This window comes from Oreochromis niloticus, linkage group LG11 (genome assembly GCF_001858045.2).
Source record: "Oreochromis niloticus isolate F11D_XX linkage group LG11, O_niloticus_UMD_NMBU, whole genome shotgun sequence".
Lineage (NCBI taxonomy): Eukaryota > Metazoa > Chordata > Actinopteri > Cichliformes > Cichlidae > Oreochromis > Oreochromis niloticus.
Window position 1 is genome coordinate 20,172,785 of NC_031976.2, and position 247,018 is coordinate 20,419,802.

At 41.1% G+C, this 247,018-nt stretch overlaps 16 protein-coding genes and 4 long non-coding RNA genes across 34 annotated transcripts in view; 6 read left to right on the forward strand and 14 right to left on the reverse strand.

Moving 5' to 3' along the window:
- Nucleotides 1-7,879: 7,879 nt before the first annotated feature.
- msh5 (mutS homolog 5) lies at nucleotides 7,880-20,634 on the reverse strand. 4 transcript variants are annotated; one of them, XM_003450944.5, is made up of 26 exons: nucleotides 20,507-20,619; nucleotides 19,752-19,859; nucleotides 19,519-19,642; nucleotides 19,286-19,366; nucleotides 18,138-18,191; nucleotides 17,917-18,038; nucleotides 17,704-17,813; nucleotides 17,385-17,420; nucleotides 16,355-16,437; nucleotides 16,232-16,277; nucleotides 15,625-15,763; nucleotides 15,455-15,517; nucleotides 15,240-15,368; nucleotides 15,079-15,151; nucleotides 14,885-14,994; nucleotides 13,597-13,677; nucleotides 13,403-13,490; nucleotides 13,217-13,284; nucleotides 12,552-12,670; nucleotides 12,315-12,441; nucleotides 11,143-11,292; nucleotides 10,829-10,903; nucleotides 8,825-8,971; nucleotides 8,486-8,623; nucleotides 8,340-8,413; nucleotides 7,880-8,262 (listed from the first exon to the last, which is right to left on the reverse strand). In XM_003450944.5, the coding sequence occupies exons 2-26, from the start codon at nucleotides 19,845-19,847 to the stop codon at nucleotides 8,142-8,144; spliced, it is 2,454 nt and encodes an 817-aa protein (XP_003450992.1). In that variant the 5' UTR covers nucleotides 19,848-19,859; nucleotides 20,507-20,619; the 3' UTR covers nucleotides 7,880-8,141. The 4 variants fall into 4 exon arrangements, with proteins under 4 accessions (XP_003450992.1, XP_005472776.1, XP_025767466.1 ...); XM_005472719.4 differs by having other exon boundaries at nucleotides 14,867-14,994; XM_025911681.1 differs by lacking the exon at nucleotides 20,507-20,619 and having other exon boundaries at nucleotides 14,867-14,994; nucleotides 19,752-20,396.
- Nucleotides 20,635-21,985: 1,351 nt separating this feature from the next.
- On the reverse strand, nucleotides 21,986-25,575 carry LOC100697437 (SPRY domain-containing SOCS box protein 1). The gene is made up of 3 exons (XM_003450945.5): nucleotides 25,121-25,575; nucleotides 22,518-23,308; nucleotides 21,986-22,421 (listed from the first exon to the last, which is right to left on the reverse strand). The coding sequence occupies exons 2-3, from the start codon at nucleotides 23,266-23,268 to the stop codon at nucleotides 22,291-22,293; spliced, it is 882 nt and encodes a 293-aa protein (XP_003450993.1). The 5' UTR covers nucleotides 23,269-23,308; nucleotides 25,121-25,575; the 3' UTR covers nucleotides 21,986-22,290.
- A 2,613-nt stretch (nucleotides 25,576-28,188) lies between these two features.
- LOC106098650 (DLA class II histocompatibility antigen, DR-1 beta chain) lies at nucleotides 28,189-30,864 on the reverse strand. Its single transcript, XM_025911499.1, has 5 exons — nucleotides 30,768-30,864; nucleotides 30,336-30,596; nucleotides 29,635-29,916; nucleotides 29,408-29,518; nucleotides 28,189-29,154 (listed from the first exon to the last, which is right to left on the reverse strand). The coding sequence occupies exons 1-5, from the start codon at nucleotides 30,823-30,825 to the stop codon at nucleotides 29,141-29,143; spliced, it is 726 nt and encodes a 241-aa protein (XP_025767284.1). The 5' UTR covers nucleotides 30,826-30,864; the 3' UTR covers nucleotides 28,189-29,140.
- A 6,409-nt stretch (nucleotides 30,865-37,273) lies between these two features.
- LOC109194343 (DLA class II histocompatibility antigen, DR-1 beta chain) lies at nucleotides 37,274-40,467 on the reverse strand. 2 transcript variants are annotated; one of them, XM_019365082.2, is made up of 5 exons: nucleotides 40,348-40,467; nucleotides 39,895-40,155; nucleotides 38,455-38,736; nucleotides 38,221-38,331; nucleotides 37,274-37,973 (listed from the first exon to the last, which is right to left on the reverse strand). In XM_019365082.2, exons 1-5 carry the CDS (start codon nucleotides 40,403-40,405, stop codon nucleotides 37,948-37,950), a joined length of 738 nt encoding a protein of 245 aa, XP_019220627.1. In that variant the 5' UTR covers nucleotides 40,406-40,467; the 3' UTR covers nucleotides 37,274-37,947. The 2 variants fall into 2 exon arrangements, with proteins under 2 accessions (XP_019220627.1, XP_019220628.1); XM_019365083.2 differs by having other exon boundaries at nucleotides 39,895-40,084; nucleotides 40,348-40,447.
- Nucleotides 40,468-42,811: 2,344 nt separating this feature from the next.
- Nucleotides 42,812-45,391, reverse strand: LOC109204294 (H-2 class II histocompatibility antigen, A-U alpha chain). Its single transcript, XM_019365159.2, has 4 exons — nucleotides 44,888-45,391; nucleotides 44,097-44,360; nucleotides 43,727-44,008; nucleotides 42,812-43,635 (listed from the first exon to the last, which is right to left on the reverse strand). Exons 1-4 carry the CDS (start codon nucleotides 44,967-44,969, stop codon nucleotides 43,493-43,495), a joined length of 771 nt encoding a protein of 256 aa, XP_019220704.1. The 5' UTR covers nucleotides 44,970-45,391; the 3' UTR covers nucleotides 42,812-43,492.
- A 3,649-nt stretch (nucleotides 45,392-49,040) lies between these two features.
- LOC102076045 (uncharacterized) lies at nucleotides 49,041-63,111 on the reverse strand. Its single transcript, XM_025911624.1, is given in 13 exon segments — nucleotides 49,041-49,623; nucleotides 49,722-49,747; nucleotides 49,844-49,954; nucleotides 52,391-52,672; nucleotides 54,536-54,598; nucleotides 54,601-54,798; nucleotides 54,993-55,095; nucleotides 60,902-60,916; nucleotides 61,015-61,040; nucleotides 61,119-61,229; nucleotides 62,140-62,421; nucleotides 62,528-62,794; nucleotides 62,955-63,111. Coding segments are annotated over 13 exon segments (1,608 nt in total). The 5' UTR covers nucleotides 63,052-63,111; the 3' UTR covers nucleotides 49,041-49,596.
- LOC109204230 (H-2 class II histocompatibility antigen, A-U alpha chain) lies at nucleotides 55,579-58,717 on the reverse strand. The gene is made up of 6 exons (XM_025911498.1): nucleotides 58,566-58,717; nucleotides 58,367-58,434; nucleotides 57,745-57,840; nucleotides 56,914-57,177; nucleotides 56,544-56,825; nucleotides 55,579-56,452 (listed from the first exon to the last, which is right to left on the reverse strand). The coding sequence occupies exons 2-6, from the start codon at nucleotides 58,401-58,403 to the stop codon at nucleotides 56,310-56,312; spliced, it is 822 nt and encodes a 273-aa protein (XP_025767283.1). The 5' UTR covers nucleotides 58,404-58,434; nucleotides 58,566-58,717; the 3' UTR covers nucleotides 55,579-56,309.
- Nucleotides 63,112-63,452: 341 nt separating the features above from the next.
- LOC109204231 (rano class II histocompatibility antigen, A beta chain) lies at nucleotides 63,453-66,936 on the reverse strand. The gene is made up of 6 exons (XM_019364862.2): nucleotides 66,784-66,936; nucleotides 66,357-66,623; nucleotides 65,961-66,242; nucleotides 64,949-65,059; nucleotides 64,827-64,852; nucleotides 63,453-64,728 (listed from the first exon to the last, which is right to left on the reverse strand). Exons 1-6 carry the CDS (start codon nucleotides 66,878-66,880, stop codon nucleotides 64,702-64,704), a joined length of 810 nt encoding a protein of 269 aa, XP_019220407.1. The 5' UTR covers nucleotides 66,881-66,936; the 3' UTR covers nucleotides 63,453-64,701.
- A 355-nt stretch (nucleotides 66,937-67,291) lies between these two features.
- Nucleotides 67,292-68,996, reverse strand: LOC100692549 (H-2 class II histocompatibility antigen, A-R alpha chain). Of its 2 annotated transcripts, none has more exons than XM_005472718.4 (4): nucleotides 68,688-68,996; nucleotides 68,205-68,468; nucleotides 67,837-68,118; nucleotides 67,292-67,741 (listed from the first exon to the last, which is right to left on the reverse strand). In XM_005472718.4, the coding sequence occupies exons 2-4, from the start codon at nucleotides 68,455-68,457 to the stop codon at nucleotides 67,614-67,616; spliced, it is 663 nt and encodes a 220-aa protein (XP_005472775.1). In that variant the 5' UTR covers nucleotides 68,458-68,468; nucleotides 68,688-68,996; the 3' UTR covers nucleotides 67,292-67,613. The 2 variants fall into 2 exon arrangements, with proteins under 2 accessions (XP_005472775.1, XP_003451057.1); XM_003451009.4 differs by having other exon boundaries at nucleotides 68,692-68,995.
- An 831-nt stretch (nucleotides 68,997-69,827) lies between these two features.
- Nucleotides 69,828-70,619, forward strand: LOC112848184 (uncharacterized). Its single transcript, XR_003222148.1, has 2 exons — nucleotides 69,828-69,860; nucleotides 69,965-70,619. It is a non-coding gene; the product is annotated as an uncharacterized LOC112848184 (long non-coding RNA).
- Nucleotides 70,620-71,666: 1,047 nt separating this feature from the next.
- On the forward strand, nucleotides 71,667-97,791 carry fam171a1 (family with sequence similarity 171 member A1). 2 transcript variants are annotated; one of them, XM_013274838.3, is made up of 9 exons: nucleotides 71,667-72,163; nucleotides 81,351-81,578; nucleotides 82,198-82,290; nucleotides 85,389-85,547; nucleotides 86,433-86,609; nucleotides 90,632-90,748; nucleotides 90,835-91,000; nucleotides 91,599-91,716; nucleotides 93,702-97,791. In XM_013274838.3, exons 1-9 carry the CDS (start codon nucleotides 72,055-72,057, stop codon nucleotides 95,277-95,279), a joined length of 2,745 nt encoding a protein of 914 aa, XP_013130292.1. In that variant the 5' UTR covers nucleotides 71,667-72,054; the 3' UTR covers nucleotides 95,280-97,791. The 2 variants fall into 2 exon arrangements, with proteins under 2 accessions (XP_013130292.1, XP_005472774.1); XM_005472717.4 differs by having other exon boundaries at nucleotides 71,672-72,163; nucleotides 90,886-91,000.
- Nucleotides 97,792-99,497: 1,706 nt separating this feature from the next.
- On the forward strand, nucleotides 99,498-107,761 carry nmt2 (N-myristoyltransferase 2). 2 transcript variants are annotated; one of them, XM_005472716.4, is made up of 12 exons: nucleotides 99,498-99,738; nucleotides 100,061-100,175; nucleotides 100,855-100,996; nucleotides 101,463-101,581; nucleotides 101,668-101,759; nucleotides 101,846-101,962; nucleotides 102,079-102,249; nucleotides 102,728-102,836; nucleotides 102,932-103,102; nucleotides 103,186-103,353; nucleotides 104,722-104,859; nucleotides 105,289-107,761. In XM_005472716.4, the coding sequence occupies exons 1-12, from the start codon at nucleotides 99,626-99,628 to the stop codon at nucleotides 105,307-105,309; spliced, it is 1,476 nt and encodes a 491-aa protein (XP_005472773.1). In that variant the 5' UTR covers nucleotides 99,498-99,625; the 3' UTR covers nucleotides 105,310-107,761. The 2 variants fall into 2 exon arrangements, with proteins under 2 accessions (XP_005472773.1, XP_003451059.1); XM_003451011.5 differs by having other exon boundaries at nucleotides 99,499-99,738; nucleotides 100,058-100,175.
- Nucleotides 107,762-108,288: 527 nt separating this feature from the next.
- Nucleotides 108,289-110,884, reverse strand: rpp38 (ribonuclease P/MRP 38 subunit). 2 transcript variants are annotated; one of them, XM_005472714.4, is made up of 3 exons: nucleotides 110,737-110,874; nucleotides 110,092-110,179; nucleotides 108,289-110,014 (listed from the first exon to the last, which is right to left on the reverse strand). In XM_005472714.4, the coding sequence occupies exon 3, from the start codon at nucleotides 109,999-110,001 to the stop codon at nucleotides 109,195-109,197; it is 807 nt and encodes a 268-aa protein (XP_005472771.1). In that variant the 5' UTR covers nucleotides 110,002-110,014; nucleotides 110,092-110,179; nucleotides 110,737-110,874; the 3' UTR covers nucleotides 108,289-109,194. The 2 variants fall into 2 exon arrangements, with proteins under 2 accessions (XP_005472771.1, XP_005472772.1); XM_005472715.4 differs by lacking the exon at nucleotides 110,092-110,179 and having other exon boundaries at nucleotides 110,737-110,884.
- Nucleotides 110,885-111,560: 676 nt separating this feature from the next.
- Nucleotides 111,561-128,935, forward strand: LOC100701298 (acyl-CoA-binding protein homolog). Of its 4 annotated transcripts, XM_019364499.2 has the most exons (18): nucleotides 111,561-111,756; nucleotides 112,526-112,643; nucleotides 112,739-112,801; nucleotides 121,226-121,350; nucleotides 121,462-121,643; nucleotides 121,742-121,866; nucleotides 121,979-122,087; nucleotides 123,983-124,076; nucleotides 124,191-124,316; nucleotides 124,426-124,527; nucleotides 124,658-124,741; nucleotides 124,830-124,937; nucleotides 126,323-126,453; nucleotides 126,539-126,662; nucleotides 126,752-126,830; nucleotides 127,206-127,299; nucleotides 127,516-127,635; nucleotides 127,926-128,935. In XM_019364499.2, the coding sequence occupies exons 1-18, from the start codon at nucleotides 111,745-111,747 to the stop codon at nucleotides 128,044-128,046; spliced, it is 1,917 nt and encodes a 638-aa protein (XP_019220044.1). In that variant the 5' UTR covers nucleotides 111,561-111,744; the 3' UTR covers nucleotides 128,047-128,935. The 4 variants fall into 4 exon arrangements, with proteins under 4 accessions (XP_019220044.1, XP_019220043.1, XP_019220042.1 ...); XM_019364497.2 differs by lacking the exons at nucleotides 111,561-111,756; nucleotides 112,526-112,643; nucleotides 112,739-112,801 and adding exons at nucleotides 116,411-116,732; nucleotides 117,289-117,413; XM_019364496.2 differs by lacking the exons at nucleotides 111,561-111,756; nucleotides 112,526-112,643; nucleotides 112,739-112,801 and adding exons at nucleotides 116,412-116,688; nucleotides 117,289-117,413.
- A 126-nt stretch (nucleotides 128,936-129,061) lies between these two features.
- On the reverse strand, nucleotides 129,062-187,669 carry abcb4 (ATP-binding cassette, sub-family B (MDR/TAP), member 4). Of its 3 annotated transcripts, none has more exons than XM_019364493.2 (28): nucleotides 187,426-187,669; nucleotides 184,982-185,049; nucleotides 184,629-184,716; nucleotides 184,095-184,230; nucleotides 183,961-183,997; nucleotides 183,669-183,860; nucleotides 183,274-183,445; nucleotides 183,060-183,184; nucleotides 182,737-182,908; nucleotides 182,515-182,628; nucleotides 181,329-181,439; nucleotides 181,113-181,238; nucleotides 180,587-180,790; nucleotides 180,334-180,504; nucleotides 179,896-180,057; nucleotides 179,624-179,800; nucleotides 178,994-179,140; nucleotides 178,804-178,908; nucleotides 178,477-178,554; nucleotides 178,242-178,325; nucleotides 177,961-178,164; nucleotides 177,759-177,859; nucleotides 177,534-177,674; nucleotides 133,752-133,908; nucleotides 133,469-133,666; nucleotides 132,695-132,901; nucleotides 130,335-130,481; nucleotides 129,062-130,033 (listed from the first exon to the last, which is right to left on the reverse strand). In XM_019364493.2, exons 2-28 carry the CDS (start codon nucleotides 185,038-185,040, stop codon nucleotides 129,827-129,829), a joined length of 3,822 nt encoding a protein of 1,273 aa, XP_019220038.1. In that variant the 5' UTR covers nucleotides 185,041-185,049; nucleotides 187,426-187,669; the 3' UTR covers nucleotides 129,062-129,826. The 3 variants fall into 3 exon arrangements, with proteins under 3 accessions (XP_019220038.1, XP_019220039.1, XP_019220040.1); XM_019364494.2 differs by lacking the exons at nucleotides 177,534-177,674; nucleotides 177,759-177,859; nucleotides 177,961-178,164; ... (18 more) ...; nucleotides 184,982-185,049; nucleotides 187,426-187,669 and adding exons at nucleotides 135,782-135,922; nucleotides 136,007-136,107; nucleotides 136,209-136,412; ... (18 more) ...; nucleotides 144,386-144,453; nucleotides 145,409-145,673 and having other exon boundaries at nucleotides 129,634-130,033; XM_019364495.2 differs by lacking the exons at nucleotides 177,534-177,674; nucleotides 177,759-177,859; nucleotides 177,961-178,164; ... (18 more) ...; nucleotides 184,982-185,049; nucleotides 187,426-187,669 and adding exons at nucleotides 135,782-135,922; nucleotides 136,007-136,107; nucleotides 136,209-136,412; ... (18 more) ...; nucleotides 144,386-144,508; nucleotides 145,409-145,673 and having other exon boundaries at nucleotides 129,827-130,033.
- LOC102082960 (uncharacterized) lies at nucleotides 147,615-206,525 on the forward strand. Its single transcript, XR_003222211.1, has 7 exons — nucleotides 147,615-148,112; nucleotides 153,920-154,095; nucleotides 156,414-156,543; nucleotides 156,969-157,129; nucleotides 157,544-157,622; nucleotides 204,893-204,986; nucleotides 205,201-206,525. It is a non-coding gene; the product is annotated as an uncharacterized LOC102082960 (long non-coding RNA).
- LOC112841651 (multidrug resistance protein 1) lies at nucleotides 163,171-237,637 on the reverse strand. 2 transcript variants are annotated; one of them, XM_019364492.2, is made up of 28 exons: nucleotides 237,361-237,636; nucleotides 226,632-226,699; nucleotides 226,347-226,434; nucleotides 225,828-225,963; nucleotides 225,694-225,730; nucleotides 225,402-225,593; nucleotides 225,007-225,178; nucleotides 224,793-224,917; nucleotides 224,471-224,642; nucleotides 224,252-224,365; nucleotides 223,066-223,176; nucleotides 222,850-222,975; nucleotides 222,319-222,522; nucleotides 222,066-222,236; nucleotides 221,628-221,789; nucleotides 221,356-221,532; nucleotides 220,705-220,851; nucleotides 220,515-220,619; nucleotides 220,175-220,252; nucleotides 219,939-220,022; nucleotides 219,658-219,861; nucleotides 219,453-219,553; nucleotides 218,662-218,802; nucleotides 212,865-213,021; nucleotides 175,301-175,498; nucleotides 174,520-174,726; nucleotides 163,812-163,958; nucleotides 163,171-163,513 (listed from the first exon to the last, which is right to left on the reverse strand). In XM_019364492.2, exons 2-28 carry the CDS (start codon nucleotides 226,688-226,690, stop codon nucleotides 163,307-163,309), a joined length of 3,822 nt encoding a protein of 1,273 aa, XP_019220037.1. In that variant the 5' UTR covers nucleotides 226,691-226,699; nucleotides 237,361-237,636; the 3' UTR covers nucleotides 163,171-163,306. The 2 variants fall into 2 exon arrangements, with proteins under 2 accessions (XP_019220037.1, XP_019220035.1); XM_019364490.2 differs by lacking the exons at nucleotides 163,171-163,513; nucleotides 163,812-163,958; nucleotides 174,520-174,726; nucleotides 175,301-175,498 and adding exons at nucleotides 208,589-209,211; nucleotides 209,514-209,660; nucleotides 211,825-212,031; nucleotides 212,582-212,779 and having other exon boundaries at nucleotides 237,361-237,637.
- LOC112848213 (uncharacterized) lies at nucleotides 196,799-198,200 on the reverse strand. Its single transcript, XR_003222214.1, has 2 exons — nucleotides 197,896-198,200; nucleotides 196,799-197,253 (listed from the first exon to the last, which is right to left on the reverse strand). It is a non-coding gene; the product is annotated as an uncharacterized LOC112848213 (long non-coding RNA).
- Nucleotides 229,586-230,428, forward strand: LOC112848212 (uncharacterized). The gene is made up of 2 exons (XR_003222212.1): nucleotides 229,586-229,693; nucleotides 230,249-230,428. It is a non-coding gene; the product is annotated as an uncharacterized LOC112848212 (long non-coding RNA).
- Nucleotides 237,638-245,860: 8,223 nt separating the features above from the next.
- The window catches only part of LOC109204166 (uncharacterized), a 1,916-nt gene continuing 758 nt past the window's right edge, over nucleotides 245,861-247,018 (reverse strand). The window contains exon 2 of the mRNA XM_019364500.2: nucleotides 245,861-247,018. This exon is cut by the window's right edge and continues 477 nt beyond it. Coding sequence (XP_019220045.1) covers nucleotides 246,756-247,018 — 263 coding nt within the window. The 3' untranslated portion in view covers nucleotides 245,861-246,755.

Sequence of the window (247,018 nt, forward strand, 5' to 3'; positions counted from 1 at the left end):
TGAATCAACTTCAGATGTTAAGCTTGCTAAATTTGTCATGAAACAACAAAGGGACAGGCCTTGCCTGGACATTAAACTGCTTAAAAGTCAATTGTACAATTACATACGATGCTCTGAAAACAGGAGACTGTGTATAAATCCTGTAAATGCTAAACAGGTTATGCTACATTAAAAAAACAAAAACAAACAAACAAAAAACCCCTGCTTGAATTAAAGCAGAACGTCAGCGCTTCAGTCACATGTTTGATGTAAAATATAGAGTAGTGGTGTGCAGAAGGAAAACTACAAAAAACGTGTCCTTGTCCTAAAAATGATGGGCCCAGCTGTATATAGACAGACACATTTTTCCAGGGGCTACTTAACAAGAAAATCCCACCTAGAACAAAAATATCTATTTAAAAAAAATGTCTCTCTCTTTCCATCTATATATATGTGCTCGTTTTATTATGGGAGGGTACGTTTCTGCAATTTTTGTATTTTATGCACTTACATATTCCGCTTTGAAAAACTTCTTGATGGGTGGTGATGATCGCAGAGAATAAATAACCGGGTTTACCGTGGGACTGGCCTGGACCAGCCAGAGATTCCCACGACCCCTCCTCTTCACACACACACACACACGCACACACACATATCGGAACACAGGCTGCACAGACGCACAAGCAGCGCAGAGACGGAGAGGCAGAGCAGCTTTGCACCACTTTTATCAAGACTCTTATTTTACTATAAAAGCCTCGTTTCAGGCTCCGTTTCCGCGCGGCACGCGCAGTCAATCCATGGATGAAAAAGGTCTTCATGTGAGGAGGAATTGGGTTAAAGTGCGGAATCCTCCGGATCAAAGTGGAGGAGTGGGAGGAATAAGTCAGCGCTATTTATTTTGATAATGCCGAGGAGCCAGTTTCTGCTTCGGATTTACGTCCAAAACAAGGCAAGTACCCACTCCGACTGCACACACACTGCGTTAAAACAGCAGGAAGTGGATTGGTGTAGTGAGCAACAGTGCTGTCGAGCAAAATGACTCAAAATATTCTGTTTAACACGGATGCGTAAAAGCAAACTTGATCATCTGCGTTCGGATCCCCCGGTTAGGTCCACTTGCCTCGGGCAGAGTCGGGGGGAGGAATAAATTATGAGTTCAGTTGGAGCAGTTAGCGCAGGGATGTAACTCCAGTTTGTTTTTTAGCCGCAGTGAGATCGTGAAGTGAAATCATAAGGTCTTGAACGGGGTCAGTCATTGATGGTGGTGGTTCATGAGCTCCTCAGAGACACCAGCGGAGCTGCGGAAGGCTTGGCATCTCATTAACTGAGCCACATGTCTTATTAAAGCAGCTATTTCCTGTTGTGTGCGGTGCAGGCTAAATTGTCTTCTCCCCAACAGCTCCAGCGCTCTCCCGCTGATGCTGCATCCAGCGCTTTCATGTTTCATTCCTTTATTTTCTGATGCCTCTCTCCTCTCCTCTCAGTCTGAATCCAGACGATGACAGCTGACACTCCAGTCTGCAGCCCTGCCTCTTCCCACTCTTCCCACTCCTCACCTGCCTGCCCCCCGGAGTGCCACAGACACCTGAGGAAAAGCAAAGCCCTCCAAACCAAACTGCCCCTGGCTTCTGCCCCAGGTTGGTGGCTCCTGCTGGGCGTAATGGTGGTGCTGGTGGGATGAGTGTAGCAGTGGCGGGCTACGTCTCTGCAGAACCGAAGCCCGTGGGGCGGCGCGGCACCACCCCCGTGGACAGGATGAAACTGGCTGGCCCCGTGGTCATGGGAGTTGGCCTCTTCATCTTCATCTGCGCCGCCACGCTGCTGTACGAGAACCGGGACCGTGAAGTCCGCAGGCGAGAGAAACCCGACGACCTGGAGGATCTGAAGGGAGGAAGCTTTTGTGAGGATTCCCAGGAGCAACCCAGCTTCGGGTGCCAAGAGCAGTGGGAGTGTAAAGAAGGAGAACAGGGGACCTGGGCCGCTCCAGCCCACATACTCCCCCTCTCAGACCCTCCTCTTCCTCATTTGAACAGACACAGCATTAGCAGCAGAGCCTCAGAGCCACCTCCTCCGGATGCACAAGGTAAAGATAAAGAGGATGAAGACAGAAATGAGGAGGAGAAGGAGGGAAGGTCAACCCTGCTGGCCCGAGTTCTGCACCACCAGGAGCCAACTCCTCACCCTCCCTCCCCCTGCCTGTCCATCTCTCACTCCCCCGTCTTCTCAGACTCCTGCAACTCTAGTGAAATCAACTTCAACGTACGGACAGACCCTTCTGTGCCACCTCAACTCTGAACCCCATGCTGCCCCCCCTCTTCCACTGTCTCATGAAATATGCATGATGAGACAGACTTAAAGGTTTCACGTGCAGATACACAAGACTATGCACTCCTCAATAAACAGATGAAATGTTTTTGGGGTATGTTATAGTGCCTCCGAATGGCGCTGTTGCTCTGAGTCACTGTCTGTGAAGGGTGTTTTTGTCCTACATCGCTCTCTGACTCACCCACATTTGAAAGATTGGAGCTGTGCTGTTTGATGTCAACTCACCATCTTGTTGTCTTTGAACTCAACCGTGCCCAAAAATCCCTAAAGCCACCACTGGATTGACCATATTAGGACGTGAGGAGGTTTGCTGAAAAGTTATTTGGGTGCCATACTGGGAGATGGACTCCGTCTCCTCTCCCCTCTCCCTCCTTCTGCTTCTCTGCAGAGGTCTACATTTGCTTGCTGGAGAGGTTCAGTAAAAGAGGATGAGCCAGATTAGGTCTCAAATAAGTCTTTATCTTATCTCATACATAAGTGTAATCTGCTCTTTATCTGAGGAAATTGTGTCTTGGTACAAACAAGAGAAGCACATAAGGCCACACTCCTCTCACTCGACACCTACAGCCACTCTATAAATACCAGCTGGTGCTCTGCACACATGCAGGATCTTTCTTTTTTTTTTTTTAACTGTAATTCAACATTTCTTTTTAAATTCCTACAGTCAGCTGCTCAGTTTTTTCCTTTTTCTCAGCCGCGGCGAGGCGAGATCTTAAAGACTTTCAATCACAGGCTCTATGGAAAGAAAAAGAGCAACAACTTGACACAAAAAAGACACAAAAAAAAATCTGGTGAGGCTGTTATGAGTTATTCCTGACGTGGCTTAAGTGAGAAAAACAAGTCCTGCGAGTGGAGTAATTGAAGCCTCCCTCTCCCACCCATCACGACCTTTCATCTCCTCTCTTGTCATCATCCGATTCCCACGCTTTATTCAAATACTCCATCCTCCGTCTCCATCCTTGGCTCCCGCAAAAGCCGAGAAGTGGCGAAAAAAATAGGGCAAAACAATGCAGAGGGAAATGTTAGCAGCTACAATTAAGCCAAAGTGAGAATGTTTGAACAGGGAAAGAGGAGGAGGAGGAAGAGGAGGGGGTTTCATTTTAATTATCGCCAGCATTTTCTCCTCCAGTCTTTAATTACACTGGGGATCAGTGTGAAGGGTTTTATAGGTGCTGTAGGACTGCTGAGTATTTCCTTGTTTCGGCCCATGATGGGATCCAGGCGACGACCGAAGTCTGAGCAGTGTACAGTAATTTGCAGCCACACATTTCACTCACTTAAAACCAGCACCCATCTGTGTGTCACACACACAGACAGACTCACTGGAGGGCTTTTGTGTAGGTACAGTATGCTGGATGTATATTTCAGCTGCAGAGATGAGCCGGTGGTGGTGGTGGTCGGGGGTGGGGGAGGGACGTGTCTGAATCTTGCAACATGCTGCAAGCAGCCTCCTTCGCACTCATGCCTCTCAGAAAAGCAGCTCTGTGTTCGCTCTCTTCTCACATGTCGGCTGCGCGAGTGCTTTGCGGCGCGTGAGATGATCCGATGTGTTTACATTTGGAGGGAAAGACGATGCACTGTAGAGCTGTAACTTCCAACTTTTATTACCATTTTATCTGCACATTGTCATGTTGCACTCGACTGCCAGTTTGTTGTTGTTTTTTTTGGTTTTTGGTTTTCAATTTTAAGTAAACCAAGCACACAACAGTGTTGCAATAAATCCTTCCCCCTGCAAATGTTTTTATTCAGAGCTTTTTATTCGACCGCATTGTGATTTTGGGAGCCTGCAGTTTGTGGTGCAATGGAGTTTGTATTGTGTTACACTACACATCAGGTGCTACTTCTGCTTGTCCATCTGAATCAGAGAGAGGAGGCTAAATAACAGCAGCGTGTGTGCATAATCCAATAAAGCACCACAAATTACATCTTCCATACGAGTCATAAAGTTGTCAGATGCCTTCAGGACATTACATTTACTATCACATGATCCAAAGTAAGGCAACAAACTTTTATAATTCAGCATCTGGAGCCTTTCTTTTTAAAAAAGAAAGTTTGATGCTAAGAATTGTTGCAGTGAGTCATGTAACTGAGTTAATTACACAAGTAAGTCTGTTCAGATAAATGTTGCATATACAGAGGGATTGATTCACAGGACAGGGGGAATCCCTTCAGCAGATTTATGTGTATACAAACACTGCAGCACCACACAATTTAATAAATCTTCTCATGTGTATTTCTGTGTGTCGCTGTGTGTGTGTGTGTGGGGCACGTGTTACATAAGTCAGCTGCACAGATCTTAATGCTGCATTGAGAATATAGCTGAATCGAATGCACTCCTCTGAGAGGCCAGCGTGTGTGTGTGTGTGTGTGTGTGTGTGTGTGCATTGATACATATCTGAGCAGACGGACGGGTGGCTATAAGCTGCTTAACCCTGCGCTGACTCAGGTTCATGCAATTTCTCTGCTCCTTAACACGCGAGAGAAGCTCTGATCACCGTTTCTCTGTTGGTGAAATGATTTCCGTTACTGAGGAACTTCAAAAGTAACAAAACATCAAAACAGAAAGGCGGGCTCAGCTCAGCTCAGCTCAGAAATCTTTGTTATAAATCAGGAACACGTTTTTTACCCATGTGGAGGAATCTTAACCTTTGAAGTAATTTGCTCATTAGAAACAAAGGCACGTGTCACCTTCTTGGTTATATTTGTGACACTGATGCTGTATTTTCTCTTGAAAAACTGCCAAAAAACAAAATGCCATTTTGTGACATTTTAGGAGATGTAAACTCCTTCTCCACTGCAGGTTTCAGTGCACATCTCTGCAGTTATTCCCAGAAACGTCACTTGTTTGATCGTCAGCACCCTTCTAGCAGCTGTGATTGGTGTCGCGCAGGTGACAGGTGCTTTCCTTACTAATCCAATTCCCTCCACCCTCCGGCCACCTCAGCAGTCCTCATGGTGGAGTCGGTGGAGGAAGCATCCCACTCAAAATGAAAGGCGTCATATTGTGTGTTTTTGCCATCATGATTCTCACACCTGCTCAAGGTAAGCTGACAGAGTACCCGAGTCTATAGCAGGTGTTATTTTTAGTGCTCTAATGCTTTTTAAGGACATTTTCTTTATATTTCACTTAAGAGTCCAACAGCTGACCCTAAAAAGTATTTGTGTTTTTGACTGATAGCTTGTCAGATTCTCACTGGCTTTAATGACTGCATTAATTTATATCATATCAATAATGTTGAGATCACCTAATAAGCTGTCCTGTGATACATTTGGTCTGTAACTAAAAAGTATTTTCATTGCTGATTAATCTGCACATTATTTTATTACTAAATAAACTAGCCTGATAAAGCATCACACAAACTGCCCCAGATTCCCATAGTGTAAGACGACTGCTTCAAACTGGTGGAAAACTGAACTGTATTCAGTCTGCTGCAGTGTAAGGCAAGATAGAAATACAAATGTTTGTGACTTCATAAAATAGTCACAACTCTACAATAAATCCTCCCATCATGAAGACTTTAGTGATCAACCTTTGTTAAAACGGTTTTAGAGAGGTCGAGACCTAAAGAGACCCACTGCACAATGTAGCAGCATGAGAGTTTGGTTAAAATCCTCCAAAATTACCTTCAAGTGAAACCATGACCTCAAAAAAAAGTCTATTATAATGTGCACTAAGGAAAAACTTATTATAGGGCTGTGTTGCACTGTATTAGACAGGCGTTACCCCTTAAACTGTTGAATAAGAGTGGACTTTGGACCTTAGGTTATAAAAAGTAAGCCTGGCCCTTCCTCATAATGACCCCCCACCTCGGTACTCTTTTGTTTTGCTCATTCACCCGAGCTGGCACCGGGTTAACAAGATGACAGGGGATAAGGATTGTCTCACCAAAATGCATCCGATTACTCTGAGGAAGAGATTAGTCCCTTTTGCCGACAGCAGCCAATCGCAGCACTAAAGTCAGCCATTTGGCAACCAAAGCTCTCTGTATCATGATATGCTGTTGTCTCCTCAAAGGTGATCTTTAGAATAAAACAGGACCCTGATGATAAGCTTATTAACAATCTTCAGTTTTGTTTTAAGACACTAAGAAAATCTTGTAAAACTAGTGGCATGATTCTGAGGGCTCCAAGAGTACATCACAGTAGGAATAACTGAGGTATTGTCCCCTGCCTGCATTATGTTCCCCTGCTGAAGTTTTCCATTAATCCCAGTATCTGTGCGGTTAATACAAACATGATGCTGGCCTATGACTTGGAGCACTCCCTGAATAACGCACTCAAGAAACAAATTCCAGACTGCTGCAGAATAAACAAAGCATTTCTGAGATGCTCAAGTGCTCAGCAGTTTGCTGGCCATGAGTTTGGCTTGATATCCTGTAACAGTCCTGCAGTATTTCACACATCCAGCAACCCTGAATATTAATGTGCCAAAAAGGCTATTACATAAAAACTGAGAAACCCAAAGTATTTTATTGACTTTAGCCTGTTTATAACTTCATTTTTTCTGTTCTTAGTTGTATTTGAGTCTTTCTCTTGACTGTTACCTGATTATGTTCAGTGTCCTGGTTACCAGCAATGGTGCTTATCTGCTTATACAAATTTAAATAAAGCATAATAAATCTGCATTTCCTGTATCAGCCACATTCATAGACCTTTGGTTGGTTGGCATGTAATTAAGGTCTTTGCATTTTCCTCTTATTTTTGGCTGTTTTAAAATGTGTTTCAACTCAAAAAAATTGATCCCAAATTTGAAAAAAAGTACATATTTTTATCATTAAGCCCTGATGATTTTTCAATGGTGGGAGGCCAAAATATTTGGCATGCAGAAAAAACCCTCGTCATCTTCGTCAACTGTGTCCATAATGGACACATTTCCCTGTTTAGTTGTTCAGATGAATCTCCTTTAGCAGCATGTTCAGTAAAACTCATTGTGCATTCAGTGTTATTCTTTGGGCTCAGGTGAGGAAAAGGAGCAGGTAGAGCAGCTAATGGACTCGGTGGCATTCGAAGCAGAGGAGGAGCATCTGGAGTGCTTCCGCTGTGATTTAGGCTTCTGGGATGCCTGCTACACGACCGAAACCAAATGCAATCTTGGGGGAGCGCTGCTACACAGGCCGGGGGAGGGGCAGGTGTGTGTTTACCAAATAATATATGACAAATATGAGAAAAGATGTGAAGGTTATTGGTTATAAAATACACACTGATCATGACTCTATGCTACTCCCCAGCTGATGCTTTGGATATAAAGATGCTGGGGTGTACCCAGGCAGAGGAGTGCGAGGTGGAGACGACCTTTGAGATCTTTCCAAACAACACCATCTTTGCGATGACCAAACACTGTTGCGACACGCCCTTCTGCAACTCAGCGAGCAAACTTTCCATCTGCGCACTGATGTATATCACAGTGGCTCTAACTACCTGGTTTACTGAAGAATCAGCATCATCATAATAAAGTAGAACTTGTTTATTATTTATTACAGACTGTGTGAAGTGATGCTGAAAGGACTTCAACCATATGGTGAAGAAAAACCGCCAGATTTACAGAACTTTTTTATGAATGACTAAGAAGACGTTGGATGGTTATAGCATAAAAGATCATTTATTATATATTACAGAAACCCTTTTTGGCGTTACAGTTCATATTTTTTAAGTGTGAATATGGTACTTAAACATAAAAAACTGTGCTGCTTTTTTGTTTTGTTTTGGGGTTTTTTTGCAGTGTTTCTTGCAATAAAGGTTGTGTCACTATGTATTTTGCCCCGGCGTTCTTCCAACACCAACCCAAAACATTTACGAATGAATGAACGGAAGCGTGTTTGCAGCAAAGCCTGAAGCATTCAGCTGCGGTTCAATAGATCTCCAGCAGAGGGCAGGAGCTCTTCCTTCAAGAACCTCTGCACATCCAAATCTTTGTCCTCCAGGTTCAAGCTAAGGAACTTCTCCACAACAAACTGGCACCTGTTGCCCACAAACAGAAACATTTCACACACTGCTTTTAACTGTGTGTAACTTTGTGTTGCTTAAGTTTAGCAAACCTCTTTGTCTCTTCTTCCAAGGATGCTTTTTCAGTGCGTTTAATGGGCCTTCCTGCCCTGTACAGCTCAGACACCTTAACAAACACAAAAATCAGTCAGTCTGTCAGCCTATTTCTGTATGTGTGCGTGTGTGTGTGTGTGTTTACCTCCACTGCTCTCTGTACAAGGGAAGTTGGCAGGCCCGCCAGTGTAGCAATGTTGGCAGCATAGCTGGACTGGCAGATCCCTTCCTTTAGTTGGTACAAAAACACCAACTCATCTCCGTCCACTGCTGTCTCTAGGGTCTAACACACACAAACACACATACCAGACGCACACATACACCCAAATTATTAGTCATACTTGTGAAATGGGGTAAAACAAATCTTATTACCTAATTGGTCATTTGGATGTTTCCGTTGTAAACATTTTTCTGTAGCAATTTAGTTTACCATTTTTAAACTTTACAGAAGTTTTTTTTAATCACTCTCAAAGTTTCTCAGTACCAGAAGAGACAGCAGGGCCGAGGATGGTAACAAACTCAGCTGCACCACACTGTGGAAGTTAGTAGCCACCAGAACGTGAGGAACATCCCCCAGGGCCTTCCCCAGCCAGTAAGAGATCGATGCAGCCAGCAAGGACAGTCCGTCCACCTGCACAGCGACAACTAGGATTTAATAATATTTTTAGTGATAGTGGGATGCTGTCAGGAAAAAAACGGGACCTCAGTTTTAAATTTGTGGATGTAAATAGTCCACCCACCAGATGCCCTCCTTGCTCTTTGTTCAAGGTGTTAGTAAAAAATGTCAGTTTACCTAATGCTAATCTCTTTTACTGCTTTTAATCATCCAACCATATTAAATATCGTACAGGTACACCTGTTCATCTACTTGTTAATGCAAATATGTAATCAGCCAATCACATGTAGACATGGTCAAGAAGACCTGCTGAAATTCAAACTGAGTATCAGAATGAGGAAGACAGGTGATTAGTCTGAAATGGTCTGAAAATGAAAAATTAACATATAGCTGTCCTGTATGTTAACATTAAACTGAGGCTACAATTCACACAGGCTCACCGAAGTTGGACAACTGAAAATTTGAAAATTCTCTGGTGTGATGAGTCTCGGTTTCTCCTGCAGCATTTGGAAAGTAAGGTCAGAAGCATAAATAACATAAAAGCATGAATCCATTCTGCCTTGTATCAGTGGTTCAGGCTGCTGCTGGAGGTGTAATTGTATGGGGGATTATTTACTGGCACGCTTTGAGCTCCTTGATACCAACTGACATTAAAATGCCACAGTCTACTTGAATATACTAACAATGTTCAACAGAGCCAGAGATTAATAATAACAACTAATAATTAAATGCAGATAGAGAGTGAAAAACCATGACTCGAATGTATTTCTCTATGATTCCAGTGCACCCATAGGAAATTCATATCATGGATGTACAACTGAAAGATGTGCAGGAATGTATTTATTGGTGCACACAGGAATGTTTATATCCATGTTTGGATACCTGAAACAATTACAAAGCAGTAAAGTAACCGCAGTAGCAGATAAGATCAGCAGATGTAGATCTGTTCACTGGAAATTCTGTCTTTTTCCAACCATGTGCAGCAAAAAGACAAAAGTACACTGGGAAAGTCAGGCATCACCCAGTCTTTGCATGCATGTTATCAGGAGGGAGACTTCAGTTTCTTTTTTCTGATTTTTTGAAAAGTTTTTGGCCAAACCAGAGAAAGAACCATGGTTACAAAACTGACAAATCCAGCAGTTTCATAGTGACATTAGCTATATTCAAGATAATAGTCAATATTTCCTCTTTTTAAATTCACATTTCTGTGTGTGTAGCTGTCCAGTGCCCCTCTGTGGTGTTTATTAGTTAGTGTGCAGCAAAGTTAGAGCAGTGAAAGTGAACGGAGACAGAAAAGCTTAACGATCCACTGAAGCTCATTACAAAGCTCTGAGGCAACTGAGGGGAGCTGCAGATTTAGTCCATTATAGTGACTAATACTTCAAATTATCAAATTGTTTTCACATTGTAATAATAAAATTTTTTATTATACACACATGTTAACTGGATTAAGATGGAAGTTATCCTACACTGATATTTTGCTCGTTCTTTCTGTTGGTTTCTGCCTCTCACACCTGTTTACTCTCTAGAACATAACTGGAGTTTCTCATCCCTCCTCAGTACAACATGGTACACAGAGATGGATTAAAATGCTTTGTGTGTATAAGTATGTGTGTATGTATGCACATACAAAGTTTCAAAACTGCCCGTAGAAGGTGCAAAATAACACTTCTAAGTCTGTAGGTCCACACAGCTGCTGCTATTTTCTTGCTAATAGGTGACACATGTTTGGCTGAACCCAGAGTCTGTTTGTGCTGCAGCTCTAAACTTGTGACTGGTTTCAGGTGTGTAACATTAATGACATAGTGTTTCCCCTTTTACGCTTGTGCATATGTGTTCAATTCACGAAGTGCTGGGACAGTCTGTTCTTACTGTGTTAGTTCCTTTTCCGAATTCATCGATGAGGACTAGCGAGTTGCCAGTACTGCTGTTAAGAGCCTGTGCCATCTAGAGAAAAGAGATGCAAACTGTTAGACTACACTTTGCGTTTTATTGGTTGTGTGTGTGTGTGTGTCTCATTGCTGTAGGCAGTGGTTGCTTAAAAAAATTGACAGGTGGAGAGTGGGAGTGGAGCATGAGAAGAGCAGTGATGAAAGTTCATATATTTCATTTGTACACCTACACACACACAGTGGGAGCTGCTTGTGATCATGAAATTTCTGTGTTTTTGTGTGTGCATGAGATACCTGGTTGAGGTCTATCATGAAGGTGCTAAGGCCCACAGACACGGACTCTCTGCTCTGCATGCACGTAAAGATCCCGTCCACTAGACCAATCTCTGCCTCCTTTGCAGGCACGTCTGAGCCAATCAGAGCCATGAACACAATCAGACCCACCTGCCAAAATCAAAACAGAAAGCAGGTTAAGTTAAGTGTTAAGTTTCAAAAACTGAGGTGTCTCTTTGTTATTATGGAAATCTAAATATTTTTCTGATGAGGTTGTAAATTTCGGAGCGATGCCTGATTAAATAACTAATAAAGTAAAAATAGTGTGGAACGGAAATAGATAAATGTTGTGGATCTTTTCTAAAGTGCAAATGCAGCTGCTGAGACAAAAAGGCAAATTATGTGCAATAATGCTGATTATTTTTTTGTCTTTTGAATGTCATCTTTTTTGGCTATTTGGCTCATAGAAGCTCGTCACTTGGGATCACACAAGAAGAACAAAATAAAATTCAGGTTAGTTCAATTCATTTTTATTTATATAGTTCCAAATCACAACAACATTTGCCTCAAGGGGCTTTTTATTGTAAGGTAAAAGAGAAAAAACCCCAGCAGTCAGATGATCCCTGTGAGCAAGCACTTGGTGACAGTGGAAAGGAAAAACTCCCTTTTAACAGGAAGAAATATCTGGCAGCACCAGGGTCAGGGAGGGGAAGCTATCATTTGCAACTAGTTGTGGGTAAGGGGAGGGAGACATGCGCAAACAGCCCTAAAACCACCAAAAAATAGGCGCCTGAGATATTTGACCTCTCATCCAAAAAGCTCCTTCAGCTGTTGGCAAGTCCCAAGTTTTCAAGACCTTGTGGTGTTGTCACCTTTGAGTTCATCCTGAGAGTCTCTGACTCACCTTCTGACCACAACAACTCACATAATGACAGAGTGGTTCCACGATCAGGATGACTTCCAAAGTCAGGCGGTTAAGACTACCATGACTTGGATGAGAATGTACACAGAACATCAGCCGGTAAAGAGATAGCTGACTTAGGCAAGAACACAGTGGTGTACAGACACGTTAAAAGTGTTGGTGATGCAGCAGCTGACACAAAAAATGAGTAAGTTGATTATTCTGTATGTTTTTGAAATGATTAGTATTAGTATTAGATTTCTTTGTACTTGTCATAAACAGACAGCCCTACCTGTTTGAGGTAGATGCTCTTTCCGGATGAGTTGGGTCCGGTGATTATTTTGACTCTGCCCTCAGACTCAGAGCTGTGGAAGGAGTTGGCCACAAACACAGGAGAGCACAGCTCCAACAGTGGGTGCCTGGACAAAAACAAGCCCCCCCAAAACAAACAAACAAAAAAACAGTAAATACAAAAAAGTACACCCTTGTACCGCAGTAACAATTTTTCCTCTTGTGTGTCAGCGCTTGCCTGCCCTGTGTGATCGTTATCTTCCTGTTGCTGGCTAGCTTGGGCGAGGTGTAATTGTACTCCTGGGAGGCGCTGCTCATCGCCATCAGACAGTCTAGCTCAGCAGCGAGATCAAGAACCTATAGAATGTAAAGATTAAACGCCTTTAATATCCTGAACAGAAGAGCTGTTAGAATCCAACAGACCTTCCTTCCTACCTACAGTCTTCTCTGTCGATATAGTCAACAAAGATGTAGTCAACAAAGAAGCAGACTGTGTTACTCCTCTTTATTGAACTCAGTATTTCTTTTAAATTATTTCTTTTAAATCTTTTAAGTTGCAATATTATTAAAAGTTTTTAGGGTTACATTTTGACCACAAATACATTTTTTCTCTATGTTCATTGTTCCCTCAAAAATAATATTGTTTAGAATAGCTGCAGTCACATAGTGCAGCACTCATACATCAATAGACAAGTATCACAGCAGTTAAAAAATAACTTGTAATGGGATCAGAGTCTGTTTCATAATCAAAGTAAACAACTCAATCCAACCAGAGGAAGCACACAGTTAATCACAACAAAACCCACCTACACACATCAAAAGCATCACTTTGATGCCAGCAATCTTTTAAACAGAGTGGGAGTCATGTGTTAAACCCTGGAATCTGCAGTGATGAACACGAACCTTAAAGAGGGAATCGCTCCTTTCAAGGACTGCGCTCTGCAAATGTGCCATGACTGCCATCTCCATGTCTGACAAACAGGAGGTTTGTGATCAAGGTAGTATCTTGAGAATTGCACAGTTTTTCCCTCATAAAAATGTCAGAAACACGCCTGTGATGTGACTGTTTTGTGGGTGAAAGTAAAAGACCTCTAATGTCGCAGTGCAAGTCTCCGAGGAACTCGTTGAGCTCCCTGGTTCTCTGGCTGCGGTAGTGGAGCCGGTTGTCTGAAAGAAACTAGCCCACACACAGACATATAGAAAAAAACATATATTGTATATATGGAATAAACACCACAGAAGTGTGTAAACAATGTAATCGTTAGATACAATCATGAACATACCAAAAAATCAAGTCCCTCCATCTCAAAATCCTTTTTCTCTACCATATTAGGCAGTCGAGGCACAGACAGCAAGAATCCAATCTGTACAGAGAGTTTCACACATAAAAGGTACTAAGATATATACGGATGGTCCAGAGTAACAATCTCTTCAATATCTGATCATCAATAAATCAAAGAAATACTGCAGTATACAGTGCTGTGAAAGAGCATCTGCCCCTTTCTTGATTTCTTAGGGGTTTTTTCCCCATATTTTTCACAGTTACATGTTTCAGATCATCAGACAAATTTTAATATTAGACAAAGTTAATGTCAATAAATACAAAATTAGACCTGCTGACTAAAGAAATCACTAAAATAGAATGTGTTTGACAAAGTGAAGTAGGCTAAAAGATCTCATAAAGCAACACACCACACCAAAATCTAAAGAAACAGCTGAGAAACAAAGTCATTGATGTCTATCTGTCTGGAAAGGGTTACAAAGCGATTTCTAAGGCTTTAGGACTCCTGTGAACCAGTGAGAGGCATTAACCACAAATTAAGAGTGCTAAACCTTTCTAGGAGTGGCCGCCCTACCAAAATTACTTCAAGAGCGCATCAACGACTCTTCCAGGATGTCACAAAAGAACCCAGAACAACATCTACTCACTTGCCTCAGTTACATTCATGATTCAACACAAAGGCTCATCTCACATTTGTCAGAAAACATCTTGATAATCCCAGAGACTTTTGGAAAAATATTCTGTGGACTGACGAGAAAAAAAGCGAACTTTTTAGAAGTTTTTAGTCCCGTTACATCTAGGGTGAAACTAAAACAGTATTTCAGTAAAAGAAAACATCAGACCAAGAGTCGAACATGTTGGTAGTAGTGTAATGGTGCTTTGCAAAAACCCTCCAATGTGACTGAATTAACATAATTTAGCAAAGAAGAGTTGGCCAAAATTACCCCACAGTGATGTGAAAGACTCACTGTCAGTTAATGCAACCATTTGAATTCAGTTCTTGCTGTCAAGGGCGCCACAACCAGTTATTAGATTTAGGGGGCAATTACTTTTTCACAGAGCCTGGTAGGTTTGTTCCTTTAATAAATGAAAGCATCATTTTAAAATTGTGTTATGCATTTACTGTTTATCTTTGTCTAACACTAAAATTTGTTTAATCATCTGAAATAAGAAGTCAGGAAGGGGGAAATACTTTTTTGAAATACTGCAGACAGATGAGTTTGTAAAAAAAAAATAAAAAAAATAAAAAATTGAGAAAGCATTGTGTGTGCCAGAATTAAATCTTGGACCACAGGGATGTAGATGACACAGCAGGATGGGATTCGAGCATCCAGGTGTTCAAGTTCTCTTCTGGCAACATCCGTCAGGAAGTCAGACAGCCCCATCATCCTCCTCTTCTCTGGAAGAGGGAGAGTGTAATTATGGGTTTAGGTCAACAGTCATACAAAGTTCACATGGGCTTACACCTAAAACAGGTATTTACTCTCATCAATGGCAGGATCCACATTCGGTTTGACTGTGAAGCGGTTGTCTGCCAAGCTGGCTTCAAAATCCACCTACATCACACATCAGAAGTCTATTAACACTTAACAAAGGCGCCAAATGTGATTAAGACAATAGGTGTGATTTTATGGAGGAACTCACAACTCTGCTGATGAGGGAGGTGATATAGTTGAGATCATCAGAGAACCCTTCACTGATATCACGAAACAGCTGAATGGACTGAGGCAGGTGACGCGCTGTGTCCCTGATACACACTGCACTGTACACCGTCTGACAAACACACACTTTGTTGAACATTTAACAGAACCTGTCACATGGAAAAGGTGTGCTTAGTAAAACTGTCCTGTAGCTCCAACCTTGTAGAGGCTCTGCCAGTCAGTAACTTTGGTGAGAGAGAGAGTCATCCGCCTTAGAAGAGTCTACAGCACACAGACACAAACTGGATTTAGGTAGTTGTCATATCAGTGGTTAGGTGATGAATCTGTAGGTAAGGGTGTAATTAAGTGAGAAATGATAGACAGGTTACAGGTATGTTTCTGATGTTGCGTAGCGATGACTGCAGGGTTCTCAGGGAGTCTGAGTTCTGAGGAGACGTGAAGAAACGTATCACTTCCTGCCTCCTTTTTAACACTTTCAGGTCCTGTGTAGGCTGCAGAAACCACTGACTGACAGAAGACACGATGCCACAGTAGTAGTACAAACAAGCAACCCTCAAGAAACCACAGTTTGTTGATGAAATGCAAAATTACCTGAAAATAGGGGTGTTTTACCATCAACATTCAATACTACAAAAATACAGCATTATTATACTAGTAAAAAAACAAACGGTGCATCTTGTCTATAAATAAAATCTGCTTTATACAAACTCAAATTTCATATCTTGCAGAACTTCAGCACTACGGTTTGTTTGTAAAAATACATGAAAGAAACTCGACTGTTTATTGTTTGTTGCTATGATAGTGTTTGTAACTGTGTAGGATTTTTTTCACAAATTTATTTGCTAATTAAATCATCTTTTTATTTGCTGCTAGGACATTTAATTTTGCTTATTATGCTGCAAGCCAAAACTACCTTTATATTATTCAAAGACGATCAATAACTTACTGTGTATGTGTGTAATTGTACTTTCTTACCGTAACAGTTTGGAGCCAAACTTGCACTTGCAGCGGTTCAGGATCCCTGTGACACACACACAATACTCGGTGTAAACACAACTGGATAAGAAAGAGTGATAATGCACTAACTACTATACATACCATAGAGACTGAGTCCCTCCTTTTCTCCTGAATGCAGCTTGTAGACTGATGGGTGGAGTTCTGATTTGAAGATCTGCAGAACACTGGAACAAACATAAAACCTGTCATTGTCCCGTTTTCTTGTAATGTTGTTGGTGAACTTTTATTTTACTGTTATTTCTTCTTGTATTTCCAAGAAGGAGTGTCCCCACTGTTGCCTCCCTTTGTCTTGTCTGTGTGTTTGCACATTTTTCTACCTTGTTTTCCACTTCCTTACTTATTTTGTTATTATGCTTCATTTTGATCGACTACTCTTCCTGTGTACCAATGTGCAATCAGCCTTTTGTGTATATTAGATTCACCAGCTACTTCATTAGTTATACTTTTCCCTTCAGATCTACCCTAATTCTTTGTGGCATAGATTTAAAAAAGTGCTGAAAACATTTCTTAGCGGTTTTGGTCCATATTGAGATGACAGCCTCACATAATTTCTGGAAATTTGTAAGCTACACATAATGTGATTATTCATTTTCATTACATCTCCAAGGTGCTCTACTGGATTGAGATATAGAGACTTTGGAGGCTATGTGAGTACAGTGTGAACTCATTGGGTGAACTCATTGAGGTTATAGTTCTATTGTGCGTGGTTTTTAATTCTTTATGCTTCAGTTTTTGACATTTGTTTCTGTGTCCTGTGTTTGTTTGTTTCCTCTCTTAATACCATGATAAAGCCCTTAGTGAGTTTCCATGTTTTGCTGAATTTGGATAAAATATATTCAAAACAACAAAAGTACCAACAAAAGATAAACAGTCACAACACAAAGCTGAAATTTCAAAAACTGTAAAACAATGTCAGAACAGATAAAGAACAGAACAGAAAAAGCAAAAGAAACTCCTAAAAGTTTCCTAAACAAGTAAACCTGATTTCAATTGAATTGAGCAGTTGCTTGGTAGGCTCAGTTGTTCTACAAGAAACAATTCATGAAAATTGTAGGAGATCAGTATTAGCTTTTAGGGGCCTATGTAGGACAAAGACAGTTTATACACTTACCTGTATGTGTCTGAGTCAATGTACACCATTCCTTTACTACAATGAGAAGAAAAAGAGAAGCAACATTTTTTATTCATGAATACTTCTGAATGGCGTTAGGCTGTTCTGGTTTGCTAGACAGGCAGGAAGGAGATGCACTTGTGCTATTAAAACACAGTTGGACAAATTCATGCTTCTGCAGCACGTCTGACCGACTAAAAACAGGCCAATGAAATTTCGCACTTCGCTGAAAAAATGGTTTCAGGGTTCTCATTATAATGTGTAATCACAGTTCTCTGTGTGTGCGTGTGTGTGAGTGCTACATTTATGCAAGTCTCACAGTGTGTAGGCGTGAAACTGCAGGATGGGTACTCCAACACTGCTGTCTTCCAACTCCACTCCCACTCTCCTCCTGTCCAGACATTTCAGCAGGGCACCCACTGCCCTCAGCTATCCCACAGATGTACACACACACACACACACGAAAATGATCATCTCCTGCAGAACCATGACTGATGGATAGGATAATGTTGTATGTAGACAGCTGGCTCACCATCAGGGACGAGTCAAAGGAGATACAGGAGGAGAGGTAGGACAGTTTGTCTCTCTCGGAAATGCAGGCGGGGAGGAAAGGCAGATGGGCAGAGAGCAACCTTTGCTTACTGACCTCCAGACCTTCAACATTGATACAAAATGAAGCTGGAAAACTGTGCAATTTCATGCTAGATTTCTTCTAAATGATTGCGGAAGAGAGTATTACAAGAATGTGTTTACCAAAGTCAACATATGGATACGTGACCACCTCTGGTCTGTAGTGTGGGTTTGAACCTGAGAAGCAACAGAGAAAAAATGTTGTCACTTTAGTGAACACAGTAAGGGCTACATAAAACATTACACTAATCAGTAGTTCAAAAATGTTGTGACTGGGAATTTTATGTCAACCAGACTTTATTATTAGAACTGTAAAGGTAATGAATTAAACTTACATTTTCTATTCTAAAAGCCATATTGCAGATTTATTTGATAAACTCACCACTAGGGTGAGCAGTGGGGCTACTAATTTGACTCAGGTCATTTAATCAAAAGGTTCACTTTAGACAGCTTTTGCTGTTAGATCTGAATCAATCCAATCACTTGGTTTTGTTTATATTTTTGCAAGCAGAAAATAGATGAATACTTTTTGTTTATCGGGAATAAGAAGTAATGAAAATCTGGGTTGCTGAAAACATTTTTGGGTTTTGTTCTGTTCACCATGATGACCTCTTTTTGAGAAGCAATTTCATCAGTGCGACTACATTAGCAGACTTCAAAGAGTCTGACTAACAGAGAGCAGGATAACATTTGTTGGGGATGGGGATCCATTCTTCTGTGGCGTAAACCACAGAAGAATGTAAAATAGCTGTTGTACTAGGTTGTGACTGTAAAAATATGTTATTAAAAATACCTTCCTCTTACAGAATATTCAAAAGATGACATGGAGGCTGTTTACCACAGATATGAATACAAGTGTGCTTTGAAAGTTTGGCTTGCCATTTGGGGTACTTTGGTTATGGCTGGCACTTATATAGCACTTTTTTACTTTATTTGAGCACTCAAAGTATTTTCTTAGTGCAAGCCTCACAACACTCACATTGTAATGGGTTCGGTGTCTTGCCCAAGGATACTTCGACATGCATACTTAAGGAGCCAGGGATCAAACCACGACCTTCCAATTAGTAGAGCCACAGCCACCCCGGGAACAGGATGTTTAAAAACTGCACCACTGACTTACCACACAGGCTGGTTTCAGTGTCAGACATACTTCAACCTCATTCCTCTGACCCAGACTACATGTACTACACCACGTCTAAAGGAAACTGTCTAAAAGGTCTTTCTGTTTTCCCTCTTTCATGGTAAGATAAGTATCATCTCCCAAAGCTCACCTAGCTGTTGCAAAAAGCGAGTCATGGAGCGCTCCTGCTTTGCACTGGTGATAATTACATGGGGACTAACCTCCTGAATGACTGCAAAACAAAGAAAAAAAGAGATTTTATGGCAACACAAGTGTTGTTTTAACACATACTGTAAGTCTCCCTGAGGGTTTTACAATTTACTATTGTGTGGAGATAAGTGTATCCATTCTACAATACCTGCCTCATACAGGTGCATTGCTTACCTCTGACCAGTAGGTGGAGCTCTTGGTTGTCAGGCGTGTCCGGCATGTAGTGTAAAGATGAGTCCTGACTGTCATAGAAGCAGAGACCCACCTGCCCATGCTGGACCAAAACACTCAGTAAAACCTGGAAAACAGACATGCAAACATGTAAGTTTGACTGCCCTCAAACTCTCATATAACTCCCATATAACATTAAATGAGTGCTGCTGGTGAATGTGAAAATCAGCGCTTACTGCAGGAGAGTCCTCCTCATCTTCTTCATCAAAACTAATGCCAGAAGGTCCAAAAACCACACCTCCTTCTCTGAGGTTATCCAGAACTGCTGCCATGAATAATTAATTCTACAAGGACAACTCAGATTAAAGTAATTTGGAGTCACCCGATAAATCCAATATTCATTATGTTTTATGTTTTTTCTTCTTCTCCTCTGTCTTTTCTGCCTCCTTAGGGAAATATGGAGCCATTTAACTGCTAAATGAGCCACTCTCATTAACAGGCTGTCCAAGGCTGTCTGCCTTGCACTTTAGTGCTGGGCAGGGAGTATAATGTGGGTTTTTAGAGCTTTTTCACTGAAAATAGCTTACTACTACTGATGCTTAAAGAACACCATGGCTTCTTAAAACAGCTAAACTGCAAGTCAGACAAAAATTATTTTTGGAAACTCGCTATGGGGTCCTTTAAAGATAAAAACAAAATATGGAATTGATATTACAGACATTATTATGATAATAATTGAAATTATTGTAGCTCCAGTTAGCTTATTGGGCTAACGATGTAAGCTAGCTCGTTTAAGTTAACTATAACTTACTTATATTCTTATTTAGAAACCGGCTATATAATTAAATTTCTGTTTTAGAGTACTGCCACTTCAATAAATGCCACGTCAATAAATATTTTATATAACTTGCAGAGTCCAGCTTATAACAGAAATGAGGCTGATAAAATAACTTTAACAAGCTTTAACAGTGCTTGTTTTCCACAAACTCACCTTCAAGTGCTCAAAGGCGCCTTCCCGGTTGCCATAACAACCACATTTCTCTCTCTCTCTCGCTATTAGTTCTGTACAATTAATCAGTTCAGAAAGCTCTTTCAACCTATGAAACGTTGTTTGGTTTTTTTCATTTAGCCCTTTGTTAAAAGTACAGTTTAGGGCGGTTCACATTTATTTATTTTGTTTTATCCCTCGAATTATAATCAAAGCTCATCTACTTGTTATGCTAGATGTGTGTCTAGCTATCTGTCTCTCTGTAGCATAGGTGTGTGGTGGTTGATGGTTGGAGTGTACAGCTGATGGTATTACTGCATACACTCCTGGTAGGACTCCAAACACGACATTCTTGTGTATTACGTCGATGGAGAGGAGGTGTCTGTATGATACTAAGGATTTAAAAATGTCCTGCATTCAAGCATCGATCAGCAGAATTAGCAAACTTCTAGTTGTTTGTCTGCCACCTGCAGAGTGAGCATCTGGTTCTTAGCAGGTGAGCAACAACACAACATATTACACTGTTTGATTATTTATTTAACAAAAACGAAGCCAAAATAAAGAAGTGTGTGAAAAAATAATTACAAAGCAGCCAGGTGACTGATTAACTGATCATCAGTAAGTGTGAGAGCGCTTAATTTTTTTGGCAGTTTCTTGGCCTGGATCATTACAGTGTGTGTTAACACAATGTCAAGGAGGAAAAACATCAGCAATCATCTTAAAGAAGTAACTGTGGGGCGGGTTATAAGGTAATTTCCAAACAATCTAAACTCCATTATTCTACAGTGAGGAAGATTATTCACAAATGGAAAACACTGAAAATAGTTGCCAATCGTCACAGGACTTGATGTCCCAGGAAATTAACCCCAAGATCAGATCAAAAAACCTGATTCAGATGCTGTGCTGGGACCTTAGGGGAGCTTGAGCTGTGATGCAATGCTGTAAGTTCCCAAATTCATCCAGAATGATGCGAGAGACTGATGAAGTAATATAGAAAACCGCTACTTCAAGTTATTGCTGCTAAAGGTGGTTTTATAAGCAATGGAATCGTGGGCTGTGCTTAGTTTTTCACACACTGCTTCTACATTGTGGTCTAGTTTTTGTTACGTAATGACGTGATATAAAATATTATGTGCTGTTGTTTTTAAAGTTGTATTTAAAATATATTAGAACCTGGTATGTCCTGATTGATAAAGCCTTAGAATTAAAGAGGATGTACTATTGCTAATGTAACAATATAACCTAAAGTACAACTACAAACAAATGTTTGGAAGCATGGGCATGTACCAGTATGCAGGAATAATATGAGTACACCTGTATATGAGACAAATGTAAATATATATCTATCCTGCCACTGTACTTGGCTTCTTATGCTGGTTGAAAACATTACATCAGTATTTTCATACAAATAATTTTATAATCCTTATTGGATGTAAGCTGTATTGTCAAAACCCTCTATACCTCTGCTAAGCCATCCTTGTGGTTTGTGAAAGGACAGGAAAAGTATAAAAATCACTTGTAACAGCTCATTTATTAGATGCACAAAAGAAGAAACCAGACCTGTACCAAACAGAACTGCCCCTAAATCCCCCAAATTTCTTTTAAAAAATATTACAAAACATCTATAAACATACACATTTGTAGTAAATAAGATAAAAATAATTATACTTGTGCATATAATGTAAGATTTACAGAATTTACATCAGTATTTCATAGAAAAGGGCATGGATCCTAGGTAAACTGCAGTAACTGACAAAAGTATCCATCTTGTCCGTTTGCATGGAAGATTAATGACTGGGAGCCAGACAGCGCTGGAGAAAAGGGGGTAGAGGCAAATTGTCCGTATGTTTTAACCTCTTCTGTCCTAAATTCTGACGAATCGACAGTACGCATAAAGCCATGAGGGTTGGAGGATCTCCTGAGAACAAGCCAGAAACAACATAGTTTAGTATAAGGCTGTGTTTTATCTTTATATTTCTTCGTACAAAGACAAATAAATAAATGAGGCACTCACGTGTAGAACCATTCAGGTAGCGCAGTCGAATGCAGGCTCCTCCTCTCACACTGCTCACTGCTGGGAACAGCTCCACATCTCGAGGGAGGTCCTTAAAAGCTACGCCAAGGAAGCTGCCATTGACAACAAACCCCAGAGTCCCGGCATCGGCATCCAGAACCAGCAGGACACGCTCAGGAATGAGGAGAGGTGTTTGTGCCATCTTTGCGTTTGATGAAGACGAGGACTGTGACTTTGAATCACCTGCCACCTCAGAGTGACTCCTCCTCCTACTCCCATTTTCTGGGTAAAGCTTCAGAGTTTGTCCACCATGCCAGAGCTGATTGGTTTTGAGCTCCCATCCCCAGGACTGTGAGTCTGCCCCCACCAGCACATTGTACCCTGAAGACTGCAGGGGACAGTCCTGCCTCGAAATGCCCACAACGGCATGAGTCCCTCTGTGTTCAGGCCTCCACACCACCTCCCAGACATGAAGCCCACTCTTCACTCCTATCTCCGCCCTCACGCCATCGCTGCTAAGCTCAGCGGGTGAGCGGGTCGCTTCCTGTTTGCAGGGGGACAGCTGGAAGTGAAGAGAGCGGTGGACTGTGCTCCAATGTGAATGACTGTCTCCTGGGGAAACTGGAGGGGAGTTCAGCGTAACCGCAAGGCGAGAGGAGGTTGGGACAGCCAGTGGGAGGAACGCTGATGACGAAAAGGGAGGCCTGTTGGCTGTCCTGCTGTAAAACCAACGTGACAGACTCAGACCCATCAGTGCAAATGGCAGGGTCACTCCTATGTGTTGAGGTGAACTATGGAGAACAACAAAAAAAACAAAGTGCGACTTAATATTAAACCTTAGATATGCAGTCATTAGAGAAAGAAAGTTTGAAAAACTAATTGGATGCTTAATGCTTCCATAGAAATTAAGAGTGTAAGTAGCAGCCAGGTCCTGCTCATCAAATGTACTTAATTAATTGATCATCACCAAGCATGAGCACTTCTATAAAAGCAAAAGTTTTGCAGTTTGCTGGTCGGGAGCATTCACAGTGTGGAGGTTAAAAACCCTCATTCAGACTCAGAAGTCAGGCAGGATTAAACAAATAATGAGCCTTAGTCCATGAAACAAAGTCCAAAAGGCAAGGCAAAGCAAAAAGTCAATCCACATAAACATCACAAGCGAACAAAAATGACATCTAAAACAGGCAGGTAACACACTGGTACGGTTAACAGATATTACCACAAGGACTGAAATCAAACCCAAAGACAAGGACTGACAATGAAAGACAATGAGACAGGAGTAAGATAAAGCAGATGAATAACTCACAATAAAATATGATAAAAAATTGAATCACTAACAGAATCAAAGACTTGACAAGTACAGGATGACACAAGAAAGGCGAACATTTTTCTGTTGTTGAAAATGTCAACTGCGAAAATAAAGCTGGATGGACAGAGGAGTACAAGTCCAAAGCAGTTTGGCATGAAAATATACAAATAGTTCAAATGTGTCCTTAAGTACCGTACGGTCCTTGAGTATAGGTCTAAGTGCAAAGGTGTCGTATATTTAGAACTCATAACATTACTCAGTGAGAAATGCCTCCATCAAGGGTGGGTCTATTTAACTTAAAAACCATGAAATATGTGGTAAACGTAATTATTTCAGACACACAGTGTTCTCAGTTTGCAGCAGGATAAAAGGAGGAGGTGGTTTGATATGAGAACATATAATCCAGAAAATAACAAAGTTCTGACCCCCTGGATAGTGTTGTTTGGTTTTTAGAAATATTTTTGCTAACTAATCCTGAGTTTCAGTTACACAGCTGAGAAGATTGCTTAAGTTTATCCTACAACAGCGATGCATATATGTGTTAGAAAACCTGCCAAATCACATCTGAGCTGTGATAAATAAAAAAGAATTGAATTTATCTTCGAAGCGTAGAGATAACCCTGCACAACGCACACCAATAACATCGCTGTTGTGATAAATTTAGTGTTTCTATCATGAATTTCTCTGTTTTAATCTACTTTCCTGGTAACTTTGTATAGGGAATTGGAACATTGGTGTAGCAGGGGATACTAGGAAGCTGTATTTCAACATTATACGCTTGGATTTCTTGTTGGAAATTATTTGATAATTATTTATGACAGTTACAGTTTTTATATGTAAATATAGTATTTAAACACATTTAAATAGCTTAAAGCATATTTTTAGTAATAATGAAACAAATACAATGTTGAGTAACAGACAAAGGTGGCCAATTAAACGTGATTTTTTTTTTTAAAAAAGGGTTTTTTTTGCATAAAAATTGCTGAAATTCCAAACATAATACAAATGCTCTATAATAAAATTCACCAGAATTGAGGAGATTGGGTTTAGATGCACAAACTTTTGGGGGAAGGATCCTCAAACCTCTTCATGATACCCCCCCCCCCCCTATAAAGCCAAACCTACTCCCGTGTATTTATTTAACACCACCTGTTCAGGTGGAGCAGAACAAAGTGAACTAGAAGAATACAGTATTTATTTATTTATTTTTTTAAAAGAAAAAGAAAAAAAAGACAAAGTCTCCATCGAGCTACCGTAAGCAAACTGTGTAGATAGGGACTTCTATCAGCCTTACCCGCTGGTGTGGCTCCTTCTCTGGTGCTCATGAGCAGACTGCCTTCACGAACCCTCCGCCTGGTTCCCTATCTGAGCTTATAAGAGGCTCCTGCGTCTTATCGCCGCTCGGTAACGTAACCGCTCCGGTGTTTTGGTGATGCTTCTCGGCTCGACCTCCGGAACGGGAACAGCACAGTCCATCACTGCAGTCTGACGCCTGCAGAGATGCAGTGACAAGGACGAGAGAGCCGTGACGCTGTTTGTTGTTTATCTGCAGCCCTCATCACTTTCAGTCTTTATTTCTCCCTCCACTCATTTTTTTTTATCGCGTCCGGTAGTGGATGTAAACATAAATGGCGAAACACAGGAAGAGAATCAGACTCGGGCTTTTGATCAACAAGAAGAGAAAAATAAAATAAAACCCGAAGCGGCTCATCGTTTCACAGAGCGCAGGCGCATTAGGGGACTGTGGGTCCTGAAGCCCTCTGCGCAGTCTTACAGACATGTGACGCACTAGAGCGCACTTTGGACAGAAGTTTCAAGCAAATAAAGATATATACTGATATATACTGCGTTCACAAACAACAGATTATAGATATATACTGCGTTTAGAGACAACACTCCTGACACTAAGATAGGATATTTATTTATCACAGGGCTATGAAACTCCTCTGTTACAGCAGTTAGATTAGCTATACAGTACTTAAATTAGCAGAATATTTTGTAACTCATTAGAATACAATGCAATACTACATGTTTCATATTTAATTAAAGTTGGTGTGTTTTTGTGTGTCTGTGTGTAAGAATGAGTTGTGTGGTTATGTGGATGTGCATTATGTGGATACGTGTGACTCTATTCAGTCCAAACAGAGAGAACAAATAACTAAATAAATAAGGGTGTGGGGTTAAAATAAACCGTTAACATGTGAGAACAGTTGATTCTTCGATGGACAGATGTGTTGCCCTCAGGCTGTTGTGATATTTGATACCACAAGTTACTACATGTGAAAAATGTGAACATGTGCCTGTGATTATCCGTGATCGATAACAGTTTGTTCAGTGATCAGCCAATCACAGAGCGGACTTTCCTGATCCGTTTATTAAGTCTGTTGGGTCTATCAGCTCTGACGCTGCTTCCCCAGCAGACCACAGTAAAGTACACGCACTCACCACAACTGAGGAACAGAAAATCTCATAAAACATTTTGTTGCTCATATCAAAGATCTCAGCTTAATTATGAGATAAAGCCTGCTCATCCCCTGTGTCGGTCTTCCAGTTTAGCCTCTTTGGACTACCACCAATAAATATTTGTTTTACTGATGTTTTTAATACTTGTTTTATGAATTTTTTTGTGAAATTAATTTTTTAGAGATTAATAATATAAAATTTGCTGCAAGACAGTGACCATTATTCCAGTAAATTGAAATAATAATGAATTAAAAATGTATAAAAGACAAAGTATTCACATTGATATTTTGATTTATTGATTAGCATTCAAATATCTCAGTAAATACAGAATAAAGATTACCACAAAGCAAGAAAGCACGAGACAAGGCTAATCAAAAGGTATTGGCTGAAGCATATTACGCCAACCCTTTTAACAAAAGATCTTTTAGGATGCAGCTCCTGTACACAGGGCTCGAAGCAAAGAATAAAACAAAGCAAAGCAAAAAAAACAAAAAACCAACAAACAAACAAAAATCAAAACAAAACAAAACAAAAACAAAACAAAACAAAAAAAACCCACACATGCTCCCATTTGTTGGCCTTTAGGAATATGATTCTAGCTGGGAATCTCTGAAAGCAAGCTGGTCCTCCCTGATGTATTTATAACCCTAAAACCCTGCAGACCACATTAACGCAGTAATTCAATTCTGGCTTATTTATATAGCGCCAAATCACAACAGTCGCTTCAAGGTGCTTTATATTGTAAGGTAAAGGCCGTTCAGTATTCTGGAGAAAACCTCAACAATCAAATGACACCCTACCAGCAAGCAATTTGTGATGGCAGGAAGGAAAAGCTCTCTTTTTGTCAAGATGCGCTTTGTGGCAGGCAGGAGTAGGACCCAAACCCAGGACTCATAACACAGAGGGATAAAGAAAAGATTTTATTTGCTGTAAAATCCAAACACTAAATAGAAGGAAACTAAAACCTAAAACTGGAAACTAGGAATTACAAGGAATCCGAGAAGCACAGAGGAAACACAGCAATGTGGGACAACACAACAACAAGCAGAGGATGACAGAGGACATAAATACACAGAAGACAGTTAGAGGATGGGAAACAGGAGGGATCACAGCTGGAAGTAATCAGACACAATGAGACACAGAGGAAGAAAAACTGAACACACTGAACAACAACACAGCTGTCCCCCCACACAGCTGTCCCCCCACACCCCCAACACAGCTGTCCCAAACTGTCAACATGGCAACACACTGAACACAGGACGGGAGACTGTCAAAATAAAAAAGCAAACACAGAGAGGGTGAAAAGGATGACGAACTGGGGAGATAAAGTAGATAAAGAAGATTAATCAGACTTCTCGCAGATTTCTCTAAATTCAGCTTTTAAACCTGTGGGAATGTCGATATATGAATTGAGAGAGAAAAATGAGCACAGATAACTCAGCAGAGTTCTGTTTATGAAAACCTGCTTTAAAGTATTTTTCAGTATCCAAAACCATTAAACCAATGTCTTTAACACAGCTGATTTTATTGTAGAGACATTATATGTGTCGGCTATGATGACACAAAATCAGGACACTTCAGTAATTTGACTTTAATATTCATGAACATTTGATATTGAGATTTTACTGATTTCTGCTGCTCACCTGACTTCATAAATACTCACAGCCACAGAGTTGGTCGTCTTCTAGTGGTCTGTAGCCCTGCTCTGTTATTTCAATTCATTTTTTATTGTATTCTGTGGAGTTCTTGGCTGAATACATCCTCAAATAAACAACAACACATGGCATATCACACCAAGTCATTATTTAATGAACAAAAACTAAGCCAAAACCAAATACATAGCAAGTACAAAAGCTTATAAAGAAGAACTTCTAGCAGTAATGGTTTTCTGTGTGACAAAGATAGCCTCACATTTGACTCAAAAAGTAGCCAGTTAGCATATTTGTTTGCAAGAGAAGTATATGAGTTATAAGTATGAGCTTAGAGAAAGGCTGTTCTTACAGCGTCTCATTGTAACCTGTATAAACTCAATGTCAGCATTCATAACAGACACACCGCTTCTTTATAGCTTACCTTAAATTTAATCTGGAGCTCATTATTTTTGCTTTTATTCGTTAGATGGCACATGCTAACAGGGTTCGTCCTGTTTGGTGACATGTCCAGCTGGTGTTATCATGACGTGGCATAATTTTTACAACTTGTCAGAATGACTGAATGTAGAAAAATATATAAATATTTAAATTTGTAGTCACTATCATTTCATCTAAGTGAAAATGGTTGCAGACTTTCAATACAGCGACGTCACTGACAAGAACATTTACAGCACAGGGAAATCTACATAAATTAATGAAATATATAAATATAATATGAATGCAAATATAAAAGTTCAACTTGCCTTTTTTAATTTATAGTGATGGTTCATAAAAGTCACAACTGTTAACTTTTCCCTGAAACTTCACCTCACTCGTTTAACACTAGTGTAAGCCACAGCATATGAGATTATGAATAACAATAACAACAAGTCACAAACTTCATCTGTTTTCTTCCTGAATATTTTTTAACTGACCAACTTCAGTGGCCAAAGTAAGGACATCTTTTATTAACTCACAAATTCACAATGTTCAGTCATTAAAATTATTAAAAAAAAAAATATATATCATAAATAATTTTATGCATTTCAATCTGAGTGTAAAAGTCTGATTTAATCTCCATCCTTCCATCGCTTAACTACTTCAGAGTGGTGGTGGGGCTGGAGCCCAGGTGTCACGGGGTGAGAGGTAGGGTACCTGGAGAGGTCACCAGCCTGTTGCAGGGCATTTAATCCACCTTAAACCTCATTTTTTCCATTATTTCAGTCAGATAGGCCTGTAGAATAAATAAAAATCAACAGAGTTGAAATTTGTTCATTTTAGATTGCAGACATTTTCTGTTAATATGTTAAGACGTTAAAGTAAAACTGCAGCTGCTACGGTAACCGCGACAGAGTTATAAGTGGGAATAATGACTGTTAGAGTAAAATGGGGAATAATCAGCACACTGCTTACATTAACTAATGCAATTACCCAGGTTACAGTTTCAGATTTTGTCGTTCGAGGTTATTTTTGGTGATGTGTCTCACCTGTGGTCTTCCTCTTGTAGAAAATTACTCCAATAATTGGAAACACCAAACCCAGCAGCAGCCCTGCTGCACCAACAGCAATCTTATTCTTCCCTGCTTCAGTTATTGGCACTAAAAACACATTTATCATTGTGTTAGATGTGCACACTTATTTAATATGTCTTATACTAGAAGGATAACACCAATATGAGGTCTACTGATAAACCTTCCTCCAATCACTCTCTTACCCCAGTCAATAACCTTGGGCTCTGTGAGACTGGCATGCTCCACCACGCAGCTGATTTTCTCTCCAGGTTTCGATGAAATCTCGATGTAGGAGTGAATCTGGTAGAGCCAGTTTCCGTTGGGTAGTTCATCAGTGGACGTCACATTAGATGTTGCCTCCTTTCCATCCCTCAGCCACGTCAGTTTGATTTGTTTGGGATAAAAGTTGTACGCGCTGCACATGAACAAGCCTGGATGTTTGCTGTCTGCTGACTCAACTAACCTCAGCCTGACACTGGGCTTCACTGGAGGAAAGAACAGACAGAACTATTTAATATAAAATGAAATATCGTCAGTTAATACACTGATACTGGACCAATAACACTAAGTTTCTGTAATTATTTAGATTACAGTCAGACATTTGTAACAGTGGAACAGATGAAGAGTTTCAGGAGCTGCATTTTGCCGTGTATGTTGTCCTGATTCTAAAAAAAAACCATTGCAGGTGTTTCTACAATGATACATGAATGCTTTTCACTAAGGAAATGATCTGAACACTTCTTTCAGCACACTTGATGAACAGATTCCTGCAATCATTTGCTCATAAAGTTCTAAAAACGTTTCCAGAAAAGCCGCTCTAAAGAACCAAGTTGTTTCTAAAGAGAGCCCAGAGTGAGCAGGCTGCTGAACCCTAAAACATCATTAGAGTTTCATCTGTGCTCACCTGGTCTTGAAAGAATGTCCAACACGAGTGGGATGTTAGTTCTGCACTTCTCTTTGTTCTTTTTCTCATGTTCCAGGAAACCTTTGTTTTTGTTGAGATTATCTGCAATTTCTTTAGTTTTCTCTGTGTAGCCGACATATTTCCCCAAAGAGCTGTTGTACTGACCCAGAAGCATCTTATTCAAGTAGACTTGTGCCAGATAAACAACATCATCTTTAGAAGTAAACAGGCAACGAACCACACCGTAACCAAAGTAAGCATCTGTAACACAAAGCCAACAATTAGCCGATGTGGAAATGCTCATGTTTTTTATCTTCTCACACACAACTAAAGCTCCAGTTTAAGGTTTGCTTGTATTTTTATTTCTCTAATGATATTATTGTTGTATTGTTGTAACACAAACAATACAGTTTTTATATTAAAGTTACTTACCCGCTGTTGAAAATATCAAGAGCACATGTGGTAGTATCAAAAAGTTGTGAGTGTGCATGGTGACGAACACGAAATCACGAATGAAAGTAGCAATCAATCTGATCTTCTCGCATAAGGAAGTGAATCTGCAGCTTGAGTAACAATAAACTTTTTAAAGAGTAGGCGTGGTGCTCTGTGTATGTATGTGGTGTGATTTATTTTCACCCTAACTGCTGGATTTGTGCAGACTGTAAAAACTTATGTAAAATTTCACCTGAAGCTGGTTTAAACTGTTTTTTAAACCACATACAGGAAGGCCATAAAAGTTTCATATCCAAGCAGTGGTGCCTTTATCATGGAAAGAAAAAAGAAGGTTTTTGTAAATGATAAAAGAAAAAACTGTGCTTGAGATGAATTAGTATTCAAAATTTACTTCATTTCTCTGCTATGACAATTTATTACAGTGCAAACAAGGAATTTAGTTCCAAAATCAGAACTCTAGCATATCGTGTTATGTATTTCAAGTTGGAGTAAATTCCTAGCAGTAACGCCCTCTTTCAGTTTAAAATAACTTGGTCCTCAGCAGCAACAACAATATGTGACAAATTACACAGTGTCATTATTTATTTAACAAACATTAAGCCAAAATGTAGACGTGTATGGAAAACTAAACAAAAGTACACACAGCGGCTCAATAGTTTGCAGAACCAACTTTAAGAGGAACAACCTGTATGACTATACGTCTCTGACATCGTCGTGGAGGAATTTTGGCCCATTCATCCTTGCAATGTTGCTCCAGTTCAGAGGTTTGCGGCTGTTCGCTTATGCACAGCTTTCCTAATGTCTCGCCACAGTATTTCATAATCTTTCTCACTGCACAATGATGGACTTCAGATTGTTTTGAAATGATCTTATAATCCTTCCCAGGCTGACGAGCAGCAGCCATTGCTTCTCTAAGATCACTGGTGATGTTTTTTCTTCTTCGGATTGTATTCACACACACCTGAATGCTCGAGACCGAAAAACTGTCAAAACCTCAGATTTTATGGAGGTGCTCACACTTGCTCATGATTACTGGATCAAGTATATTTGATTATCAGCACCTGGCTGCTGCTTTGTTGAATTATTTGTTTAATTAACCATGAAGAAAAATTACTGCTGCAGGTCTGATGTTTGTATCTTAATACTGCGCAGCTAATTGTGTTTATTTGTGAGAGTTTTATGCATATAATAGATTGATTATTATTATTGATTAGTTTTTCTTTTAAGTCCTTTGACAATTAAAAAGATACCTGCAATATTGTCATTACTGACAAAAGTAAAAACTTTTTTTTTAAATTTTTGTTTTATTCATAAGACTAAATATTTACCCCAGAGTCTTGTTTGGGGTGTCTCCAGTGCTCCGCGGTGCAGCTGTAAATGTCGCCCTCGCTCAGGCTAAATGTCAGAGTTGAGAACTGGTGGAAGATTTGATCTTTATTGGGAACATACCGACTGAACGACACCCTCTCAGACACTGGATGGCCGTTTTTGGTTTAGCTGAAATTGATGGAAGGTGGGTAGAAATGATTCACAAAGCAGATCAGGCTATTTTCAACCCCCAGCTCAACTTCTTCAGCAAGGCAGAGGATGCTCTCAGGGGGGTCTGTGGTGGGTTTAAAAACAACTAAGATCCATCATATCTTACCAGTTATGTTACACCAAAGATAAATGAAGTAAACATAGCAGTAAAACTCATGTACCTTTTTCCTCTGGTAGATTTTTCTGCTTTACTCTATGGTGTTCTCAGATCTCCAGATATTTGACTTGGGTTAATCATAAGATATGTGGGCACTGTGTATACAACCCCGTGTCTTTCATAATCAACATAAAAAAAGCTCTTTAGCGTTGAATTTACTTAACCTATATCATTGTCAAAACAGGTCACTATTGCAACTGAGAAAAAAACCTAAATAATAAATGTATACATTTATGTCAATAGAAAATTAAACAAACAAGGCAGTTCTGTTTAATTCTCGGGTATTTGGTTGTCTAGAGAAACATCAAAAGACGCCCATTGAAAGGTGAAATTTGAAAGGTGAAGAGTGTCAGACACTAATTCTTCGTTTGTGAGAAGGCGCAGAAACTGTTGGGCCTTAGGACTATGACCACAGGACGCTTCATGTGTGAGCTGCAAGTGGCCATTGTCAGAAAATTCCACACTTGTCCAATTCAAGGTCACACATTTAATCTCTGTGAGGTCAATGAAAATAACAGACTCATCACACCTTACTTTCTAGGTTCCTTCCTGTAACTGAGACATTCTGAATTTGTCAGTAATTACATAAACAGTTCTTGCATCATCAGCCAGAAATATGAGAAATTAGACAAGGTTATGCGGTAATACACCAAATTCCTCAGTTTTTACCACAGTTTTAGTCCAAAACTTTCTAACTTCCTTATAGCATTTGTAACACGTGTGATAAGAATGACTACACACAAGTAGCATAAACCCAAAAAGCAGAAGTTGGTGTGTCAGGACCAAGGTGTCGCAATCACAGCTGCAGGGTTCGCACGTCCCTGTGGATTTACTTTGGTAGCGAAAGAAGTTACATCCAGTCCTTCGCACTAAAATGCACAACATACTTTGAAACATTCCATTCTCATAAACATCTGCAAAGAAGATTTGAATCACTGTTTACCAAACTGCACTGTTTACCTCATAGTTTCTGGCTTCTTCTTTTCTGCCTTTGCTGGCATGTTACTGAGTTTGTTTTAACAACAACACATTAAATGCTTTGACAAGTCTCTTTTTAAAGTTTACTTCATTAAAACCACTTAGTGGAGGAATTTAAGTTGTTCGGGTTTAACCAGATTGGTTTTTAAAGAGTCTGATGATAAGCTAAAGCAAAAAAACTAACTGGGCCTACATAAGTAATATCAATATGAAGATTGGTAATCAAGGTTTCTTAGCAGAATATTATATAGCATCACACTGCCTCTGCAGGCCCAAAAGGCCAAAAGGCATCCTCGCAGGTACCTTACTGGTTGGTCTGTCTGGTAATATTTTGGTTGTAAGGTTGTACATATTTTTGCAACATGACTCTCTTACTGCGGTGTTATTGAACAGCATTCTGTCAGATTTAATTCAGCGAGAGATAAACGATAACTAGAAAAACTAACATCCGTTTAAATATAAGGTTAGTTTTTAGCACTTGGATGATTCCTTTGCAGTCAATAAAGGCCTGAAGTCTAGTCATTTGAGATGCTCATCCAGGCCTTTACTGTAGCTGTTTTCAGTGTTGCTTGCCTGGGGGTCTCTCTGCCTTAAGTCTTGTCTTCAAAAACTAAAATTCTTCTGCAATTATACAGAATTTCCTGGAGGAACCCACCCGAGGGATTAATAGAGTTTTATCTGATCTAATCTAAAAGGCATGCTCTGTTGGGTTGAGATCAGATGACTGAATTGATGAAGCTGTCTTTCCTGCAGTCTGAGAGCAATGGGCTCTGTTAAAATAGTATGGTGCTGTGAGGTCTGTAAAGTTACACAATGTGTAACAAGCGGGAACCACTAGATGTCAGCAGATAGCTGTCAGTTCTGCTTTCTTACCCACCCCATTTCAAGTACATTACCCTAACTACAGTGGCCAATGTAGGACAAACATGTTTCAGTCAGACAAGAGAGATCAAAAACACAAAATTTAGAATGCCCCACACAACAGCTGCAGCTGACCAACGTATTTCCACTACTGTTTAAAAAAAATAAACAAATGCAATCAAGTAATGGTCAGTTAAATAGTTTTCAGTACTTTATGTTTTGATCCCAGAGTCACTTCAAAAACTCTGGCCACCTACCATCTGTAGTGAGTGTATTCAGATATGAAAGTGACTCTGGACCAGATTCGCCCCAGAGCTTTTTCGCTATCTCTGAAAGGCTGTCAGTTCACTGTTTATCTCAGTTGTCAGTGCCAGGTGAGAAGCATCCACCTGGCATTTACAGTACAGCACAGAAACAGCTTTAGTGAAGGTTACAAATGATCTTCTTATGGCGCTCTGACAGTGGACTCATCTCTGTGCTTGTCCTGCTAGACCATAATATTCTATTAGAGCGATTAGAGCATGCTGTAGGTATTACAAGTACTGCGCTGCGTTGTATCATATCTAATACACTCCAGTTTATTAATGTAAATGGAGAGTCCTCTTCACACACTGAGGTTAATTATGGAGTTCCACAGGGTTCCGTGCTAGAACCAATTCTGTTTACATTATACATGCTTCCTTAGGTAGTATCATCAGAAGGCATAGCATACATTTTCACTGCTATGTGGATGACACCCAGCTTTATCTATCCATGAAGCCAGGTAACACACACCAATTAGTTAAACTGCAGGAATGTCTTAAAGACAAAAAGATCTGGATGACCTCAAATTTTCTGCTTCTAATTTCAGATAAAACCAAGGTTATTATACTCTGCCCTGAAAATCTTAGAAATATAGTATCTAACCAAATTCTTACACTTGATGACATTACCTTGGCCTCCAGTAACGCTGCAAGGAACCTTGGAGTCATTTTAGATCAGGAAATGTCCTTCGGTGCACGTATTAAAAAATATGTAGGACTGCTTTGTTCCATTTGCGCAATATCTCTAAAATTAGAAATATCCTGTCTCAGAGTGACGCTGAAAAACTAGTTCATGCATTTATTGCTTCTAGGCTGGACTACTGTAATTCGTTATTATCAGGATGCCATAAAAACTCCCTGAAAACCCTTCAGTTAATCCAAAATGCTGCAGCAAGAGTACTGACAAGTACGAGAAAGAGAGAGCATATTTCCCCTATACTGGCTTCCCTTCATTGGCTCCCTGTTAAATCCAGAATTGAATTCAAGATCCTGTTCCTCACATACAAGGTCTTGAATAATTAGGCCCCATCTTATCTTAATGACCCTATAGTACCATATCACATTTCACTCTCGGACTATGGGCTTGCTTGTGGTTCCTAGAGTATTTAAAAGTAGAGTGTGAGGCAGAGCCTTTAGCTTTCAGGCCCCTCATATTTGGAACCAGCTTCCAATTTGTATTTGGGAGACAGATACTATCTGTCATGGTCCTGGGTCGGTGACCCAGTGTTATTGGTTTGTATTATGACTGTTGTTTTGGGTTTCCTAGGGTTTAGTGGTGTTCCCTCTGTTTGGTGTCTTCCCTGCTTGTGCATCCCCTTAGTGTAGTAGGTCTCTATGTTTAGTCCACGTCTCTGAGTTTGTGTCATTACGTGCATGTGTTTCCTGTTTTACTTTGAAGGTCTCTGTCTTATGTCAGCGCGTTCTGTTTACGTTTCCCCTGCCCCGTCAGCTGTTATGTTTCCCAGGTGTGTTTCCCTCCTGTTTCCCATCCCCTGATTACTGGTGTGTATTTATAGTGTGTGTTCACCTGTCCTCGTTGCTGGTTCATCTGTGTTGTTCACCTCGCTCTTCCTGCGTCTCTCCGTCCGCCTCTCGGTGTATTTCCCCGTACCTCCCTGCATCTTCGTTCAGGTTTGTTTTGTTAGCTCTGCCCAGTTTAGGTTCCAGTTTCATGTTCCCCCGCCATCGCTGTTTGTTTCCACTCCTGTCAATCAATACTCACCTGCACCATAGCTGCCGCATTTTGGGTCCTTTTCTACAAACTCCACACGTCTGCCACACCGGACGTGACACTATCTCTGCTTTTAAGATTAGGCTTAAAACTTTCCTTGTTGCCAAGTATATAGTTAGGGCTGGATGTTAATAGACCTCTCTGCATTGATTGATTGATTAATGTCTTTGTCCTGTCTTCCACCCCTCACCCTGGTCACGGCAGATGGCTGCCCCTCTCTGAGCCTGGTTCTGTTGGAGGTTTCTTCCTGACAAAAGGGAGTTCTTCCTTCCCACTATCCCCAAATGTGCTTGCTCATAGGGGTCATATGATTGTTGGGTTGTTCTCTGTATGTGTTATTGTAGGTTTTACCTTTTAATATAAACCGCCTTGAGACGATTATTTTGTCTATTGTAAATACTTTACCTGAAAAAGGACTTCAGACTTATTTGGCTTCTCCATCAGCTCTTCCTGCCTCTGCTGTTGAGACGCACTACACCATGATGCTACTGCCACCATGTTTCACAAACATGAACATCTCTGTTTGCTTTTGTGCAGCAACACACGCTCTGCAGTGTTTGTCTTTACTGCGATTGGCCCAACTTACTAAACTAACAAATGACCAGCAGATGGCAGCAAACATTAAAATCATATGCATAGATTTAAGTTTTTAATGATTTTACTATTACCTACTGTGATCACTTTTAAAATTCTTAATTCATAACCTTTTTAGTTAACGTTAGTTAGTCATGACTTCACCACACAACTCAGTTTATCATATATTTTATATATTTAAAACTTATAATGAAGAAGGCATCATCAATACAATTATGAAATAAATGTATGAAAATATATCATTATGTAAATATACCACTTAATACAAAATGTAAAAATAGTGGTGAAAAAAATTCAGTATACCAGTTCTATTTTTCTTTTCCTTTTGAGTTTTTGTTTCATTTTTCCTTTGTAATCCAGACCAAATTCAGCCTCCTGCTGGGATCAGGTTAATTTTGATATTTCACATCAAATAATCCTGCCACATTGGTTTTGAACAGCTGGGCCCTAGGGAACTACGAACCCAAAGGTATCCAGTTCACACTTGACAAAGAAAAGCATAAAATCTTTAAGTTAAAACAGCTGGAACAAGAAAATGAAGAACATATTGCACATTGCAGTTTCACATTAAGTCTGTAAATAAATCAGCTTGTTAGAATAACTGAATGACTAGATTAATAAAATATATAACTCTTTTATCCAAGCCCCAGATATATACATTTTTAACAATTTCAGTAATATTAATAAAACATTTCATGATCAAGTAGACCTTCAAAACAGCAGCATCTCTGTCAACATGAACATTTAAAGCCCAGACTCTGAGAAATCTAAATAAATTAATTAAATTATTAGTTACATTGTTAATTTAGTTGTGATGTTTTATAAACAAAATTCTTAAGTCATATGTTTATTTTTTGCGGAATATTTCTGAATTCTCCAGTCTGAGTGGACAAAGTATCTTTTCCCAGTTGGCAAACTCAAAATGAAATTTTTTTCATTTGCTGCCATTGTTTCTTAGATGATTCCACCTTCAGACAGCACCTCCAAACAGGTAGATTAACTTGTTGGCACCAAAATCCGGCCTATACAATAATAAAAAGAAGACAGAGTTAAAATTGATCCATTTAAATAACAATAATTTTGTGTTAATGTATTAAAATTGCAGCTGCTACAAGGTGTGGTAGAGTTAGATGTGGAAATAATGACTGTTAGAGTAAACAGCTTGTTACCTACAGAGCAAGTAAACTAGTTAGTCCTTAAATTCACTAATATAATTGCTCAAGTTACAGATAGAGACATTAAGGAGGTCATGTTTGTCATGTTTCTCACTTGTAGTGTTCCGCTTGTAGAAAACAGCTCCACTGAGTACAAACATCAAACCCAGCAGCAGCCCTGCTACACCTATAGCAATCTTATTCTTCTGTGCCTCAGATGTTGGATCTGAAAACACGTATATCACTATATTACATTTATATACTGTGAATTTAATATGTCTTATTTAATAGCAATATCATAAACCAGGATGAGGTCCAAGAATAAGCTTTCCTCCTTTCACTGTCTTACCCCAGTCATAAAATTTGGGCTCCATGAGGCTGGCGTGCTCCACCATGCAGCTGATGTTCTCTCCGGGTTTGGGTATAATCTCCAGGTAGGAGTGAATCTGGTAGAGCCAGTTTCCATTGGGTAGCTCCTCAGTGGACGTGACATCAGTAGTTGCCTCCTTTCCGTCCCTCAGCCACGTCAGTTTGATGTGTTTGGGATAAAAGTTGTACACGCTGCACATGAACATGCCAGGATGTTTGCTTTCTGGTGACTCAACTAACCTCAGCTTGACTGTGGGCTCAACTTGTGAAAAGAACAGACAGTCAGAACGATTTGGTATAAAATTAAATACCATCAGTTAACACTGATTAGGCAGCAATAACACAGTTTCTGTAACGAGCCTTATATGCTTCTCTGCAGCTTCTATTTTCCTGTCATCCTCTATTCCAATAGAGGATGCGTGCTCCCAGTCGGCCAAAAAGCAAACCAAAAATCAGATTTAAATTTAAAAATTGACAAAGAAAGCACAACAAAGCACAACCCTCAAGTTGCACTAAAGAGTAAAACAGTTAAATATGTAGTATTAATCTTCTAAGCCCTTGTGAGTAAATGATTTATTACTTCACAACCATATTGATTTGCTCTTATTACAGAGACTTGGTTACAGCAGTATGAATATGTTAGTTTAAATTCATCAATCCTCTGAGCCATACTAACTGTCAGAATCCTCAAAGCACAGACCAAAGAGGAGGAGTGGCAGCAATCGTCCACTCAAGCTTTTTAACCATAGATCCAGATTTACAACTTCATAGATTTCATTTCAAAGCAGAACTCTTAGCATTGTAAACTCTAATCGGAAAACTCAGAAAACAGTTTTATTTGTTGTCAACTATCATTCGCATGGCCCTTACTCACAGTTCCTAGGTGAAATCTTAGACTTTCTAATTTAGTCCTCAGCTCTGATAAAATAATTATAGTAGGTCATTTTAATATCCATGTATATGCTGAAAATGACAGACCACCAGTTTGATCTGGATCTTGTTCTGAAATGTGGCATTAAACATTTGACAAATCAGGAGAGCTTTTTATTCATCATGCAATTCATCAGCTTGGACATGTTTAAGGAAGTTGAACACAGGGAGGTAATGATAACACCACACTGATCCATAGTTCGGGTTCAAACTAAGAACCTTCACTCTATGAGGCGACAGTGCAAAACCCTGCAGCACTGTGCCACAAATTAGTAATTTTCAAACACTTACCAGTCACAGGATTCAGTCACTGATTCAGTCAGCAGCAATCTTTTTCTCATGTACTTAAAAAACATTTTAGGGATAGTCCCTGTAGAGCACCAAGCTGTTACCTAGTGCTTTATTGATGTCACAGAAATAAAAAGTGTAACTATCAATGGCTGCTGTAATCTAAAACATCATTAGAGTTTCAGAGTTTTTCTATGCTCACCTGGTCTTGAAAGCACATTAAACACTAGCGGGATGTTGGTTCTGCACTCCTGTTCGTTCTTTTTTTCTTGTTCCAAGAAACGTTTGTTTTTGTTGAGTTCGTCTGCAACTTCCTTCATTTTCTCTGTGTAGCCGACATGTTTCCCCAAAGTGCTGTTGTACTGAACCTGAAGCACCTTATTAAAGTAGATCTGTGCCAGATAAACAACATCATCTTTGGAAGTAAACAGGCAACGGATCAACCCGTAACCAAAGTAAGCATCTGTAACACAAAGTCAACAATTAGCTGATGCCGAAATGCTCATGTGTGTTGTCTTCTCACACACAACACAAGCTCCAGTTCAACAATCTTAAATGTAAGCTTGTGTTTAATTTCTCTAAAAAAAATAAATCAAACGTCTTTTTTATTTTTACTGTAAGACCGATACACAGCTACTATCTTAAAGTTACCTACCTGCTCTTGAAAATAAGAGGAACACACTTGTTAGAAGTAAAGTGCAGCGAATATGCATGGTGAAAAAATAGGAATGAAAATAGGAAGAAGTCTGATCTTGTAGCAGAAGGAAGTGAATCGCCAGATTGAGCAACAGCATTTTTTATGCAGGTTTTTAGTAGGCGTGGTGCTCTGTGGGACATGATTTACTTCTATTGTCGGATTTGTGCAGACAGTAAAGCTTTTTTTAAACACAAACAATTCTGTAACAAGTCATAATTTTTATGTAATATCCACAGACTTTGCCCTGATTCTTTTGAATTATTAAACACAACCCATAACAACCATTGCTCAAGTTTGAAGTTACTAAAAAGATTTATATTTGATTTTATGAAACTTATTGGTTTTGCATTTATCTGAACACCAGCAGGCTAGCAGCTGATATCCACATTTTTGACTGCTGTCAGCATATCAGGAAATATGTTTTTATTTATTTGTAATAATCAGTGTTGGGACTAACGCGTTATTAAGTAACGCGTTACAGTAACTACGTTATTATTGTGGTAACGAGCACGGTAACTAGTTATTATGCCAAAACCAGGAACGCGTTACTCGTTACTGGGATTTAGATAGGCTCGTTACTCGTTACTTCGTGTGGTGGATATCGCGGAGCTTCCACAGATTCAATAACATTAGCAAGTGGTGAAAGCCAGCAGGTGGATGAAGGAAAAGGGAGGCAAGAGGAGAGACCCGAAGCGGCCGCCGGTCCGAGAGTGTCAGGTGAACTGAACTTCAGGTAAGAAGTTATGACCTGCAGTCTATCTGGGTCAGATATAAACCAAGTTTAGGTGGAGTTTATTTTCGGTATGCTGACATTTTCGTACTGCGTGCTAGCTAGCATGACGGAGTTTCTATACAGCTGGGTGGGTGCTATGTTACTGATGTTGAACTTTATTTTGTTCATACGGTTAATTATTAGAGTTGCCAACCGTCCAGTAAAAAACAGAATCGTCTGGTATTCAGATAAAATATTACGCGTTTCGTACTGAGGTGAAAAGGAACACAGTTTGTCCCGGACTTCAGCTACAATGAAAAAGACACAAAGCTGAAGCTGCACAGCTGCCACTTCTTCTCTCATTCTCTCCTCCCCCTCTCCTGTTTCTACTTCAATCACGAAACTGATCAATGATCAGCTGATCGGCTTTTCTCTCTTGTTTGTTTATCGCCCACTTTGCGCCAGAAAGAGGAAACCGCGGGATGTCGCGTTAAACAACAGCAGCACGTTTAAGCTTGATCAGCTGTTGTTAGAATTTATTTAATATTAATTGCTAGTATCAGCTGATGTTTGTTGGAGCCACAGCTGTAAAGCTGCTGGTCATGATATTGGTTTGGTTATCTGGTGAGAGGGACACATGCAGATGAAACCAGGAGATGTCCTTACTGAATCATCAGAGCTGAACAGGTGATGGAGAAACAGGTTTACCTTTTAGGTGACATGAATGAGTTGAAGGGAAGTTATGAACTGTTTCTGAGAGACAAATAACACCAAGATCCTTTTCTATGTAGCTGACAGCTGGTAACTGTGCAGGGGCGGGTCTAGCAAATTTTTGCCAGGGGTCCATGTAGGGCATTAACAGGGAAAGGGGGGCACAAGAAAATAGTTTTCTTTATTATTCTCATTTAAAATGTCTCGCTTTAAAAAAAATAATTATCTGAGTCTTACAACAAACAATTGATAGATTGATACATATATACCATCAGAACAGTGTACATCACTGTCACAACAGTGTTTATTTTCATTCAAAGGCTTTATGATTTTTCCTATAATGGTGGGCCGGTCTCTAGTCAAAATGCCCGGGATGATTTTTTTGTCCCAGTCCAGCTCTGTATGCAGCTCATCTGCAGTCTGGTGTTACCTACATCTTCCTATTCAGAAGGCAGAATTTCCAAGTTCTGAGTACAATCAAAAGGACCACGACTGCAGTTTTTGTGTTGGATGTAAAAAGCAGGCTAGAATCATGGCGGCGGTCAACGACGGTCCAGGCGTGGGATTTCTCTCGTGGAAATGTGCACATTATTTTTTCCTTTCTATTGGTAGGTGGCACAGTGCACTTGTGGCAAGTAAGCAAGCTAGAAGACTGGCAATCTTGCTGGGTATCCAGTTACGGAAGCAACACATTAACAAGAGAATTCTGAGTAAAACCAAAGTTACTTTCCCTAGTAACTAGTTACTTTGAAAGTAACGAGTAACTTGAAGTAACTGAGTTACTTTTTTAGAGAAGTAACTAGTAATGTAACTAAGTTACTAATTTAAAGTAACTTACCCAACACTGGTAATAATACTGATTTTAATGGCCGATGTGTTTATTTAATGGAACATCAGAGCTTTACAGGTTTATTAACCAAAGATAAAGAGCTGAAAGACAATACAGTCATTTTTTTCAACAAAGATTTCTTTATTTCGCTGGTACAGAAAAGAAGATTAAATAACAACCAAAGTTATATAAACAATACAGTTGGTGTTTAGTCACAGACAAAAATGAGCTTCATTGCCCAGGTATGGCAAACTATATTTATTGTGCATATAATGCAAAAAATTTAAATCCAGTCTTCACTACTCGAGAAAACCTTGTTACATTTTACTGCTGCCTCCTAGAGACTCTGTTTTAGCACATTTTATTTAAAATTCATAATAACAAGCCACTTCTCACTGCTTTCGTGTCTCAAGCATAGCCAGTAGCTCCATATCTCTTACTTGGCAAACGTTTCTGCCCTTCCTGACACAACCCCCAAGGGATTTGTGTCTCCTGCCAGGATCAAACCAGAGATCTTCTGCCTGTTAGGGGAAAGTTCAAACCACTACACTGCTACTACTACTGCAGATAATGACTACATGTTAGCTAAAAGTGCTGCAACAGCCCAAGCAAACAGCAGTAAAGTAATTTAAATAAGGAAACAAAAAGTCAAATGGCCTTTTGAATTTCCTGTGTGAATCTGAAACATTTCTCACAATAAAGATTGGATGCAATTAGTGCATACTGTTTCATTACAGTTCATTTTTAACCTTTAGACTGACCTAAATGTTGAATTCTTTATTGAGTGATCCATGACTTTGTGCCCCAGTTTTGTTGTGTTTATTTATGTGATTTTCATGCATATAATCTCTCTAAGATTGAGACATTTTTTTGTTTTCAAGTCCTTTGACAATTAAAAATGTTCCCGTTACGACTCCCAGCAGACCCAGAGTCAGGCCCACTGCACAGAAAACATCCAGTCCAGGACTTTCATGGCTTTTCATTATTTCTGTTTCTGCAGAAGAAGAAAAAACGAGCATTATAATTACTGACAACAGTAAACAAATCGTTTCATTTTAATTTTATTCATTAGGGCAAATATTTACCCCAGATTCTTGTTTGGGGTGTCTCCAGTGCCGAGTGCGCCACGGTGCAGCTGTAAATGTCGCCCTCGCTCGGGGTGAACACCAGAGTTGAGAACTGGTGGAAGGTTTGATCTTTATTGGGAAAATACCGACTGAGCGACACCCCCTCAGACACTGGATGGCCATTTTTGGTCCAGCTGACATTGATGGAAGGTGGATAAAAGTAATTCACAAAGCAGATCAGACTGTTTTCAACTCCCAGCTCGACTTCATCTGCAGGGTAAAGCATGCTCTCAGGGGGGTCTGTGGTAGGATCAAACACAATTAACATCATCAGATGTTTTTAGCAATGTTATAACATGAAGTCAACACAAGAATAAAAATTCTTTACCTTTAACTTCAGGTGGATTTTTCTCCTCTACTGTCCAGTATGACAGAAGTGCTGGACATGCTCTCTTGGCTTTGAGTGCATTGTTATATACATTCAAATCCTGAAATGTTTCACTTGGGTTAAATATAAAATACCGGGGCACCGTGTATACAACTTCGTGTCTCTCGAAATCTGTATACAAAAGCTCCTCAGCATCAAATTCCAACTGTGCCTCAGTTCTCCCATCATCAGAGCAGGCCACGACATAGGTAATTTCATGTGAAACTGAGAAAAAAGACAAAAAACAAACAAACAAGCAAGCAAACAAGAGAATAACAATAAATGTATTAGTATGAATAGAACAGAACAGAATAGCCCTTTATTGTCACTGTACATAAAATATAAAGAGTAAGACAGCAGGAATCAATAACAAACTCAAGGAAAATAAAGGAAACACGTACCACATTTCATAACATCAAATCATGTGTTTCCAGAGTGTTTGGCTTGTAATGCAAGTTATCGCACAAATGAACCCAGGGTGAAGCACAATCCTAACCTCATGCAGTGCAGTTAATGATCTAATATAATACTACACAGAAAAATAGGACTGCATCAGGAAGAGCAGTGATGAAATACATGCCAGTGAAGCTGGGTTGTTATTGTTAACCTCACAGTAGTATTAGTGAACAAGAAAATTCAAGTTACCAGACGACTTGTTTTGCTATTTTAACAAAATATAGCCACAATTGGAGAAAATTCAAACATACATTGAATAGTATAAGTAAAGGAGTAAATTAGAAATTCATCCTTACTTTGAGAGAAGACACAGAAGCTGTTGAGCAGCAGGATTACGAGAGCAGAGCGCCTCATGTGTGAGCTGCAGGTGGCCATCATCGGAAATTCCCGCACTGGTCCAAACCGAACAAAGTGCAAGCTATGATCTCTTTCAGGGTCAGTTAACAATAAAGCCCGGCTACACCTTCTTAGCACATGACCACTGATGGTAATAGAGCAGTCTAACCGGTTGTACAGGTGAGATACCTCAGAGAGATCGTTTGCCAGTAACTACATAACTTTCGTGCAATCATTGTCATACAGAAAAGTTGCCTAAGAAATTCACACGATGTTATGAAATTTATTAAACCATCTTTTCGGCTTTCCCACAATTCTGCTCCACGTTTCAATACTTTCCAACTTCCTTATTCTGCTGTTGAAGCTCATTCTGAGGTTTTTGTTCTGTCTAAGATGGGTCACATGCTTAGTTTCCTCAAAAAATTGGAACCGTAAAAAAAAAACAAAAATATTACACTATAAGCTGTGTTTTTCTTATACTCAATTAATTTGTGTTTCCCATATAATAATAATAAAACCATGCTGGAAATGATGATGGTTTTATCCACGTTACTCCACAGAAATCTGTACGTTTGAATTGATTGAGTATACAGAAGTAGTAAAAACCCTAAAAGCAGAAGTGGTGTATAATGAATGAAGTGAGTGTCCACAGTTGCAGGGTTCACAGGTGCCTCTGGATTTCTCATGTTCTCACCAAAATGACTCTGTACTTTTAGACACGCTGGAGACATTTCCATTTTTCTTAAATATTTCCAAAGGAGATTTGTAGTGAAGTTTCCTTTCACTGCATTGTTAACATCATGGTTTCTGGCTGCTTCTTCTTCTCTTCCTCTGTCAGTTTTTTGTTGAGTTTGGTGGAACAGCTGATCCAGTGATTACTGGCAAACCTCAGGCAGCACAAAGTGTATGTAAATGGGCTGAAGTCTGTTCCCTTTTTTTTCAAGTTTACTTCTTTATAAACATTTCCAAGCAACAGCAGAGTTAAGTTTTTAAGTTTAATTGGCTTACAGTGTTTTATAGTGAGTATTAATAAGTTTAAGCAAAAAATGTTCCTAAGTCAAGTGAACTCTTTAACCTCTTTAGACTTAAACTATTTGGGCTATTTCACAGATATGTGCTAAGCCTAGTTTTAAAATAAACACTTTTTTCTTTATTGGAGCTCTTTATTGAATGCTTTTCTTTATTTTCGGACTTGCTGTTTCAGAAAAAAGACATCAAACAAATCATTCCTGAACTATAGTTTCAGCGAATGTTATAGACTGAAAATTGCATGTACAGTAAACACTCTTCCTCTCTGCATTTAACCTATTCACTCAGTGAAGCAGTGGGCAGCCATTGGGCACCCGGGGAGCAGTGTGTAGGGACGGTACCTTGCTCAGGGGTACCTCGGTAATCTACATTAAGGATTAAAGTAACATCCACATGACTGGTTTTCCAGCTGAATATTACACTGTATCACTGCCCCTGTGGGCCAGTCTTCCTCCTATAATGGTTGAAGTTTTTACAATAAGGAAAGATTGATTATTTTAATATTTTCTAACCAGGCCAAGGTTGTTTTATTTGCAAAAAGCATGTCAGACAAAATGATTAGATCCTTTGTAAGTATTTTTTTTTTTTACATTTTCACTTAGCAGCCCTTTTATTAGGTATAACTTACTAGTATCAGGTTGCCTTCAAAGCTGCTTTAATGTTTGATGGCACAGATGCCTCAGAGATTTCGGTCCATATTGACATGACAGCATCACACAGTTGCTACAGATGTGTTAGCTAAACAACCATGATGTGAATCTCCTGATCCACCACATCCCAAAGGTGCTCTGTTAGACTGACATCTATTCACTTGGAGGCCATTTGAAGACAGTAAACTAAGTTTAGTGTTCCAGAAACCATTTGGAGATGATCTGAGCCTTGTGACATGGTGTGTTATCTTGGTGGAAGCAGCCATCAGAAGGTGGTGGTCATAATGTTAAGAAAATATCACAAGCATTATTACACCAGCAGTGGCTTGAACTGTTGATACAATGTAGGGTGAATCCAGGTTTTTATTTTTTTAACAACAAGTTATGACTCTACCATCTGAATGTTGCAGCAGAAATCAACTCATCAGACCAGGCATCAGTTTTCAAATCTTCTACTGTCCACTTTTGAGTCTGTAAGAACTGTTCCTGTTCTTATCTGACAGGTGTGGCACTCGGTGTGGTCTTCTGCTGCTGCAGTTCTCTTTTACAAACTTTGGTTGTAACGAGTGGTTATTTTAGTTACTGTGGCCTTCCTATGAGCCCAAAGCCATTCTGTTCTGACCTCTGACATCAGCAAGACATTTAAACCCAAAGAACTGCTGCTGATGAGATATTTTCTCTTTTTCAGACGAAACCCAAACCTTTTAGATAGATGGAAAAATCTCAGTACATCAGTAGTTTTGGAAACACTCCAGTCTGGTACCAACAACCATGTCATATTCAAGTTACTTAAATCACCTGTCCCAATTGCGCACTGCTGGCACGGTCTCTGTGCACAGAAAGTCTGCGTTGCGCACAAAAAAAAAAAAATCTAACCTGAATTGAAATTAAAATTCTGTTTTGCACTGTTAGTCAGTAAGTGACTGGCTGCTCCCGTATGGGATTAGAAGCCACCTTATCCCATAGTCCAGCCAATCACGCGATTCACATTCGTATATACGCAGCTAATCAACGTCGTTGACAGGCTATGACAGCGTCCTTATGTGCCAACACCGGTGTTTTAGCTAGCAACGCGGCATGGCTGATGTGGAGTGAAGCCACGTTAATTACAACGTGTACAACCATTGGAGATGTGAGCAGGTCAGACGGAACGACTGACGGAAAAGTGTGGACTTTATACCAGTTTTTAAATTGTGTTGATAGGCCACGTAAAACCAGAGTTATGCTAAAAATACATGTTTGTTTTTCTTCCTGAATACTATCGTTGTTTATATTTACTGCAGGAAGAAACGGTAAAAACTGCGTTTTATAAGGAAAACGTTCGAAAGCACTCTCTGCCTGTGAGCAAAACCAAAAAACCAAAACCCCTTTCCTATTGGTGGAAAAATGTACCATGTCGACCAATCAAAAAATACTATGGCAAAATGGCACTGAGCTGGGGGTAAGTTTTAGGAGTGACGGCGGTGTTTTGAGATGTGAGAGATTTGAGACGTTTAGCGCAAATCTTGTGTAGTTAGTGTGTAGTGTAGTCTATAGTTTTGTTGTGTGTGTCAGAACAATGAAGGAGTACTGAATGTTACAGGTGTTACAGGAGTGATACATCTCCTGTTGTCAGGCCTGCAGGTATCAGGCTGTTGTTCTCCTTTATTTCATAGTGGACAGAAATTATTTTTTGGAGTGGCACAAATAATTTGTGTGGCATCAGATTTGACGTAGAACACCTGATTGTTCTGTAAATAGTTTGAAATGTTTATTTAAAAAACGCCTTGGCTGCATTTTTAGGTAAATAGCTGCAAAATACTTTGTTTGCATAACTCGGTTACTTTTTTGAAGAGGTAACTATATAATTAATTGCCCAACATTGGTCATTATATACTGTATTTTGCAGACAGAGAGTTACAGGACTCTCTCCCAGACCACAGACTCAGACTCATAATACAAGTCAGAGCTTTATATTAAAAAAAGAAAGAAAGAAAGAAAGAAAGAAAGTTGTGTTTTCAAAATTGGAGTTCAAGTTATTTTTCCTTCCAATAGTGTTAACATACTACACAGGTCATGAACAAGATTTTTTTAAATTTTCATTGTAAGTGGGCTAAAGCAGTTAATTAAAAGTAGTCTAACATAAATGTAAATGCTGTAATTTGATTATTTTAATAAACCATGTAACTTGGATGGATTCGATGCTGGCGTGACCACAGTGCACACGTCTGATGTCGCTCACAGTGGTCCAAGGGACCGCTCAGGGAGTTTGTGTGTTCGCTCAGACACATGAAAAATTAGAGGGAACATTGCTCGTGCCTAAGTACATTAAGGTGCTGCCATGTGATTAGCTAATTAAATATTTCTGTTACTGAGCAGTTAAATAGGTGTACATAATAAAATGGCCTGTGAATGAATACCCCCAACCATACCTGGATGAAATGTTTAAGCAAACAAAAGTTTTAGATTTAATATCAGTAGGTAAATGACATTAATGCTGAAAATTGATTTACCATCCACACCAGGGTAGCTGGGATAGGATGACATATGTGTTTGTTATACAGATTAGACAAACATGAATTTGAATAATTACACGTTTTCTCTGCAATCCCCAAATGTTATGCCCTTACTGCCCATTTCCTGTTTCCACCCAGCAGTGCTTTACAGCTGCCATTTTCAATATGTGCTGAAGGTTTACCTGCATTAACTGATTTTTGGCCACTTGAGGGCAGTAGAGTAAGCTAAAAATAAAAACCCATAATGTTACATTCACTTTGTCAATTCTTCTTTCCAAAACAAAGCAGACAGGAAACAGCACACAGCTGTTTGCTGGTGGAAGCTCAGCTAATGTGATGCAGAGTTTGGATCAAGTTTACAGTGTGAGGAGAAAATGTGGATGATGTGAGTCTCTGTGAAAAGCTCAGACGGGAGTTTAAAGACAAGGAAGTCGACGACAACATTTTATGTAATCGGGACCAAAATCTCAGTGAAATCCAAAAGGCTGCTCCGACTCAAAGTGTGACATCAGGGTATAAAACCTGCAGAAAAAATAAAAACAGATTTATTATAGTCTGGAAGATGTTTCCACATCTGTTTCAAAGTGATGGAAAAATAACTGTTAAATATAAACATCTACCTCGGTTGTTGACGCCGCGACCCGCTCTGCAGAAAGGTTCAACATCTTTATCAATAGATCTTATCAGTGGGTGCTGTCATGACAAAAACATTGTTTTATGTTTATTAGAAAGAATCACTCACCACTCGATTTCTTCTTGTAGTAAATGAGCCCAGCAACTGAAAACACCAAACCCAGCAGCAGCCCTGCTGCACCAACAGCAATCTTATCTCTCCCTGAGTCAGGCGATGGTTCTGAAAACACATTTACCATCACCAGCATATTACATCTACATATTTTACACTGATGTTTAATAAATAAATATATGAATTTTTCACTTTTCTGATTAGATAATCCTTTTTCTAATGACTACAGAGTCCTTTGATGTTGTAATGTAATGTATTCACATTTAGATGAAACTTCTTTTATATTATTAATAACTCTAAAGTTCATTAGACTACAGTGTGTTGTACATTCATGCAGTATTTTATTAATCATCCTCACGTGGATGGCCAGTTTAGAAGCGCCAGCTGACCTAGAGTAACATGCCTGTCTTTGGACTTTAGGAGGAAGCTGGAGTAACTAGAGGAAGCCCACACACGCACAGGGAGAAACTGCATACAGAAAAGCCTGGCCAACCAGGAGTTTCAAACCAGGAACCTGCTTGCTGTGAGGTGACAGTGTTAACCACATCACCACTATGACGCTAAATCAGGGGTCCCCAATCCCAGTCCACGAGGGCTGGTGTCCCTGCAGGTTTTAGATGTGTCCTTGATCCAACACAGCTGATTTAAATGGATAAATTACCTTCTCAACATGCCTTGAAGTTCTCCAGAGGCCTGGTAATGAACTAATCATGTGATTCAGGTGTGTTGACCCAGGGTGAGATCTAAAACCTGCAGGGACAACGGCCCTCACGGACTGGGATTGGGGACCCCTGCGCTAAATCCTCTTGGCCATTTTTAATGTGTGGCAACCTCGACCTTTTACTCTGTCCCTGTTGATGTTCTCTCATAAGATGTCAAAGGAATGCATGCTGAAAAATGTTGATAGTATAGATCCAACAATAAAGCGAAGTCACATGTAAATGATAATCAGTTATGACCGTGAAAATACAGAAATACGGGTAGAAAAATGTACTTAAACTATTTGGAGTAAATGTAAGTGGAATTTACTTATTATTACGTTAACTTGCTTTAAGTAAACATGTCCACAATAGCATGAAACACCTTTTATAACATCTCTTGTCTTAAGCTGACATCTTCAAGTTTCAAGTTCACCTTTAAAATTCTTAATTCATAACCTTTTTAAAGTTAACGTGATGACTTCACCACACAACTCAGTTTATCGTATATTTTATATATTTAAAACTCATCGTTAAGAAGGCATCATCAATGCAATTATGAAATAAATGTATGAAAATATATCATTATGTAAATATACCACTTAATACAAAATGTAAAAATAGTGGTGAAAAAAATTCAGTATACCAGTTCTATTTTTCTTTTCCTTTTGAGTTTTTGTTTCATTTTTCCTTTGTAATCCAGACCAAATTCAGCCTCCTGCTGGGATCAGGTTAATTTTGATATTTCACATCAAATAATCCTGCCACATTGGTTTTGAACAGCTGGGCCCTAGGGAACTACGAACCCAAAGGTATCCAGTTCACACTTGACAAAGAAAAGCATAAAATCTTTAAGTTAAAACAGCTGGAACAAGAAAATGAAGAACATATTGCACATTGCAGTTTCACATTAAGTCTGTAAATAAATCAGCTTGTTAGAATAACTGAATGACTAGATTAATAAAATATATAACTCTTTTATCCAAGCCCCAGATATATACATTTTTAACAATTTCAGTAATATTAATAAAACATTTCATGATCAAGTAGACCTTCAAAACAGCAGCATCTCTGTCAACATGAACATTTAAAGCCCAGACTCTGAGAAATCTAAATAAATTAATTAAATTATTAGTTACATTGTTAATTTAGTTGTGATGTTTTATAAACAAAATTCTTAAGTCATATGTTTATTTTTTGCGGAATATTTCTGAATTCTCCAGTCTGAGTGGACAAAGTATCTTTTCCCAGTTGGCAAACTCAAAATGAAATGTTTTCCATTTGCTGCCATTGTTTCTTAGATGATTCCACCTTCAGACAGCACCTCCAAACAGGTAGATTAACTTGTTGGCACCAAAATCCGGCCTATACAATAATAAAAAGAAGACAGAGTTAAAATTGATCCATTTAAATAACAATAATTTTGTGTTAATGTGTTAAAATTGCAGCTGCTACAAGGTGTGGTAGAGTTAGATGTGGAAATAATGACTGTTAGAGTAAACAGCTTGTTACCTACAGAGCAAGTAAACTAGTTAGTCCTTAAATTCACTAATATAATTGCTCAAGTTACAGATAGAGACATTAAGGAGGTCATGTTTGTCATGTTTCTCACTTGTAGTGTTCCGCTTGTAGAAAACAGCTCCGCTGAGTACAAACACCAAACCCAGCAGCAGCCCTGCTACACCTATAGCAATCTTATTCTTCTGTGCCTCAGATGTTGGATCTGAAAACACGTATATCACTATATTACATTTATATACTGTGAATTTTGTACGTCTTATTTATTTACAATATCATAAACCAGAATGAGGTCCAACAATAAGCTTTCCTCCTTTCACTGTCTTACCCCAGTCATAAAATTTGGGCTCCATGAGGCTGGCGTGCTCCACCATGCAGCTGATGTTCTCTCCGGGTTTGGGTATAATCTCCAGGTGGGAGTGAATCTGGTAGAGCCAGTTTCCATTGGGTAGCTCCTCAGTGGACGTGACATCAGTAGTTACCTCCTTTCCGTCCCTCAGCCACGTCAGTTTGATGTGTTTGGGATAAAAGTTGTACGCGCTGCACATGAGCATGCCTGGATGTTCGCTGTCTGGTGACTCAACTAACCTCAGCTTGACTGTGGGCTCAACTTGTGGAAAGAACAGACAGTCAGAACGATTTGGTATAAAATTAAATACCATCAGTTAACACTGATTAGGCAGCAATAACACAGTTTCTGTAATGAGCCTTGTATGCTTCTCTGCAGCTTTTTTTCACCTGTCATGCTCTATTCCAATAGAGGATGCGTGCTCCGAAAAAGCAAACCAAAAATCAGATTTAAATTTAAAAATTGACAAAGAAAGCACAACAAAGAACCCTCAAGTGCACTAAAGGGTAAACAGTTAAATATGTAGTATTAAACATTAGGTCTCTGTCTTCTAAGCCCTTGTGAGTAAGTGATTTAATAATTGACAAACATATTGATTTGCTCCTATTACAGAGACTTGGTTACAGCAGTATGAATATGTTAGTTTAAATTCATCAATCCTCTGAGCCATACTAACTGTCAGAATCCTCAAAGCACAGACCAAAGAGGAGGAGTGGCAGCAATCGTCCACTCAAGCGCTTGAACCATAGATCCAGATTTACAACTTCATAGATTTCATTTCAAAGCAGAACTCTTAGCATTGTAAACTCTAATCGGAAAACTCAGAAAACAGTTTTATTTGTTGTCAACTATCATTCGCATGGCCCTTACTCACAGTTCCTAGGTGAAATCTTAGACTTTCTAATTTAGTCCTCAGCTCTGATAAAATAATTATAGTAGGTCATTTTAATATCCATGTATATGCTGAAAATGACAGCCTCAAAATTTCATTTAACCTGTTAGTAGACTCAATTCTCTCAAAATGTAAAAGACCCCACCCACCACATTAATCTGTATCGTATTGGAAATGTGGCATTAAACATTTAACAGTATTCCCAGAAAACCCTCTTTTTGATTAAGCTTATAATTAGGGCTGGATCATGTGACTCGGAACGCTCCCTTAGTTATGCTACAATAGGTCTAGACTGCCGGCTGTTTCTGTTGATGCACTTAGCATTTCTTCTTCACTCACCTGTTTTCACCCTGTTTGTATTAATGAACCACTCTGCATTTAATCATTGGATTCAGATCTTCAGATTCATCTCTAGCTCTCTTCCACGGTGTGTCTTTTGTCCTGTCTCTCTTCTCTCACCCCTGACTGTTCATGGCAGATGGCTTGGGTGTGTGTCACTCAGTGGTTGTCTGTTTTGTGGTATCTTTTTTCGAACTTTCGCTGACATTCCTCGCCTTTCTGTCTCCTTGTTTCCTGGTCATGAATTTTCTGTTAGTTCTGTTGTTTCTACTAACTGTTTTATTTTGGGAACTGCTTTTTCTTTCGTGTCCTCTGTGCTTTTTACTTTCACTCTAGGCTTTTCTCATTTCTCTAATTTGTCCCTCCATCTTCCTGCTTGTGACCAAGGTTAACAGAGGGACATCTTAATTCCCAAAATGCATCAAGAGGGCTGAGGAGCAGTAACTAAGCACGCAGGGGTGTTTCCTTTATGAAAGTGTTTTCACTTTCAATATTTAAAAGAGATGGCGCAATAATCAGGAGAGATTTTCATTCATTGGTAATTCATCAGTTTGGAGTGTTTAAGGAAGTTGAACACAGGGAGGTAATGATAACTCCACACAGATCCACAGGTTGGATTTTTAATTAGGAACCTTCTTTCTGTGAGGCGACAGTGCAAACACTGCAGCACTGTTAGTAATTTTCAAAAACTTACCAGTCACAGGATTCAGTCACTGATTCAGTCACCAGCAAACTTTTTCTCGTGTACTTAAAAAACATTTTAGGGATAGTCCCTGTAGAGCACCAAGCTGTTACCTAGTGCTTTATTGATGTCACAGAAATAAAAAGTGTGACTATCAATGGCTGCTGTAATCTAAAACATCATTAGAGTTTCAGAGTTTTTCTATGCTCACCTGGTCTTGAAAGCACATTAAACACTAGCGGGATGTTGGTTCTGCACTTCTGTTCGTTCTTTTTTTTCTTGTTCCAAGAAACGTTCATTTTTTGTTGAGTTCATCTGCAACTTCTTTCAGTTTCTCTGTGTAGCCAACATATTTCCCCAAAGTGCTGTTGTACTGACCCATAAGCACCTTATTAAAGTAGATCTGTGCCAGATAAACAACATCATCTTTGGAAGTAAACAGGCAACGGATCAACCCGTAACCAAAGTAAGCATCTGTAACACAAAGTCAACAATTAGCTGATGCCGAAATGCTCATGTGTGTTGTCTTCTCACACACAACACAAGCTCCAGTTCAACAATCTTAAACGTTAGCTTGTGTTTACTAAATAAATGTAAAAAATGAATCAAACGTCTTTTCTGTTCTTACTGTAAGACCGATACACAGCTACTATCTTAAAGTTACCTACCTGCTCTTGAAAATAAGAGGAACACACTTGTTAGCAGTAAAGTGCAGCGAATATGCATGATGAAAAAATAGGAATCACGAATGAAAATAGGAAGAAGTCTGATCTTGTAGCAGAAGGAAGTGAAGCGCCAGATTGAGCAACAGCATTTTTTATGCAGGTTTTTAGTAGGCGTGGTGCTCTGTGGGACATGATTTAATTTTATTGTCGGATTTGTGCAGACAGTAAAGCTTTTTTTTTAAACACAGACAATTCTGTAACAAGTCGTAATTTTTATGTAATATCCACAGACTTTACCCTGATTCTTTTGAATTATTAAACACAACCCATAACAACCATTGCTCAAGTTTGAAGTTACTGAAAAGATTTATATTTGATTTTATAAAACTTATTGGTTTTGCATTTATCTGAACACCAGCAGGCTAGCAGCTGATATCCACATTTTTGACTGCTGTCAGCATATCAGGAAATATGTTTTTATTTATTTGTAATAATACTGATTTTAATGGCCGATGTGTTTATTTAATGGAACATCAGAGCTTTACAGGTTTATTAACCAAAGATAAAGAGCTGAAAGACAATACAGTCATTTTTTTCAACAAAGATTTCTTTATTTCGCTGGTACAGAAAAGAAGATTAAATAACAACCAAAGTTACATAAACAATACAGTTGGTGTTTAGTCACAGACAAAAATGAGCTTCATTGCCCAGGTATGGCAAACTATATTTATTGTGCATATAATGCAAAAAATTTAAATCCAGTCTTCACTACTCGAGAAAACCTTGTTACATTTTACTGCTGCCTCCTAGAGACTCTGTTTTAGCACATTTTATTTAAAATTCATAATAACAAGCCACTTCTCACTGCTTTCGTGTCTCAAGCATAGCCAGTAGCTCCATATCTCTTACTTGGCAAACGTTTCTGCCCTTCCTGACACAACCCCCAAGGGATTTGTGTCTCCTGCCAGGATCAAACCAGAGATCTTCTGCCTGTTAGGGGAAAGTTCAAACCACTACACTGCTACTACTACTGCAGATAATGACTACATGTTAGCTAAAAGTGCTGCAACAGCCCAAGCAAACAGCAGTAAAGTAATTTAAATAAGGAAACAAAAAGTCAAATGGCCTTTTGAATTTCCTGTGTGAATCTGAAACATTTCTCACAATAAAGATTGGATGCAATTAGTGCATACTGTTTCATTACAGTTCATTTTTAACCTTTAGACTGACCTAAATGTTGAATTCTTTATTGAGTGATCCATGACTTTGTGCCCCAGTTTTGTTGTGTTTATTTGTGTGATTTTCATGCATATAATCTCTCTAAGATTGAGACATTTTTTTGTTTTCAAGTCCTTTGACAATTAAAAATGTTCCCGTTGCGACTCCCAGCAGACCCAGAGTCAGGCCCACTGCACAGAAAACATCCAGTCCAGGACTTTCATGGCTTTTCATTATTTCTGTTTCTGCAGAAGAAGAAAAAAAAAGCATTATAATTACTGACAACAGTAAACAAATCTTTTCATTTTATTTTTATTCATTGGGGCAAATATTTACCCCAGATTCTTGTTTGGGGTGTCTCCAGTGCCGAGTGCACCACGGTGCAGCTGTAAATGTCGCCCTCGCTCGGGGTGAACACCAGAGTTGAGAACTGGTGGAAGGTTTGATCTTTATTGGGAAAATACCGACTGAGCGACACCCCCTCAGACACTGGATGGCCGTTTTTGGTCCAGCTGACATTGATGGAAGGTGGATAAAAGTAATTCACAAAGCAGATCAGACTGTTTTCAACTCCCAGCTCGACTTCATCTGCAGGGTAAAGCATGCTCTCAGGGGGGTCTGTGGTAGGATCAAACACAATTAACATCATCAGATGTTTTTAGCAATGTTATAACATGAAGTCAACACAAGAATAAAAATCCTTTACCTTTATCTTCAGGTGGATTTTTCTCCTCTACCGTCCAGTATGACAGAAGTGCTGGACATGTTCTTCTGGCTTTTTTTGCATTGTTATATACATTCAAATCCTGAAATGTTTCACTTGGGTTAAATATGAAATACCTGGGCACCGTGTATACAACTTCGTGTCTCTCGAAATCCACATACATAAGCTCCTCAGCATCAAATTCATACTGTGTCTCAGTTCTCCCATCAACAAAGCAGGCCACGACATAGGTAATTTCATGTGAAACTGAGAAAAAAGACAAAAAAAATGCAAACAAGAGAATAACAATAAATGTATTAGTATGAATAGAGTAGCACAGAATAGCCCTTTATTGTCACTGTACATACAATATAAAGAGTAAGACAGCAGGAATCAATAACAAACTCAAGGAAAATTTTGTTACAAAAAGTGAAAATTGTTCCCTCTGAGACACGTAACATATCAAATCGTGTGTTTCCAGAGTGTTCAGCTTGTAGGTTAACACATGAATGAACCCAGGGTGAAGCACAATCCTAACCTCATTCAGTGCAGGTAATGATCTAATGTACTACTGCACAGAAAAATAGGACTGCATCAGGAGGAGCAGTGGATGTAAAAATCTGTGCAGAGTCAAGTATGCCGATCTGTTTTTGAAATACATGCCAGTGAAGCTGGGTTGTTATTGTTAACCTCACAGTAGTATTAGTGAACAAGAAACTTCAAGTTACCAGACGACTTGTTTTGCTGTTTTAACAAATATAGCCACAAGTTGAGAAAATTCAAACATACATTGAATAGTATAAGTAAAGGAGTCAATTAGAAATTCATCCTTACTTTGAGAGAAGACATAGAAGCTGTTGAGCAGCAGGATTACGAGAGCAGAGCGCCTCATGTGTGAGCTGCAGGTGGCCATCATCGGAAATTCCCGCACTGGTCCAAACCGAACAAAGTGCAAGCTATGATGTCTTTCAGGGTCAGTTAACAATAAAGCCCGGCTACACCTTCTTAGCACATGACCACTGATGATAATAGAGCAGTCTAACTGGTTGTACAGGTGAGATACCTCAGAGAGATCGTTTGCCAGTAGCTACATAACTTTCATGCAATCATTGTCATACAGAAAAGTTCCCTCCGAAATTCACATGATGTTATGAAATTTATTACACCATCTTTTCGGCTTTACCGCAATTCTGCTCCACGTTTCAATACTTTCCGACTTCCTTATCCTGCTGTTGAAGCTCATTCTGAGGTTTTTGTTCTGTCTAAGATGGGTCACATGCTTAGTTTCCTCAAAAAAGAGGAACCGTTAAAAAAAAAAAAAAAAAAAAAAAATGGCACTATAAGCTGAAGACCTTGCTTATAGGCACACACACACACACACACACACACACACACGGGTATAAAATCCTTTCCCTCTTGTAGTTTGGAGAGAAAAATCTGTGTCTCTCATACTCACTTGAATTGTGGTTCGCATTTAATAATAATGAAACCATGCTGGTTTTATCCACGTTACTCCACCGAAATCTGTACGTTTGAATTAGTAGAGTAGTAAAGAAGTAGTAAAAACCCTAAAAGCAGAAGTGGTGTATAATGAATGAAGTGCGTGTCCACAGCTGCAGGGTTCACGGGTCCCTATGGACTTCTTATGTTCTCACCAAAATGACTCTGTACTTTCAGCCACGCTGGAGGCATTTCCATTTTTCTTAAATATTTCCAAAGGAGATTTGTAGTAAAGTTTCCTTTCACTGCACTGTTTACGTCACGGTTTCTGGCTGCTTCTTCTCTGCCTTTGTGGGGTTTTTTGACTTTGGTGGAACAGCTGATCCAATGATTACTGGCAAACCTGACTTCAATTAGCCTAAAGTCTGTTCCTTTTTTAAAAAAGTTTACTTACTTGAAAACATTTCCAAGCAACAGCAGAGTTAAGTTTTTACGCTTAACCAGCTTACAGTGTTTTATAGTGAGTAGTAATAAGTTAGAGAAAAAAAATTTCTCTTTGGAGCTCTTCATTGAATGTTTTTCTTTATTTTTGGAATTGCTGTTTCAGAACAAAGACATCAAACAAATCATTCCTGAGCTATATTTTCGGTGTGGCAGGGTGTGTCATCCTGCACAGAATTCACTGCCAACAGTGAATGTTATTGACTGAAAAGTGCATGTGCAGTAAATGCTCTCCATCAATGTTTAATCTACGTTAAGGATCAAAGTAACATCCACATGACTGGTTTTCTGGCTGAATATTACATTGTATCACTGTCCCTGTGGGCTAGTCTTCCTCCTATAATGTATCAAGTTTTTACAATAAGGAAAGATGAATTATTTGTATATTTTCTAACTGGGGACAGCTTGTTTTATTTGCAAAAAGCGCATTATTTTTCACTCAGCAGCCCTTTTATTAGGTATAACTTACTAGTATCAGGTTGCCTTCAGAGCTGCTTTAATGTTTGATGGCACAGATGCCTCAGAGATGTCAGTCTATATTGACATGACAGCATCACACAGTTGCTACAGATGTGTTAACTAAACAACCATGATGTGAATTTCCTGATCCACCACATTCCAAAGGTTCTCTGTTGGATTGACATCTATATTTACTTGGAGGCCATTTGAGGACAGTGAACTAAATTTAGTGTTCAAGAAACCAGTTTGAGATGATCTCAGCTTTGTGACATGGTGTGTTATCCTGGTGGAAGCAGCCATCAGAAGGTGGTGGTCATAATGTTAAGAAAAATATCACAAGCATTGTTATACCACCAGCAGGCTGAACTGTTGATACAAGGTAGGGTGAATCCAGGTTTTTATTTTTTTTTAACAACAAGTTATGACTCTACCATCTGAATGTTGCAGCAGAAATCAACTCATCAGACCAGGCATCAGTTTTCCAATCTTCTATTGTCCACTTGTGATTCTGTAAGAACTGTTCCTGTTCTTAGCTGTCAGGTGTGGTACTCGGTGTGGTCTTCTGCTGCTGCAGTGCTTTTTCTTTTCTTTTTCTTTTTCTTTTTTTTTTTGCAAACTTTGGTTGTAACGAGTGGTTATTTTAGTTACTGTGGCCTTCCTATGAGCCCAAAGCCATTCTGCTCTGACCTCTGACATCAGCAAGACATTTAAACTCAAAGAACTGCCACTGATGGGATATTTTCTCTTTTTCAGACCATTCTCTGTGGAAGAATCAGTACTTCTGGGAACACTCCAGTCTGGCACCAACATCCATGTCATTTTTAAGTTGGTTAAATCACCTGTCTCCCTTTTGATTTGACCATGTTTACATGCCCAAGTGCATTAAGGTGCTACCATGTGATTAGCTAATTAAATATTTCTGTTACCAAGCAGTTAAATGGATGTACCTAAAGAAATGGCCTGTGGATGTATATCCTCAACCACACATGAATGGAATGTTTAAGCAAATGCAAGTGTTTTATTTATTATCAGTAGTTAAACGACATTAATGCAAAAAGAATTGATTTACCATCCACACCAGGGTAGCTGGGATAGAAAGATAGGATGACATATGTGTTTGTTATACAGATTAGACAAACATGAATTTGAATAATTACACATTTTCTCTGCAATTCCCAAATGTTATGCCCTTACTGCCCATTTCCTGTTTCCACCCAGCAGTGCTTTACAGCTGCCATTTTCAATATGTGCTGAAGGTTTACCTGCATTAACTGATTTTTGGCCACTTGAGGGCGGTAGAGTAAGCTAAAAAAAAAAAAAAAAAAACCCATCATATTACATTTACTTTGTCAATTCTTCTTTCCAAAACAAAGCAGACAGGAAACAGCACACAGCTGTTTGCTGGTGGAAGCTCAGCTAATGTGATGCAGAGTTTGGATCAAGTTTACAGTGTGAGGAGAAAATGTGGATGATGTGAGTCTCTGTGAAAAGCTCAGACGGCAGTTTAAAGACAAGTTGACCACAACGTTTTACATCATTGAAACCAAAATCTCAGTGAAATTCAAAAGGCTGCTCCGACTCAAAGTGTGACATCGGGGTATAAAACCTGCAGAAAAAATAAAAACAGATTTATTATAGTCTGGTAGATGTTTCCACATCTGTTTCAAAGTGATGGAAAAATAACTGTTAAATATAAACATCTACCTCGGTTGTTGACACCGCGACCCGCCCTGCAGAAAGGTTCAACATTTATATCATTAAACCTTATCACAAGTATTGTTTTATGTTTATTAGAAAGAATCACTCACCACTGGATTTCTTCTTGTAGTAAATGAGCCCAGCAACTGAAAACACCAAACCCAGCAGCAGCCCTGCTGCACCAACAGCAATCTTATCTCTCCCTGAGTCAGGCGATGGTTCTGAAAACACATTTATCATCAGCAGCAGATTACATCTACATATTTTACACTGATATATATCAAATATATGAATCACGAGTCAATTTGATAGCACTACTTTTATATTATTAGTAAGTCTAAAGTTCATTAGACTACAGTGTGTTGTACATTCATGCAGTATTTTCTTAATCATCTTCACGTGGATGGCCAGTTTAGAAGCGCCAGCTGACCTAGAGTAACATGCCTGTCTTTGGACTTTAGGAGGAAGCTGGAGTAACTAGAGGAAGCCCACACACGCACAGGGAGAAACTGCATACAGAAAGGCCTGGCCAACCAGGAGTTTCAAACCAGGAACCTGCTTGCTGTGAGGTGACAGTGTTAACCACATCACCGCTATGTCGCTAAATCCTCTCGGCCGTTTTTAATGTGTGGCAAACTCGGCCTTCTACTCTGTGAATTCTCCGTTGATGTTTTCTCATAAAATGTCAAAGGAATGCATGCTGAAAAATGTTGATAGTATAGATCCAACAATAAAGCGAAGTCACATTTGAATGATAATCAGTTACGACAGTGAAAATACAGAAATACCGGTAGAAAAATGTACTTAAACTATTTGGAGTAAATGTAAGTGGAATTTACTTATTATTAAGTAAATTTGCTTTAAGTTAACTTGTCCAAAATAGCATGAAACACTTTTTATAACATCTCTTGTCTTAAGCTGACATCTTCAAGGTTCTTGTTTTACGCAAACAAAAAACAGAAAATTTGCATCTGGTTCAGTGTCATTTAGTATCAGCTAACTATATTTTATGGTTAAACTCTCACTGAGTTTATTTAGATGTGCAAACCTGTAAAATGAAGTAACTAATGAAATACTGTGTAATTTTCTAATCTAAAACTCAGATACAGGTAGCATTAAATACTCTCTTACCCCAGTCATATATCATGGGCTTCATGAGGGTTGCATGCTCAACCATGCATGAGATTTTTTCCTCAGGTGTGGGTGTATACTCCAAGAAGGAGTGGATCTGATAGAGCCAGTTTCCATTTGGCAGCTCCTCTGTGGAAGTCACATCAGTTGTTGTCTGCTTTCCGTCCCTGAGCCACGTCAATTTGATTTGTTTTGGGTAAAAGTTGTACGCGCTGCAGACGAGCATGCTTGGATGTCTGCTGTCTGCTGCATCCACAGACCTCAGCCAAACGTAGGGCTCGACTAGAGGAAACATCCAAGTCATTAAAACAAAACTTTACTTTCTTTTTAGACAGAAAGAAAGAGAGACAGTTTTAAGATAATTGCTGTGATGTTTTGTGAAAATTACCTGAATTCTGGAGCTCATCATAAATCAGTGGGACATTTCTTTTGCAAAGGTTTGATTTCCATACCTCATGTTTCATAAAGTCCTTGTCACCGTTGAGCTTATCTGCAACTTCTATTCCGTTCTTTGTGTAACCGACTACTTTCCCCACACTGCTGTTGTATTGGCCTTCTAACACCTTATTAAAGTAAAACTGCTCCACGTACACGGCATCGTGGCCGTCAGGGGAAGTAAACTGGCAATGAGCCATATAATATCCAAAGAGAGCGCCTGAAAAATGTTTTCCAACAAACAGTAGTTAACATGGTTAGTTAAATGTATATCCTATCATCACACATCAGATCCTACAGCTAAACAGATAGCTGCTAAGTAGCTATTTGAGTCTGTTGTATCACTTTGATCAGCAGTATAAATAAAAAGTGTAACTTACCTTCTGTTGAAAAGACCAGCAACAGCACGAGGAAAGGAAGAAAACTGTCAGTACGAGACATGCTGTCTGGTAAATAAGAGCGAGGTGACTGAATCATCACACCTTGACAACAGTAGTTAAAGTTGGCACTGAGTTGTAAAAATCAGGAAGTTGAGTTCCTGAAATGTATTGTTTTGATTTCAGTGCTCATGTTGTCACTGGGTCTCATATTACCCCCTCAGTTATTTTGCATAAAGATTACTGATGGGGAAAAAAGAAGTAAAAAAATACATTTGGTTAAAAATCTGGAAGTAAAGATTTTGAACCAGCATTTTTTTTCATGGTGCCACTTCAGTCAAATGGAGAACTCAGGATATATATATTTTCTAAGTGTAATTAATAAAACAAAACAAAACATTACACATTACTAGTAAAGCAAATTTTGTATTGGTAGATTATAGTATTTATGTAAACCACAAAGAGAAACACACAGAATACAAAAAGCTTTGAATCACTTTATCGTGGTTTTGTATAAAATTTATTTATGCATTATTACACCACCAGCAAGCTGAACTGTTGATACAAGGTAGGGTGAATCCAGGTTTTCATGTTTTTTACACCACGTTCTGCCTCTACCATCTGACTGTTGCAGCAGAAATCAACTCATCAGACCAGGCAGCAGTTTTCCAATCTTCTATTGTCCACTTTTGATTCTGTAAGAACTGTTCCTGTTCTTAGCTGTCAGGTGTGGTACTTGGTGTGGTCTTCTGCTGCTGCAGTGCTTTTTCTTTTTTTTTTTTTTTGCAAACTTTGGTTGTAACGAGTGGTTATTTTAGTTACTGTGGCCTTCCTATGAGCCCAAAGCCATTCTGCTCTGACCTCTGACATCAGCAAGACATTTAAACTCAAAGAACTGCTGCTGATGGGATATTTTCTCTTTTTCAGACCATTCTCTGTGGAAGAATCAGTACTTCTGGGAACACTCCAGTCTGGCACCAACATCCATGTCATTTTTAAGTTGGTTAAATCACCTGTCTCCCTTTTGATTTGACCATGTTTTCATGCCTAAGTGCATTAAGATGCTGCCATGTGATTAGCTAATTAAATATTTGTGTTATGGGAGCAGTTAAATGGATGTACCTAATGAAATGGCCTGTGAATGTATGTCCTCAACCACACATGGATGGAATTTTTAAGCAAATCCAAGTGTTTTATTTATTATCAGTATTTAAACGACATTAATGCAGAAAATTGATTTACCATCCACACCAGGGTAGCTGGGATAGAAAGATAGGATGACATATGTGTTTGTTACACAGATTAGACAAACATGAATTTGAATAATTACACATTTTCTCTGCAATCCCCAAATGTTATGCCCTTACTGCCCATTTCCTGTTTCCACCCAGCAGTGCTTTACAGCTGCCATTTTCAACATGTGCTGAAGGTTTACCTGCATTAACTGATTTTTGGCCACTTGAGGGCAGTAGAGTAAGCTAAAAAAAAAAAAAAAAACCCATCATATTACATTCACTTTGTCAATTCTTCTTTCCAAAACAAAGCAGACAGGAAACAGCACACAGCTGTTTGCTGGTGGAAGCTCAGCTGATGTGATGCAGAGTTTGGATCAAGTTTACAGTGTGAGGAGAAAATGTGGATGATGTGAGTCTCTGTGAAAAGCTCAGACGGCAGTTTAAAGACAAGTTGACCACAACGTTTTACATCATTGAAACCAAAATCTCAGTGAAATCCAAAAGGCTGCTCCGACTCAAAGTGTGACATCAGGGTATAAAACCTGCAGAAAAAATAAAAACAGATTTATTATAGTCTGGTAGATGTTTCCACATCTGTTTCAAAGTGATGGAAAAATAACTGTTAAATATAAACATCTACCTCGGTTGTTGACACCGCGACCCGCTCTGCAGAAAGGTTCAACATCTTTATCAATAGATCTTATCAGTGGGTGCTGTCATCACACAAGTATTGTTTTATGTTTATTAGAAAGAATCACTCACCACTGGATTTCTTCTTGTAGTAAATGAGCCCAGCAACTGAAAACACCAAACCCAGCAGCAGCCCTGCTGCACCAACAGCAATCTTATCTCTCCCTGAGTCAGGCGATGGTTCTGAAAACACATTTACCATCAGCAGCAGATTACATCTACATATTTTACACTGATATATATCAAATATATGAATCACGAGTCAATTCGATGACACTATTTTTATATTATTGATAACTCTAAAGTGCATTAGACTACAATGTGTTGTACATTCATGCAGTATTTTATTAATCGTCCTCACGTGGATGGCCAGTTTAGAAGCGCCAGCTGACCTAGAGTAACATGCTTGTCTTTGGACTTTAGGAGGAAGCTGGAGTAACTAGAGGAAGCCCACACACGCACAGGGAAAAAATGCAAACTCCATACAGAAAGGCCTGGCCAACTAGAAGTTTTAAACCAGGAAATTGGTGACAGTGTTAACCACATCACCGCTATGTCGCTAAATCCTCTTGGCCGTTTTTAATGTGTGGCAGCATGGGCCTTTTACTCTGTGAATTCCCTGTTGGTGTTCTCTCAGATAATGTCAAAGGAATGTATGCTGGAAAATGTTGATATATCCACAAAGAAAGCAAAGTCATATTTGAATGATAATCAGTTACGACAGTGAAAATACAGAAATACCGTTAGAAAAATGTACTTAAATGATTTGGAGTAACTGTAAGTGGCATTTACTTATTATTAAGTTACCTGGCTTTAGGTAAACATGTCAAAAATAGTGTGAAACGCCTTTTATAACATCGCATGTCTCACTCTGACATCTTCAAGTTTCGTGTTTTACTCAAACAACAACCATAAAGTTTACATCTGAATCAGTTGCATTTAGTAGCAGGTAGTCATATTTTATGTTTAAACTCTCACTGAGTGGATTTACGTGTGTAAACCTGTAAAATGAAGTAACTAATGAAATACTGTGTGATTTTCTAATCTAAAGATCAGATACAGGTAGCATTGAATACTGTCTTACCCCAGTCATATATCATGGGCTTCCTGAGGCTTGCATGCTCAACCATGCATGAGATTTTTTCCTCAGGTGTGGGTGTATACTCCAAGTAGGAGTGGATCTGATAGAGCCAGTTTCCATTTGGCAGCTCCTCCATGGAAGTCACATCAGTTGTTGTCTGCTTTCCGTCCCTGAGCCACGTCAATTTGATTTGTTTTGGGTAAAAGTTGTACGCGCTGCAGACGAGCATGCTTGGATGTCTGCTGTCTGCTGCATCCACAGACCTCAGCCAAACGTAGGGCTCGACTAGAGGAAACATTCAATGCACACAACTCATTAAAACAAAACTTTACTTTCTTTGTAGACAGAGAGTAAGAGACACAGTTTCAAGATAATTTCTGTGATGATTTGTTAAATTACCTGAATTCTGGAGTCCATCGTAAAACATTTGGACATTTCTTTTGCAAAGGTTTGATTTCCATACCTCATGTTTCATAAAGTCCTTGTCACCGTTGAGCTTATCTGCAAATTCTATTCCGTTCTTTGTGTAACCGACTACTTTCCCCACACTGCTGTTGTATTGACATTCTAGCACCTTATTAAAGTAAAACTGCTCCACGTACACGGCATCGTGGCCATCAGGGGAAGTAAACTGGCAATGAGCCATATAATATCCAAAGAGAGCGCCTGAAAAATGTTTTCCAACAAACAGTAGTTAACATGGTTAGTTAAATGTATATCCTATCATCACACATCAGATCCTACAGCTAAACAGATAGCTGCTAAGTAGCTATTTGAGTCTGTTGTATCACTTTGATCAGCAGTATAAATAAAAAGTGTAACTTACCTTCTGTTGAAAAGACCAGCAACAGCACGAGGAAAGGAAGAAAACTGTGAGTACGAGACATGCTGTCTGGTAAATAAGAGCGAGGTGACTGAATCATCACACCTTGACAACAGTAGTTAAAGTTGGCACTGAGTTGTAAAATTCAGGAAGTTGAGTTCCCGAAATGTATTGTTTTGATTTCAGTGCTCATGTTGTCACTGGGTCTCATATTACCTCCTCAGTTATTTTGCAAAAAATCTCAGATTACCGATGAAAAAAAAAAGAAGTAAAAAATACATTTGTTTAAAAATCAGGGAAGTAAAGATTTTGAACCAGCATTTTTTTTCATGGTGCCACTTCAGTCAAATGGAGAACTCAGAATTTTTTTTTGATCGTGACTAATACAACAAAACAGAACATTACACATTACTAGTAAAGCAAGTTTTGTATTGGTAGATTATAGTATTTATGTAAAACACAAAAAGAAACACAGAATACAAAAAGCTTTGAATCACTTTATCATGTTTTTGTATAAAATTTTTTATTAAATATATGTATATGCAAAGTATAAACAAAAATAGCAGTTATAGGTTAATATGAAGCACAATCTCTACAAGTTATGTGGTTAAGATATCAAAGAAGACAAAATCAAAAATACAACTGATTTACATGATGTACATCGAAGTTTATTAAACATGTACACATTGTACAAACTCACATTTAGTCTCTATCACATGTTGACTTACTGCATTTGTTTTGTGTGTGTTAACTTTATTGGCTTTAAATGGTACTGTGCAGAAATAATATAGTGTTTGTTTATCATATGCTGACTATATTTAACTGCAGAGAAGTTACTGTCGTTGGTGTCCCTTTACAAAGAAAAATACTCCGACTGTGATTCCCAGTAAGCCCAGACTCAGTCCCACTCCACAGAAAATAACTGGTCCAAGACTTTGATCACTGTTCGTGACCTCAGCTTCTGTAGAGAAAGTTAAAAAAGTTAAATACAATATAAGTCATTACAGACACAATGAAATTTCTGTTTTTAGTGCCTTCATAAGGTCAAATATTTACCCCAGATTCTTGTTTGGGGTGTTTCCAGTGCCGAGTGCTCAACAGTGCAGCTGTAAAAGTCTCCTTCACTCGGTGTGAATGTCAGAGTGGACAACTGGTGGAAGGTTTGATCTTTATTAGGGAAATACCGACTGAGTGACACCCCCGTGGACACCGGATGGCCATTTTTGGTCCAGGTAACATTGATGGAAGGTGGGTAGAAATGATTCACCAAGCAGATCAGGCTGTTTTCTACTCCCAGCTCGACTTTGTCAGAAGAGAAGAGGACAATCTCTGGAGGGTCTAGAGGAGGTAAAAACACAAATAAAACTTTCCTCAGCATTTTCTCAATCATGTCTGTACAGAGATTGATGCTGAGGTTGATTTACCTTTTTCTTCTGGTGGATACTTCTCTTCCATTGCAGCAATTTTAGTAATTATTAAACACCAGTCCCTGTTGTCCAAAGCATCTTTAAGGATACTCAAACCCACCAAAACATGACTCGGATCGGGAAAAATAAATTTGGGAACAGTGTAGACAATCTCTTCTTTTGGGAAATCAGCGTATAAAAACTCTTCGCCATCAAACTCAAACTGAACCTCTGTCAGGCCTTGGACGAAACAGCCCACTACGTAGGTCATTTCATGGGGAACTGAAAAACAAAACTGTGGTTAAAACTGAAAAGCATAGATGTCAAGTCATATGATCGCAAATATGTACAGTTTATGTCTAATAATGTCTTTTCAGGCATTTGCATTCTTGAGTAACAGAAACAAAAAATTACTCTGGGTGCTTAACATGTCTCAACTAGCACATGAACTGCATGCTCCAGAACAAAGAAGTTGGAATAGATTGTTAGCTTAAAACTTACTTACTCTGTGAGAAGACACAGAAGTTGTTGAGTATGAGGATTAAGAGAGGAGCGTGCTTCATATCTGTTGTGTGATGTGACATCAGTGACAGCAGACTGAGTGGTGCAGTAGGGTTTTAACTTTACCACTGCTGCCAACAGGGAACGTCACAGTGAGTCATATGACCAGAACAGGTCCTGGGGTGGAGTAAAACAAACGAGTAACTGGAGAAAATTCCGATTAAATTTGTTCTGTGAGCTGTTCTTTGCGGATTTAACCAACTGAATTCAACAAGATATAAGCAGAACCCCATGGCTGATTTCCTGCCTCTACACACTATAAAGCCCATATAACAGGTAGAATTTAGTGAGTGTAAATAAGACCCTGGACTGAGTGTGACATATTGGCATTTTTGTCTCCTTGGGAAATACAGCAACTGTGACAAACTGCAAAGAAACAGTTTGTTTGTTCGCTCATATTTGTTGAGGTCTTTGAAAATTTGCATTTGAAATTACATGACAAAATGTGACTCCATTTATGCTGACATACTAATGCAACTTTATATAAAGATAGCTAGACAGAAAGAGAGAGAGAGAGGGAGGGAGGAAAGATGGATTCGTATTACATAAACGTGGCAAAAAAGAAAGTAAAAAGCAAAGGCAAAAGCAAGTTTCTTGGGAAAATAACGGCTACATTTCTCTTCTGTTTAATTTCCTTATACTAGACTTCCACTACTATACTAAGATTCCAAAAATTATTTTAGTTTCAGACTGGTTCAACTGCTTTATTTATCGGAATTACCAAGGGTGTGTCTGTCTGGAGTCTGTTGTGATCTGGGTAACTGATCTAATCAGGTGTCCCAACGTTTTCTCCACATTTGATCTTTACTTTTTGTTTCCTACAGTTTGTCCTGTCAGGTTTCGGCTGAATAATTAGCTGTAAAATCAAATGTAAAGTTAGGATACAGCTTTATCTGATCAAAGTTCTTGCTGGCTAAACGATGAGCACTGACAAAATGTATAGATTTTATCTCAAACTTTATTCTGTCTTTGATGTGATGATGACAAAGTGGCACAAACTGATTAAATTGCTCTGTTTTTCTTCCTGTTTTTATATCATGGTCTGCGCTGACACTTGTTCGTATTCCTCTATCCAAAAATGGAGGTCCTGCGCTTCATTTCCCCGTTGCAATGGTGACTTACTTGCTTAACTCTGAATGAACATACTCAAAGTTGATTGAACTTACTCCAATCACTGTTCTGGAACAGGAAACTCACAGTTCCCATTTGTTGAACAGGTGATATGACCAATCTGTTGCCATGTCGTCAGACCTGCAGCTAAATCCTTTGTACACCTGAGTGAAGAGGAGCAGAGCTGTCAACTTATCACCGCCTGGTGGAGAGTTTGATCTGTCTTTGAACTCCGACTGACAGAAAAATTCTCCTACATGCTTGGGGACATGAAGCCGAGAGAGCCATAACTAAACATAATCTGTGATCAGGGTGTCCCAGGGCAATGTTTTGAAGGACACTGTAAGAGTGTTTGTGTCCACCTGACGTAGCACCAAGTATTTCAACAAGGCTTTGCATGTTAAAAGAATATTAAACTGAGTCAGTCACTAGAGGCTTTTGGCACAAAAAGCAAACATGCAGCATGAGGAATTTGACTGTTTTGGCTCAAATACAGTAGTACTTAATCTATTCAACTATGTACATGTTTTATATTTTCTAAAGAAAAACCGGGCATTAAATAGTGATTAGATGGTAAGGAAACCTCTAGATCTTGATGTCCTGGCTGTGGAGCAAAAACAAAGAACACTCTAATGTTGCAGATGTGTTGCACATGGGCTCTTTTCAACGAAAAGGCTAATACACTGATAACAGCTCAGCCCCATAGTATTCACTGTCCCAGTGTGCCATGACAAACTGACAGAGTCTCCAACACAAACAAAATGAAATATGATGAATGCAAATATATATTTTTATTCATAGCTGTGACATGATTCAGTCTACCAGCAATATAAACCAAGTAAACCATATAAACCAGGTGTTTGTGTCTGTATATCATAGCAAACCTGAACAAAGTCAGGTTTACGTGTTTTTTTTAAAGGTAACATGGCATTTTTGGAAGAAGGTAGCTGTGTGTCTGTGTTCCTTAAATGTAAGGGGTCGTGGTTCAAGTCACAGAGACTGCAACCATCGACCTTACTCAGGAGTCCTGTTGCAAGTATATCAGTACCTAGAGATTATATATTGTTAAAGTAAATCTTGTAGTTGAGTACTTTTGATTAATGATAAGTATGCAGATTATGTTCGTAACTGAAGTTTCCAGTAAAAACATACGAAGGGTCACTGTTGGACATGGAATTTGGATATTTACAGTACTGTGGAAAAGTCTTGAGTCACCCCATATTTCTTTATATTTTGCTGGAAAAATGCATTTATTGAAATATGCAAACATGAATGAAAACATTGTACATAAAATTACTTAAAGCAGTCTTCCAGGTGTCTTGTATTTCACTCTTTTGTTGATGTTGGCTGTCTCTTGTTTTGTTGTATGCCTATCGTACTGTGTAATCTTTTGCATTTTTTTCATGAAAAAAAAGACGAGTTTTTCTTTTTGTAACAGGCTGCTTATGACAAAGTGCCTAAAGATACAATGTGTTCTTTGCTTCGTTGTCTTTTATGTGTAGACACAACACTGGAGACGATTGGGTTAAAAACAACAACATGGAAGCAAAATAAAGAAATGTGAGGTGACACTGAAAATGTTTGCACAGTGCTGTATAAGGTGAAGATTAGATGTTATATGTTAGAGAATAAAGGGTCAAAGTGCACAATCTATTTTCCGGATAATTTTATATTGAAACTGTATTTCTAGAGTCACTGTGACATTTAGTTATTGAATTTAAACTGCTAGAAATTTATATTTCTTTTCATTTCCCCCCCATAAATTTACAAAAAACAAAAAATTCATTGTTGCCCCTTGTAAGCCTTTTTCTGTTCCTAGAAAGTAAAAGTTGTAAAAACTTCGGCTGGCAGGTGGAGGCGCTGGAGGTCCGTGGACGGTAGCGGTGCTGCGTGTGGGAGAAGCCGCCTGTTGGTGCCGTTCTGGGGCATGTGGCTCAGAGGAATGGGGCCGTCTTCCACCCTGACCCATCGATGAGAAAAAAAGAAAAAAGGCGACCGAAAGGGGGATGCACAGCGGGGCAGGAGAAAGGCAGCTTTACAGGCGGAAAATCGTGGCTGCTGAAGCTGCTGAACATGGAGAGTCGCCTGGTTTGTGGGATAAGCGGTGCCGTGGGGGAACAGTGAGTTTTTAGCAGACACGGGTTTGATTTCCACTTTGTTCCTCGAACCGTTTGCGTTGTTAAACACATCTGCAACGATGCGGGCTGTGGACCGGAGCAGGACCGCCGCGATTCTACTCTGCCTTTTCGGACACCTTTTCTCCAAAGCTGCTACCAAAACATTACAGGAGGACACGGCTACACAAGGTAAGAAGTGCGTGCGAGGTTTTTTTTTGCCAGTGAAAGCGGCTCGTTGATTGTTGTGGAGGCCAAACGGTGCCGCTAGCAGCTCGGATGCTGATGTGATCTAAACTTGGCTAACGTTAGCGTGTAAGCTAACGGAGAGCGAAAACTTCTCCGTCTGTGCGGCGCTGCAGATGCTTAATTATAACCACGGTGCTGTGTTTAAGGGGTTAAAACCATTTCAGGTCGTTTTATATCAGATTTGTGCGGTTTAAACATTTTTAAAAAATACTTTGTTATGATCGGAGACGTGCCCTCATGTTGTCCAGCTGCTGTGATTTATCATTTACAACACTGCTGCGTTTAGTAAAGTCGCTTTTAACCAGGTGTTTGTGTCTGTATATCATAGCAAACCTGAACAAAGTCAGGTTTACGTGTTTTTTGTTGTTTTTTTTTTAAAGGTAACATGGCATTTTTGGAAGAAGGTAGCTGTGTGTCTGTGTTCCTTAAATGTAAGGGGTCGTGGTTCGAGTCACAGAGACTGCAACCATCGACCTTACTCAGGAGTCCTGTTGCAAGTATATCAGTACCTAGAGATTATATATTGTTAAAGTAAATCTTGTAGTTGAGTACTTTTGATTAATGATAAGTATGCAGATTATGTTCGTAACTGAAATGCCTTAAAAGGGAATGAAAACAAGAGTCCACTCACGTTTTCTCATCAACAGTTGGTCACTTTAATATTAATGTGTGCTAAAAATGTAAATTTCTGTATAACAATATCTCATCGCTAGATTATAGCTGTTTTGTGCATGCGTATTGTTTTTGTTAAGTTAATAAAGTTTTGTTTTTGTTTGTTTTTTTTAAAGAGGAATGAGTTAATTGATATTACTAGTTACACTTCCTCAATCAGCTGGCAACTAATCAACTTATGTTTTCTCAAATTCATAATGGCTGCTTAGTGTTTATAAAACAGATTGTAGTAAACGTTGTGAGGATGTCTGACGTAAGAAGGGCCTGTTTGGACAGTGTAGATGCAGCATTTACTGTAAACAAAGCATGTAAAAACTAGCATAAAATGTACTAAATGGCATAAGTGATCCAATTGGTAGAGTGACAGAAAATTAGCTGGCAGTTATTTTGATGAATATGAGGAAAGCAATTAATGCTATTGTAGGTTTTCCAATCTAACAATATGCAGGTTCTCTTTGTCTCATAAAAAACTGTTTCTGGCTTTGACCCTGTGTGTTATTAGGGAATAACACAGGGGGGTACATTCAACAACAGATTCAAACTTGTGCACACAGTTTTTGTTGTTGTGTTGTTTTTTTTAAAGTCATGTAAGATGTACGCTTTGGAATTATTCCCCCTAAGAAAAAGTAGCAGTTCAAAGAAATCATTAAAAGCTCACGGTTTACATTCAACATCTGACCACTGCATTGCAACAGTATTACAAATATTAAGGGCAAAGTGAAACCACATTAGTGCCTTCTGTTTAAAAAAAGAAAAAGAAAGGAAAAACAGGGGAACGTGCACGTTAATTTCCCTTCAGTTAGATCTGTACAGCAAACTTTTCAAGAAACACGCTCCTCAGTGTGTCAAACAGCATCCTTTTGCCACAGCAGCAAAGTTTCAAAGCAATTATAAATCACAGCAATCTGCTGGCTTCTCATTCAGTCTCTGACTTCAAAGTTACCTTGTCATACGAGCTACTAATGTGGAGCCACATCTGTTTAACCCATCGCTTTTATCTCTCACTGCACAAGCACACAAACATCAGTCGTCTGTGTTCGCTTAGGTTTTTCTTTTTTAATAGGGGGTGGCCTACATGCGGTTCTTTCACTACACCAGGAGTGCAAATGAAAACATACAGAAACTGTCACTGTAAATCAGTCAGAGTTGAAAAAGTGCAATGCTGGACTCTGGTTTTCCTTTAAATTGTGATTATTTCCTGATGTTTTATAACTGTTATTATAGCTTGGGAGATTCTAACCTAGTTTAGGTTTAAGGTTTGTGATCAGGCATGAAAATGGCTCGTTTATTATCACAACAAGCAGCTCTTGTTTGAGGTAAAAACAGGGCGTAGATGTTTTGATAACTCGCAAGATTGGGGCACTTTGAAGTCGATCCCAGCCTCTATCTGCACTCTTGTTCCTTTCCCTTTTCTTTCTCTCTTCCTCTGGTTTTCATTTCGCCTCAGATTGACCTTCGCTTGTTCCCGGGGGGGTGCGTTCAGGTCGATGCTGAGGATTTCTCCTACACTGTCCAGCAAGTATGGATGAGTGGAGCCAGACAGACGATCTACCCGCAGATATAGATCTCACTCACATTACTGCTGTCCTTAATAGGCATGGCGTTGCATCTGAAACAGACAAACATTTGCTGAAGCTGGACAAGGGCTGCCAGGAAATACACCAATCAAATCATATTGTCACCAGCTAGCCAAGCTTGATTTTAATCACAAGATGCTGGCGTGAGTGTTAACATCAGCCTGCTTCAGGGAGGTCATGAGAACGCACTGCATTTACAGACAGGGTGAATGACCTGCTTGGCCAAAGAGGAGTATTGCAGTAGTACAGAGTACAGTATTTGACCTATATATTTACTGAGGTAAAATAAAGCGGGCCCATTTACCCCTCTCAACCATGCTGTAACGCGGTTGCTTTGTCCCCTGCTGAGTTAATGGGATTGACAATCATTACCTAATCTTACTTTTAATCCAGTTTAGAGAAAATAGCAGGCTGAACCTACTGATAGCTGGTTTCTTTGCTTGCAACGGCATAGCTTAAGATCAGCAGATAGTGACTTATAATACTGTGCAAGAGTCTTGAACCACCCCTCATATCTTTACATTTAGCAATAAAAAAAGAGAAATGGGTGCAGTGATTTATGGAAATATGTGCAAACATAGATAGGAATGCAGTGTATGAGGCAAAAACAGAGTTTGTACAATTTTAACAAGCTTGAAAGTCAATATTTGGCATGACCACCTTTATTCTTTATTGCTGCCTGAACCTTTTAAGATCAGCTTTCTTGTAATGTCCTTAAGTAGTCTTTAGGAATAGTTCTCCAGGCTTCTTGAAGGACATTGGAAGCTCTTTTTTTGGATGTTGGCTGCCTTTTGTTCCGTTCACAGTCAACATGATCCCACACTGCTTCAGTAATATTGAGGTCTGGGCTCTGGGGAGGCCAATCCATGACTCATAGTGTTTTTTCTGTCCAGGTTAGCTTTTACTGCACTGGAAGCATGTTTGGGATCATTTTCATGTTGAAATATGAAGCTGTTGTCAGTCGGACCATTTTCAGATGGTACTGCATGGTGGATGCAGATTTGGTGATACTCATAATTCCATCAATTTTGACAAGATCTCCAACTTTACTGGCTGAAATGCAGCCTTAAACCATGACCGTCTCCACCATGTTTTACAGAGGTCTGTTGACACTCACTGTTGTACCTCTCTCTTTCCCTCCCCTCTACATATTGTTGACAGTTTTAACCAAAAATTGTCATTTTTGGATCCCTCCTTCAGACCTGTCATTGATTATTTCAGTCCAGTTTTGTGTAATGTGGCATACCTCAGCTTTTTCTCCCTGTTTCCCAAGACGAATAACTTCTTGACAGCCATCCTCCACTGAGACCTTTTCTGAAAGACTTGACTTTAGATACTGTTTCTCTGCTGTAGTTTTTTCTTTTTGGTTTAACATTTCTTTTGTCCTCCACATGTCCAGTTTGCTCAAATTAGTGCAAAAATAAGTTTGTCTGTCAAAGTGTGTTATCTTTGGTATTTTTGCATAGATTCAGCTAAAGAAATGGGAAGAAAATATGTTTTTGTGACAGGTTGCTAATAACAAAGTGCCTAAAATATAATTTAAAAATTGGTTCTTTGCCACATTTCCATTAGCTGTTGCCTTTTTATGCTTGAAGGATTCATGGATCGGTGTTTAGTAGCTTAATAAACAAAAAAAAAGAACATTCTCTAAAAATAATCAGATACAAGGAGTAGGTTTGGAGCTATTGCTCATGACAACTCTAAAAATTACAAGAAATTTGGGCTTCTTGGAAATGAAATAAAAAGAAAAGAGGGGTGGCTGAGGACTTTTGAACAATACTGTGTATTATTTTTCGTTTGCACCTGAGTGTTTCATGCCGTGACATGTCAAGGTCCTGTTTTGCAGTTTTTGTGTGTGTGTATCCAGTGTCCCTGTCAGTGATTCATGCTGTCTTGTACATTTATGCCTCTATTTTGTTCTTTGTAAGATCACCACAGATGTTTGTTGTTTATCTGAAGGGTAAAATAATAGCCACAGTAATTGTGATGCCTGTTTGTTGTGGTTAGACAAGCTATTAAACCCAGAAACAAAAACAACAGTCTATTGGTGCCTAAGGTTGAAAAGGCATGCATGGTGTAGACCATATAGTCCTAAAACTGTTTTTGATTTGCCTAAGTCATGAATTGTTTGGGGGGGTTTTTGCCCAACATTCTTAAAATAATAATATGATAGCATTGCTGTTTACGTTTGCAACAATATTCACATTGCTCCTCTGAAACACAGATTTCCTTTATGTAAATGCTCTGTTGTCCCGCCTATTCGAGGGCAGCACGTGTGTGATTTTTATTGTTTCTTCCAGTTTCTCACATGATTTCTCGGCCTTCTCGTAATCAGCCATGTGCTTCTGCTTGAGACGGTGAAATTACCCCCTTGATGTCACAGTTTTCTTGAACCACTTTAGAGCTGTAACCATTTCCCAGTCATTTGACAATGAGAATTACACGTTAACAGAAAATAGCATAATAGTCATTGAAGTAGCTTAAACAAGGAAACTGGAGGATTTGAGTTTCTCTCTTTTTATATTTTTTAAAAATAGTTATTTTTGACACAGACATTTTAACAGACACAATCTTGGAGTTTCAGTGATTTTTATTTTCGTTATCATTCCATAGACTTCATTCAACTTTAACCTACTTTTGTTTTGAGCCATGCAAGTTTGTTGCTGCCATGTTTGATCGTGATGAAGTACATCAGCATGTCACAGTCTCTATAACAGAGGAGATTAAACTATCCTGTGTAGCACAACAGAAAATGTGTAAAGCTTAAGCAGTTTTGTATTCCATCAGGCTCCGATTGGTTTATAAGGTGTTTAATTGAATGTTTTTACTTCAGGTGCCCAACACAATTTTGAGCTAACTAGACACAAGTTAGGTGCTAGGCACGTGCTTCAAAATATATCTGCAATTACGTGTTGTCGGTCTGATGGTGGCCAGTAACAATGATCATAGCTAGATTTGGGAAGATCTGGGTTGACCTGTTCAGTTGACATCTTGTCGAAAAAGTTGTTGGGCATAAAGTTGAGTTATAATTTCTGGGTTTATGAGTATTTGAAGTCCGCTTGAGTCCAAGTGACAAATTGAAGTGCTTGGCTCTGAGTTTATAAATACCAGGACTGTTCCAGGACTAGCTTTGAGGCATTCCTGTCCACATCAGACTATAATCCCTTTTATAGTTTAGCCAGATTACAAAAACATCCTGATATCTGTGTGGTGGACTTGCTTCCTAACATGGTCCCAAAGATGGCAGAACAAAGAACACTCATTTTAATTCATTCCCTACCTGTTAGTTGGTTAAACATAGGAAACTGAAAATTTACTGAATTTGTACAGCATGACAGAAGCCAGTGTGAGGCACACTGTATTTTGTGCAGGAAGTGCAGGAAGTGCAGTATATTTTCCCAGAATCTGAAATTACCCACAATTTTTAATAGAGGTGAGGGATATCTTAGGTTATTTTTTGCCAATGCTGGCCAAGACCTTTTTTTGTTGTTTATTTTTTCGTTTTTGACTTAACCACAAAAACCAAACAGCTGCAGGGTTTTTTCATGGATCAGGACAGGGCTTTGGTGGGATAGCAGGCCAAAAGGCCAAAAAAGCTGTTTTACCCTGTTTTCTTGTTATTTCTGACCATCTGAAATAAAGGTCAGTTTACAGTAAGGTGAACACAGTTAACAAAGCTGGCGTGGCTCTGATTTTGGAAGATTTTGGGGGAAAAACACTCTGAACCGTGTCCCAAACCCAAACCTGATACTGCTGTCATATCATTTTGGTTACTGTAAAATTTTTAAATGTCTTATAGCTGAATATCATAAATTATACTGTTCTTGTCATAACTGATATGGCAAAATTCATTTTCTCAGTAAATAATGTAACCAGTTATTTAAAGTATATCAACTCAACTGGAAACTCCATATATTCAATGATACTTCACCTTCACATGTGAATACTGTTTTCATCTGTTAAATATCTTCACGAGCCTGAATGCTTTGGAAGTTTTTATAATGACATCACTTTAAACTTGCGTAGCTCGTAACAAAGTGCTGATTATAACGAGCACTGAGTGCTTGCATGCCTTCTGCTGTCATATTAAATATCTTCACTTAACCAAACCACGTGTGCAGAAAGCTTCTGCTTCCCCCAGCTCTGCTTGGAAGAACACCAAACCATCTCACACACCCAGTGGAGGCCAGCCATGCTACCCATTCCTCATTTATCACACCTCAGTTTCATAAGGCTGAAATGATCACTCTCTCCCAAACTTAATTCAAACTAGAAGGACGAAAAAATCAGGCACACTCATTCTCTCTTCCTTGTTGTTTACCTCTTGGTTGCATCTCTTGCATCCAAGCACATTCACGTACACACAGCTATCCTGCTGCTTTTGCTGCTGAGCTGGGGATAATTGGTCTGAGATGGCAGTGCTGGTCAGGGGGAAACTCTTTGAAGCCTTTATTCTCCATATGGTGCTCAGTGCACACACAAATAGGGAGAAGCAGCTATGGAGGTTTAGCTGGAGAATTGGGGGTATTGGCCATCCCTCGGGGCGGTCAGAGGAGACTTTTAGCTTGTTTAACAATGATGTCACCTCGGTACTGATTTATTGGACGAGGACTGGGAGGGGACTACATTTGTGTGTGTGTGTATGTCAGTCTTGAAGTCTCCCAGGGGATTTTTTTTTTTTTTTTTTTTTTTAAGCGAGCACAGCTGGTACCCGTAGCAGCATATCAGGGGGAGTGGGACAGGAAGTGAGGTCAAGAGCTCTCCAGTACACTCGAGAAAGCAGTGGAGGGTTTCCGTCATGGGGAAATCCATTCTGCTTGTTTCCCAATTCTCTGCTGACGCAGTCCAAATGTTTAAAAAAAGAAATCCCAGGAATGAAGTGGATCTTTACACCTGTGGATAATTATGTGTTTTGGTTTGAAACTGACACATTGCTCTGCCAGATCTTTTCTTGTACTAAGCAGCCTGTAACTTCCTCCCTTCCCAAGTTATAATTTGGTGCAGAGCTTGTTTTTTTTTTTAGGTGGAGCGTGCACTCGTGCTGAACTCTCTCCTTCACATTGTCAAAGTGGTTTCCCGCTGACCAGAGGATCCCTCAGTGGGGGGAGGGGGATTGGTCAAGCCATGTATGTGTTACCGTGTGTGTCACTGCGGGTGAGGTTTCAAGGAAGCATTAAGACAAAATTCAGCGAGAATGGGGGGGGAGGTGGGCATGTTTTGGTAATGGTAGAGGGAGGAGTGGTGGGGGGAAAACCTTTCAGCCACCGTGGGTCAGCCTGTGACCAAACAGGATGCAAATTGTCATGTGTGCAAAGATGGGGACGGTGTGGGTTTTTGTAGCTGTGAATTATAGTGCTCTCTCTACCAAGTTTTTTATGATGACTCTGGAATGTGAAGATTAAATTTTAACATTTGTTTTTCAGAGTGTTTGACTTCCCTGCTTTAAGATCTGCAGGTTAGCTTAAGGTTGAAATTCTCAATTAAGGCAATAGTGCAGTGAAATAGAGAGATATCTTTGGAGATGTGACAGCTGATGTAGAGTTTCTGCAGTGAAAGACAATCTGAGTGTGTCACAGTATGAATGGTGCTGCAAGAAGTGTGTGATATCAGATAGATGTGCCGCATATTGATTTCAAAATCACTTTGGAAATTTAACATTGCACCTTCCTTTAGTTCACTTAATATGACCGTATGTGTCACTGCTTCTCAAACTTTATGTGGAATGCTCCAGTTCTGAAGCCAATAGAAGGTCATGCCTCACACACCCTGCTATTTTTATCAATCATTAACAACAAACAATGATACATATGCGCCGTAGCTCTTTATTTATGTTTGTTTTCCTCTGAGAAGCACGGGTATATGTGAAGATTCACTGTTTAAATAATATCTGATAATGAAGGGTATATCAGGAAATGAAAAAAAAAAAAAAAATCATGCACCCATCTCAAGCACAGCCTGATGGGTAGTGGTTGGTTGGTTGTTAATGTCGCCAAACCGCATTCGCATGACCTCCATTAAACTCTATCGGAGTATTTCAAGAAAAATAAAAATAGACTGGTCCTGAACAAAGCAGGTTTTTCCTGATCTGAAGTCTGAACCATAATGACATCAGTGGAGGTGTCATATTCTGTTGACTTTATTTTATTGTGCAACCTTGATTAGTGTGGTTCAGCTCAAAGTTTGTGGAAATATGGGTTGGGTGGCTAGACTATACAGAGCTCATTTGATGGAAAAGAGATGCATTTAAACCTGAGAGCACTCTGGTCATGGCTTGTTTATTGTTTGCTATATTTTGAAATCAAGGCTAGTTTTTGTGGTCCTGAATGACTCAGGCTAATGGACGATAGAAGGTGGAAACGTTTCATTTTTACTTTTTATGATAAAGTTCCAGGGCATACATTGCAGCAGTGATATTCACAAGCCAATTAGTTGTGCAATACCTCAGGGCTTACCTGAAAAGTGATAGTGTATACAGAACATTATTATTACTCCATAGGCAGCTTTCGGGACACAGCGTATGTCTTTTAACGTTTTAATTATTCTTCGTCTCCGTCGGAGAAGGTGTTTGTATGTGCAGTTGTTTTTTCCCCCTTCAGCTCCAAGGCTTCTTTGAGAGAGGGAAATGGCCTATTGTTTTAGAGGGGAAGTGCCACTGGCGGTAGTCCAGGAAATGGTCAGACAGCCATCACTGTGTGATTGGCTGGGATTTGGATTTGTAGGCCAAAAGCCTGGCACTGACGCTGAAAATAGCTAAGACGATGGCATTTTAGGTGGCTGTAATCATAGAAGCCTCGTGGTTTTTTTTGTATGTTTATCAATCACTGTTCACGGAGACTTCACATCTTACAACCGTTACAAATAATGAACTCTTGTCTTCACAGAGGTGACTCTGAAGGTTCACCTGAGCGATGCCAGCACTCACCAGCCCCTGGTTGGAGCCACTGTACAGCTTTTTGCCAATCGTACTTCTTTAACAACGGAAACCTCATCAGCTGACGGCAACATTTATCTGCATTTTCCCTATCGCCTTGGGACGCCGCTTGTTGTCACTGCAACTAAACAGGGATATGTGCCTAACTCTGTGCCCTGGACTCCCTCCAGATTACCTGGTAGGTGTGTGTGTGTGCGGCATTTGAGAACTCGTACATATATTTTGAGAAGTAACCAGATTAGTGAGACACTATTCTTGTTAAACTGTGGCATTAACAGATTATTGTTTTCATGTTTTATGTTTTTATGTGTGTGAAGAAAAAAAGTACAATTTTTGTGCCAGGTGTGTGAGCTAATGAGTGGAGTGCTCCATTACTAATTTATAGCTTTAGATGCCAAAACCCAGCAAGGGGGCTGCTTAAGCTTCCCTTTCACTAACACACACTCACGCAAAATACCTCCCAGGAGCCTGGAGTATTGTGTGTGTGTGTGTGTGTGGGGAGGGGGTTATTATGAGCCAACGGAACGGCGGCCAATTGGATTATCACGCTTACCAGCTCTGAACAATGGGCGAGTGAGGAAAAAAGGAAGGAAGAGCAAAGAAGTGCAGTTTGCTGGGTCAGACTGTGGTCCTGCACAGCAGACAGGATGAAAGCAGGACTATTAAAAATGCATAAAGATGATTTAATGACTTGCGTTTCAGAGTGATTAGTAAAGTGGTAGATTAGAGCTTGTTTCTAATCTCATAGTGAAGTTATTCCTATACACTGTGTGTGTGTGTTTTTGTTTCTCTTCTAGTATTTTCATCCATTAGCCTGGACCTGCTGCCAGAAAGAGCTGCTACTCTGATGGTGTACGAAGATGTTGTTGAGATTGTTCCAGGATTACAAGGTGAACACACTGTGTGTGTGTTTGTATGCAAGTGTGTGTGTGTGTGTACAGTTTATTGTTTTTAAAGAAAATCAGACTTTTAAATAGAATTATTTCATTGAAATAGAAAGATTATAACATTTTGGTCCATCACACCTTGGGCAGATATGTTGGCACTATCTCTGCGCACACACACATGCATAGGAAATGACTCAGTCATAATGTTTATAAGGCCTCAGTCACAATGGTGACCGGTCACAGACTCCATGGCAACTACAGGTCACTGTGGGAAACTGTATTCCCAAACCTGCTGCAAAGTGGTTGTTGGGTGTTACTGGGTGAAATTGGTCATGAAAAGACATCTGCACCACCTCGTGATTGCATTTAGAGCCCAACCGGCAGATGGATATTATCACCTGATATTTGCTGTATCCACATTTGTCATGATTAATAAATAAAAATTTTAAAAATTAAAAAAACTAAAGAAGAAACATCACTCAACCAAGCATTATTGTTTGTGTTACATAGTTGCTCCATTAGAGGAAACACTGCAATTTCCCTGTTAGCAACACATAAAGCTGCATCCCTACTGGAAGCGATTCACGCTTCGTGCATTACTTTGAAGCTGAACGCTATTTGCTTGTGGGCGTTCCAGGCTCTGGTTCCCTCTAAACTTATTTACTACTAGTAGGTGAGGTGAGGAAGACGGGACAAAAGATACACTGTGTAAGAGAGCCAGAGTTTAATAATTAATAATGACTAAACTAAACAGTAGTAGTGTTTAAACACAATGAAAGTGAAAAAAGAGGAGTGAAGAAAAAATACTTAGTGCATCATGGGAAGTCCCCAGCAGCCTAGACCTACTGCAACATAACTAAGGGAGGATTCAAGGTCACCTGATCCAGCCCTAAATATAAGTCTTATGAAAAAGGACAGTTTCAAGCTTCACCCTAAAAGTAGAGAGGGTATCTGTCACCAGAATCCAAACTGGGAGCCTGAAAGCTGAAGGCTCTGCCTCCCATTCTACTTTTAAGTACTCTGGGAACCACAAGTAAGACTGCAGTCTGAGAGGGATGTGCTCTGTTAGGATAATTAGGTACTATGAGATCTTTAAGATATGATCAGGCCTGATTATTCAAGATTTTATTTGTGAGGAGAAGGATCTTAAATTTGATTATGGATTTAACCGGGAGCCAATGAAGAGAAGCCAATATGGGATAAATATGCTCTTAGTTTCTAGTCCCTGTCAGTACTCTCACTGCAGCATTTTGCATCAACTGAAGGCTTTTCTGTGGGTTTTTAGGACATCCTGATAATAATATAGTCCAGCCTAGAAGTAATAAATGCACGATATTTTCAGTATGACTGCGAGACAGGATGTTTCTATATTTAGAGATATTGCTCAAATGCATGAAATCAGTCCTACATATTTGTTTAATGTCCTCACTGAACTACATACCGTGGTCAAAAATGACTGCTAAGTTTCCTCATAGTGTTACTGAAGGCCAAGATCATACCAGCCAGAGTAAGTATCTAGGACAGAGTACAATAACCTCAGTGTTTTAGTGTTTGTAAGAGAACTCAAGTTGTGATGAAAGTGATATTTTGATATTGCCAAGTGTTTTTGTTTTTTTTACACAATTAATACACTCGTAATAAAAAATGCTCTTTTATATTAAATGGTCTGTTATCAGGAAAATATCCAATACCTGATATAAAGAAAACACACCATATAGACATAAATCACAAGCGTGTCTTTGTTATTCCGCTTCTTTGTTTGGGTGTAATTACATTAGATAAGGCTTTTTCATTCAGGCAAATCAATTTGGTCTCTTTGTCTGTTGACTCTTTTGTGTGTCTCTGGCCGACAGGGGAGTAATTTAACTTGTCAGCTGTGTTGTCTGACTCAAATAAATTTCTCACATAAATATACAGGCTCCATTAACATATGAACCTCTTGAATACACACTGCCCATAGCACGTGCCTGAGCCGGGCACAGTCCAGCCCCCTGTCCTGCACCGTCTTTCATGACGCTGTGAACTTGGAACACCCAGGGGAGTGATGAACCCGGGCGTGTGGCAGAGGGAGGGATAATAAAAGAGGGGGAAAGGAGAAGAGGAGGAGGAAGGGAATGTGGTATGCATTGGGAAGTTGTGGGCGGAGAGAGTGGGAGAGAAGGGGGGGATGGGCCGAGCAGTGTCCAACAGAAGGAGGAACAGATGAGGTGAGAAAAAAGTGGAGGGAAAAACACAAAAAGAGTCAAGGAAGGGGGCACACAAAGAACAGCAACAGGCTCATTTCCTCTCTGAAAAACAGAACTGCAGACAGGAAATAACATTCACACCTGAATTTTTAGGACGAGCTTTAGGCTGAAATGTGAAAGTGTCGCTCATACTGCACGCTCCAAAATCATGTTGAGCACAAGGAGAAACCCAAACACAGCGAACACTCGTGTAACGGCTTGATCCATGTCTCACTGCTCAAGAATGTGCACTCGGCACAGTTGGACCACAATGACATCACCTTGCTGAATCCCACTACATGCTTTTTTTTTTTTTTTCAATTTATTGTTTTTAATCTATAATTTATTAATAGCATACAGAAACTGGATGCCATGCAGCCATGATGACAAATGAAAAAGAAACAATTCATTGCAAAATATCAGAAAAGAGAATCACACTGGCCAGGAGAGAAAGTCGACCAGGGCGTTATTGATCTAGAGCTGCCTCCATTAAGCTTAATTTGATGTCTGAATATATAAGAAGGCACTAGGAGTATAAAGCTGCCTTGTAAAACATGTTCAAACAAACATCAGTGTGCATGATGGACTCTTGAGGTCAGGTGATTTCAAGGTTTTAAGCTCAGATCGCTCCATCGTATTTAATAGGGAGACTGAATACATCCTTTACCTTATATATCCTATACTTATACGCTATATACTAACTGAATTAATTGCCATATTCTTGTATAATTGTATTAGTTCCGTAGAATTTTAGGTGTCATTCCCACTTTCTCCACATTTTTGTTTGTTTAAATCTGTGTCAATAATCCAACTAATACTCAGAAGTATTTCAATAATATTTTAAATGACAACTCAGTTTCGTTTTCTGTGTCACAGGTTTAAGAGTCCAGCCCAGGGTTAGTTTCCCACACAGAGCTCTCAGTCTTCCTCCCAACACATCGTACGCCAACCTGACTGCGCTGCTCACCGTGGCAAGCTCCCCCTCACACATCCAGCACTTTCCCCACCTGGAGATGCTCAATGGCAACAGCACAGGTAAAGGTTAGACTGACAGGTCAGAGCATATAGTTAAAGACACCTTCATAGAAATGGGACAGAGGAAAAATGTGCTGAGAGAGGGTGAGGCGTGAAGAGTAGCAGGAGCAGCTCATCAGAAAGACACTACCCTCTCTATCTGACCTCCTGAAACACAATAACCTGTGTGTGTTTGTGTGTGTGCGTGTTTTCTCTCTGCTCTAACACAGGCCGCGTGCCCACACGCTTTCAGGCACCCTTATCCACATCTTGACATTGCATGGACTACACTGGCCTGAGTGATGACAAACATGTTCATCAATATGTGCAAACATGGCTTATTTTTTAACAAAATACAAAAATATGGATAATTACAAATGGTCTTATCATAACATCCAGAAGACAGACTCTGGCAATGTTTTTGACAAGTTCACAACACAGCTAGAAAAATGATAAACAACGATCTCATAAATTTATTTGTTTATAAAGAATATGAGCTGATACATCATAATCCTTAAATGAGTATCCCAAAAACCATGCAACAGTCGGGTACGTTTAAGATTTGTGTGCCTCGTTTTTTGTTTTTTTTCCATTTGAGTCAAATACCCCTTCAAAACTGTCTCCCCCGACAGAGCGTACCTTCTCCCTCGAGGCGGCTTTGTGACACTTTCCATCCTGTCTTCAAGTTTTTTTCACCCTCCACCCCGTTTCCTTCTTTCCTGTCTTTCACTTGTTTTCTTTCCTGTCTGTCTTCCTCCGACAACCTTCCTTTATCTGAGCTGTTTTATGTTACCTCCCCCGCTGTCTGCTCCTTTCTCCGCTTCCCCTCCTGTGCACCTTACTCCCGCTCCCTTTCCTTTTCCCTGCATTTTTCTCTCTCACGCCCTCGTGTTTGCACTCTCACAGGCACGGAGAAGACGTTCGAGTTGACTCCTGTCGCAGCCATCTCTGTTCACCTGTTGGCCGGCGATGGAGTGGAGCTGCAGGTGACTGGGCCAATCACCTTCTCTGTGCCCCTCCCGCCTGACAGTGGCCTGAAGGAAAATGATCACCTCCCTACTTGGAGATTTGACCCACGCTTAGGTATGTATTAACAGAAACTCACACGTAAGCTTTTCTGACTTTCTAAGTTTAAGTTCAGGAAGTTTTTAACTCTGAAGTCTTCACTTCTGTTTAAATGAGACCTGCCCTAGCTGATATGTTGTAATTATTTGTGAAAAGAGCACATTACAAGCATTAACACAAACCACGTGCATGCTCACATGGTGCAGCCAGGTCATAATTTGTGGCTGTGTATCAGAGTGATGAATAGAATTATTCATACGATCATAAAAATTGCCAACATACAGCTACACATTAATCTCTTCACATCACAAGTTTGGACTGTGGATCCATAATCTGCCCGGGCTCAGTTAAATCTTGAACTAAACAATAGCTAAAAGCCCTGCGGTGTTGGCTCATGCAGCGGAGACATTTCAAATCTCTCTGGGGGCTCTGATTTACTTCTGCGATCTTAAATCTTTGTTTTCAGTCCTCCTGCACTGTGACACACCCAGTTCCTCTCAGAGAGGCTCCACTTAAAGACAGTGATTCGATCATCAGTTGACTCAGACGTGTCTGCATTACAAAACCTCCTTCAGCATGAACATTAGTATCTCGCCAGACCCACTGCTTCCTCACAACAGCAGGAAAAAGCTCTGTTAGGACCCACTGGAATTATTTAGGGGAAAATTAAGACAAGCTGTAAACACACATTATAAGATTGACATGACCACCTATTAATCTGAATACTAGTGTATTAGCAAATGTTATGTAGACATTCATGAAATTATCATTTTGAAGGTGCACTTATGTCTACTTCTGTTTAACATTAACTCTACTTTAAGCTCTGTTTTCTGAGGTCAGCGTTGGTTTTCAGCTGGTAAATGTGTCAGTTTGTTCTCCACCTAATTATATTATCACTGTTGTTTGGTGCTGTGCTTGTAGCAGATAATTTTTCACTGAAAGCAGCTGTCTGCTATGGCTGGAAAAAGGACTGATTAAAGCAGCAAGGGTGGGAAAAAAAAGTCGTAAATTTCCAGTCCTGAAAAACAAAATTGTGAACTGAAAGATACCGAAACCTCTTGTGGAGCTGAGGGGAACTCCTGGCCGGGCATATTTCTTGGTTAATTCATCACTATTACTGATATCTTACAATTGGATTAAAATCCTAAAAATGTCATACTTCCCACGTGTCATGATATGTGTACTACATTCATGCTACAGTCATTTCACAATAAACATTTTAGAGCTCTGATTTATTTGGCCAAACAGTGTCTAAAGATTGCTACTAGAAGTGTTTAGTGAGATCTAGATGGGCAGATGAACGGATAGAAAGAAAATAAAACATTTGAAAGGCAAGTATTTTGAATTTCTCCTTCATTAGTTCACCTTTATTTTCTGTCTGTGCTGTGCAGTTTTCATCAAAACTGTAATCATACGTCAGAATATTACATTGATTAAAAAAAGGATCCACATTGGCTCCTGTGATAGTTTCAGGATCTCAGGAGTCTGTTTTAAAGCGCCTAAAGTATCAACATCCAGGGCTTATAAAAAGGGCTTTCATTAAAGCTGAATGAACACACACACACTTGTATCCTCCTCACAGCCTGTAGCTGCGAGTATTTCCACAACAAGAAGCCGTTCCCGGACCCCTCTCCAGGCTACATCTCATGTTCCTTAGCAACCCACCAAATAAGTAACACAACAGACCGGCCCATCTCCTGATTGAGTTTCTTCACTGAGCATTTAGTGGGTGAAATGTGTGTGAGTGTTAAACTGAAGATAATAAGCAGACAAAAAGAAGTTTGAAATCCATCTGGTGCCCGGGGTGGAAGACTTAAGGCTGAGGATAGCAGCCTCACAAAGACGCTAGTATTGTTTATGAAGTGCTCGCATGGAGGAGGCATGAACACAGAGAGAGGGAAACCTGTTTCACTTGTGCAACTGGCGACATGTCATGTATTGTTTGATGTCAAGCAGGCATGGGGAGGAGTGATGTCATACACAAACAGATCAGGTTCACCTGTTTGTGCGAGTCGGGAGTCTGATGATGCAAATAAGCGCCGCTCGCTCAGATCAGCCGACGACTCTGTGGCTGGCCATGTTGGCTTTGTATGAATGGGCAAGAAGCAGAAGTAATATATGGGCTGTATTGACTTTATAAATGTTTGCCTTGCGTCTGAGTAGCTGCCCTCCTGTCTGTCAGTGCTGTATTGTACCGAAGCGTGGGAACAGGTCTGTCATTTGTAGCTATGAAACAGGTCAGCCACACAGAGAGGACTCCCCTGTGGAAAGGATTCAGAGAGGGACCTGGGTGAATCTGGGCAGGGCTGGGCACAGTGGTGTGTGATTGTGTGTGTGGTGCTGAGTCACACAGCCTCGCTCTCATTTCTCTTCCGTTTCTTGTGCCTGTTCCCTTATCTCTCCTTCCACTCCTCCTGTTTATCCCCTCGTTTCCTCTGCTTGTGATGTTTCCCCCCGTCAGCATCTCTTGTATATTTGCCTTTCCTCTTTGAATATCCTCTTTACCCTTTGTTTCCTCTTTTTTTTTTTTTTTAACATTGATGCATATTCCTAACCACTTGATGTTATATAACTTTGTATAAACATAGAAACAAAGTAGGTCTCACCGCATTAGCCCTGAGAGCCTGAGGATCGGAAGTGTAAAGGCACAACACAGTGTTTTCCTCTTGAAGCAGATTTACTGGGAGCCAATCAGTCAATGCCTCTGGCTTTGTAGTGGTTTTCCATTCTGGCTATGCGGAGATCCGCTATTGTATTCAGTGTACACTGCTCATAGGGTAACACTGTTATCTACATGTTGCCTCCTTGTGGGAGAATTAAGTACTACCAAAACACTGCCGTCTCTAGAACAGGTCAGGGCAGACGTTCGAGCCGTTAATCAGGATATCTGCAGCTATGAAGAGAGCAAAGAAAGTCATAAGTCAGTAGAAGACATTAAGCTGTGCGTATAGGTGGCAGTTCAAACTTTTTAAAAATTATTATTTTTAATCTGTACCACCAGACATGTACACTGCTAACTAGACAGTTCATTACAAAGCTTCATTATCAAATGTTGATTTTAGTCAAAGAAAAGGTGTGTTTGGTCACCCTTTAGCTGTTCCCTTTAGCGTCACCACAGTGAAGGGTGTCGAACTCCAGGCCACAGCAGGAACACAGCAGGTTTTAGATCTCACCCTGGGTCAACACACCTGAATCAAATGATTAGTTCATTACCAGGCTTCTGGAGAACTTGAAGACATGTTGAGGAGGTCATTTAGCCATTTGAATCAGCTGTGTTTGATCAAGGACACATCTAAAACCTGCAGGACACCGGCTCTCGAGGCCTCGAGTTCGACACCCCTGCCCTATATCATCTCAGCCTTGCCTCTCTAACTTTATCTCCACACTGCTCAACCTGAGCTGTCCATTATAATGTACTCTTTTAATCCCAATCTTCAGCTTCACCTCTGCCACCTCCAGCTCCACCTGCTGCCTTTTCTGTCAGTGTCACCGTGTCCAACCCATACATCAGGGGTGGGCAACTCCAGGCTTTGAGGGCAGGTTTTAGATCTCACCCTGGGTCAACACACCTGAATCACATGATTAGTTCATTAGCAGGCCTCTAGAGAACTTCAAGACATGTTGAGGAGGTCATTTAGCCATTTAAATCAGCTGTGTTTGATCAAGGACACATCTAAAACCTGCAGGACACTGGCTCTCGAGGCCTGGAGTTGCCCACCCCTGCCATACATTGTAGGCCTCACTACCAACTTGTAAACCTTTGAACACGAACCTTTCACTCTTGTTTGACCGAATATCTTATTTCAGAGTGAAATACTGTAATTAAGTTGACTGGTTTATCCAAACAGCTATCATTTGGCTAAGATCCTGACCATAAATAATTTAGTACTAACACATTAAGAGATTAGCTGTCTTAACTCCATCCAGCCCCGTCTTTACATAATTAAGAGGAGGCAGGTGAGCAGTTGCTGCAGCCAGTGCTCACGGAGAAATTTTTACAAAGTTTGTTTCCACATACTGTGATTTTTGTGTGTCTGCAGGTATCTGGATAAAGAGCAGCTGGGCTCAAGTGCAGAGGACGGGAAACCAGCTCAGTCTAACCTATATTGTTCCTCAGCTGGGGTATTGGGTGGCCGCCATGTCGTCTCTACACACCGGTAAGAAAATCCATAGACAAGAATTAAATTTACTTCACAAAACATATATTTTTGTTCTGTCATTTATGTGGTTTACTTGACTGCAGACTTCCACCAAACAGCTTTTTCTCTGGTGCTACAACACGTCTTTGTAACAGGTCCAATGGTTGCGAAGGACATCAGCACGTACCACACTGTGTTTCTGTTGGCCATACTGGGAGGCATGGCTCTCATCCTGCTCTGTCTGCTCTGCCTCCTGCTGTACTACTGCAGGTGTGTGAAGCACTTTGCCTTTACACACTCTATAGCAGGAGTTTCCAGATTAGCATCTAAGTTAGGGAAGATGATGTCAGTCTGTAGCTAGAACATGTGTACTGCTACTTGGGAGTTTTTTCTCTGTTATTAGTCCAAAATTTACCTTAGCAGGCCGACAGGACAGCTTGGGCTTATCTCATCTCAAGAGCGGGAGTGTTTGTATGCCACATTTAACTGAACATTAACAATACTTCTTTTGAATACATTTCTTTTTTATTGAATCCAGCCCCATCTGTCGTCCTTCTGTCTGCCTAGGTTTACACGTTTATTAGTTCTTCAGTTGTGATAACAGTACCAGAAAACAAAGCCCTGTACTAATAAAAGTTCTCCAGAGTTAGTCACATGGCAGTAATATAATTTTATGTTGATCAAATGTAAACAATCTGGACTCGGGCAGCTGCACTACACAGTAAATATAAGCCCTCATAAACGCTGTTGTCCAGTCTTAAATTGTTCCAACAAAAAGTCAGGGATGTATTTTTCACTGTTAGAAACATTTGTGTGTAATTATTCTGATTTTAAAGATTAAATGTGCTCTGTGTCTGTGTTCACCCAGACGTCGCTGTTTGAAGCCACGAGGGTCTCACCGCAAGCTTACGCTGTCCTCTGGACTGGACAGCAGCAAGAGGGACCAAGCCACGTCCATGTCTCACCTGAACCTCATCAGCAATGAGGTGTGTTTGCTCAGTGATCAGATGGCACAGTTTAAGGAGTTTACACATTAATGACTGTTTAAAGGTGTTGGAAATGGAAAACACACCTAAGTCTTTCACGAAATATTAAATATTTTGGATGTTCTCTAAAGGACGTATTGCATAGCCAGACTTTCTTTGCATTTGCTGTCTTTGTACACCCAGGCTTTCTACTCCAGGATCAGTCTGCACTAGATTAAAACAGGGCGTCTGATACATTATTTCACTCTTATTTTGCACAAAAAGACCAATCATGTGTAGCCTACCTCAGCTGGAGACACTATTTGTTTTTGTTTTTTTAATGTATTAGGAAAAAAACTGCTAAAAATTACTGCAGGTAATCTTTTTAGTTAATTAGTAGATATATTTATTTCACCACTCTGTGCACTACCAATTTCTAATGGGAAAGGTTAGAGCTCAAACCTTAAACTGATTCTGTCTAACAGCCTTATAAAATGAGGAAATTGCATTACATTACTCATTACATTACATGACATTAGGTAAACATGCGCTGTTGCTTCAGGATGAATAACCTACAAATAACTGGTATTCTGTTACCTGTAGTTCAACAGTGTTAAACTAACTATTATACCTCATTAATTACTGTGTGAATGCGTGACTCAACAGTTTTCATATATACAGTGGTGTGAAAAAGTGTTTGCCCCCTGCATATTTTCCAGTGTTTCAGATCATCACACAATTTTTTAAATTAGACAAAGAGAACCCGACTAAAATGCAGTTTTTAGATGATGATTTCATTGATTAAGGGAGAAAAGTTATCCAAACTTGTCTGGTCCTGTGTGAAAAAGTAATTGTCCTTGTAGTTAAATCATGAATTCACTCTGATTTTGAAAGCGGAGTTCAGTTCAATAAACAGGCACCTGATTACTGGCACAGTAAGTTTGAACAGTTTGAATCCTGTTACATCTGATATAAAAGTAACACAGAAAAGAAAGGGAACATCATACCAACAGTAAAATGTGGTGGTGGTAGTGTGATTGTCTGGGGCTCTTTTGCTGCCTCCAGACCTGGAAGACTTGCTGTGGTAAATGGAACCACAAATTCTGCTCTCTACCAAATCATCCTGAAGGAGAATGTCCAGCCATCTAAAGCTGAAGCGCATTTGGGTTCTGCAGGAGGACAATAATCCAAAACACACCAGCAAGTCCACCTCTGAATGGCTTAGGGAAAGCTTTGCCACTCCAAAAGACTTAGACTGGCCTAGTCAGCGTCCTGACCTGAATCTGATTGAGATGCTGTGGCATGACCTTAAAAAAGGTGGTTCAAGCTCAGAAAAACCTCCGATGTGGCTGAATTACAACAATTCTGCAAAGAAGAGTGTCCCAAAATTCCTCCATAGTGCTGTAAAAGACTCACTGCCAGTTATCGCAAACAATTACTTGCATTTGTTGCTGCTAAGGGTGGCCCAACTAGTTATTAGGTTTAGGGGGCAATCACTTCTTGGATTTGCCCCTATGAAGGAAAACGTGTATCGATGCTGAACTGAACTGTGCTCCTTAAGTGCACTGCATGGTTGTTTGTTGGTCCTGTGCAGAGCTTTGCTGTGGAGCTCATCGTGCTGTGGCTGCGTTTGTGTTGTTGGTCCTTTAACTTGGCCCCTGCAGCAGAGAAGACAGGAGTCATAATAACAAAGAACTTCTTTGTAATAAAGTGAACCTGAGTGTTTCAAAATATTAAAAATTGTCAGCTGCAGCCACTGTTTATGCTTCTTTTTTTCCCCCTCATTTTGATTTTTCAACCAATCAAAAGGCTGTTATTTGTTTATGGATAGCAGCACACCTCCTTCACCCTTCTTAACACAAAAGAACATCAGCATGGGACCAAACACAGATGAATTACTCACACTATTGCACTATACATGTTTGGAATTGAACTACAGTGTTTTTTATGGTTTGCTTCATGTATTTAAAAACGTTCTCACACCCAAATTTTGTTGTTGCCTTCAGGTGCAGCTGGAGCTTGTTTCCACGGGGACTGAGCCTGACATGACCACTCCGATGCTCAAGCCTTCCTCATATGAGCACCAAGACAATCAACGTCAACACAGCCTTATCCATCAAAACAAACACAGCCGCTCCTCTCTCGGCAACAACAGCCACCACGGATCATCTCTGGGCAATCTGACCCCTCGCAGCCGAGACTACCGACAGTCTGTGGAGACGTTTCAGCTGAAGGCTGCTCTGTCATCGGGGACAGAGAGGGGCTACCGTCAATCATACACCTCCTTCTGTTCATCTAGCAACCAGATTTCAGATGCATTGTCATCCACTAATCATGGTCAAGTGTCAGCTACACAGCTTAGCAGTGTTGGGATTATTGATTGCATCTCCCCTTCCTCTCCTCCGCACTCCCCCAGCAGAGGGGAGGGAGGTGAGTGCAGGGCTCCCGACCACCTTCTGTCCCGGTCTGTGGACCACCTGGAGCGGCCCAGTCCACAGTTGCTCTCCCGGCCAGGCCAGCTGCTCTGCTGCGGCTCTGTAGATCTGCTGAGTGGAGGTGAAGGCTACTCAAGAGTGCGACCCACTCTTGTAATCCCAGCACACTACATGCGGCTGCCTGGGGAGCACCCTCTGTCTGGTCAGGCCCTCCTGCTGCAGACTGACCAGCAGAGCGACTTAGAGACCATCCAGGCTGAGCTCAATGCCTCACATTCCCAGCAGCCCCTGGGGCAAACCCCCACTGACTGTGACCCAGGTCCAAAAAAGCAGGGTGAAGGCGAGGGTCTCTCAGGTCTGTCAGAGTCTCTGTCTATTCCAGGAGCTCTCGGGGAGTCGGGTCTTGTGGAAATAAACAGCGAGGACACCTTGCTGGCTGAAAAGACTTTAATGGAGCTGAGAGGAGGGAAGCCTCTGCCTCACCCACGAGCCTGGTTTGTCTCCTTGGATGGACGCTCCAATGCTCACATTCGCCACTCCTACATCGATCTCCAGCGGGCAGGGTGCCACAACAACAACAACAGCACGCCAGGTGCAGGAGGTCAGCAAGGTAGCAGCCGCCAAGGGAGGCATGGCAGTTGTAACGATGCCAGTTTGGACTCGGGTGTGGACCTGAACGAGCCGAGAGTGGGGCGCAGGGGAAGAGATGCTGAGCAGGAGGAAAGGGGGCTTGAGAAAGACAGATCAAAGGGGCCGACGCCAGCCTCGGCCTACACTCAGCTGGTGTTTGTGGATGATCTGAACGTGGGAGGCTGTGAGCAGGAGAAGTGCACCCACAAGGGCAGCAAATCTGGACCTGTCTTGTCAGACAAAGCAGAGAGTAACAGAGTGGATCAGGGGCAGGGGGATGCAGTGGGTAAAACAGCTGAGGGAGTACAAATACAGGAGGAGCCACCCTCACTTTCCTCTGCATCCCCTACTTCTCCTCCACCCCTTCCAACTCCAGAGGGAGTGACTTTCAGGACTGATCACGCGCTGCTGTCAGTGTCTCCGGATGAGGACGCAGCACACGATGATGCAGAGGAGGAGAAGAAAAGCCCCTGGCAAAGGAGGGAGGAGCGACCCCTGCTGGCCTTCAACCTCAAATGATTCACAGATGACAATTAAAGGAAAGATTCACTTTTTTTTCCAAGTCTGTTTAAAGTAGAACACCAGTTTAAAGCTTTTTTTAGTTGCCATGCTGTTTTAAAAAAAAATCAGCGTTAATTAAACAATCTCTTTCCCATTCTAGGAAAAATTAATCAAAGTTAACAAGACGTTGAGCACAGTTAAGTCAGGTTTAATCAAAATCTCAGTGAAAACTGATCTTCAAGTTGAAATGAGAAGTACGCTAAATATTTAACATTTAAGACGTGGGAGAGCGTCTCAGTATGCGTGCCATAAAGCAGCGATAAAAAAGCATAACCACACTGCACAGCATTGCCGCTAAAAACAGGATTTGTGTGTTGCCGAGAGAGCTGTACCCCACCCCTCCAACTCATGCTCAAAGAATGAGGTGTCCTGTTCCAAGCAGAAGTAGTGTTGTTGAGGTTAAAGTGTCATCGTGTTCTTATTATTGCTGTTTTGAGCATTTTCTAGTAAACTAAGCAACTCACAAAGTCACATTAGAGGCATGCTCAATGGTAATCCTGTCCACTAATGTGGCTGAATGCATCCATTCTGATGAGTGCAACTGTGATTTATTTCCTCCATTTTTCAATACACTTCACTTTCAGAGGCACCATCTTTGCAGGCACTAGGAGGAGAAGGAAAGGTACTAGGAGGAGGAAAAATAATCAGGAAACACACGTGCATGTCGGTTCTGCTTTGAAACAGACTTGAAAGAGTGTAAATCTGTCCGTTAACCACAACGACTCCTCTGCTCAGACCACAACATGAAGGATATATGTGTTTAAATTGAAGCCTTTTGTTCTTAATATAGCACTGAATCAATATTTTAGCACTGGGACCCCATCTGGTTGAGAAATGAACACTTCTGCTGGACTCTTAATGACCACTGTTGTACTTCACTTTTCATGAAACACTACGTAAACAGACCACTCGTCAGGCGTGGCGAACACATTGCCTGAGGGGAGACATAAAGACGCTGGAGGCACGAAATTAGGATATTTTATGCACAACAAATATATGCCTTTTTAATAAATAGCCTTGCAAGCATAAATGAACTGTAGTAGAAGCAGTCGATGGGTGGTTCATGGAAAATCCAAGACTACAAAAAACTTTCTTTCTTGAGCCATATTGGCCTCAGTCCATTAGCTTAATCTAGTAACATGCAGCAACACTCGTTTGAAAGTTATAACCCCGGTTTGTTCACGCTGACTGATGTCTGCGATTATGAAACATCTGTGCAAAACGGGGCAGCCGTGTTCGAGGGATTTACTTTGAACGGTTGGTGGTATGTTGCTAGAGTTTAATCTAGCCTATCAGAAGGCTTTGTGGGAGATAAAGTTTCTGGACTGAGGAGGTTTAACCACTATCTGCTCTGTAGCATAATCAGATAATGTGACACACCGCTATGCTGGTGGGTAAGGATGTAATACCACTTCAAAGCCACCCAAATTAGTTGTGAGGGATATTGGTATGAAGGGTTTTGTAACTGTTGAACCACTGACTGGTGTATTTTTTATGTTTTGCTTTGAAGGCTATGCATAACTTTTATATGGCTGCTTGATGCCTTTTTTTGTAATTTTAATCATTATAATTTTAATTGCCAAACATGAAGTATTTTATCTGAGAATAGGCTATTTTTTTCTTTCTTTTAAATATGTTAAGGGCTTTTCCTCCGTACCCACCTTAACGTTCAAGCTATAAAAGCAAACGCTCGATAGCCTTTCACCTGAAATACAAACTGTATTTGCTTGCTGTGTTTCACCTCCATTTGAACCACTCACCCACGATCCAAGTGCCTTTGAATAGCCTGACTCTACAGCAACTGATTACCTTATTTATTTCTCACCTCCTTTTGCCTTCGTCCGCCCTCCCCCTCCTTCCTACCTCAGCCCTTACTTTCTCTCCTGCTTGTGAAAGAAAGCATGCAGTAAACTTTCCTCAGCACTAGCGTATAACAAGCTACACTGCAGACATCTCAGAAAATGTCTACCAGCTGCTGCAATCGTAAAATCCTCTACAGTAATCAGCAAGAGTTCAGTCTCCCTCAGAGTAAGCAGTTAAAGATGTTTTGTTTTTGTGTGTGTGTGTGTCTGTGTGTCTGTGTGCGTGCGTGTGGCACTGGATATGTGAAGCTACACTGCAGGTCGTTTCAGTGCATTTTCTTATTTTTGTGTTTTGTGGGTGAACGTTTGTCTGAAATGTGTTTTGCAGTGGCGGCTGAGTTGATGCTGACTGATCAACATGCATCCAGTCAAGGTTCACATAGACAAAGCAGCCATATTACAGAGTGTGTATAGTCTTTCCTTACCTCTGCCTTATCAAAATAATGTGTGTCTTTGTGTTATGAATGGCCTTTTCTCTTTTAGTTTCCCACACAGCAATCTCCCCTTTTAGGGTGGATGAGCAATACAGTATCTTTGAGTGTGTAAATCAGATGCTTGCATTATATTTGAAGCCTGTTATTCTGAATAAACAGCCAAACTGGAATTAACTGAGTGTGCATCTGTTTGCAAAATTAAACCTCTATATCTCTTAAAGCAAAAACTGTGTTTTTAGGGGAGGGCATTTAAAGGACACTATGAGGACAAAGTACTGTTTATACGCTAATCCAGATAAAAGTTAAAATGTATTCACACGGGCCACTTTATTGGGTACACCTTGCTGGAATCAGCTGGGAGCCCTTTTTGCTTTCAGGTGGCTGCATATCCATGATGGGAATCTGCGGTTACACCATTGTTTGACGATATGATCTTTGTATTAAGGAGCACAACGGCTGCCAAGAAGATATCCCGCACACCTTTACACTACCAGCCTGAACCGTAGAATCAGGATGGCTGTTTACTCCAAATTATGTCAGTACCATCTGATGTTGCAGCAGAAATCAAGACTCGCTCCAATCTTCTGTTGTCCAGTGTTGGACTGTATACTCAGTTTTTTGTTTTTAGCTGACTATGTGGGCTGCTGCTGTGCTTCTGCATATCGTGGTCGTAACGAGTGGTTATTTGAGTTGCTGTCAACTCAAAGCAATCTGGCCATGACCTGTGGCCTCTTCATCCAGAAAGCTGCCGCTCACACTCGACCATTTTCTGTAAACTCTATAGAGATGGTTGTGTGGAAATCGACAGTTTAAGAAACTGCTAAATTGACCTGTCTAGACCAGCCTGTTTACACACAGGGTGGTTCTCGATGTCAAATTCACTTAAATCACTTTTCTTCTCTATTCTGATGTTCGGTTTGAACTTCAACAGGTCATCTTGATCATGCTTGCATTCCTAATTGCGCCAAACCACTGCCATTAGATATTTGCATTACAGAGTAGGTGTACCTAACAAAATCGCCATTGAGCGTAAATTAGATGTCCTTTGGGGTAATTTTCACCATTTATTCACCACAACTTTATTTGTAGTACTTATCATAATCATTATAAAGCTTGAGAACATACAATGGTAAAAACATTTCTCATCCTTGTTTTCAGATCAGGTCAGATATCTACAAAAACATATCAGTTATGCCTCAATGGTCCTGACTACAGCCTTCCATAAGGACGTCAACAGTCCCAGACTCACTGAGGATGGTTTTTATTAACGGATTAATTAGATTAACTTAACTGACAGGGATCTGTGTTTTTGTTTTTTTGTATGTATTTGATATAAGAAAACTGAATAATCCTAAATGATATCAAATCCCCAAAGTTGCTGTCCAAAACCTGCCTTATGCACTCCAGAGTTGTTATATTTTTGCACATTTAAATAGGTATTTTTTATTTAATTGTAACCTTTAGGCTTTTTGTTTCTTCTGCTACATCATCAGTTCTTTTCCAGGATGGTTTTGTTTACCTAAATTTGTTTAAAAATGTTGAAGTTGCAAAAGTGCTACTTTGCACGTGTTTTTCTCATTGATAGTATGAATTTAGAACACACTTGCTGATAGTCCAGAAGACACCCCAGTATCTAGTTTTAAAAAACTGACATACAATTTATTTTTACTTGGTATTTTATTATTTTAAAAAAGTAATTTTAGATTTTTGTCATTTTTGGGGGTAATTTCCTGTAATTTGTAATTTCTATTTATTTTCCCTCTCAGTATCAGAAACAAGTGTCTAAAGTGTCTGTAACATTTAAATAGCTAAATGTTTGAAATAAGGTAAAAGTCTAGTTTGGGTACCACTCGGCTTCGTGTTAAAGGCAGCAACTCAGGTCTGCGTTCCCGCCTTTGGCCACTAGGCGGCGCTCTTTCCTTCGACATTTTCTTTGTTTTTTCCATCTCTCGCCCGCTCCCCGTTAGCTCTGTTAAACGGTGGCTGACTATATTTTTAAAACATTTTTATGATGGCGGAGGACAGTGAATCCGCAGCCAGTCAGCAGAGCCTGGAGCTGGACGACCAGGACACCTGCGGGATAGACGGAGACAACGAGGAGGAGAATGAGCATATGCAAGGGTGAGGGGTGGCCTGTCCGGTCGGCTCGGGGAAACGCAGTAACGTTATTCCAGGCAGCCTGCTTGTGAGCGGCTAAGGCAGTGAGCCTGCTAGTATTAGCAGACACCAAACACAGGCCGTCTTGAACTGTTTTTAACGTTGTGACCTCTTTAAAGCTCTCCGACTGAATGACATGGCGGGCAACCATTAAGACAAACCGCTAGCTAGCTAACGTTAAGTAGCTGAGCTGTCATTCGTTGCTATGGTAGCTAATGTTAGCTCTGTGTGCGGGTCTAGCAGAGCCAGCATCCATCCTCATCGTTTGTTTTCATGTCTGTAGCAGTCCAGGGGGAGAGCTGGGGGCCAAGAGGAAGAAGAAGAAGCAGAAGAGGAAGAAAGAGAAGCCAAGCTCGGGGGGAGCCAAGTCTGACTCTGCCTCGGACTCTCAGGAGATCAAGGTGTGATGATGATGGTGATGATGACCCAGTGAAATGAGTGCACACACCCTTTTTTTAGGGCAGGGGATACAATACAAAACAAGCTACTTTTAATATGCTGAAAATGAAAGAGGAGGGGGAAGAAAAGGGAAAGCAACAACCCAGAATTCAGCTTGTTTGCCGTCAATGTGTCATGGTCAGTAAGGTTTTTCCAGCCTTGGCATGCTCCCTGTTTGTATTCTGTAATAATACTGGAATGAGGTAGTTTATTTTGGTAAAAGGATATATCACAAACTTTTAGCCAGCTGTGAGATTTCTACATACTGCATACTGCTTTAGAAAAATAAACAATAACTACATCCAGACTCTGATGTTCTGATCGCATAAAAGAAAATGAAAATCAAGCTTAACTAAATGATTTAATGACAGGGACTGTCATATTTGGGTTTTTGCATTTATAACTTAAAGACCATTGACTTCATCAATCATTTATACAGTGACATGATTAATCCGGTTTCTCTTGTTCAGTGGGAGTATCGTGTCCAGGAAAAGATTTGTGTAAACATGACTATAAGACTGTTTATTTGCACGCACTCTGATGTTGCCTCTTGTCTACATTTAGATTATTTAAGGCATCCAGTATTTGGTTGAGTGATACAGACATTAAGTAATCTGTGTATGTGTCCCCACTCTAAATCAGAACCCTGGCCTGCCCATCCAGAAGCTGCAGGACATCCAAAGAGCTATGGAGCTGCTGTCCTGCCAGGGTCCAGCAAAGAGTATAGATGAGGCAGCCAAGCACAAGTACCAGTTCTGGGATACTCAGCCTGTCCCAAAATTAAGTAAGTACTTAGTTAAATTCCTTTAAATGAACTGCACTCCTGTTTAAATTGGTATTATTTCCTCTGTTAACAGAAATTATTTTTCTCTGCATTTTTCTTTCTGCACCAGCGCCATCTGCTGGTTTTATCTCCTCAGTCTGCTGATTTAGGCCAGTCTCTTAGAAACATGTCAGCTGCGATGTACAGTAGGGGTCCATGCATTCCCACTGGGCATGCTCAGCAGCATTAGATCAAGCTGTTTCCATAACAGCCATGACCCAACGAGTCAGGCCTTTGTGCAGCCACAGGCTGTGGGGGTCGACGCAGGACAAAAAGCAGCAGATTTATATAAAGTCTGATTGATGCCATCAGCGGTTTTGTGCATTGCTCACAGTTTAAGGACATGGAGTTTTATGAGGTCCCATGGAAGTGTGGTGATTGGAAAACAGTTGCAAACCTTTGACAAAAGGCTGTGCTATTTTTGCAGATGAAGTTGTGACGAGTCACGGGCCAATTGAGGCTGACAAAGAGAACATCAGACAGGAGCCATATTCTTTACCTCAAGGCTTTATGTGGGACACTTTGGATCTCAGTAATGCAGATGTCGTAAGTGCAGTGTTTGTTTAAAATACACCAATGAGATTAATCAGATTAATCAAAACAGAATGATTTATTGTCACACTCTTTTGCAGCTGAAGGAATTGTACACGTTGTTAAATGAAAATTATGTGGAGGATGATGATAACATGTTCAGATTTGATTATTCTCCAAACTTTCTTAAATGGTAAGCTTTTTCATGTTTGTCACATGATGCAGTACAGTAGCTTTAAATGTATGCAGTTATAATAAAATCACGTGTTCCCCTCTCAGGGCTTTACGTCCACCGGGCTGGTTACCACAGTGGCATTGCGGAGTGAGAGTGTCCTCAAATAAGAAGCTCGTTGGCTTCATCAGTGCCATCCCTGCAGATATACGAGTCTATGACACGTGAGTGCTCATTACTTGTCGTATGCATTTGAGAACAGCAGTGATGGGGAAAGTGTTTTACTCATTCAATCCATCCTTTTGTTTCTTTTCTTTTCTTTTCTCGCTTGTGGCTCCAGGCTGAAGAGGATGGTAGAAATCAACTTCCTGTGTGTTCATAAGAAGCTGCGTTCAAAGCGCGTTGCTCCTGTGCTCATCAGAGAGATAACAAGGAGAGTGAACTTAGAAGGAATATTTCAGGCCGTGTACACCGCCGGAGTTGTGCTGCCTAAACCTGTGTCTACGTGCAGGTATGTTATTCACTAGTCACACATGCTGCACATAGGCAGCATGTTAAAATATAGAAAACTCCAAGCCACTCTCTTTTCATATAAAATTAAAATACCTTTATACTCACGGCATGGTCATATTTAACTTAAAGCTCTGATGGGGGAAAACTGAGTCTACTCTGAATGTTTTCCACCAGTAAAACTCCACCAGTACTTTACTGGTCAAGTTTTCCACTCTTAACCGTAGGTTTGCTATTGGTGGAACACCACTAGAAAGATTCAGCCATTCAGTGCCATGAGAATATAAGCATTTTAATTGTTTAATGAAAACAGAGTGCCTTGGTGTGTTGTTTTTTTTTGATATGTTAGCTTATATCTCTTATATCTTATATCTCGTATCTCTTCTAAAGAGCACATCTAGTAGAAGTGTTTTGAATCCAGGAAGCACTCCTTTTTTCTATTTAATCTTGGTCTCCTTTTTTTTTTTTTTAATCCCCAGGTACTGGCACCGCTCTTTGAACCCTAGAAAGCTTGTGGAAGTTAAATTTTCCCATCTGAGCAGAAACATGACCCTGCAAAGAACCATGAAACTCTACAGACTACCAGATGTAAACACTTACACTCATAAGTCCAGCATCTTGCTGTTCCTGTTGATAGCAGGAACTCATAGAGATTTTCCTTTTGCTCTCTCCACCCTGTGCAGAGCACCAAGACTCCAGGTCTGCGGCCGATGGAAAGGCGCGACGTCGGTCAGGTTACTGAACTGCTACAGAGATACTTGAGACGTTTCCAGCTTGCCCCTTCTATGGGAGAAGAGGAGGTGGCTCACTGGTTCTTACCACAGGACAACATAATTGACACATATGTAGTAGAGGTGTGTGGATTCAGATTTGCAGCCTGATGTTGATGGTTCTTCTGCACTTAAAGTGACATTGTTCTTGTTTTTATTTCCCTCAGGGTGCTGGTGGCATTCTCACAGATTTCACTAGTTTCTACACTTTGCCCTCGACTGTGATGCATCACCCTCTCCATAGGAGCCTGAAGGCTGCTTACTCTTTTTACAACGTTCATACACAAACCCCGCTACTGGACTTAATGAATGATGCACTGATCCTGGCCAAACTGGTAATCTTACTTTCTGCTTTTAAACACTTGCCAATACCAAAGACAACAGCTGATGAGATCAGTGACATAAACTGAGATTACAGCACAACAGGAAGACGCACGTGTGAGGGGGGAAAAAATGGCACACTTCAGACCAGACTCATTATAGATGGATAGATATTTTATTTTATGAATACCAAGATGGTTTATGTACTTTTTTTTTTTTTTTTACAAAGACTTATAAATCATTGGGAGTCAGTGATGTTTGGTTAGATGGATGAGGAGTGAGAGTAAGATCCAACATTTTACTTGTGCAGTAGAGGATAAAAGTGAGAGAGACTGACCCGGGCTGATCTTTATTTATTTGAGGCCAGATCAGAGCCCTGTGCTGAGAACCAAGTTCCATGGTAGTTTTCTATTATCTCAAGTCACTTACCCTAACATCAGCACTCAAGTTGATTCAGAGTTTCTGGATCTAGATACAAGCACGTCTGACCAGTCAAACTTTTTATTGTATCGGAAGCTGAGGGTCTCATTTTACAAAGGAAGAATAAACTGTAATATTAGAAAAATATGAAGAGGTTACACACAATAGAGAATGCAGGTGACACAGCTGCTGCAGAAAGGTCAGGGGTGTGAGAGGAAAAACAAAGTTTAGCCTATTTTGATGGCAGAAAGAAAAGCTGACAAAAAATGCCAATTGTGTGAGTTAACAGACTTACCAATATCACAACTTTACCATTAAGAAACGGGAGAATCTGATGGGTTATAATCAAGTATTCCAGTGTTCAGATTTGCATATCGTGATCTTGTTTTTTGTTTTGCTTTGTTTTTTTTGTTTTTTTTTCAGCTGCAGCCTCAATGGTGTTGAATGGTCTAAGAGCATGTAAAGAACAAACACAAAAACAGAATTCAAATGTAGGCTTAGTCCAACTGTGACTGATATGAAGTCAAGTAGAAATGGGTGTCCAGATTATATTCATGATATTATTGATTAAAAAAACTCAAGAAATAAAATTTAACGAAAGAAACTGTATTTATTACTAATAAAATGAATGGTGAAGCTATTTTCACAAGACTTGATCAGTCAGTAGGCGATATAACTGGAATATAACTCATGTTAGGTTTGCAACACAAGTTACCATGGCGATGTACCCTGGGAAGAAGTGAACCACTTTCATAGTGCAGAAAACCCAGGGTTAACCCCCAAAGTTACTGGGATAAGCTAAAATCCTGCTTCGTAGTACGGGCCTGGTGTCAACCAGCTGGCAAGGCTACTCTCAGCTCTGTATACAAACGCAAACTGAGAGCAAGGTTTCTCCAGATACTTTTGATCATTTTCTTGCTGCTGTGTTAGTTATCATGGTGTTTATTCTTTGTGTTTAACAGAAAGGTTTTGATGTGTTCAACGCCTTGGACCTAATGGAGAATAAGATGTTTCTGGAGAAGCTCAAGTTTGGGATAGGAGATGGAAATCTGCAGTATTACCTCTACAACTGGAAATGTCCCCCTATGGACCCTGATAAGGTCAGTCTCAGGTGGTAATCACACACCAACTATTTGTCAGCATCCTGTGATGAGACTGCATGACAATTAGTGGAAAAAGTGGAAATAGTCTTTGGTTCAGATCTCAGTAGAGGTGCTTCTTGTGCCTGATTGTGCAAGCTTCACAGTCAAATAATTCTATAGCTTTGAAGCAAATCCACAGAGGCCTGATTAGGAGAAATCGTCCTCTGACATGATCATGGAAGCCTAGTTTTGATTGCAAAGATGTATCTGGGGGAAAAAAAACACAGAACTTCTGGAACAGTGTGCTTTTGACAAATGAGACCAGAGCGGAGTTTGTCAGTGCAAACACCTCATACCAGCAGTCAAACACGGAGGTAGAGGGTGATGATGTGCACCTGCTTTGCTAGCCTACGTCAGATCATAAAAAGTTTGATCCGTGTGTTTCAGGTTGGCCTGGTCCTTCAGTAGCAGCTCTCTTCACGGCAGCTGCATAAACTCTGGAGGCTCTCAGCGATCTCTGGATATACCTTACCTGGACACGCAGGTGGCCCGAGCTAGACAATGAGAACTGCGACAGTAAATCCAACCTGGCGCCCGAGTGGAGCTTTCACTCGGCACTTGTATCATCAAAAACATTCTCAGTTCACCCGGAGGTGAAAACTCTTAAACCATCCAACATCCTGAATGTGAAGTCATGCTATGCCTGAGATACTCATACGACACAACGCTCCTGACATAAGCGCTGACGTTTAAAACACACACACACACACACCGGTCTGACACTCGAGGATGCCTTGACATTGTGTATTCTGTTTTAAGTTCTTCTTCCTCAGTAGACACCAATGGACCGGCACGTCATTTAACTTTACTTACATGGAACTATGTAAATGATAATCAACTAAGCAAGCAAGACCTGACATAATTAACAACTGTTGTAATTTTATTTATCCTGTCCAGTTACTGTTCCCGAACCCCTTTCTCCTCCTCCTCCTCCTTCCTGCTCCTGCTGCACTTATTATTGCTCCAGTTTCATATCAGTGTGGTCAGTCGAGTGTCTCTGCTGGCTGTTTTGGGCCTCAGTAGAATTAGAAATGCTGATCTTAACTTTTAAAATGACAAACTGCAAACACTGGGAGGGAGGAAAAAAGGATTCATCCCACTGGTGCATTGATATACATGTGTTTTGTTAAAGAGCATATGGTAGTTAACTGTACATTTAAAGCCAGATCATATTTATTTGTGTAGTGTGAGTTTGAGGGGTTTGGGAGGGCTGATCCAAAGTATTCTCCTCATGAGTAGCGTAGAAGTCACCGAGTTTGTTCAAAGTGTTTGGGGGTTTGTTTATTTTTTTTTAATGAATGTATTGCAGAGACGAAGCACAATTTCTCAGTTATTAAACATACAAAATAAATGGGTCCTCGTTTCAAAGCAGATGGGATTGTGCTAGAATCTGTACAGCTGTGGTTTTTACGAAGGACGGGCGCCGTTTTCACCTTATAAAGCCGTTTCTAGAGCTGGCGTTTTTTAATACATTAAAACAACATGTTTGGTTGTACACTCTTTGTAGTAACAAACCCAAGCGTAGGGTTGTTTGCATGTCAGTGGTGTGCTGTCCAGTTAGTAAAGCTGTTCAGTTAGAAGTAATAGGAGCTGGTCTGGTCAGTGCATAAGCAGGGCAGTGAGAATGACGCCGGTGAACGTGGGGAAAAACTTCGATTTTATACAAAAAAAACTTAGTTTCTGTTTAGAGCCAAAAGAGGTTTATTTACTTTGGAAGGACTCTGTTCAGCAGCGGTTAAAGCAAACAGGGCACATCTTCTGTTAGTTTGGTCACTGCCACCCACAGCAGTGGATAAACTGCTTCAGAGGAAACACGCTGTGCTTATTAAACAAAGGACTCGTTTAATGGTGGGTGCAGTGGCATCAGCTTGAAGTGTCCTCTCCTCCAGATCCACTTTCATTGACTTCTCTGGGTTTATTTTTTTTAATGGTACTGTATTTTGTGTATGTTTGTTTTTTTTTCTACATGTGTTGTGCAGCTAAGTGCGTGAAACAGTTGTGATATTTATAACTGTACCTTTTTCTTTTTTTTAATGTCTTGCATCATTTCTTTCCTCCTTTTCAATATTTAAAACAAACATGACTGTCAGATTTGTGATTTAAGAGCTGGATGAGGATCTTTGATAAAACTGTTTTATTTTTTTGTCTGTGGTGGAGCTGCTGGTTAATTTAAATGTTCTAGTTCCTTAATGTTCACGGGGCTCTGCTTAACTTGCGAGGTAAAGAGGCTGCTTTTTATTTTAATGACTTTATTGTTAATATTTGATGTACTTTTCTAATCATCCCTTTATAGATTAGCCAGAAGAGGATAAATATTTGTCCTGTTGGTGCTTCAGGGCTCAAAGATGTTTTTTGGTTTTTTTAAATCACTTAAAGGTTGAATGACGTTATCTTCTCCAAATGTGTTCCTGGCATTAATTTAACTGAGAGTGGGTCGCTGAGTCAAAGCTGTGTGCCTCATGGATGTTGCTGTGTCACAGATGTGTTGCTTGCAGCTGTCTGAATGAACTCTGAGCATGTCTGTTTCGCTGCTGCGTTGATTTATAGCATCAATGTTTCTAGCCACGCCCTTTAGCGAGAACTCGGTCAGAAGTACCTGCCTTATTTAAAGGTTGTTTTTTGTTTTGTTTTTTTAAGGTTTGGAGGTGGGGTGAGGGAGGGTGTACTTTTGAAATGTCATAAAGCTTTCTCTAACTGAAGAACAATATTTTTATTCAATTCCATTGTAAGCTGTGAAAAAGCTGAAGAACTTGTACCAGCATCATTTAGACATGACCCCATGCAAATAACAATCTGTTTCAACACACGTCGGCTATACCAGCATGGATATTTGATTGAATAAACTCACTTTAAAAAGGAACACGAGTCATGACTCCTTTGTGACGCACTGCACGAAACAGTTTTTCACAGCACATATTTTGAATTTAAGTATTTGTAATTCAGGCAGCACGGTGGTTAGCACTGTTGCCTCACAGCAAAAAGGTCCTCAGTTCAATTCCACCATCAGGCTGGGATCTTTTCTGTGTTCCTTCCAGGTACTTTGGCTTCCTCACACAGGATAAGCAGAAGAGAATGGATAGATGGATACTCGGAATTCTTTATCAAGAACACAGGGTACTCTCTGCGTGCTCGGGTTTCTCCCACAGTCCAAAGACATGCAGTTAGTGGGGGTTAGGTTAACTGGGGATTCTAAATTGCTCATAGGTATAAATGACTGTCACTGTTTCAGCTCTGCGACATGCTGCTATACCCTGCCTCTCACCCTATGTCTGCTGGAATAAGGTTCAGCTCTCCTGCGACTCTAAAAACTTGAGAAGAGATCCATGTAGTTAGTCCATGTTAGTTATTGATAGTTTTATTTATTCATACTAACTTTATCAGAAATAAGTAATGGAGCTGATATTTTGTTTGGGATGTGTGGTGTTATGTCTGTGTCTGCAGAGGCAATGTCATTTCCTGCAAAGGATTAATAAAGGATCTTTCTATTGATCTTAATCTTTCCCTTCCAGCCATCGATCTTCTGCTTATCCGGGTCACGGGACCAGCAGTCTAAGCAGAGGAACTCAGACCTCCCTCTCCCAGGAGGGGATCAAGACATTCCCAATTCAACCAAGTGATGTAATCTCCCAGTACCTTTGTCCATCTATAGATATTTACAGCAAATTAAAATTGGAAAATGATCATTAAGTTGGTTCATTTGTGCCTACCTGAGGTCTAAAATTCTGCTTACATTTCAACATAAATAGACTACTACTTTCTACTTAGTACCTGAGCAATCCAGCACAACAGCTCCAAGATGTTGGTGGTCTAATGGCAGTCCTCTGTATTATATAGAGGAAATATATTTCATTCGAGGGTAAAATATTACAAGCTCCATTTAAAACAAACAGCACTATCAAAATACCGGGAAAAACTTAATTGCCTTTATAAAAAACAATGTGTGCAGACCGGCTTTAATTGTGGACAAAATGAAATTCAAACTTCAGTCAGATCATATTCAATTGTATGAATATGCATGAAACCATATGCAATGCTACTAATCTGCTGAAACAATGAATGCAAACCTGAAGGTCTGAGGCTTCCCCAGATAAAAATACTTGGCAGAAAAGTCTAAACCTTGTTCCCAAAAACCTTTTTTTCTCTTTAAGCTTCCAGAAATTCTTTATATAAACTAATCACATAAGTTATGTCCAGACTGAGGCTGCAAGCACTGTTCAAAAACCCAAAAATAAACAACACTGGAAACTCCTGAGCTAAACAAACAGTCCTTAAAGTTTCTCTTTCACTTTACAGCTATTTCTTCGGCTTCCCTTTCTTCTTCTTTGCAGGGTTAGCAACGATTCTCTTCACCTGGAGCGGCTGCAGAGTGCAGGAGGAGGGAGACTCTGACACCCCCTCATATTCACTTTCCAGTTTCCTTTTTTGTCCCCTTCTTTCACCACCTTCCTCCTCCTCCATGGCAACAGGTTCTTCAGGTTTAGCACCTTGCAGCCATGCCATGTCCAGTGAAGGCACTCTGGGCTTAATGGCATCGACAGTGTCGGTAAACACCCCATTGTCACTGGAGGAGCACCGTCTGAACCCCAGGGCGAGCACGCTTTTCAGCCCCAGCGGCTCCGACACGCTCTGGCTCAGGCGAGGCACCTGGCAGGCCGGCACTCCTCTGGTGGCGCTCAGAGCGATCAGGTGATTGGTCATGTGTTTCGGTTTGACAGACTTGCACACGAGCAGCAGTCTGAGTTCGTTTCTCTCCAGAGCCTTGGTCACCTCGTTGATGCCGATGGCCAGCTGCCGTCTGGCTGCCACATCTGTCCAGCCGTTTTTGGAGGAATCGCTCTCCTGGGGAACAGGTTCCGGTGCGACATCAGGTTTTTTGCCTTTCTTTTTCCTCCATATGCGAAACCCTTTCACTTCTTTTTTTTCCAGACCCATGGAGATCAACTTGTCCTTAAGAGTTTTCAGGATGAAGTGCATGTCCTCTTGGGGGAGCGGGCTCCATTTTGAGGCAAAGGGTGAGGTGAAGGAGGTCTTGGCTGGAGTCTGCTTTTTGATTTCCTTTTTAGTCGGCTTTCCGGGAGCTGCCATGACTGTTTGAAGCATAAAACAACCGACACTGTAAGAAAAGAGAGGAAAAACTGCTTTAGAGTCTGGCATACAATCACTGGACACTTTATTAAGTACACCGTTCACCTGACTGGTAGTGAAGGCAATCAGATGAGTTCACTGTACCTAACCTCCACAATCACCAGATCTCAATCAGATAGAGCACCTTTGTGATCTGGTGGAACAGGAGATTCACATCGTCAACACGTATCACATGTTGATCCCCCAAGAATCTTTCATGAAGAAAAAAAAAGCAGTTCTTAAGGCAAATGGGAGTCCAACCCAGCACAAGGAAGATGTACCTAATGAACTGGCCAGTAAATGTAAATCATTGCTGATGTTAAATTAAAGCACAGAAATGCCAAAGATGAGTTAAACAGCTTATTCACATATAAAAAACGCATACCAGAATCTTTTTTTATTTCCTTGTTTGTTTAAAAGGTAAAAAAGTAAAAGCAGAAAAGAGTAAACACGACTAAGAGGAATAAAGGACATTTTAAGATGAGTGGATAAAATAGAGAAAAACAAGATCACATTTGTTAAAAATTTGTATCCAAAAATCAGACTAAACAAACAAACAACGCCATTATAAACTAATACGATTAGCAACGTTTTTATTTCGCATTTCTTTAACCCACATGGAAATGTCGTTAAATTTCAGATCTTCTTCGGCTCTAATAAAAAACCTTTCGCTTCTGCAGAAGCATTAAAAACAAACACAGCCGCCGTTACCTGTGGTTAAAGCAGATAACGCATTTCTCCTCGTCTTCTTTACAGCTTCAGCCCAGCTGCATGAGAGACACACAGGGCGCTGCCATTTTGTTTCAATTTAAATAACTTTATTTAAAAAGCTCCACAGCGCCGAACAGCGGTGAAAGGGCGACATGACAGTCAAATCATCAAAGAGTCAGCGAAGGCAGTGAAAGTGGAGTTAAAGAGGCGGCGAACACTGTTATCTGACACTGTAGAGTCTGATGTAGGGAAAAGTGCATGAAGTCTCCTTCATGAATCAGCTGGAGTAAAAGTGCACGAGCACAGGAAATATAAAGGAGGCCTTTCTCAATCAATTAATCAATTAGTTTAAATACCCTCAAAGGTGATCAATAAACACCAAGCAATAATATGAATAAAAATGAAACATATAAAATCAAAGGTTTATTTATTCAAATACTTTATCGTTAAGGGAAATGTGTTTCGTATAAACTGAATGTGCACGAACCAAGTAAATTTCATTTGAGCAGACTCCATTAATGGTAACACTTCACACTGTACTTGTGTAACAAAAAATCAAATCTAATAATAATAATACAAAAATTTATATGTAATGAAATTAGTCAGCATTTTGGGCAGATTTTTAAAATAATATTATTGCACGGAGTTCTGTGTAGGAAGCATATTGTGGTAGAGGTTGTATTAATCCTGCTGAACTGATATGATTATATCTCCCTAAATTTATTACACTGTTGCAAATGACACGTCATAAAGTCTCAGTAGTCAGTGGACTAGGTGCCATAGTCCACTATATCTCCCCATTTTATTAAAGTCCGTGTGCGTGTGTGTGTCGCTGTGAGTGAGGGTGACAGGCAGCCAATCAGCACCTCTGCAGCTGTCTGCTCCCTCCCCTACAAGCCTCTGCTTTACTCTCAATAGTGCATCGATCAGCTGTGCTGCAATTACTGCTGCTTAAAACCCTTCAGGGCAGGACATTCATCTGCGCTCCCAGCCTTTACCTTTACCAAGATGACCCTCCAGGTAAAATCCTGCGTTTCTTTGCTCTTTTATTATTGTTATTATTATTTATTAGATGCTACATTGTCGCGATGAACCGAACAGCGCATGCCGTCTTCTGGCCGTATGCAGTCATCCATCTTTGACGGCGTGTGAAGGGTGGATGAAGGAAAGTCGTGCCTAAACGCGTTAATGCTCTCGGCTCAGTGGTCCTGATGCTGCTCTTAGAATTTAGAGATTTCCCGATGAAAATTCACTAGATTTAGAGTTTGTCTCTGTGAGAAATGAGAACATGTGGAGGTAAACTGGATCTATATACAAACATCCGCTTTTTGACCAATCGTCAGCATTCAGAGCTGGATCATTATATATTTCAGCGTCACCTCAGTAAAGAGTTAAAAGGTTTTTAGGTGTTTGTGCATATAAAAAATGGTTCCTGTGGTCTATAATTATCAGTTCTGCTGTGTCCCAGATCCTTTGAAAAGCAGATTATTTGAGTAGGCACACAGGCTCTGGTCTCATATAAAAGCCCATTGTTTATCTCCAGCTTGTGCAACAATCAGTTTCCCAGGACTGCCCCGTGCCTAGAATACCACACTCACATTTCTTATTCAGTGCTTGTAACTCATTAATATGCACACTCTCGTATTCGATGTAATTACTTTACATTCCTGCTGGACTTTATTGCAAAGAGAAGAAATCCTCCAGTCCAGTGTTTTCCCATCACAGACACACTGCTTATGTTTTCTGAAAATTTAATCGTAAACATAAAGAGTGTTCATGTCACCTGCAGGCAGAATTTGACAAGGCAGCAGATGATGTGAAGAAGGTGAAGGCCAAGCCCACAGACGAGGAGCTGCTGTTCCTGTATGCCCTTTATAAACAGGCGGTTGTTGGAGACATTAACACTGGTAGGACCCGCTACAGAGAAACTGAATCACTCCCATAAAGAGTTCACTAAGTTCAGATTTTTTCTCCTCCTCTCTGTGTGCTTTCACAACTGTAGAGAGACCGGGAATGCTGGACCTAAAAGGAAAGGCCAAGTGGGACGCCTGGGAGTCGAGGAAAGGTAACGAGTTAGGAAAGCTTGTGATTGTTAAATTTGTCCATGAGAACTAAACACTTTAACTGAAGGTGCTGGAAAAGTGATTTATTAGCAGGTTATAGATCATACAAGGATATATGAGACAGATATTTTTTCCCAAGTTCACAGCTGGAACAGTTTTTGGTATTTTTCTGTACTAAATAAGGTAAAAGAACTGGTTCTTTTACACTACGAGCCACACACACACATTTACACTTCACTGGATGCAAGGATGCATGCAGACTGGTGGGGCTCCACCTCCTGGTTGCCTGCAGAGTAGCCTATTTAGTACTCAAAACCTGCTGAGTCCACAGGTGTAAATCATGAGAATGAATTTCGTAAAACATGTTTGTGGAGCATGAGCTCAACTCCGAACATGGAGGAATCTGCTCCAAATTAGGTGTGTTCAGTGTCAAATAAGACTCACAGGAGGTAACTTTTAGGAAATTAGAAGTTAGTCATTGTCAAAATATCCAAATATTTTCACCACTTAGTTTCATCCAACATCACAGGAACTTTTTAATTTTACTCGCATATTCATTGATTTTTTTAAATTTATTTTTTAAAGTAAAATTACCCTCAAAAAATGTTGAGTTAAGGCATTTGCAGGTCAACTCCATGATTCAGCTGCACACGAGCTGTTTCTGCAAGTCTGTGTTTAGTGTTGAGTACTTGAGAAAAAGGTGACTACACGCAGATTTTGTTGTAATAGGTTCATTTTTAGTGACATCACACTTGTGCAAAGAGTCAAAGGGTGGTGTTGAGCACCACTCATTTCTTTGTATTTTGCTTCCAATGACTCAGACAATGTAAATGATCTTGAGCAATAGCTCTCCGGGCTTTCTGAAGGTCTTTCAAAGTTTGCCTTTGGACATTGTTTGCTCCTTTAGCTAATTTTCAGTCCAGTCCTTGTACCTGACTATTTTCAGAGGAACTGTTTTATTTGTTAAGCCATTTAACACTGAATCATTCAAGGAATAAATAGTAACCTAACTCGAGCTAATGAACGAGAGCTTCGTCTACACATAACAGACAACTGATCAAAGTACCATTTTTAATCGTTATCTTTAGGCCCTTTGTTACTAGCAGCCTGTTGCACAAACACATCATTTGTTCACATGTCTTTTGCTGAAGCTATGAAAAAGGCCAAAGATAACACAGTTTGACAGGAATAATTTCATATTTTTACACCAACAACGTCATTCCCCAAAAAACTAATCTGTGACCTAATCTGGCAACAATGATCCCAAAAACACTGCACAAATATACATACAGATTTTTAAAAATCCAGTGTTTTAAAGTTTTATATCTTTACTTAAATGGTAAATGACCTGTATTTGTATAGCGCTTTACTTAATCCCTAAGGACCCCAAAGCGCTTTACACTACATTCAGTCATTCACACACTGGTGATGGCAAGCTAAATTGTAGCTACAGCTGCCCTGGGGCGCACTGACAGAGGCGAGGCTGCTGGACACTGGCGCCACCGGGCCCTCTGACTACCACCAGTAGGCAGTGGGTGAAGTGTCTTGCCCAAGGACACAACGACCGAGACTGTACGAGCCGGGGCTCAAACCGGCAACCTTCCGATTACAAGACGAACTGCCAACTCTTGAGCTACTATCGCCCACGTTACCATAACAAAAACACAACCCAGATGCCAGCTTCCATGGTGGTGATTTATCGGAACCTGTTGAGCTCATTAAAGGAAGCGTTCTGTGCTGCCAGGGGAAATACTTTTTTTTTTTTTTTAGATTTATTACCAATAAAAAGACCTGATCTTTTCTAAGCATCTTCATCATGAGAATTTCTCCCATAGTTTAACCAGCTTTTCAGTGCTATGGGTGAAAGGCTCTCTAAGCATGTATACTAATAGGAGAAAACTCCTTTAAGACATTATTATTTAAGTCCAAATCACTCGTAATTTGAACTCTTTCAGGAATGTCCAAGGAGGACGCCATGTCGGCCTACATCGCAAAGGCTAAAGAAGTCATCAGCAAGTACGGGGTGTGAGACGTCCATGAACTGAAGAGGCAGCAGCGATGAAAACAGACTACTAATTCAAACTACTAAATCAAAGCTGCTCTTTACTTAAAAGAGCAGCTTTGCTTCCAGAGGCAATAATTCTGCACAATAATGTGATTTTTAAAAAAATGTCTTTCTATCCTGATTTTTTAAATTACATAGCTCAAATGATTTATGCATTTTAATGATATCTATGCAGTCTTTAACATATTAATCTTTCTATATGTACTGCATACTGGACTTAGATTTGTAGCTTGAATCAAAACAGGACAATTTAAATGTTGGCAAATGCGAACAAACACGTTTTGAAGATTAAACCTTTTTCTGCACTGTTTCCTTTCTTTCATTTGTGCTTGTTTTTATTGAGAGGTTGATTTTTCTTTGCCATCGCTTTAAATGTTGGCATCAGTTACGTCCCTCTTATGTTAATGCATAAGAGATGCTTGCCAGTTAAGGATTGATAAACGGTGATGAACAAAATGAGAAAAAAAAACCTGCATAAAATCTTTACATGGAGAAAGGATTTTAGGTTTTATTCCTCATCACTTGTGTTAAAGTCGTGAAGAGGCCCGACTGTGGTCAGTGCAAACGATTACGGGAAGTTTTGATTGACATACAGTTATTAATACTTAAAAGAGTTGTCTTAGCTGGAACTAAACTTCGATCCAAACATGGAATAGAATACCAACACCGGCTTTGGTGCAAACCTAAGTGGACAAAAGGTGCACTGGAGAGGCAACACCACAGTTCATGGTTTTGAAGGTGGTGGACACAGATGGTTGCTCTCTCCTCATCCTCCTTACTGGTTTCTCTCTAGTTTTTGTTTTGCTGGTGTCCTGACCGCTGCCGGCATCTTTTTTGGAAATGTTTTAAAATATGTCAACATAACAGCATCACACAGTTGCTGCAGATTTCCATGATGTAAATCTCCCACTGTACCACATCCCAAAAGTGCTCTCTCGTGTTAAGATCTGCTGACTGTGGAGGCCGTTTGGGTACAGTGAACTCATTGTTACGTTCAAGAAACCAGCTTGAGATTATTTTAGTTTTGTGACACAGTCCATTATCCTGCTGGATCCATGCTTTCATGTTGTTTCATTAGACCAGCCAATGTTTTTCCAGTCATCTGTTGTCTAATTTTGGTGAGCCTGTGCAGACTGTAAACTATGTTTCCTCAGTTTCTTGTTCATAGCTGACAGGAGCGGCATCTCGTTTGGTCTTCTGCAGCTGAAGCTCATCTGCTTTTAGAGATGCTCTTCTGCATACTGTTGTTATTTCAGTTACAGTAGAGATGGCTGTGTTGGAAAATCCCAGTAGATCTGCATTTCCTGAAACACTGAGACCAGCCCATCTGGGATCAACAACCACACCACATTCAAAATCGCTTAAATCACCTTTCCCCCCTTCATTCTGATGCTCGCTTTGAACTCCAGCAGCTCCTTTTGATCACGTCAACGTACCTAAATGCTTTGAGGTGCAGTGTGATTGGCTGATTAGATAAACAGGTGTACCTAATAAAGTATCCGGTGAGTGGTGTGGTTTCATGTAATTTTCAGGCCTAATCTTTCTAAAGTTTTAGGTCGTTGCCACACACTGCCTGCCTGACCTCACCCTTCAAAGCCTCTTTATTATTTCACTCACAAGTAATTCAAGCCAGGGCAACTGCCCGCGCATGCGCAGTGAGCTGTTCCGGGCTGGCTTGAGTCTATGGTTTAGTGGGGTAAAGGTGAAGGGCTGCAGCTGCAGTCCAGCACAACAACTGAACGGCTGCTACACCGGCTTATACAAGAAACCAAACCCGCACAAGTTCACAACATTTCCGCTGAAAGCCTACAGAGCCCGCGGCAGGTGAGCAACGGGAGCTAACGGTCCAGGTTTACAGTGTAGCTAAAGTAAGCTAACGAGCTGCTCCTCAACTATTGTTTGCTTTCGCACTCGACATTAATCCCGACAGGGGCGAGACGAGCGAGTGCACCTTATCAGCTCAGTGTTACCCGGTTATTAAGTGTTTATTGTAAACAGTTTGGTCGTTTGCACTAACAGGTCTCTGCCCGAGTACGGAGAGGTAGGAGTTTAATAGTTTTAATGGGGTGCTGATAGCTGAGCTCAGAATTTACTGAGCCTTGTTCAGAAACATGTTAAAGCTGTCAGATGTATGAGCTGTCACTGTGACACAGTATGCAACTGCTCGTGTTTGAGACTGAATCACAGTGCAATGTGTTCAAAGCAAAACCAGTCATGATCACAGGGTCTTCAAAGGGTTTATAGTGCTGTTATTTTTTAGTATTAAACAAATATATAACTGCTTTTAAATGTATCCGGTAAAAACAAAGAGTAATTAGTGTTATCAAGGTTTGTCTATTATATAAGTCCCCACCCTGGTATATCAGTGATATAAAGCGTGGAAAGGCTCTGCTTCATGTCACTGTAATGTTTCTTTTGTGACAGGAGGTAAGAAATGGCAAATCAGCTGTCTCAGTCTCTGCCGGAGCAGACCTTTCAGTACCAAAACAGTCTGCCACCCCTGCCTGTCCCCTCACTGCAGAGCAGCCTTTCTAAGTACCTGGATGCAGGTAGGATGTCTGCTGTCATCAAGTTAGTCAGTTTCCAGGCTTTTGTAAATATTTGTCATGTGACCTTTCAGTTGTCCGTATATCGTATCTGTTTGAAACTTATCTGTGTCATAGGTGGAGTCTGTGGTTTTCTATTAACTAGATGCAGGCGTTAGTGATTCTAGTCTGTGATTCCAGACACACGGTTTCTTTTTCAAAACAACATAAAATAAGATGTTAAATAAGTAAATAAATAAATGCTGACAATTGAGAATTTAATTCAATGGGAAGAACACAAATTATTAACCAAAAGGTGTAGGCTGAAGCTTAAATAATCCTACGCTTTTTACATTTCGTTTCACTAAAACAAACACCAAAGATGATACAATATTAGGACTAAACACTGAACTGGAACAAAAACAGTCATACTGTACCCCAGTTTTATATTTGTTTACTGCCTGATTTTTGAGCATTTTTAATTTACATAGTGAAAAATCTTTTTTGAAGTTAGTTTTTTCATTTTTTCTTGCTCCAATTAAAAAAAAAATTTAAATAAAATTTAAGGTAAGGTTAGTTAGTTTAAGGTTACTAATTTTAAGGCATCGAGTTTAATATTCTGCGAATATTCTGCTGTTTTTTTCTTAATAATCAATTTATAACTCTTCTATAGCATATAAACTGGATTAGTGTTGGTTGTGTATACGTTTGTGCAAACCTCCACACAGTAGATCATATATTTACCTACTAGGATCAATATAGCATGTGTGTTAATTTTCTTATTTAAAATGTCTTGTTTTATATATTTTTTGCAATAGTTTGTTTTTAGCTCATTTATGTGAGCCTTCCAGCATAATTTACAGTCAAACTGTTGGTTTCATACACTCATTTAAATTAAACTTTTAATTTGTGCACCCCTGAGCCTCTGACAATGACTGCAAATGCTAAACAGTTATGGCAAAATCTCTGTGAATCAAAGCTGAAGCTGTGCACTTCAGTTACATCTTCATTGCTTAATTTGAAATCCACTGTCGTGGTGTGCACAATTGTGTCATTTTCTAAAAGATTAAGGATTTAACTGTAGCAGGAAGCAGGTGTTATCAGATATATGTGTGAATGTTTTAGAACAAGTTTATATGCACTCAAACCATTAGAAACACCTATAAACACATATATGAATATTTTCTGTATCCATCCATCCACCCAACCATTTTCCATGTTCTGTATCTGGGTGACGGGGGCTGCAGTCTAAGCAGTGAGGCAGCCAGACCTCCCCTCTCCCCCGACACCTCCTCCAGCTCATCTGGATGTTCCCAAGCCAACTGAGAGAAATAATCTCTCCAGCATGTCCTGGATCTGCCCTGGGGTCTCCCTTCTAGTGGGACATTTGCAAAACACTTCACCAAGGAGTCACAGGAGGTATGCTGGTCAGATACCTCAGCTACAACCTCAGTTGACTGGAGCAGCAGTCGAGTCCCTATCTGTTTTGACTTCTGCTTGGGAGTGATAAAGAAGCGGGTCTGGTTTTTCCAACAAAAGTCCCTCCAGGTGTGAGAGCTGGTGGAAGAAGACGTTTTCCAAGTGTGGAGCAATTCCTCTTCAGTAATAACAATGTTCGGTCCCTTTACTCGGCGCTGTTTAGCATAGTTTGTTTCGTCCTTATTCATTGTTACAATACTACGGTACAGCCGACTTACTAACTAGACCATTTCTATCCCCTAAGTTATAAGCATCCATGAATATTTGGATAACAGTAGGGACTTTATTTGGACACGGACCTTTAATTTTTTTGGGGAAAAGTAATCACAAAGCTGCAAATATCTGTAAAAATCATGTTTTTCCAACTTATGTTTCTGACTCCGCAAATGCCACCCCTTGGCAATTAAAGATATAGATGTAATACTCCAGTAAACCCACTGTCTGCATCTTATGTCTTGTAATGGTGGCTTAAAATCAGGATCATAAGCAGGCCACCTTAATAATTTGATCTCTTTTTGCAGTTCATAATGATTGGTCACTTTCACTCACGCTTAAAAGAAAAATATCACCCACTGACTTACTGTTTTTGGTATTTCACCTTCTTTTTCTATCCAGCCAAGTATTCATTATGTTGGTATCTTCAGTGGAGATAATTCTGTTGTCCAGGGTTGATCCAAATATTGATAGTATCGATACCAACGCTGGTACTGGTAACAGGTCAATGATAGCATGATTGTTGTGCATTATCTTGTTGTTGTGGAAAGTAAAAATCATTGATTTACTGGTCATTAAAATGTGTCCAGAATTTGCAAATTGATGTTGATTCATGTCATAAATCATGACATGCTGCACTCCGCAACATAAGCTGCCTTTATGGGATAATTATAGCTTATTAATTATGGATCACTTGATATTGGATCGATATTAAAATTACACTAGTACTCTGAGCTCCTCATGACTGAAGCCACCCTTCAGAAAAAGCTCATTTCCACCTCTTGTATGTGCGATCTCATTCTTTCGGTCACTACACAGAGCTCGCTTTGCTGTCTTTGGTCTCCATCTCTATGCTGGTCGTGAGGAGGATTAGAAGGACTTCCATTAATAGAAGTGGAAATTCTACAAAGTGGCCACATTTTGTTCTCGTTACTCTCTCAACCAGCTGTGTAATGTGATCATCAGCCTGAGCTTTACCCAGCAGTCAGCACGTAAGCAACGCAGTCAAACAGCTGGATTTAGGTTAGGTGTGTTTGGGGTTGATTGCCCTGCTTTTTACCTTTAACATCGGTCAGAATTTCACATTTCTGCCGATAACTCTAACCATAATTTTTCACCTTATTTTCTCAGGGTGGTCCTACCTAATGAGAACCAGTTTCATCACAGCATTTTAAACTTTTTGGAAACTTTAAACCATTTTACATCACGAGCCACATACAGCTCACTTTGATCTTACGTGGGCCAGACCTGTCCGTGTAAAGAAGTTTAACTGCACATTTAATTCCTGAGACAAAGAAGAGCAATTTCAGTAGTATCTGTTAGTTTTTCTACATTATGTAGAAATGCTGCTGTAGTAAATGAATGAAATCTGTCAGCAGGACTGGGCTTAAATTTAAGCTGTAAATGATATTTTTTCAGAAAGCTATAATTTAATTACTTTGGTATAGCATGAACGCCCATGGGGTATTTCTTTATCAGTAGGAAAGCTGTAAAACTTGTGAAAATACCACTGAAGGTCCAAACTTTTATGTCCTCCTTCACATTTTCCTAAGCCATCCAGTGGGCTAGATTGGAGTCTTTGCCCTGCCAGTTCTGGCCCCCGAGCCTTATGTTTGACACCCCTGCTTTAAACAATGTTAAAATGTTTCAGACTGACTGTATGAAAGTAATGATGAGTCTTCAGTTTCTCTTTCATGACCAGTTTGTCTAATAACATTGATTGAAAGAGTAACTTGATTGTTTCTTTTTTCCCTCCCTGCTGTCACCAAGTGATTTGATTGTTGTGATTTGGCGCTATATAAATACAGTTGAATTAAATTGAATAGGACTTTTTCTTTGTACCAAAGGCTAAAGAAATCATTCAGTAAGCTAACTTTATTAGTGTGAATGAAAAACAAAGCACTCTAGCTTTGTTGGCACATCTCTGTCTCTGCATCATTTCATGTGTTTCATTTGTATATTTTCTGCTCATTCTGCTGTAAAGTAAAAAACAAACCAAAACAAAGAATCCTTTGAATAAACAGGTGCGATCAGACTTGTTGTTTTTGAAAGCAGTTACTACATCAAAACAAAATGACCAGAAGCTGGCGCCCTTGTTTAACAGAGGGACTAACCTTCCATGTTTTCACTTTATTGTGCTTCAGTTCGTCCGTTCGCCTCTGAGAAAGACTTGAAAGCTACGGAGGAGACTGTGAGGAAATTCCAAGCGGGTGTTGGCCAGGAGCTGCACAAGAAACTCCTCCAGAGAGCCAAGACAAAGAAGAACTGGGTGTGTGTTTGAGCTATGAAAGCCTTGTTTTTGTCTTTAGCATCTCCTCTTTAGTTACAAGTGTGATGCAGTTGACTGTTTTGGGATGTTTTTGTTTGCTTTGTCCTCCAGCTGGAAGAATGGTGGTTGGACACGGCGTATCTGGAGGTGCGCATCCCCTCTCAGCTCAATGTGAACTTTGGTGGCCCAGCACCCTACCTGGAGCACTGCTGGCCACCTGCAGAGGGAACTTACCTGCAGAGGGCCAGTATTATCACATGGCACACACTGCAGTACTGGAACCTGCTTCGCACGTAAGATGGGCACACTCGCATGTATGAAAGCTGTGTTTTAGGATGTGTTGCTCTGTCTTTTTTACATTTAAATCTTTCCCCATCACTGCTTATTTTAGAGAGAGGCTGGCTCCTCAGAAAGCAGGGAAAACGCCGTTGGACATGGACCAGTTCAGAATGCTCTTCTGCACCTGTAAAGTACCTGGAGTGAAGAAAGACACCATTCGAAACTACTTCAAGACAGGTAAAATAAACTCTGCTCTTATCTTTGCCGCAAACTTACCTGCGGCACTTTGACCCTTTTTCTCTGCTTGCTTGTCACCCTTGTGTAACGTGCATGCTGTGCTGTGTCACAGAGCGTGAGGGTCCGTGCCCCTCCCATTTGGTAGTGATGTGCCGGGGGAGGATATTCACATTTGATGCACTTTGTGATGGAGAAATCCTCACTCCTCCAGAAATTCTCAGGTAAAGATTAAACGCACTTGAGAGTAAAACCCAATTAGAAACGTCGCATCCAGACTAAACAGACTGAAGACCTTTACACAGTGAGCGCAGCCAAAAAGCGACATGATTCTGAATGTCTCAGATTCAAACTTGTTGTGTAGCGTATATACAGAGAGAAAGTGTTGTGTTTTTAGATGTTTCAGGATGTCAGGGGGTCAATTTTATCTCAGAGCCAGAGCAGCATCTAGCTTTGTCTGAGATAAAATAGTATTATTGCACTATGCGTACTTTCAGCTTTGAACTGTGAGCACAGTGTTCTGATTGGTCAGATCTGTGTATTCACATGTAAAACATCTGAAAAATCAAGTTTGGTTCAAAATGAAAAGCCATATTAAGAATTAGTGAATCCAAAAAATATTTTTTATGCACAAAATATTTGCTCATATTTTACACATCTGGCATGTGTAAGCCTTAACAGAACCAGCAGCAAAAGAAAGGGGACATAACTCTTTCTTTAGGAAAGATTTAATAAAATAATAACAATATTATAAAGCTTGTTGACGAGTACTCCACTACCTAGCCCAAAGAGCTCTCTGCATTAGCTGAGGAGCAGGGAGGGTGTGGTCACATTTGGATAACATGGCATTTTGCTTCTGTTTCTTTGCATCCCTCCTACAGAGAGTTGCAAAGATGGAGGAAATATTTTAGCAGAAGTATTTATGACACTCTGTATTTATGTAGAAGTAAACAAGTAGCACTACTAAAGAAAAGCGCCTCGTCATCAGAAAGTTCCTACTGTTTTTTTGTTTGTTTGTTTGTTTTTTTACCACGACTTCAGGGTGCAGTAAAAAAAAAAAATATATATATATCACACGAAACCTGAAATTATGCTACCAATTTGCCTTCTTCATATGCATACAGATTTAAAGCATAGTGTAGTTGTACAATGTGTCCACTAGGGGGGTTGTTTCACATGCATAAACATATAAAACATATAAAACCACTGTGATGTCACCCACAGTTTTGGACTTTAGCGCTGTGTTGGTTTTTCGACTCAGAGGTTATAGTACGGATGCTAAGGGCTAGTATTGGACTAACCTAAAATGAGGCACAGACTTCTTGGATGATCAGTATCGTACAGCGAGCAGTAATATTAGTTAGAGAATCTATTTAAAATGTTTCAAAAAAAGAAGAAAAATTCAGTTTTTTCCATTTGATTATATAGTACCAGTTCACCCCAACGTTTGACTTAAGGTGCTTTTATATTGAAATAAGTCTCAACTATCAGTTGATGCCGTTTGAGCAAGCACTTGGCAACAGTGGTGACCTCCAGCAGAACCAGGCGAGCTGAAAAACTTAGCCCCTTTAGTCACACGCAGCAGACTAGTGCTTGTTTGGATGAACCAATCAGCTTTCTTGATGCGTTGGTCAGCGCAACATGTTGGTGAGATCAGTTAGGGGTGTATACCATTTCCTTTCTGCTTCAGTTTCAAGAAGATCCCCAGTATGCAGGAGGTTCATTTCATTTCATTTAGGTTGAAGTCTGTTTACGTTTCGTGTCGTTTGGCGTTTTTCAGGTTACATAAAACATACAGAAGTCTAAAATATTTATTTTTGTCTGTTTTACATATTAAAGTGTTTTATTTTTTGTTATTTACACCTTTAATCTAACAGAGTGCTTTAACATGAGCTGCTTGAGTCTTGTGGAGTTTCATTCAGTACCACCCGTGCAGCAGAAACCACCGTCATTACTGCTAGCTACAGTTAACAAGCTCATCATTATGGGCTCAGCTCACTCATCGCCTAATCCATCCATTCATTTTCTTCCGCTTCCAGATGTCTTGTATAATTTGGTTAAAGCTGCAGAGTGAAGAGCAAACAAGGCTGATGCAACATGTGTTTGTTTACCTTTTCAGGCAGCTGAGCTATGTGAAGGAGCGCTGTGACTCAGAGCCAGAGGGAGACTGCGTGGCCGCGCTCACCTCAGAGGAGAGGACTCGCTGGGCGAAGGTAGGGGCGCTCATGTTTGGAGGATTTAAAAAAAATGTGAATATAGTTTGTGAAGAAGGTCTTATGTTACTGTGGCGTATCTCATGATTAGCGCTTTGTTTACTTCTACTGCAGGCCAGAGAGCATCTAATAAGCATCGATCCACACAATAACACCATCCTGGAGACCATCCAGAGCAGCTTGTTCGTCATTTCTCTGGATGAAGTGAAACCCTACTCTACCCCAGAGAACTACTCAAATGTACGGACTGCACAGATCTAAAATATGACTCGCTATTTAAATCATGAGAAAGAGTTCTGTCTGATTTGTTTATTTATTTTCTTTCCAAATTTTGTACTTTTGAGTTCAGATGACCGCAGAAGCTCTCACAGGCAACCCCACCATCCGCTGGGGTGACAAATCGTACAACTCAATCGTGTTTTCAGACGGCACGTTCGGATCCAATTGTGATGTGAGTGTGCTTGTTCGTACAAAGCTGCGCTTAGATTCAGGATGATCGCACTCATTAATTTGTCAGTGAAACATGCAGTCCAACCAAAATCAGCTGTTTTAATACCTTAAAAACTCGACTTGTTTTGCAGCATGCGCCGTATGATGCTATGGTGCTGGTGTCTATGTGCTGGTATTTGGACCAACAGCTCAGAGCTACAGAGGGCAAATGGAAGGTAAACAACTGATGGTGCACATTGTGTCAAACATTTCCTGACTATTCTTTTCATTTTTCTGACACACATGCATGTCTGGGATTTTCAGGGCTCAGAGGCAGTCAGACCAGTGTCCTTCCCCGAGGAGCTGGTGTTCACTGTGGATAAAAAAGTCATCGACGATATCAGTCATGCCAAAAAGCAACACATCAAGTCGGTGAGCTATCGTTAATCCCAAATGAAACCTCAGAAAACCCCTGATGACACTGAATAGGCTGACTTGAATAGGCAGAATAGACACGTTTCCATGAACTTGCTGGAAAAAACATAATTCTGTCAAGGAAAGATGTGAAAACACATTTACAGAAACCTAATAGAATAGAATAGCATAGAAAAGCCACTTTATGGTCATTCAGAACTTATATCACAGCAAAAATTCAGTGCTTTTACTCGCCATCAGACTGCACAACATGAATCTAACATAAAATAAATAAATATAAATCTAAAGATATGAAATATAAAAAAAAGGATCTAGAATATAGTCATGTAAGAATATAATAAAATTTTATCTTTATATATGGATAAAATATTATTAGGGAGTTTCAACACCTAAAACCCCACACGGAGATGACGGTTATAACAACAGTCATCAGTAACTTTCTCTTTTAAGCTAGGCTTTCTGCTCTGAGTGCGCTCACATAAAAAAAAGGGAATTTTCACACGTCATGTGACTTGTCTTTCAACCCACACAAAATGATCCCTTTGAGAACCGCCCGCTGCAATCAGATACATTATCAGAGGATGGTAATAAAAGGGTAAAAAAAATACAGTAAGATGCAACAGTTGCAGATTAATGCTGGTGAAAATCCTTAATCAAAAAATGTCTAAGTTTCAGTTTGTTTTAATGCTCCTGGTGCTGTTTAATGCTGTTTATTTGTGACATGACAGCTACAGATAAGAGATGTGAAACTTGCTGTTTGCTGTAGATCAAAGTGAAATGAATTTTATTGATTGAACAGCTTTTCATGTTGTGTGTTCTCTGTTCTTAGCCGCAGATTAGAGTCAAGTGTGATAACCTTTATACATTTCAGTGATTGTCTTAAAGTCAGGTTTCAGCGACAGTGTGATGCACAGTTTGAACTGCTGTGTCTTTACAGCAGGGTGTAATTCTTGATGTTATTAAGGTACAGTTTACCAAGCTGCACATATAAAAACCTGAGAAAACACACGCACACAGGACACTCCTCTGAACAGCCTAATAATACGACAGTGGATGTTGTTGAGCTGTTCCTGCTGTGGTGAAACTACAATCCTCCATAGATTAACTCCAAACACTGAATCTGTGATGCAAGGTTAGGATTGAAATTTGAAAAAATTCACATTCGAAATGGTTGTGCAGCCTTGTTTCCACTGATTTTCTTTTCCTGCAGAAGAAAATCTGATTGAGTTAAACTCCATGTGGCTGAACAATGAAAACATATTAGAAGCACAGCAGCAGAAACATAAGATAGGAAATTGATTATTTGCAGGCGTCCTCAGTCATGCTGATGTTTGCTGTGTGGTCCAGAGCATCTAACCATTGGTTCTCTCTCGGTTTTCCAGGCACAGGACCTCCAGGTTGTGTGTTACGCTTTCACAGCATTTGGTAAATCCACCATCAAACAGAATAAGCTCCATCCAGACACTTTTGTTCAGCTGGCGATGCAGCTGGCCTACTACAGACTGCACAAGAAGTAAGCTGTGGTTAAGCACACACTTTTATTATCATTAGTATCAGTGACATCTGTGGCCCTGAAGGTGTCTTCTTTCCTCTTACAGGCCAGGAAGTTGTTATGAGACGGCAATGACGCGCAAGTTTTATCATGGCAGGACTGAGACGATGCGCCCCTGCACCCAGGAGGCCGTGAATTGGTGTAAAACCATGACGGACCCCACATGCAATGTGAGTGTGTGACAGTATTTGGGAAAATCACAGAAGAGCAGGCGAGAGAAGAAGCAATCTCATATTCGACCTAAACCTTTTCCTCTCAGGATGGCGTCAGGAGGAAGGCCATGCTGCAAGCCTTCAGTAGACACAACGACCTGATGGCTGACGCACAGGAAGGACAAGGTTAGTTCACTTTGTGATTCCTGCTTCGTGCTCCTGACTACACTTGGCCCTGTAGGGTGAAGTGTCCCATTTTAGTCTCAGATTTGAGGTGCAGCTACAAGCAGTGTGCAGAATAGAGGTGTAGGGCCAAAGTATCATCAATAAAACAATGACTTTGATCACTGGTAGTTTTGTGTCTGTCATTAAACTTGTTGGCTTAATTTTTGTTTGTCTGATTGAGCAAAATGGAGCTGCTACAAAATCGGTTAGCCCGTCTGCTTCCCTATTTAGGACTTGCTGGCTGAGCCAAGGCTGCTGACATCACAAAGAACCATATTTGTAGTCTCTTTGAGTTTTTATGCCCTACTTCATGCGGTCGTGTGATATTGTTGTCAGGTTTTGACAGGCATCTTCTGGGGCTGTATCTTATTGCCAAGGAGGAGGGACTTCCAACCCCAGAATTATTTATGGATCCCCTTTACGCAAAGAGGTACGCCACCCAGAGCTGATTTATCGCATGAAAGCAGTAAATTAAATGTCTGATCTACTAGTTTATAATATAAGATCTATTGGAAACTGTTTAAATAAATATTAAATCCCAGAATGTTACAGTGCAGTATCCAGAAATCTGCTTCTCCAGAGTAGCTGCTGCAGAGCAAAGCCAGTGCATCAGGTTTCTGTCTGTGACTGTTGTTTGTGTCTGCAGTGGCGGTGGGGGTAACTTCGTGCTGTCGTCCAGTCTGGTGGGCTACACTACAGTTCTGGGGGCTGTGGCTCCCATGGTGCACCATGGCTACGGCTTCTTTTACCGCATCAGGGATGACAGGTGAGCAAATGAAATGCGCTTTCACTGACCTGAAAACCTGTGGGTGGGTTTTTGGTGAACCTGTGCTGCATATGTGAGATTTGCCAGTTCTGTAGAATTTATAAAAAGCAAGCTAAAGATGTATACACTTACTGGACACTTTATTAGGTACTCTTTGCAAATAATGTGTTGCACCCAGGTTTACCTGCAGAACTGTCTTAATTCTTCATGACAGACTCAACAAAGTGCTGGAAAAATTCCTCTGAGATTTTCAATAGCTGTATTCAGATCTCCGCTCCTCTTCCTTCTAGGATTGTGATCTCCATGTCAGCGTGGAAATCCTGCCATGAGACGGATGCTCCATCACTGTTCAATAGCTTCAGTAGCTGCCTGCATGAGATGCTCCAGTTAGCCACCACTTCTCAGCTATAAACCTACTTAGGCAGGGAAACAGGACAATTTAGATGTCCATGTTGTACCACAGAGAGCCTGTTTTAAATATCAATGCACTTGTAGTTGTTCTACTCAATGGTGACAGCTAGATCAGCACGAATCAATGCAAAAGGTGCAGAATCTGTACCTCGTATTTTTTTTTAATGTAAACGTAAATTACTCAAGATTATATGTAGTTATTAACATTGTGTAAACTGTTCTTTTGGGTGTGTACTGCTCTTTTTTCCTTCCTGATTCAACGCTCGTTTTTATTTTGACTGTTTAGTTTGAAATCCTGACAGTATTATTCCACATTTTAAGATAAAATGTAAACCGCTAAGTGGCTAACGACTCCTGTTTGCCTTAGTTTTCACTGTGGAAAAACCCTTTGCCAGTAATCGTAGGAAAGAGCTGTTAGGCTTGAACTGAAGCTGAGTAAAGTTAAACACTACTGAATTGTAACACTGTGTGGAAGCTCGTTTCTGAAGCTTTTGCAGAGTTAATTCAACATTTCTACTTCACTCTAAAACAACCTGAAATTTGTACTAATGGATGCTTCTACTGACTATTGTGGACAAATATTTGATCGTCTTGTCAAAACAGTGCCTACAGATAAAGGAAATGCACTTGAATACCACAAGAGGACGTGAATGTACCCCATCACATGAAGTGCACACACTGGGCTAATTTAAACTCATTAAAAGAGAGAAGTAGGCACGACTTGTGCAAGTTTGTTAAAGCCAAGGTTTGACTTCCAGTTTCCCAGTACCGATTCAGTCTACACATTATGCAACTTTGTTTTTATTTTCATGTCCAAATGTTGGGGACGGTGTTTACTTTGGGTTTCAAAGAGTGGCTGACGTAAAAATCTGTTGAAACACTTTCTACATTTGGAGCCTCACACCAACGTGATTATTGCTTTGATGAGGTGAAATTTCACTGTGATTGTACCAATTTGAGGGAAGCTGTAGTCAAATTTTCTAGTCAAATTTTCTGAGAATAAAGTTCGAAGATGTCCACACTTGCTTTAACCTTTATTTGAATATAAAACATTAACAGTTACAAAGCAGCACATCCTCTAAAAAATAGAAACAAAATTACATTTTAAGTGAATTCCACAGAAATTTTGCAAATGAAAATTAACATTTGCGCAGCATTTCCCAGGCTTTAACTGCTCAGGCACTTTGGTCCTCCAACTCAATCCAAGATGCTGAACTGAGTCATAACTTACAGTACAAATATTAAAGATTTTGCCCAAAACTATTCCAGACAGTGATGATCCCATCGTCAGAGGCATAAAACCCACAGTGCATAGACAAACGAACAAAGAGGACTGGTCATTGCATTTACTTGTTTAGCCCGTTTAAAAAGAAAAAGAATGCAGCCATTTTTAATTCCAGTGTTCTCCCTACAAGTCAAAATATCTACCTCAAAGGTGACTTTTCCTACTTGCACAAAAAGGCTCTTTAAAAGCCAAATCTACTGCTTAGCTAAGCAGGAAAAGCACACATCATTAATCAACTTGTATCCACCAACAGTGAGTACGCAAAAAAAAAAAAAAAAAAAAAAAAAAAATCAGTTTTACCGTTTACACCTGCACCCCACACATGTCAAAAATCTCTTGTGGGAAGGACATGCAAAAGTGACGGCCAATCAGAATTCAGACTTTATACATTTAGGTTTAAGCCACAGGAGCGACTGTCTGAAGCTGCATGGGAGGAGTGATGATCCAAGGCACCAGTGTATAATCCAGAACTCTAAAGATTATGGACACTATGGGTTATTCGTCACCGTGTCCCATCTGTCTGTTGACAAGCATGTGGTAGACCCCCTTCTTTGCCAGCAGCTGCTGATGCGTCCCCTGCTCCACCACGACTCCTCCCTGGAATACAGCAATGCGGTCTGCGTTCTGGATGGTGGACAGACGGTGGGCCACGATGATGCACGTCCTGCCCTTGCTGGCCTGGTCCAGAGCCTCCTGCACCACCTACAGAGAGAGCATGGCCTCATAAGAGCTCCTACAATGAATGTTTTCAGCACTGATGATGGTTTCAATTTAAACCAGAGCTGTCATCTTTATCAACATGGCTACTTTCCTGTATTCCTCCCATCCTCAAGTTTAATGTGAACTCTCTCAGCCCAACATTTCCGCCAGTCTGAGTTTGTTCCCATTTTCTTGCATGTGGATTTTAGCTGCAGCAGTAGTTTGTATGAGCTGGTGACTTTGCTCACCATTTACTTAATCTCCCTGACAAGCATTACAGGTGAAAATGGAAAGATGTGCTCACCTTCTCGCTCTCAGTGTCCAGTGCAGAAGTGGCCTCATCCAGTAGCAGCAGTTTGGGGTTGCGGAGGATGGCTCGGGCTATGGCTATTCGCTGCTTCTGACCACCTGACAGCTGTGTCCCCTTATCACCTGCCTGCGTGTCATATTTCTGCTCATGGAGAAAGAAAGAAAGGGGAAAAAAACAAAACAAAAAACAAAAACCACACAATGAGGGGGCATAGTTGTGTTACTATAGATGGTCAAAACAAACCATGGATCCAATCACTCCTCACAGCTGACAAATTTCTTAAAGTGTACTTTGAGGTTTAATAATAAATGCTACATTTATTGCCAAGTTATTAAAATGCTGGCAGGAAATCATTTTCACATGCACAATAACACATTCATCTTCAGCTGGCCTCCTGCATGATTACCATTCAGATCGGTTGACTGATTATAAGGCTTAATGATACAAGGCCTCCAGTAATCAGTACAGATTCCTCTGGTGTCTTGAATGGGAGAGGAGGTAAACCACTTCACTGGGATTGTCAGGTGGTCACTGTCCTCAGTGTTACATTGATTTTATGCCCATGACACCTCCTAATGTGCCCCCTTTTATTACCCCTTAACGTCCCAGCCTAGCTGTACTCCTGTCTCTTGATCCACAACCAGCTGCTGCTTCGTTCAGCACCCTCAGTGACTTGACTGCTCGTTGAAAGGCCTGCCCTCACACCCCCACTCTCTGTAGGAGCCTAGTTGTAGATTTAGCAATAAACCCTTTACACCCAACCTCCACAGGATCCACCTTGCTACACCAATTGTGTTCTGTCTGAGCTGCCATTTCCATCCCAGTTATGCTTTTCAACCTGCAGGTTGAAAAATAAAGCGCCACCAAGTTTGTTTATCACAGCAGTAAAAACACTGATCAAAGGTTTTACAACAGAGGTTTTTCACAAAGGCCTCTTTAGGAGACTTGCATTGTTGCTGTAATTACTTTTGCACACCATTTCACAATTTTTCGTTTTAGCTGACTAACGGTCCCCTTTACAGCATCTCCATCTGACCTATGAAGCCTTATCTTTACAACATCTTAAAGAAACCTGTGGGCAATCACACCAACCTTTCATCTACAGCTTTATCATGACAAAATATTTCAGGTCCACGAGAGTGGAATAAATGTTACTAAACCCAACCTTGTTCATCTTGGGGGTTAATGTAGTTGAGCAGAAACAGAAAGGCACGAGACCCTTACAAAAAGATGGAGCTCTATTCAATGCCAAATAACAACAGTTGCCTCAAATCACTTCATATTGTAAGGTAAAGACCCTACAATAATACAATACAGGGCTGAAAGAATTACTCAATGATGACTCGATACTGACAGCAAACCCAACAGTTTGTATAGTGCTTTTTGATTAGTGCTTTATACTTTTAAACTAATATTTTAAGATTTTAAATTGGTGGCAAGATCCCAGAACCCTTAAAAACCACAGACCAGCATCTAGTCTACAGTTCATCAGCAAAATGCTTTGAAACCACCACATTACTATCAAGTTTCAGTCTGCCTCCTGACCAGAGACTTTAAAGTGTCAGCACTGACCAGTTAACTGCCTGTCAAATACAAGCAGCAAATTCAACATTTTAAAGGACGTAAAAAGCAAAAGAAATGCCATCTGAGCTTTCTGGATGATGAGCCTTAAACACTGTATCGAAGAAATTTCAGAAGTTTCAAAGTTAAATTGATCTTCGTTTGTTTCTAATGTGAAACCATTACATCAAAAACCAGCAGTACTGGGAGAGCATAAAACAACAAAAAACAAACTTGCAGTGTATAGTTAGCTCTCCAGGCAATAAATCATCAATTCATGATTTCTTGTAGTCATCTATTATCTTATCTGCAGCAGTGTTGCCTCTTACGGTTACATTTTTTTAATCTTCTTTAGATGTTTATCATTATTTTATCATCATGTGATATGATAAAAATCTCTGGAGTAGGTGACACTCAGAGATCATTTTATAGCAGCCATCAAGTGTCAGTGTGCACAGCCTGAAACAGAAAAAGCATAAAGTTGAGACTCGTTCTAAGGCTTTAGGTTTTGAGGGCAACACCAAGACATCCTGGCTGTATTGAACTTCCCTCACAGTAAAACCCTGTGATAGCTGGGCAGAGGGAGCTCTAGGCAGATTTGTGAAGCATTAAAAACAAAGCTGGACATCAGATTCCACCTTTGGTTAGATTCAGTGTTTCAGCCTCCTTTCTTGCTGTAATCCTGACTCTGCTTTTTTTGACCACCTCTTTATCCACCCAGTCTGTTTTATTGACGCTGGATTTGACCCTTATCTTTACATGGAATGTTCTATAAAATAGTATAATGACATTACCAGTGGCAAACCCTCTATGAAGTTGTGAATGTTGGCTGCTTTGGCCGCTGCCTCTATCTCGTCCATGCTGACTTTGCGGCTGTTGTCTCCATAGGCAATGTTTTCAGCCAAAGAGCAGTCGAACAGCACGGGCTCCTGGGAGACGATGCCTATCTGGGACCTCAACCAGTGAATGTTCAAGTTTTTGGCATCAGATTTGTCCAACACCTGAAGGAGAAAGAGTAGCACAAATAGGCTCAGGCAGTGGTGCACGCTTGTCTTTTTTACCACCTGGACTGAGCATTCATTTGATATTTGCAACATCGTTTTCATCACCAAGCCCTGAAGGAAATGTCTGATTTGTTAATGGATAAAAGCTTGTTTAGCTGAAGAACTTCTTACTTAAAGTTAACTCTGATCATTGGTTTTACATCAATTCTGAATTGATGTAGAAATTCAGTTATTGACTTATTTTGCCAGAATTTTTTTTTTTTTTTTTTTTTTTTTTTTTTTTAGTGACAAACACAAACGTACTAGAAAACCTGCAATGGTGCACATGGTGTTTAAAAACGCCATGTGACAACAGGACACGAGACAACAGGCACAGTATTCATTTCCCTCTCAACCAGATAAATGTTTATGCAGTAATCCAGATAAGAGCACCCGTTACATGGACTTCATAACAGCAGAGTACTGGAAAGCACTGGGCAGCTAATCATTACCCAACTGTCAGTAGGTGAAGAGGCATCAGTGTGAGGTAGTGCACAGAGCGTGGGCGTGCAGTTGTTTTCTCACCACTTTCCCATCCAGCGGGTCATAGAACCTCTCCAGCAGCTGGATGGTGGTGCTCTTCCCACAGCCGCTGCTTCCCACCAAGGCCAGAGTCTCTCCCTTCTTCACACTCAGATTCAGCCCTTGCAGGATGGGTACATCAGGACGTGAAGGATAATTAAACTTGACCCTCTCAAAGGTCACATTACCATCAAATTGGTCCTGGAAGAAGAGAAAGAGTTAGATATGTGGTAAAATATCACTTTTCTAAAGCCATGTTTGGTGCGCGGGGCTTTGCGTCATGTACCGGACAGTCTCCGTCCTTTGACAGATTATCAATGGCAGGCTCCTTGTTTAACAGCATCATGATGTGGGCAGCAGACAGTTTGGCCTTCGCGTAGTTTGGAGCGAAGGAGTTGACTTGACCGACGGCCATGGCACCGAACAGAACGGCTGAAATCACACTGGGAGAGGAAAGTTAAACACATTAGCTTCGCTGTCAGTGGGGTGTGAAACAGGATTACATAAGGCTAAGCTAACACGAACCTACGACATCTGTGTGCCCAGCATGTTTGTAATTACTGATAATCTTAAAGATGAGTTTGCGCTGCTCGGTCCCGCCGATAATGATGAACCGACTGACGAGTTTATGCCTACAGCTGTAGTCAGAAGTTTGCATTTACTCATCGTGGGCATTAATTTAATGGTAATTTTGAGGCCTTTAATGTTGCGTCACCACTTTGCCAAGAACTGGAAGAAGACCCAAACAGTCAGTCTGAGATGAGAGGGACCTGGTTAAGGTGTTCAAGAACAACCCAGGAACCACAAAGTCTGAAGCCTGCCATGAACTGGAAACTGCTGGAACACCAGCACCACTGTCCACAGTTAGGTGTGTTTTACATCATTATTGACTGAGAGGGCGCCAAAGCCTCTGCTCAAAAGTCAATACCTTTGAGCTCGACTGAAAATGGCAGACGCCCATGTGGACAAGCAAATGTCTCCTGGAGAAAAGTTTTCTGGTCAGACGAGAGAAGAATGAGCCGTTTACCCACCACAACAAAACTTTGGAAGCGTAAAGTTGAGGCTTTCAAACCCAAAAACAATATATTAGCACTGAACCAGTGTGGTGGTGGTACCATCATGCTCTGTTCTGTCAGTGACAGTATTAATACTGCATTAATTGGCTGGACTAATGAATAAGCAGAACCACCTCCACATTCAACTCCACCTCAAATCAACAACTATATGGTTGACCAGGGCAATAATGCCAAACACAGATTAAAACTGGTTTAGAATGGATAAAGCAGGCTAACATTAAGTTTATGACACGACTGTCCCAAAGCACAAACCTCAGTCCTATTGAAAACTTGGGTTATTTTTGCTTTCCTGGCACAAACCTGAATTTAAGCAAACTAAAATGGGCTCTACCAATCCTGCCAAGGAGTGATTAAACGATGCCAGAGGCTCGTTTATGGTTACCAAAGGGGTCTGGTTGAAGTGCAACTTTCTAAGGCACATTTAACCAAACTTTAGTGAGGTTGTTTGTATATACTGGAGCCTGTGTGGATCCAAAATTCACTTTACTACAGTAATGCTGTACAATCATTCCATCCTGGAGAGTGGGAAAAACAAAAAAGCTCAGAGACAATAAATCAATAGAAGTTAAAATAATTATACTCATGCCCACGATGAGTGGATGTGAACTTTTGTCCACAACTGTAAATACAATAAATGAAGGTCTAGGTGTGTTAAAATGACTTCAAATTTGATTTGTGGATCTGTCGCACCAACAAATGTACAAAAGTCATTTTCAACATCACTGAAACATTTACAAAAACAAAAAACCCCAAGAAATCAGGAAGGGGGCATGTGCCTGAAATTTCCTATAAACTAGTATCCAAACTGATATTTTAAAGATGCTAGCGCTTCGTCTTCCTTACTTCAAAGCAAGGCAGCCTCAGTTGGGTGCATAGTGTTCATTAAGAGGTAATGAGTTAATATTTTCTTCTTTTATGGACTCTGAGGCTTTGGTTTGCCATGAACTTTGGACTTCCCAGTTTATGCAACACAATATAAATGAAAGCAGTGGCTCCTCCCAGCAAAAGAGAGTCTGATCTATTACCACAAGTATCTGTCACAGTGTACATTTGAAAGCCACCCCAACCCCCCCACGCTGAGGCTCTTCATGTGCTTCTGACTAAGATGATTATTAACAGCCACATGAACAGGTTCTGTCCATCAGAAATGCTTTGTTTGGATGTTACCCGCCATGCAAACTGTCAGGTCTGTTTGTTAATCTCCTCATGAAGATACAAGCCAATGTCTCAGTTCACTCACAGGAAGACACCTTCGACACTCATCCTTCCAGCTATAACGAGCCAAGCACCAAAACGGAAACAGGCCGCATATGCGAAATAGATCATCGCCTGGGAAAAGGAGAAGGTGAGGCCGTAGATGTGTGCCATTTTCTTTGAGTTTCTGTAAAAACACGAGAAAGGTGGCATCAGAACTTAAAGAGCGTATAATTGAGCAATCAGGTCCCTGTGGTACAAATTATCCTACTTGTAGGGCACGTCGAGGTTCTCCTGATACAAAGCTTCAAACTTTTCCTCTCTTGTGAGGCAGACCACGGTGCGGATGTTCTCGATGGCCTCTGTGGCAATCTGCAGAGACCCAATGCAAATATCTCATGAGTTCAGAGTTTCAGACTGAGCCGTGAGGAATTTGTACTTTCACTCTGGCACATCTCGCACCCAATCCTCACCTTTCCAGCCTTCTCCAGCTCCTTCTTGTCTTCAGCAGCGTGTCCGGCAAGCATTTTCATCTCAATGGCTCCAGCCACTGCAATGATGGGCACCAGAGACAGGAGCAGCAGAGTCAGCTCCCAGCCGTACACAAAACCCAAGATCAAACCGGTGCCCATGTTGGCGAAGTTCTGAGCGAGCGTGGCCATACGCACGCCTGCGGCCTAAATGGATGATTTGACACTTTAGTGTGAGCCTTTGGCAACCTTTGGCCAGCTGTTGGGCTGTTGTTCAAGCTTACCCCCTGCACTTGGGCTGCATCTGTGGCCAGTCTCGTAGTGAGCGCACCAACACTGTTTTTGGGTTGGTCAAACCAGCCCAGATCCTGCAAAGGAGATTTGAAAGAAGCACCGAAGGACCTGACCAGCTTTCATTATGGCTGCCATGTAGATAATTGGTTCACTTTAGCCACCAAAAGAAATTTATTTTTCAACAACATCCTCCCTGCACTCTCATTTGACATTGTCACTTACATACCTGCCTCATCATGGACTTAAAGGCCCCCAGTCTCAGCTTCAAGGTGAGGACCTCTCCAGATTTACCAAAACAGAAACCCTGTTTAAAAAACAAAAAAACAACCCCCCATGACATTAGCACACGTGTCACATCATCCGCATGCGTTTATACTGCAACACCAGCATCCTTTAAACTTGTGTGCACTCTCCTAAAATTTGACAGGGACCTGTGTGACCATTTCCCTTTCATTTTTAACCTTTTTATTTATTACTTACTAGCAGGATATAACAGAGTTTACCAAGTTTACCACAAACCCCCTTCCATCAACTGCATGTGTGTGTTTGCATACCTGTAGAAACATGGTGACAAAGGAAACCGCTCCAATAGCAGCAAACATGAGGGAAAAGAAAACTGATCTTTGTCTGACAACGTCTTGGTCCGGTTCTATAAACACCTGAGGGGAGATAAAAAGATCAAGCTTTCTACAGTTGCTGAAAACACCTCCATTCAACACGAACATGTTATAAAGAGCAACCTACATTGATGATCTTTGAGAAGACGACGGCAAACGCAGGCTGCATTGCACCATTGATAATGGCACAAAGGGTCCCCAACAGAATGTATGGCAGCTCTGAAGTGTTCAGAGCCATCACTTTGAGGAACGACACAGGGGGAACGTCTTCATCCTGTAGACAGGAGGAAAGATTAAAAAGGCATCTAACTCAAGTGATGAATGAATGGTGTGTATAAGCAGATTCTCAGCATGAAAATGATCCCAAACACATTTACTTCACATTCCTTTATTGATAGAAGGATTTAGGTGTTTGCTCACCTCCAAGTTATCACCAGTCAACTTTTCCTTTTCCTCTTTGTCTCCTTCTGAAGCTTTAAAGGATGCGCCTTTTGTGCTCTTCCTCTTGAAGAGAGAAGACTCAGACAACGACCTGATTCCTGGGCTTCTCTCATCTGCAGACTGCTCATGCTCCTCCTCCGCATTTTTCTGAAATGTCTTCAGGAGGAAAACCACAAATGCAAAACAAACAAATAAAGACTGGGTGCTATTGAAGTTCCCATCTGCTAAAACTGCCTGTGTGCAAAAATTACCTGCATGGAGACCAGCGTTTGGTAGACTCCCCTTCCTTCCATCAGCTCGCTGTGAGTTCCCACCTCTACAACCTTGCCATCTCTGAAGCCGGCAATAACATCAGCATTTCTGATTGTTGAAAGGCGGTGAGCCACGATTAGTGTAGTTCGACCCAACCGGACCTGCACACGGGCGAGTTTGCAAGTCAAATCAAGTCAGATCGAACGGATTGCTCCTCTGGACATGAGTTAACATTTCTGCTCTGTCTTTATTTTTATTTTTTTTTTTTACAGTGGCCTTGAAACGAGAATAAAGTAACCGTTGATCCGTACCTTATCAAGCGCCGCCTGCACGATGGTCTCACTCTCAGCATCGAGCGCAGATGTGGCTTCATCCAACAGGAGGATTTTGGGGTTGCGGACTAAAGCTCGGGCGATGGCGATCCTCTGCTTTTGTCCTCCGCTCATCTGAGTCCCCCGATCTCCCACCAGAGTCTCAAACTTCTGCTCAACACAGAGAGTCCAATGATTAGCAAGTGGTGATCAATCATTTACAGGGACAGAGGAATTGTAAGTGTTGCCCTACATCGGGTAGCTTCATAATGAAGTCATAAGCATTTGCTTCCTTGGCAGCTTGTACGATCTCCTCCTGCGTCACATCGGTTCGGCCATATCGGATGTTCTCTGTGATGGTGGTGGCAAAGAGGATGGGCTCCTGGCTCACCACCCCGATCATCTCCCTCAGGTGACGGACGTTAAGAGAACGAAGATCGTGACCGTCAACAAACACCTACATGGACACACACGACACTCAGTTTACACCGTTGTGTAGATTCGCTGTTTCCATTTACTGGTTTATGCGGAGCCCTTTATACACAGAAGCAAACAAACCAGTTTACTGTATTTACAGTGGCTTGCAAAAGTATTCGGCCCCCTTGAACTTTCCCACATTTTGTCACATTACAGCCACAAACATGAATCAATGTTATTGGAATTCCAGGTGAAAGACCAATACAAAGTGGTGTACACGTGAGAAGTGGAACGGAAATCAGACATGATTCCAAACATTTTTTACAAATAAATAACTGAAAAGTGGGGTGTGCGTAATTATTCAGCCCCCTGAGTCAATACTTTGTAGAACCACCTTTTGCTGCAATTACAGCTGCCAGTCTTTTAGGGTATGTCTCTACCAGCTTTGCACATCTAGAGACTGAAATTCTTGCCCATTCTTTTTTGCAAAACAGCTCCACAACTGCCCTGTGACGGCCTCAGAGGTTGTCTAAGAGAATATTGGGAGCAACAACACCATGAAGTCCAAAGAACACAGCAGACAGGTCAGGGATAAAGTTATTGAGAAATTTAAAGCAGACTTAGGCTACAAAGCCTTGAACATCCCACGGAGCACTGTTCAAGCCATCATTCAGAAATGGAAGGAGTATGGCACAACTGTAAACCTACCAAGACAAGGCCGTCCACCTAAACTCACAGGCCGAACAAGGAGAGCGCTGATCAGAAATGCAGCCAAGAGGCCCATGGTGACTCTGGACGAGCTGCAGAGATCTACAGCTCAGGTGGGGGAATCTGTCCATAGGACAACTATTAGTCGTGCACTGCACAAAGTTGATCTTTATGGAAGAGTGGCAAGAAGAAAGCCATTGTTAACAGAAAACCATAAGAAGTCCCATTTGCAGTTTGCCACAAGCCATGTGGGGGACACAGCAAACATGTGGAAGAAGGTGCTCTGGTCAGATGAGACCAAAATGGAACTTTTTGGCCAAAATGCAAAACGCTATGTGTGGCGGAAAACTAACACTGCACATCACTCTGAACACACCATCCCCACTGTCAAATATGGTGGTGGCAGCATCATGCTCTGGGGGTGCTTCTCTTCAGCAGGGACAGGGAAGCTGGTCAGAGTTGATGGGAAGATGGATGGAGCCAAATACAGGGCAATCTTGGAAGAAAACCTCTTGGAGTCTGCAAAAGACTTGAGACTGGGGCGGAGGTTCACCTTCCAGCAGGACAACGACCCTGAACATAAAGCCAGGGCAACAATGGAATGGTTTAAAACAAAACATATCCATGTGTTAGAATGGCCCAGTCAAAGTCCAGATCTAAATCCAATCGAGAATCTGTGGCAAGATCTGAAAACTGCTGTTCACAAACGCTGTCCATCTAATCTGACTGAGCTGGAGCTGTTTTGCAAAGAAGAATGGGCAAGGATTTCAGTCTCTAGATGTGCAAAGCTGATAGAGACATACCCTAAAAGACTGGCAGCTGGAATTGCAGCAAAAGGTGGTTCTACAAAGTATTGACTCAGGGGGCTGAATAATTATGCACACCCCACTTTTCAGTTATTTATTTGTAAAAAATGTTTGGAATCATGTCTGATTTTCGTTCCACTTCTCACGTGTACACCACTTTGTATTGGTCTTTCACCTGGAATTCCAATAAAATTGATTCATGTTTGTGGCTGTAATGTGACAAAATGTGGAAAAGTTCAAGGGGGCCGAATACTTTCGCAAGCCACTGTAAGCAAACAGACTCAATTTTCATAAGGAGTGTCCAAAATAAACAAAGTTCTTTAAAAGAAAATCCACCTTATCTACTTTAGGCTTTAAGTTGTTAAAAAAGACAAAAATAAATATAAAGGTCTGATTTCTGAACGGTTAAGTCTGCACAGGACTGACCTGATTTGTACATCTTGCACTTCAAAGTACTTGAGGTCCCACTTACGTTTCCTTCCTGAGGATCGTAGAACCGCTGCAGCAGCTGGATTGTGGTACTTTTACCACAGCCACTGCTTCCCACCAAGGCAAAGGTCTGCCCCCTCTTCACAGTCAAGTTCAGGCCATTTAACACCTACAGACAACATGAGTTTGGGGATATAAAACTGTCAGCATGCTATTTTAGCATTTTAAAGTACAGTATACAGCGGCTATGAGAACATACTTTGATATCGGCCCTGGAGGGGTAGCTGAAGTGGACGTTCTTGAACTCGATGTCTCCTTTGATGGATTCAGGTTTGTAGCCAGCCTCTGAATAACTGTCGATACTGGGGACCTGTCGAGAAGAGAATCAATTACTGCAGATTTCACTTCTAAGAGGCCGAACTAATACAGCAGAACAGGGCTTATTCTTTTCATAACCTCAAAGAAACAATGGGAGGAAATGCTGTTAGCCCTTCAGTTTCAGATGAGCGCGTTCAGAAAGCACAATGTTTATTTTCACAGGGCTTTGCGTTTTCACTGCATCTCCTGTTGCACAGCTCTGTTATTCTCCCTTTTGCCTTGCAGCTGACAAAAGCTGAGCTCTGTTTTGGCAGAATTTGACACTTATGTCTCACCTGGAAGCCTCACCCTTCAGGACTTGAACATAAGAATAAGAAGTAGCCACAATACAAGAAATGATTTCAGTGTGAAAACAGGTAAAACAGAAGTGACTTTCAAAGGCTTAATATCCTCCCCTTCAAGTCTGGAGCAAGGAACACGTTTCAGAGAAGATCCCCATTTTTTTTTGCTTGAGGTTGTGTGCATTTCTGTTTGTGTACAAACAAAAGTGCTGCTCAGCCTGCAGTTTCTCAGATGAAGCCATCCTTTATCTGCATTTCTAAACTAGCATGAGTCTGTAGTTATACACAGAGACAAACACGTGCAGCACAAGCTAAACATAGCCCCGTCCCAGAATAGCAACAGGCAGGAGTTGACCCTGCAAGCCATCCTTCAAGTGGCTCAGCTAAACAGACTGGTTATGCTCCAAGCTTCTGTGGCCATAGGAGCCCCTTTTAAATTCTACTACATCTCATTTCACAAAACACTATCCGCCATCTTCACAGTGTCTGCAAAACTGATGATCATACTCGAGTTTTAATTACTTTTTGGAAATGAGTCTGATTCAGCAAGTGGAAGAAATTTACAATAGCCAAGGCTGTGCAACGTCAACTGAATGACCTGCGGTGTCTTCAAACAGCAGGAGCTCCAATTACAGCAAAATCCAGCTCCAGGTTGCTGGCAGCATCAAAGCAGCTCACCGGAGCGCCACCGTAAAGCAGCATGTTTGGTAATACAAAGTGGCAACAACACGAATGGGTGAAAAAAGAAAAAAAGCGTTGAGTGAAAAACATTGCACTTCTTACGTGATCAATGATGTTGTACACTTTATACGCAGCTCCCCGAGCACTCGCAAAGGTCTGGATGTTGGGAGAGGTCTGTCCCAGTGAGAAAGCGCCAATGAGCACAGAAAAGAAGACCTTTTTGAGAAGAAGAGAAAAAATAAAAATGCGCACTGGTGTTAGTCGCAGCAAAAACCTCCAAGTCACGTGCATGTTTACTGTACAAGCTAACAGGTGACAAATCTACTCACAGTGAGTACGGTTCCAATCGTGTACTCTCCATTCAGGATGAGTGTACTGCCATACCAGAAGGCCAGAGCATAGGACAGGTAAATAAAGAGGAAGGTGACACCCATGGAAAGGTTAGCAGAGATCGCCTTCTTTATTCCCAACTGCTTAGCATCCTCTAGGTTCTTATGATATCTAGAGTGCAACACAAAGAGCACAGTTAGGGGCAAATATAGTATAAAATACATTTTTAAACTCCACAAACAGTGGATTTCTGCCAAGACTGACCACATCTGCACAAATAATGCCATTTGAGGCTGTTGATAACAGTTAAAGACACGACACCTCTCAATCTCCTTCTCTTGACCACTGAAGGCAAACACAGTCCTGATTGAAGAGATCACCTCCTCGGCTACAGCACCGGCTTTAGCATATGCAGTCTGCTCTTTACTGGTGAACGATGTGAGCACCTGTACACAGACAAAAGGTGGTGATGCATACAGAGCCCAGGGTGTTTTAAGCATCAGAAACACAGGAATAAACTTCTGCAGCAGCTTACCATACTGAAAAGAGCAGCAGAAATGCCAAGCACGGGGCTCACAGCCAGGATGACCAGAGTGAGCTTCCAGCCTTTGCTCAAGCCGATGATAAAAGACACAACAAAGCTGGTGAAACCCTGGAGCAGCATCCCCACCTTGTCACCGATACCTTCTTGGATCTTATAGACGTCACTGCACATGCACATATAAACATCAAGCTCCAGTTTTGAAAAGTCAGATACTTTCAAATACAAATGACAGACACATTCATCTCCATAATGCCATTTATTCAAAGCATCCTTCAGTTTCAGAAAGTTAGAGATCTGCATAGCTGCTGAATATACTTCTAGCATGTTTAATTAACACACAGCGCTGTGGGACCTTTAAAATCACACACTTCTCATCTGTTACCCACTCTGTGAGACGCGTGTTGAGCTCTCCCGTCTCATTGACGTCAAACCAGCCAATGTCTTGCCGCATGATTTGGTGGAAAAACAGGACGCGGATGCGTTTGACCTGCCGACCGGCTGCCAGGGCCCAGAGGGCCACCTGTAGGTAGGCTGCAACCAGCACCCCAGCTCCCATGATGGAGAAGTATATGGCATGGCTGGGAGAGGACAAGTGACAGATGCGGTCTGATAAATCTACTTCAGTCAGTCTCTCCACCTGATGAGGCAGCTATGAGGTGTCAGGCTGTGATGTCTTACCCAGTCATTTCCTCTTCTAAGGTGCTGTTTGTGGAATCTGAGGACACAGGAAGGAAGAACAAAAGAGTCATTTTACCTCTTAATTATTATTGCCGAGCTACCTGTGTGCACACACGCCTGCATCTGAAACTCACTGCCTGCTGTTATGAAGCTGTCCGTCATGTCGCCGAAGACGATGCACATGAGTGGAAGCACTACGCCGTTTGCCATTGACATCACCGTCCCAGCTATAATCATTAAGACATCCCAGCGGTCTGCAAACCTAAACTGCACACAGAAAAAATAAATAAATAAATTTAGTGGGAAAAAGTTCAACTGAAAGCAGCTTTCATCTCCTCCCTGCAGGGGTCTGGTGGAGTTCACTGAAACAACGGGAGGATGTGCCTCACTCCCATCCTCTCTTCTCCGTTCAGCACACACACCTTGCTGTTATGCTTGTAAGAATTTACAGTCTTACAAGATAACTATAAACAGTCAAACCAGCTTGAAACACTGCTGCTCCCAGTTTGTCTTCACATGCACACACGCACACTCCAATGAAGAAAAATTTACACACCAGAAAATAAAAAAAATAAAAAATACAAATGAGCCTTGAAGAAAAATAAGTGTATAACCTGTTTTTTTCTGGCAGCAGGTGATTAGTATGAAGATGAACCTACCACTTTGATGGGGCTAACCATGGGCATCTTAGGAGGCTTCTCCTTTTTCTTCTTCTTCCCTTTCTTTGAGTCATCTTTTTCAGTCTCCCTGGAGAATTCATAAATAACATGATGTCAAATATCTCCCAAGTTTTCCATTTCAAAGCTTAAAATCCAGCACAGATTTTTTTTAAAAAAAAGAAAAAAAAATACTTCAGAAGTTTGACTCAAGTCCAACTGTCTAGTTCAGCTCCGGTTTCACATCAAATCATAATTGATATCAGTCAAGCACACCCATCAGGAGCTTTCCTATACATCTGTGTAGCACGTAATCAGTAGAAAAGTGATTTTAGTAATTTAGAGTCTTTTTTTTACCCTGTATTTCCATTTTGTTGGGGTTTGGCTGCGGACATTTCCATCTGCTCCTTCTCCATGGCTGGGTCCTGTCAATAAAAGCCATCCCATAAACATGCCTTTGCTCTTTAGAATACGTTAAACCTGCAATAAAACACAGTCTGCGAGGTTAAGCCTTTACAAAACTGAAATTAGGAGGAATTTGAGGGGTGGAAAAAGTCAAAGTACAGTAAGTCCGTGAAAACCAGGGTGCAGATATTCTGCCTGTTGGATGGATTTGGAAGAGAGAAAAAAATCCCCCCCCCCCCTCAACAACAGTTACCCTATCAGTTAGTCCTCTTTAAACATCGAAATGATATAATTTGCTTTAAGGAAGTTGGGTAAAGTACAAGTAGAGCATTGTGATAACAGTATAAATCATTCACTTACCGATATAAAAGTATATATTATTTTAAATTTGTTTTATATTTCCCTTCAAACAGCTTTGAAAACGGCAACAGTGTAAAGAGCCAAGACACTGAAAAAACATTTAATTTTACCATTTAAAATCACATGTTAACCAAGTTAATAAGTTTTTAGACGCCGACAGTTTTACACAGCTTCGGGTTTTCCGGATTTCAACATCCATCCATCCATCCATCCATCCATCCATTCGCTTCCGCTTATCCTTTTCAGGGTCGCGGGGGGCGCTGGAGCCTATCCCAGCTGTCACAGGGCGAGAGGCGGGGTACACCCTGGACAGGTCGCCAGTCTGTCGCAGGGCCAACACACAGGGACAGACAACCATTCACACTCACATTCACTCTCACATTCACACCTAGTGACAATTTCGATTATCCAATTAACCTATCCCCACAAGCTGCATGTCTTTGGACATGCAGCTTTCAACATTTTTACCTAAAACGAAACCGCAGAAGCTCAGACTGCGGTTTATTTCCAGCACCATCACCGCCTCTGTCTCTGACGTGGTTCAAGTATAAAACCATCGTCGTGGCTCTCACAGTCAAATAAAAGCTAAGTAAAATGTGTAGAAAAGAGACTCACCGGTTTTCCCCGCTGCTGTTCGTCCCTGCTCTCTGCGGACAGAGATGTCGACCACACGCACTCGCACACCTTTCCTCTTCCTCCTCCTCCTCCTCCTCCTCCTCCCTCACGCTCTCTGCTCCTCACGTGGCTTTAGGACGTCTAGTCGATGGGAGAACTGAAGTGTTATCCCCTGATCAGAGAAATGACTTATGAACGTCTCCTTCTGGCCTGCTCTTTCTTTTTAAATGCCGGACGGTCGGAGCGTGTCCCGCCATGTTTGGAGAACAGCCAATTATTGACCGCTGTCTGTCAGCAGTTGTGAGGGGCGTGGCTTCAGGTGCTGAAGTTTGTGGTAAATACTGTGATAAACAGTTTGTTTTATTGTATTTTTATTAATTCCAAGTTAGTGCAAAAAACAGACCATGAAGGCTGTAAGAAGGGCAGTGATTTCACTCCACTTTGCTGTGATCTTAATTTTTTTTTTTTTTTTTTTACGTTTAACGTTATTTTGTCTTTTGGGACAAAGTTTCTTGTTACATAAGATAAGATGAGATGCTGCGACAAGATGTGTTATTTCTTTAAAAGGAGTGACTGAGTAATGATTGAGTGGTGGCCTTGTTTGATAATTGAAGAAAGTGAGAGAGGGGAGGAAAGTTAGTGATCAGGAAGTCAGGGGATTACAATTTCCCTTGTGGGATCAATATCTCTGAATCTCATTGTACATGTATATATTTACAATAAACCGTATCCTGTTCTATTCTAAAGTATCTATCTATTAGTAAGGAGGAAGTGAGGGCAGTTATGAAGAGGATGAAGAGTGGTTTGTCCAAATGACGTACCTGTGGAGGTATGGGGAAGTCTAGAACAAAGGGGACTGGAGTTTTTAAACAGATTGTTTCTCAAAGTCTTGGAGAGTGAGAGGACGTCTGGAGAAGGGAGAAGAAGGGTACTGGTACTGATTTTCCAGAACAAAGGTGATGTAGTAACTACAGAGGGATAAAGCTGACGAAACATACCATGAAGATATGAGAAAGAGTTGTTGAACTAAAGTTAATAAGAGAATTGACAAACAGTGAGCAGCAGTATGGCTTCATGCTGATAAAGAGTCATGTTTCCTTTGAAAGTGTTGATGGAGAAGTATAGAGAAGATCAAAATGAGCTGCACTCTGTACTTGTGGATCTACAGAAAACATATGATAGGATGCCAAGAAAGTGTGGTATCCATGAGTAAGTCACAAGTAGCAGAGATGTATGTGAGGGTGGTGCTGGACATTCAATTCAATTCAATTCAGTTTTATTTATGAAGCATCAAATCACAACAACAGTTGCTTCAATTCACTTTGGTAGACCCTATCATAATACAACAGAGAAAACCCGTCCTCACACTGTCCACTCTCACTGGGGTTCCGGCCTGCGTGCCGAAGAGGGCACTCTTCCAAAAGTTGACAGAAGAGTTTTTCCTTCACCAATTACAGCTAATATAGCGTTTATGTGTCTGGAAGTCAACATGATTGTATGTTTTTGTTGTACAATGTTTTTTTCTATAATGTTGTTTTTTTCCTTTTTTTTTTTTTTTTCATTGGGGTGTACTTTTCGATTTCTGGTTATGTTCAGAGATTAAAATCATATAAGGTCGTACAATAATGCCTTGTAAGGTAACTAAAGTAGTGTCATTTAATGTAAATGGCTTGGGGAATCATATTAAAAGAAGCAAAATCATGTCAAAAATAAAAAGAGAAGGAATAGACGTTGCCTTTCTACAGGAATCTCACTTACCACAGTTTGAGCATGAAAAACTTAGGAAATGGAAATTTAACCAGTATTCTTCTTTTTGTCCTCAGAGTTCCAAAAGGGGTGTGGTAATTTTAATTTCGAGTAGGTTAAATTTTGAATGCATTCAAGAAATAGGCGATAAGGAGGGGAGGTTTGTGTTAGTAAAGGGGTAAACAGGTCTTTGAAATGATTGTCGTAGAGGCACAAGGTCTTCTAATTTTGTGAGGAGATTTGAATGCTCGACTCAATCCATCTTTAGACTCATCAAACCCACACGCCCGGGATGAAATAAAATAACCAAAAATATTAAATTAATTTTAAAGGATTTAGGGCTTATAGATGTCTGGAGAGCGTTAAACCCCATAAAAACCCCATAAAAGCAGTGTTGGTTACTTGAAAAAACTAATCAGTAACTAATTACTGAGTTTCCTCTTTCATAAGGAAATGTGTTCACACCGAACGCGATAGAGGCGGCCAGAGCGTCAGGTTTACATGTAAAGTCAATGGAAAGAGCGCGATGACACGCGATTGCGCGTCCGGCGAAAATTCGGAGGCAGATTTGCGTGGCGAAAACGCCAAAACGCGTGAAACGCGCGTCAGTGTAGCGCGTGGGGCGCGTTTGACTCGCGAAGAAAACCACGCGTGTCAGATTGTGTGTTGCATTTTGTGCACACACGCGTATCGCGCCAACCGCTGGAGTTGGAAAATCTGAACTCCGGCGTCAAATCGCGCCGCGACAACCAATCAGGAGCCTGGTGACGTGGCTGTAACTAGGTCAAAGGGGCAGATCCAGCCAAAGCCCTTCATTCGTCATTCAGTATGGAGGAAAAGCTCATCAGTGCCGTGGCTAATCATCCAGAGCTAAATGATGCTGGTTGCTACTTCTACCGAGACAGGAATAAAAAGGACCTAGCTTGGAGGCACATTAGTGAGGAGATTGGGCAACCTGGTAAGGTCATTCATTCTGCTTTTTAATGTTCAGACTGACCCGATGAAACCGTGCAAAAGCTAGCAAGCCCGCCTACTGTCCCGCTATTTTCCCACTGATGTACAAATACATTTCCGCTAACGAGATGATGTGTTTATTCAGAGGACATCTGCAGCACAACACATCTGGCACAACTTCCTCCCACATTTCCGGTCCACGCGCGTGGAAAGATGCAATTTTGAGGCGATGGATTTGTCTTGGACACGCGTTGAGGTGCGAATGTGCACGCGTCATATTAGGGGCGTTTGGGGCGTTTTCGCTCGCCTCTATCGCGTTCGGTGTGAACACACCGTAATTCCCCCATCATGGAATGAGGCATCTATTTCCTTAATAGCTAAAGAAGGAAAGGACAGGCTTGACTGTGGAAATTACCGCCCTATTAGTGTTCTTAACCAGGACTATAAGATATTTACATACTTTCTTGCCAAAAGAATTTAAAATATTCTTGTTCAGATTTTATTCTTGTTCTGGTTTTATTAAGCAGAGACAAACACAAGATAATGTTCGCCGAACATTACGTGTTATTGATTATGTAGTTAAAAATAAAATTCAGATGGTCCTTATGAGCTTAGATGCTGAAAAGGCTTTTGATCGGGTTAATTGGGAATTTCTATACAAAGTTATGGGGAAGTTTGGATTTCATCAATCGTTTATCATGATCATCCAAGCACTATATAAATCACCAAGGGCAAAAATCAAAGTCCACGGGGCGCTTTCTAATTTTTTTGATCTACAGAGAGGGACATGCCAGGGTTGTCCATTTAGTCCTCCACTATTTGTCCTTTTCATAGAGGCCCTGAGTCAAAGTGTTATACAAAGCATTAATATTACTGGAGTCAAGATCATGGGTCGAGAACATAAGATTTCCTTGTTTGCTGATGATATTTTGATTTACTTGACAAATCCAAATATTACTTTCCCCAAGCTGTTTTCACTTCTGGAGACCTTTAGCTCACTATCAGGTTATAAACTAAATATATCGAAGACTCAGATATTAACTTTTAATTATAAGCCAAATCAGGAAATTAAGTCTAAAGTTAATTTGAATTGGGAGTTGGAGCAAATGAAGTATCTTGGAGTAAATATCACTAAAGATCTCTCTAAAATATATCATGCAAATTTTAAACCTTTGTGTTATAAAATAAATGAGGATATTAAAAGATGGAACTTAATACCAATTTTAAATTTTGAGTCACGCATTGATACAGTCAAAATGAACATCTTGCCTAGGATGCTTTATCTGTTCCTAACACTCCCAGTTGAAATAACTGATAAACAATTTCAGGAGTGGGACAAAATAATTTCCAGGTTCATATGGCAGGGGAAAAGACCACGGATTAAGTACCAAACTATCCAGCTGGCTAAAGATAAAGGGGGGTTGGGGTTCCCATGTTTGAAAGATTATTATGTTTCAGCTCAACTGAGGATCCTAGTGTGTTGGTGCAATGTAGACTACCAAGCAAGATGGAAAGAAATAGAAACAGTTGCCTCAAGAGATTTTCCAATTCAGGCAAGCTTAGGTGATGTGACACTTATTAAAAAACAAATTAATCAAGGAAACCAATGGATTAACTTGCCTTTAAAACTCTGGTTACAATTTCTTAATAAGAATGATTAGAATGAAGAGGCCAGGATCTTAAGATGGTGCGCTTATGATCTTGATTTTTTACCCAATAAGTTAGACGCGAGATATAAAAAATGGGCAGGGCAAGGCTTAGGGCATATTGTATGTTTTATGATAAGAGAACTCTTAGGGACTTCCAATCAGTAAAAGATCAATACCAGTTAAGCAATACGGATTTTTTCAGGTTTCTTCAAATCAGGCATCATCTACATAACTTTATACCTAAGAGAACAGATCTTTTCTCTCTTCCCGTTTTGAATATATTTGTCAAGGCTTACCATGCAGATCCTGGCCTCAAGGTGATTTCTAGACTGTACAAGGGTTTACAAGAGGTTAAGAAGTTGAATACTATCTACATTAAACAAAAATGGGAAAGGGAAACAAATATGGCAATTTCAATTGACATCTGGTATCAGCAGTGTGCCTTTCAGTGGAGAATTTCTAGTTCTAATATATGGAGATGTTTTGGTTGGAAGAGTCTCTGTAGGTTTTTTATTACACCTGCACAAAGTAAACATTATTCTAATCACTCTAGCTGCTGGAGAAACTGTGGGGCCCAAGGAATAAAACACTTCCACTTGTTTTGGTCTTGCCCATTGATCAACACGTTTTGGGTATCGATTCACTCTGAGTTACAGACCATTTTTAGTATGCAACTCCCCTTTAATTGGGATGAACTTTTGTTTGGATATTTATACTCAGTAAATGTAGATAAAATGTCCAAGCTGTTATATGGTATTCTGAGTCTGGCTGCCCGAAAGACTAATACTAAGAAATGGCTAAGTGTGAAAATTCCATCACTAAATGACTGGCATGAGACTGTTTATGGGTGGTTTAAAATGGAAAAAATTACCTTCTCTAACAGATTTCAATATGACACATTTATTGAGATTTGGGATAAATGGAAACATTACATTTTGTCAAGGAGACTCGATTTTGTTTGAATCTGTAATTCTGTACGCTATATTTTTGAACTGCTCTGTGTATATATGTGTATGTATGTATGTGTGTATATGTGTGTATGTATATATATGTATATATACATATATTAACTAGACGGTACACCCATTTGTTCATTTTTGATTACTTGTTTATTTTTGTTTATTTGTGTTCTTATAGGTTGTTTTATATTACGTTCCTTATTTAAAAAATGTATTTTCTTTGTTTCTGGGAAATTCTAAATAAAAAAACAAAAAAAACCAAAAAAAAACACAGAGAAAACCCCAACAATAAGCCAGCGCTTTGGTGATAGTGGGAAGGAAAAACTCCCTTTTAACAGGAAGAAACCTCCAGCAGAACCAGGCTCAGGGTGGGGCGGGGCCATCTGCTGTGACCGGTTGGGGTGAGAGAAGGAAGACAGGACAAAAGACATGCTGTGGAAGAGAGACAGAGATTAATAACAAGTATGATTCAATGCAGAGAGGTCTATTAACACATAGTGAGTAAGAAAGGTGACTGAAGAAGAGACATGTAGGAGGACAGTGAGATGGTGGTGATGTGTGCTGTAGGAGTTGGAGTTCAAGGCGAGGTTGTGGACAGACTGACAGATGAGGTCAGGTATGAGTCTCTTTGGACTATGATCTGTAGTGAGACTAGAGAGCAGATGAAGGACAGCCTGGAGAGGTGGAGGTATGCTCTGCAGAGAAGACGAATGAAACTAAGTGTGAATGAGAGGGAGGCAGGTGTAACAGATGCAGGGTGTAAAGATTAGTGAAGGTGGATGAGTTTAAATACTTAGGTTCAAAAACAACAGACAGTGCACAAGAGAGGTGAAGAAGACATTGCAGATAGGGTGGAGTGGGCGGAGATGAGTGTCAGGAGTGATTTATGACAGAAGGATGGCAGTAAGAGGTAAATGGAAGATTTACAACATGGTAAGATTAAAAATGGGTGCACCACAGAAATGGCTCAGGTTGAGCAGTTTGGAGACAAAGTTAGAGAAGTGAGTCTGAGATGGTTTGCACACGTGCAGATGAGGGACAGTGTATATGCTGGACAAAGGATGTTGAAGATGGAGCTGCCAGGCAGGAGGGACTCCAGGATGTAGTGAAGGAGGACATGCAGAGGGTTTTGTTTATTCTGCTGAGGTTGAGTGATTTACAAACAGTTCTCTTGTGTCTGCTAAAAAAAAAATATTTCAAATGACCACAATGACTCTGCTTTTGCTAGTTCTAATGAAGCACAGTCAGGCAACACACCCTCATTTCATCCTTCGCTTCACCCTCAGGGAAACCAGAGCAGCAGCAGCTCCCTCTGCAAATCATGTGACACAAGCTGAGCTCATACTGCGAAAACTAAAAGTTAATCCAAGGAGTCATTTCTACTGATATAACTAACTCTCTGCCTTCTCTGTCTTCCCCATGTGATGTTTTTGTGTAATGTATGTATGGTCGGAGGGTAAGATGGCACCGCCATTGCGTGCAATAGGTCGGCAGCCTTATGAAATTTCCCCTTGTGGGACTAATAAAGGTATATCAAATCAAATCAAGACTGTGGGATAAGGTGGCATCGTTCTAATCCCATACGGGAGCAGGCAGTCACTTACTGACTAACAGTGCAAAACTGAATTGTTAAAGTATTAATTTTAATTTCAATTCAGGTTAGATTTTTTTTTTTGTGCGCAACGCAGATTTTCTGTGCGCAGAGACCGTGCCAGCAGTGCGCAATTGCGCACGCGCGCAGCTTAGAGGGAACATTGGATGTCACTCATGTTCATGTGCATGTGAAGGCAGATGAGTGAATACTTTTGGCAGCGTATTTAAGGACCGGCTTGTAGGCCTCTCAAAATAATAATTATCATATTAAATCTGTTCAACAGTGATCCACTTAAAGCCTGCAGAACTGCCCTTTTTCTTTGGACTGCTTTTGCTTTAAAATGATTAATGGACACTTTCAGTTTAGTTTAACCAATCCTCCCAGCTGGTTACTCCACCTGTAAGGAAAAATATGTACCTGTAGCTCACCTGCCCACTCCACCTTCCTGGAATCCTGTCTACCTGCCAGCTGCCTCTCTGTATCACCTGCATGAGGACCAGACAAATAATAATAATTCAATATTCGCTACACTTTTATGATAAAATCTGTAAAGCTGCAGCTGAGTCCAGTCTTTGTTTCTTTGTTTCTTTTCCACAATCAACAGAATGTTAATAAGCACAATCAATGAGAAAGCCTATTGAGTTGTTTTAAAGTGTTTTAAAAGGCAGTTTTACTGTTTAAGAGTTTCTTAAAAGTATGGAAAGTGAAAGTTTTCTTAAAAACATGCTCTATGGTAGGCTTATGAGAAAGCAGCAGCATCTACTGTCCAGATAAGTTTTCAAAACAAAAAAGAAAAAAAAAAACAGCTTAAAATAAATCACACAAAAATCTGTCCCTCAAAAAAGAACAAAAAGAACCCCAAAGAGGTCCCTCAAACGAAGGTACATAAAGACACCAGAGAAAGGCTCAATGACTGATCGTTATAGAGCATTATATCATATCACAGCTATTCCTGTGTATGTAAATGAATGATATAACTACTTTACAGGAATGCAGGTTGTTTTGTCCAAGTATGTGAGCCCTAAAATACTCAATATGTACACAAACACACACACAGACACACTTTAAAGGATTTAGAAGGAAATCCCTTTTAAAGAACTCCGTGATATTTGAAGTATGTCAAAGGCAGCCAGCTGCTGAGCTGTGTGACCAGTCCAAAAGGTCCCGACCAACTGGTTTACTGATTGTAAGGGCTTTGTCCTTTATCTGAACTGTCATTTAGTGTTGTAAGTGAAATGTAAAATGTTTCTCTGTGAAGTGCAAATGCCAAAATGCCCTTAAACAAAGCGCATCCAAAAAACCCTGCCTATTTGATACTATATTTTGCACTATCCTACTGTATATTACTGTATACTACCATTCTTTATTGTATATATTGTATATCTTATTCATCTGTTCCTCTGTCTCTCTTGCTGCTTTGAGCATGTATATGACAAAAGAATTTCCCTCGGGATAAATAAAGTTATTCTTATCTTATGGAAAGTGTCATTGTAAGCAGGTCTTCAGGGGTCCAGTGTGAGAGGTCCAGACCCAAAGGACTAACCCATCATGCATCTGTGGTCTTTATCTACCCTTTTTAACAACTCATTAATTCAACTCTGCTATGTAGAAAGTGGAAAGAAGGAAACAGAGGAGAAGAACGAAGAAGAGCGCATGGATGGGATTTTGGTGAAAAGGAAGAGTCTGCTGTTTTCATTTAAAACCACTAGAGGGCGCCCTCCCCCGTTCGACGCAAGTGAAAGAGATCATTATAAGAGCCTGCAGGAAACATGAACAGAAGCACATGTGAGTTTTAAGATGTTAAATATAAAAACACTGTAGTAATACCGTTCATGATAATGGTATGAAATCCCTGTTACTCACACAGAAGCTCAGTCTATCATCTGGTCGGATGATACACAGAAACTCATCACACAGAGGTCAGGCTATGATATTTTGAAAGGAAATCTTTATTAAAACAACAAACAAGTATTTTATTTATGTGCAGCCAGTATGACCAGAGATGAAAAAGAAAATGTTGGGTTTTTTTGTATTATTCGGTTATACTTTCGGGTTCATATCTTTTCCACATAATAATTTATAGCTCTGTCTTAATTATAATAACAGATTTTCTTTATTATATGTAATAATAAAGGAGGAGTCAGAGCGTCTTGTAATTTTAAGGTGGTCTTGACCAATAGGCTTCCTGAAGTTATTTCAGGGTTTTTCTTTGGACGTTGGCTGTTTTTTTTCTCTCTTTTTTTTCCTTTTTTTCCCCACTCTGTCTCGGCCCATCCTTTGTACCCAAACAGAGAAGAAGAAAGAAGAAGAAGAACACATGGATGCTGACCATTTTCATTGGATTGGTTTTTGTTTCTTAAAGCACTTAACACTGACCAATGAATAACGCAAGCATTACAAAGACATGTAACTCAAGGGATGAACCAGTGTTGTGTTTACAGGTAACAGCTTAGAAAATAATCAATTATAAATCGTATCTTTAGGCACTGTTACTAGCAGCCTGTCACAAAAACTCATTTATTTCCATTTCTTTAGTTTAATCCATTAATAATAACGATAACACAGTTTGACAATTATAAGATAGTTTTTTACAGATTTTAGAGTGGCTCAAGATTTTTGCACAGTACTTAATATAATATAATATAAATAGAGAACTCTCTTAAATATTTGTGATTTTCCGGTCGGTTGCACAAGCTCTTATTTTGAAAGTTCCAACAGGAAGATCCTAGCGTGACTTATCACAGTTTTCGGCCCCTCCTTCAGTGGAGCATAGTGGTGTGCTATACTGCATATTTTGGTATCGATCGGATACCAATTAAATACGGGCCAGTATCGCCGATACTAATACCGATACTTTTCAATAAATAAGGTGGATGCGTCATTGAATTGCTAAATCGCAATTAATTGTCATGAACTTAAGTGTTTTTTGTGATGTTTCCCTTTTTATTATTAAATAGTTAAAACCCAGGACATAATTAGGAGAAATAATTTATTTATAATTAAATTAAAAATGCTTTATTATTGTGGCGGGTCGTGGTCTGCGATGCCGCTGCAGGTGAGATGGACTCACCTTCACGGCATCTACAATCATGCCTCGCCGGCTTAAAACCTGTGCGCTGCTTGTGCTTTTGTTGTTTTCGGCGGTGATGTGTATAGCTGGCAGCAGGAGAGCTGCAGCCGTTGAATGTACTGTCACAGCACCCGTGTGATTAAGGGTGGACAGCGCGCGGCTCGGGGTGAACCGGAGGCTGGCGCGCCAGCGGGACCTGCCAATATGGCAAGCCATTAGTGCCAAAAATCGCCACTTTTCTAATATGCCAAGCTGGAGACGGAGGTCGAGGTATGTGGCGGGGCGTGTTCTGCAATGCCGCTGCAGTTTTGGTGGTGGTGATGTGTACAGCTGGCAGCAGGAGAGCTGCAGCCATTGAATGTACTGTTACAGCAACCGTGTGATTATTGTAAGAATAAATGATGCTGCGAAGAATGAAAATGCCATCGGGTCTGGGGTGGTGGCAATCTTTTTTTTTTTCTTTCTTTTTTTTTTAAATCCTAAGTGCACGCAAACCAGTAAACAAATTTAAATAAATACTGAACTATAAACTAAACTAAAATACAAAAATTACAATTACAATTCTCAACAACAAAAACAACTGGTAAAAATATAATTAATATATAAACAACTTAAAAAACCCCAAAGTGTCTAAGTCACGTGACGTGACAGCGCAACACTCGAAACATAAGAGTGGGGGAGAGGGAGCAAAGTGTGCCTGCTCTTCGCTGACACAGGAGCGGCGAAACGAGCAGAACTCAAAGTAAAGAATCGATCTCACCAGGCTAGTATTGATCCGATACCGATGCTGACTTGGTATCGATACTATCGATATTTGGATCGATCCGCCCACCACTACTGTGAACGTACGTTAAGTTTACATTTAAGACCATTAAAATTGATTAACATGGGGACAGCGAGCACTCTGCCTCAGCTAATGTTAATGTCATGTTAATGTTACATTTTGTTTATGCATTACTATGTAATAGACCATTGTTTCCTTGCATTTTGCGTCTAATTTTTCAAATATGCGTTTTCTTTTGTTTACACACAGAGGACTGACGAGGCCTTTGTGGAGTATGTTAACTCAAGATGGAAGGATAAGAAAAGCAGCCTTTTCTCGATGAAAGAGAATAAAATGAAGACAAAACGCAGTCAGAGGCACCCGGGACCCAGCTGGCAAGGTACCTGTAGCGTTTATTTCCGTGTTACACCAGCCGCGACTTTTTCCGTGTTTTGCATTTAAAAATTAAAACGTAGATTTAACCAAACTAGCGAATAGCTAACACCGTAACGCACGAATGTAACGCTAATGGATCTTTTGTGAAGTTATTTGATTGTTAATTTCCTTAGAAATAGTCTCTTTTGAACCAGATTGACTTGAATGTTAAAACAGTTGATATAGGCTCCTTTATTTACTTAGCTTCTAATTCAAGTAAGGATAAACTTGATATAAAACATGCTTTAAGTCTCAAGTTTGTCATTGGAGATCCTAATTCAATCTCTCTTTTTGTTTATGTTTAATCCGTGTCTGGAAAACTTGCTGTAAAACTCACTTGTAAAATGGTTTAACATTTAAGTCTTCTTCTTGTGCTATACTGTTATTCAGGAAAAGGTGGACATACTAGTGACAAGGTGACGCTGAGTCAGGCGAAACGTACATCAGTTCCCACACAAGTCAAGCCTTTTGCTGGAAAAGTGTTTTACCTGGACCTGCCATCAAACAGAGTCGCAGAAATGTTGGAGAGTGACATCAAACAGCTTGGAGAGGTGAGACATTATTTGGTTACGTTCACTGGCTGAAACTTGCATTTTGTCACCTTGCTTTTGTGTTAACTTAACATATGAACTATGAAGCTGCGTACACACACCGGCCACTCTGTTGGGTACACCTAATCGTTCATGCAAATATCTAATCAGACAGGCTGGTCTGAGTATTTCAGAAACTGCTGATCTAACGGGATTTTTCCACACAAGCAGAAAATATCCAGTGAGCAGCAGTCCTCTGGTCAAAAATGTTTTCTTCATGTCAGAGGAGAATAGCCAGACTGCTCCAAGCTGCTATCAGTAACAGTAACTCAAATGCAATGTGAGTGTGAGTGTGTGACGGTATTTGGGAAAATCACAGAAGAGCAGGTGAGAGAAGAAGCAATCTCATATTCGACCTAAACGTTTTCCTCTCAGGATGGTGTCAGGAGGAAGGCCATGCTGCAAGCCTTCAGTAGACACAACAACCTGATGGCTGAAGCACAGGAAGGACAAGGTTAGTTCACTTTGTGATTCCTGCTTCGTGCTTTTTCCTGACTACACTCGGCCCTGTAGGGTGAAGTGTCCTGTTTTAGTCTCAGATTCGAGGTGCAGCTGACAGGTAGCCAGCTGACCCTCCACACTACATCCTCAAAAGAAACAGGACACCCTCCCCTACAAGCAGTGTGCAGAATAGAGGTGTAGGGTCAAAGTATCATCAATAAAACAATGACTTTGATCACTGGTAGTTTTGTTTCTGTTATTAGACTTGTTAGCTTAATTTTTGTTTGCCTGATTGAGCAAAATGGAGCTGCTACATCCTCCACTGGACTCTTCTGAGCCAGTAAAAATCTGCTTTAGTTCAACATCTACATTTATCTGTTGCACAAAATCGTTTAGCCTGTCAGCTTCCCTATGGCTGTGTCCCAATCCAGCGACCGCACGCTCCGGAGTATGCATTTTGAGACCTATTACGTCACAGCGACGCGATGACAACTGTCCCAATCCGAAGTGTACTCCAAATGCGCTGTCGATTTCCTCAAATTTGAAGGGTGGTGACACGTGTCACTACCCGATCTGTACCGGAATCGTGTAGTGACAGGCAGGATTTGAAGGAGTCGATGATTTGGGACAGCCTTCGTCACCTGGCTGTGACGTAATTGGCCTTCAAATGCGGCCTCCGGAGGATGCAGCCGACGTTTTGGGACACAGCTTTGGAGTACACTTCGGATTGGGACAGCCGTCGTCGCGTCGCTGTGACATAATAGGTCTCAAAATGCATACTCCGGAGCGTGGGACACAGATTGAAAAATGTGACGTCATTCCGGGGTAAAACCGCAAAGGATTCTGGGAACGCGTGGCAAGCGGTACCAGCACACGCAGGCTTTCACATGAAAGCAGTCACACAGCGATAATAAGAAACAAAAAATGGCAAGAAGCTGTTGTATTATTAACTGCAATAGCCGGTCGCATGACAGCCACGGGAAGCCAACGGGTAAAGAGATTGGTTTTTTTATTGGATTACGTCGTGGAAGAGAAATTGTTCAAGCCATGTTTCCCATGAAACAAAAGCTGACGGATGGCCTGGATTGCAGCCATTGGAAGACCAAATATAATGTCTCAGAACACTCGAGCTCACATGTTAGTCTGCTCCAAGCATTTCCACAAAGGTAAGTCTTCTGTTGTAGTTATTACGTAATTTATCATAACATAATTGTTGATGTAGGTTACAAATAAGTCTTATATTGATTTGAATTGAATTCGTTGTGCTATGCTGCTTTGTTCATTGTGGCTTTGTGGGCTAATGTTGTTTAGTAGGAAAAACCAGCCTACAAAATGCTGGAATGCGATCCAGACTGGGCACCCTCTATCAACCTGGGTCATACTGAGTTTAAAGCTGCTACCACAGCGAGATTTGATCGGTTAAGAGAGCGCGCGATATCAAAACAGCCACGAAACGTCCCGCATATATGTGCCCAAGGGTTGTATTAAAACAATCAAGTGATGAATAACTATTTTCCAGTATGTTGATTTGCAGTGTTGTTTTTTTTTTTTTTGCATTGTTGATTTTTTTTTTACTGAAGCAGCTAATAAAGCATAATGGAATACAATTTTGCCTCTTTCTTGTAAGATTCTATAATAGAATGAACCATTAATGCCAGTTATAAATAAAGACAATAAATTGAATTACGAAACACTCATTTTATTTCTTTTTTCTTTTTTTTTTTTTGTCTGTCCCATTTGGTTCTTAAGCCGTCAGAATTGTTGTCTGAAGACCAACAAGGATACCAAATGGATTTATTTTGCCAAATGGATCATCATGGCATTGCCGTATTGGTCCATTTGATCAAACTTTGTTATTTTTATTTATTTTATTTTCAGTTGTTACAGATGGGACAGACATGACTGGGGGATAGGAAAGGGAGAAAGAAAGAGAGGAAGGAAAAGAAAAACAGAAGGGAAAAGGGACAGTGAGAAAGGGCACTTACAAAGACAAAGAGAAAGAAAAAAAAAAAAATCTCCTGGATCACCTGTTGAGAGAAAAAGGAGAAGACAAGCCAAAAAAAAAAAAAAAAAAAAAAAAAAAAAAAAAAAAGCAACATACTAAACACAACACCATCACATTAATCTAGCTAAGTGTGAACAGCAGTAAATACTAAATATTGAAAGTTGTTGTGCAGCACGCAGGACAGACAGCGCACAATGTGCTTTGAAGTAGCAGCTAAGAAAGGTGTAGTTTGTCTACGAACAGTGAACACCCGTGTGTACACCTGTGTGGATCAACGCGCTTGTATACAAAAGGTTTCCCCATGTAACGGTCTGCTAGAGGGTGTGGAGGCCCATAGCCCCGTCCCCCAGGGCATGAAGCAGGTATGGAGGAGATCCAGGCTCCAGACATCCAGAGGCCCCAGAGTGCGAGAGCCCAAGGAGGACCACCGGAGGGGCATCCGTGCCACCTTCCTGGGAAGGGCTGAGGAGATCCCCAGACGAGGGGGTCACCCAGTAGCCACGGAGCAGAAGCCAGAGGGGGCTGCACCGGCGTGCCCACCGGCTCTGCCGGCAGCCAGCTGTGCCAGAGTGAACCGAGTTGCAGGCCCCGAGGCCGGAGGCCCGAGGGCCCCCTTTGCTCCGGAAGAGGCCTGACCGAGCGACAGGCACCAGGCCCCGCCAAGTAGCCACCGGGAGTGAGCTGGTGCATACCTGAGCGCCCAGCCCCGGACACCAAGAACCACCAATGCACCAACCCCTGAGGGCATCAGTTACCAGCAGGGAGTGTGGTGAGGGGAGATAGGCCTCCACACTTGGAGGGCCTGGGAGTACCCAGGGAGGTGGAGTCTAAGACCCGACCTGACATATAGACACAGACAAACAGGCACACACAGACATAAACATGCTTTCCCACCCTCATGCACACATATACAAACACTCAGCACTCACCCAACGTAGGGACAGACATACATAGACATGTACACACAATCATACTCCCCAAACATACTCTATGCCCCGGGTCCAGGTACCCTCGCCCCCAGAGGGGGAAACGGCACCCAGACCCAAGATATGTGACCCTTTCCCCCGGGGTGGAGGCAAGCAGACCGCCCCAGGCTCCGTAGCAGCAGGGAGGCCAATCGGACGGCCAACACCTCCTCCCAGCCCCCCCGCCCCGATGGCTAGTAGAGAACGGGGGTGTGTGAAGACCCCATACCTCCCTCCTCCCGCTCATGTGTAGTGTTGCTGCGTGTTGTTCTAAAGTGAAACTCATTTTATTTCTATTAGATCTGAAAATGTTGTGTAATACTACAACCTGAAATGACAAATAGATTATCTCCTGTACAGGCAAACGCAAAGGAAAAGAATTTAACAACAGCTGTGAAACGGAATAGTCCAAATCACCAAAGTAAACTGGACCTGGGCTTGTTACAGGGATCTGAAGTTACTAAACATTTTGTGAGTGTATGCACTCACACTTAGGACCATATAATAATAAATATGTCCGTGATGAAAGCTGGGCAGCACGCTAACGTCCTTACTCCACTCTGTATGCTCGTATGGGTCTAACCCTTTCACTCCTTTGATTTTTTTTCCTCGTCCTTTTTTTTTTTGCCTTTTCGTCAAGTCTGTCTTTGTACGGACCTGCCGTGTTCTCCGTCGTTTTGTACATAATTGTTTTTGGGGCAAATAAAATACAAATAGGGATTAAAACCGCAGAATTAATGATTACCGGTGCTGGAAATACTAGCGCTTGATGCAGTGTTTTGATTTTGTTGCCACGGGTACCCACAAAGCAATGCGCGAAAGTCACGTGGTCTGTCAATCTCGTTCGAAGTTCGAATATGTCCACACTTGCTTTCTTAACCTTTATTTGAATATAAAACATTAACAGTTACAAAGCAGCACATCCTCTAAAAAATAGAAACAAAATTACATTTTAAGTGAATTCCACAGAAACTTTGCAAATGAAAATTAACATTTGCGCAGCATTTCCCAGGCTTTAACTGCTCAGGCACTTTGGTCCTCCAACTCAATCCAAGATGCTGAACTGAGTCATAACTTACAGTACAAATATTAAAGATTTTGCCCAAAACGATTCCAGACAGTGATGATCCCATCGTGAGAGGCATAAAACCACAGTGCATAGACAAACGAACAAAGAGGACTGGTCATTGCATTTATTTGTTTAGCTCATTTAAAAAGGAGAAAAAAAAAAAAAAAAAAAAAAAAAAAAAAAAAGGAATGCAGCCATTTTTAATTCCAGTGTTCTCCCTACAAGTAAAAATATCTACCTCAAAAGGTCACTTTTCCTACTTGCACAAAAAGGCTCTTTAAAAGCCAAATCTGCCGCTTAGCTAAGCAGGAAAAGCACACATTAATCAACTTGTATCCACCAACAGTAAGTACGCACAAAAAACCCAAAAACAAATCAGTTTTACCATTTACACCTAGGGATGGGTACCGGTATCCGGTGCCATTCTGACATAAACGGTAGTAACCAGACCGAAAAGCAGCACACATTTCAGTGCTTTTTTCCCCCTGAGATGTCATACACTTTGGATTCTAGCCAATCATTTTACCTTTCCAAGGATAGTAGGCGGGCTCAGGTACGTAAGTTCTTTTAGAGCAGAGCTACAGATGAAAAATGCCCAAGGCGAAGCGGTCAAAAGTCTTGCTGTACTTCACAGCAAAAGATGCAAACTCAGCAGCCTGCAACAAGCGCTTTAAGGTGATACTGTGCAAAGGAGGTAACACCTCGAATCTGATGAAACACCTGGCGACGCATAGCGGGTTTTTTTTTTTTAAAAGCCGAGAAATGCACCATATTTGATAGCTTGCTGCAAGATCTCACACCGAGCACATCTACTGCGGGTGTGGTGCCTGTTATCGGACCCGGAGTTAGCAACATCCCTCAAGAACCCGAAGAGGAGAGTCCTGGCCCCTAGCCCTGCCAGTGTAGCAGAAATGATGATGGATGATGATGGCAGCAGCAGCCGTTCTTCTCTGCGTGAGTAGCTTAATGTTGTTCATGTGTAATTTACATTGAGTAGGCTAACCACGTTATTACATTAATGCATGTAAGGTGAACTAGCAAACAGCGTCGTAGTTACATGCGGCTGTCTTCTTGTGTGATGGCAGATACTCCCTTCACCCTGGCCAAAAAGGCTAAAATGACCAAAGAAAAAGTGGAAAACAGCTAAACATGAGAGGTTTTTGGACAGTTTGTGTTTTTTTCCATTGTTTAAACACTGCTTCCAGCCAAGAGTGATACCATATATGCCCTATAGCTACAGAAAAGGCTAACATTGTTATCTTTTTACAAAAAAACAACAAAAAAAACAAAAAAACAACAACAACAAAAAAAAACCCCAAAAAAACCCCAAAACACAGCTAAACATGAGGTTTTTGGACTAAGTTTGTGTTCTCCATTCTTTAAGCACCGGTTTGAGCACCGGCACCGTTTCAAAAGTACCGGTTTGGCACTGGTATTGGATAAAACCTAAGCGATACCCATCCCCATTTACACTTGCACCCCACACATGTCAAAAATCTCTTGTGGGAAAGACATGCAAAAGTTAAGGCCAATCAGAATTCAGACTTTATACATTTAAGTTTAAGCTACAGGAGCCACTGTCTGAATCTGCATGGAGGAGTGATGATCCAAGGGACCAGTGTATAATCCAGAACTCTAAAGATTATGGACACTACGGGTTATTTATCACCGTGTCCCATCTGTCTGTTGACAAGCATGTGGTAGACCCCCTTCTTTGCCAGCAGCTGCTGATGCGTCCCCTGCTCCACCACGACTCCTCCCTGGAATACAGCAATGCGGTCTGCGTTCTGGATGGTGGACAGACGGTGGGCCACGATGATGCACGTCCTGCCCTTGCTGGCCTGGTCCAGAGCCTCCTGCACCACCTACAGAGAGAGCATGGCCTCATAAGAGCTCCTACAATGAATGTTTTCAGCACTGATGATGGTTTCAATTTAAACCAGAGCTGTCATCTTTATCAACATGGCTACTTTCCTGTATTCCTCCCATCAAGTTTAATGTGAACTCGCTCAGCCCAACATTTCCACCAGTCTGAGTTTGTTCCCATTTTCTTGCGTGTGGATTTTAGCTGCAGCAGTCGTTTGTATGAGCTGGTGACTTTACTCACCATTTACTTAATCTCCCTGACAAGCATTACAGGTGAAAATGGAAAGATGTGCTCACCTTCTCGCTCTCAGTGTCCAGTGCAGAAGTGGCCTCATCCAGCAGCAGCAGCTTGGGGTTGCGGAGGATGGCTCGGGCTATGGCTATTCGCTGCTTCTGACCACCTGACAGCTGTGTCCCCTTATCACCTGCCTGTGTGTCATATTTCTGCTCATTGGGGGGGGGCAAAAACAAACAAACACAATGAGGGGGCATAGTTGTGTTACTATAGATGGTCAAAACAATACAAAGCATGAATCCAATCACTCCTCACAGCTGACAAATTTCTTAAAGTGTACTTTGAGGTTTAATAATAAATGCTACATTTATTGCCAAGTTATTAAAATGCTGGCAGGAAATCATTTTCACATGCACAATAACACATTCATCTTCAGCTGGCCTCCTGCATGATTACCATTCAAATTTGTTGACTGATTATAAGGCTTAATGATACAAGGCCTCCAGTAATCAGTACAGATTCCTCTGGTGTCTTGAATGGGAGAGGAGGTAAACCACTTCACTGGGATTGTCAGGTGGTCACCGTCCTCAGTGTTACATTGTTCCCTTTCAGTCGATTCACTCGGTACAACACATAAGTATGGGATATCACGCCCTCGCGTGTCCTGGCTGAAGAAACCTTTATTCACGCCTTTAAGGCAGATGACGTGTGATGACACGTGCACGGCCCCGCCTGCACATATAGCCGCTGTCATCACGGTCATCCCTCAGTTCTTACGCTCTTCACCTCGCTGAGAACACCTCTGCTGAGTTGGGCTAGCTAGCTGCTGCTAGTTAGCTCCGTTGTCTGCCGACTTGAACTTAGCTTAACTGCCCCTGTTGGTGTTAGCCTCCACCGCCCAGTTGGTGTGTAGGCTGCCCGCGGAGCGCTAATTTCAAGTTTTTCCTGTGCAGCGTTTCGCTTTGCGTTTTGGAATGGACTCCAAACCGAAGCGAGCAAAGCAGAAATCTTCTGTTCGCCCCTGTCCTCAGGGATGCGGTTTCTGTTTGCACGACAGCGACCAGCACGATGCCTGCCCTGTCTGCCTGGGGATCGTCCACGCTAGGAGAGCGTTGACGGAGCCCGAAGCCTGTGCGTTTTGTCGCCAGCTCCGGCGCTCGACCCTGGAAAGACGGGTGACGTTTGTGGAAAAAGTGCTGGGACGCTCGGCTGTCGCACGGCATGACCCTTTCCTTTCCGAGTCTGGAGCCCCGGCTTCGTCCGAGTCCGAAGACGAGGATTTCCCGGTCGATGTCCCCGCAATTAGCTGGGCTGACCACATGGAATATGTTGACGGGTTAGCCGATGACGAGCCGGAACCATGCAGGAGCGCTGACGGGCTTCAGCCTGGGTTGAAGCCCGCCAGCGCTCCCCGGGAAGACGATGACGTGCTGGACATCGGCCTGGACATCCATGGTTTGTCGGAGGATGAGCAGGAGAGCTCAGTGTCGGCCCAACGTGCCGCCGCTGCTGCGCCGGTCGGCCACGATGACACCTCTCTTTTCTCCCTGTTTCGCCGTGCTGCTGAGAAGCTGCAGGTGGACTGGCCCTCTCCTCCGCCAGCTCAGAAGCCGTCGCGGTTCGCGGGTTTTTTCCTCCCACCGGAGCCCGCAACGGCCAAAAACTGCCTTCCCATGTTCCCAGACTTTCTCTGCGAGCTAACAGCATCATGGGACAAACCTCTGTCTACCCGCGTCACTGTGCCCGGCTATGGACAGTACATGGAGTTGGACGGCGCCGAGGGGGCTGGCTTAGCTAACCCACCCCCTATGGAGCCGTCTCTGGCTGCTTATCTGGCCCCGTCCCATAACCATGGTGTCGGCGGCCCCGCAACTCTGCCGTCCAAGCACTGCAGATTCTCTGCTTCGCAGCTGGAGAAGATTTATCGGGCTCAGGCCGGCACTGCTCGCGCCATGAGCTCCATCACCATGCTCCAGACGTACCAGGCAATGTGCCTGGCGGAGCTCGGATCGCTGGTTCCTGATGACAGCCCGCTGGCACCTCTTCTTAACGAGGTCAGAGTCGCCACAGATTACATCCTCCGTGCAGCGCTCTCCCTGGGCAGAGGGATGGCTTCGACAGTAGTGGCGCAGAGGCACCTGTGGCTGACCCTCTCTGACGTCCCGGATAGGGACAGAGCTGTATATCTGGACGCACCAGTGTCTGCGGCTGGGTTATTCGGACATTCACTTGAAGCCATTCAGGCTAGATTCGATCTGAGGAAGAAGCAGACGGAAGCTCTGCGCGACATCATCCCCAGACGTCAGCCGAAGCCCAAGCCCGCAGCTAGCTCTCACAGGCCCGCCGCTCCTCTGCCGACTGGCAAGAGACCGGCGCCCACTGCTGAAGTGGGTGCGCCGCCAGCGAGAGCACATCCTCCGGCCCGAGCTCCACGCCAGTCGGCCTGGAGCAGAGGCCCACCCTCGGGCCCCCGGCGGGACCCGACGCCCAGGAGGAAGAAGCCTCAGCCCTCCTAGCTGTGGTTTCGAGTGGAGAAGGGGTCCAGCAGCAGGGAGATGCTGCTTTTACCCCTCTGTTGCCGCCCAAGAGGTGCCGCTTAAGTTCTGTTCAGGTTGTCAGCCCCAGAAGGCGCTGCACTTTCCTAACACAGTCTCCCAAGCACAAAACCCCTGCTCACAAAATGCCTCAGGTAACTCCCTGTTCAGGTGTGTTAAATGTTCAGGTGACCACATCAAGTGTTCCCGCTGTTTTTCTTTGTTGTGCCCCAGAAAAGGTGCCTCCAACAAAATGTATGAATGTACATGTTCCCATGTTACAATCAATAAAGAGTGTTGTTTATTCTCAAACAATCACAAATGCTCAGCCTGCGGGCAGAATGAGCCAGGTCAGGCAGGTGATGCAGTCCCCTGCAGACACACTGGGGGGCGACAACGCCCCGCCGACGGTGCTGCAGGTCAGCGGGCTGGCTGCTCGCTTCCCTCAGTGGCGCGCTTGCGCCCCCTCTCCGTGGGTGCTGCGAACCGTTGCCATGGGTTACCGGTTGCAGTTCCGGGTCAAGCCGCCTCGTTTCCAGGGAGTCGTAAATACGACTGTCAACACCGAGGCGGCCATGATACTCAGAGAGGAAATAGAGGCGCTATTGCAGAAAAGAGCAATACGAGTGGTCCCCGCTTCGGAGACAGACAAAGGTTGGTACAGCCGCTATTTTGTTGTTCCGAAAAGAGGGGGAGGGCTTCGTCCCATCCTCGACCTGCGAGTCTTGAACACGTATCTACGTACGTACAGGTTCAAGATGCTAACACTCAGACAGCTCTTGAATGCAGTCGGCCCGGGAGATTGGTTTGCGACAATCGATCTAACAGATGCTTATTTTCATGTGGCTATACACCCGAAACACAGGCAGTTTCTGAGGTTTGCATTCGAGGGCGTAGCCTACGAATACCTAGTGCTGACGTTCGGGCTGTCGCTCGCTCCTCACACCTTTACGAAATGTGCCGAAGCAGCGCTAGCGCCCCTCAGAGAGAGAGGCATCCGCATCTTAGCCTATCTAGACGACTGGGCTCTCGTAGCTTGCTCCAGAGAGCAGGCGGAGACACAGCTGTCACTGGTTCTGTCACACATTCAGACACTGGGTTTCTCTGTGAACTTTCAAAAGAGCTCGCTAATCCCTAGTCAGCAGATTTCTTTCCTCGGTTTGGAAATATGCTCGCTTTCCAGCCGCGCACGTTTGCCGGAGCACAGAGTGGCCGCGTTTCATCGCTGCCTCGCTCAGTTTCAGCTGGGACGCAGACTGCGTTTCCAGACGATATTACGCTTGTTGGGCATGATGGCATCTATGATCGCCGTAGTGCCACTTGGACTGTTAAAAATGAGAGCGTTTCAACGCTGGACTCTCTCTCACCGCCTGTGTGCATCGCGTCACCTCTGGAGGAGGCTGCCGGTAACCGCGTCTTGCATGCTAGCTCTCCGTCCTTGGAGGGAGCCCAGGCTGCTGCATCAGGGCTCTCGGATTGGGAGGGTGTTGTTTCGCAAGGTGGTGTCCACAGATGCTTCCCTAAGAGGGTGGGGAGCGCTGTGCGAGGGTGCATCAGTGAGAGGGATCTGGTCCGCAGCTCAGCGCCAGCTACACATCAACCACTTAGAGCTGTTAGCAGTGTTCTTAGCTCTAAAGCATTTCCGTCCAGTCCTGGAGGGCCAGCATGTCTTAGTCAGGACGGACAATTCAACAGTGGTGTCTTACATAAACAGGCAGGGAGGAACACGCTCTCTTCCCCTGTTAAAGCTGTCTCGCTCTCTGCTGTTATGGTGCAGTGTTCATTTTCTGTCTCTGAGAGCCACCCATGTCCCGGGCCACCTGAACCTGGGGCCGGACCTTCTCTCCAGGGGGGGTCCTCTGGTGAGAGAATGGAGGTTACACCCTTTAATAGTGGCTCAGATTTGGGATCTATTTGGCAAGGTGCAAATAGATCTTTTTGCTTCCAGGGTAAATACTCACTGCCCCCTGTTCTTCTCCATAATCGACCACGATGCACCCTTGGGCTTGGACGCGCTAGCGCACCAATGGCCAGATGTGCTCCTGTATGCATTTCCCCCAGTGGAAATGATATCTCCAGTTCTAGAGAGAGTGCGTCGGCATTCCCTCTCTCTGATTCTAGTGGCCCCTTGGTGGCCCACAAGGTCGTGGTATGCAGAGATAATCAGCCTGCTAGCAGCGAGTCCTTGGCAGCTTCCTCTCCGCAGGGATCTCCTCTCTCAGGCGGGAGGAGAAGTGTTTCATCCGCGCCCAGATCTGTGGCGCCTTCATGCTTACCTGCTGAGAGGCTAAACTTGATTGCTAAGGGTTTGCCACCCAGTGTGATAGCGACAATCCAGAGCGCTAGGGCCTCATCTACTAGAGGCTTGTACGCTTACAAATGGCGAGCCTTCGAGCAATGGTGCCAGGACCGCCACCCTCTCCCATTTCAGTGCTCTATTGTGGATGTTTTGACATTCCTGCAGGAGCTGCTGGATAAGGGCCTTTCATTTTCGACAATTAAGGTTTATTTAGCAGCTATATCTGCTTGTCATATTGGCTTTGACGGGGTGACACCAGGTGCACATCCCCTCGCCATACGTTTTCTGAAAGGGGTTCGCCGGCTGAGACCCGTGCTTAAGTCCAGTGTCCCTGCTTGGGACTTGTCTTTGGTGCTGGAGGCCCTTTGTAGCCCCCCGTTTGAACCCATCGAGTCTGTGGATATGAAATTTCTTTCATATAAGACTGCATTACTTCTCGCTTTGGCTTCGGCAAAGCGAGTGGGTGACCTTCATGCGCTGTCCGTGCATCCTGCCTGCACACAGTTTTCTCCTGATGGCCACAAGGTCGTATTGCGTCCAAATGCTGCCTATTTTCCCAAGATCATGCCTGCATCTTATAGCTCAATGGAGTTTGAGTTGCTGAGCTTTTGCTCCCCTCCTTTTGCATCTGAGGAGCAGAGGAGGATGCATTCTCTTTGTCCAGTGCGTGTGCTACGCACCTACATTGAGCGCACTCAGAATGTGCGTTTATGTGACCAGCTGTTTGTCTGCTTCGCCAATCCAAATAGAGGTAGAGCTCTGTCCAAACAGAGGCTGTCCCACTGGATTATAGAAGCTATCTCACTGGCATACGGCACCAGAGGTCTTGCTTTGCCCCACGGGGTGAGAGCTCATTCCACCAGGGGGATGGCAACCTCATGGGCTCTTTTTAAAGGGGTGCCTGTAGCTGATATTTGTGCGGCAGCTAGTTGGGCATCACCGCACACTTTTGTGCAGTTTTATCGGTTGGACGTTACAGCCCCTTCGGTGGCTCATACTGTCCTTTCTGCTGGGTCTACCACTCACTAAGGAAGTGGTGGCCCGATTCCGGTTCGGTGGCTGCTCTGTGGGGCGTGTATATATGTCCCATACTTATGTGTTGTACCGAGTGAATCGACTGAAAGGGAACGAATAGTTATGTCTATAACTTCTGTTCCCTGAAGGAGAGGAACGAGGTACAACACAAGGTGGCCCCACCGAGCAGTTTGGCTCGGTGAAGAGCGGCTATCGAACTGAGGGATGACTGTGACGACAGCGGCTATATGTGCAGGCGGGGCCATGCAAGTGTCATCACACGTCATCTGCCTTAAAGGCGTGAATAAAGGTTTCTTCAGCCAGGACACGCGAGGGCGTGATATCCCATACTTATGTGTTGTACCTCGTTCCTCTCCTTCAGGGAACAGAAGTTATAGACATAACTATTCGATTTTATGCCCATGACACCTCCTAATGTGCCCCCTTTTATTACCCCTTAATGTCCCAGCCTAGCTGTACTCCCGTCTCTTGATCCACAACCAGCTGCTGCTTCGTTCAGCACCCTCAGTGACTTGACTGCTCGTTGAAAGGCCTGCCCACCAATTGTGTTCCGTCTGAGCTGCCATTTCCATCCCAGTTATGCTTTTCAACCTGCAGGTGGAAAAATAAAGCGCCACCAAGTTTCCTATGCTTCCTAAGGGAAGCATGTATAATGTAAACAGAATTGGTGCTAGCACTGAACCCTGTGGAACACCATAATTGACCTTCGTGTGTGAAGAGGACTCTCCATTTACATGCACAAACTGGAGTCTATTAGATAGATATGATACAAACCACTGCAGTGCAGTACCTGTAATACCTACACTGTGCTCTAATCGCGCTAAAAGAATATTATGGTCAACAGTATCAAACGCAGCACTGAGGTCTAGCAGGACAAGCACAGAGATGAGTCCAGGGTTCTTGCTGATCGGAGCTGGCTTGGCCCTGGCTTATCGGAAAATTGAGAGAGCGGAGCCGGCTGTCCAAATCCCCACAAGGCTGCCCGCTGGGATTGAAACGATTGGACGAGGTATGAGTTGTTTGCAAAAGAAAAATCACCATCATTATACGGCTACCCCTTCGGCGCCAGCTGCGGGCTCAAGGCTGGAGCCGATCAAAAACAATCCCTGATAACGACTATGTTGTGACTGTTCCTTCCCATCCCATGCCCTTTCCAAACGCCTTCGATGCTTGTTTCCTGCGGGGGAACACGGCGGGTCTATGTGCCGCGCTGGAATGATAGCGCTGTGCAGGGCGGCTGCTGTGTTCGCTTCGGATAACTCCTCACCCCCCACCCATCCCCGTGGCTTGTCATGTCCTTCATAATGTTGTGCTGTGGACATTCATGTGCTTTTTTGTGCAGAGGAGTTTTTTGTTTCCTGTTCTCATGCTGTCCTACCATGGAAGCACAGCATGAGTAGGGGTCTCTTTTTTTCCTCTTGTACTTTCCCCATTGTAATGTACATTTCAATGTTTTTCTCTAATGCTACCAATCTCCGACCGGTATCCCCATGTAATGTCTGTGTTGTATGTGTAAGGTCGGGGGGGGTCCCATTTCACTGCAGGGCAACCTGCATGTGACGAATAAAGCTTTGATTGATTGACTGTCAGAGGCCATAAGAAGATCATTTGTAACCTTCACTAAAGCTGTTTCTGTGCTGTGATGAGCTCTGAAACCTGACTGAAACTCTTCAAATAAGCCATTCCTCTGCAGATGATCTGTTAGCTGTTTGACAACTACTCTTTCAAGGATTTTTGATATGAAAGGAAGGTTGGAGATTGGCCTATAATTAGCTAAGACAGCTGGGTCTAGAGATGGCTTTTTAAGTAAAGGTTTAACTACAGCCAGCTTGAAGGCCTGTGGTACATAGCCGATTATTAGAGTTAAGTTGATCATATTTAAGATTGAAGCATTAATTAATGGCAGGACTTGTTTGAGTAGTTTTGTAGGAATGGGGTCTAAAAGACACGTTGATGGTTTGGAGGAATTAATTATTGAAGTTAACTCAGAAAGATCAATTGGAGAAAAAGAGTCTAACTTAACATCGATGGTACTAAAAGAAGCTGTAGATAATATTACATCTGTGGGATGATTATTGGTAATTTTTTCTCTAATGATAAAAATTTTATTTGTGAAGAAGTTCATGAAGTCATTACTAGTTAGCGTTAAAGGGATTGTTGCCTCAGTAGAGCTCTGACCTTTTGTCAGCCTGGCTACAGTGCTGAAGAGAAACCTGGGGTTGTTCTTATTTTCTTCAATCAGTGATGAATAGTAAGATGTTCTGGCTTTGCGGAGGGCTTTCTTATAAAGCAGCAAACTATTTCTCCAGGCTAAATGATGATCCTCTAAATTTGTGACACGCCATTTCCTCTCCAGCTTACGAGTTATCTGCTTTAGGCTACGTGTTTGAGAATTATACCATGGAGTCAGGTACTTCGGATTTGAGGCCTTAGTTTTCACAGGAGCTACAGTATCCAGAGTCGTACGTAGTGAGGAGGTAAAATAATTAACAAGATAATCGACCTCTGTTGGGGTAGTATTCAGGTAGCTGCTCTGCTCTATGTTGGTACAGGGCATTGAAGATGATAACAGTGGGTGGATTATATTCTTAAACTTAGTTACAGCGCTTTCAGAAAGACATCTACTGTGATGAAGTCTACTCTCCACTGCTGTGTAATCAATTCTTGTAAATGTTATCAGGAAATGATCAGACAGCAGAGGGTTTTCAGGAAACACTGTTAAATGTTCAGTTTCTATGCCATATGTTAAAACAAGATCTAGAGTGTGATTAAAGTGGTGGGTGGGTTCTTTTACATTTTGAGAGAAGCCAATCGAGTCTAATAACCGATTAAATGCCATGTTGAGGCTGTCATTTTTAGCATCTACATGAATGTTAAAATCATCCACAATAATTATTTTATCTGAGCACTACATCAGCTAAAAAGTCTGAGAAATCAGAGAGAAACTCTGTGTAAGGCCCAGGTGGACGATATATGATAACAAGTAAGACTGGTTTCTGAGTTTTACAGCTGGGGTGGACAAGGCTAAGCATCAGGCTTTCAAATGAATTAAAAGTCTGTCTTGGTCTTTCGTTAATTAATAGGCTGGTATGAAAAATTGCTGCCACACCGCCCCCTCGGCCTGTGCTTCGAGATTTCTGGTAGTTAGAATGACTCGGGGGTGTTGAGTCATTTAAACTAACATAATCATCCTGTTGTAACCAGGTTTCTGTAAGGCAGAGGAAATCGATTTGTTGATCAATTATTAAGTCATGTACCAACAGAGACTTGGAGGCGAGAGACCTAATATTTAATAATCCACATTTCACTGTTTTACTCTTTGGTTCAGATGTGGATACTTTGTTCTTTCTTTGTCATTTTTTATGTTTAAGTTGTTTATTGCTGTTTTTTTAGTTTGTCTTTTGCCTGTTTGGGAGCTGACACAGTCTCTATGGAGATGGGGTTTTGGGGGGGGGGGGGGTAGTAACAGGAGGAGAAAAGCTGCAGAGAGGCGTGTAAGACTGATACTCTGCTTCCTGGTCCCAACTCTGGATAGTCATATTTTGGGGGGTTTAATAAATTTCTCCATATTTCTAGAAATGACAGCTGCTCCATCCAAAGTGGGATGGATCCCGTCTCTCCTAACAGCCTGCAGGTGGAAAAATAAAGCGCCACCAAGTTTGTTTATCACAGCAGTAAAAACACTGATCAAAGGTTTTTCAACAGAGGTTTTTCACAAAGGCCTCTTTAGGAGACTTGCATTGTTGCTGTAATTACTTTTGCACGCCATTTCACAATTTCTCATTTTAGCTGACTAACGGTCCCCTTTACAGCATCTCCATCTGACCTATGAAGCCTTATCTTTACAACATCTTAAAGAAACCTGTGGGCAATCACACCAACCTTTCATCTACAGCTTTATCATGACAAAATATTTCAGGTCCACGAGAGTGGAATAAATGTTATAAACTCAACCTTGTTCATCTTGGGGGTTAATGTAGTTGAGCAGAAACAGAAAGGCACGAGACCCTTACAAAACGATGGAGCTCTATTCAATGCCAAATAACAACAGTTGCCTCAAATCACTTCATATTGTAAGATAAAGACCCTACAATAATACAATACAGGGCTGAAAGAATTACTCAAAGATGACTCGATACTGACAGCAAACCCAACAGTTTGTATAGTGCTTTTTGATTAGTGCTTTATACTTTTAAACTAATATTTTAAGATTTTAAATTGGTGGCAAGATCCCAGAACCCTTAAAAACCACAGACCAGCATCTAGTCTACAGTTCATCAGCAAAATGCTTTGAAACCACCACATTACTATCAAGTTTCAGTCTGCCTCCTGACCAGAGCACTTTGAAGTGTCAGCACTGACCAGTTAACTGCCTGTCAAATACAAGCAGCAAATTCAACATTTTAAAGGATGTAAAAAGCAAAAGAAATGCCATCTGAGCGATCTGGATGACGAGCCTTAAACACTGTATCGAAGAAATTTCAGAAGTTTCAAAGTTAAATTGATCTTCGTTTGTTTCTAATGTGAAACCATCACATCAAAAACCAGCAGTACTGGGAGAGCATAAAACAACAAAAAATAAACTTGCAGTGTATAGTTAGCTCTCCAGGCAATAAATCATCAATTCATGATTTCTTGTAGTCATCTATTATCTCATCTGCAGCAGTGTTGCCTCTTACGGTTACATTTTAATCTTCTTTAGATGTTTCTCATCATGTGATATGATAAAAATCTCTGGAGCAGGTGACACTCAGAGATCATTTTATAGCAGCCATCAAGTGTCAGTGTGCACAGCCTGAATCAGAAACAGCATAAAGTTGAGACTCGTTCTAAGGCTTTAGGTTTTGAGGGCAACACAAAGACATCCTGGCTGTATTGAGTATAATAGTATAATGACATTACCAGTGGCAAACCCTCTATGAAGTTGTGAATGTTGGCTGCTTTGGCCGCTGCCTCTATCTCGTCCATGCTGACTTTGCGGCTGTTGTCTCCATAGGCAATGTTTTCAGCCAAAGAGCAGTCGAACAGCACGGGCTCCTGGGAGACGATGCCTATCTGGGACCTCAACCAGTGAATGTTCAAGTTTTTGGCATCAGATTTGTCCAACGCCTGAAGGAGAAAGAGTAGCACAAATAGGCTCAGGCAGTGGTGCACGCTTGTGTCTTTTTTACCACATGGACTGAGCATTCATTTGATATTTGCAACATCCATTTAATCACCAAGCCCTGAAGGAAATGTCTGATTCGTTAATGGCTAAAAGCTTGTTTAGCTGAAGAACTTGTCACTTCTTACTTAAAGTTAACTCTGATCATTGGTTTTACATCAGTTCTGAATTGATGTAGAAATTCAGTTAATGACTTATTTTGCCAGAATTTTTTATTTTTTTATATATTTTTTTTTAAGTGACAAACACAAACGTACTAGAAAACCTGCAATGGTGCACATGGTGTTTAAAAACGCCATGTGACAACAGGACACGAGACAACAGACAACAGTATTCATTTCCCTCTCAACCAGATAAATGTTTATGCAGTAATCCAGATAAGAGCACCTGTTACATGGACTTCATAACAGCAGAGTACTGGAAAGCACTGGGCAGCTAATCATTACCCAACTGTCAGTAGGTGAAGAGGCATCAGTGTGAGGTAGTGCACAGAGCGTGGGCGTGCAGTTGTTTTCTCACCACTTTCCCATCCAGCGGGTCATAGAACCTCTCCAGCAGCTGGATGGTGGTGCTCTTCCCACAGCCGCTGCTTCCCACCAAGGCCAGAGTCTCTCCCTTCTTCACACTCAGATTCAGCCCTTGCAGGATGGGTACATCAGGACGTGAAGGATAATTAAACTTGACCTTCTCAAAGGTCACATTACCATCAAATTGGTCCTGGAAGAAGAGAATCAGTTAGATATGTGGTAAAATATCACTTTTCTAAAGCCGTGTTTGGTGCGCGGGGCTTTGCGTCATGTACCTGACTTGACAGCAGATGTGCAGACGTTCCTATGACGAAATGACGACGCCATGGCACCGAACAGAATGGCTGAAATCACACTGGGAGAGGAAAGTTAAACACATTAGCTTCGCTGTCAGTGGGGTGTGAAACAGGATTACATAAGGCTAAGCTAACACGAACCTACGACATCTGTGTGCCCAGCATGTTTGTAATTACTGATAATCTTAAAGATGAGTTTGCACTGCTCGGTCCCGCCGATAATGATGAACCGACTGACGAGTTTATGCCTACAACAGCTGTAGTCAGAAGTTTGCATTTACTCATCGTGGGCATTAATTTAATGGTAATTTTGAGGCCTTTAATATTGCGTCACCACTTTGCCAAGAACTGGAAGAAGACCCAAACAGTCAGTCTGAGATGAGAGGGACCTGGTTAAGGTGTTCAAGAACAACCCAGGAACCACAAAGTCTGAAGCCTGCCATGAACTGGAAACTGCTGGAACACCAGCACCACTGTCCACAGTTAGGTGTGTTTTACATCACCATTGACTGAGAGGGCGCCAAAGCCTCTGCTCAAAAGTCAATACCTTTGAGCTCGACTGAAAATGGCAGACGCCCATGTGGACAAGCAAATGTCTCCTGGAGAAAAGTTTTCTGGTCAGACGAGAGAAGAATGAGCCGTTTACCCACCACAACAAAACTTTGGAAGCGTAAAGTTGAGGCTTTCAAACCCAAAAACAATATATTAGCACTGAACCAGTGTGGTGGTGGTACCATCATGCTACAGGGCTGTTCTGTCAGTGACAGTATTAATACTGCATAAATTGGCTGGACTAATGAATGAGCAGAACCACCTCCACCTCAAATCAACTATATGGTTGACCAGGGCAATAATGCCAAACACAGATTAAAACTGGTTTAGAATGGATAAAGCAGGCTAACATTAAGTTTATGACACGACTGTCCCAAAGCACAAACCTCAGTCCTATTGAAAACTTGGGTTATTTTTGCTTTCCTGGCACAAACCTGAATTTAAGCAAACTAAAATGGGCTCTACCAATCCTGCCAAGGAGTGATTAAACGATGCCAGAGGCTCGTTTATGGTTACCAAAGGGGTCTGGTTGAAGTGCAACTTTCTAAGTTACATTTAACCAAACATTAGTGGGGTTGTTTGTATATACTGGAGCCTGTGTGGATCCAAAATTCACTTTACTACAGTAATGCTGCACAATCATTCCATCCTGGAGAGTGGGAAAAACAAAAAAGCTCAGAGACAATAAATCAATAGAAGCTAAAAAAAAAATTATACTCATGCCCACGATGAGTGGATGTGAACTTTTGTCCACAACTGTAAATACAATAAATGAAGGTCTAGGTGTGTTAAAATGACTTCAAATTTGATTTGTGGATCTGTCGCACCAACAAATGTACAAAAGTCATTTTCAACAGCACTGAAACATTTACAAAAACAAAAAACCCCAAGAAATCAGGAAGGGGGCATGTGCCTAAAATTTCCTATAAACTAGTATCCAAACTGATATTTTAAAGATGCTAGCGCTTCGTCTGCCTAACTTCAAAGCAAGGCAGCCTCAGTTGGGTGTACAGTGTTCATTAAAATGTAAAGAGGTAATATTTTCTTCTTTTATGGACTCTGAGGCTTCGGTTTGCCATGAACTTTGGACTTCCCAGTTTATGACACACAATATAAATGAAAGCAGTGGCTCCTCCCAGCAAAAGAGAGTCTGATGTATTAGCACAAGTATCTGTCACAGTGTACATTTGAAAGCCACCCCAACCACCCCACGCTGAGGCTCTTCATGTGCTTCTGACTAAGATGATTATTAACAGCCACATGAACAGGTTCTGTCCATCAGAAATGCTTTGTTTGGATGTTACCCGCCATGCAAACTGTCAGGTCTGTTTGTTAATCTCCTCATGAAGATACAAGCCAATGTCTCAGTTCACTCACAGGAAGACACCTTCGACATCCATCCTTCCAGCTATAACGAGCCAAGCACCAAAACGGAAACAGGCCGCATATGCGAAATAGATCATCGCCTGGGAAAAGGAGAAGGTGAGGCCGTAGATGTGTGCCATTTTCTTTGAGTTTCTGTAAAAACACGAGAAAGGTGGCATCAGAACTTAAAGAGCGTATAATTGAGCAATCAGGTCCCTGTGGTACAAATTATCCTACTTGTAGGGCACGTCGAGGTTCTCCTGATACAAAGCTTCAAACTTTTCCTCTCTTGTGAGGCAGACCACGGTGCGGATGTTCTCGATGGCCTCTGTGGCAATCTGCAGAGACCCAATGCAAATATCTCATGAGTTCAGAGTTTCAGACTGAGCCGTGAGGAATTTGTACTTTCACTCTGGCACATCTCGCACCCAATCCTCACCTTTCCAGCCTTCTCCAGCTCCTTCTTGTCTTCAGCAGCGTGTCCGCCAAGCATCTTCATCTGAATGGCTCCAGCCACTCCAATGATGGGCACCAGAGACAGGAGCAGCAGAGTCAGCTCCCAGCCGTACACAAAACCCAAGATCAAACCGGTGCCCATGTTGGCGAAGTTCTGAGCGAGCGTGGCCATACGCACGCCTGCGGCCTAAATGGATGATTTGACACTTTAGTGTGAGCCTTTGGCAACCTTTGGCCAGCTGTTGGGCTGTTGTTCAAGCTTACCCCCTGCACTTGGGCTGCATCTGTGGCCAGTCTCGTAGTGAGCGCACCAACACTGTTTTTGGGTTGGTCAAACCAGCCCAGATCCTGCAAAGGAGATTTGAAAGAAGCACTGAAGGACCTGACCAGCTTTCATTATGGCTGCCATGTAGATAATTTGTTCACTTTAGCCACCAAAAGAAATTATTTTTCAACAACATCCTCCCTGCACTCTCATTTGACTTTGTCACTTACATACCTGCCTCATCATGGACTTAAAGGCCCTCAGTCTCAGCTTCAAGGTGAGGACCTCTCCAGATTTACCAAAACAGAAACCCTGTTTAAAAAACAAAAAACAACCCCCCATGACATTAGCACACGTGTCACATCATCCGCATGCATTTATGCTGCAACACCAGCATCCTTTAAACTTGTGTGTACTCTCCTAAAATTTGACAGGGACCTGTGTGACCATTTCCCTTTCATTTTTAACCTTTTTATTTATTACTTACTAGCAGGATATAACAGAGTTTACCAAGTTTACCACAAACCCCCTTCCATCAACTGCATGTGTGCATTTGCATACCTGTAGAAACATGGTGACAAAGGAACCTGCTCCAATAGCAGCAAACATGAGGGAAAAGAAAACTGATCTTTGTCTGACAACGTCTTGGTCCGGTTCTGCAAACACCTGAGGGGAGATAAAAAGATCAAGCTTTCTACAGTTGCTGAAAACACCTCCATTTAACACGAACCTGTTATCAAGAGTAACCTACATTGATGATCTTTGAGAAGATGACTGCAAACGCAGGCTGTATTGCACCATTGACGATGGCACAAAGGGTCCCCAAAAGAATGTATGGCAGCTCTGAACTGTTCAGAGCCATCACTTTGAGGAACGACACAGGGGGAACGTCTTCATCCTGCAGACAGGAGGAAAGATTAAAAAGGCATCTAACTCAAGTGATGAATGAATGGTGTGTATAAGTAGATTCTCAGCATGAAAATGATCCCAAACACATTGCTAATGCAGTAAAAGCATAGTTGATAGAAACATACAATAGATCATCATCAGTCTAGGAAGCCCAAACCAAAATTATTGAATCAGTGTGGGATCAGCAAACATCCAAAGAAGAGTTTTGAATGTCCTTCAAGAAGCCTGGAGAACGTTTCCTGAAGACTACTTAAAGAAACTGCCTAAGAGAATAAATTGCAGCCCCAAGTTTTAAAATAAATAGTACTGTATAATTCAATTATTACTTGCCAGAAAAGGTAAGAGGAGGTGTGAACACTCATCCAAGTCAAAATAATAATAAAAAAAATTAAACAATCTTAGACTAAGAATAGATTTTTTCATATTTACTTCACATTCCTTTATTGATAGAAGGATTTAGGTGTTTGCTCACCTCCAAGTTATCACCAGTCAACTTTTCCTTTTCCTCTTTGTCTCCTTCTGAAGCTTTAAAGGATGCGCCTTTTGTGCTCTTCCTCTTGAAGAGAGAAGACTCAGACAACGACCTGATTCCTGGGCTTCTCTCATCTGCAGACTGCTCATGCTCCTCCTCTGCATTTTTCTGAAACGTCTTCAGGAGGAAAACCACAAATGCAAAACAAACAAATAAAGACTGGGTGCTGTTGAAGTTCCCATCTGCTAAAACTGCCTGTGTGCAAAAATTACCTGCATGGAGACCAGCGTTTGGTAGACTCCCCTTCCTTCCATCAGCTCGCTGTGAGTTCCCACCTCTACAACCTTGCCATCTCTGAAGCCGGCAATAACATCAGCGTTTCTGATTGTTGAAAGGCGGTGAGCCACGATTAGTGTGGTTCGACCCAACCGGACCTGCACACGGGCGAGTTTGCGTGTTACACCAAGTTAAATGTTACTAGCATGCTGCTCTCAAGCATTTAACATAAACTTAAATTATTGCAGGAGGGTAGGTTTATGTGTACCATGGCTCAAATCCACAATCCATGCGGGAGACATTTATACAAGACTATGAATCAAGTCAGATTGAGCGGATTGCTCCTCTGGACATGAGTTAACATTTCTGCTCTGTCTTTATTTATTTATTTACAGTGGCCTTGAAACGAGAATAAAGTAACCGTTGATCCGTACCTTATCAAGCGCCGCCTGCACGATGGTCTCACTCTCAGCATCGAGCGCAGATGTGGCTTCATCCAACAGGAGGATTTTGGGGTTGCGGACTAAAGCTCGGGCGATGGCGATCCTCTGCTTTTGTCCTCCGCTCATCTGAGTCCCCCGATCTCCCACCAGAGTCTCAAACTTCTGCTCAACACAGAGAGTCCAATGATTAGCAAGTGGTGATCAATCATTTACAGGGACAGAGGAATTGCAAGTGTTGCCCTACATCGGGTAGCTTCATAATGAAGTCATAAGCGTTTGCTTCCTTGGCAGCTTGTACGATCTCCTCCTGCGTCACATCGGTTCGGCCATATCGGATGTTCTCTGTGATGGTGGTGGCAAAGAGGATGGGCTCCTGGCTCACCACCCCGATCATCTCCCTCAGGTGTCGGACGTTAAGAGAACGAAGATCGTGACCGTCAACTAACACCTACATGGACACACACGACACTCAGTTTACACCGTTGTGTAGATTCGCCGTTTCCATTTACTAGTTTATGTGGAGCCCTTTATACACAGAAGCAAACAAACCAGTTTACTGTATTTAAGCAAACAGACTCAACTTTCATAAGGAGTGTCCAAAATAAACAAAGTTCTTTAAAAGAAAATCCACCTTATCATCTACTTTAGGCTTTAAGTTGTTAAAAAAGACAAAAATAAATATAAAGGTCTGATTTCTGAACGGTTAAGTCTGCACAGGACTGACCTGATTTGTACATCTTGCACTTCAAAGTACTTGAGGTCCCACTTACGTTTCCTTCCTGAGGATCGTAGAACCGCTGCAGCAGCTGGATTGTGGTACTTTTACCACAGCCACTGCTTCCCACCAAGGCAAAGGTCTGCCCCCTCTTCACAGTCAAGTTCAGGCCATTTAACACCTACAGACAACACGAGTTTGGGGATATAAAACTGTCAGCATACTATTTTAGCATTTTAAAGTACAGTATACAGCGGCTATGAGAACATACTTTGATATCGTCCCTGGAGGGGTAGCTGAAGTGGACGTTCTTGAACTCGATGTCTCCTTTGATGGATTCAGGTTTGTAGCCAGCCTCTGAATAACTGTCGATACTGGGGACCTGTCGAGAAGAGAATCAATTACTGCAGATTTCACTTCTAAGAGGCCGAACTAATACAGCAGAACAGGGCTTATTCTTTTCATAACCTCAAAGAAACAATGGAAGGAAATGCTGTTAGCCCTTCAGTTTCAGCTGAGCGCGTTCAGAAAGCACAATGTTTATTTTCACAGCGCTTTACGTTTTCACTGCATCTCCTGTTGCACAGCTCTGTTATTCTCCCTTTTGCCTTGCAGCTGACAAAAGCTGAGCTCTGTTTTGGCAGAATTTGACACTTATGTCTCACCTGGAAGCCTCATCCTTTAGCACTTCACCCTTGAACATAAGAATAAGAAGTAGCCACAATACAAGAAATGATTTCAGTGTGAAAACAGGTAAAACAGAAGTGACTTTCAAAGGCTTAATATCCTCCCCTTCAAGTCTGGAGCAAGGAACACGTTTCAGAGAAGATCCCATTTGTTTTTTTGCTTGAGGTTGTGTGCATTTCTGTTAGTGTGCAAACAAAAGTGCTGCTCAGCCTGCAGTTTCTCAGATGAAGCCATCCTTTATCTGCATTTCTAAACTAGCATGAGTCTGTAGTTATACACAGAGACAAACACGTGCAGCACAAGCTAAACATAGCCCCGTCCCAGAATAGCAACAGGCAGGAGTTGACCCTGCAAGCCATCCTTCAAGTGGCTCAGCTAAACAGACTGGTTACGCTCCAAGCGTCTGTGGCCATAGGAGCCCCTTTTAAATTCTACTAAAGCTCATTTCACAAAACACTTTCCACCATCTTCACAGTGTCTGCAAAACTGATGATCATACTCGAGTTTTAATTATTTTTTGGAAATGAGTCTGATTCAGCAAGTGGAAGAAATTTACAATAGCCACAGCTGTGCAACGTCAACTGAATGAACAGCAGGAGCTCCAATTACAGCAAAATCCAGCTCCAGGTTGCTGGCAGCATCAAAGCAGCTCACCGGAGCGCCACCGTAAAGTAGCATGTTTGGTAATACAAAGTGGCAACAGGGCAACAACATGAATGGGTGAAAAAAGAAAAAAGTAAGCGCTGAGTGAAAAACATTGCACTTCTTACGTGATCAATGATGTTGTACACTTTATACGCAGCTCCCCGAGCACTCGCAAAGGTCTGGATGTTGGGAGAGGTCTGTCCCAGTGAGAAAGCACCAATGAGCACAGAAAAGAAGACCTTTTTGAGGAGAAAAAATAAAAATGCGCACTGGTGTTAGTCGCAGCAAAAACCTCCAAGTCACGTGCATGTTTACTGTACAAACTAACAGGTGACAAATCTACTCACAGTGAGTACAGTTCCAATCGTGTACTCTCCATTCAGGATGAGTGTACTGCCATACCAGAAGGCCAGAGCATAGGACAGGTAAATAAAGAGGAAGGTGACACCCATGGAAATGTTAGCAGAGATCGCCTTCTTTATTCCCATCCTCTTAGCATCCTCTAGGTTCTTATGATATCTAGAGTGCAACACAAAGAGCACAGTTAGGGGCAAATATAGTATAAAACACATTTTTAAACTCCACAAACAGTGGATTTCTGCCAAGACTGACCACATCTGCACAAATAATGCCATTTTCAGGCTGTTGATAACAGTTAAAGACACGACACCTCTCAATCTCCTTCTCTTGACCACTGAAGGCAAACACAGTCCTGATTGAAGAGATCACCTCCTCGGCTACAGCACCGGCTTTAGCATATGCAGTCTGCTCTTTACTGGTGAACGATGTGAGCACCTGTACACAGACAAAAGGTGGTGATGCATACAGAGCCCAGGGTGTTTTAAGCATCAGAAACACAGGAATAAACTTCTGCAGCAGCTTACCATACTGAAAAAAGCAGCAGAAATGCCAAGCACGGGGCTCACAGCCAGGATGACCAGAGTGAGCTTCCAGCCTTTGCTCAAGCCGATGATAAAAGACACAACAAAGCTGGTGAAACCCTGGATTAGCATCCCCACCTTGTCACCGATACCTTCTTGGATCTTATAGACGTCACTGCACATGCACATATAAACATCAAGCTCCAGTTTTGAAAAGTCAGATACTTTCAAATACAAATGACAGACACACTCATCTCCATAATGCCATTTATTCAAAGCATCCTTCAGTTTCAGAAAGTTAGAGATCTGCATAGCTGCTGAATATACTTCTAACATGTTTAATTAACACACAGCGCTGTGGGACCTTTAAAATCACACACTTCTCATCTGTTACCCACTCTGTGAGACGCGTGTTGAGCTCTCCCGTCTCATTGACGTCAAACCAGCCAATGTCTTGCCGCATGATTTGGTGGAAAAACAGGATGCGGATGCGTTTGACCTGCCGACCGGCTGCCAGGGTCCAGAGGGCCACCTGTAGGTAGGCTGCAACCAGCACCCCAGCTCCCATGATAGAGAAGTATATGGCATGGCTGGGAGAGGACAAGTGACAGATGCGGTCTGATAAATCTACTTCAGTCAGTCTCTCCACCTGATGAGGCAGCTATGAGGTGTCAGGCTGTGATGTCTTACCCAGTCATTTCCTCTTCTAAGGTGCTGTTTGTGGAATCTGAGGACACAGGAAGGAAGAACAAAAGAGTCATTTTACCCCTTAATGATTATTGCCGTGCTAGCCGTGTGCACACACGCCTGCATCTGAAACTCACTGGCTGCCTGCGCTATGAAGCTGTCCGTCATGTCGCCAAAGACGATGCACATGAGTGGAAGCACTACGCCGTTTGCCATTGACATCACCGTCCCAACTATAATCATTAAGACATCCCAGCGGTCTGCAAACCTAAACTGCACACAGAAAAAAAATAAATAAATTTAGTGGGAAAAAGTTCAACTGAAAGCAGCTTTCATCTCCTCCCTGCAGGGGTCTGGTGGAGTTCACTGAAACAACGAGAGGATGTGCCTCACTCCCATCCTCTCCTGACTTCCCCGTTCAGCACACACACCTTGCTGTTATGCTTGTAAGAATTTACAGTCTTACAAGATAACTATAAACAGTCAAACCAGCTGAAAACACTGCTGCTCCCAGTTTGTCTTCACATGCACACTCCAATAAAGAAAAACAATTTCCACACCAGAAAATTAAAAAAAAAAAAAAAAAAAACAATAAAATGAGCCTTGAAGAAAAATAAGTGTATAACCTGTTTTTTTCTGGCAGCAGGTGATTAGTATGAAGATGAACCTACCACTTTGATGGGGCTAACCATGGGCATCTTAGGAGGCTTCTCCTTTTTCTTCTTCTTCCCTTTCTTCGAGTCATCTTTTTCAGTCTCCCTGGAGAATTCATAAATAACATGATGTCAAATATCTCCCAAGTTTTCCGTTTCAAAGCTTAAAATCAAGCACAGATTTTTTTTAAAAAAAGAAAAAAAAAAATACTTCAGAAGTTTGACTCAAGTCAAACTGTCTGGTTCAGCTCCGGTTTCACATCAAATCATAATTGATATCAGTCAAGCACACCCATCAGGAGCTTTCCTATACATCTGTGTAGCACGTAATCAGTAGAAAAGTGATTTTAGTAATTTAGTCTTTTTTTTACCCTGTATTTCCATTTTGATGGGGTTTGGCTGCGGACATTTCCATCTGCTCCTTCTCCATGGCTGGGTCCTGTCAAAATAAAAGCTATCCCATAAACATGCCTTTGCCCTTTAGAATACGTTAAACCTGCAATAAAACACAGTCTGCGAGGTTAAGCCTTTACAAAACTGAAATTAGGAGGAATTTGAGGGGTGGAAAAAGTCAAAGTACAGTAAGTCCGTGAAAACCAGGGTGCAGATATTCTGCCTGTTGGATGGATTTGGAAGAGAAAAAAAATTCCCCCCTCAACAACAGTTACCCTATCAGTTAGTCCTCTTTAAACATCGAAATGATATAATTTGCTTTAAGGAAGTTGGGTAAAGTACAAGTACAGCATTGTGATAACAGTATAAATCATTCATCCATCTATTTTATTTATTTATTTTTTTTTTTTAAATTGAGCATCAACAATGTAGTACAAAGACATACATATAGCAAGGCCACAATGCTCCTTTTTACATATTTACCCCACCCCAAGAACATATTGGACACCGATCCAGAGGGGAAAAAGTAAATAAATAAATCAATAAAATGAATTAATGAATAAAATGAATTTAAATGAAGTACAAGGAAATTTACCGTATTTGAAGATGTGCACTTAAAGGGGAATAGTTTGCACAAAATTAATCCCAATCACACACAAAAACAAGGATTTATGGAAGCTGTCAAGCCTTTTTCAGGTGGGTATGGTTTTAATTTTCTCTAAATGTTTTAGCACTGTATCCCAAACAACAAAAAACCTCTCCTTCGACCCCTTGAGAGCGTACTTTATCTTTTCCAGCTGTATAAATTGTGTCAGGTCACTAAACCACAAAGCCGCTTTGGGTGGCTTTTTTGACTTCCAATGCAACAATATCCTTCTGCGTGCAAGCAATGTAGTAAAAGCGATTATGTTTTTATGACTCTTCCTTAATGTTCTATGTCCTCTCTCTGTGACACCAAATATACCCTTAACTGCATTGGGTTGAAGCTCAACATTCAATGCTTCGGACAGTGTATTGAAAATTGTTGACCAGTAGGCTTTTAAAGTAGGACATGACCAAAACATGTGTGTTAGATCTGCAGAGGGATTTCTACAACTCTCACAGCTTGCATCTATGTTTGGAAATATTCTGGCCAATCTTGCCTTGGAGTAGTGAATGCGGTGTAGAATCTTGAACTGTATGATGTTTAATTTAGCACAAAAAGTGCTGTTGTTTACTCTTAAAAGAGCGCTCTCCCAAATCTCCTCCTCTGAGTCCACCCCCAGCTCATTCTCCCAGTCCGCTTTAATCTTTAGCATTGTTATATTCTTAAAGGAGGCTATACAATTATTAATTCTTGAGATAAGGCCTTTAGGCTTAAATGTCAGTTTCAACAGATCATCTACAGCAGTAGATGGAATTATATTTGGAAAGTCGGGGTTATGATTCTGAAGGAAATGGCGAACTTGAAAGTATCTAAATAAGCTGGACCGAGGGAGGTCAAATTTGTGTGACAAATCCTGAAAACTTGCCAAGACACCGTCTATGTACATGTCAGAAAAGTTATGGAGGCCTCGTCTCTGCCACAGAGCAAATTCAGAGTCTAATCTGGCGGGAAGGAAAAGGTGATTATTGTGTATAGGGGTTAAATGGAGAAGATTTTCAAACCCAAAGTTCTTTCGAAATTGAGCCCATATTTTGAGAGTGTTATTAACTATAAGACTGGTGGTGTGCTGCCATGAGGAAATTGGAAGGCTGGAGGTGACCAAGGCTCTAAGAGAAGTGGAGATGCAAGACGCTGCTTCAATTTGGCACCAGTCTTCATCAGGGGTATTGAGCCAGTATATGATTTTTTGAACATTTGAGGCCCAATAGTAATGGCGAAAATTTGGAAGTGCTAAGCCGCCTAGGTTTTTAGGCCTCTGTAACAGATCCAGGCGTATTCTAGGTTTTTTTCCCATCCCATATAAATGAGATCAGAGCTTTATCAACAGATTTAAAAAATGATTTTGGAAGGTAAAGTGGGATACATTGAAAAAGATAAAGAAACTTGGGGAATATATTCATTTTATTTTATTCATTTTATTCATTTTTATACAATTTACAGTATATATCATTTTAAATTTGTTTTACATTTCCCTTCAAGCAGCTTTGAAAACGGCAACAGTGTAAAGAGCTAAGACACTGAAAAAACATTTAATTTTACCATTTAAATCACATGTTAACCGAGTTAATAAGTTTTTAGACGCCTACAGTTTTACACAGTTTCGGGTTTTTCGGGTTTCAACATTTTTACCTAAAATGAAACCGCAGAAGCTCAGACTGCGGTTTATTTCCAGCACCGGCACCGCCTCTGTCTCTGACGTGGTTCAAGTATAAAACCATCGTCGTGGCTCTCACAGTCAAATAAAAGCTAAGTAAAATGTGTAGAAAAGAGACTCACCGGTTTTCCCCGCTGCTGTTCTTCCCTGCTCTCTGCGGACAGATGTCGACCAGACGCACGCGCACAAACTCGCGCACACTCTTCCTCTTCCTCCTCCCGCACGCTCTCTGCTCCTCACGTGGCCTTATGACGTCTAAGTCGATGGGAGAACTGAAGTGTTATCCCCTGATCAGAGAAATGACTTGTGAACGTCTCCTTCTGGCCTGCTCTTTCTTTTTAAATGCCGGACGGTCGGAGCGTGTCCCACCATGTTTGGAGAACAGCCAATTATTGACCGCTGTCTGTCAGCAGTTGTGAGGGGGCGTGGCTTCAGGTGCTGAAGTTTGTGGTAAATACCGTGATAAACAGTTTGTTTTATTGTATTTTTATTTATACCAAGTTAGTGCAAAAAACAGACCATGAAGGCTGTAAGAAGGGCAGTGATTTCACTCCACTTTGCTGTGATCTAATTTTTTTTTACGTTTAACGTTATTTTGTCTTTTGGGACAGACCAAAGTTTCTTGTTACATAAGATAAGATGAGATGCTGCGACAAGATGTGTTATTTCTTTAAAAGGAGTGACTGAGTAATGAATAAAGCTGACGAAACATACCACGAAGATATGAGAAAGAGTTGCTGAACTAAAGTTAATAAGAGAATTGACAATCAGTGAGCAGCAGCAGAAGACGAATGGAAGTAAGTGTGAATGAGAGGGAGGCAGGTGTAACAGATGCAGGGTGTAAAGATTAGTGAAGGTGGATGAGTTTAAATACTTGGGTTCAAAAACAACAGACAAAGAGAGGTGAAGAAGAGAGTGCAGGCAGGGTGGAGTGGGCGGAGATGAGTGTCAGGAGTGATTTATGACAGAAGGATGGCAGTAAGAGGTAAATGGAAGATTTACAACATGGTAAGATTAAAAATGGGTACACCACAGAAATGGCTCAGGTTGAGCAGTTTGGAGACAAAGTTAGAGAAGTGAGTCTGAGATGGTTTGCACACGTGCAGACGAGGGACAGTGTATATACTGGACAAAGGATGTTGAAGATGGAGCTGCCAGGCAGGAGGGACTCCAGGATGTAGTGAAGGAGGACATGCAGAGGGTTTTGTTTATTCTGCAGTCACATATTTATGCTGAGGTTGAGTGATTTACAAACAGTTCTCTTGTGTCTGCTAAAAAAAAATATTTCCAATGACCACAATGACTCTGCTTTTGCTAGTTCTAATGAAGCACAGTCAGGCAACACACCCTCATTTCATCCTTCGCTTCACCCTCAGGGAAACCAGAGCAGCAGCAGCTCCCTCTGCAAATCATGTGACACAAGCTGAGCTCATACTGCGAAAACTAAAAGTTAATCCAAGAAGTCATTTCTACTGATATAACTAACTCTCAGCAACACCTGCATCGCGTGACCTCCATGTTTACATACAGTAGCTGCACATTGTGTCCTCTAACCTTTGTGTTTGGTAACATCAAAGGAATGCTAACAGGAAATATCTGATGTCATATCTATCATATTTAATTATTAGCTATTATTCATCACTGGCGCTCTACTGTATGAGCCCACCGTTCATATGTTTCCTTCCTGTGATTTTAACATTTTGTCTGAGTGTCACAACAAAACAGCAGCTGAAAACAAACCAAAGCTTTCCAAGGTGGCTGAAGTGAAGACTTGATTCACACTGTCCTCTCTCACTGGGGTTAAGTGCATTCTGATCTCAGGTATCATTATGAACAGCAATGAACTTCTGCAGGTAAAGCAGTCCTCACGAGCGCATATGTTTTTGAACTTTCACATTCCCATATTTCCATTATATGGATTACTACAGCAGGTGAATACAATTAGACAAGAGACTTTTTTCAAGTACATAAAGAAGACAAGAATTTCTGTCAGTCAACATTTTCACAAGGCTCACCTGTTCAAAAATCTTTCCAGGTGAAGCTGGTGAAGATGTTAAAGATATTGTGCAAAAATGAGACATCTTAAATGCAAACCAAACATTAGAGCAACAATATATCTGAGATTCATTTATTGATTCCTCTACTGTGAGCTAAGAACAAGAAACAGGCTACAGTTCACACGGGTTCACCAAAATCAGACAGTGGAGTAGAATAGAGTGGAAGCACGTTGCCTGGTCAGAACTTGGTGTAACCAACATGAAGGAATAAAACCATCCTGTCTTATATCAGTGGTTCAGGGTTATGGTTGAGGTGATGGTGTAAAGTGTGGGAGTATTTTCTAGGTGCCTTTGTGCTCCTTAGTAGCAACTAAACCGCAGATTCTCATGACGGATGCTCAGCCAACAAATCTGAAGCGGCTGTATGATGCTGACATGTTGATATGGATTGAAATCTCTGAGGAATGTTTCTGGCACCTCGTTGAATCTCTGTCATGAAGAATTAAAGCTGTTCTGAAAGCAAACAGGGCGTCCAGCCCTGTAGTAGCAAGGTGAACCTAATAAAGTGACCTGTGAGTGTATTTTATTGTGCATTGCCCAATAATGTTTCACTAAAAAGTAAAAATAGAAAATCAATAAGCCCATTAGTTTTCTGATTATCCACCCGCTTTATCTTGTGAACCTGAGACAAGTCAGGACAAGTTCCCCAAACTTCATATAAAGTAGTTAAAGTTACACCAGTTACTGTGATAAAATGCTCCTTGAACTCTGATCATTTATTTTCCTGATAAAACACAGAAACACAGATATTCTCTCTCAGTGGCATGGAATTATTTCAGGATAATAATACTCTACAGTCTAATTCTTAGTTATCATTTCGTGTGTGAATTTTGCCTTTATTTGTGCAGCTTATCATTTCTCATTTTATATTGTGGTTATATAAAGTCAGTATGTGTCAGAGTTCAGTATTCAGGACTGGTAGGTCACGGTATAATTTTACAAGAGACACACGAGCGATTAAAATCTTCACCGCGTTAGCCTTAAAAGGTCTAAAATGTTAGTTTATTTGTTTACAGTCACATCACATCCATGATTTCATTTCCTGTTAAACTTTGACTTTGTGTGACTCACAGATAAAGCGCCATAAAGACAAAGATTCCACAGCATGGCGTCCCCTCCCCCACCCTTCCCCAAGCAAATACAAAATATACCAAAGGAATATAATTTATTGTGAACAATAAACTAAACAATGGTAAACTCAAACTTCTGGTTTTACCAATGTTTAATTTGTAATCGCGTCAGTAAGATTTTACATCAGAGATGGAGAATTCATTTATCTTAGCAGCAGTGCAGGTATGAGGTATGAGGGTCATGTTTACAACAGTGTCACATTGCATCCTTTTAAGGCACGATCTGCTCTTTCCTGATAACGTGACAATTATCAGGTTTGTGGTTTATCAGAGTTTCAGTTCACATGTTTAAAAAGTGCAGATGCTTGCTTTGCAGAGGTTAATGGTCTGAAGCTAAAACCACAAAGACACTGATGACGTATTTGTTAAACCCCTGCCCACCAAGTTTTATTCACATTTTAATATCTCACAACCAGAGAAAAAAGTATCGCTTGTGTAACTGAGGAACTGAAATGATGCTTGGTAGGCAAATTTTATTTCACGTGGAATAAGAGAGGGAGGTCATAGAAGTAGCTTTAGTACATTTGGTATTTTTCTTCCATATTTGGATTTTTTGGTGGGTTTCCCCTTTGGTCTTGAGCGCCTTTGGAGTTTTTATCCTCATTTAGACATTAAAGATCCTCTGGTTTCTTTATGATTATCTTCTCAGTTTAGTCTTTAGAGCTTGTTACTTATGTCTGATTCCTTGCCTTGATTTATTTCCCTTTCATAGTCCTTGCAGGCCTCAGCTCATGCTACACTATATTGCCAAAAGTATTCACTTGCAAATCCGAATCACTGAATTCATGTGTTCGATTCACTTCCAAGGTCACAGGTGTATAATATCAAGCAAGCAAGAAGTCCTGGCATGAAATTTCCTCACTACTAAATATTCCATAGTCAACTGTTAGTGATATCATAACAAAGTGGAAGTGATTGGGAATGACAGCAACTCAGCTAAGGAAGTGGTAGACCACATAAAATCACAGAGCAGGGTCAGCGGATGCTGAGGTGCACAGGGGACACCAACTGTCTGCATAAAACTTTCCTTTTTGCTAAAGCATATAGTTAGGGCTGGACCAGGTGACCCTGAATCCTCCCTTAGTTGTGCTGCAATAGACGTAGGCTGCCGGGGGATTCCCATGATGCATTGAGTTTTTCCTTTCCAGTCACCTTTCTCACTCACTATGTGTTAACAGACCTCTCTGCATTGAATCAGACCTGTTATTAATCTCTGTCTCTCTTCCACAGCATGTCTTTATCCTGTCTTCCTTCTCTCACCCCAACCGGTCGCAGCAGATGGCCCCGCCCCTCCCTGAGCCTGGTTCTGCTGTAGGTTTCTTCTTGTTAAAAGGGAGTTTTTCCTTCCCACTGTCACCAAAGTGCTTGCTCATAGGGGGTCATATGATTGTTAGGTTTTTCTCTCTATATATTGTTGTACAATCTACTGTGCAATATAAGGCACCTTGAGGCGACTGTTGTTGTGATTTGGCGCTATATAAATAAAATTGAATTGAAAAATTGAATTGTCAGTTGCTACAGACCTCCAAAGCTCATGTGGCTTTCAGGTTAACTCAAGAACAGTGTGTAGAGAGCTTCAGGAATGGGTTTCTAGGGCCGAGCAGCTGCATCCAACTCTTACACCACTAAGTGCAATGTAAAATGTCGGATGCAGTAAAGCATGCCGGCGCTGGACTCTAGAGCAGTGGAGATGTGCTCATGCTTCTCCATCTGGCAGTCTGATGGATGAGACTGGGTTTGGCAGTTTCCACGAGTTCAGTTTGGTCCCTTTGTTCCAGTGAAAGGAACTTAATGCTTCAGCATACCAACACATTTTGGACAATTTCATGCTCCCAACTTTGTGGCAACAGTTTGGGGATGGCCCCTCCCTGTTCCAGCATGACTGTAACCAGTGACCAAAGCAAGGTTCGTAAAGATGTGTAAGAGCTTGACTTCTCGTCCAACATCGGTGTCCAACATCGGTGTCTGACCTCACAAATGCACTGGTCAAAAATTCCCCTAAACACACTGCTAAATCTGTGGAAAGCCTTCTCAGTAGAGCTGAAGCTGTTATAGTGACAAAGGGTGGGCTGAAATCATAATAACTATGGGTTAAGAATGGGATGTCACTCGTGTTCATGTGCATGTGAAGGCAGATGAGTGAATACTTTTGGCAGCGTATTATTGTATTTAAGGACCGGCTTGTAGGCCTCTCAAAATAATAATTATCATATTAAATCTGTTCAACAGTGATCCACTTAAAGCCTGCAGAACTGCCCTTTTTCTTTGGACTGTTTTTGCTTTAAAATAATTAATGGACACTTTCAGTTCAGTTTAACCAATCCTCCCAGCTGGTTACTCCACCTGTAAGGAAAAATATGTACCTGTAGCTCACCTGCCCACTCCACCTTCCAGGAATCTTGTCTACCTGCCAGCTGCCTCTCTGAATCACCTGCATGAGGACCAGACAAATTTGTTCTCTCATGGACCTTGCTCTTTTGACTGTGACATCAACCTGAATAAAGGTTCACATTGGTTTATCCACAGCACCTTTACTTTCTGAGGCAAATTAAGCTGACAACCTATAAGTGGACTTGTTTGGAAGTCCATGAAATATTGTTCCTGATGTTTACTCATTGCAATTACTCATCATATTAAGATGGAAATTAGCTCAGGGATCCTAAAAATAAATGGTTTACAAGTCATACATAGCAAACAAGCTTAGTTAAACTGAACTTTTCCACAATCAACAGAATGTTAATAAGCACAATGGATGAAAAAGCCTATTAAGTTGTTTTAAAGTGTTTTAAAAGGCAGTTTTACTGTTTAAGATTTTCTTAAAAGTATGGAAAGTGAAAGTATTCTTAAAAACATGCTCTATGGTAGGCTTATGAGAAAGCAGCAGCATCTACTGTCCAGATAAGGTTTGTCATTCATTAAGACACCAGTGATTCAAAAAAGAAAACAAAAACCAAACAAACAAACAAACACAAAAAAATTGCTTAAAATAAATCACACAAAATCCCCCCCCCACCCCCCCCAAAAAAAAGAACCACAAAGAGGTCCCTCAAACTAAGGTACATAAAGACACCAGAGAAAGGCTCAATGACTGATCGTTATAGAGCATTATATCATATCACAGCTACTCCTGTGTATGTAGATGACTGATACAACTACTTTACAGGATTGCAGGTTGTTTTGTCCAAGTATGTGAGCCCTAAAATACTCAATATGTAGACAAACAGACACACTTTAAAAGATTTAGAAGGAAATCCCTTTTAAAGAACTCCGTGATATTTGATGTATACTGATTTACTGATTGTAGGGGCTTTGTCCTTCATCTGAACGTTCATTTAGTGTTGTAAGTGAAATGTAAAATGTTTCTCTGTGAAGTGCAAATGCTAAAACGCCCTTAAACAAAGCGCGTCCAAAAAAAACCCCTGCCTATGGAAAGTGTCATTGTAAGCAGGTCTTCATGGTCCAGTGTGAGAGGTCCAGACCCAAAGGACTAACCCATCATGCATCTGTGGTCTTTATTTACCCTTTTTAACAAGTCATTCCTTCAACTCTGCTATGTAGAAAGTGGAAAGAAGGAAACAGAGGAGAAGAACGAAGAAGAGCGCATGGATGGGATTTTGGTGAAAAGGAAGAGTCTGCCGTTTTCATTTAAAACCACTAGAGGGCGCCCTCCCCCGTTCGACGCAAGTGAAAGAGATCATTATAAGAGCCTGCAGGAAACATGAACAGAAGCACATGTGAGTTTTAAGATGTTAATAAATATAAAAACACTGTAGTAATACCGTTCATGATTATGGTATGAAATCCCTGTTACACACACAGAAGTTCAGTCTATCATCTGGTCGGATGATACACAGAAACAGAGGTCAGGCAAGGGGATTTTGAAAGGAAATCTTTATTAAAACAACAAACAAGTATTTTATTTATGTGCAGCCAGTATGACCAGAGATGAAAAAGAAAATGTTGTTTTTTGTTTTTTGTTTTTTTTGTATTATTCGGTTATACTTTCGGGTTTATATCTTTTCCACATAATAATTTATAGCTCTGTCTTAATTACAATAACACACTTTCTTCATTATATTTAATAATAAAGGAGTCAGAGCGTCTTGTAATTTTAAGGTGATCTTGACTAATAGGCTTCCTGAAGTTATTTCAGGGTTTTTCTTTGGACGTTGGCTGTTTGGGGGGTTTTTTGTGTTTTTTTTTTAACTCTGTCTCGGTCCATCCTTTGTACCCAAACAGAGAAGAAGAAAGAAGAAGAACACATGGATGCTGACCATTTTCATTGGATTGGTTTTTGCTTCTTAAAGCACTTAACACTGACAAATGAATAACGCAAGAATTACAAAGACATGTAACTCAAGGGATGAACCAGTGTTGTGTTTACAGGTAACAGCTTAGAAAATAATCAATTATAAATCGTATCTTTAGGCACTCTTACTAGCAGCCTGTCACAAAAACTCATTTATTTCCATTTCTTTAGTTTAACCATTAAAAATTCTAACGATAACACAGTTTGACAACTATACGACGTTTTTTTTTATAGATTTTAGAGTGGCTCGAGATTTTTGCACAATACTTAATATAATATAATATAATATAATATAATATAAATAGATAACTGTGTTAAATATTTGTGATTTTCCTGTCGGTTTGCACAAGCTCTTATTTTGAAAGTTCCAACAGGAAGATCCTAGCGTGACTTATCACTAGTGATGTGTGATACCACTGATTTCCTTTCCGATCCGATACCACGTAAAATTCAAGGTGGTACCAACGATACTGATCCGATACCGATACTTTGTACAAAAACTTATTTTATTTATTGTATCTCAAATTATAGCGTCATAATGATTACAGGACATCAGATTACTTGTTTTTATCACTTAATAATGCAGAATTCATCATATAGAAATAAAAAAACTGAAGTTGTACACTATTTGAACGTCTTGCCTGCCTGCAGCACTAAAGGACTCCGCAAGAGACGTCTGTCTCGCCCTAGCATCACCTGTCCCTGTCCACTCCTTCTCTTCAGTTCGCCTCAACATACGCTTGTCATAGGTGTTTGACAAGGTTAGTGGTGTTGCCACAACATCTCACTTTCTTGCCACATGTATCACAAACCGCATCTCGGTTTCTTTCCACTGTGTTCCTGTTAATGATAAACTACAAATTTACCCTAAATTACTATAATATCGATATTTTAATGTGAGAATCGATTCTAGAACATAAATGATTGGTATCGGAGGAATCGATATTTCAGTATCGATCCGCACATCACTACTAAATGCGGGATGCACAAAAAGGAGTGAAGAGGCTGAAGCTAACGCCACAAAACGGGCAAAACATTTTCCATTTATCTAGTGCAGCGAGCACCGTCAGGGTAATAAATGTAACGAAGCGCTGTGAGAAGTTAGTATCTAGACGTTTGCTGACATGATTTATCTTTTCATTCTTTCCCCACCCGGAAGCAACACGAGGCAGCTCATGTATTGGATGTTACCAAAAGAAGGCGTCTAGTCTGAATAGCAGCTGTGAGACGAGCTGATATCCAGTTCTCTTCCATCTCCAAATATCTGTTGGTGTGCTCCAGACATTTTCATTCCGGTAAGTTCTAAATATGTTCATATCACTCTTTATAGCCTATTAGTTTTATTTTCAATGCGCTCTGAGGTCATAGCAAATTAGAACAAACATTCTAATGAGTGATTTTGCAGAACTACGTTCTATTTATAGAGTTGCTAATTATTTGGCATTATTGCAGGGAAACCAGCCTATGAAATGGATGAAACACATCGTGACTGGGTTCCAGCGCTACATAAGGGGCACTCCGAAATCCTTGCTTCAAACATACCACCATGCCAATCAGATTACTTCTTCCATGTGAGGGTGAAGAGGTGACCCTTCTGGATAAGATGGTGAAGGTTTGCTGCGTTTTGGTGAACAGTGTGGTAGTAAAACCAGGGAAAAATGAAACTTGCTCTTGTTAAATATTCTTAAGTCTTGTGCTGTATAGATAGCGGTAATTTTTCAAAAGATACAGTAAATTAAGTAGTGTTAGTAGTGGGTGATATTCATGTAAACACTGTCATGATTTTGTGTAAACATTTTGTCATTTGTAAACTATAAATGACATGGATTCTACATTGTAACTGATGTGATGTTCTATAAAGTGGTTTTAATTTTTTAAAAAAGGCAAAAATTTGTTTGTTTCTTTATTCAACTTTTGAACAGTGGTACTCAGTCAGTACATATTCATTAAATGCAAATTATTTACATGGCAGCGCGCTTCAGGCATAAATCTAGACCCCTAGATAAAACACTATGGGTCATTCCCACAACCCACAGCTTTACTGTGTTCCAGCAAAGTATCCAATAGCAGTGACAACTCCTCCACAGTAGCAGGTGGGATTTTTCTTTTTTGAGGACGGCTCCTTTTACCTTTCAATACGGATGGTCTGTTTATGTTTTGATTGAGAGCCTTTTTTGGGGCAGCTGAAGAGGAGAAGTCTATCTTATGGCCAACCTCTGGCTGTATCTTGGTCATATTATCAGGCAAAACCCAGTATGCAGGTTCACCTGTAACAGTTCTTGTGCCACGGATCCGCACTGTTGCTTCTACTTTAAACAGAAGAGCAGCGACATGGGTGCAGGTCTCCACGACTCTGGCCATACAGGTGCAGTGGGCGGCTTCAACCTTCCCTGTGATGCTCACAATGACCCATGGCTGCAATGCTGGTTCATTCAGTCTTTTAGACTGCAGTACCTGAAACATACACAGTTCATCTAAAGACAAGAACTTTAATGAGCCAAGGCTGACACAAATGTGTTTAATCTACTTTATCATAAATGTAACAAAGTGTTTAGAAAGTTAGCACATACATGTAATTTTTCATTTTTTTAATGTATCCATCTATAGAACGCTGCAAGTTATATTCCAAATCTGCCTGTTCTCTTTCAGAAACCCGCCTGCAGAAAATGAACCTAAAGTATGTAATGCAAGGATGTAATCACTTTCAAGATGGAGAAAGCATAAAGTTGGACTTTAAGTGACAATTATGGAAACCTAATATGATAAGGAGATTCTGCAGGTCATTAATCAATGTATAAAACTAAAATAAAATGTATTTTTAGTGACACAGGACACAAACACGGAAGCAAGATATATATAGGATTATTTATAATAAACATTAATAAATCATTGCAATTTCTTTAACCATACAGAATAACTAAAACCTTCAGGACAATATCACATCAATGCACTGAACTCACTATGTTATCCCTCTAACAGAGCCTCCACATGTTCTCACTGTAATTTCCCCTTCATGAATGAATCTATGCTTGCACTAATTTGAATGTTCGGGGGAAAATCAAACGCATTTTACTCGCAGTACTCAAGCTGACTTACCTTTGTTTGAATGACGACGTACTCACAAATCTTGTACCCAATCTTTGGTGAATTGGATGTGTCCCTCCAGAGATTTATAATTGCGAAACTGGTTCACCTTGTACGCGCTGATTCCACAGACAAGGTACGAAAATATATCAGGCTACGTCAATAGCGTAGGTCTTCAGGGTTTATACTCCACTGCCATATTTCATACGGGTCCACATTTCCAATGCACGCTATTTTCTGCAAGTACCGTCTCTTCGCATCCGGACGCAATCTGTCTCTGTACCGTCCTTTTTCTTTTAAACTGCTTTTAAGCATGTTTCTTATGGCGTTACCGTCCTTCCAACTAGTGGTGTGCGGATCGATATTGAAATATCGATTCTTCCGATACCAGTAATTTATGTTCTAGAATCGATTCTCATATTAAAATATCAATATTTTAGTACTCTGGGGTAAATTTGTAGTTTTTCCCATTAAAAGCAACGCAGTGGAAAGAAACTATATCATTTGGATCGTCTAAATTGGAAGGAACTACTTCCTCTTACGCCTTTCATTGTCATATGAGAAACACGACTGTATAAATGCGTCGCAGCCCCTGGCGGCGGGTGCGCTCACAACAATGGCTGAGCGTAAACAGAGTCATGTGTGGATGTTACCTCCACAAACAGCCAAGACGCGGTTTGCGATACATGTGGCAAGATAGTGAGGTGCTGTGGCAACACCACTAACCTTGTCAAACACCTCAGAGTAAATCATATCACAGAATATGATGAGCTTTATTTGAGGCGAACTGAAGAGGAGGAGAGGGACAGGTGCTGCTAGGGCGAGACAGACGTCTCTCGCGGAGTCCTTTAGTGCTGCAGGCAGGCAACATGCTCAAATAACGCACAACTTAAGGTTTTTTATTTCTATATGATTATTCTGCATTATTAAGCAATGAGAACAAGTAGTCTGATGTCCTGTAATCATTATGAAGCTATATTATTATATTATTATTACAATTACATAATGCAATTATATATTGTATTATGAAATACAATGAAACATTAAGTTTTTGTACAAAGTATTGGTATCGGATCAGTATCGTCGATACCACCCTGAATTTTACTTGGTATTGGATCGGAAAGGAAATCAGTGGTATCTCACATCACTAGCGTTTAGCTGCTGCTTCTTCTTCTGTCGCTAATTTAATGGCGCTTTACCGCCACCTGCTGGGTTGGAGTGTGGACCATGACGGTTTTAAGGCCTGGATATTCTCTTAAGAAAATCCCCGTGACATTTAAAAATCTGAACATCATTATCTCACCCATACTCTTTTGTAAAATCTCTTCAAACATTAACTGAACACTACTTCTCTGAAAAGCTGTTTAGCTGACTACAAATCACTTTTCTGTACTAAAAATATGGAGTAAGCCTAATCGTTTAGTCACTTCCGGTATTTCAGACGATCCCTTTCCATCAAGAGCCACTTGTTAATTTTTGGATTTGTTAATTTGTTTTTTTTTTTATGTAAAAGTGTTTTCTGAAATGTTATTTTGTTGTCAATTTTTTTTATTTATTTATTTTTTTTTAATGTAGAAGTTTTTTCGGAAATGTTATTTTGTTGTTGATGTTGTAAATGTGATTTGCACTTCCCAGCCACCGTAATACGGGCATTCCTGCTCATTTCTACAATCTCCCAGATCTTGGAATACAATGCCTTTGTCCCATGAAAACCACTTCACAGTACTAGGAGTCCACTAAAACCTACAAATGAAGAGTGATCCTGGAAGAAATAGGGCGCACACTAGTGACCTCAACAATTGCAAGACAGCCTTGTCCCCGATGCTTATATGAAAAAAAGAGGAAGATTTATGAAACCATTAGGACTTTATCACCTTTTTTTCTGAAAAGTGAGAGGAGGTATTTTACTGTTATTTTATCATTGCATCAGAATCATATAATAAGCACTGCATTAAAGCATTTATTGAAGCTATTGACATTACATTAACGTTTGTATTACAGTGATTGTTATAACCTCATGTTAATCTTCTATTTACAGGTGTTGGTATAATCATATAATCTTTCATTGCAGGTGTAATCATGATCATCTTTATACATATTGCCGCTTGGTGCTTATTATGGAGTTGTGCTCACGTCAGTAAGGGTTAAAAGCTACAGTCAGCGGGATGTCTGGCTGATCTATTGAGTGAAGTGACGTAGAGCGTAGAAGGCCGCACATGCTTACAAAACACATATACCATGTTATTCATCATGATCCTTTATTCATTTATATCCTTTTATTAAGCTTTGAGTAGTGGCATTTGATTAGAACATTTATTCAACATATTACATGTATGGTTTCAGTTAGGTTATTGCACACATGAAGAGTTGGCCTCTGTCCTTATAGACAGAGTGAATGCTGAGGTCGAGGCACACACGCACACACACAAGCAGTAGTTAAACTCATGTGGAGGGGAGAGTTCAAATATTTAAATAACAATCTGCAAAGCCTTGTAGCTGTTTGATTATGCTTGCAGGAGAGACTATTTGTTCCAGGGGATAAGCAGAGTTAGAAGATTACTGGGAAGGATCTGGCCTCGGGAAGAAGAAGATGTTCTTTTAATGTGTTAAAAGTTGTACACATTGATTGTATTGTACCTACTTTACGCATGAGGGGGCGTTCCAATACCCTGATTTTCATAAAAACTATTGTTGTGTGGTTTTCGGAGAGAGATCTATGCTGTCTGCGTGCAGTGTTCATCTCCCACACGTGTGTTCATTAAAATCATCGTTTGACTTGACCTGGCCGGACCAGTGTTGTTATTTTGGTTTTCCTCCTGTATCCATCCCCAATATTTTGAACCCATGACAAAAGTTACTGGTAATATAGAGCCTAACTGACATTTAAAGAGTTAAAAAAAAGAATGTAGATAAAATTTTGGTTTTGATGAAAAGGACTGGTGCTAATTTAAAGAGTCAAGTCGGTAAAAGTAGATAAATGTTTTAATAAATATACATTTTACAGCATTTTGTGAACATACACAAAAGGTGGCCATTTTTGGCAACGAACAAGCTGTTTTATATTTTTTGCTCTCCTTGAACAAAAATAATAGTGCATAATAAATCAATGTTGATGTTAGTCAATTAGATGTCCCAGCCTCTACTATTAATAATACAGCGGTCCCTCGTTTATCGCTGGTGTTACGTTCTAAAAATACCCCGCGGTATAGGTGAAATCCGCGAAGTGGCCAACTTTAGTTTTTACAATTATTATAGATGTTTTAAGACTGTAAAACCCCTCAGTACATGCTTTATACACTTTTCTCAGACAGGCATGAACATTTTCACACTTTTCTCTTTTGTTTAAACACTCTTCAAACCTTCAAACCTTCATAGAAACATAAGTCCAGTATTATAAAATGAAACCGTGCAAAACTTTTCGTCGGCATTGTTGTGTTTGTTGGGGAGAAAACTTACAAACATACAGTACAGCACTTCAGAGTTACACTGCTAGCGATCGAAGATTTATATAAATTCGACAAGCTAAACGCATTCTGTACTGTACAACCTTTTTTGCACCACGGACCAGTTTAATGTCAGACAATATTTTCACGGACCGGCCTTTAAGGTGTCGTGGATAAATACAACAAAATAAAATGATACAGACAAAGACAAAAACTGTGGCATTTTGTAAATATAATAATAAACGCGAATTCAGCTGTGTAATTGTGTAACTTTATTAGCAGCGTCCTCCTGAAATGCGCCAACAACATTGAGAGCGTCGATGCTCTCTGGTCGCTATGGTAACAAAAAAAAAAAAAAAAAAAAAAAAAATCAGCCAAACAGCGCGTCCGAGAAAGGTGAACCGCGTAATAGCGGGACCACTGTACAATAATTTCCAGTAGCACTGCTGATATATGAAATGGTGAGTTTTGAGGTTGTCTTCAAACAAGTGCATTGTACTAGAAAAAGGTGTTTGAAGGATTAAAAATGTAAAAAGTAATGACTATTTTATATTTATGAATAAACCTTTATGCAGAAAAAGTAGCAAAGAAACAAAAACATAACACATGGACACTTTTGGCCACGAACAAGCTGAAGGAATGGTGATTTTTTTTTTTTAACAAACCCAGAGTGTTAAAAAAAAACACTTATAACCAAATTTATTTATCAGCAGCATCAACAAAAACACAATTTAGTTTTCGCTGTCACAGTCGATTTAACTGAAGTTACATGTGTGTGTGGGTGTGTGTGTGTGTGTGTATGTGTGGGGGGGGGTATTTGAAAGCATAAACACGTGTGAAATTGCAGCAGGGTAGTTCCCGACGCCAACAGCGCGTGATGACATAATTTAAATTCCAGCTGAGCACATTCCTTGACTTTAATAATTGTATTTATTTTTGTACCTTCAGATAAAATGACACTAAACGTGCATGTATACTACATTAAAGTTATTGTAAATGACAAAATGTACTGATATAATTGTCTTCGTATAATTTACTTTAGTTTGATAATAGTGGTGAAACGCCACATTTTGCGTATTTTTTGCGTTGCCAGGTTTGGAGAGTATTCCGTTTCACATCAACACCTCTGTTTTTGAAGCTATCGATAATTGGACGGCTGTAACGTTCATAAAAGACAAAGCTTCAGATAAATAATATTACATTTGTTCAATTTAAAAACTAACTCAATAACATAGCACCTTTTAACGTGGAAATGGTTACGAAGTTGTCTCTTGCATTATCTGTTGTTGTTTTGCAGTTTGTTACAAGCCGAGGGAAGTCTCTGGTGGAGAAAGTAGTGAAAGAGCAGGTTTGTTTTGTCAACATGAATGATATTTACTGAGGGCTTTTAATTGCTCTGCTAATACACACTTGTTTGTTTTTAGGAAAGGATTCAAGTAAACAAGATCCTGTCAAATGCCCTGGAGTGGGGTGTGAAAATCCTATATGTAGGATCCTCCTGCAAACAAACAGCAGGGACAAAGGTATGTCCCCTTCCTTTTTAAAAATTTTCTTGCCACTTTAACCCCAGCAATTTTATACCGAGTGCTGCTTAAACATTTTAAATATGCTATGGAGTGCAGTCACAGTTTCCCCATGTGTCTTATGTAAATTGATCAAAAACTAATATCAGGTCATCATGGGCATGAATGTCATGGTATTTTAATCATTTGACCGTGGAAAATTATCAAGGAAATCCTTAAAAGCCTGAAAATATCATGACAGTCATGCCCATGATAGGTGTAAGGCTATCTCTGATCATAGCTCTGGGTCTGAAAAGTTCTGAACCATGCAATTGTAAATGGTACTGCTGGAGCTGCTCAAAAGGTCTTAAATGCCCTCATGAAGAGTTTTTCAAAATACTAAACTTTTTTTTCATTTGCTAATCCTCTCGGCTACTCTGGAAACAGAGGTGTGAAAGCCTCAGTAAGTGAGGAGAGAGCTCATGGACGAAAGAAGAACAGAGAAAAGAAACGAGGCGGCTACTGTGAGTGCTGTATGAATACAACCAGCTCATGATGGTAAGTTTGTAAAACTGTCACACAGCACAGTGCACGCACACTATGTTTACAATCCTGCTATTTCTAAGTGTGAGAACTTCCACACAAGCACTTATTTTGAAAGTCTTTGTGCAGATGCTAAGAGATAAATAATCCCTGGTGAATGATCTGGTATGAGGGGGTATGATTTGGGTTTGGTTAACATCCACGAATTTTCATTTAAACCTGTTTTTGGAAACAAAACAGAGAATCTTTGACTGAAAAACTCTAATGGCAAAATCCATTTTAAATGCTAAACAAGGTGGTTAGCACTGTTGCCTCACAGCAAGATGGTCCTGATTCAAATCCACCATCAGGCCGGTGTCTTTCTGTGTGGAATTTGCATGTTCTCCCCGTGTTTGTGTGGGTTCTCTCCGGGTACTCCAGATTCCTGACTGAAATGTGTCATCGTTTTCAAAAAGGCTCCAGGTTCGCTGTCCACACTGTGACGCAAAAACGGCGTTTTCAAATGTATCCGCTTTGGAGAGCGTTTTCAAAACACTTCGTTTTCCTTGACCAAAACACCATCTTAGTGTAGACGGAAGGCCAAAACGGAGAGAAAGATGCGTTTTCAAACAAAAACTTATTAGTGTGGACATGGCCTTCGTGGGGATAGGTTAATTGGTTACTCTAAATTGCCCATAGATGTGAATGTGAGTGCGAATGATTGTCTGTGCATGTGTGTTAGCCCTGCGACATGTGCCATATTTCTTATATGGCACATATATACAGGACCCACAGCGTATTATCCTTGTTTAATTACACTTATCAGTCAAAAAATCCAAAGTCACACTCTTAATATTTCGATGGACTGCCTTTGACTTTCATGACACCATCTGCTATCCTTTGATAAGCTCACCCCACATGCAATGTGAGTGTGTGACAGTATTTGGGAAAATCACAGAAGAGCAGGTGAGAGAAGAAGCAATCTCATATTCGACCTAAACGTTTTCCTCTCAGGATGACGTCAGTTGGAAGGCCATGCTGCAAGCCTTCAGTAGACACAACGACCTGATGGCTGAAGCACAGGAAGGACAAGGTTAGTTCACTTTGTGATTCCTGCTTCGTGCTTTTTCCTGACTACACTTGGCCCTGTAGGGTGAAGTGTCCCGTTTTAGTCTCAGATTTGACATGCAGCTACAAGCAGTGTGCAGAATAGAGGTGTAGGGCCAAAGTATCATCAATAAAACAATGACTTTGATCACTGGTAGTTTTGTTTCTGTCATTAAACTTGTTGGCTTAATTTTTGTTTGTCTGATTGAGCAAAATGGAGCTGCTACATCCCCCACTGGACTCTTCTGAGCCAGTAAAAATCTGCTTTTGTTCAACATCTACATTTATCTGTTGTACAAAATCGGTTAGCCCGTCAGCTTCCCTATGTAGGACTTGCGGGCTGAACCAAGGCTGCTGACATCACAAAGAACCATATTTGTAGTCTCTTTGAGTTTTTATGCCCTACTTCATGCGGTCGTGTGATATTGTTGCCAGGTTTTGACAGGCATCTTCTGGGGCTGTATCTTATTGCCAAGGAGGAGGGACTTCCAACCCCAGAATTATTTATGGATCCCCTTTACGCAAAGAGGTACGCCACCCAGAGCTGATTTATCACATGAAAGCAATAAATTACATGTCTGATCTACTAGTTTATAATATAAGATCTATTGGAAATAATTTTTATTAAATATTAAATCCCAGTACAGTGCAGTATCCAGAAATCTGCTTCTCCAGAGTAGCTGCTGCAGAGCAAAGCCAGTGCATCAGGTTTCTGTCTGTGATTGTTGTGTTTGTGTCTGCAGTGGCGGTGGTGGTAACTTCGTGCTGTCGTCCAGTCTGGTGGGCTACACTACAGTTCTGGGGTTCTGGGGGAATCAATGCAAAAGGTGCAGACTCTGTACCTCGTATTTTTTTTTTTAATGTAAACGTAAATTACTCAAGATTTTATGTAGTCATTAACATTGCGTAAACTGTTCTTTTGGGTGTGTACTCTTTTTTTTTTTTCCTTCCTGATTTAACGTTCATTTTTATTTTGACTGTTTAGTTTGAAATCCTGACAGTATTATTCCACATTTTAAGATAAAATGTTAACCGCTAAGTGGCGAACGACTCCTAACTGTTTGCCTTAGTTTTCACTGTGAAAAAGCCCTTTGCCAGTAATCGTAGGAAAGAGCTGTTAGGCTTGAACTGAAGCAGAGTAAAGTTAAACACTACTGAATCGTAACACTGTGTATGGAAGCTCGTTTCTGAAGCTTTTGCAGAGTTAATTCAACATTTCTACTTCACTCTTAAAGAACTTGAAATTTTTACTAATGGATGGCAGAAACAAGCTTCTACTGACTATTGTTTGGACAAATATTTGATCGTCTTGTCAAAACAGTGCCTACAGATAAAGGAAATGCACTTGAATACCACAAGAGGACGTGAATGTACCCCATCACATGAAGTGCACACACTGGGCTAATTTAAACTCATTAAAAGAGAGAAGTAGGCATGACTCGTGTAAGTTTGTTAAAGCCAAGGTTTGACTTCCAGTTTCTCGAGGTACCGTTTCCTTCTACACACTATGCAACTTTGTTTTTATTTTCATGTCCAAATGTTGGTGACGGTGTTTACTTTGGGTTTCAAAGAGTGGCTGACGTAAAAATCTGTTGAAACACTTTCTACATTTGGAGCCTCACACCAACGTGATTATTGCTTTGATAAGGTGAAATTTCACTGTGATTGTACCACTTTGAGGGAAGCTGTAGTCAATTTTTAGTCAAATTTTCTGAGAATAAAGTTCGAAGATGTCCACACTTGCTTTAACCTTTATTTGAATATAAAACATTAACAGTTACAAAGCAGCACGTCCTCTTAAAAAAAAAAAAGAAAAGAAAGAAAAAATAGAAACAAAATTACATTTTAAGTGAATTCCACAGAAACTTTGCAAATGAAAATTAACATTTGTGCAGGATTTCCCAGGCTTTAACTGCTCAGGCACTTTGGTCCTCCAACTCAATCCAAGACGCTGAACTGAGTCATAACTTACAGTATAAATATTAAAGATTTTACCCAAAACTGACTCCAGACAGTGATGATCCCCTCAGAGGCATAAAACCACAGTGCATAGACCAGGGGTAGGTAACCTTTCTGATGATGAGTGCCATCTAAAATTTCCTCAGAAGTCAATGTGCCATATGACCGCATTAGCAATAAATTTAATAACGCTCTATATTAACAGTTACACACTATATAGAACAACTTTATAGCATTATATTTGTTCGCAGATGTTGGCAGCTATCAGCGAATAGTTATCAGCTATTTTGAAACAAAAAAAGACACTTTTTATCCATAACAAAAACTCCATAACAGCAAATGAACTGTACAACAGAAAATGCAAATGCTATTTATGGTCTCCTCACACCAATGATAAGAAAAATAAACTGGGCCAATATGGCATGTTTGTTAATACAGAGATACACATGTTAATGTGATCTCTGGTCTCCTACTTGGAGACACAGGTCTCCAAGTGGAGACACAGGTCTCCAAGTGTCCAGCATTCAGACAGATACCTGAGGACACTCTTCATGTGAGAGAAAATCTGCTCACATAGATATGTAGAGCCAAATACTGTCAATAAGGCCTCTGCAATGTTCTGAAGACAGTTAAACTTGTCAGGTAGTGACAGCTCCTGAAGCATTTGAAGTGTCGGAATGTGGAAATTTCAACATCACTTGAAAAAACTGCCAGCTAGCAACGTCCCTCTCACTGGTAGGCTGTTATTTTTAGACAATTACAAGTTGAATCTGGTAGTTGGGGTTGTTAGATAAGATACCGTCATTAAGAAGCGGCATAACTAATATTTCTATGCGAGCTAATTTGTGATGTGCACTGCTGGCCCGGCCATTTATTTTTTAATGCACCCTCTCAGATTAATTTACTGTGTGTCGTGCCCAGGGCTGGACTAGGACAAAAAAATCGGCCCGGGCATTTTGACTAGAGACTGGCCCACCAGGTATTAAAGCCATAAAGCCTGAATGAAAGCAAACGCTGTTGTGACAGTGATGTACACTGTCTTATTGGTATATGCACAGTTACCAGCTGTCAGCTACTTAGAAAAGGATGCTGGTGTTATTTGTCTCTCAGAAACAGTTCATAACTTCCCTTCAACTCATTCATGTCACCTAAAAGGTAAACCTGTTTCTCCATCACCTGTTCAGCTCTGATGATTCAGTAAGGACATCTCCTAGTTTCATCTTCATGTTTCCCTCTCACCACATATCCAAACCAATATCATGACCAGCAGCTTTTACAGCTGTGGCTCCAGCAAACATCAACTGATACTAGAAATTAATATTAAATAAATTCTAACAACAGCTGATCAAGCTTAAACCTGCTGCTGTTATTTAGCACGACATCCGCTGGTTTCCTCTTTCTGGCGCAAAGTGGGCGATAAACAAACAGACGGGACTTGTGTCAGAAAAGCCGATCAGCTGATCATTGATCAGTTTCATGATTGAAGTAGCAACAGGAGATGGAGGGGGAGAGAATGAGAGAAGAAGAGGCAGCTGACAGCGTAAAGACAGAAGAACTCCACCTTTGTGTCTTTTCCATTCTAGCTGAAGTACGGGACAAACTGCGTTCCTTTTCAGCTCAATACAAAACGCGTAATATTTTCTCTGAATACGGGACGATTCCGTTTTTTACGGGACGGTTGGCAACTCTACTAACTAACCTTATGAATAAAATAAAGTTCACTATCAGTAACATCATAGCACCCGCCCAGCTGTATAGAAACTCCGTCATGCTAGCTAGTACACGGTACGAAAAAGTCAGCATAACGAAAATAAACTACACCTAAACTTGGTTTATATCTGACCCAGACAGACTGCAGGTCATAACTTCTTACCTGAAGTTCAGTTCACCTGACACTCGGACCGGCGGCCCCCTCGGGTCTCTCCTCCTCCTACCTCCCCTTTCCCTCATCCACCTGCTGGCCTCTGGTGGTGGCTATGGCAGAGCTTCCACAAACAACTGAGTTATTTTTACACACCGGCCAGCATCTGGACAATCCACCACCTTTCATTGTTTATACCGTTACAAAAAAAAATAAATAAGAAAAAATCATCGGCCCATAAAAATGAAAAATCACCATCGGCCCACCAAGCAAATGTCCGATGGCCAGTCCAGCTATGGTCGTGCCATCAGTTAACCCTTCGTGTGCCAGCTGTGGCGCGCGTGCCCAGGGTTGCCGACCCCTGGCATAGACAAACGAACAAAGAGGACTGGTCATTGCATTTACTTGTTTAGCCCATTTAAAAAGAAAAAGAAAAAGAATGCAGCCATTTTTAATTCCAGTGTTCCTACAAGTAAAAATATCTACCTCAAAGGTCACTTTTCCTACTTGCACAAAAAGGCTCTTTAAAAGCCAAATCTGCCGCTTAGCTGAGCAGGAAAAGCACACATTAATCAACTTGTATCCACCAACAGTGAGTACGCACAAAACAGACTTTATACATTTAGGTTTAAGCCACAGGAGCCACTGTCTGAAGCTGCATGGGAGGAGTGATGATCCAAGGCACCAGTGTATAATCCAGAACTCTCAACATTATGGACACTATGGGTTATTTATCACCGTGTCCCATCTGTCTGTTGACAAGCATGTGGTAGACCCCCTTCTTTGCCAGCAGCTGCTGATGCGTCCCCTGCTCCACCACGACTCCTCCCTGGAATACAGCAATGCGGTCTGCGTTCTGGATGGTGGACAGACGGTGGGCCACGATGATGCACGTCCTGCCCTTGCTGGCCTGGTCCAGAGCCTCCTGCACCACCTACAGAGAGAGCATGGCCTCATAAGAGCTCCTACAATGAATGTTTTCAGCACTGACAATGGTTTCAATTTAAACCAGAGCTGTCATCTTTATCAACATGGCTACTTTCCTGTATTCCTCCCATCCTCAAGTTTAATGTGAACTCTCTCAGCCCAACATTTCCCCCCAGTCTGAGTTTGTTCCCATTTTCTTGCGTGTGGATTTTAGCTGCAGCAGTCGTTTGTATAAGCTGGTGACTTTACTCACCATTTACTTAATCTCCCTGACAAGCATTACAGGTGAAAATGGAAAGATGTGCTCACCTTCTCGCTCTCAGTGTCCAGTGCAGAAGTGGCCTCATCCAGTAGCAGCAGTTTGGGGTTGCGGAGGATGGCTCGGGCTATGGCTATTCGCTGCTTCTGACCACCTGACAGCTGTGTCCCCTTATCACCTGCCTGCGTGTCATATTTCTGCTCATGGGGGGGGACAAAACAAAACAATGAGGGGGCATAGTTGTGTTACTATAGATGGTCAAAACAAAGCATGGATTCAATCACTCCTCACAGCTGACAAATTTCTTAAAGTGTACTTGAAATTTGAAAGTGTACTTTGAGGTTTAATAATAAATGCTACATTTATTGCCAAGTTATTAAAACGCTGTCAGGAAATCATTTTCACATGCACAATAACACATTCATCTTCAGCTGGCCTCCTGCATGATTAGCATTCACATTTGTTGACTGATTATAAGGCTTAATGATACAAGGCCTCCAGTAATCAGTACAGATTCCTCTGGTGTCTTGAATGGGAGAGGAGGTAAACCACTTCACTGGGATTGTCAGGTGGTCACTGTCCTCAGTGTTACATTGATTTTATGCCCATGACACCTCCTAATGTGCCCCCTTTTATTACCCCTTAATGTCCCAGCCTAGCTGTACTCCTGTCTCTTGATCCACAACCAGCTGCTGCTTCGTTCAGCACCCTCAGAGTGACTTGACTGCTCGTTGAAAGACCTGCCCTCACACCCCCACTCTCTGTAGGAGCCTAGTTGTAGATTTAGCAATAAACCCTTTAGACCCAACCTCCACAGCATCCACCTTGCTACACCAATTGTGTTCTGTCTGAGCTGCCATTTCCATCCCAGTTATGCTTTTCAACCTGCAGGTGGAAAAATAAAGCGCCACCAAGTTTGTTTATCACAGCAGTAAAAACACTGATCAAAGGTTTTTCAACAAAGGTTTTTCACAAAGGCCTCTTTAGGAGACTTGCATTGTTGCTGTAACTTTCGCATAGCATTTCACAATTTTTCATTTTAGCTGACTAATGGTCCCCTTTACAGCATCTCCATCTGACCTATGAAGCCTTATCTTTACAACATCTTAAAGAAACCTGGGGGCAATCACACCAACTTTTCATCTACAGCTTTATCATGACAAAATATTTCAGGTCCACGAGAGTGGAATAAATGTTATAAACCCAACCTTGTTCATCTTGGGGGTTAATGTAGTTGAGCAGAAACAGAAAGGCACGAGACCCTTACAAAAAGATGGAGCTCTATTCAATGCTAAATAACAACAGTTGCCTATTGTAAGGTAAAGACCCTACAATAATACAATACAGGGCTGAAAGAATTACTCAAAGATGACTCGATACTGACAGCAAACCCAACAGTTTGTATAGTGCTTTTTGATTAGTGCTTTATGTTTTTAAACTAAGATTTTAAATTGGTGGCAAGATCCCAGAACCCTTAAAAACCACAGACCAGCATCTAGTCTACAGTTCATCAGCAAAATGCTTTGAAACCACCACATTACTATCAAGTTTCAGTCTGCCTCCTGACCAGAGCACTTTGACCAGTTAACTGCTTGTCAAATACAAGCAGCAAATTCAACATTTTAAAGGACGTAAAAAGCAAAAGAAATACCATCTGAGCTTTCTGGACGACGAGCCTTAAACAGTGTATCGAAGAAATTTCAGAAGTTTCAAATTTAAATTGATCTTCGTTTGTTTCTAATATGAAACATCGCCTCAAAAACCAGCAGTACTGAGAAAGCATAAAACAACAAAAAAAACAAACTTGAAGTGTATAGTTAGCTTTCTAGGCAATAAATCATCAATTAATGATTTCTTGTAGTCATCTATTATTTTATCTGCAGCAGTGTTTCCTCTTATGGTTACATTTTAATCTTCTTTAGATGTTTATCATCATTTTATCATCATGTGATATGATAAAAATCTCTGCAGTAGGTGACACTCAGAGATCATTTTATAGCAGCCATCAAGTGTCAGTGTGCACAGCCTGAATCAGAAACAGCATAAAGTTGAGACTCGTTCTAAGGCTTTAGGTTTTGAGGGCAACACAAAGACATCCTGGCTGTACTGAACTTCCCTCACAGTAAAACCCTGTGATAGCTGGGCAGAGGGAGCTCTAGGCAGATTTGTGAAGCATTAAAAACAAAGTTGGACATCAGATTCCACCTTTGGTTAGATTCAGTGTTTCAGCCTCCTTTCTTGCTGTAATCCTGACTCTGCTTTTTTTGACCACCTCTTTATCCACCCAGTCTGTTTTATTGACGCTGGATTTGACCCTTATCTTTACATGGAATGTTCTATAAAATAGTATAATGACATTACCAGTGGCAAACCCTCTATGAAGTTGTGAATGTTGGCTGCTTTGGCCGCTGCTTCTATCTCGTCCATGCTGACTTTGCGGCTGTTGTCTCCATAGGCAATGTTTTCAGCCAAAGAGCAGTCGAACAGCACGGGCTCCTGGGAGACGATGCCTATCTGGGACCTCAACCAGTGAATGTTCAAGTTTTTGGCATCAGATTTGTCCAACACCTGAAGGAGAAAGAGTAGCACAAATAGGCTCAGGCAGTGGTGCACGCTTGTGTCTTTTTTACCACATGGACTGAGCATTCATTTGATATTTGCAACATCGTTTTAATCACCAAGCCCTGAAGGAAATGTCTGATTTGTTAATGGCTAAAAGCTTGTTTAGCTGAAGAACTTGTCACTTCTTACTTAAAGTTAACTCTGATCATTGGTTTTACATCAATTCTGAATCGATGTAGAAATTCAGTTAATGACTTATTTTGCCAGAGTTTTTTTTTTTTTAAGTGACAAACACAAATGTACTAGAAAACCTGCAATGGTGCACATGGTGTTTAAAAACGCCATGTGACAACAGGCCGCGAGACAACAGGCACAGTATTCATTTCCCTCTCAACCAGATAAATGTTTATGCAGTAATCCAGATAAGAGCACCCGTTACATGGACAGCAGAGTACTGGAAAGCACTGGGCAGCTAATCATTACCCAACTGTCAGTAGGTGAAGAGGCATCAGTGTGAGGTAGTGCACAGAGCGTGGGCGTGCAGTTGTTTTCTCACCACTTTCCCATCCAGCGGGTCATAGAACCTCTCCAGCAGCTGGATGGTGGTGCTCTTCCCACAGCCGCTGCTTCCCACCAAGGCCAGAGTCTCTCCCTTCTTCACACTCAGATTCAGCCCTTGCAGGATGGGTACATCAGGACGTGAAGGATAATTAAACTTGACCCTCTCAAAGGTCACATTACCATCAAATTGGTCCTGGAAGAAGAGAATCAGTTAGATATGTGGTAAAATATCACTTTTCTAAAGCCATGTTTGGTGCGCGGGGCTTTGCGTCATGTACCGGACAGTCTCCGTCCTTTGACAGGTTATCAATGGCAGGCTCCTTGTTTAACAGCATCATGATGTGGGCAGCAGACAGTTTGGCCTTCGCGTAGTTTGGAGCGAAGGAGTTGACTTGACCGACGGCCATGGCACCAAACAGAATGGCTGAAATCACACTGGGAGAGGAAAGTTAAACACATTAGCTTCGCTGTCAGTGGGGTGTGACACAGGATTACATAAGGCTAAGCTAACACGAACCTACGACATCTGTGTGCCCAGCATGTTTGTAATTACTGATAATCTTAAAGATGAGTTTGCACTGCTCGGTCCTGCCGATAATGATGAACCGACTGACGAGTTTATGCCTACAACAGCTGTAGTCAGAAGTTTGCATTTACTCATCGTGGGCATTAATTTAATGGTAATTTTGAGGCCTTTAATATTGCGTCACCACTTTGCCAAGAACTGGAAGAAGACCCAAACCATTAGTGTGAGATGAGAGGAACCTGGTTAAGGTGTTCAAGAACAACCCAGGAACCACAAAGTCTGAAGCCTGCCATGAACTGGAAACTGCTGGAACACCAGCACCACTGTCCACAGTTAGGTGTGTTTTACATCACTATTGACTGAGAGGGCGCCAAAGCCTCTGCTCAAAAGTCAATACCTTTGAGCTCAACTGAAAATGGCAGACGCCCATGTGGACAAGTGAATGTCTCCTGGAGAAAAGTTTTCTGGTCAGACGAGAGAAGAATGAGCCATTTACCCACCACAACAAAACTTTGGAAGCGTAAAGTTGAGGCTTTCAAACCCAAAAACAATATATTAGCACTGAACCAGTGTGGTGGTGGTACCATCATGCTCTGTTCTGTCAGTGACAGTATTAATACTGCATAAATTGGCTGGACTAATGAATAAGCAGAACCACCTCCACATTCAACTTCATCTCAAATCAACAACTATATGGTTGACCAGGGCAATAATGCCAAACACAGATTAAAACTGGTTTAGAACGGATAAAGCAGGCTAACATTAAGTTTATGACACGACTGTCCCAAAGCACAAACCTCAGTCCTATTGAAAACTTGGGTTATTTTTGCTTTCCTGGCACAGACCTGAATTTAAGCAAACTAAAATGGGCTCTACCAATCCTGCCAAGGAGTGATTAAACGATGCCAGAGGCTCGTTTATGGTTACCAAAGGGGTCTGGTTGAAGTGCAACTTTCTAAGGCACATTTAACCAAACATTAGTGGGGTTGTTTGTATATATTGGAGCCTGTGTGGAGCCTCCAAAATTCACTTTACTATAGTAATTCTGCACAATCATTCCATCCTGGAGAGTGGGAAAAACAAAAAAGCTCAGAGACAATAGAAAGCTCAAAATTATACTCATCCCCACGATGAGTGGATGTGAACTTTTGTCCACAACTGTAAATACAATAAATGAAGGTCTGGGTGTGTTAAAATGACTTCAAATTTGATTTGTGGATCTGTCGCACCAACAAATGTACAAAAGTCATGTTCAACATCACTGAAACATTTACAAAAACAAAAAACCCCAAGAAATCAGGAAGGGGGCATGTGCCTAAAATTTCCTATAAACTAGTATCCAAACTGATATTTTAAAGATGCTAGCGCTTCGTCTTCCTAACTTCAAAGCAAGGCAGCCTCAGTTGGGTGTACAGTGTTCATTAAGAGGTAATGAGTTAATATTTTCTTCTTTTATGGACTCTGAGGCTTCGGTTTGCCATGAACTTTGGATTTTCCAGTTTATGCAACACAATATAAACTAGAAAAAATTTGCATTTCCTGTGAAAATGCTGTGTGGATGCCTTAACGCTGGAGTTGCCTTCTGAAAAAGCTGAAAAAGTTGAAAACTTGCAAAAAGTTATATGGCGGTGAAGAAACTGAAAATTCTTCTGAAAACAGGTGAAGAAGCAGAAATTTTTTGCTGAAAAGTGGTGAAAAGCCAAAAATTCTACTGAAAGGGGTAAAGACGGAGAAATTTTTGCTGAAAAGTGGTGAAAAAAAACGTTGCCCTGAGCAGGATTTGAACCTGGCCCTCCTGGTCTCAAGGCAGCCACTCATCTCACTGAGCTAAACTCATTCTCATTCTCAAACTCATTCTCTCAAAAAACAGGAGGAGAGACTGACAATTCTGCTAAAATGAGCAGAAGCTGCTGAGAATTGTGCTGAGAAGAGGTGAAAAGGCTGAAAATTTTGCAGAAAAGAGGTGAATCAGCAGAATTTCTGCAGAAAAGAGGCAAAGAAGCAGAAACTTGCGCTGAAAAGAGATGAATCAGCAGAGTTTCTGCTCAAAAGAGTTGTCTTTTTTCTGAATACAGCCAAAAAAGCTGGAATTTGTGCTGAAAAGGGGTGAAAAAAATGAAAATTTTGCTTAAAAGGGGTGAAGAAGCTGAAGAAGCTAAAGTATACTAAATCAAAGTATTTGTGCCAAAACATAGTGTTTCTGCCATATTGTGGTACTACTACATTACAACATGAATACGGATTAAAGATGAAAGAAACTGGCAACAAATTCCTCCACTACAAACCAGTCTGATACCACTTCTTTGCAGTGTTCACGTTTACTAAGGCACTACACAAAAGGCGCCACAAGAGGGCACTCCAACAGAAGAGATGACCTATGTAAACATCTTAAGCATGGAACATTAACTCACGTTTATGTGACACACACCATCCCCAACAAATACAGGATGGGCTATTTGCTCCCCTTCCCAGCAGCTCTCTCCTCAATCGTTAGCCCAGGAACGAAGGAAGACCATCTAGCTCAGAAGTCCCATGAATTCCCTCACTGCTCAGAGGCTGCTGGGTAATGTAGCTCACAATAACAAAGGGTTTTTCTACAAGCACAAATACTATAACATAGCAGAAATACTGTGATTTTGTTGAAATACTATGCTTTAGGACAAATACTATGATTTGGCAGTAATACTATGTTTTAGGACATATACTATGATTTGGCTCAAATACTATGATATAGCAGCAATACTATGTTTTGGTACAAATGCTGCGCTTAGGCACAAATATTATGATTTGGCAGACACTATGATTTAGCAGAGATAATATGATTTGGCAGAAATACTAAACTTTGGCACAAATACTATAATTGAGTGCAAGTACTTTAAGATAATAGAAATACTATGATTTAGCAGAAATATGTTTTTGCAGAAACACTGTAATTTCACTCAAACACTTTGAAATAGCCGTAATACTATGATTTGGCAGAACAGAACAGAAATTCTACAACTTAGTAGTAATACTATAACATAACAGAAATATTAATTGGGCACAAATACTATAATTTGGCACAAGTACCATGTTTTGGCAAAATCCCATAATTTGGCACAAATACTATGATTTGGCAGACACTATGATTTAGCAGAAATACAATGTTTTTGCAGAAACACTAATTTCACTCAAATACTATGAAATAGCAGTAATACTATGATTTGGCAAAAATACTATGTTTCAGTACAAATACTATGACAAATCAGAAATACTATGACTTAGAAGTAATACTATAACAAAAGGGATTCCTCAAAATTACTATGAAATTGCAGTAATTCTATGATTTGGCAGAAATATTATACTTCCTACAAATACAATGCTTTGTTACAAATACTATATTTTGATTTGAATACTATGATTTGGCACGAGTAGTATGATTTAGTACAAATACTACGAATTGGCAGAAATACTCTGACTTAGTAGTAATACTATAACATAACAGATATACTGTGATGTTGCAGACATAGTATGTTTTTGCACTACTCATTTGTAGTGAAAAAAAAAATGTTAACCAAGGTGGGATTAAACCCACGACCTTTGAGCTGCAGAGCCGTGTCATTACTGATTGCGCCACCTGGAAAGGGGGCGGGCGTCTAAAACACAGAGACTTGAGGAGTCAGAATTAGATCGCGGTGAGAGGCGAAAAACGCCGTTTTTTGGAGTTACAAAACGTCGTGTAACTCAAAAACTAGCGGCATAATTCTTGTACTGGGTGAATCAGCGGACTTTGGTGTACTTTGACTGCGATTTTCATTGCTCTTTGTACCTCCGTCGCGGAGATATGACGAGAGAAGAAACGGCTTCATTTTTAATTAAAAAAAAAAAAAAAAAAAAAAAAAAAAGGTTATTAGAATTATTTATTTGTAGTGATTATTTTCTTGTTTGACTTTATTAATTCTTGATTATATTTTGATTACATTTCTGATGTGATTAGAGCAGAAATAACTATCAGCAAAAGCACTTACATATAACTCTGTCACTCTGTGCTACATTACACCCCCAAAGGCTGGATTTCAGGCCTTTTCCTTAATTTCTGACTGCATCAGGGCTGAGGAGTCTCGTTCTTCTTTACATTATTTTACCGAATGTTATTTTAACACATTCAAAATAACCTACAAAATGAAAAAGATTCTTAAAAAACGGTGTGAACGAACGTGTGTCTACTCATTTTTTCTCAATCAACGACACACCCACCAAGGAACACGTCTGACCAGAAAAAAGAAAAAAAAAAAAAAAAAAAAAAAAAAGAAACGGCTTCATTTTTGGAGTTTGAAAACTGAGAGGAGGACAGATTTCCACCCCTCAAACACACGTAATTCATTGCTCAACGGTAAGATAATTGTAAAAACTGCTTCCACTGTGAGTGTCAGCAGTGTCTGAAGATATATTGGCACAAGCCTCATGTCCTAACTTTGCTTTATTAAGGAGATATGGTGATTTGAAAATGCCTCCCGTTACAGAATTTCAGCTCTGAATTTCAAAACCTCCCCATACACTTTGAATGGGGAGTTGTCAGACCATGTGTCACTCCGAGGCAAATTGCGAAAAAACGGTAAATCTCACAATAAAGATAGTGACATTGTCTGAAAGCCAGCAAAAATACCTACGTTTTGATGTATAATTTGTGGGGGTTGAGTGGAAATTGAGCGAGTAGCAAGAAGTTGTTTAGACATGAAGAGAAAATTCAGAACGGACCAGCACTCACTCTGACTTAATTGCATAGCAACCATAGCAACGCATGTATTTTCTGAAAAATCACAATTTTGCAACTGAAAACTTAAAGAGAGATAAGATTAAAACGGTAGAAGATCTGAAAAAGCTGAATCAGACAGGAATAGCCCAATAATCTGAGAACATTTTAAAGTTTGAATGGAGTTTCTAGGTGAAAGGCATGAGGACGTAGTTAAGTTTCAAAGACAAGCAAGTTTTAGCAGAATTGTGGAAGTTTCCCATTCATTTCAATGGGACAAATTAAAGGAAAAAAGTGTAATATTTTAAAAAGTATAATAGTAATAAACACCAAAAGATATAGCCGGAATTAGCAGAAATAGCAGAACAGTTTAGAGTTTGAACGGAGAAAATCGGCTGAAAACTGAGGGAGTAGTTAAGTGCCGAAAAACGGGGCAGCAACTTGAAGAATAAAGTTTAAAACAGGAACTCAATAGTGTGGAAGCCCTTTGAGGGCATCCACACAATAAAGAGAAATAGGAACTCAATAGTGTGGATGCCTTTGAGGGCATCCACACAATGAAAGCAGTGGCTCCTCCCAGCAAAGGAGAGTCTGATGTATTACCACAAGTATCTGTCACAGTGTACATTTAAAAGCCACCCCAACCCCCCAAGCTGAGGCTCTTCATGTGCTTCTGACTAAGGTAATGATTAACAGCCACATGAACAGGTTCTGTCCATCAGAAATGCTTTGTTTGGATGTTACCCGCCATGCAAACTGTCAGGTCTGGCTTGTATCTTCATGAGGAGATTAACAGACAATGTCTCAGTTCACTCACAGGAAGACATCTTCGACATCCATCCTTCCAGCTATAATGAGCCAAGCACCAAAACGGAAACAGGCCGCATATGCGAAATAGATCATCGCCTGGGAAAAGGAGAAGGTGAGGCCGTAGATGTGTGCCATTTTCTTTGAGTTTCTGTAAAAACATGAGAAAGGTGGCATCAGAACTTGAAGAGCGTATGTTGGAATCAAACTGTTAAATGTTATCATTGTGTTACTTAAATTTGTAAGTCTTAGTTCAAACAGCATGATCAAAGACATTCCTTTGTCTCTGACCACCTCTCCAACCAGTTTGTTGGTGGGGGAGGCTGTAGTGTTTTATTATAGGCACATCCTATCTGAAGGTTCTGTTTTCTTGTGTAGTAAGCTTCCTGCTTTTTTGACCCTTTTGGTGAGCAGGAGGTCACACAAACGCACCCCCAAAACACAAACACACACTTACATACACACACACACACACACACACACACGTGCACACACATACACACATAGTGCCTTATCTTTTAGAACCATGGGGGGGTTTACAATGGGAGGTGCTTGTGTGTATTGTAACTGTTTTCAATAAAAGGCCAGAGTCGAGGTTGTCTGTGGTTGGATTCAGAGTGCTTTCCTGAGACACCGAGCGGGCCTCCCTTGCTAGCAAGTAAAAACCGGTTAAAGATGTTCGTCTTGTTTCCTTGCTTGTCGTTAACGGGAATAAGTTTCTAAACCAGCGGGGCCTGTGGAAGCGCAGACCCAACAGCGTATAATTGAGCAATCAGGTCCCTGTGGTACAAATTATCCTACTTGTAGGGCACGTCGAGGTTCTCCTGATACAAAGCTTCAAACTTTTCCTCTCTTGTGAGGCAGACCACGGTGCGGATGTTCTCGATGGCCTCTGTGGCAATCTGCAGAGACGCAATGCAAATATCTCATGAGTTCAGAGTTTCAACAGACTGAGCCGTGAGGAATTTTTACTTTCACTCTGGCACATCTCGCACCCAATCCTCACCTTTCCAGCCTTCTCCAGCTCCTTCTTGTCTTCAGCAGCGTGTCCAGCAAGCATCTTCATCTGAATGGCTCCAGCCACTGCAATGATGGGCACCAGAGACAGGAGCAGCAGAGTCAGCTCCCAGCCGTACACAAAACCCAAGATCAAACCGGTGCCCATGTTGGCGAAGTTCTGAGCGAGCATGGCCATACGCACGCCTGCAGCCTAAATGGATGATTTGACACTTTAGTGTGAGCCTTTGGCAACCTTTGGCCAGCTGTTGGGCTGTTGTTCAAGCTTACCCCCTGCACTTGGGCTGCATCTGTGGCCAGTCTCGTAGTGAGCGCACCAACACTGTTTTTGGGTTGGTCAAACCAGCCCAGATCCTGCAAAGGAGATTTGAAAGAAGCACTGAAGGACCTGACCAGCTTTCATTATGGCTGCCATGTAGATAATTGGTTCACTTTAGCCACCAAAAGAAATTTATTTTTCAACAACATCCTCCCTGCACTCTCATTTGACATTGTCACTTACATACCTGCCTCATCATGGACTTAAAGGCCCCCAGTCTCAGCTTCAAGGTGAGGACCTCTCCAGATTTACCAAAACAGAAACCCTGTTTAAAAAAACCCAAAAAACCCAAAAAAACAACCCCCCATGACATTAGCACACGTGTCACATCATCCGCATGTGTTTATGCTGCAACACCAGCATCCTTTAAACTTGTGTGCACTCTCCTAAAGTTTGACAGGGACATGTGTTACCATTTCCCTTTCATTTTTAACCTTTTTATTTATTACTTACTAGCAGGATATAACAGAGTTTACCAAGTTTACCACAAACCCCCTTCCATCAACTGCATGTGTGTGTTTGCATACCTGTAGAAACATGGTGACAAAGGAAACTGCTCCAATAGCAGCAAACATGAGGGAAAAGAAAACTGATCTTTGTCTGACAACGTCTTGGTCCGGTTCTATAAACACCTGAGGGGAGATAAAAAGATCAAGCTTTCTACAGTTGCTGAAAATACCTCCATTCAACACGAACATGTTATAAAGAGTAACCTACATTGATGATCTTTGAGAAGACGACGGCAAACGCAGGCTGTATTGCACCATTGATAATGGCACAAAGGGTCCCCAACAGAATGTATGGCAGCTCTGAAGTGTTCAGAGCCATCACTTTGAGGAACGACACAGGGGGAACGTCTTCATCCTGTAGACAGGAGGAAAGATTAAAAAGGCTTCTAACTCAAGTGATGAATGAATGGTGTGTATAAGTAGATTCTCAGCATGAAAATGTCCCAAACACATTGCTAATGCAGTAAAAGCATAGTTGATAGAAACATACAATAGATCATCATCAGGCTAGGGAGCCCAAACCAACATTATCGAATCAGTGTGGGATCATCTTGACAGAACAAAAGGCAGCAAACATCCAAAGAAGAGTTTTGAATGTCCTTCAAGAAGCCTGGAGAACGTTTCCTGAAGACTACTTAAAGAAACTGCCTAAGAGAATAAATTGCAGCTCCAAGTTTTAAAATAAATAGTACTGTATAATTCAATTATTACTTGGCAGAAAAAGTAAGAGGAGGTGTGAACACTCATCCAAGTCAAAATAATAATAAAAAAATTTAAACAACATCTTAGACTAAGAATAGATTTTTCCATATTTACTTCACATTCCTTTACTGATAGAAGGATTTAGGTGTTTGCTCACCTCCAAGTTATCACCAGTCAACTTTTCCTTTTCCTCTTTGTCTCCTTCTGAAGCTTTAAAGGATGCGCCTTTTGTGCTCTTCCTCTTGAAGAGAGAAGACTCAGACAACGACCTGATTCCTGGGCTTCTCTCATCTGCAGACTGTTCATGCTCCTCCTCCGCATTTTTCTGAAACGTCTTCAGGAGGAAAACCACAAATGCAAAACAAACAAATAAAGACTGGGTGCTGTTGAAGTTCCCATCTGCTAAAACTGCCTGTGTGCAAAAATTACCTGCATTGAGACCAGCGTTTGGTAGACTCCCCTTCCTTCCATCAGCTCGCTGTGAGTTCCCACCTCTACAACCTTGCCATCTTTGAAGCCGGCAATAACATCAGCGTTTCTGATTGTTGAAAGGCGGTGAGCCACGATTAGTGTGGTTCGACCCAACCGGACCTGCACACGGGCGAGTTTGCGTGTTACACCAAGTTAAATGTTACTAGCATGCTGCTCTCAAGCATTTAACATAAACTTAAATTATTGCAGGAGGATAGGTTTGTGTGTACCATGGCTCAAATCCACAATCCATGCGGGAGACATTTATACAAGACTATGAATCAAGTCAGATTGAGCGGAATGCTCCTCTGGACATGAGTTAACATTTCTGCTCTGTCTTTATTTATTTATTTACAGTGGCCTTGAAACGAGAATAAAGTAACCGTTGATCCGTACCTTATCAAGCGCCGCCTGCACGATGGTCTCACTCTCAGCATCGAGCGCAGATGTGGCTTCATCCAACAGGAGGATTTTGGGGTTGCGGACTAAAGCTCGGGCGATGGCGATCCTCTGCTTTTGTCCTCCGCTCATCTGAGTCCCCCGATCTCCCACCAGAGTCTCAAACTTCTGCTCAACACAGAGAGTCCAATGATTAGCAAGTGGTGATCAATCATTTACAGGGACAGAGGAATTGTAAGTATTGGCCTACATCGGGTAGCTTCATAATGAAGTCATAAGCATTTGCTTCCTTGGCAGCTTGTTCGATCTCCTCCTGCGTCACATCGGTTCGGCCATATCGGATGTTCTCGGTGATGGTGGTGCCAAAGAGGATGGGCTCCTGGCTCACCACCCCGATCATCTCCCTCAGGTGTCGGACGTTAAGAGAACGAAGATCGTGACCGTCAACAAACACCTACATGGACACACACGACACTCAGTTTACACCGTTGTGTAGATTCGCTGTTTCCATTTACTAGTTTATGCGGAGCCCTTTATACACAGAAGCAAACAAACCAGTTTACTGTATTTAAGCAAACAGACTCAACTTTCATAAGGAGTGTCCAAAATAAACAAAGTTCTTTAAAAGAAATCCACCTTATCATCTACTTTAGGCTTTAAGCTGTTAAAATTGAAAAAGACAAAAATAAATATAAAGGTCTGATTTCTGAACGGTTAAGTCTGCACAGGACTGACCTGATTTGTACATCTTGCACTTCAAAGTACTTGAGGTCCCACTTACGTTTCCTTCCTGAGGATCGTAGAACCGCTGCAGCAGCTGGATTGTGGTACTTTTACCACAGCCACTGCTTCCCACCAAGGCAAAGGTCTGCCCCCTCTTCACAGTCAAGTTCAGGCCATTTAACACCTACAGACAACATGAGTTTGGGGATATAAAAATGTCAGCATGCTATTTTAGCATTTTAAAGTACAGTATACAGCGGCTATGAGAACATACTTTGATATCGTCCCTGGAGGGGTAGCTGAAGTGGACGTTCTTGAACTCGATGTCTCCTTTGATGGATTCAGGTTTGTAGCCAGCCTCTGAATAACTGTCGATACTGGGGACCTGTCGAGAAGAGAATCAATTACTGCAGATTTCACTTCTAAGAGGCCGAACTAATACAGCAGAACAGGGCTTATTCTTTTCATAACCTCAAAGAAACAATGGGAGGAAATGCTGTTAGCCCTTCAGTTTCAGATGAGCGCGTTCAGAAAGCACAATGTTTATTTTCACAGCGCTTTACGTTTTCACTGCATCTTCTGTTATTCTCCCTTTTGCCTTGCAGCTGACAAAAGCTGAGCTCTGTTTTGGCAGAATTTGACTTATGTCTCACCTGGAAGCCTCACCCTTTAGCACTTCACCCTTGAACATAAGAATAAGAAGTAGCCACAATACAAGAAATGATTTCAGTGTGAAAACAGGTAAAACAGAAGTGACTTTCAAAGGCTTAATATCCTCCCCTTCAAGTCTGGAGCAAGGAACACGTTTCAGAGAAGATCCCCATTTTTTTTTGCTTGAGGTTGTGTGCATTTCTGTTTGTGTGCAAACAAAAGTGCTGCTCAGGCTGCAGTTTCTCAGATGGGGCCATCCTTTATCTGCATTTCTAAACTAGCATGAGTCTGTAGTTATACACAGAGACAAACACGTGCAGCACAAGCTAAACATAGCCCCGCCCCAGAATAGCAACAGGCAGGAGTTGACCCTGCAAGCCATTCTTCAAGTGGCTCAGTTAAACAGACTGGTTATGCTCCAAGCTTCTGTGGCCATAGGAGCCCCTTTTAAATTCTACTAAAGCTCATTTCACAAAACACTATCCGCCATCTTCACAGTGTCTGCGAAACTGATGATCATACTCGAGTTTTAATTACTTTTTCGAAATGAGTCTGATTCAGCGAATGGAAGAAATTTACAATAGCCACAGCTGTGCAACGTCAACTGAATGACCTGCGGTGTCTTCAAACAGCAGGAGCTCCAATTACAGCAAAATCCAGCTCCAGGTTGCTGGCAGCATCAAAGCAGCTCACCGGAGCGCCACCGTAAAGCAGCATGTTTGGTAATACAAAGTGGCAACAGGGCAACAACATGAATGGGTGAAAAAAGAAAAAAGTAAGCGTTGAGTGAAAAACATTGCACTTCTTACGTGATCAATGATGTTGTATACTTTATACGCAGCTCCCCGAGCACTCGCAAAGGTCTGGATGTTGGGAGAGGTCTGTCCCAGTGAGAAAGCGCCAATGAGCACAGAAAAGAAGACCTTTAAAAAATAAAAATAAAAAAGCGCACTGGTGTTAGACACAGTAAAACCTCCAAGTCACGTGCATGTTTACTGTACAAACTAACAGGTGACAAATCTACTCACAGTGAGTACGGTTCCAATCGTGTACTCTCCATTCAGGATGAGTGTACTGCCATACCAGAAGGCCAGAGCATAGGACAGGTAAATAAAGAGGAAGGTGACACCCATGGAAATGTTAGCAGAGATCGCCTTCTTTATTCCCATCCTCTTAGCATCCTCTAGGTTCTTATGATATCTAGAGTGCAACACAAAGAGCACAGTTAGGGGCAAATATAGTATAAAACACATTTTTAAACTCCACAAACAGTGGATTTCTGCCAAGACTGACCACATCTGCACAAATAATGGCATTTGAGGCGGTTGATAACAGTTAAAGACACGACACCTCTCAATCTCCTTCTCTTGACCACTGAAGGCAAACACAGTCCTGATTGAAGAGATCACCTCCTCGGCTACAGCACCGGCTTTAGCATATGCAGTCTGCTCTTTACTGGTGAACGATGTGAGCACCTGTACACAGACAAAAGGTGGTGATGCATACAGAGCCCAGGGTGTTTTAAGCATCAGAAACACAGGAATAAACTTCTGCAGCAGCTTACCATACTGAAAAGAGCAGCAGAAATGCCAAGCACGGGGCTCACAGCCAGGATGACCAGAGTGAGCTTCCAGCCTTTGCTCAAGCCGATGATAAAAGACACAACAAAGCTGGTGAAACCCTGGAGCAGCATCCCCACCTTGTCACCGATACCTTCTTGGATCTTATAGACGTCACTGCACATGCACATATAAACATCAAGCTCCAGTTTTGAAAAGTCAGATACTTTCAAATACAAATGACAGACACACTCATCTCCATAATGCCATTTATTCAAAGCATCCTTCAGTTTCAGAAAGTTAGAGATCTGCATAGCTGCTGAATATACTTCTAGCATGTTTAATTAACACACAGCGCTGTGGGACCTTTAAAATCACACACTTCTCATCTGTTACCCACTCTGTGAGACGCGTGTTGAGCTCTCCCGTCTCATTGACGTCAAACCAGCCAATGTCTTGCCGCATGATTTGGTGGAAAAACAGGATGCGGATGCGTTTGACCTGCCGACCGGCTGCCAGGGCCCAGAGGGCCACCTGTAGGTAGGCTGCAACCAGCACCCCAGCTCCCATGATGGAGAAGTATATGGCATGGCTGGGAGAGGACAAGTGACAGATGCGGTCTGATAAATCTGCTTCAGTCAGTCTCTCCGCCTGATGAGGCAGCTATGAGGTGTCAGGCTGTGATGTCTTACCCAGTCATTTCCTTTTCTAAGGTGCTGTTTGTGGAATCTGAGGACACAGGAAGGAAGAACAAAAGAGTCATTTTACCCCTTAATTATTATTGCCGAGCTACCTGTGTGCACACACGCCTGCATCTGAAACTCACTGGCTGCCTGCGCTATGAAGCTGTCCGTCATGTCGCCAAGGACAATGAACATGAGTGGAAGCACTACGCCGTTTGCCATTGACATCACCGTCCCAGCTATAATCATTAAGACATCCCAGCGGTCTGCAAACCTAAACTGCACACAGAAAAAAAAAAAAATTTAGTGGGAAAAAGTTCAACTGAAAGCAGCTTTCATCTCCTCCCTGCAGGGGTCTGGTGGAGTTCACTGAAACAACGGGAGGATGTGCCTCACTCCCATCCTCTCTTCCCCGTTCAGCACACACACCTTGCTGTTATGCTTGTAAGAATTTACAGTCTTACAAGATAACTATAAAGAGTCAAACCAGCTTAAAACACTGCTGCTCCCAGTTTGTCTTCACATGTACACACGCACACTCCAATGAAGAAAACTTTACACACCAGAAAATAAAAAACAATAAAATGAGCCTTGGAGAAAAATAAGTGTATAACCTGTTTGTTTTTTCTGGCAGCAGGTGATTAGTATGAAGATGAACCTACCACTTTGATGGGGCTAACCATGGGCATCTTAGGAGGCTTCTCCTTTTTCTTCTTCTTCCCTTTCTTTGAGTCATCTTTTTCAGTCTCCCTGGAGAATTCATAAATAGCATGATGTCAAATATCTCCCAAATTTTCAATTTCAAAGCTCAAAATCCCTTAAAAGTTCAAGCACCGATTTAAAGAAAAAAAACAAAAAATGAACTACTTCAAGAGTTTGACTCAAGTCAAACCGTCACGTAATCAGTAGAAAGGTGATTTTAGGAATTTAGAGTCTTTTCTTTTTACCCTGTATTTCCATTTTGTTGGGGTTTGGCTGCAGACATTTCCATCTGCTCCCTCTCCATGGCTGGGTCCTGTCAAAATAAAAGCCATCCCATAAACATGCCTTTACACTTTGGAATACCTGCAATAAAACACAGTTTGCGAATTTAAGCCTTTACAAAACTGAAATCAGGAGGAATTTGAGGAGTGGAAAATGTCAAAGTACAGTAAGTCCGTGAAAACCAGGGTGCCTGTTGGATGGATTTGGAAGAAAAAAATGCCCCCCCTCAACAACAACAGTTAGTCTATCAGCTAGTCTTCTTTAAATATTAAAATGATATAATTTGCTTTAGGGAAGTTGCTTAAAGTACAAGTAGAGCATTGTGATAACAGTATAAATCATTCACTTATCGATATAAAAGTATATCTCATTTTAAATTTGTTTTACATTTCAGTGTAAAGAGCTAAGACCTTCAAAAAACATTGAATTTTACCACTTAAAAATCACATGTTAAACGAGTTAATACGTTTTTAGACGCCAACAGTTTTACACAGCTTCGGGGTTTTTTCCGGATTTCAACATTTTTACCTAAAATGAAACCGCAGAATATGGGCAGAAATCTGTGTCATCAGAAACTGAATTTGAATAAGTTAAATTCAAATTTGAATTGCTTGGATTGAATCTGAATTGTAACTTGAATAAATGCTTTTAAAAATTGAAAATGAACTAGCCCAGTGGTTCCCAAACTTTTTTTGCCAGGCCCTCCTTTTTTACAAGACAAATGTTCGCGCCCCCCCCCCCCGTACAAACACATCCTCCAAACACACACACCCATATTTTGCTCCATTGCGGTTTATTTCACACCTCAAACATTTAGTAAACAATTAAGCAAATACAAGTAAACGGCAATAAATTACAGGTATAATAAAATATACTACTAACTCTTTTACGCTACGTCCACACCTACACGGGTATTTTTGAAAACTCAGCTGTTTCTATGCGCTTGGGCCTTTTGTCCACACGTAAACGGCGTTGCGATTCACCGAAAACGGAGATTATTTAAAACTCCTTTTTTGCGTTTAAGTGTGGACGAGGATTACAGAGTTCGTCACATCAAAGGGATGTGCCTTTTTTCACGTCACGCTGTGCGCACGTTATTGTTTACATGAGATGAATTGCAGAATAGCAGATAGAGACAAAATACTGTTAATCTGACTATCTTCAGGTTTTACACGCTTACATATACACACGCAGTTACTGTCCCCCCATTTAGAAAGGCAGAGGCGTCATGGTGTAATTATTTTACGTGTAGTTGTTTTTCTCCTGTGTAATAATATTCAACATTGCTATCTACATTTTTCAAAAAACGCCTCCCTGTGCAAAATGGGTTTAAACACATAAACAGCTGTGGGATACTGTTTGTCCGTGATTTGAACAGGGGGAACAAATTACGGCAGGATCAGCCTGATATTATTTGTATCCCACTGTAACTTTACTGTATAAAGAGCTAACATCATGTTAGCTCTTGATTTTTAGTTCACAAACACTTCTTGTAATAACTAACTACTCCTGTCAGGGGTAGTTAGTTATTACAAGAAGTGTTTGTGAACTAAAAATCAAGAATGTGGGATACTGTTTGTCCGTGATTTGGAGAGCACAGCGCTGCTCCCGACGCAGGGAAACTAATTTTGCAGGGGAGCCCTACCTTGGCACTTGTGCAGGTGAAGCCAAAGAGAAGATATGCTTCACCATATTTTCCTGTCTTTGGCTTGGAAGGAAGTTGGTTTGGAAACATATCTGGCGATGCTTCATCTCCTGCTTTGCGTTTGTGTGGGAGCCCCGTCAAAAACCTGTCCACAGTGTCCAAGCGCTTTTTTTTTTTTTTTTTTTTCCTTTTCATACTGCGCCCCCCTGCAATGGCTCTGCGCCCCCCCTAGGGGGCGGGCCCCACACTTTGGGAACCTCTGAACTAGCCTAATGTGAAATTCAATTTATTGGTTTGAAAATGATCATCACTAAATTGAAATTGAATGTTATATTTTGAAAATGAATTCATTTGCCATTAAACCGTATTTTATCCTTTAAAAATTTAGCTCTCGAATAATTTCAGATTCACTTCTCACCATTCCGTTTCAGTTCTACAATTCAGTTTTTTGGGACTTACATCCGGTTCAGGTTTAAGAGTAATCAAGCACAGATTAATTAGTGATGTGCGATACTACTGATTTCCTTTCCGATCCGATACCAAGTAAAATTCAGGGTGGTATGACGATACTGATCCGATACCGATACTTTGTACAAAAACTTAATGTTTCATTGTATTTCATAATATATAATTGCATTATGTAATTGTAATAATAATATAGCTTCATAATGATTACAGGACATCAGACTACTTTTTCTCATTGCTTAATAATGCAGAATAATCATATAGAAATAAAAAACCTGAAGTTGTGCGCTATTTGAGCATGTTGCCTGCCTGCAGCTCTAAAGGACTCCGCAAGGGACGTCTGTCTCGCCCTAGCAGCACCTGTCCCTCTCCTCCTCTTCAGTTCGCCTCAACATAAGCTCATCATATTCTGTGATATGATTTACTCTGAGGTGTTTGAAGAGGTTAGTGGTCTTGCCACATGTATCGCAAACCGCGTCTTGGCTGTTTGTGGAGGTATCGTCCACACATGACTCCGTTTATGCTCAGCCATTGTTGTGAGTGCAGTGCACATGCCAGGGGCTGCCACACATTTATACAGCCGTGTTTCGCATATGACAATGAAAGGCATAAGATTATTTAGACGATCTGAATGATATAGTGTCTTTCCACTGCGTTCCAATGGGAAAAACTACAAATTTACCCCCAGAGTACTAAAATATTGATATTTTAATATGAGAATCGATTCTAGAACATAAATTACTAGTATCGGAAGAATCGATATTTCAATATCGATCCGCACACCACTAAGATTAATTGAACTACGTTTTACTAGCGGACCGAGAGTGTTACTGATGGGAATCTACAGCACCTTGAGCTAAATTAAGACTTCAGAAGTCATTCGTCATGTCGAATGACCAGCGGATAAACTCTCAGGTTCGTAATAAATGTATTACATGTATAAGAACAAGCGTCATGTTAAAAAATGATAGCTGTACAGTAACTTTTATGCTTATTGTAGCTGTTAGCTAAAAAACGCTAATTTAGCATAGTTTGGATTCAGCTTTGACAAATATGATCGACTGTTTCTAGTAGAATTCCAAAGTTGTCATCTTGTACCCTGTCACAGCCCTGTATGCTTGCAGAGACCCCTACAGTAGGGAAACATGCAAACTGGTGTCCAAACCTTTGTATTTTAGCTTTATTTATGTCTTACACAGCATCCCAACTCTTTAGCTAACTTAATAAATTTAGCTAAATTGAATAGTTAGTCTAATTCATTAGTGCAGCATTACTGGATCACCTCTGTTTGAAGTGATATGATATGTGACTATCACTGTGTTTAACTACCATAATAATTCTTAGGGTACTGAGTGCATGCTTAATTAGGTTTTTTTTTGTTTTGTTTTTTTATATAAACATACTGCTCCATTGCTATGTTTGACGGGCTGAAGTTGTCGGGTCACCTCCTAAATCGACCATCTTTTACAGGTGTTTTGTGCCAGAAATGGAGTGTCCACTGAAGACTGAAGATACGGAATCTCTATGCCTTGCCATTGATCCCTCTTGTGCCTTCATCTAGACAAGAGACATTAACTTAACCACTCTCACATGCTCTGTACCTACATCACCTTTCCTGACAGTCGTAGCTTGGCTCATCTGAGGGTGAAATTATAAGAATGTGTTATTTTGCAAAGTGCTCTCTAGGGTTCCTAAATAAAATATGGCATTGAGGTCATTTCTTTTGAATTAATCCCTTCTTCTGAAATATAAGAGCCTCTCCTGGTTTTAATGGCACTTTGGATTTCCTTACTTTCTGTTCCACTCCCAACCCCAAATAGATGCTGACAAGCTGACACAGTAACATGGAAGAGGGAAAGAAGTTGGAAAGGACTACTACAAATAGGGCTGCTCAATTAATCGAATTTTAATCTAAATTACAATCTGGGTTTTCAACGATCATTAAAAATGACTGAGCCGATTATTAGCACCTCCCTCGTGCTTTACTCTCGTGCTGCTCCGTGTGGCAAATCGAGCGCACCTCTCTGCGTTTCGAACACGCGTCACAACAATTAAAAGGACCCGAGGGAAGCTCGGAAAGCTAAGCAGAAGTTATTTGGAGAGGAGAGGATAATGGCTGCTGAAGAAAGAATGCCGTTGGTTGAAAAGAGAGGTAAAACGACTTCAGTGGTGTGGAAACATTATGGGTTCGCGGAGTCAGACGTGGATCAAATATTGTGCAGTATTTTGAAGTTCACTAAACATAGATGTTTACATTTTTCATTTATATTGCAAACATTTGCACTGTTATCAGTATTTGCACACTATTTTATATTATTTTTTGACAATCTTTAAAGCCATTATTCAATACATTGTTAAATAAATATCGTCAAATAATCGAGATCTCAATTTCAGTGAAAATAATCGTGATTATCATTTTTGCCATAATCAAGCAGCCCTAACTACAAATAAACCTAATGCCTAACAATGAAAAATGTAAAATAAGAACAACAACAATGATAATAATAATAATAATAATAATAATAATAATAATGACAAAAGATGAAGTAACAAGTTTTTTGTTTATTCCAAATGATCATCCAGATGTCTGTGACATGTGATGACAAACACCATAATGGAAGGCCTTTTTCATCACATGCTTAAACTCATCATATATTTTTGCATATGCTGAACAGGCAGTCAGACATGCTGTAACTGTGGGGTAGAAAACTGCATGAACACCATACAGCAAGGGTCTCAAACTCCAGTCCTCGAGGGCCGCTGTCCTGCAACTTTTCCATGTGTCCCTGTTACAACACACCTAGTAGGTCATTAGCAAGACTATAGAACTTGACTGCATGCTGAGTTGGCAATTCAGCCATTTGACTCATGTTACAGCAACTCATGAGTGAATGCACATGGTGCAATAAAAGTATTTTTAGAAGTATGTGTTTCCAAATACATACATTTACTTAAATTTACTTGAGTAAGGTTAGGGGTTGCCACCTCAGCATGCAGTCAAGTTCTATACTCTTGCTAATGACCTACTAATTGTATTCAGGTGTGTTGCACCAGGGACACATGGAAAAGCTGCATGACACCGGCCCTCGAGGACTGGAGTTTGAGACCCCTGTCATACGGAATATGATAGGTGTGGTTGAACTGCATGAAGACTCTGAAGTTTCTCTTCTCTTCTGGCAGGACAGGAATGTGGCCTTGTCCTGTGAGCCACCGTAAGGATGTACTTAGAGTAGAACTGGACTGTCACCGGCCTCAGGCTCTTCACCTTTTCAAAGACAAAGCAGCAATATTATTCCAGATTCCAGATTAGATAAAATATTAGATATTGTTTACCTGTAAATGCACAAAGAGAATTTAGAAATGTAATTATTGTCAAGAGTGAACAAGCACTGATAGTGTAATCTACAGCTGTGGCCAAATGTTTAGAGAATGAGAAGTGTTGTTTGTTTATTTAGAGAGTTTGCTGTTTCAGTGATAGTTGTATATCATATTATATCACTTCAAACAGAGGTGATCCAGTAATGCTGCACTAATGAATTAGACTAACTATTCACTTTAGCTAAAGTTATCAAGTTGGCTAAAGAGTTGGGATGCTGTGTAAGACATAAATAAAGCTAAAATACAAAGGTTTGGACACCGGTTTGCATGTTTCCCTACTGTAGGGGTCTCTGCAAGCATACAGGGCTCTGACAGGGTACAAGATGACAACTTTGGAATTCTACTAGAAACAGTCGATCATATTTGTTTGTCAAAGCTGAATCCAAGGCAAACTACGCTAAATTAGCGTTTTTAGCTAACAGCTACAATAAGCATAAAAGTTACTGTACGGATATCATTTTTTAACATGACACTTGTTCTTATACATGTAATACATTTATTACCAACCTGAGAGTTTATCCACTGGTCATTCGACATGACAAATGACTTCTGAAGTCTTAATTCAGTTTAGGATGCTGTAGATTCCCATCAGTAACACTTTTGGTCCGCTTCTTCTTCTTCCATGTTTAACAGCAGCTTGCATCCAAAAATGTTGCATTACTGCCATCTCCTGGCTTTTAATCTTACTTCACTCCTGAATCCTCAGATCCTCTTGATGAGCCCATTCAGCAGGGGTGTCAAACTCAATTGCACAGGGGGCCAAAACTCAAGGCACACTTTAGGTCGCGGGCCAAACAAGATAAACATTTATTGAACACACTAAAACAATGTTTTTTAAACATAAATATGAATAAAAACAGACAGGAATATTATTCCAGATTAAATAAACTTAACAAAATAAACTTTAAATATTTTGCTCTTCATAAAAATATATCCTGTCAAAATTATGCAAGTTAGAAATATGAACATGCTGCCAAAAACCCCAGAAAAAATAAATGAAAGCATACACAAGGTTCGAGCCGCATGTAGACTGAGCTGGGGCATTGCTTCAGGAATGGAACTAATAAACTGTGCGGGCCATTCAGTGTCGTACTTTGCCTTGAGTGTATCATTACACTGCAGCTCCATCTGAATCTGCACAGGTGCAGTTCAGCAAAGTCCGCTGACTTGGTTCAACATGCAACAGGGAAAGTGAGGCAAGTTGCACTGGTGCATCTGTGACAGCTTCACTTGAAATGCCTTCACCGCATCATACGTGCCATGTCCATGAACTGACAGATTTCCTTGCTGAGCTCAAAAACTATTGAGAACTTTTCCCCAACTCAGCAAACGGACCTCTGTATGACAAGGAATGTCGGCAAACTCTGAATCTATTTCCCACATAAAAGACTGAAACTGACAGTGATTTAAACTTTTAGCTCAGATAAAATTTACGGTTTGTGTTACGGTGATCATTACATGCTCCATTTTTAGGACTTTACCACACAGCCTTTCCTGGTGTATCATGCAGTGATATGCTGATAACTCACCGGTACAGTTCTCTTCCTGCATCTTTACTCGCATCCTGCTGACTAGCCCGCTTTTTTCAGCGCACAACACCGGCGCTCCATCTGTTGTAAGTCCAACAAGTTTGGCAGTTTCATGTCGGTTACACTTTGACATACGTTTTAAAAAAAAAAGTCTTTTCCTGTCGTTGTCCCGTGCATCGATTTAATGTTCAATATTTCCTCTCCACGGATGAAGCTAGCCAGCTGTGCAATGTCCATCATGTCTATTCTTTCACCGCGGTCAAGTGAGCCGTCATTTGTGAGCCGCGGTCAAGCCAGCCGCTTCTTATCCGCCGCATAAATTTCCTTGCGCTTTTACACCAGTCTTTACGGTAGCGCCTTTTCGCTTTATATCCCGATTGAAAGCCTAGACCCGCGCGCACGTGCACGCGCGCACACAAATTGCAATGGAACAGCCCATTACAGCCATCGTGACAGTCTGGTTGCATATTCAAAAATTCATTAAAAATCATTCTTAACAGTTGATGCTAAGCTTTCAACACAATCCTCCTCTGGGACACCTACTGTACCTCTGTGCCAAGTTTCACCCAGATTTACTGTAAAATTCCTCAAATTACAGGAAACTTGTATTCAATGCAATACAGTTAATACACTACAATTATGTAAACTTCAAAAATTAATTAAAAATCATCCTTAGTAGTTGATGTCCAACTTTCAACACATCTCTCCTCTGGGACACCTACTGTACCTCTGTGCCAAGTTTCACCCAGATTTACTGTAAAATTCCTCAGAAATTACAGGAAACTTGTATTCACTGCCCGAATAAGAGTACATTTTTTTTTTTTTGCCGATGCCCGTGATGCCGCCCCGGGCAACCGTCCGTGTCGCCCGTATCAAAAACTGCTACTGAACGCAGGTCTGCCACACACCTGTTCGACCAAATCCAGTTAATCTGCGACGCCAGTTAATCTGGAACACCGGATATAAGTCCCAAAAAACCAAATTTTGGAACTGAAATTGAATGGTGAGCAGTAGCGGTTTTTGATACGGGCGACACGGGCGGTTGCCCAGGGCAGCATCGTGGTGGGGGACTGCATCACGGGCATCGGCAAAAAAAAAAAAAAAAAAAAAAAAAATACTTGTATTCATGCTGCCGCGACATGATGCCATATTGGGAATGGCATAGCCACCGATCGGTTTTCTATCGCCCATTTGCTGGGAGTAAGGGCGCCCTCCGTTAGTGAGGTGCGCCTGCTGCTTGCGGCACAGGGAGGAGAGGGCGGGGCGGCGGGGGATTCACTCGCTGGCTGGAGCAGCATCTAATAACCAACTCGCAAAATAAAACAAAATAAAAACAAACCAACAAACACTCTCCCTTTTGTTCGTTTCTTCTCCTCTTCTTTTCTCTTTTTTCTAAACTGAGCACCTGATGGCTTTGAACTTTTCTTGTCCATCTTCCATTGGTTTTAATTTTGCACTCCAGTATGAACACCCATCCCTCAACCAGAGGATCACCACAACGTAACCTAACAGACCTACACCTTAGTTCACAGATTCACTTTGTCTAGGGTGCATTTCTGGGATTTTGCACAACCCAGGATTCAAATCATGAATACATAATGGGCTTGGATTTACAACATTATGAATGAAATGTGCTCTATTTGAAAGCAGCCGGGCCTCCTCCCCTTTCGACGGGTTATGTGTGAGACTTTAAATCATCAAACTGTAAATTATACATTTTAAATTGTTATTGATCCCTTTACCCCGAGTCCTAAAGTGTATATTTATTTTCTTACTCTACTATATTTATTGTTCGTTTATTTGCACTGCTGTAACTGGAGCCTCGTCGTCTCGTCTCTATATGCTGGACTGTATATAGCGGAGATGACAATAAAGTTTACTTTGACTTCAGCAGCGAGCAGGCGCACCGAGGGCTCTCGCGCTCACTTTTCGTGTATAGAATTTTGAAAAAACATCGGTGCAAATTATAAGTCTGTATCATAATGTCCGGTGTTTTCGTGTTTGTTGTTTTGTTTTTATTTTGTTTTATTTTGCGAGTTGGTTATTAGATGCTGCTCCAGCCAGCCAGAGAATCCCCCACCGCCCTGCCCTCTCCTCCCTGTGCCGCAAGCAGCAGGCGCTCCTCGCAAACAGAGGGCGCCCTTACTCCCAGCAAATGGGCGATAGAAAACCGATCGGTGCCTATGCCATTCCCAATATGCGCTGACTGCCGTCGGGGCAGCATGAGTACGAGCATTTTTTTTTTTTTTTTTTTTTTTTTTGCCGATGCCCATGATGCCGCCCCCCATCACGATGCCGCCCCGGGCAACCGCCCGTGTCGCCCGTATCTAAAACCGCTACTGGCGAGAGCCCTCAGTGTGCCTGCTCTCTGCTGAAGTCAAAGTAAACTTTATTGTCATCTCCGCTACATACAGTCCAGTATATAGAGAGACGAGAGGACGAGGCTCCAGTTACAGCAGTGCAAGTAAACAAACAATAAATATAAGAGTAAGAAAATAAGGACCAGGGTTAAAGGGATCAATAGCAATTTAAAATTTATAATTTACAGTTTGATGATTTAAAGTCTCACACACACAACCTGTCGAAAGGGGAGGGGAGCAGCTGCTTCCAAATAGAGCACATTTTATTCATGATGTGGTAAATCCAAGCCCATTAAGTATTCATGATTTGAATCCTGGGTTGTGCAAAATCCCAGAAATAAACCCTAGACAAAGTGAATCTGTGAACTAAGGTGTAGGTCTATTAGGTTATGTTGTGGTGATCCTTGAGTTGGGGGATGGGTGTTCATACTGGAGTGCAAAATTAAAACCAATGGAAGATGGACAAGAAAAGTTCAAAGCCATCAGGTCCTCAGTTTAGAAAAAAGAGAAAAGAGGAGGAGGAGAAACGAGCAAAAGATACAGGTAAGCAGATGTGTCATTGGATAATGGCAGGTCATCCTGAAACAATCAGAATCAGAATACTTTATTAATCCCTAAGGAAATAATGTGGGTTACATTTGCCCCAAGAAGAAATGGTAAAAACAGTAACAGTAACAGACTAAACTCCAAACAATCCATTGTGTTACAGATTTTACCCATTTAAGAAATAGCACTAATATATACAGATCACTCAATTATAAATATCAAGGATTAACAGAGGTGATTATAAATAAATATCAAGAAAATTGACAAGAATATTAAAAGAGCATGTGTAAAAAGGGTGTAACAATTGGGGTGGGGGGGCACCAGAGGTAGTGTTGGCCCGGGGCGCCAAACAGGCTAGGACCGCCACTGATGGTGAGAAGTGAATCTGAAATTATTCGAGAGCTAAATTTTTAAAGGATAAAATACGGTTTCAAAGCAAATGAATTCATTTTCAAAATATAAAATTCAATTTCAATTTAGTTATGATCATTTTCAAAACAATAAATTGAATTTCAAATTAGGCTAATTCATATTCAGTTTTTAAAAGCATTTATTCAAGTTACAATTCAGATTCAATCCGAGCAATTCAAATTCGAATTTAACTTATTCAAATTCAGATTTCTGCCCATAGCAGAAGCTCAGACTGCGGTTTATTTCCAGCACCATCACCGCCTCTGTCTCTGACGTGGTTCAAGTATAAAACCATCGTGGTGGCTCTCACAGTCAAATAAAAGCTAAGTAAAATGTGTAGAAAAGAGTACAGACCCACCGTTTTTTCCCGCTGCTGTTCTTCCCTGCTCTCTGTGGACAGAGATGTCGACCACACGCACGCACACAAACTCGCGCACACTCTTCCTTCTCCTCCTCCCTCACACTCTCTGCTCCTCACGTGGCTTTAGGGCGTCTAGTCGATGGGAGAACTGAAGTGTTATCCCCTGATCAGAGAAATGACTTATGAACGTCTCCTTCTGGCCTGCTCTTTCTTTTTAAATGCCGGACGGTCGGAGCGTGTCCCACCATGTTTGGAGAACAGCCAATTATTGACCGCTGTCTGTCAGCAGCTGTGAGGGGGCGTGGCTTCAGGTGCTGAAGTTTGTGGTAAATACCGTGATAAATAGTTTGTTTTATTGTATTTTTATTTATACCAAGTTAGTGCAAAAAACAGACCATGAAGACTGTAAGAAGGGCAGTGATTTCACTCCACTTTGCTGTGATCTTAATCTTTTTTTATTTTTCTTTATTTTAACGTTATTTTGTCTTTTGGGACAGACCAAAGTTTCTTGTTACATAAGATAAGATGAGATGCTGCGATAAGATGTGGTATTTCTTTTAAAGGAGTGACTGAGTAATGATTGAGTGGTGGCCTTGTTTGATAGTTGAAGAAAATGAGAGAGGGGAGGAAAGTTAGTGATCAGGAAGTCAGAGGATTACAATTTCCCTTGTGGGATCAATAACTCTGAATCTCATTGTACATGTATATATTTACAATAAACCGTATCCTGTTCTATTCTAAAGTATCTATCTATTAGTAAGGAGGAAGTGAGGGCAGTTATGAAGAGGATGAAGAGTGGTTTGTCCAAATGACGTACCTGTGGAGGTATGGGGATGTCTAGAACAAAGGGGACTGGAGTTTTTAAACAGATTGTTTCTCAAAGTCTTGGAGAGTGAGAGGACATCTGGAGAAGGGAGAAGAAGGGTACTGGTACTGATTTTCAAGACAAAAATGTGATGTAGTAACTACAGAGGGATAAAGCTGACGAAACATACCATGAAGATATGAGAAAGAGTTGTTGAACTAAAGTTAATAAGAGAATTGACAAACAGTGAGCAGCAGTATGACTTCATGCTGATAAAGAGTGCCGCAGATGTGATGTTTCCTTTGAAAGTGTTGATGGAGAAGTATAGAGAAGGTCAGAAACCATATGATAGGATGCCATCCTTGTGTGCCACATCACAACAACATTTGCCTCAATTCACTTTATATTGTAAGCAGTGTTGGGAAGGTTACTTTTAAAATGTATTCCACTACAGATTACAGAATACATGCCCCAAAATGTATTTTGTAACGTATTCCGTTACGTTACTCAATGACAGTAACGTATTCTGAATACTTTGGATTACCTATTATATTATCATGCTTTTTACAACTACATGAATGTACTATTGCTGTGTGAATTATGACTTTTACTGAAGGTTACTCGCCATACCAATACCGACTAGATTTTTAAATCTTAATATAAAACAAGTAACAGTAGGTTGACGTTAGGTAAGTCCGCACTTTTTGCAGCGCTCTCGTATCGAAAACTATTCCGCGCGTATATAAAACAGGTCCGCGGCTCCAAACCGTAGTAAAGGGACCTCTGGCTAATACGTTGGGTTCTGTGTCGGGCTCGTAGCTGAAAACTAGCTTTACTTTATTGTCTGGGTCAACTTTGCTAGTGAGAGACAGAGAGAGGCGTTGAAAAGCTGCTCCAACTGAATTTATTGTTTCGGAGAAAAACACAAAAAAGTGTACAGCCGAGTCTTAATAGCTTACTTACAACTGGGCTCGTCAGGCACTCTTTTTGGCTGCAGTGGTTATTATTATATTTGCATGCTTCCATCTCGTGCTTCTGGTCGGTGACAGCTTGTACTTTTCCTTTTTCTCCCTCCCTCGCTCACAGACACATCACGGGTATGGCAGTCCATTCTCCCTGCAGCATGGACTGCCCATGAAGCTACATTATTTATTATATTGCGCATTTTGCTATTTATCATACTGTTTATTTTAATCTTTGTGTACAGCGCTTTGTGACTACCTGTCTATGAAAAGCGCTTAATAAATTAACTTTACTTACTTACATTCTTTAGGGCGATGCCTGTAACACTCTGCCTATTGCCTTCATATTAAATCATTTTTGTGAATAATTTTTTAAAAATATTTCTTCACGTCATTATGCGAGCCGCAAGTAGGGGTGACATGGGTCGCGAGATTGAGACACAGACATAAGAGCCTCTTAATGCGTGTTTTGTTTGAGGCGTGGAAACCAAAAATAGAAAGGGCATAGCCGAACATATGAAACAGGAAAGTACCGCCGTGTAATCCCTTTATTTCAGCAAACTCATATTTTGTATTTTAAATACGTAACGGCGGTACATGTATTCCGTTACTCCCCAACACTGATTGTAAGGTAGATCATAACACATCAGAGAAAATCCCAACAATCACCCATATGAGCAAGCACTTTGGTGACAATGGGAAGGAAAACCTCCAGCAGAACCAGGCTCAGGGAGGGGCGCCATCTGCCGCGACTGGTTGGGGTGAGAGAAAGAAGACAGGACAAAAGACATGCTGTGGAAGAGAGCCAGAGATTAATAACAAGTATGATTCGATGCAGAGAGGTCTATTAACACATAGTGAGTAAGAAAGGTGACTGAAGAAGAGACATGTAGGAGGAGAGTGAGATGGTGGCGATGTGTGCTGTAGGAGTTGGAGTTCAAGGCGAGGTTGTGGACAGACTGACAGATGAGGTCAGGTAGGAGTCTCTTTGGACTATGATCTGTAGTGAGACCAGAGAGCAGATGAAGGACAGCCTGGAGAGGTGGAGGTATGCTCTGGAGAGAAGAGGAAGAAGGTGTAAGTCTCACGCCAGACCGTACCCATATCCGCAGCAGGTCTCCAAGGTGAACAGCCTCTGGCATGTTAGAACAAGGCAGCTAAGGGAAGTCGGCAAGTCAGATCCGTAACTTCGGGATAAGGATTGGCTCTAAGGGCTAGGTTGGTTGGGCTGGGGTGCGAAGCGGGGCTGAGCTCGTGCCGCGGCTGGGGGAGCAGTCGCTCCGTCGCCCTCCTCTCTCCGCCGCTGGAAGCGCGTTGCGCGGCCCGCCTCGCGTCTGCAGTGCCTCGCGTGTCGTACGGCGTGGAAGGCGGGCCGGCGAGGGGATGCAGTCGGCGGTGGCTGGCGGCGACTCTGAACGCGCGCCGGGCCCTTCTCACGAACCACCTCAGCTGCGGTGCCCGTCAGGTCCCCTTCGCGGGGGCGTCTTGGCGGGTCGCCTCGGCTGGCGCCTAGCAGCTGGCTTAAAACTGGTGTGGACCAGGGGAATCCGACTGTTTAATTTCTGTCCACTATGAGATAAAGGAGAACATCAAAAGCCTGATACCTGCAGGCCTGACAACAGGAGATGTATCACTCCTGTAACACCTGTAACATTTAGCAGTCGCCTCGTTGTTCTGACACACACAACAAAACTATTGACTACACTACACACTAACAACACAAGATTTGCACTTAATGTCGCAAATCTCTCACATCTCAAAACACCGCCGTCACTCCTAAAACTTCTCCCTCCCTAAACAACTAAATGCCATGTTGCCATATCATTTTTTGATTGGTCGACATGGTACATTCTTCGACCGAGGAAAAGGGTGGGGTTTTTTTGGTTTTGGCTTTTCTCACAGGCGAGAGTGCTTTTGAGCGTTTTCCTTATAAAACGCAGTTTTTACCGTTTCTTCCCGCAGTAAATATAAACAACGATAGTATTCAGGAAGAAAACCAAACATTGCATACATATATATATATATATATATATATATATATATACATTTTTGTTTGTTTGTTTGTTTTTTTTGCCTGTCCCATTTGGTTCTTTAGCCGTCAGAATTGTTGTCTGAAGACCAACAAGGATGCCCAATGAATTTACTTTGCCAAATGGATCATCACAGCCTTGCCGTATCGGTCCATTTGATCGACCTTTGTTGTTATTATTTATTTTATTTTATTTTCAGTTGTTACAGACGGGACAGACATGACTGGGGGATAGAAAAGGGAGAAAGAAAGATGAAGGAAAAGAAAAACAGAAGGGAAGAGGGACAGTGAGAAAGGGCACTTAAAAAGAGAAAGAAAAAAATCTCCTGGATCACCTGTTGAGAGAAAAAGAAGAGAAAACAAGCAAAAAAAACAAAGCAACATACTAAACACAACACCATCGCATTAATCTAGCTAAGTGTAAACAGCAGTAAATACTAAATATTGAATGTTGTTGTGCAGCACGCAGGACCGACAGCGCACAATGTGCTTTGAAGTAGCAGCCAAGAAAGGTGTAGTTTATGTCTATGAACAGTGAACACCCGTGTGCACACCTGTGTGGATCAGCGCGCTTGTATTCAAAAGGTTTCCCCATGTAACGGTCTGCTAGAGGGTGTGGAGGGCCATAGCCCCGTCCCCCAGGGCATGAAGCAGGCATGGAGGAGATCCAGGCTCCAGACATCCAGAGGCCCCAGAGTGCGAGAGCCCAAGGAGGACCACCGGAGGGGCATCCGTGCCACCCTCCTGGGAAGAGCTGAGGAGAGCCCCAGACGAGGGTCACCCAGTAGCCACAGAGCAGAAGCCAGAGGGGGCTGCACTGGCGTGCCCACCAGCTCTGCGGGCAGCCAGCTGTGCCAGAGTGAACCGAGCCGCAGGCCCAGAGGCCGGAGGCCCGAGGGCCCCCTACGCCCCGGAAGAGGCCTGACCGAGCAACAGGCGCCAGGCCCCGCCAAGTAGCCACCGGGAGTGAGCTGGTACATACCTGAGCGCCCAGCCCTGGACACCAAGAACCACCAACGCACCGACCCCTGAGGGCATTAGTCACCGGCAGGGAGTGTGGTGAGGGGAGATAGGCCTCCATACTTTGGAGGGCCTGGGAGTTCACAGAGAGGTGAAGTCTAAGACCCGACCTGACATATAAACACAGACAAACAGGCACACACAGACCCAAACATGCATTCCCACCCTTATGCACACATATACAAATACTCAGCACTCCCCAACGTAAGGATAGACATAAATGGACATGTACACACAAGGCCCTACTTGTGTGGGTGGGTGTGGTGGAGCGGGAAGAGGGAGGCAGCCAGGGATGGGGAGGAAAAGAAGGGAGGGGCAAGATGCCCCTCCTAGGGCCAGCTCCCCGCTGACCCCAGTAGGTACCCCCGTCCTTTGGCGCCCACCAAGGCAAGGGAGCCCAGACCCATCCAGACCGGGGCCTACGGCAGCAGCACCGCCAAGCCCCACAGGACCCAGGGCAGCCCACCCGACCCCACCGCAGAGGAAACTGTACCCACCCCAACATTCAATCATCTCCCAGACTACACAAGAAAATAGACACCTAGGTTAAGTTTATTCTCCACCTCTCCTATGTCTCTCCCCCACCTGCAGAGTGGACTCCTGCAAGGATGGAACAACCTCCCTGCCAGTTGAAGAGCCCCCCAGTTAGGCCGATGCACCAGAGGCCCCTGCGCCAGGGCTGAGCCCCGTGCACCCACCCGCCCACAACCTCGGCGACACACCAACGAGGACCGAAGCCCCCAAGGCCCAGCCAGAGCCCTAGCACGGAGGCAAAGCACCCCCGAACCCCAAGCCCCCACGCCTGCCCCGGATCCACTCAGGGGCAGCCAGGCTACCAGGCCAGTAACCTACGTCCGCCAGCACCAACCCTCCCCCAGCCCTGCTGCACGCAGCCACGAGGAGAACACCCTCTAAGAGCAACCAGAGCCACTAACCAGGTTATGACCACAACCCCCGGGTTAAGCCCTCCAGGGATAACCTCCCTAGGGATTCTCCAGTTGCCCTAAGCCCGTCCCAACCTCCACATCAACCACAATAGCTAAGGCGGGACCAAACCACGACCCCCCCACCTCCGTTAGGTGATGGAGCCGATCAAAGGAGCCCAGAGGGATTGATCTAATGTGGTGGCAGAGGCTGTATCGAGACTAACGTGATCTATTAGATGGTTTCTATATTGGCTAGAATTAAGATTATTTTTATTTTTCCAGTTCATGAGGACCGTTTTCTTGGCACTGCATAGGGCAGTAAAAACCATGTGGACTGTATTAGTTTCTGTAGTGACATCATCCAATTTGCTCAACAAGCACACTAAAGGGCAGGTTGGAATTTTACATTTCAGACACTTTGATAAGTCTTCACATATCCCGCGCCAAAACTTCTGCACTAGTGGACAGAACCAAAGAGCGTGGATGTAATTGTCTGGTGTATTGCCTTGACAGTGTGAGCAGTTGTTGGAAGATGTAAAGCCCATCTGGAACATCCGATGACCTGTATAGTGCACTCTATGTAGTATTTTGTATTGTATTAATTGCAGACTGGGATTTCTAATCAATTTAAAGGTTTTTAAGCATACCTGAGACCAGAAGTTTTGGTCTAAGCTGACTGATAAATCTGCTTCCCACTTTGCAATAGGAAGGGATATTGATTCATCTATTTTAGAAAGTGTTCCGAATATTTTAGACAATAATTTGGGGGATTTAAGAGTAAGAAAGTGTACCGCACTTGGTGGTGTTTGTAATTCAACTTGACTGAGGTTAAATTTCTTTTTTACTATGGATTTAATTTGTTGATATTCTAAAAGTCTTTTCTTGTTGATCCCATATTGTATGGGGGATAGAACTGTCAAGTGGAATAAAGTCTGTTCCTTCTAATATATGTTCTAAGTATTTAATTCCTTTACCACTCCATTCTGGAAAATTAATCATATTATTGTTTTGTAATATGTCAGGGTTGTTCCAGATAGGTGTATGTTTGCATGGGATTAATGAAGACTGTTATTTTTAGAAACTCCCACCATGCTGTCAGAGAAGAGCTGATGTTGATGCTTTTAAAGCATTCATGTCTTTTGATGTTTGAGCTGATAAATGGTAGGTCTGAAATCTCTAGATTATTGCATAGTGCCTGTTCAACATCTAGCCGGGGCTCATCTAAGAAGGTATGTTTTAACCATCCTGAGATGAACTGAAGCCTATTGGCTAAGAAGTATTGTTGAAAATTAGGCAGATCTAATCCTCCTTTATCCTTGGTTCTTTGTAGCGTTTTTAAGCTGACACGCGGAGGTTTATCTTTCCAAAGGAATTTAGAAATATACGAATCCAGAGATCTGAACCAATCTTGTGATGGTTTGTTCGGGATCATTGAAAATAAGTAATTTATTTTTGGCAAGATCATCATTTTTATAGTGGCGACCCTTCCCATGAGTGATATGGGTAGAGATTTCCATCTAGTCAGATCGCCTTCTACTTTCTTTAGAAGTGGGATGTGGTTTAATTTAGTTAAGTCTGAAAGCTTAGGAGAGACATTAATACCTAAATATTTAATATTTCCAGATTGTAGTGGGGCAGAAGAAGAATTATGGAAGGAGCAGTTAATTGGAAGAACTGTAGATTTTGACCAGTTAATTGAATAATCTGAAACTCTTGAAAACCAGTTTATTAGAGTAATTACCTCAGAGAGGTTGGTTTGTGAGTTTTGGAGAAAGAGCAACACATCATCCGCATAGAGACTGATTTTGTTCTACGTTCTTACATTTTATGCCCTTAATTGTTGTAGCCTGTCTAAATGCTGCTGCTAGTGGTTCGATAAAAATTGCAAAAAGTGAAGGGGAGAGTGGGCATCCCTGTCTGGTGCCCCTCAGGAGACAGAAGCTGGAGGATGTCTGGTCATTTGTTCTGATACGAGCTGTTGGGGAATTATATAATATTCTTAGCCAGTTTATGAAAGAGTTTCCAAAACCAAATTTGTGTAAAGTTGCAAATAAAAATTTCCAGTTAACTCTGTCAAACGCTTTTTCTGCATCTAGAGATAATATTGTGGTTTCAATGTTTTTACTGCATGAGTAGTCTATTAAATTAAGTAATCTACATGTGTTTGTTGATGAGTGTCTACCTTTTATGAAACCAGTTTGGTCAGGATGAATTAAAAGGGGGGTTATCTTCTCTAATCTTTTTGAGAGAGCTTTGCAGATTATTTTGAGGTCTACATTTATAAGGGATATTGGATGATAGCTTGAGGGAAATAAAGGATTTTGCCTGGTTTTAGCAGGAGACTAATGTTGGCAGAATTCATATTTTCCTTGATTTCCTGCAACATTCCGTGGAATACTGGTGCCAAAATTGTCCAGAATTCTTTGTAGAATTCTGCAGGGTAGCCGTCTGGACCTGGAGCCTTATTATTGGGCATACTTATCAGCACTTCCTGGAGTTCACCTGGCGTCAGTGGCGAATCCAGGGCCATTGCTTGACTGTCTAGTAATTTTGGAAGAGTTACGTTGTCAAGAAACTGATCAATTTCATTTTTAGACAGGTTTATTTGTGGTGAATATAAAGTTTCATAGAAATCCTAAAATGTTGTTTATTCTTCCAGGGTCATATATTGTGTTCCTAGATAAATCTTTAACAGCACATATAGTTGTTTTTTCTTTATTTATTTTTAACTGGTTAGCTAGAAATCGACCTGGATCTATAACTGTATCGAGTACTGTAAAATTAACATTTGTATGTATTAAAATTGCTACTCCCCTTTGTCTAGAATTATAACAGGCTGCAAACACATTAGGAAACTCAGGTGTTTTAAGTTCGTTTAAACCTGTGACAGGCCTGTGAGTCTCTTGTAATAAAACAACATCTGCCTGTAGTTTTTTAAGCTGGTTAAATATCTTTAACCTCTTTCCTCTGGTGCCAGCTCCATTTACATTCCATGTGACAAACCTTAGTGTGCCCATAATTGTGTGTGTATGTCTAATGATGTACGCTGGGTGTTTCGTTTAGACGGGTGAAGAGAATGTGGAAACATCACTTGTTTGTAAATAGAAAGAGAAAAAAAATGTGTGGTGAGAGGCTCCATAAGTCTGACTATGTGTGTGTATATTCACTAATATGAGCAAGCGTGGCTTGCGTGTGTCCTATAAGTCTGTGTGCGCTGTGAGGCTGTTGTAAATGTGCTGCCGTTGAGCGCATGTGTTTGCATAATTGTGGTGTGTGAATATGCAGAAATAGAGGGTGTTGCTTGTAGGTGAGTGGGGAAGTAGGTGATCACCGCAGTGAAAGAAAAGAGAAAGAAAGAAACCACGAGAACGGTGAGCGACAACATAAAAAAAGAAAAGAAATGGAAACATTCCAATCAAAGCAATGACGAAGGGTGACGGTGTTATATCTGCTATGACATCATACTGATATTACTAGGTTAAACACATGTTAAAGGAGAGAGTGTGAGTGAATAAGAAAAGAGTGTAGCGGGTTCTTATCTGGAGTGCAGTCAATATAACCACGGAGTGGTGCTGGGGTCGCGGTAGAGCTGTCCGTCCACGTAGAGCCGGTCCACGGCGATGACAGCGCGGGAGCCTCTCTGGATGAAGCTACGTCGAACTGGGAACAGGACTTTGCGTCATTCCAGGATCTCTTTGGGGAACTGGTCGTTCACGCTGAAGTCCGTTCCTTTCAGCTCCCTGCCGCGACTCTTCACCTGTTCCTTCTGTTTTAATTGGCCGAATTTGGCCACAATTGGACGTGGTCTCCCGGTCGGCGCCCAAGCGATGCACTCTTTCGAAGGTGATGTTCTTTACGGTGTCCTCCGGCAGCTTCAGGTGGGTTTTAATGAAGCTTTTCACAGTTGCTTCCG

What these genes read in the sequence shown, in the direction of transcription:
- msh5 (XM_005472719.4), bottom strand. Translation starts at nt 19,847, where the DNA reads ATGGCAGCAGTTCTGGATAACCTCAGAGAAGGAGGTGTGGTTTTTGGA. An exon ending in GCTCCACCTACTGGTCAGAG is followed by an intron (nt 19,367 to 19,518) that starts GTAAGCAATGCA and finishes TTTGTTTTGCAG; the next exon opens with TCATTCAGGAGGTTAGTCCC. An exon ending in TCGCTTTTTGCAACAGCTAG is followed by an intron (nt 18,192 to 19,285) that starts GTGAGCTTTGGG and finishes GTTGCTTCTCAG; the next exon opens with GTTCAAACCCACACTACAGA.
- LOC100697437 (XM_003450945.5), bottom strand. Translation starts at nt 23,268, where the DNA reads ATGGGTCTGAGTCTGTCACGTTGGTTTTACAGCAGGACAGCCAACAGG. An exon ending in CTACCTGAATGGTTCTACAC is followed by an intron (nt 22,422 to 22,517) that starts GTGAGTGCCTCA and finishes GCTTGTTCTCAG; the next exon opens with GAGATCCTCCAACCCTCATG.
- LOC106098650 (XM_025911499.1), bottom strand. Translation starts at nt 30,825, where the DNA reads ATGCACACTCACAACTTTTTGATACTACCACATGTGCTCTTGATATTT. An exon ending in CTTGATATTTTCAACAGCGG is followed by an intron (nt 30,597 to 30,767) that starts GTAAGTAACTTT and finishes TTTGTGTTACAG; the next exon opens with ATGCTTACTTTGGTTACGGT. An exon ending in GGACATTCTTTCAAGACCAG is followed by an intron (nt 29,917 to 30,335) that starts GTGAGCACAGAT and finishes TCTTTCCTCCAG; the next exon opens with TGAAGCCCAGTGTCAGGCTG.
- LOC109194343 (XM_019365082.2), bottom strand. Translation starts at nt 40,405, where the DNA reads ATGCATATTCGCTGCACTTTACTTCTAACAAGTGTGTTCCTCTTATTT. An exon ending in GCCCAAATTTTATGACTGGG is followed by an intron (nt 38,332 to 38,454) that starts GTAAGACAGTGA and finishes ACGTGTTTTCAG; the next exon opens with ATCCAACATCTGAGGCACAG. An exon ending in CTACAAGCGGAACACTACAA is followed by an intron (nt 37,974 to 38,220) that starts GTGAGAAACATG and finishes ATTATTGTATAG; the next exon opens with GCCGGATTTTGGTGCCAACA.
- LOC109204294 (XM_019365159.2), bottom strand. Translation starts at nt 44,969, where the DNA reads ATGATGGCCACCTGCAGCTCACACATGAGGCGCTCTGCTCTCGTAATC. An exon ending in CTTCTGTGTCTTCTCTCAAA is followed by an intron (nt 44,361 to 44,887) that starts GTAAGGATGAAT and finishes CTTTTTTCTCAG; the next exon opens with TTTCACATGAAATTACCTAT. An exon ending in ACCCCAAACAAGAATCTGGG is followed by an intron (nt 43,636 to 43,726) that starts GTAAATATTTGC and finishes CTTCTTCTGCAG; the next exon opens with AAACAGAAATAATGAAAAGC.
- LOC109204230 (XM_025911498.1), bottom strand. Translation starts at nt 58,403, where the DNA reads ATGGTTTCATTATTATTAAATGCGAACCACAATTCAA. An exon ending in AAATGCGAACCACAATTCAA is followed by an intron (nt 57,841 to 58,366) that starts GTGAGTATGAGA and finishes GGTTTGGACCAG; the next exon opens with TGCGGGAATTTCCGATGATG. An exon ending in ACCCCAAACAAGAATCTGGG is followed by an intron (nt 56,453 to 56,543) that starts GTAAATATTTGC and finishes CTTCTTCTGCAG; the next exon opens with AAACAGAAATAATGAAAAGC.
- LOC109204231 (XM_019364862.2), bottom strand. Translation starts at nt 66,880, where the DNA reads ATGATTCAGTCACCTCGCTCTTATTTACCAGACAGCATGTCTCGTACT. An exon ending in GCCCATGATATATGACTGGG is followed by an intron (nt 65,060 to 65,960) that starts GTAAGACAGTAT and finishes ATGTGTTTTCAG; the next exon opens with AACCATCGCCTGACTCAGGG. An exon ending in TCGCGGTGTCAACAACCGAG is followed by an intron (nt 64,729 to 64,826) that starts GTAGATGTTTAT and finishes TTTTTTCTGCAG; the next exon opens with GTTTTATACCCTGATGTCAC.
- LOC100692549 (XM_003451009.4), bottom strand. Translation starts at nt 68,770, where the DNA reads ATGTCACATCACACAACAGATATGAAGCACGCTCCTCTCTTAATCCTC. An exon ending in CTTCTGTGTCTTCTCACAGA is followed by an intron (nt 68,469 to 68,691) that starts GTAAGTAAGTTT and finishes TTTGTTTTTCAG; the next exon opens with TTCCCCATGAAATGACCTAC. An exon ending in GTATCCACCAGAAGAAAAAG is followed by an intron (nt 68,119 to 68,204) that starts GTAAATCAACCT and finishes TACCTCCTCTAG; the next exon opens with ACCCTCCAGAGATTGTCCTC.
- fam171a1 (XM_013274838.3), top strand. Translation starts at nt 72,055, where the DNA reads ATGCGGGCTGTGGACCGGAGCAGGACCGCCGCGATTCTACTCTGCCTT. An exon ending in GATTGTTCCAGGATTACAAG is followed by an intron (nt 82,291 to 85,388) that starts GTGAACACACTG and finishes TCTGTGTCACAG; the next exon opens with GTTTAAGAGTCCAGCCCAGG. An exon ending in GCTCAATGGCAACAGCACAG is followed by an intron (nt 85,548 to 86,432) that starts GTAAAGGTTAGA and finishes GCACTCTCACAG; the next exon opens with GCACGGAGAAGACGTTCGAG.
- nmt2 (XM_003451011.5), top strand. Translation starts at nt 99,626, where the DNA reads ATGATGGCGGAGGACAGTGAATCCGCAGCCAGTCAGCAGAGCCTGGAG. An exon ending in TCAGCCTGTCCCAAAATTAA is followed by an intron (nt 100,997 to 101,462) that starts GTAAGTACTTAG and finishes CTATTTTTGCAG; the next exon opens with ATGAAGTTGTGACGAGTCAC. An exon ending in TTGACACATATGTAGTAGAG is followed by an intron (nt 103,103 to 103,185) that starts GTGTGTGGATTC and finishes TATTTCCCTCAG; the next exon opens with GGTGCTGGTGGCATTCTCAC.
- rpp38 (XM_005472715.4), bottom strand. Translation starts at nt 110,001, where the DNA reads ATGCTTCAAACAGTCATGGCAGCTCCCGGAAAGCCGACTAAAAAGGAA.
- LOC100701298 (XM_019364499.2), top strand. An exon ending in AGAGGACTCGCTGGGCGAAG is followed by an intron (nt 124,077 to 124,190) that starts GTAGGGGCGCTC and finishes CTTCTACTGCAG; the next exon opens with GCCAGAGAGCATCTAATAAG. An exon ending in TACCGCATCAGGGATGACAG is followed by an intron (nt 127,636 to 127,925) that starts GTGAGCAAATGA and finishes TCTTCCTTCTAG; the next exon opens with GATTGTGATCTCCATGTCAG.
- abcb4 (XM_019364493.2), bottom strand. Translation starts at nt 185,040, where the DNA reads ATGGAGAAGGAGCAGATGGAAATGTCCGCAGCCAAACCCCATCAAAAT. An exon ending in CCTCCAGGGACGATATCAAA is followed by an intron (nt 181,239 to 181,328) that starts GTATGTTCTCAT and finishes TGTTGTCTGTAG; the next exon opens with GTGTTAAATGGCCTGAACTT. An exon ending in AAACGCTGGTCTCCATGCAG is followed by an intron (nt 179,801 to 179,895) that starts GTAATTTTTGCA and finishes TTCCTCCTGAAG; the next exon opens with ACGTTTCAGAAAAATGCAGA.
- LOC112841651 (XM_019364492.2), bottom strand. Translation starts at nt 226,690, where the DNA reads ATGGAGAGGGAGCAGATGGAAATGTCTGCAGCCAAACCCCAACAAAAT. An exon ending in CTGCTGCTCTTTTCAGTATG is followed by an intron (nt 224,918 to 225,006) that starts GTAAGCTGCTGC and finishes GTCTGTGTACAG; the next exon opens with GTGCTCACATCGTTCACCAG. An exon ending in CAAGAGAAGGAGATTGAGAG is followed by an intron (nt 224,643 to 224,792) that starts GTGTCGTGTCTT and finishes GTTGCACTCTAG; the next exon opens with ATATCATAAGAACCTAGAGG.